This window comes from Cololabis saira, chromosome 17 (assembly GCF_033807715.1).
Source record: "Cololabis saira isolate AMF1-May2022 chromosome 17, fColSai1.1, whole genome shotgun sequence".
NCBI lineage: Eukaryota > Metazoa > Chordata > Actinopteri > Beloniformes > Belonidae > Cololabis > Cololabis saira.
Window position 1 is genome coordinate 9,788,278 of NC_084603.1, and position 227,754 is coordinate 10,016,031.

The following is a 227,754-nucleotide window of genomic DNA, read 5'->3' on the forward strand; positions in this document are numbered from 1 at the left end:
ATTATTTAGAGTTGTAAGCAAATTCTTGGAATAAAGCCACTTTCGACAGTATGACAATGTTGGGACTTAATTTCTTTGCAATCCTTTTGAAAAGAATTTTGTACTTTGTACTTTTTACTTTCGTACTTAAGTACATTTTACACCATGTACTTTTGATACTTTATTATATTTAATTTGAGGTACTTTTATACTTTTACTTAAGTAATGTTCTTAATGGGTACTTTTTACTTTTACTTAAGTAATTTTCAAGCAGAAAATCTGTACTTTTACTTAAGTACAATATTTTTGTACTTTTTTCACCTCTGGTCGATTGTAGAGCTGATGCAGAGGATTTTGTGTTTTTGTCCTTTTACAATATTCATGCACGTAGCTTTCCTGCGTGCTGATGTCACTGCTCCCAGGAGGAACCCTCATGCATAATCCTGCAATTATTCCACCTGCAGCTACCGCATAACAGTTGAGCTGCATCCTTAGACCTTCAAATGTCTACATTTAAAATTAAAAAAGGGAGAATGACCTTTACACAACGCATATACACACCTGGTTCAGTCATAATAAAGAATGCTTTTGAGTTGTAGTCAGAGATGTAGGGTCTAATGCTTCTGGAGGAAATTAATGTCTGGATATCTAAGCCTTTGCTGCATCAATTTTCTTTTCATCCCATCTCCTCCAGCCAAGTGCAGAGCCAAATAACTAACTCTTAAATACAGAGGAGGGCTGTGTTCACTCAGCTGATATTATGACATTTCTTCAATTTACGGTGTCGCCCCCAGTTACATCAAATGACTGACCGGTTTCCACGAGCGCCGTCAGCCTCCCGCGCGGACAGGCCGACAGTCGGCAGCCGTCCAGAAATGACTGAGCTAATTATGTCTCGCCTGCGCTATCGCAGTAAAATCAACCGTGTTGCCGCGGCAGAGGTCGAGTGGATTTATGAAAGCCGTGATTCACTCAGTACGTCCATCGCTTTATCAAAGCGTGTAATTATGTGTAGCGCGAAAAAGCTGAACCTTCCGCCAAACGTGTCAGCCAACCAATCCACGGCGTCAATCACTGTGCAGCTGCGTTCTGCAAATGTTTGCAGAGAGAGGATAGTTGTAGCCCCTGCCACACTGGCAGCGCTACGGAAAAATAAGAGGCAGAGCTGCGGGTGCGATGGACAACTGGGATATGAGAACGTCACCCCATTAGGGCACGGTGGCGCGGATTGTTGTAATATCATCACAGCGAATCCTGTGAGTCAGAAATGCTGGTTTTGGGTGCTGGGTGTCATGAATAAACAATTTCCTCCTCGATTTAGTGCACAGAGGACGGAGACGGGAGCGCTAGAGAAGAAGGGGCTTGATTGACAGCAGCGTGTAACGCTCTGAGAGGGGAATCTGGAGTTGTTTCAATGAGTATGCAGATGCACGGCGCTCAGCAGGCTCTAAGCCGCTCTCCCTAATATCTGGAAAGGTTGTGCCTGAGCTGAATCAAGATGTCATCACTCCAACACCACAGGTATGATTTATTTCATCCACTCCCCCGTTTCAGATGACACAGGTACCACTTTGATAGTGTTGAACTCTCCGTGAAGTGCATCTCCGCTTGGGTGGAAGGAAAACCTCATCCTTCATAACATCCCCAATAAAGACCCTGTGGCAGCCCAACAAATAAGATAAAACAGACCCATCCCCACTTTAAATTCACTTTAAAACAAATATATGCTTCAAATATGTCCATTTTAATGAAAAATGTGAAAATAAGTTGACTTTGATCTGGATTCAGGTCAACATCAAGGTCATTGTACCAAATCAGACCAGCCTAAAACCTGTCACAGGCAGGTAAAGGTAATGAATAAATATCTGAACTTGGTGTCTCAAATAGATTCCAGGAGAAAAAGGAAGGAGCGAGAAAGAAAGAAAGAAAAGGAGTTCAAGAAGTAGTAAGTTAAATTTAGTGTCTGCAATGACAACAGGACTCACATCTGCAACATGGCCACATTCTCGTGTTCAATCTGCAGCACGAGAAGATGAGTTCTGGGAGGAGGTGAGACTGGAGATGAAAAGGATTTTAAAAACACAATTAACTCCCGGCATTTTGCAGGAGCAGGGCTCGTCGCGTGCGAAACAGATGATTGCACTCCCACTGCAAAATATTAATGGAGTGAAAATGAGAAAGCGGTTAGAGGAGCTGTACTCGTCATCTCTTAAAAGATTACACGCGCCCTTGAGAACGCTGACAACTCCGGCTCGTCTAATATCATCCAACATGCAGATGAATCAGATTCTGGGTCAGTCCGATGAGATCTCTTCATTAAGCCACGTTTTACCGTTGCGCTACTGCTTCTCTAGTCTTTAAGCGTGCGGCTTCTGAAGCGGCTTTATATTCGCCAGAAACAGAGCAATTGATCTCTGGAGATCAAAGGAATTTTTGAGCAGTGTTCGCCCTCTGACTGAAGTTTTTTTCTCTCCCACTCTTAACTTTTACTTATTACAACACCAGAGCCCATTTTCCCCCATTTAAATACGATGCAGTTTCATGTCATAAAAAGACAGCGACTCATGCGTTTAAAAGTGGGCGTAATGGCAGCTTTAAAAATTATTATGGGAGAAAAGAGAGGGAGCAGAGATGTCCAGGTGACCACATGCTGCCGTTTGTTATTTCGGAGGCGATTTCACGTCTGGACTGGTGCGTATGCAAGAGCAGGGTGCGAATAAAAGGATTCGGAGAGTTTGAGGCGCGTCAGTGGGCATCAATCTCTCAGCAACGTTTAAAGATTAGGCAAACACCGTAACTTCTTCACAGAGGGTGATCAGAGCCGGTCATTTTTCTCTCTCCGATGTCATTTCCAAGCTTCTCTCTCTTCACAATGAAGAGCTGCGAGCCAAATCGGTGAGAGAGGCTGATGGGCTGAGAAATGGCACGCTTATCTGTGTGGGAGAGTGGAGCAGATCCGGATATGACTTTGTTATCGTGTAGCTGGCTGAAAGAGAGGAGATGAAAGGATGAGATGGAGGGAGAGGAGAGTCCGCTTCAATGTCAGATTAATGTAAAACGCTCATGTCTTGGCAGTTCGGATGAGCCCGAACAAAAACGTCAATTATCCTCAATTAGTAAAATACTCAGCATCGTCTCCCTTTTATTTACTGCCAGGAATTTGTAAATGAATACATTTAAAAAAAAAAAATCAAAGCATCAATTAGAAGCACGACACCCAGGTAAAGTTGGAGTTCATGAAAAACACCAATGTGATGACAGTTTAGGGCTGGGCGATATATTTTGATTTTAATATATATCGATATATTTTCAAAACTCGATATGGTACGAGACAATATCGTTTATATCGATTAAAATTATTATTTTTTTTTTTATGATTTTGATATAGCTTATTTTGTGACAAATTGACTTGAATGTTTTATTTGAGATTTGCACAAATGTTTTGTTATTTGCACAACTGTCAACCTCAGTGGAAAAGTCTGCCTGTTACTGTCTACATTGTATTAATTGCACAGTGTATTTTAATTTAATTTTTATGCAGGAAAGGGATATTTGTTTTATTTTATTCAAGAAGCATTTTATTCTATATATGCAGGCAGTTTATTTTTATTTCATTAGTTTTCTACATTTTGATATTGTGCAGAACTCTGTTAATAAATGTACCTGTGTGACATTTGGCACGAGGCTTTGTATTAAAACTGACTGTTTTTTTAAGGGTTTGCCTCAGAAAAAAAATGAAGCTAACAGAGATGCTATGCTATAATGCTTTGGGGGAAACCCCAATTATGGCACAGAAAAAATATCGATATATATCGAGTATCGCCATTCAGCTATAAAATATCCAGATATGACTTTTGGTCCATAGATAGATAGATAGATAGATAGATAGATGTACTTTATTAATCCCGAAGGAAATTTAAGAGTGGTCAACTGCTCACAGAATCAGTCACACACACAACTAGTATAATAAAACAAGTTAATAAATATTTAAAATAATAAAACTAATGACAGGAGGGGGAACCGACTTGGGGACAAAGGCAAGGACAGGAAAACCAACACACCGCAACGAAACAGCAACAATGAGGACAGAAGTGTTCCAGCACTTCTGCCTTGGAGAGATTCCCCCCACACCCACTTGACTCCTGCTACTCCTACTCCCCCTCCCGCCTCTACCTCCCACACAGGGTGTTGTGCAGCCTGATGGCTCGGGGGACAAACGACTTTGTATGTCTCGTTGTTGAGGAGTTCAGTGATCGTAATCTGTTGCTGATGGTGCTCCTCTGCTGGTTGAACACATAGCTCAGTGGATGGTTGGCGTTGTTCATGATTGCCTTGAGTCTGGTGAGTGACCTCTGCTCCGTTACCTGCTCAACAGAGTCCAGCTTCAGACCCACCACTGAGCCTGCCTTCTTAATGAGCTTGTTCAGCCTCTGGATATTTCTTTTGCTGCCGCTGCCACCCCAGCAAGACACAGCATAAGACAGCACACTAGCCACTACAGAGATATAAAACATCTGTAGGAGCTTGGTGCAGATGTTAAATGATGCCAACCTCCGCAAGAAGTAAAGCCTGCTCTGGCCCTTCTTGTAGAGGTGATCAATGTTCTGAGTCCAGTCCAGTTTATTGTCCAGTATGAGTCCGAGGTATTTGTGGCAGGGCACTATCTCGACCTCCTCACCCTTGATACAGACAGGGAGTGGGGCGGGGGGCTGGCGCCTGAAGTCCATCACAAGCTCCTTAGTTTTGGAGGTGTTCAGGACCAGCTGGTTCTCCTGGCACCACCCCACAAAGTCGCTCACTAGCTCCCTGTATTCCCCCTCCTCGTTCTCCCTGATACATGCTACAACTGCTGTGTCGTCCGAGAACTTCTGAATGTGGCAGAGTTCTGAGTTGTGTTGGAAATCAGCAGTGTACAGGGAGAAGAGGATGGGGGACAGCACGGTCCCCTGCGGAGCTCCGGTGCTGCTGGTGATGGTGCTGGAAATACTGCTACCGATCCTAACAAATTGTGGTCTGTCGGTCAGGTAGTCAGAGATCCAGGAGATGAGGAGGGGGTCCACCTGCATGGTAGACAGTTTTTCCTGCAGTCGTGGGGGCTGAATAGTGTTGAATGCGCTTGAAAAGTCGAAAAAAAGAATCCTCACAGCGCAGCCTCCCGCATCGAGGTAGGAGTGTGTACGATGAAGAAGGTAGAGGACAGCATCCTCCACTCCTATCCTCTCCCTGTAGGCGAACTGGAGTGGATCCTGGGTCTGCTGCACCTGTGACCTCAGGCGGTGTAATACAAGTCTCTCCAAGGACTTCATGACCTGTGAAGTGAGGGCGATGGGACGGAAGTCATTGGGGTCCTTGGAGTGTCTTTTCTTGGGGACGGGGACGATACATGATGTCTTCCACATATCGCCCAGCCTTATGATAGTTTCCCTTTTAAGTGAAGCTGGTTCCCTGAAAGCGGCACCAACGGCTCAAGCAAAGCAGCCGACTCAGCAGAAGCAGTAGGTTTACTGTCCGCCGCATCCCCGAAATAAACAAGCAAGTCCTTTATCACTCTTAAGCTTCCTTTATTACCTTTGAAGGGGGTTTTCATTAAAACCGTGTTAGACGTCTGTCTCATCTGCTGATAATTATACATACAGAATGACGCCAAACAAATACAGTAAGGCCACATCACAATTTGCACAACAGTTACGGTACAAAGTGTGTTTGTGAGAAAGATCGTCGTTAATCTACAAACGCTGAAGAAGGTGAGAAGCTTAAGACGATGACTTACAAAACATAGCAGTGATGAAGGCTCCTTTTTAAAAATGCCATTTAATATCTGCTTTAAACCTTGTCAAGAGTACAAATACCCAGAATATGCGAGTAGGTGATGCATGTTCATCCCTGACAGCAGCATCGGTAAAACACGTGAATCCACCGTCTTTCCCCGCATTGTCTTTTCCACCGGAGACAAATGTCCCTTTAATGGCCGACGGGGATCACTGACGGGATGCTACATCTACATTTAAAACTAGTTCTGAAGCTGCAGGTGATTCATGTTGCTGTTTTCTTGTTATTACAAAGCTGCAAACGTCTCTAATTCAGTTTTAAGAGAGTGTATCATAGCGTAACAACCAACGATGGCTCAGTTTGGTGTCCTTAAGAAATGTTCACAGAAACTGAACTGAAAGACGGTGCAGAGTGCATTGTACCCACAGTGCCATGTGGTGAGCCACGTTCAGGGCTCCCAGGGACAACCACAGGGGTCTCCACAGACCCTCCTCCTGTCCCAGAGGAGGCGCAGCTCCTCGGCCGTGTGCTGGGGGGACGACAGCATGTCCAGGTAGCACTCCTGCTCACACAGCCAGCCGGGGTCCTGCAGACAGAGCAGCACAGGGTCGGGTTGTTCAGAGTACTGGAGTTGTGGGGGGATGAGGGGGGATGGCATCCCCCCTGAAATAAAAACGGTCCAAATCATCCCCCCTGTAAAACTGCCATCCCCCCCTCTCCATCCCTTATGTCATTTCATCAATGAATGTGGTTTTACGGCTATTTCAACATTTAGAGTCATCACCAGAAAAATAACTTATTTCACAATTTTCACCTGTTTCAAGTAAATTTTCACTTGAAATACCGTAAGTAGATCTGCCAGTGGGACGGAAGATTTATCTTCTTATTACAAGCAAAAAAATCAGATTTTTTCTACTTATTTCAATTGAAAATCTACTTGAAACAGGTGAAAATTGTTGTTTTTTCCAGTGATGAGTCTTGTTTTAAGTGTAATGAGATTTTTTTTACTAAAATGAGACATTTTAACTAGAAATAAGACAAATGTTCTTGTTAAGATTTTGAGTTTTTGCAGTGATCCATTTTACTTATCCTGTGAAGGACAGAGTCATATTGATAAGTTCAGAAAACAGTTTTTTATTTTTGTGTTTTGATGTATTTGATGTAAGCCCGGTGGATATTTAAAGCTTACAGAAGGCTCCATTTAACTGCTGCTATGTCATTCCTGCAGTATTTCTGCAGGTGTTTTGGTCAGGGCTATTATTTGTAATATATTATATTATTTGTAATCAGCACAAATTATTTGTCCCCATATGATAAAATCCACCATCCCCCTGATTTTTTTATACAACTCGAGTACTGGATGTTCGGGTTCAAGTGTTCGTACTGATCACAGAAGTGCTTTAAATCCTGACCACTGATGGGTTACCCTCTGTAGTTTAGGTAGATGAAGGTCTCAGTTAGGAATGGGCGATATTTTACCGTTCACGATATACCGTCAAAAAAATTCCCCACGGTAAGAATTTGTCATCTCGCGGTAAAAACGATAAATTCCCATTGATGACGTTTCTGTGTAACAAACATGGCGGAAGGCGGATCTGAGAGCGAGGAGCTCGTTGTTAAACGAGGCTCCAGCTCTGGAACTGGTTTGGATTTAAAAAGAGACAAGGAGCAAACATCATCTATTATGTGCAGAGTCTGCAAAAACAGAAGGAAATGGTTGTTACAATTTGTAACGTTTGACTATTACGAAAAAAAATTGCAATAGTATCTCATTTTTGGCATGTTCCAACCACATGTTAATTTGCACATTTTATTTATATTAGAAGAGGTCATCACTGATAGGATTTTATTTTCAGTGAACTTTTATTTATTTGTCCCGTTTCTTTATTTATCAGGTTGTATTTTCTTCTACTTTGTGATTTTATAAGCTAAAAAACTTGAAGGACAATGGTACTTTTGCTGTTTGCACTGTTATCCCACTGTTTAAGCCATGCAGTTTGAATAAATGTTGAATCTGTTCTCACATTTCAAACTTGTTTCATTTGAATCATTACAGTTTTGCAGTATAGGTGTACTAATTTAATTGGTTTTTATTAATTAAATTTAATTGGTGTAGTTTAGTAGTATTCAGTATTCTTTTAGAGCAGTGTTTTGGGGGCTCCAAAGACTGAATGTGGTGATAGATTTATAGTTACAAAGGTGGAGTTGAATTGTTTTTTTTTTTGTTTTTTTAAAATCGTAATTTTTATCGTTATCGGGATAAATGCCAGAAATTATCGTGATACATTTTTTAGTCCATATCGCCCATCCCTAGTCTCAGTCACATATGAGTAAAAAAAATAATTTCTATAAATGTCAGAGGATCTTTTTAAAAATATATATTTTATTATCACGGACCCACAGACCCCTTGCAATGACACCACTAGGGGTCCTCGGACCCCCGGTTGAGTGACTGCTCTAGAACATGGCACATATCATTACTCCATCCATCCATCCATATTCTCAGAGGTTGGGTTCCCAGGCCAGCCAAGAGACACGGTCCCTCTAACATGTCCCCCACCCGCAGAAACTCATTACAGCCACAGGTCATTCCCCACATTAGAGGGGAGGGTAGGAACGTAGATCGACTGGTGAACAGAGAGGTTTGCCGACAGACCGATGCAGTCCCAACACTGGTGATGAGGACTAACGTGTTATTTAGTAACGCGTTACAGTAACGCCGTTAGTTTTGCGGTAACTGATACTGTAACGCATTACTTTTTAAATTCAGTAATTGCTGTTACCAAACGGTGCGTTACTCCGTTATTTCTGGCTACAGTGAAGCTTTTTTTCCCCCACAGCGGAGACCAGAGGAAACGTAGTGTGTGTGCATTCAAAAACATGACGGTCATGGCGAGCAAAGAGAAGCGAGTTTCGCAACGTGGAGATATTGTCATTACAGAAATCCCTGGTTTTTCGCAGGGGTTACGTTCCAAAAAGAACCTGTGATAAGTGAAATTCTTTTTAAAATTATTATACAAGGCTTCAAATTGCAGAGATCAGCACCGCCTCGCACGTATTTCCCTGCTCTTCTGAGCCGCTGCATCCTGACTCTATAGCGTCTTTTTCTCCTAACGCCACGGTGCAAGTGTGTTTTTTTGAGAGAATAAAATAGTTATGGGTCGTTGTTGTCGCTCTTTTTTCTTCTGGGCAAAAAGATTCTTATAAACCGACATGCTACCATTGGTTATATTTGATACTAATGAACAATTCATCAAAGAGTCCCGTTCCTGAGCTGCTCGCTGAAGCTCATTGGTCGTTCTCAGCATTGTTGCTAAGCGACCAACGTTATTGACACAGGAAGTGAAGAAGCGGGGAGACTGTCTTTAGCCAATCAGAATGCAGAACACAATGTACAATGTAAATCCATACAGTACCTGCTGAAATGAAGGCTAGAGGGGCATTAATAGGAGCATTTAAAATGTAACCAAAACTAAAACGTTACTTTTCATAGATACGCATTACTTTTTGGTCTAACTGAGTTACTTTTTAATGAAGTAACGGTAACTCGTTACTATTTTTCAGTAACTAGCACAACACTGCTCATCCCACCCATCTGTAAATGTAGCTCGCTGCACGGATCCACCCATCAACCCCTTCATTCTGCCCTCACTCGTGAACGAGACCCCGAGATAGTTGAACTCCTCCAATTGGGGCCGGCTCTGATCCCCGGCCCGGAGAGGCCTCCACCCTTTTCCAATCCACTATGACGGCCTCCACTACAGTGACATTGGGGTCCATTGCATTATGGGATACAGCATGTGAGGATGACAGGTCCACTGCAAACTGGGGTTTGTTTGTTTTCTCCCTTTGCGAGGTAACACACCATCCAGTTATTGTTCTGCAGACTGTGGTAAATTTAGAAAAATCTGTACATACTAGTAGTCTAGTGTACCGCAAAAAAACGGCCAAAGGGTATAAGCAAATCAAGCCAGACATCTCATCTTCAACATCTATTTTACCAAAATCACAGCTAAAGTCACAGCTTTAAGATGAATAAAGTACTATTGAGTTGATATTTACCTTCTTTACAAATGCACACCTACAGCCTTCTTCTGTGTGATGATTTAAAATATTGTAATGTGTTATACATAATGTTTTACAAACATTCCTATAAAATATATATTTTATTTATTCTCTTAAAAAGGAGAGAAACATATATCAGCTACTCTGTGCTTGGGAGCATGAATGTGTGAGTCTGCCGGAGCTGCCAGCTCAGAAACTCTGACATTACACAACCTTGTCAGGTTATTTGGGCCCCTCAGTCTGAAAATAAGTGATTCAGCGAGCTGTTTGGATTCGCTGGGCACAGACCCACATCGGAGTTGAATTATCCAGACTCTACATCTCTTTCTCCACCTAACTTTCTGTCACGCTGCATTTCCTGTAACTTGGAGGTGGGGAGCGCAGAGCGGAAACATCAATTTCAAAAGAGGCCCGGAGCATGAGAGGAGGGACGAGTGCCTCGCCTCACTCCGCCTCCTGAGACCAGCTGCTATTAACAGAGCTGTCAAGATGTGGTTGAAAGCGGCGCCTTGGAACTGCATCTCTGACCGAAACCACGTCACGGCTGGTTTCTCTGTTTTTTCAAGACATTCTGTCAACTTTTAAATGCTGACAGCTTCCTTAAGGTCTCAGTTAGGGCTGCAGCTATCGAATATTTTAATAATCGAGTATTCTACTGAAAATTCCATCGATTAATCGAGTAATCGGATAAAACATATTTTTGTTTAGTTAAAGAGCAATTATAAATATACATAAGATGTTAGATGTTAATTGACATTACCAGGACTAAATTATATAATACAGTAGGTTCATGGCATGAACTTACACCAGTTGACCAAATTCATCGCCTTCACTCTAAAAACTAAGGATCTTACCAAGAAATGTTTTTATTTCTAACCTAAAAATGCCATTACACCTGATAACACACATAACTTAAAAGGTTAGGTGTTTTTCCCACGTGTTTCAATTGAACTTTCATTTGTGTCAAGCACATTTTAAGTTCTAGTTAAGTTTTAAGTTAAAGCATAAGATTTTGAGTTTTGGCAGTGTTCAAAATAAAATGATGAGCCCTGCTGTATTGGAGCACATTAGGCACCAGTGCTGCTTGTTTTATCCATGAATGACTACAGAGCTAAAATTGAAAACTACCCTGTTATCTTTATTACGTTTTTATTCTTCTGGCTTTTTCTGCCTTTTCTTTTAGTTAAAACTGTAGCGGGAACAGATGTTTAAAGGAACCTATGTAGGTACCGGGCGAAATACCTGCTTTGAGTTGCAAAATTAAACGATTCCTCGAGGCAGAGAAAATTCCTCGATCATTTTTTGTAATCGAATTACTCAAATTATTCGAGGAATCGTTTCAGCCCTAGTCTCAGTTCATGAAAACAGGTCTGCTGTACTGACCAGTCAAGGGACAGGTCTGACTTCATTGTTCCATCTCTGATGATCTATCCCATAATAAATAATTCATGATGATCTTACCTGATATTTCTGTGGTCCGACAGCGGCCATCCATATCCCCATGCTCACGTCCTCTCCCTGCAAACATCCAGAGCATAGCTGTCAAGTTTTGGATTTAAAAATACAGGAAATTTTCACGCCGCTGTCCCACCAGCCCAACAGAGGTCCAGTATCTTATATTTTAAGATAGATTTACGAGAAATCCAAAATATCTGCCTGTCAACCACTTACAAACTACAATTAGGTGCTCAGAATCTGACAGGCCGACCTTTGTCAACACTGAAATGCTGTGTACTTCCTATTAGGGCTGCAACGATTCGTCGACGTTGTCGACAAAAATCGATAATCAAAATTGTCGACAATGAATTCCATTGTCGACAATTGTCGCCAGACGCGTTTTTCCAACGGAGTGAGGCGTCTCACTTCAATACAATCTGCCGAGAGTCGCGCATGCACGATAGCCTCTCTGCGAGCGGTAGTGGGTAAAACAAAAATGACGGGGTCCTGTACAGCAGCTGCACGTAATAAAACTTCAAAAGTTTGGGAGCCTTTTAGCCTCGAAACGGCGAATAAAAGATGACTTGCAGGGTTTGCAAAGCCGACCTTGCTTATCACGGGAGCACGTCGGTAATGCACGAGCATTTAAAGAGAAAGCACGTCGGAGTGTTGAACGAAAAGGACTCGCCTTGGTAAGATATTAAGCCTATTTTCACTTGTTAAATTAATTCGTTCCATTCGTTAACTTTGTTTAGTTCATGTTATTTATTAGTATTATTTGAGCCACTCACAGCCTACTCTCATTGCTATAACCTCAATCACATAATTGATGCTGTGCGAAAGGCGAAAAAGCTTGTGTGATGACGACAATGATGGATTTGCATCTAACTTTCGGTCAGGTGCCTATGAACTGTCAATTATCCATCAGGCTCCACACTGATCATGTTAACATTCAATCAGGTAGATTTGTCTGGACATTTCACACTGCTGGACGGGAGAAGACACTAAATCAATGCATCTCTATTATTGTGCGCAGTGCGTGCGAGTTTTGCAGGTGCGGGCGGGAGCAGGAAAAAAACAGTCCCGCTATAGCAGGGCTGTAGTACCATCTTTCTGGTGTTTATTATCATTTGCCACATAATTAAAGCAACCTCATACTAAATTAAAAAAAAAAATTACCAATTATCCGATTAGTCGACTAATCGTTTCAATAGTCGGTGACTATTAAAATAGTCGTTAGTTGCAGCCCTACTTCCTATGTATCCAATTCCTATAATAGAACCTAAATGAAAACACAAAAGTGAATTAAAGCACATTTATTTATATTAAATAGTTTCAGTTTATATACACATTGATTGTCTTCAAGTGAAATTTTCTTTAATCTCAAAAGGAAAAAATGCAGGCACTCTGGTGGCTTGAAAAAATTAAAAAAAATTTAAATTTAAATTTAATTTTTTCAAGCCACCAGAGTGCCTGCATTTTTTCCTTTTGAGATTACTGTTGCACCCATTGCAAGAGCACCGGTAGTTGTGGGGACACCAGCAGCGCTCCTGTTATTCTGTTTTTTATGAAATTTTCTTTAATTTGTCATTTTAACTCATCCTGCTCATCTTTAGGAAAGTACATTTTATATCCCATTTTTAGAGATATTTACACAAAGTCTTCGCTTTTCTGGCATAAATGTTTTCTCTCTGGTTACATCCATCCATCCATCTGATTTGTTGTTCCGACTTTTCTCCCATGTTGCCACTAACCTCGCGAGAACTGCCACCCAGCTGCAGCAGATGGCAGTTCTTGCGAGGCTAGTGAAAATTCAGTTTGCAGTTTAAAAATGATTACATTATAAAACGGGAAATTTAGGGGAAAATACTAACATGGGAGGTAAAATACGGTATTTTCCCGGCCAAAACGTGAGACTTGACAGGTATGGTCCAGAGCACAGCGCTGACCGCGGTGCTACGTCCTGCTACTGTACCTGGTAGGCCTTCAGGTTGTCTGCGTTGCTGGCCAGCCACTGGACCAGGTCACGGGAGACCACGTATCCCGAGCCGCAGGCGAACGCCGGGTAGGCCGGGCTGGCGTACTCCAGCTCCTGCCACTTCCCAATCCGATCCACCGCCCAGCTCTGCCTGAAACTGGGTCAGGACGACACGTTACGGTCCAATCTCGCCTTCGTCTCACTTCATCACTTTCACAGTGCGGAGCGTCGTCTCCTTCTTCCTCAAGCCGACACTGAAATTCATTCAAATTCAAGCGGAGCCTTGAAGCACGAGAGCAAAACGCCAGAACTGGACTTACTTCCCCCACCAGAAGTTCCTGCGCTTGAGACCCTTATGGTCAATCTTCATTAATATGGCATCGACGTCGATGTAACAGTCATCGTCCGTCTTCAGCAGCAGATTAAATCCGGTGTTTCCCACAGACCTGCCAGGGAGGGAATTTGCAACCTTAATTAAAGCGTACCTGATTGCCCAGACTGGGGTTGCTTTCAAAATACTGGGGGGAGGGGGAAATAAGGTCTGCAAATAAGTGAAACAAACTCAAAGCCTAGAACCGTTCTGTCCCTTTTTTCCCCCCATCTGGTGATTTACAATTGCATTTTTTCCCTGACTGATGGTAATTCGAACACTTTGGGACGACGACACACTTTCATTTCAGGTTTCTGATTTCCTCAGAGGGCTCCGACAATCTGGAGACTTCGGAAAGAGTGGAGTCATTATTACTTGGCCCACCATTTATAGAACTGAAGCAGCTTGGAAGGCACGTTCCTGTAGGTGTCCACCACGTCCACGAACACCATGTCGCCGTTCCTGGAGCTCTCCTCCTGCAAGGTGGCGTCTTCCTGCCTCAGCCTGGAGGCGTGGCGCTCCATCCTGGCCGGGCGGCCCTGCAGGAAGCCCGACAGGCCGTCTCCATCTGGCAGCGGGCCGTCAGAACCACGGCGGGGGGAAAGAAAGTTTAAAAATTCGGAGGGATTCAGAATTAATGACAGGATCTTTGAGAGATAAGTCATTACTTGCAGGCAAAAGAGGAATAAAATTTACAAAATGGATCATTAATTCTCTTTTCAGAGATATTGAGCTATAAATTTAATTTTGTTTTCCACAAAGTGGCGCATGCAGGTATAATCAATAGTCGAGTAGCGTGGGAGGAAATGTTATTATTTGGCCTACGTGCAAAACCCCCCCGGGGCGAAAAAGGGCTAATAACGCATCCTGCCAGACTGAACAATGTCTTTCTGACTTCTTACATAGGCTTGCTTTTTATAACCAGTCAGCTCACAGGGAGAATTTGATTAAACTGTTTTTCTAAAAGCTTTAGAATCGATATTGCTGCCGGACCAACCGTAGATGGTGAATGTAAAACCGCCCGCCAAACCGGGGAACCCGGGAGCGCTTCTGTGGGGCAGGACGCCCTCCGCAATCTGCAAAGTCCAAGAAAACAGCCACGAGACTGTAAGACCAGAACTTCAGGTGCTTCTGAACCTGCGTGTGACGGCACAGGTGAGCACGTACGGAGGAGATCTTCAGGACGCCCCCTCCATCGTTGAGCTTCACCGAGGACGAGTCCACGGTGGTCAGGGCTGCAGCGTCCGGACTCTCCCAGACCAGGGTCCCCTCAAAACCCTGGAGAAAAACAATCACACCTTTTCAGCTTCATTATTATAATCTTACACTATTATCTCAAACTGAAACCAGCAAAGTCACATTTTCACATCTTCTATTGAAAGTAAATTACAACTAAACATTAAAAAGCAGCAATTTAATTGAGCCGATTCAGCTATTTCTCCCCCAGAAATTGTATTAAAAACAGATTTAGCATCCTTTGAATTACACAGACTTGTCATTCGGTGATAACGTGCGTATTTAGAGTTGAAATTCAAACGCTGCACCGTGAAGAGAAGCAAAACTCTGCTTCCTGTCCGAGTGTGAAATCATACTCTAACTTTGAAATTGCTTTATGCATTTTATTTATCGAGACAGCTAAACCACAGAAATCCAATGCTTATTATATATTAATAATAATGATATTGTTGTCAGAGTTTTGCTGAGCTGAGTAAATGTGGGAAAACCAACCTTAGGCAGGATGAACTGCTCCACCGGCTTGTACCAGACCCAGTTCTGCATGGTCCCCATGCTGATGGCGCTGAAGCGAGCAGTAACCACAGCCTCCTGCACATTTTTACAACCAATAAAGAGTCATCAAAAGCAGATACCGACTCAATAGGTGGTCCAAAACGAGTTCAGGGGCTCTGCTACCTCCTGGTCCAGCTGGAGAAGCTTCACCGTCACGTTGCCCTGAACTTCCAGCCGGGTCCCACTGGGAAACATCCCCAGCCGGGTTATGACCACCGGGTGCAGGACCTTGAAGTCCATGGCGATGGCGGACACGTCGGAGGGGACGAGCACCGAGGGGTCCGACAGCGTTACAACCTCCATCTCAGCATCCCGCCCCGTCCCTGGGTGGCAGAGAGGGCAGAACAAGCTTCTCTGAGACTCATTTAGATTCCAGCGGGCTGGAGGGATGACGTGATAGCGGGTCGGAGGGAGGGAGACCTCGCAGAGGAGAGAAAACACACTCCGCCAAGCTACACCGTCAGCACTTTGAGAAGCTGCTTCTCGGGATCGTTGCCTTCAAAGTGAGCTTCTGCTCGTGAGCGTGGTTTCTTAATTACAAAAGAGCAGTTTATTACCCGGGAGATCGATGAAAAGATCAAGGTTGTTAAAGAGGAGCAGGCGTCTCACTTCACTTCTACACAAGTTCTGCTGCGAGACCCAATATAAATGCAATAAGTGAAGTGCGGGAAAAAAGGTATTTCTCACTTTGCCAGATTGAACTGCAGGATTTTACAATTAAATTAAGACGTCTAACATTCCTTTAAAATGTGTCAAAACGAATAAGACGTCATCTCAAGATCTTTATGTGCAACGCTTCAGGTAATTATTGAACCATGAAACAGCGAGGTGTCTTCTTCTTATTGCTCTTATTCGTCACAAACCGCCCAGCATGCAACTGTAACTCGTCGGTCGAGTTTTCTTAACATAATCAAAGCTTATCAAAACCGTGTAGCAAATTATTTCAGCTGTCGGTGTGAATCAATAAAGTGATTAATCAAAGCTGCAACTCTGGTGGGCATCAACTCTCAGGGACTTTAAATGACTGATGCATGATATTGGATTTTTGCCAGTATTTTCTAACCATCTCTATTGTTGGTTTAGGGCGTGCCGTTATCTCCGTCCTGTGGTGGCTTTAACCAGGTAATTCTGCAGCGCTGCAGCCGCGCCCACTTCAAGGTGGCTCCACACAACTGGAAAGAAAAGCTTCTTAATGCGTCTTGTTTTTGATAATGAGCTATTTGGAGAGCTTTACGCTGACTGAACACAGCAAATTAACATAACAAGAAGTGCGAACTCGTAAAAATGGACTGGAATTACTTTCCTCACACACATTAGGCGACTTGCGACTGCACCTCGGTACACAGTAACTGTGTTCGGCCATTGTCGAGCGTCGCGCTTCATTGCGTCCTCTCAGCCGGCAGAGCGGAGGCGGCGAACGCAACGACTGCCAAGCGGTGAACTAATTCACTCAGCGTTTTAATCTGTCCGTCTGCGAAAGTAAGGGCCGCACACACTTCCCCCGATGAAGTTGTGCAGCATGCATATGGATGGGGCGTGCAAAAACTTCTGCACAAGGTTGCAGGGACAACTACTGCAAGGCCCTGCTGGGTGGTTCTGCAGTTTGAGTTGCAAAACCTCTACAGACAATTTTAAAGCCACCTAAAACAGCTCACGTCTCTCCACGGCTGAGTAACCTGCACCGTAGGGCTGGGCGATATATCGAGATTTTAATATATATCGATATATTTTCAAACGCGATATGGTACGAGACAATATCGTTTATATCGATTTAAAATAAAAATAAATAAATAAATATATATATATATATTTTGATATAGCTTATTTTGTGACAAATTGACTTGAATGTTTTATTTGAGATTTGCACAAATGTTTTGTTATTTGCACAGCTGTCAACCTCAGTGGAAAAGTCTGCCTGTTACTGTCTACATTGTATTAATTGTGCAGTGTATTTTAATTTAATTGTTATGCAGGAAAGGGATATTTGTTTTATTTTATTCAAGAAGCATTTTTATTCTATATATGCAGGCAGTTTATTTTTATTTCATTTGTTTTATACATTTTGATATTGTGCAGACCTCTGTTAATAAATGTACCTGTGTGACATTTGGCACGAGGCTTTGTATTAAAACTGACTGTTTTTTTAAGGGTTTGCCTCAGAAAAAAAATTAAGCTAACAAGAGATGCTATGCTATAATGCTTGGGGGGAAACCCCAATTATGGCACAGAAAAAATATCGAGATATATATCGAGTATCGCCATTCAGCTAGAAAATATCGAGATATGACTTTTGGTCCATATCGCCCAGCCCTACTGCACCGGTGATCCAGTAACAAGTAACAGAGCCAGAATCACATCCAAATGGCTTCTCTCGCTCATACAGCTTCCCCTTCCAGGTGGCCCACTGTGCTGCTCACAGGAACGCCGGCTGGAGTCCACGGTTCATGATGTTGGTCTGGAAAGTCTCCCGGACGACATGAGGACGGCGTCGGGTTTCCCAGCTTTGAACATCAGTGTGTATCCTGCCATTTTTCTTTGGCATCAAACACAAACACCTCGTGTTGGGAGTGAGACCCCCAACAACAAAGTCTAAAAAGCTCATTAGTGTTTACCTTATTGTTCTCCGAGAAAAAGAAACAACAAAAAAACTCCCAGTGATGAACAAAGCACAAGAAAAAACACATTTCACCAGCAATTAATGCTACACTTAAGACGGGCTTTTACTGGAGTCGTGCACCCAACTGTGTTCAAAAGAACCAAATGCCTTTTTGTCTTCTTGTTACACCGAGCGTCCAGTAGCAGAGCCTCCTGCCTGCATGAGATTCTGAGGCACATCACGTCAACACTCGCGCCCATTAACGCGGTGAAGGGAGAAAAATAAAACGCTGACTTGACCTTAAGGGCTGTCCTTTTAAAAAAAAAAGAAAAAAAAAAAAAAGTCTAGTCTGATGAGCAGTAATTACGTTTTCATGACAGCAGCAAACACAATCGACGGGGAAAAGTGGCGCGGCGGCTGAGCGGGACTGATTTCATGAAGGTGAGAGACGTAATAATTACTGCGGTCCTTCAGACTGACGGCATCACGTTCATTTACTTCACATGCGGCGCGTACCGCTCCACTTTTCATGTGCTCGTAGGCAGTTTCTAGTTACACCTTCATCTGCCACACCGTCAGTGATTTCTGCCTGAGCCGCGGACACAAAGAGGAGAAGAAACTTGTCCTTGAGGTGTGGGTGAACACGAATAAAAGGCTTTTTTTTTCTCCTCTCTCTTCTTTTGAACATCCATCCTTTTCATTCCTTCAACTCCTCTGCAGTTGTTCTGCCTCCGCTCAGCTTCGGGTAATTGCACATGTGAGCAACGCATTTCTAAACATCACTGCCGATGATGCTGATTCATTACAGTGTTTAGTTTTTTGTTTTTCCTGTTACCTCGCTCGGTGAAATTCAGAAGAGAGCAGGAGTAGGGATCCTCTCTGTCCTCCTCGGGAACGGGACAACCACGCTCCCCCACGATAAACTTCACCCCCACTCTGAAAATAAGCACAATCACAGATGCATTCATCTTGTTCCTCTTTTTTTTGTGTGTGTGTATGCACGCAAGCGTAATATTTGTCATTTGTAAAGCTTGGCCTTCCATCTACACTGCGTTGCCATGGTTACTGAAGGTTGCTTAAAAAGGCCATCCTACCTTATCTGCGCTCAGATCCCTGAATGGGGAGGAAAACTGACAATATAAAATAATTTAAAAAAAAGAGGATGCCTGAAAGAAAGAACAATATCACCCACTGGCCAGGTAAAGATAAAAGAGTGGATGCCAGAGTTAGTTATTTACTGCCAGCTGCAGGCTTTATTTCCACTAAATAAATCAGGCGGGTGAAAAAAGATGAAAAAAAAGGAGGAAGAAGAAGAAGGATGATGAGAAAAGCAAGTGCTGAAGTTGGCCAAACCTGTGCTGGAAGTGGGGGTGCTCCCTGATGTACCCCAGCCATGTCTCCCTTATCGCTTGCCGCAGTTCATAATGGTGTCTTGCGGACAGCACTCCCACCAGAATTTCATAGGAAGGCAACGGTTCATCTAAATTAAAAAACACAGAGGAGAAAAAAAAGAAAATCACCATCACAGGTCACCACATCTGATCAAATCAACACACATCCCTCAGTGATTAATGTCAGGATAGAGTTAAGACCTGAAGTTAGAGGCAACGCAAAGCCACTAGGCAGAGATAAGAAAATAAATAAAAAAGCCTTGCCTGATTGATGCTTCTCATCCCTGATCCTGACAGCAGTTTCCTCTTAGTTGCATCCTACAATTCCCCTCATTAATATTTATGCACTCACGCATCAAAAGCTGGTTAAAGTGTATTCATCTGATGAAAACAGCCATGAAAATGTGTGATAGTCCGTAACTAGGGTTGCCAACCGTCCCTTGAAAAACGGAATCCTCCCGTATTGATCTGAAAAGGGAAGCACTTTGTCCCATATTACTGTGAGAGTCAAAAAATAGTCATAAAATGCCAATGGAAAATGGCATTGAGCTGCTGATTTCACAAGTAATTTTTTTCTTCTGTTTTACAACAACTGTAGCCTACAGTCATGGCCTTTGAGGCACAAATATGTTTAAAAGTTTTCTACAGACTCTCTGTTTGCACATTTGTTATTGCATTAAAAATGTGCACTTATTACAGAATGGATGTTCTGCTCTTTCTATTGTTTTATATTAATGTATAGAATTTTAAGTCAAGCAGGACAGGTTTCTTTTTAAGAAAGATACTTATTTTATTCAGTTCATTTTGTATTAAAATTAATTGCTGGATAATAATTGGTTTTCCATGTGTTCATGGCATTAAAAAACATGCATCTAATTCAATTCAGGTTCGAGTCAAATAGTTAAAAAAAAAATCGTTTCACTCACAAAAAAGGGACTAGGAAGGGTGAAGGCAATCGGGTTCCCTTAATTAATAAATAAAAAAATTAAAAAATAAATACAATTTAAAGTGCTCTCCAGTCAGCGCATCATATATTAAAAAAATCCAATAAAATGTAATTTAAAATATAAGCAAATAAAATAAATATATATATATCTCTAGACAAATCCACCCTTAAGTCCCTTATTTATTTTTCAGGGAGTTGTCAACCCCATCCGTAACAGACTGCATGGTGTTATTAAGGCTGATTTATGGTTCCGCGTTACACCAACGCATACCCTACGGCGTAAGGTGCGCGTCGCCGCGTACCCCTACGCCGTAGGCTCTGCGTCGACTTAACGCAGAACCATATCAGCCCGGTAAACGCGCAGCTCCCTGCAGCCAAAACTACCTGTTCACGTCCAAACCTCCAAACTAACAGCCACACCGGGGCAGTAAAGGCAAAGTTAGCTTTATTTACCCTTAAAGAAGAGAAGAAAAAAAAAAAAAGTTGCTCAGCTTCGAGGAGGGGAAGTGATTAAAAAGTACCCGGGTGAGCGGAGTGGTCCGGCGGGGCGGCGGAGGGTCGTCTTGCCGACCACAAGTGCACCAGCACGGCGACGGCACAGGGCAGCAGGAGCAGCGCAAGCCTCCGCTTCATCCAGCCGGAGCAGGCTGCGGCTTCAGCGGGCTCTTCCGCGGACTACAGCCTCCTCCCGTCCCGAGCCACACGCCCGGAGTGAGCGGTGTGAGCGTCAGTGTGAGCGGCGCCGTGTCCGCGCTGCGCCTCGGCTCTGCGGCTCTCTCCGCCGGGCTTCACCGCCGCCGCATGGCCGCCTCCGCTCGCTGGAGAGGCGGACCAATGGGGACGCGGGGAGCCGCGCCGCAATGCACTCTGGGAGTTGGAGTTCCGCGCTGCAGTCAATCACGTTTGAAGTTTGACAGACAGATAGATAGATAGATAGATAGATAGATAGATAGATAGATAGATAGATAGATAGATAGATAGATAGATAGATAGATAGATAGATAGATAGATAGATAGATAGATAGATAGAATCCGGTCTATTTAAAAAAATAATAATTAAAAAAAGATATACAAGCTGCACCTGCAGACATACGACGGAGTATTAGGGCCAAACTAAGACAAAGAAAATAGGAAATTACGAGAATAAAGTCATATAATAATATGAGAATAAAGTCGTAAAATTACGAGAATAAAGTCATAATATTACGAGAATAAAGTCGTAATAGAATAAAGTCGTAATATTACGAGAATAAAGTCGTAATATTACGAGAATAAAGTCGTAACATTACGAGAATAAAGTCGTAATTTATGAGAACAAAGTCGTAATATTACAAGAATAAAGTGCTAATTTATGAGAACTCTAACAGGAAGAGCATCTTCTCCCTGTGTTAAAATGTTGAATATTGAGCACATTGAGCATTGAGCAAGTTATATTTATATATTTGTAATATATTTAATATTACGACTTTATTCTCGTAATATTACAACTTTATTCTCAAAATATTACGACTTTATTCTCGCAACATTATGACTTTATTCTCGTAATTTTACGACTTTATTCTCACATTATTATGACTTTATTTTCGTAATTTAAATTATTTTTTCTTAGTTTGGCCCTAATAGGCTACTCCGTCGTACATACAAGCCGCATCCGCTCTATTTAAAACAAAAAGATATGCAAGCCGCAGATATTTATGTTGTTAAATTAGATATTTACTACATGTACAGAACGATTTTGAACTGTAAATGATGTACATGTTTGTACCTAAATAGATGCAATAACAGTCCTAACAGTTTCTTTTAGCACGACAGCTACTTTGCTGATTAAAATGGGACAGAACAAAGAGAAAATAACCGTTATTTAGATCTATTTATCTGTTTGAAATCTGCTTCTACCTACTTCTATCTGCTAAAGAAGAAGTAGCGTATTTTTCTTTGCATTTTGTCTTAGTTTTGATTCTAATTCCGGTTAGAGCGCCCCGAGCGGTGGAAGAAAAATCCACAGAATAGCTGCACCTTTGTATAAGCCGCATGGTTCAAAACCTATGAAAAAAGTAGCGGATTATAGTCCAGAAAATACGGTAGATAGATAGATAGATAGGCAAGGCAAGTTTATTTGTATAGCATAATTCAACACAAGGTAATTCAAAGTGCTTTACATCAACATTAAAAGCGGCAACAGTAAATAACAAATAAAATTACGCACATTTTGATGTATAACACACCTGGGTGCACGTTACGGTTCGGGCGAAGAAGCGGTCGAAGAAATGGCATAAATTGCGCCAAAATTACAAGATTAATTGAAAATGGCCGACTTCCTGTTCGGTTTCGGCCATGGCGCCAAGAGACTTTTCTTTAAGTTGCGACATGATACAGGTGTGTACCGATTTTCGTGCATGTAGGCTACGTCAAACCGTATTGTGGGGCTTGAGGCACAAAGTTTTCTAGGGGGCACTGTTGAGCCATTAGGCCACGCCCATTAATGCAAACCATGAAATATTGAATTTTTCGCCAGGCCTGGCTTGCGTGCAAAATTTGGTGACTCTTGGGGCACGTTTAGGGGGGCAAAAAGGCCCTCATTTCGTCGGAAGAAAAACGAGGATAAAAACAAAAACTCCTAAAGATACAATAGGGCCTTCGCACTGTAAGTGCTCGGGCCCTAATTATAAGAAATTAGGTAAAATAATAAAAAGCACAAGTTGTACAGCGATAGATAGATAGATAGATAGATAGATAGATAGATATGTGACCAAATGAGTGCTGCTCATACCCTTTTAAACAATCATCTGGTAATCAAAATCCCCATGCAGGTAATGGTAACTTTAGGGAGAGACAGAGGCTTCTGTGTGTACAATTATATCACATTTATTGATAATCACAATTAAAAGAAACAAGCCATCCAACAGATAAAATGGGTACTTTTAGGTACGGGACCGAGGGACACAATAACACCTCCTACTACATCACTGCAAACGTAAATAAAGATAAATAAAAGCACTGCTCAAAGGCACAAATGAGCACACCAATACTATTAAAAATACTATAAAAACGTCACACTGTAGAAGTGGGGAAGGGGGGGGGGGGGGGCCCGGTCACCCTGTACGAAGTACACCAAAATAAAATAACACTTCCTACAAAAATAGTTGAGGCACGAGAGTAGCAATGCTTCAAATAAAAACTGTATAAAAATAAAACTGTATAAAAATAAAATGGAGGAAAGGAGCAATGGCTGCCTGCTGACCGCTGTGTCACCAGTCCAGCCTGCAATATACACAGACCAATTAGACACTGAATACTTATACTGTCCATCATATACTGGCCAGTTTAACACTCTACCTCTTGGGCCTACAGCATTTACTTGCCCAGCAAGTAAGGGTAAGGCTCAGGATCCTCACAGGAATTCAGGTCCAGTCTAACACAGTAAGAAAACAAAATAATATTAATTCTTAAATTAACAATATAATGAAGAATCAGACTGAAAGTGGTTGCATGCCAATGCATGAGTCATACCTCATTTCTGTTGCTAAAATGTGTGTGTGTGGAATCTGTCCCCAACAGCACCATTCACAGTCTTGGTACTTTAGACACACAGGTGCTGCACTCACACCCACACACGCACGCACTGATCCCAACGGAGCAAACGAGAACAAACGATACTTCCGCTCTTCTCACGAGAGTTTATACAGGCTCAGATTACCGCTCTGCATAAATCTAGGTAGGTGGCTCCCAGGTCCTAGTGTCCCACCCGTCACATACACCCCCACTTTAAAAGGTTGCCGTCCCGGTAACATAACTTGCCTTAGCTATAGGGGATCCCAGGGCCTGAATGTCACTTGCTGGGAGTGCACTGAGGGGGCTGGGGTCGGTTGGGCCACGGGCAGGGGTAGGTTGAATGGGTTTGAGTGTTGGCCGGCCGTGGTTCTCTGTGAGCGCCTCACAACTGGCTCTGGCTCCAGTGACTGCTGTAAAGTTTCTGGCCTTTCAGCCGGTTGCAGGCTATACTCTGAGAGTCCAGAGAGTTCTTGAACGGACTCTGCATCAGTGTCTGATGGTGGGGGGTCTGTGTTTGGCTCCCCTCCTGTCATCGGGATCATCTCCATCTGCTGCTTTTGGAGAGGGGGGTTTGGGGGAGTCACCCAACCTGGGAAGGAACTGTCGTCGTCCTCCTCCTCTACATCACTTTCTAGGAGGGAGATGTTGCCGCTTGGGCTGGGTGGGGGAGGCACTGCCAATGGTTCCGACACCACAGCTCCTCGTTCTTTGATGGGCCTTATTTGCGAGCGGTGAACATTATTCTGCTGCACTGGATTGTTGCGGGACTGGATCTTGTATACTGTGCCCACCTTGTCCAGGCATTCCACTACTTGGTAGACCGTTGATTCCCACACGTCTTGGATCTTCCTTCGCCCTGGTCCGTGGTTCTTCCTATAGACTAGGGTTCCAACTGGGAGAATGGATGTGGTTGTCGGTGGTTGACGCCGCTCCCTGGCTTCAGCCGCTTCGCCCAGCTGTTTTCTAGCAGCCACATACACAGAGGCCAGGTGATCTTGGTGTTCTTTCACCCAATCCTCTGGTGTGGTGGAAGCTAGCTCCTCATCGGCTCGTCCCAACAATAAGTCAACGGGCAGCTGGGGTTTCTGCCCAAACATCAGTTCGTATGGTGAGTGGCCAGTAGACTGGTGAACTGTAGTGTTGTAGGCAAACAGCAGTTGGGGGAGCATTTGAGGCCACTTCCGCTTCTTGTCCTCTGGGAGGGAGCGTAACAGGTCATGGAGTGTTCGGTTAAACCTCTCGCACTGCCCATTTCCTTCTGGATGGTACGGGGTCGTCCTAGTTTTTGCGATGCCATACAGCTGGCAGAGGCGTTTCAGTAGTTCCCCTTCAAAGCTGCGGCCCTGGTCAGAATGGACCCTTTTAGGAACCCCGTAGGTATAGAACCATCTCTCTGTCAAAATTTTGACTACTGTGTGGGCCTTTTGATTAGACGTTGGGTATGCTTGAGTGAACTTAGAAAAGACATCTGTTACGACCAGTATATGTTCCCTCCCATCACTGGCTCTCTCCAAAGTAGTAAAGTCGATGGCTAACACTTCTAATGGTTTGGAGGCCATTAAGTGTCCCATAAAAGTTCTGACTGATGGTCGTACTGCTTTGGAAACGACACAACGTTCACACTCTTTGCACCACTGGTCAATGTCTGAACGCATGTTAGGCCAGTAGCATCTCTCCCGGACAAGGGCTGTTGTCCTCTCTGCTCCCTGGTGGCCATGATTGTCATGTAGGCTGGTCAGTACCTCCGTTTGTAGTGCTTTTGGTAATAGCAGCTGGTGCACTACCTGCCGTCCTGGGGGCATCTGCACTTCCCGATACAGCACACCGTCTTTCTCCCTGATTCTCTTCCACTGCCTGGCGAGCTCCAAGACCTGGTCTGATTCCCTTGACCGCTCTCCTTTGTTCGGGGGGCGCCGTCTCCTCCAGTAGTTAAGGAATGGTTTGATGACTAGGTCGGTGGCTTGCAGGGCCTGCAGGTCCGCCTTCTCCCGCACTGGAGCTGCATCCATGGCCATGGCATGGACAGCGAGCCGTGGTTGTCCCACTGGGCACTGAATGAAGCTATTGGATACTTGTGGGGGGACAGCAAAGCCAGGTGCAATGGCTGGGAGGGATTGAGGCCTTGGGGTGTTTGGTTGTCGGGACAGAGCGTCTGCGTTGCGGTTGGCTGTGCCGGGGCGGTACTTAATGTCGAAGTTGAAACTGGCCAACTGGGATGCCCACCGCTGTTCTACAGCTGCCAATTTAGCCGTCTGGAGATAGCTCAAGGGGTTATTATCTGTGTATACAGTAAAGGTCGACCCCAGGAGGTATTCTCGGAACTTCTCCGTCACTGCCCACTTCAAAGCTAAAAATTCCAATTTCATGGAGCTGTAGTTGGACATGTTTCTCTCTGTTGGCTTTAGTCCCCGACTGGCAAAGGCAATTGGCCTTCGTACGCCATCTTGTTCTTGTGACAATACCGCGCCAAGGCCCTGGTAACTGGCATCAGTCTCCAAGATGAAGGGCTTCTTAAAATCAGCGTATCCGAGGACAGGGGCAGTGACCAGCTTGTTCTTTAGTGTCTGGAATGCCTGTTCGCAGTGTTCATTCCAATGTCCTTCCAACTTGGCACTGACCTTTGACCGTGGCTTCTTTGGGCCTCCCTCCAACTCCCCAACCACTCTGTGCAGTGGGGAAGCATGCCTGGCGAATCCCTCCACGTACCGCCTATAGTACGAGCAAAACCCCAGGAACGAGCGGAGTTCAGTCACTGTTGATGGGCGTTTCCACTCTACTACTGCCTTGGTCTTCTCCGGGTCGGTGGCCACACCGTCAGCGGAAATGACGTGGCCCAGGTATTTCACCTCCCTCTGAAAGAAGTGGCATTTGGACATCTTCAGTTTCAGGTTGTGCTGCTGAAGTCGATTCAAGACCATCTCCAACCGCTGCAGGTGTTGGCTGAAGGTTGTGGAGAAAATGACGACATCATCCAAGTACAGTAGGAGTGACTGGAAGCTCTGGTCACCAAAGATGCGCTCCATCAGGCGTTGGAAGGTGCCTGGTGCGTTGCAAAGTCCAAATGGCATTCTGTTGAATTCGAAAAGGCCAAACGGGGTACAGAAGGCCGTCTTTTCTTTGTCTTTCTCTGCCATCGGTACTTGGTTGTAGCCGCTTGCCAGGTCAAGGGTCGAGAACCATTTGGCACCTGTAAGGGCATCCAGTGACTCCTCGATGCGTGGTAGGGGGTAAGCGTCCTTTCTGGTCTTGGCGTTGAGTAGTCTGTAATCGACACACAGCCGTATATCCCCACACTTCTTCTGGACCACCACGATGGGGGAGGAGTAGGGGCTGCAGCTCGCTCTCACGATACCCCGCTGCAGAAGGTCTTGTATATGGGCCTTGACCAGAGAGAACTGGGAAGGGGGAAGGCGACGGTACCGTTGGCGTACGGGAGCCTCGTCTATCAGCGGGATGTCATGGTGGATCAGGTTGGTACAGCCAAGCTCCCCCTCCTCCACGCTGAATGCACCTCGATACTTCATCAACAGGGTCTTTGCTGCTTCTACATCCTCCGGAGGCAGGTCAGGCCATTTCAAATCGTTCAGACCAGGGAGGAGAGGCAAAGGTGGGGAGGACTGTGCCACTGTGGACTGAATGAACACGACTTGCCGGTCAGGATCTCCAAACTGCTCCTCCACCTGCACCGAGTGTGAGTGCAGCTCGGCCAGGTGTAATATCCCCAGCAAAGTTTTTGGCTTCAGCCATTGGTCCTCCTCTCCCACATTCACAACCGGGATGTCGACAGTCCCCCGGGAGACAGCAAGGAGGGCACTGGAAATCAGTAGGTTCGCAGGGAGGTGGCCTTTCCCATAGGGCAGGGGCTCCAGCATGACACTATCCAAGGCTGGACCCGGGCCTTGGTTACATGTAGCCTGGATGAACCGTAGGGAACCTGCTGGTATGCGGATTGCTGGTCCTGGCAGTGCCACCGCTTCCCCCACACAGCCCGTCTGTAGGAGGCGCTCCATCTGTTGGCACTCTGATAACGCTCGTGCCCAGTCCTTTCCAGCTTGTTGCACTGAGGGAGAAGAGAAGAGGTTGTTACCATGTTCCCTAAATAGTACAGAATGGCAGCCACTGATTATGTTCATTCCAAGCAGGCCAGGTACAGCAGTTTTCCGCTGCATGGAACCTGGGTCACGGGGATCTTTTACAACCAGGATGCCCATCCGTGGGAGGACCATGCCCAGGACTTCAACGTCAAGTTCCACATATCCCAAGTATGGGATGTCCAATCCATTGGCTGCTGTCAAGTGAAGCCAGTTACACGATTTCAGCTGTTCGTTGGTTTGGGGCTTCAGGTGTTCTTCAAAGAAGGTCTGTGTTACAGTAGTGACCATTGACCCTGTGTCTAGCAAGGACGGCACCATAACCCCCCCTATGTTGACCTTAACCACCGGGCAATGTCCAATTAACCTAGATGCTAAACTGGTTTGTTTGGAACCCAAGAATCCCCCTCCTGTTGCCGGGTTTCCATCAACAGAGGGCGCTAGTTTTCCTGATGCTCTACTGCATTCACCTGTACCCCCAACCTTGGACCCTGGCCCCTTGGCCCCACCCCACCTGGGAGTCCACCAATGTTAACCCGACAAAACCTCGCAATATGGCCTGCTCTATTGCATCGCCTGCATATTGGTTTACCGTCTGGTTGGAATTGGTATGGCTTTGGCCTGTTGCCACTGGAGATGTCCTGGGGGTTCACATAGTTGTGCGCAGAGGGGGGGCGAGAGGAAGAGGGGCCTAGGTGTTCAAGAATGGCATCGAGTTGCACCTGCTGTCGGCGTAAACACTCTTTTAACTCCCCCAACTCATCACTGGGCTTAACAGAAATGGCATTAGTATCAACATCACAATTATCCACTCCCGAGGCCTGAGCGTCACAAGAATAAGCCCGAGCTCTTTGAGCACCGCTAGGGGGCCCTCGTTTTTCCCATTTGATGGCTACATTACGTACTTGACTAAATGACTGGTTAGGGTGCTGCTGAACCAGGTAAGCCAATTCACGCTGTAACTTAGCATCACGTACATTCTCAATGAAAGTGTCACGAATCACCAATTCCGGGTGTGAAACCCCACGTGGATCTTTGCCTTTAAGCAGCTCCATCAAATGTAGCAAAGCATGAGAAAATTCACGGATAGATTCATTATCCTGTTGTCTGCGTTGAAAGAACTGCCTTTGTAGTGTCACATAGGTCTGATCACAACCAAAGTTATCCAATAAAATATTAAAAATAGACTCAGGATTTGCTCTGTCTGCAGGAGAACCAAATTTAATTTCCCTCTTAGCTTCCCCATCTAAGAGATCACAGAGAAAGGCTGCCTGTTCAGCTGGAGATGTATGTCTCACTGACAGGGACTTTCGCGCCTCCTCCACCCAATCCTCCACAGTTAAACCATCCTGAGTCATAACGCCTGAGAAGCGTGGACATTTCCTCTCTCTCGGTGCATAAATATACACCCGCTCTGGGGCTGAGTTCTCGCCAACACCGTCAGCCGCTACCTGGCTAGATGGCCCAGGGGTCTCTGTATTAAAAGCAACATTACCCCTGTCTCGCAGCCTGTTATTTTCTGCCTGTAGCTGCTCCACAAGCTCGGTCAGTGCCCTGATTTGTTCATCAGGTTCAGACATTTTTTCCAGCTTTCAACACAGCACCAAACTATGAAGAACCTAGGGCAGCGGTGAACACCACCAACAGAAATGTCCAGGATGTGTGCTTCCAGGTGATACTGCCACTAGGAGGCGATGAGGTCCTCTTGATCTCCTGGACAACCACTGCTCCTTTCCTCCAACCCTAACACGTTGCTGTACAAAACTCTGTGCCTCCAATTCATAAACACAAAAAGCCTCTGTGTCCTGCCAACAACGCCAAATGTGACCAAATGAGTGCTGCTCATACCCTTTTAAACAATCATCTGGTAATCAAAATCCCCATGCAGGTAATGGTAACTTTAGGGAGAGACAGAGGCTTCTGTGTGTACAATTATATCACATTTATTGATAATCACAATTAAAAGAAACAAGCCATCCAACAGATAAAATGGGTACTTTTAGGTACGGGACCGAGGGACACAATAACACCTCCTACTACATCACTGCAAACGTAAATAAAGATAAATAAAAGCACTGCTCAAAGGCACAAATGAGCACACCAATACTATTAAAAATACTATAAAAACGTCACACTGTAGAAGTGGGGAAGGGGGGGGGGGGGGGGCCCGGTCACCCTGTACGAAGTACACCAAAATAAAATAACACTTCCTACAAAAATAGTTGAGGCACGAGAGTAGCAATGCTTCAAATAAAAACTGTATAAAAATAAAACTGTATAAAAATAAAATGGAGGAAAGGAGCAATGGCTGCCTGCTGACCGCTGTGTCACCAGTCCAGCCTGCAATATACACAGACCAATTAGACACTGAATACTTATACTGTCCATCATATACTGGCCAGTTTAACACTCTACCTCTTGGGCCTACAGCATTTACTTGCCCAGCAAGTAAGGGTAACGCTCAGGATCCTCACAGGAATTCAGGTCCAGTCTAACACAGTAAGAAAACAAAATAATATTAATTCTTAAATTAACAATATAATGAAGAATCAGACTGAAAGTGGTTGCATGCCAATGCATGAGTCATACCTCATTTCTGTTGCTAAAATGTGTGTGTGTGGAATCTGTCCCCAACAGCACCATTCACAGTCTTGGTACTTTAGACACACAGGTGCTGCACTCACACCCACACACGCACGCACTGATCCCAACGGAGCAAACGAGAACAAACGATACTTCCGCTCTTCTCACGAGAGTTTATACAGGCTCAGATTACCGCTCTGCATAAATCTAGGTAGGTGGCTCCCAGGTCCTAGTGTCCCACCCGTCACAGATAGATAGATAGATAGATAGATAGATAGATAGATAGATAGATAGATAGATAGATAGATAGATAGATAGATAGATAGATAGATAGATAGATAGATAGATAGATAGATAGATAGATAGATAGATAGGCAAGGCAAGTTTATTTGTATAGCATAATTCAACACAAGGTAATTCAAAGTGCTTTACATCAACATTAAAAGCGGCAACAGTAATTAACAAATAAAATTACGCACATTTTGATGTATAACACACCTTGGTGCACGTTATGGTTCGGGCGAAGAAGCGGCAGTTCATTAATTGCATTAATAGCATATATAAACAATATAGCAAAATTCCTTGCATCAGTCACAGTAAAATGCATTAAAAAAGTCTAACAAGACAAGTGAGCAGGATGACTGCTATCCTTGATGAAGTAGTAGTAGTAGTAGTAGTAGTAGTAGTAGTCGTAGTATTAATGTCATCAAAAATGCAGTAGTCACATGCAGCCTCACTTTCCACATCAGTAATGTTGTAAAAGATTGATATTGTAAAGTAAATAGTTCCTCACATGTCATTAGAAGACAACTAAACCCCTCTAACACAATGATGAATCCAAACGGCCATGTTTCAAGTTTGTTTCCCATTAGTCTACCCTGTGCATTTCAAATGAAGTGATGAAAACATTATGTGCGGAAAACAAAATTAACACGTGAATCATGTTATCCTCTTGAAAACCAAGACCAGCCTTAGCTTTAATTCGGACAGAACTTTATCAAACCCTGAAGTCAGTGTAGCACATGCATAATTTAAATATGATTTATTGAGCAGGGAGATTGATGCTCGAGGAGGATTTCTTGTGACTCTGAAGGCATTAGTGTTCTTCATCCAGATGAGAGCTGCGTGCCACCACAAAGAGCGCCTGCTGCCACGCTTGTAAACATTTCATTCATATTAATTTTAATAGAATTCCAATGTTGCATAAAATGTCATTTTAGAAACCTTGCTGCCTTTTATGGTGAACAATGATAATATAATGGGTATAGGGGAGAGAAAAAAAAAGAAAGAAAAACAGCTGCAAAACATCCTGGTGTGCCTGTGATAAATATTCTTATCAGAAATTATTGCTATTGTTGTGAATTTTGTGTACAATTTGAGGGCTCAGTGCTCAATTTGGAAAATTGCTAGAGCATGGATTCTCAGTATTAGATAACCTACAGCCCAAGGGATAATTACTTTTGCTGTGTGTGCATTTTATGATTTTTTTTTTTGGAAGGGGGTCATATTCCGAAATTCTCATTATAGTATTTTACTTCTCTCCCTGCAGCATTATTCATTTGAAAGTAAAAGTCTAGTTATGGCATATTTAGGGTTTCATGACACACACCCTATGATTGCCCTCTACAGTGGCCTGCAACCCCCTGAGTTTGTTGTTTATGTCTCCATTTTCATCTTTTATTCATGTGTTCAAAGCTATTCGTGCTCAACTGTGATTTTACTATTCCAACCTGCATGCATGTGTGTATTTTTATTCACTTTCCCCGTTTCTCTGCAGTATCCACAACTCTCAGCACATTGCGCTTATCTTCAGATCTATATAGATTTATTTTCATCCAGTCACGTCCCAGCCGACAACCACACTCTTGCAAGATTATATTGAGCCCCACTTCTTAAATTCATAACTTAGTTTTTTTCGACATACAGTATATATATACTGTGTGTGTGCATAAATCCTGTCCACATTACACAAAAATAGATTTGATTTCAGCAAATTAAACATCTAGTAATGACAGGTCTTGTGGCAGCTGGAGCTTTGAAGGTTGACTAATTTCCCCTCAGGCAAGATGCTGAACCCCCTCAGTACCCCAGCTTGTGACTGCGTTGGGATGAAAGCCTCGACTCACTAAAATATAAGATATAACACTCTTTATTTGATCAGATTTCATTGACTGTGAACAGAATGTAAGATATTCAAACGTCATCCACATTCAGAAGCTGACCAAGAACAACTATTTCTCATTTCAAATAAACATAGAGGACAAGCACACCTTGTCCCAATGCTTGTTTTTTAATAAGATTCTCATCCTTTCGGATTAGTTGTGATAAATAAATAAGAGATACCTGAATTTGTTTAAAGACCGTCTCTCAGCAAAGCTTTCCAGGTCATCTTGTGTATTTATATTTATCATCTGGCAGCAGCAACTAGACTTGATATCCTTATTTGTCTGCGATATGTTTGGCGTAACAAAATATATTTTTAAGTAAAGTGAGTTGTGGTTAAATATAGACAACGATTATGATTCAAATGTGGTGGAAAGCTCATGAGCACGGGGATGGATGCATGGATGGAGACATGAAAGAGCAGCGGCACACAATCCTAATGCAGATGTCAGCAGCTGATATCTTTTTTTGGGGGGGTAACCAGCAGCAAAGATGTAAGCGTTGCTTGTTTTATAGACACTGTGAGTAGTCAAAGCTAAAATGAATGATAATCCTCAGGAGCGGCGCACACGGATGACCTGTGGCTGAGCTCGGCCACAGGAGGTCTCCACTGACAACCACACTGACATGTTCCTCTGTGAGCGCCACAAAGATTTCCAGTAGCCTTTCATGCTTTCGAAACCTTGCTGAGAAGGCGGGAGGCAAAAAAAAAAGGAAAAAAGACTGGAGACACGGCACACGTGGTTATCATTTTCCTTTAATTCAATTGATCTTTCAAAGGGTTTACAAAGCCTGCTAATTAAATGCTTTTATTTTCCTTTTCAAAACGTTAATACCATTCAAGAATACAGCTGCATTTTCCTGACATATCCAGACCCCAGCGAGATTATTATCTGCAGAGTAGCACCCAGAAAGTCAATGAAGAGGCAATATTTCATATAATAGTAGTTCTCTCTGTTATAGATAGAAATAAATCCATGCAATATCCATCTCTAGCTGTCTTATGTCTTGTTAAACATTTGGCACCATCTTTATGAGGAGGTCAGTGAGAGCACACTGAGGTCCGTCTCAAGGTTCTCTGCAAGGAAACAAAGAGATTTTTTTTCATCCTTATAATTTGACTGTGCAGTCGTTTGTTTTTTTGACAGTCCGGTATCAAGCATCTGATTCTGAAAGCGATGGCTGTTCAAGTATCAGGAAGGGAGAACTTTTCTCTTAGTTTTACAGAGACTATGATGCAAAAAGCCTGAACCACCAAAGGGATGTAAAGGACCCTTACCGTTGTTTTTAAAAAATACTTAGATAGTAACAAGAATTGCATGATTTATAAATGTTTTTTTTCTAAGTATAATACAAGCTTAGAAGCACTACACGTCATGTAGCTGTCAGTGCTGTGCAACCAATATTCAATATTACTACTGATAATAACAATATTCATAATGATCATAACAATTCATCGTAAAAATGAGCAAATGCTAAGTCAACTATCAGGTAAAGGAAATGTTTCAACAGTGTGCTTTATCTTCCAAAACAGACTGAACGGAAAAAAAGGCGGCGGGACCGCAGTGCGAGGATCACACTGGTCGGACAGAAATTGGCACTGGAACATATTGAACACCCTAAAAGACTGAGAGTCCCTCAGAAACGGAGGAGCAGCTATCGAAAAGGAGCAGAGAAACATGCAGGCCTTTGCTTTGGCATTAATGTCAAAGGCCTTGCCATTCACTCTAGGACAGGAAAAAAGAACCAGGCTCAGGAAACACGCCCAGAAAAACTAATGGGAAAGTTTAGGAAACTTGCAGGGAAACATGTTTTTTCGACTCCACCCAGACGGGAGCTGCAGGATCAGCTGAAACCGAGTGGGGAGGAGGCGGCAGAAACGTGAATAATCTTTGACTCTAGGGTTGGTTGCTGTGATGAACCTACTGCTGGAGACACACATGATGTGCAGCCCCGTCCTTCCTTTTCTAAATGCAACTGTCATTTTTTACCATGTGAGAGAAAGATCCTGTTTCTGTGCTTTAATCTCGTCCTCACTGCACTGCAGCACTAAAACAAGGAGGTTCAATTTTAGTGACTCGGCAGGAAAATTAAAAGAGAAACCACTTCAGAGGAAAGTGTCAAATTTTAGTGAGACTTTCTGTAAGTGATGCTACAAATAGACGAACCTTTGCACTGGAATGGGGGAAAAAAGAAAGAAATGTTTGATATACTCTACAACAAAAATGAATGGTTTTTATAAAGGTAAGTGGAATACATTGTTTTAGACACTGGGCAAATTGCTGTTTCCTGAGGCAAGTTAAGATCTAGCACAATAAAATAAGAAATTAAAACAAAAAAACCCAAACATCTCTCATCTCATGAAGCACTGAGCAAGGCTGTTCTCTAATAACAAAGCAATAACAAACCTATTTAACAAGACATGATACGCTCACTGGGTTGCCAGTTTGGGAGCCGACTCCCTCAAAGCCTTCAGCCACCGGGACAGAGCTGACCAACAACTGAGTGTCCACCTGGAAAAACTCAACTCAACGCCTATGGCCAGTAGCTTCAGGTGTGGTGAAGACAGAGAAGCCAGGCAACGCCATGCCTGCACCCACACGACTCCAGCCGCGGGTCATCAGAGGATGGTGCAGAAGAACTTCTTCTCCCGGAACGGGTTCTCGGAGGCGGGAACCGGGATGATGAGCGGGTCCTCGCGTATGTGGGCGTCACAGTATGCCATCAGGTCCGCAGCCGCTTTGGACACCTGGAATGTGGAGACGGAGGACAAGGAATCCCAAAGGTGAGCAGACGTTCATCTTGAAAGATAAAAATTAAAAATGTATGTCAGACATTGAGACCACAGAGATGAATTCTTATTTCAAACCTGAACCTCTCTTTCTAAATATTCATATAATATCACATATTAATGAAATATGGGGGACAGCAAGGCAGCGAATGAGATGGAAACATGTTTCCAGCTGTGTATCATGGAGCTAATTTGTATAATTTAAAAATCACTCTTTGTTTTCTCTGTTTTTTTATGTTTCACCAACTTGGTTTTCAACCATTAGTTGATCATTCTTATTTTTACATTTCGTTTTATAACATGATTGTCATCAGCACAAGCACACCTTGTCCCAATGCTTGTTTTTAATAAGATTCTCATCCTTTCGGATTAGTTGTGATAAATAAATAAGAGATACCTGAATTTGTTTAAACACTGTCTCTCAGCAAAGCTTTCCGGGTCATCTTGTGTATTTATCATCTGGCAGCAGCAACTAGACTTGATATCCTTATTTATTCATATAATATCACATATTAATGAAATATGGCGGACAGCAAGGCAGCGAATGAGATGGAAACATGTTTCCAGCTGTGTATCATGGAGCAATTTGTATAATTTAAAAATCACTCTTTGTTTTCTCTGTTTTTTATGTTTCACCAACTTGGTAACTGCGTGTTATTTTGGTTGGTTTTCAACCATTAGTTGATCATTCTTATTTTTACATTTCATTTTATAACATGATTGTCATCGTTTTGGGGGATCTTCTAGTTCTGCATCTCTTAGGGATGATAGCATGAATATATTAGAATAGTTATTGAAATTTTGTCTTTTCGTGGCCTCTTTACTTCTGTGCTTCATTAAAACTGTTTTGTGGCTCTTTCAGGGACATTTCTGGGACAAGATCAGAGTCCTCCTTGACTTCTTGGCCCCCTGGGTATGAGCATGGTTGGCTCGTTTATAATCTACTCACGAATCCCATTATGTGCCATATAAATGTGGGGAATGACTCCCTAAGGTTGAGTATGACCTTAACTAATTTCTAGGTAGGTTCATGCATAAGTATTAAGAGATAGAGCAGTTTTTAATCAGGGCTACGGTGAGCACAAACTGAGAGACTACAACCTTGCACGCAGACCAACAGTGAACTACTTCCACTAAAAGTAGGAAGTTGCACATTGTTTTTATTTTTAAATAGTCCTCCCCCCAAAAAAGTACTGTAGAGTCAGACTGTATGTGCACGCAGGCGGCTGCTCGGGAGCTGAGAGGTAGATTACAGGAGGGGAGGCGTGAAATGGAGAGCAGCTGCAACGGCAGGACGGCGAGGGCTCTGGGATCTACTTTTACAACCAAACCATCTGATCTTAGCTGCCACTTCACCTCACTCACCGCTGCTCGCACCCAGAAATACAGCACACAAATCCATCGGATGGCCTCACAGCTTTCATGTTAGATATGGATTATTAAACAATTTCTTCTACAATGGGGCAGTGAACAAAGAAGGCATGTGTAAATGATTTTGGATACATATTATTGGCCTAGTTTTCTTTATGTTGTCTTGATGTCAGTTTAACTATCAGATAAAAAGGTCAGGGATTCATGTAAACAGTGTAATTAAAAAAAAAACTTACTCAAAGTGTTTGCGACTATTTCCTGAAGCAGTTTAATGTCTGATAATGCGATGAGCTACATGCAACTTCAGCTAAATAACTCATTTTGGGCTTTCTGTGGGATTTATTGACATAATTACATTTTTTAAATTGTAATTAATCGAAAGATTTTCATAGTTAACTTGTGATAAACACAAGTAATTTTTTAATGTTCTATGTACCTTAAAAGGATATTTTTCAAATAATTGTTCTCGTTTTAAACAAACTGTCGTTGCTGTATTATCATACATCAGACATATCCTTAAAGTCTTGAAAGGTCAAACTTTGGTCCAACAGCAACGTTGATCTGAGTAGTTTTAAAGCAGAATAGTAACGATTTAAACATCCCACGTTTTTAATAAACATTTATAATCTAGTTCACAAAACTGCTTTGGTTTGTATGAAGTATTTTCACTCCATGAAAACTCAGAGTGAATTTATATAAATGAAACACCTTCAATCATAATATGAGGCGTGACCTTATGATTGACAGTGGCCTCAGCCAATGGCTATCCATCATCACTTCGTAACAGTTTGTACTAATCAAGCCTCGGCTAAACAGAGCGATAGTTGGTCATTTGGCCACTGACACATGTGAAGCGGGATATTCTGCTGTATTTGTCCGACTGCAGCTCTGAAGTTCCTCCGACGTGGGTCGACTTAAAGATGTGGTAGATAAAGCTAACTTTGATTGCTATACGGTGGGCGTGTGCTAAAGCAACATGGCGGCGAGCCATATGAAGAAATAGTTTATATTCTTTATTTCTTTGTATTTTACAGTCTATGAGGGTAAAACAACGTTAAAACCGCTCTTCAGTAAACCAAAGTATCCTAACCGATGCTTCTTGGACTGTATTTTACGGTCTTTTCCAAACTACGGGTTGGGCACGAGGGTCCTATTTTTTGAAACGGGTGCGTAAATCTTGCATACATTTTTGTGTTTGTGTTACTGCATTAACTTTGACAGTCCCAGTTATATATTTGGCACCATGATGACATTAAGCAGATGTGATTTTTAACATGTTCACTGCTTTACTTTTGCATAAATGTTACTCTGCATCAGAAACCAGGTTAGCATCTCATCGATTGCCACTAAACATAATTAAAATGGAAACTTATGATATACAGTATAGCAGTGTATGTTCAAAACAAAAGAACAAAAATGTATTCAATGAAAAATGTTAGGTGAAGGTCAGACTATTATCAAAATCAAAATGATTTATTCCTGGAAGAAAATGTTTTTCCATCTTATTCAGTCAAGATGAAACATGGACCGAGACAAACTCATGACATCGATCAGACTTCTCACAACCTATGTGTTGTCAATTCACTCGGCTTCATTTTATCATTCATTGGTTTTGAATTACTCTGAAATGATATAGTTTTTGGCTATTTGAAAAAGATGTAACCTACAAAACTGACATCAAAGTGTGCTTGAAAAGGAATGAGTTTCCCAAAAAGTTTGAATACAGTATAAATAGAGAATCCCTGAAAGTCTTTCAGTTTGGATGCCAGATTTGTGTGGGAAAATAGTTCAATTTTAAGATAATTTTCACAGAAATGTTGGGAATTTTGCAGCACAATTTGCAGCACATTACATAATGAAAAGAGGAAATCCAGAAAAGTTTCTGCACAACGCTGAAAACCTTTAATGATTTGCCTTCATCTTTTGGCCATGGTAGCAGCAGATTAAAAAACAGACGCGAGTCTGTTTTTTAATCAAATTTTTCTGCATCAACCCAGTAACACTTATGGAAAAACCATTGTCCATTAACAGAACTCATCTATTTCATCTGCAAATGCAATTTCGACCCAGAGATTGTGTAAATGATGGAAGAAGCTGTTTGTTGTCAGATGTGAGGAAGCATTGCTATTAGACTCGGAAATGTCTCTGCCTACAAAAACAGCTTCTCTCTTGACATAATAAACACCTCTGACTGGTATACTGGTGGATAGAAAGACTTTCACGACTCCATACGAACGTGTTCTCGTAGAAACACATTTTTACACCAGTTTTTACGGTGGCCGACAAGGGCCAAATGCACTGCAACGGCCTAATGCGTCTCAGTTAAGGAAAACGGCTTCAAGTACAGAAACGATTCAAATTCACAAACTCAAAACGAGGTACAAAAAGAGGAACGTGGTGCAAATGAAAAAACGTGCTGCAAAAAACAAAGACAAATGCAGCATCATCAAACGCGCTGCAAATAGAGAAACGATGCAAAGCACAAAACGATATAAAACAAGAAACAATTTTCAAAAGAAAAACGCTTCATAACCTGTCACTACAACCGGAAGTGCTCCAAACCTGCAGGGGGCGCTCTCGGCATAACAGAGACCGAACAGCTGACTGAACCACAGTGTTTACATCCATTACGAAACGTTTCTTTATTATATTTTACACCAGACGATACAATGTACAGCGTTGTACAGTGATATAAACATCGTATATAAATATAGTCAGATAAAAATCACATTACCGTTCCCGCTGTATGTTTAAACCATGGATGTAAACACTGTGGTTCAGTCAGCTGTTCAGTCTCGGCCGAGAGCGCCCCCTGCAGGTTTGGAGCACTTCCTGTTGTAGTGACCGTATATGAAGCGTTTTTCTTTTGAAGATGGTTTCTTGTTTTATATCGTTTTGTGCTTTGCATCGTTTCTCTATTTGCAGCGCGTTTGATGATGCTGCATTTGTCTTTGTTTTTTGCAGCATGTTTTTTCATTTGCACCACGTTCCTCTTTTTGTACCTTGTTTTGAGTTTGTGAATTTGAATCGTTTCTGTATTTTAAGCTGTTTTTCTTAACTGAGACGCATTAGGCTGTTGCAGTGCGTTTGGCCCTTGTCGGCCACCGTAGGTTTTGGCTTCAGGGGAGGAATCAGGAGGACCTGAGACTTCATAATGACATTGTACCACCCGGCCGGTGCCATGACTGAGGGTTCATCCATCCGTTATCCCACCATCTTTGATGAAATCTCAAAACTCAAAGAAAGACAAAGAAAAACTAGACACAATTCTGTGTCTAGCTGAACAGCACCACTTCCTCTGAGCACAAACTACAGAAAACAAAAAAACTTTTTCCCCCCTATTCTTTAATTCATGGACACGTTCTTTGAGCTGAAAAAAAAAGGCGAGGAAACATATGACATGGGACATATTAGTACACACGTCATGTATAACGTGCACCTGTGTGACTGCAGGATAATAAATTAAGATTTTAGAGCCACCCAAATGAAGTCTTATTCAGGCAACGTTTTGCTCATTTAAACAAGACAAAGCCACACTACACCACTGTATATTCTGCATGATTTAAAACAACATGGCAACCTTTGTAACCAGTATCTAAAGAGAGAGAGAGAGAGAAAAGTGTATTAACAAATTATAAACATCACTCATCTCTAGTTCTCCTTTGTTGACTCTGTTGGGTTTCAGCTGGTATTTTTTATATCGTTGTATTTACGTTACACCAGCTTCGTGGATTAGTTTTGTGATTCCCGTGCCGCTGATGTAAGACACCCATGACTCAACACTCCCAGAAGTCTGTTTTTGCAGTTCCTGGGACACAGAGAGGAAAACTTCCACTATCAACACACAGTTACCAACTCTGATTAAAGTGATAGAAACCAGTTTTATACGAGCTGTAAAAGATCATTCTCACTAAATCAGATGAAATATAGTAAACATAACTCCTCTCTGACCTAACCGAGGCACAGAGCACAATAACCCAACCTGCATCAAGGGAAACATGGAACAAAAACCTCTCTTGCAGTATGAGTAAACGGTCTGATTACTTTTATAGTTAAAGTAATAATTATAATAACTGCAGGAAGGGTTTCTTCAGGAAACAGGAACCCCACAGGGCAAAAAGTGGTACTGCACGCTGTGTGTCGCTGGGCCCAGACTGATCGTAATTACACTGCAGCCCCGTGACGGAGGGAGAGCCCTTCTAATTATCACAGATCACATTCCTTTGGCTGGATAAGCAATTAATGAGAAAGTGGTGATCCCTCAATCAGCGGCACAGAGACTGCTCTTGTCGCTGATACGTTCTTTCCCTCGTCAGATCCTTTAATTAAATTTAAGGGATCACCAGATGTCTGTTTCCTCTGCTTTTATTTCCAACCCCATTCTTTGTTGGTAACCCCTCTTTTCTTTTGGGTAATAATAAACAATTAAGTGGATCTCAGTAGCCAATGACCTGCACGTGCTGATAAACAATACACACTAGTTTTATATTTCATGCATAAAATCTTACATAACGTAACATTTAGACTGCCCATGGCGTCAGACACTCTGCTGCCTAAGACGATTGCTCCTTTCTGAATGGGTTTTATTATGTTTTTCTCTCATTACTGCTAATGAGGAAGATTGGGAGGACTACGACTACCATCCAGGCTTGTAATTGACACCATGAGAACATGAGCTTGTTGCCCCTCAGCACCTCACGCAACGGAGCCGCTGATCCAACCAGCGACGTTCCAGTTGGAAGGCAACTGAGTAAAAATACCAGTTAGTTCATCTAGAAATTAGCAAACTATGAAGTGACAAAACAACTGGAGCCTTCCAAAACCGTGAGCACAAGTTAGATACTATCCCCTCTCTCTGTTAAAAGGAAGCAGCTCATACAGGTGTTCTCTTGTTATGCTGAACAGGGACGATGCTGTCCGGCCCTGGAGACGTCCTCGGGGCTGCGGGGCCACGAGTCCCCGAGCAAACCAGGAGCCAATCAAAAAGAGATGATGTTACATAGGGATGGGCGGTATGGACTAAAACATTTATCACGACAATTTCTGGCATTTATCCTGATAACGATAAAAAAAATACCAATACAAAAACGTCATCAACGGGAATCTTTCTTTCTTTCTTTGTTTCTTTGTTTCTTTGTTTCTTTCTTTGTTTCTTTCTTTGTTTCTTTGTTTCTTTGTTTCTTTGTTTCTTTGTTTCTTTCTTTCTTTGTTTCTTTCTTTGTTTCTTTGTTTCTTTGTTTCTTTGTTTCTTTCTTTCTTTCTTTCTTTCAGGCTCATTTCTTTCTTTCTTTCTTTCTTTCTTTCTTTCTTTCTTTCTTTCTTTCTTTCTTTCTTTCTTTCTTTCTTTCTTTCTGGCTCATATCTTTCTTTCTTTCTTTCTTTCTTTCTTTCTTTCTTTCTTTCTTTCTTTCTTTCTTTCTTTCTTTCTTTCAGGCTCATATCTTTCTTTCTTTCTTTCTTTCTTTCTTTCTTTCTTTCTTTCTTTCTTTCTTTCTTTCTTTCTTTCTTTCTTTCTTTCAGGCTCATATCTTTCTTTCTTTCTTTCTTTCTTTCTTTCATTCTTTCTTTCTTTCTTTCAGGCTCATATCTTTCTTTCTTTCATTCTTTCTTTCTTTCTTTCTTTCAGGCTCATATCTTTCTTTCTTTCATTCTTTCTTTCTTTCTTTCAGGCTCATATCTTTCTTTCTTTCTTTCTTTCTTTCTTTCTTTCTTTCTTTCTTTCTTTCTGGCTCATTTCTTTCTTTCTTTCTTTCAGGCTCATATCTTTCTTTCTTTCTTTCTTTCTTTCTTTCTTTCTTTCTTTCTTTCTTTCTTTCTTTCTTTCTTTCTTTCTTTCTTTCTTTCTTTCTTTCTTTCTTTCTTTCAGGCTCATTTCCTTCCTTCCTTCCTTCCTTCCTTCCTTCCTTCCTTCCTTCCTTCCTTCCTTCCTTCCTTCCTTCCTTCCTTCCTTCCTTCCTTCCCTCACACGTACGTTGTGCGTGGATTTAACACAGAACCATAAATCAGCTTTACACAAAAACATCATCAACAGGAATTTATCGTTTTTACTGCGAGATGAGAAATTCTTGCCGTGGGGAATTTTTTGGACGGTATATCGTGAACGGTAAAATATCGCCCATTCCTAATGTTACAAGTGTTAAAGTTGGACAAGAAGTTGTGCGTGAAAAATGTCAGGTAGCAGCCTCTTTAAACAACCAAAACCTTCAGAATGGACAGAGATTAACCCTTTATTGGGCTGAACTCTGATGACTAGCTCAACTAAAGAAATGGTGATATGCTGTAATAGTTTTGTGATGTTTTAAAGCAGTGAGACCACATCAACCATGAATAGGAAACCGGGATCTAAAATCTATTTTTCATACTTGTTTGATGAGAAAACAGAATTTTATATTGAGCTGTAATTTTTGCTCCATCCCTAACATGCTTGTGGGGGGGCTGCTGGAGGCGGCGGGAGTCAGGACGATATGAGCTGCAGAGCGTTATCTAAACTTCTCTGGTCCCTTTGCTGCATCGGTTAATTTTAAGATGAAATGACGTCATGCTCCATCTTACGAGGTCAGAAAAAAACATATTTCCTTATTAAATCCTTGATTGGCAATATTAATTAACTGTAAGATGCATTAAGCAACACACATAAGCCCATCCAACTGCACCAGCTCAAATGTACATTTTGAAATGATTTATAATTTTGAAATACCTCTCAACAGACCCATATGTAAAAGGAGTAGTTGAGGTTTCTCCAACTTTTCAAGGAGGAACCTCAACTACCTTCAGCAGGTTTTCCAGATGAAATTCCCGACCTAAAACTCGGAAATTCCAACTTTGAGGACAAAAAAACGATTTAACTTGCTATCAACTAGGGATGGGTGGTATGGACTAAAAAGTTTATCACGATAATTTCTGGCATTTATCCCGATAACGATAAATGACGATAAAAACCTTTGTAACTATAAATCATTCACCACATTCAGTCTTTGGAGCCCCCAAATCACTGCTCTAAAAGATACTAAATGCTACTAAACTACACCAATGAAATCGAATTGATAAAAAACAATTAAATGCGTTACACCTGTACTGCAGAACTGTAATGACTCAAGCTCCTCACTCTCAGAACCGCCATGTTTGTTACACAAACATCAACGGGAATCTTTCTTTCTTTCTTTCTTTCTTTCTTTCTTTCTTTCTTTCTTTCTTTCTTTCTTTCTTTCTTTCTTTCTTTCTTTCTTTCTTTCTTTCTTTCTTTCTTTCTTTCTTTCTTTCTTTCTTTCTTTCTTTCTTTCTTTCTTTCTTCCTTCACGTACTTGTGCGTGGATTTAACGCTGAACCATAAATCAGCTTTACACAAAAACATCATCAACGGGAATTTATCGTTTTTACCACGAGATGACAAATTCTTACTGTGGGGAATTTTTTTGACGGTATATCGTGAACGGTAAAATATCGCCCATTCCTACTATGAACATGTTGCACCACGCTGTCATGCGGAAGTCAAAAACAAGAAAAGGCTTCATGTGGTGAGAGGAAGCTCTCAAATAAATCAGCGTCAGCTTTGAGACTGAATTATGCAAGTTGGACGATGAGATATAAAATATAGCGACATTTATGGTCCACCAATAATGTGCAGGAGTCCCTGTTCTGCTGCTGCGGAGAGGGAAGCTGGAGAGAGACACCTGGCTGGTAAACCTCAACGTGCCCATCGATGTGAGTCATCCCAGAAATACAACTGTGCTTCAGTTACGTTGGAAAACATCATCATTGCTTCTCTCCACCAAAGCTGGGCTGAGGGGGAGACCAAACGCTAAGCCTTCCATTCAATAACTGAAACTGGATCAATTATTCAATAACATCTTATCTTATTCTTGGTTTGTTCAGCGAGTAAGAAACCCGGACGGGAATCCTCAATACAATTTGCAGATGTCGCATGACAAGCAGAACCAAGCACCTTTGAGACTGAAATTATACTGCTCTAATATTGTGATTGCCAGTTATGACATTTCTTTAATCGTCGGATCAATTCAAATTGACGATTTATAGCCCAAAGGATGACGACGTAGGACACAGTTTGATAAAATAACATTATTTTCCTTCATCAGAGGCTGAGATGACAAAGACTGCACGTGTTTGGTCCCACGGCAGTGAACAGTTTACCAAAAAGACTCGTGTAGAAGGTTTCTGCTCGGTTAACTTGACCGTTATCTGCATCTTAATCCAGAGAACCGGGGATGATGGGATGATGCTGCAGGAAAGGATGGATGTCATGTACGCGGATGACTGTCAACAAACATTACGTCTCTTTTATTGCACTGCAAACTCAGTGTATGAGGTTTCAGATCAACCATTTCAGCATGACGATCTTGGTTTCACAAGCGGGTGAATTTTAGAGCCAAACGCGTCTCCACCCAGACACGTGGAACCCAGGGGGAAAAGAAAAGCCCCCGTACCTTTATCCTGTCCATGCAGGCCTCCATCTTCAGCTGCTCCACAGCTTTCCTGGCATGGGAGATGCTTGCCGTGCTGTTGTTGGCGATGCCGTCCTTCATGGTGCTCCTGCGATGCCAAACGGAAGCAGAAGGAAGTCAGTGAACGTCACATTAGGGCTGGGGATCGATTCAAATGTCAAGAATCGATTCGATTCCGATTCTTAAGATTCAGAATCGATTATCAAGATTTGATTCGATCCGATCCGATTCGATTCCGATATTGATTTGGGTTAGTGTTATTAAAACTGTTTTTTTAGCTGTTGCATGAATTATATGACTGTCGTTATGCAAAATATTACTACTAGTATTATATTGAGATTCAACAGCAAGTATTGGCAGCTAATGATGCTGTAAGGACCAATCAGCTCCCAGAATGCTGATAGAACTGCTTTCAGAAACATCATGTGGGTCAGAATTATCAAACAGATCCAGGGAGGAAACAGAGACGGATGAAATCGGTTTTATTTTTTCCCACATTCCGTTTTTATTTGTTCCATTTTCGGTCTATTTTGGTTTTTAATTTTTGAGCATTTGGTTTTTAGCATTTTTTGCAAATGTAACCCCAAGACAGTATATAAAGTAATGAAATATAGACAATTTATGCAATTATAACCTTTAACACTTTAATGTTTTCATACGGCAAAAACATGGCACCAGTTATTCTCGTGTCCAACAAAACATTCCTTTTTTGGGGATAAACAAAAAAATAACCAAAAGTTGTAATGTAATGATGAAAAAAAAAATACATAAATAAATAAAAGAAAAAAAAATTAAAAATAAACCCAAAAAAAAATAAAAGAAAAAAAAAATCGATCTTTAGACATATGAATCGATTTTTAGGAATTAATATGAGAATCGATTTAGAATTGGGAAATCGATTTTTTCAACACAGGCCTATACGTCACATGCAACCCAGAGAGGGGCACCTAACCCCCTGGAGACATCCCTGCCCCTCCTAGGGAGCAGCTATTCTCCACCACAAGCTTCTCGTCATTGATGTGTCTGGGCAAGCCTGTTTTACGGCACCCATGCTTCATTTTGTCTGGAGAAGCAGCTAAAGAGCTTTGAAGGGAGCAGCTGTACAGCAGTTTGACATCCTTGAGTCACTGCTCATGCAGGACCGTCTTCCTCCCTCGCCTCCGTCTAATTGTGAGCAAGCAGTTGGCTGGATTACTCGGACAAAACACACTCAAACTGCAACTCAGGTGCTTTTCTCAAGTGCAACCTCTGAAGCAAACGACACTGGGGGTCCAGGGACCCTTCCAGACAACCAACCAAGTACATGCTTTTAAAGGTACTTAAGTATCCAAAAGTAAATGCTTTTAAATGTACTTTAAGTAAAAGTAAGAGTAAGAGTAAGAGTAGATTTCTTATTTTCCACATCAGTAAATTACTATATTTTTTCTAAATTAATTATTGCGGGCGGCTATGTCTTGACTTTTTGCAGCTCTGTCTTGACAAACGCAGGCTACTTTGGCGGTATCGTTTTGAGGAGGCTTGACGTATTTACGCTTTACGTACATCCCAGTGGAGAGCGTGCACTGTGATAGGTCTCCTCCTTTGACAAAAACAGCTTGTGCCCAATAGGATTTTAGGGAAGAAGAAAAAAGAAGAAAAAAGAGCAGACCTGAAAGTAACGAGTACTTTTCAGCCTTCCTAGAAATTTACTCGAGTAAAAGTAAAAATATTTGTGTTGGAAATGTAAATTTACTCAGTTACTGTACACCACTGCCTGTAGATCAGTGTAGGTTATGACTACATCTTGATCTCATTTTAGCCCCACCACCCCAAACACACACACACACACACACACACACACACACACACACACACACACACACACACACACACACACACACACACACACACACACACACACACACACACACACACACACACACACACACACACACACACACACACACACAGTTTGGCAGCCTCAGCAGACAGAGGGGACACCTGACCACAGATATAACAATGTGCATGGAGACATTTCTCTGAGGTGGGGTGCTGCTCAATCCATTTATCTAATTTCAATCCCCTTATTTCATTTCCAACACCTCAAATATAATTAAAAAATAAATAAAACAATCTTAAACGGATATTATGAAGCAGATGTTTGGTAAAGGGGGTGCAGGTGGTGCTTTCATTGTGCTATGCAACCCTTCCTGGCCCTGAAACACATTCATAGCTCTTAATCCCCCCCTTGCAGGAAGCTACCAGGCCTTTTCCATTCAGGTTTCCCCTCGATCCGTCCATCCAGAGGCTCTGCCCCCCCATGTGTCGTTTTACCCCAATGAAACAGCTAATTATTGAAGCAGATCTGTCAAACACGGGCGGCTCTTATTTCTAAGGAGAATGAATTGTGGGCACACGGCGAGCTGCGGCCCACATTAGAGCAGAAAACAGCAAAAGCACACACACCATCGGGTAGAAATTAATTGATTTCAGGTGGATTTCAAGCATCTCGACAGTCTCTAGCAGCATTGCGTGGCTGTGTGTGCGGATATAATGGACTACAGCCGACCTACCTGTGAAATGTACCAGCGCTTTCTTTTCCAATTTGGAGAATTCCGGGTTGACTCCACCCAACACACACACACAGATGGAAATAAATAAAGAAAGAAAGGAAAGAGAGGATCCGTCAAATGTGGAATGATGAGAGGAAATCCCAGGCTCGCTGCTGGTTCGTGGAGCTGGAGATGGAGATGTAGCAGCAGCAGGAGGGGGAAACCTCGCAGTGACGGAGAGATGCGGGCTGGATCTGGATCTGGAGCCGCAGCAAACACGCGTCTCCCGGCGAATGAGATAAGGCTCCCGGAGCCTTATTTCATTAGATTTTATTATTTTTAAATTTTATTATAATTTTCTGCTGCAGAGGGAAACAGATATCTGCAGGCTTCCCCCTTTTTTTATTTTTACATCAGCTTTGACATCACTGGGTTCCCCCCACCCAAACCCGCCATCAAGGCAAGGCAAGGCAAATTTTATAAAGCACTTTTTTTTTTTATGGATTTGATTTGATTTATTTTAGTACATGTAAAAAACAACACTTCAAGAGAAGTTTAAGAAAAAACAACAAAAACAAAGAATTTCATCCTTTAACACTTGATATCTTCATTTAGGCTACATGTGCAAAAAAGGAGTATGAAGAAGTGTAAATTTATTTAATCCTACCCCCATTCACTAATCATTTAACCTGTATTTATAAATACTCACACACTGCTAAGAATTATTATTATTATGTACTGTAATTATACTCACACATACCTATATATACACTAGTTGAATATTTCTATATAATTGTACACACATGCCCATATAAATATTTATATAAATATACTTATTTACACTATACTGTCTCTATTCACACACACACACACACACACACACACACACACACACACACACACACACACACACACACACACACACACACACATATATATATATATATATATATATATATATATATATGTATGTATGATGAAATCAAACAAAGCACTAACTCTATACAGTTAAAAAAAAACATACAAGAAAGCAATTCTTGACAAGTATAAAAATGGGGACCTCTAAAGAAAGTAATTTTCCTTACATATGTATTTCTTTGATTATTATTTTGTTCTTTGTGGGATGGATCATATATGAAACAAATATAACTGCCTGCATTCAAGGCTGTTCGTGGATCATTGTAGAGGTGACTGGGAGATTGGACTTTTGAATTTAGGATATTGTAGGAGACCGGTTCAATGATGACTGATATTGTTTATTGGTTGTTCGTGTTGTATTTATTTTTTGTTATTTTGTGTTTTCCTTCTTTTCTTTTAATTTTTTTTTATTTGTATAAGTTATATATGATATATGATATTGTGAGGAAGGGACAGGACTAAATAAGCGTTCTGCTTCCTCCTGTTCCCTCTCGAACACATTGTTTTGCTGTGTGTTTTATTTTTGAATGAGACTGTTAAATTGTTTTGCTTTTTTTATATTTTGATGCTTTTAATTTGATTGGGTTTTGTTGTGTTCGAGACAAAGCCAACAATACACAATATACATTTCACATGATGAGCATGGACTCAATGTGCTCAAATACATAAACAAACAAACAAAATTACAAGTTTACAATAACAGAAAGACAAAAGTATGACAAGAGAAAAACAACAATAACAACCATAATTCCATTTTAACAAAAGTACGATCACCCAGCCAACCATGTAGAGTTTACTCTACATTATTTTCCTGTGCAAAAAGGTAAGTTTTTAGTCTGCTTTTGGAAGAGGGCTGTTGGAGCAGACCTTAGTTCCTGCAGAGAGTGTAGTAGTGACTGAAAGCCCCATGAGCAGATCTAGTGTCAATTCTAGGTCTGATGAGAAGACTCTTATTTGATGATCTCAGGGATCTGTCCGGTATGTATTCAGTGAGCTGTCAACCATGTAGGAGGGAGCTAAGCCATTCATAGATTTAAAGACAATAAGAAGTACTTTAAAATCTACTCTTTGTTTAACAGGGAGCCAGTGAAGAGAGGATAAAACAGGAGTGATGTGTTCATACCTCTTGGTTTTGGTTAGTCACAGCCGATGGGCCCAGTCCTCAGCAGAGAAAAGCAACATTGATCAAGACACTTTAATTTGGGATAAAAATCATTAATTTCCCATTCAAGTCCCTGATCTAATGCAGTCATTTACGCTTCAACAACTACGTTTCTTCTTATTTCAAATGTCCCCGAACGCACCTTGCTTCCCCACACACACACAAAAAGGACCCAACAACAGGATGTAGCAACACTTCTTCAAATATTTATAATTTTATTTATATTATATATATATAATATACTTATTGTTTGGTTTGTCCATACATACTCACACTCACATATATACAACAAAAAGGAACCAAACTGAGAACCCCGTCCATGATGATGATCAATAAAATCTAGCCTGGAAAAGGTCCAAAAACACATTTAGGCAAAGTAAGACCACGATATTAACTTATGCATAGCTTAAAGGTACAAACAGGGAAATAATATTCAATTCTGTCACAAAGCTAGTTTCCTCCGCTCTTTTTTCCCATTAAAAAAAAAACAACAAAAATAACAAAATTCACACAAACTTTGATTTGGGATGTTTAAGACGACAGTGAGGTTGTTGCACACTTTAAGAAATGTCATGGAGGACATGTTTGCATTTACATAACGGAAGTAACATTACATCCTGCTCAAGAGCTCGGACGGGTGGAAGAAGAAACAACACAAAGAGATCATGCCAATGACACAAAAAGGAATGATGATGCTTTAAGAAAAGTTCCCTTTCTCATGGACAAAAGTGTTGACTAAGACATGGTTTTCGCTGCTCCCTCTGTTTACACGGGGCAGGGAGGGCTGCTGCTGGTTTCCTCCTACATGCAACATGAAAAACCTTCACATCTGATATTGCTCTCTGGAAACCACTTCACCGGTACAATTACTTCAAAGCTCAGTTTACGTTAAGACCACAAATCATTAGCTCTTCTCATTTAAAGTGATAAAAAAAAAGAAAGAAAAGTGCTTCTGACTGCCATTCAACAGGCAAACTGCAAGTGCAGTGAGTTAGAGGTGGGAATGTAGAGTAAAGCTGCGTCGATCCTCAGATATGAAGCGTCTGGCTGAGCGTAGTGAGCGTAGTGTCTACTAGGAAACTAAGGAAGAACGGTTGGCTCGACTAGATGCTCATTAAATCCTCTCATCTGCCAAGACCTTTCAGTAATGCTGCACAGGTCTTCAAGTGTGTGACATTAAATACCTTTCAGCTTCTTCTCCAGGTAATGCTTTTTGTTAACTGCCTTCTTATAAGTTCAGAGCGTTATGAGAAGCAGTGAAAGTGGTTCTAGCACATTTAAGAGGCGGACAGGTCAGTAAAGCAGAGGAGACAGGAGGAGGAGGAAAAGATGAGCTTCCTTGCCGATTTTTAAATAAATAATTGAGTATCAACGCTTTCTAAATGCAAAAAGACAAGGTTGAGCTGAGGCAGGTTTGAAACGAGGAGCTGGTGACGGTAAATGTCACATGCACATCCACCCAGTCGAGGTCGGGATCATCCTGGCATGCAGAAGTAGGACAGAACAACAGGCAGCACAAGGTAGGATTCATCCCGGCCCGTCTCCCCCCCGCGGTCCCTCTGCTGCGCGCAGACAGAGTGAAGCTGGGGCCGTGACACCGGTGTTCAGACTAGAGCGGAGCAGACAGCCCAGCGGAGGGACGTCTCACTCCCACAGAGCGGCACGTCTCCCGGTGAGACGCTCCGTCGCTCCCGGCTGCTGCAGCATCAGCACGACGCGCTCGCTGGGTCTCCGGCGGGAACCTGTCAGCCGCCTGCGCGGCGGGACGCCCCAGCCGCGGCGGGGTGAGAGACGGGGGTCTTTGGGACGATAGCAGCTTACCAGGAAACCGTCAGATCAACTTCAGGTAAGAGTAAGTTTGCACAACAAAACAAAACGAGAAGGAATCAAAAGACTAAAATAAAAACGCGTTCTGAAAATAGCATTTCGTATAAAGTGTCTGTTGCGGTTTCAGCCAAATATTCATCCAGTTCTCCGACATTCCACTTCAGTATGTTTATAAATATAGATTTATGTACATATAATACTATTTTCACAATAACTTCTTGATGCTGGGAGTGGGAGCGCTTGCTCGGCTGGGGATGGTATCATTAAGAGTCAGGGCAGGTTCAGAGAGGCCATGCTGACGCGTCCTCCTCCCCGTCAGTGCACATGGGAGGAGAGGGGGTGCGGGGAGGAGGGGAGGCCCGGTGGCGACGACTGGACAGCGGCACGTCAGGCGCGCCGTCAGCCCGCAGCGTAGCTGCTCAGGAAGGAGTAGAACATGGGCAGCTTCATGCGCTGCTGGTCCCGGCGACACCAGGCCATCACCGTGCCCTCGCTGTTGGCCGTGTAGAGGTGGTGGCCGTCGCACGAGTACGTCAGGCTGCGGCACAAGGACAGAGAGTTAGCCTCACACCGACAACCACATGAAGAAGTGTCAGCAAGCTGAAGTAAAATGATACCTAAAGCGATTTGTAACACTGGCAACTTTTTTAACTCTACGGAACCCTCTACTCTTTTGTTCAGAAAACAAAAAATTCTTCCAGTATATGACATAAATATTCATCAGATATGTGTGTTTTTATACAAACATATGTTTTTGCCTTTTTCTTTACCACTATCGTTTAGTAATTTTTTCACATATAATTCTCAAATACATTCATATAATACTAGACAGATTAATCATCTTCATCTTCCTTTTTATAAAACTAAACACGGCCAGTTTTCCCTCAGATATCGCGGTGTTACAGATATGGAACTCCAAATCTCACATTATCAAAAGCTCTGCTTCTCTGAGAAATTTATCATCTCATTTAATTCACATTTAAAAAATGTCACAAGTTTTCTTTGTTGATTTTTTTTGTTTGTTTGTTTTTGATTATTTTTTGTGTGTTGATGATCTGTAACTATGCAGTCTAACCTTCTTTGTTTTTTGTTTATAGTTGTGTTTTTGTTTTTGATTTTTTGTAATTACTGCTCTACTTCCTAAATTGAGGGGAGGTCCGTTGCATAAGCCTGTTGGCTTTTTGACCTCTCCTGTCACATTTGTTTTACTATTTTGATTGCAAGTGTTACTTTTATTGTGTGCAAACTAATAAAATAAAATAAAAATAAAATACCTGATGATGGGTTTACTAGATTTTGGAAAGGTGATCTCTCGGACCGGTTTCAAGTCCCAGGTGCTCCACAGTCTGAAAACACAGAATACGGGTGAGAATTTAAAAACAAACATGAGGAGTAAATCCTTGTTGACGTGAGAGTCTCTACGTACCTGACGACGCCGTTCTCCAGACCGCCGGCGATGACGTTGACAGACACGCCCTCCGGCTGGTTGGAGAACGCCACCGAGCAGATGGTTTCTCTGCAGTGGACGTGGCCGATCAGGTCGCCGTTCACCGTCCACAGACGCAGGTCGCTTCCTCCTCCCTCTGGAGGCAGAAGAGAAGCACAAGTTGTAACTGGAGGGGCAGCGACTGACTGACTGACGTTCGTCCGATCAACTCTGAACAAAACCTTTTTTCTTTAATCATCTTTTTTCTCTCTTTTTTTAAAATATGTTTCATACATATATCACAACTTTATTATCTGTGATTCAAATGTTTTATTTATTTCTCAGCCCCGTACAGTCAGAAGTATTGGCTTTCACATCTCTTTTAGCAAGACGTCGTATCCTACTTTCATGGAAATCCCCCAAGTCTCCGTCTATTTCTATTTGGCTTAGTGATGTTATGTTTTTTCTCAAATTGGAAAAGGTGAGATACTCAGTAAAAGGCAACTCAGCTAAATTTGTTCATAAATGGCAATCCTTCATAGATTACTTTAACTCGTTGAAGATTCTACCCACCGACTGATCACCCTCCCCCTTACCTTAATTTTCTTTTCATTTCTTTTATTTATTTGTTTTTATTATTGTTATTTATGTTGCATTTTATGTTTTATTTATTTCCAGTTAATGGGATATCAGTTATGGGCATCTGCATTTACCACTGCATTTGTTTTTTGTATGCCACATTTGCTCATCCATTACTTTCCTCCATTGATCATTTGTTGCTCATCTGTTTATTTATTATTTAACTCTACAGAGACTCTGTTCCTTAGTTAGGTTTTGTGTGTTTCAAAAAAAAAAGGGGACAATGTATATATTTGATTATATGTATCCATGCTATCATTATATGTTGTTTTTTCTAAAAAGATCAACAAAAAAAAAAAAAAGTTTTATATATTTCCACCAGCAACTACACCACGTTAATGCAGTCACCGCAAAGTTTCTATCGTTCTTGATTAAGTTTACGAATGCTGATAATTATAGGTCTAATAAATAAAAATGAAAAGTGAATTGGTTGGTTAAACTGTCATGAAAATCTAAAGTTATTTTCTGGTGATACTTGGTTATAAGGACTGGAGGAGACGTCTAAATAACTGCTGGAGCTGCTGCTCACCAGAGTCACAAACTGTTGCGATGTCCCCCGTGGTCTCGCTGGCAGAGACGGCCGTCACCGGGCTTTTGTGGCCTGTCAGGCTTTGAACGTAGCAGAGTCTGGGAGGAAACAATGAAACCAAACACAGAACAGTTCAAAACCCTCGCTAAGTTCAAAACCCTTCTATTAGCACGTGCTTTGGAAGCCGCTGACCTGTTGAGGTCCCAGAGGATGCAGGTGCCGTCGGTGCTCACGCTGATGAGGATGCTGTAGGGTTTACACACCAGCAGGCTGGTGACCTGCCCCGTGTGCCCGTACAGGTCCACCTGAGACTCCACCTCCATCTCCGACGGCTACCCAGAGACATTTTCAAAATTTGGACAAGTTAAAATAATAATAATAAAGACGACGTGTAGATCTAGAGGTGTCATGTTAGGCCCTGTCCCAATCCCCCCACTACCCCTTACTTTTCAGTCCTACCCCTAAATTTTGCGCGTTCCCGTGAGGGTAGTGGTGTCCCAATTCCTCTTTCCACCTAGAGGTAGTGAAGAAAACGAGTGTAGTGGCTATGAATCTGGCCCTACGGATCGAGTGTTTTCTGATGCACCCTAGGTGAACTAGGGCCAGAAAAATTTTCCCAGAATGCTTTTCGTCGTCATTTGTGGACTGAATAAAAAAAAAAACAAAACATGGCGGACATTTCTTATTTTTTAGTGAATAAAATCAATATTTTGAGTTAGTTTCCACATAAAAATGCGTTTTGATTACATTTCTAGTGAGAAATATATATTTTACTTTCTTAATATTCACTCAATGAATATACATTATCACTCGTTTGCCCGTTGTTGCGAAGTCTTTTTCAAACCTCGCCAGAATAAAGGCTGATTTATGGTTCCGCGTTACACCAACGCAGAGCCTACGGCGTAGATTACGCGGCGACGCGCGCCGTACGCTGTACCCTACGCCGTAGGCTCTGCGTCGATTTAATGCAGAACCATAATTCAGCTCCGGAGCCGGCAGGCAGGCAGAAATCCCAAAATTTTCGGAGCAAATTTCTTAACAGGCGTAGTTACAACTGTTAGATTTCATCTATTCAACCAACATCTATCTTCCTAAATGATTTATTTCAGCCAGTGGTAATTCTCCACAGAGCTGCAGGTTTCTCCCCCGGGACGACGGCGCAGGTTGACCCGGCGATCACGTCTGTACTCAGGCTGCTGCTGCTCCGAGCCAGTGGCTCTTATCATCTCCGAAAACATCGGGTCAAATTTCTTAACAGGCGTTATTTGGATAAACTGAGCCCAGGTTGGGGATCTTAACGGTTACTTTTACGCCTGAAAAAATATTAAAACTTAATAAAGTGGCATATTAACAGCACTACAGCTTTTGGCTCTCAGCTTCCTGATTTTAGTGGTGGTGCTGAAAGTAGGGGTAGTGAGAGTATTGGGACAGGGCCCTGGGAAGATTTCAAGTGCCCTAAAATCTGTGGCTTCTTTTTTAGGGGTAGTGGTAGTGAGGGAGGGCTACTGAAGAAAAGTAGGGGGTGTATTGGGATTGGCCCTTAGACTGCTTTCCCTAAAAAAAATAACAAAAACAACTTTACATCAAAGTCCTGAATGATGCATTAGTGGAAAACCCTTTAGACGCAGCGAGGCGGGAGATCTGTGTTGTGTTGGGAACTGATGCAAGAAGTCTGAAGTCCTCCCTGATGACTGAACTCTCAGACCCCCCCCACCTCAGTGTGTTTGCGTTTCAAGGGCAGCTGCGATGTGACTAATGAAGTCGAGCGTTTGAGCACAGCGAGGCTGTCTGCGGAGCGGGAGGAAGGGGAATGGGTGCGCGGATCGGGTGTTCGTGCGGAGGCGGAAGGTTAGAGGGGACGTCGCCATGGAAACCCACCGTGGTGCTGGTGAATCGGTTGCTGTAGGCGGTGATGACTCCGCACTTGCTGCCCGTAAATAGCTGGCAGCCGTCGGGCACCCAGGCACAGCTGGTCACCTGTGAGAGGGGGGGAGACGGACGGACTTGAGAAATGAGAATCCTTAGCGTTTTGAGTTTTGTTTCACCACCAGCAGCCCCGGATCGTCCCGCTTTACCTGGTGAAGCTGCGAACACTGGATGAAGTTGATGGGTGGTTCGCTCTGCTTGCTCTTCAGCCTCAGGATGTTGTCCCCGTAGCCCCAGCTCAAGATGGCCGACCACTGGATGTCCGTGCTGTGCATGCTCCGCACACCTGCAGCGTACAGAGGACGACAGCAGTGCCGTCAGTTAACCGTCACCCTACGAGTCCAGGTTGCCTCAGCGCGGAGAGCCGGCCAGCCTACCCTGCTCCTTGCTGTAGATCATCATGAGGCAGAACTTGCGAGACAGGCCGCAGATGGCTCTGGTCGGCAGGGCGAGGAGGGATCCGAAGCGCTCCCCGTGTGGCTGGCTGAAGCAAACCACGGGGTCTGGAGCACAGGGGGAGCCCACGTACTCCCCCCACTTCAGACCCTTGATCCACGGCAGCGGGCTCTGTGGAGGAGGAAGGCGAAGCCGCCGGGTGAGTAAAGCCGGGCATACACTGTGCGATATTTTAAATCGTTTGATACTTCCCCGTCTGACACTGCACGACTAAATCGCGGAGTTCAAAAGTTCACAGCCCCCGATTTATGATCTCACACTGTACGACTCGATGCTCGGATGCGACCCGTCTGCTCACACTATACGATCATAATCTTCACGTCGGACCTCTGTGTACTGGAACTCAAGGCCGGTTTTGGGGCAGGGGTGGGCTGTGCCCACCTAAACGTGCGTCCTGCCCACCCGATCAAAGGTTATGGGGATTCTTTTATTTTTTTATAATTTTATTTTTTTATATATATAATATATATTAAATTAACAGGCTATTCTTACTGAAATGAAATTGCCATTTCATGGATATTTTTGTTTGTGTGCTTATTGTGTTTTTCTTTGTTTCTTTTACCTTTTCTTTTTTCCTTTCTATTCTTTTTCTATTGATTGATTTGTTTTGGTGATTTTGTATTGAGGGGGAGGATTTTTTATAAGCCCTTCGGGCTTCTTTTCCTCTCCTGCACAATTTATTTGTCCTTGTATGTTAAAATTACTGTTATCATTGTGCAAATAAATAAATAAAAAAAAAAAAAATATATAAAAAAAAATCCCAAAATATCTGTACCGTTTCTGATTGGGTCGGCACTGCGCATCATTTTTAGACACAACAATGAACGCATACTGCAAAAGTTGTGTCTCGGCGGAGGAACACGACGTCCGAGCAAAATGAACACTTCTTTGTGTTCAGAGCAGCACAGAGCGCACACTAAAGGCTGATTTATGGTTCCACGTTACACCAACGCAGAGCCTACCGCGGCGACCCGCACCGTACGTGGGAAATGCGGTCTTTTTTTCTGCTATTAAAACATGATTTGTAATGTGATATTGCAACACTTAAACTACAAATACAAGTTTTTGACGTGACATCAGAGATTGCGCATGCTCTCTGTGAAAGGATGAGGCAAATCGGGTCGCAGCTGCTTCAACTGTGCGATTCCTTCACGAGGAGCGACCAGGATTTCAAACACGCTTGATTTTCTTGCGACCTCACGATTTGTGATCGGGAACTTGTCGTGAGGTGTTAATCTCTCGTCGTTACCCCACGTACACTGCACGAGGAACGAGCAACGATTGGGTCAAACTCCGTCCCGATCCAAAAAATAGTCGCACGACTGGAAAATCGTCTCAAAACGAGCCGATAATCGCACAGTGTATGCCCGGCTTAAGCAGGTCATATCACAGACGGAGCAGCATGCCAATTCTTCCTCCGGGCAGAGATGAGATTACCGGGCACACGATCTCCTTGGCCGGTTCTCTGGGTTCCCTGAAGGCCAGCTGAACCAGGAGCCCCATGGCTGCAGGCAGCTCCCCGTCCATCATGAGTTTGGGGCCCGCCTTGCCGATGTGAGTGGCGTTGAAGAGCTGCCTGGGTGTCTGTCCGTATGTTTTGATCATAGTCTCCAGGGCCCGTCGCTGGACCGGGTCTTCTACCGCTGACACGTCCATGCCGAAATAGGTCTAAGAAACATAACAGTTAGTGACTATAAGCAGCAACGGGAAAGCCTTTTGCTAATGACATCAAGAGAAGAGGACTGCTGGCAGCTACTCACAGCTGGGTGGAAGACGTTGATGGCATGGACGGCGGCCTTGCCTTTCTGCTTGAGCCCGAACACCAGGTCGATCCACTGACACAGCGTCTGGGAGACCTGATCCGACTCCAGCGCTTGTCGGTGGATCAGGATGAAGAGCCGTGGGTCGTTGCGAGCCCACGGTGGCAAGTTCACATGATTCACCCTTTCACCGTTCTGCCGAACCCCAAAATCAAAACCTGTGCGCGGAAGAAGACGTGCTCATCTACAGGTTCAGATGCAGGTTTGACTAGGAAGTAGGGCTGGGCGATATGGACCAAAAGTCATATATCTCCGTATTTTCTAGCTAAATGGCGATACTCGATATATATCGATATTTTTTCTGTGCCATAATTGGGGTTTCCCCCAAAGCATTATAGCATAGCATCTCTGTTAGCTTCATTATTTCTGAGGCAAACCCTTAAAAAAAACAGTCAGTTTTAATACAAAGCCTCGTGCCAAATGTCACACAGGTTCCTTTATTAACAGAGGTCTGCACAATATCAAAATGTATAAAACAAATGAAATAAAAATAAACTGCCTGCATATATAGAAAAAAAATGCTTCTTGAATAAAATAAAACAAATATCCCTTTCCTGCATAACAATTAAATTAAAATACACTGTACAATTAATACAATGTAGACAGTAACAGGCAGTTACTGAGGTTGACAGTTGTGCAAATAACAAAACATTTGTGCAAATTTCAAATAAAACATTCAAGTCAATTTGTCACAAAATAAGCTATATCAAAATCATTAAAAAAAAAAAATTTTTTTTTTTTTTAATCGATATAAACGATATTGTCTCGTACCATATCGCGTTTGAAAATATATCGATATACATTAAAATCTTGATATATCGCCCAGCCCTAGTAGGAAGTGGAAGTGAAAGTAAAATAATCACCTTCTCTATTGACCAGGAATTCTGGGAGGTAGAAAAACTCGGGGATGAGCTCTTTCACATCCGTCATGGACTCGTAGGAGGACAGACGCCAGGTAGTGTTCATGGAGTGAAACGTCCGATCCGGGATATCAAAGCTCTGGTCTAATTGAGGCCAAAGAAAATCTAATTACAGATTTGACCCACCGCTTGGAAACGTCTCCTTTCATGATCCTAAACACAGACTTGATGAATACATTTGCAATCGCACAAAAAGATGCCTCAGAAGATCAGATGGGGAAGACGGATAAATGAAAAACAAACTAATATGTTGCAGAAGAAGGAAGAATGAACAAGGGACGATCAGAGAAAATCATGAAGATGAAATAAGCTTTTATGGAGAAAACGTGTGAATGCAACACGGTTAGGATGAAATATGGCTCAGTTAGATCTGACGTCAAGATGATTCAGCTTCACGACAAATTCACAAGGTTACGGTTGCTGTTTCAGCGTATCTGATCCATACTTCATATCAGGATCAATGCAAGTCATGGGACCAGAATCAGGTCCTTGAACTTCAGTACGGCTTCACGTTCAACTCACCCTGGTAGGCAAGGAACATCTTGGTGAACGGTGGCATCCGCACCAGGAAGTGCAGCACGGTGCCGCTGTTGGAGTAGTGGGAGCCGTAGTGGTAGGGTTGGACGGGGGGCATGGGGTCGTCCTCCCGGATGCCCTTCTTGTACTCCTCTTCCAGGTACTGCATGTCAAACAAAAACTTTACTTTAAAGGAGACCTATTATGGCATCTAATACTTATTTTAAACAGGCCTTGAATGTCTTAAAAACAAGCTTTTGATTGTTTTTGCTAAATAAATGATAAATTCTGCCTCTGAGCCATGTCTTTACCTTCCCATTCTCTAACCTCATTATCTATGCAGGATTCTGAGTGGGCGGGGCTATGATAATGAGGCTCTGTGCTGATTGGCTGCCTGAATGACGCGATACACCGCTACGAAAAAATGGTGGAAGCTCCGACCGGCGGAGTTAGTTGTGGGCGTGGTTTTACGCATCAGAGGCCAACCGATGCAAATTGCATTTTGGTTACGCAACAAAAGGGAGCAGAATGTGAACGGCTCGTAGAAGCCACATGACACTGGATGGCTCATCCGGACGGCTGTACAGACACTGCAGAATTTGGTTGCTTTCCTCCTTCTCTGAGTTGGCAGGCTGAGGGGAGACCACTGTATATATGTTAAAGCAAGAGAAAACGTGTTTTTCATAATAGGTCCCCTTTAAGTTAACTTTATTTATTTATATAGCACCTTCCATGCAGGTAAAATTGTAACACAAAGTGCTTTACATTAAAAAGTGAAAAGAAACAATCCCCCTTGACCCCCACACTCCCCGTACCCTCATTCATGCAACGCACGCACGCACGACGAACGCACGCACGCACGCACGCACGCACGCACGCACGCACGCACGCACGCACGCACGCACGCACGCACGCACGCACGCACGCACGCACGCACGACTTGAGCCACTCACAACCAACTCTCGTTGCTGTAACCACAATCACATAGTTGATGCGTGCGCAAAAGGTGAGTTTTGCGGGAGCGGGTGGGAGCGGATATAAAGACTGCGGGAGCGGGCGGGAGTGGAACACACACGTTGCGGGTGCGGGCGGTAATGGTCAGAAATGCAGCGGGAGCGGGCGGGAGCGGGCGGAAGCCGGATGAAGAAAACAGTCCCGCGCAGGGCTCTACTTCAGTGCTAAAATCATGCACGTGGCCTTACCCTGTAATTGTCCACGTAGCGATCCTCCTTCTCTTTTGACTGGACTGCGATGGGTTTGCTCAAATTCCTGCACAAAACATGATAAATGAGCCACTTTGATGACCAGTGAGACCTCGACTCCCACTTTTAGTTTAAAGGACCATAAAAATAAAATAGACATTTAAAGTCTACCATATTATGTTGACTTTCTACTTAAATGCCCTCTTCAATCCTAACTTTGAACGTTTTTCCCATCCCGGTAACGGAGCCGTGGTCCAGCACAGACCTGTAGATGTTGTTATCCTGCAGGTCGAGCGCCTCGCTGGTGTAATCCCGCAGGATGAAGGGGAACACCGGGTACTGCATGAGGTCGTTGAAGGAACGCCCCGCGTGCTTGTTGAGGTGCGTGAGGTACTCGAAGTTGGTGATCTGGCCGGAGCCCCACAGTTGCGTGAGCGCCGTGATGTTCCCGTGCTCCAGCAGGTTGGGAAGGTCAGAGGTCAAGATGTTGTGGTAGACGTCATCTCGGAACTGGAACCAGAACACAAAGACCACGAGGTCAGCTAATGTCAGGACTGAAAACATGCAAATGTAAAAGAAGCATCTCAGTTTTATCTCCATCTGCATTAATCACTGAAAACATGGCCTGCTTGTAAAAGACTGATGTTAATCCAGGTAAAGTTACTAAAGTTCAGGAGGAATACTGATTATCATAAACAAACACACAGTGTGAATAAGTTTACTACCATGTATATGTGCATAGTGTAATAAACTTTAATAGATAAAGCGCAGGGATCGCCTTTTAAAAACAAGCAGAAAACCCGGTGAACTATGTGGCTGAGCATCTTGAAATCGCTGCAGTGCCACAATGACGGTCTCAAAATCAATGATTCACACCATCAGTTCCTCACGCAACAAACCCGAGGAGCTGATGTGCTGAGTTAGACTAATAAATAAGAGCTGGCAGAAGAGGACAGTTTATCCCGGACGACATCCAAACAACGCTGGAGCAACACGCAAGGCTCAGACCTCCTGCTATCTTTCAGTGTAAAATATCAGTTAAAGGTAAGTGATTTTTAATTTTTTAATTTTTTTTCCAACATGTGTAACCCAGAACACGTTTGAACAAATTCAGGACATATCTGCTCACTATCTGCCCATCGTGTGGGTTCATTGTTAAAAAACAAGTTCATGATGGGGTCTGTTTTCTCAGGAAACACGGTGGAAGGGTGGAGAGGGGATAGGTTTCATTTTTAATGAGTTCAGATTATTAGTCAAATAAATAAATATATGTTTTGGCATGTATTTGACAGTCTCAAATTACTGTGATGAAACGTAACACAGTTTCTTTGTTTAGGGTCACCTATGTCTGAATAGGCCTGTGTTGAAAAGATAAATTCTCCGATTTTAAATCGATTCTCATATTAATTCGAATAATAATCGATTCATATGTCTAAAGATCGATTTAAAATTTTTTTTTTTTTTTTTTTTTTTCATCATTACATTACAACTTTTGGTACTTTTTTGTTTATGCCCAAAAAAGGAATATTTTGTTGGACACGAGAATAACTGGTGCCATGTTTTTGCCTTTAAATATGTTTAAAGGTATGAAAACATTTAAGTGTTAGGTTATAATTGCATAAAAAATACTGTCTTGGGGTTACATTTGCATAAATGTTAAAAACCAAATTCTCATAAATGGGGAAAAAATAAAAGCGATTTCTTTCGTCCTCTTTTTGCTGCCCTGGATCTGTTTGGTAATTCTGACCCACATGATGTTTCTGAAAGCAGTTCTATCAGCATTCTGGGAGCTGATTGGTCCTTACAGCATCATTAGCTGCCAATACTTGCTGTTGAATCTCAATATAATACTAGTAGTAATATGTTGCATAACTAGACAGTCATATAATTCATGCAACAGCTGAAAAAACAGTTTTATTAACAGTAACCCAAATCAATATCAGATCGAATCGGATCGGATCGAATCAAAGCGTGATAATCGATTCTGAATCTTAAGAATTGGAATCGAATCGATTCTTGATATTTGAATCGATCCCCAGCCCTATGTCTGAAGACGCTTCTCACATGTCAGAAAAGAAATCATACATTCCTCCTACGCTGCGATGTGCCAAACTACAAATCCTGCCGCTTCTGAGGATTAGGACACCAGAAGCGGGAAGTGTAAACCTGTAGTCAGTTTTAACAGACACACGCCCTGCAGAAGATGTAAACTGGGGGCTGGTAGTCTAGTGGCCTGAGCAAGGCACTATCCCTAATGGCTCCATGTTGTGTGCGTCTCAGACGTAAGTCACTTTGGATAAAAGCGTCTTCTAAATGACAGTAGTAGTAGTAGTAAAACTGAGCTGAAAAAGAGCTGCTGTTGTGTATCTGTGTACTATTTATGCCAAAGTATGCCATAAACATGCAGACGGACAAACTGCTGACAAAAGAGTACGAGTCATTTAGTGTAAAATGTAGAATCTTTTCAACCATCCGAAGAATCTTTACCAAAGTGCATTTAAAAATGAATGTCTGTGTTGTATCTTTATTTATTTAAGCAGGCTCAGGCCGGGATGGTTTTCAGGCTGCAGACAAGCTGAGGACAACAGTCTGATTTGATGCGCGTTATGTTTTCCCCTGGCATCAACTGTCATAAGTACTGACATTTTATCCTGCAGTGTGAGAGAACTTTATCATATTATGGTCGCTCAACGTGATGATTGACAGGTAATATATATCAGGTACAGAGTATTACAGAGGCCATTCAGAAATTGAAAATCTTTTTACAATATACAGGACTGTCTCCAAAAATTTGAATATTGTGATGAAGTTCTTTATTTTCTGTAACGCAATTAAAAAAAACAAAAATGTCATACATTCTGGATTCATTACTAATCAACTGAAATATTGCAAGCCTTTTATTATTAAGGCCCCCAGTTTAAGATTAAGATTCCCAGAATATTCAAATTTTTTTGAGATAGGATATTTGAGTTTTCTTAAGCTGTAAGCCATGATCAGCAATATTAAAATAATAAAAGGCTTGCAATATTTCAGTGGATTTGTAATGAATCCAGAATGTATGACATTTTTGTTTTTGTAATTGCATTACAGAAAATCACAATATTCTAATTTTCTGAGACAGTCCTGTAAGCTGTATTTTTTATTCTGGTCAGACTGAATGATTGTCTTTACTGTTTACCGTCTTTCAAGCTAAATCTTAGTTATGGAGGACGATTCCCCGCCCAATTTTCTTGCCTCACCTTTGTGTTGTCAAAGGCTAGCAGCAGGGTCCTGCCGTTGGTGAGGAATATCTCCACAGCATTATCTCTCAGCTGCCACCATCTCTTATGCACCTCTTTGATCTCCTCGTACGTCCAGGAGAAAGAGGGCGCCTCCGTCTCCCCGTGGACGCTCTGACCAAACAAAAGCACATCTTGTGTTAAGTAGCCAGCACATAAAACGCTCTTCACTGGTTTTAATGTCCTCTGGTTTTACCTGGGTGTCGTGAGCATCTGCGGCATTGTCCTCCACAAAGTACATCCCAGACTTTCCTGTGGGACGACACAGGCTGAGTGAACTTTGGTGGAGTAAGAGCAAGACAAACACGAGCTCTAATGTGAAAGTAAATAGCGAAAACTTTGGCCCAATCCCAATACACCCCCTACTTTCTTTCACTAGCCCTCCCTCACTACCACTACCCCTAAAAAAGAAGGGACAGATTTTAGGGCACTACTTTCAGCACCACCCCTAAAATCAGGAAGCTGAGATCCAAAAGCTGTTTTAATTTCAGCTGTAGCGCTGTTAATATGCCACTTTATTAAGTTTTAATATTTTTTCCAGGCGTAAAAGTAACCGTTAAGATCCCCAACCTGGGCTCAGTTTATCCAAATTAAGAAATTTGTTAAGAAACTTGACCCGATGTTTTGGGAGATGATAAGAGCCGCCGGCTCGGAGCAGCAGCAGCAGCTCACGTACAGACGTGATCGCCCTGCGCCGTCGTCCCGGGGGAGAAACCTGCAGCTCTGTTGAGAATTACCGCTGGCTGAAATAAATCATTTAGCTAGATAAATGTTGGTTTAATAGATGAAATCTAACAGTTGTAGCTACGCCTGTTAAGAAATTTGTTCCAAAAATGTCGAGATTTCTGCCTGCCGGCTCCGGAGCTGATTTATGGGTCCGCGTTAAATCGACGCAGAGCCTACGGCGTAGGGTACGTAACCTACGTTGGTGTAACGCGGAACCATAAATCAGCCTTTATTCTGGCGTGATCGCAACAACGGGCAAACGAGTGATTATGTACATTCACTGAGTGAATATTATGAAAGTAAAATATATATTTCTCGCTAGAAATAGAATCAAAACGCATTTTTATGCAGAAACTAACTCAAAATATTGATTTTATTCACTAAAAAATAAGAAATGTCCGCCATGTTTTTTTATTTTGATTCAGTCCGCAAATGACGACGAAAAGCATTCTGGGAAATTTTTCTGTCCATAGATCAGCTAGTGTACATCGGAAATCCCTACATCCGTAGGGAAAGATTCATAGCCACTACACTAGTTTTCTCCCCTACCCCTAGGTGAAAAGAGGAATTGGGACACCACTACCCTCACGGGAACGTGCAAAATTTAGGGGTAGGGCTGAAAACTAGGGGTAGTGGGAGTATTGGGGCAGGGCCTTTGTCTGAGGGCAGAGCAATGCTCTCTCGTTCCTCAGAGAGAGCAGACTTTTTTTTTGTATCTTGTGACCAGCCGACTATATAAAGCTTGAAACAGCTGTGAGCAATAGTTACTCTCTTACCCAGAAGTAGCTCCCCTGCCGTCTCCCTGGAGGGGGCCACGCTGATGCACCGTCTGGTGAACCTGAGGACAGAATGACATTTCTCATACGCTGACTGAATAAAGCAAAGGCACCTTTCAGTAGCACAAGTCACCTGGACATTTATGTGTCTTCCATCAAGCATCATAACTGTTTGAGACAGATCTGATGCGTACGGACAGGCAGAGGGGAACAAAGCTGTACCTGATAGACTCGCTGGTGGCTTTGTCCTTGACAGTGGAAGAGAAGGAGGAGTGAGTCTTATCCTCAAACAGGAAGGAAAGTGGTGGCTTCACTGAGTCTAAAGGTGACATGGAGATAGATTAGGGGAAGAAAAAAAACAGAGTGATAGACGGACTTATGTTTGAGACTGACTTATCCACCTTCTGCATTGCGTCTGTCTTTGAGCAGGTACTTGTTTGGGATGGTGAGGTAACATCGCTGCAGCCGCCGTCGCTCTCGGTTTGGCCCCTCAGTGGGGTCCAGCTGCCAGGACGTTGGGTAGGATGTCTGGTCGTACCAAACCGCACTGAAACAGAACAGAAGAGAAGATTTTAGTTGTCTGCAGGTATGTGCTAAAGCAGTAGATCCCAACCTTTTTTCCTTGGAGCCCCCCCTACTTGTGTCTAAGACCAGCCGGGCCCCCCGACCCGTACGTACTAGCACCAAAAGAGTAAAGTGATTTCTTACAAATCTTTAATTGAAAAAATGAACATTAATCATGTTTTTTTGATACATTTCTCTTTGGTTTACCCTGTATACAGATGACTTTGTTTTTCTCACCTTCATTTTGTGTCACCAATGTATAAAATACGCACAAAAAACAATTGCAAGGACATAAAATAATTTCTGAAAAATGTCTTTTAACATTTTTCCTTTTACAACCTGTCCGAGTAGTAGTATGATTAAATGTTGAATAATGATATAATAATACGTTTTTAAGTTTTTATCCAGCTAAATAATTTAGAAATATATTTTGGTTATTTTAAAATACAGGTTCAGGTTCAGGTTCAGGTTACTTTATTGATACCCAAGGGTAAACTGGTTTTGCAGTCGAGAGTTAAAACAAGCAGCAGAAAACAGACAATCAGTTCAGGAACAAGACATTTAAGAAGAACACATACACATAAAACAAGAGACAGCTTCGGCTCGACAAAAAGTGCTGCAGTTCATGAAATAAATATAAGAAATAAAAGACATGAGGCTAAAAAAGAATTAAAACACCAAGAGCAAAATTTCCTCCAAGTTAGGAATGGATAAGAGCAATATAAAAACATTGTAAAATACATCGTGCTCCGAAAAGTGACTTGTGCAACTTTTGTGCAAACTACAGCTTGTTCACCAGTGTTACTGCAGCTGGAACAAAGCTGTTTTTATAACGTTTAGTTTTACAAAATGGGACTGACAACCTCCGTCCAGAGGGGAGAAACTGAAATTCACTGTGCAAAGGGTGTAAACTATCATTTAAAATGGTCGTGGCTATCCGCTGTAACTGCCTGGTGTACAGGGAAGAAGGGTTCAGCTGTGGCTCACCTATCAGCTTACTTGACCATTTCACAATTTGATTCAATGCCTTCTTGTTTTTAATAGAAAGGCTTCCAAACCATGACACCAAAGAAAAAGATAAAATGGACTCAATAAAGGCACGATAAAAAAGAATCATCATGGTTCTGTCAACATTCCAGTAAGACAGTTTTCCCAGACAGTGCAGACGCTGTTGTCCTTTACTGTATAAACCCAGTTACTACGGTAACTGGGTTTATACAGACTTGGATTACAGTATTCCATTAGGTGTGTTATTATGATTTTTTCTTTTATGCGCAAATATAATTTGTACAACTGCATATCCTCAAAGCAGACAAAGTTTCGCACACCCCCAGAGATCTCTGGCGCCCCCCCCAGGGGGGGCGCGGATCCCGGGTTGGGAGACACTGTGCTAAAGCAGAGTTCACTGTAAACATCCTATTCCACAACCAAGTGCCACCTTGAATTCAATTCAATTTTATTTATGTAGCATCTACTTCAACAGAAGTTGTCTCTCTGTGCTTTCCAGAGACCCAGAACATGACCCCAGACCAATTATGACATAAACAATGGCAGGTAAAAACTCCCCTTTAGGAGGGAAGAAACCTTGAGCAGGACCTGGATCATAAGGGGGCGAAGGCCAGCTGAGCAGAGCAGGAAAAGAGAAAACAGACAGAGTCCTCCAATCTACATTTGGATATTCTAGGAACAACAAGTAAACCTGCACTCCGAGAACAAAGAGCTCTTTTAGGAACATGAGGCACTATCAGGTCTTGCCAATATTGCAGAGCTAGGCTCTTTTGAATTTTATAGAAAAGTAATACAATTTGGAATTGTATTCTAAGGTTTACGGTTCAATGGAGGGAGGCTAACACTGGAGAGATGTGGTCTCTCTTGTTGATTCCTGTCGGCACTCGCACTGCTGTGTTTTGGATCAGCTGGAGGATATTCAGAGAATTACTTGGACATCCCGCTAATGATACATTACATTAATCTAGTCTAGAAGATACAAACGCGTGAATTAGTTTTTCAGGGAGAGGATGCTCCTAATCTTTGTGATATTATGGAGAAGGAACAACACTGTTTTATAGGGGTGTAACAATATATCGTGCCACGAAATTTCGCAACACAAAAACGTCACGAAACGTGTCGTGGAGGTGACAAAGTGTATGGCGATATTGGCTTATTAATATTAATCTATTGTGTTGACTAGTAACGCACATCCGACCGCGCCTCGACCTGCGGACCAAAATCTTACTCCGCTCAGAAGAAACTATTACCGTTTTGAGCTCTAAACCTTTAATTATGCAAGTCTGGTGTAGAGTTAAGCCTTACCTTATTAAATTAAACCTTTTTGGGGTCGTGAGTAGGATAAACACGGGGACAACTTCTGCTGAGTTCCAGTGTACTTTAATGTCCCTCAACAGTGTAGGATTTTAGATCATCAACACAGCACCTAGTGCCGTACTGTGGCGTATCACTCCGCCCAATCTAAAACATATTAACAACTACAGATAAACTGACTAGTGTCATTATAGTCCCTGATTTACAGAATATAAAGAATATATTTATAAAATAATGAACCCTTAATTAACAAACTAACCTTCTTAACAAAAATAAATCTCCTCTTACACTTATAAGGTGAGCATGAATCAATCTTTTTTATGATGAAAATTGTATGTATTTATTTACTTTTATTTATTTATTTAATTTTAGTTGTTAAATTTCTGGAAAAGAAAAAAGTCAAATCATACATGAGAGAAACTATTCAGTTTGTGGCAAAATATTTGTACTTGTATGAAACTGAAGATGCATAATGCAAACCTGACATTTACTTTTAGTTCAGTTTGTGGAAAATGGTTGGCCTGGCTTTCTCTTTAAAACTTAAACAGTTATAAAGCATTACAGACTGTAACAATAGGGCAAACGCACAGCATTGTTTTGTATTTTGTGTCTTTCAAATAAAAGACAATTTTTTCCAGTCATATGTTCCTCATTCGAGGTTGTTAAAAAAATACTGATAATATCGTACCGTATCGTTATCGTGACGTCAATATCGTGTATCGTACCGTATCGTGAGATTAGTGTATCGTTACACCCCTACTGTTTTACAAACCTGATTATTATACGGTTTAAATGACAAATCTTGATCAAAAATAACACCACGGTTTCGTACAGTAGCACTGGAGGCCATTGCTACACCATCTAATCCCTTCCCAAAATGCCAGGGACCAAAAATAATAACCTCTGTTTTATCAAAATTTAGGAAGAAAAGTTAGTGGACATCCAATCTTTGATGTCCATAAGACATGCCTGAAGTTTAGCTAACGGTTCTGTTTCATCTGGCTTCTTAGACAAATAGAGCTGCGTATCATCAGCATAGCAATGAAAATTCATGCCTTGATTCTGGATTATATTTCCTAAACGCTGCATGTATAAACTGAACAAGACTGGCCCTAGCACTGAAACCCGCAGGACACCAGACCCTCGTCTGTACTGAAAAAACCTCATGACCATGAACAAACCGGAATCTGTCAAAACCTAGAGCTGTCCTTTTAATTCCAACAACATGCTCTAACCGGTGCAGTAAAATGCTGATGTACAGTGTCAAAAGCAGCACTGAGGTTCAGCAGAACCAATATGGACAGTAATCCCTTATCTGAGGCCATAAGAAGGTCATTAGTGACTCATACCAGAAAGATATTACCAGAGTCGTAATAATAAGAGAGTATTAAAGTATAATGATTAATAAATCATTATACTTTAAAACAATTCCATTTTTTCTCCCAATACTTGAAAAGCAGATAAAGCAGGGGGACAGCGTGCACACCCACCGATCATGTGTGAGCTGCTGCACCAGCTCTTGCCAGTGGCGGCTGGCGCTCAGGTCGGTCTTGTACAGGCCCCTGATGTGCTGGATGACTTTCTTTCTCTCCATGCCTTGACGCAGAGACACATTCTGAGTGATATCTGCTGCAATTTTGGAAATGTCCTTGGACTTTCCATCCAGCCTCTGCATGAGACTGCACAGGAAAAACAGAGACGGGAGTGAATTGAAAAAGAGAATTAGGACAAAATTGAATGAAGATATGATTATTACCCGTATAAACTTCTACTGAGTATCAATCTCTGAATGAAAACAAATACAAAAACTACTCACTTCCTCTGAGTGTTGGCCATTTTCTTTTCCCATGCCACTTTACTTGTCTTCTCTTCTGCTTCGTATTTGAATTTTTCCTGTGTGAGTAAAGTGAAATGTGTTTAACTTTCTAGTAAGAGACTTCTATTCCTCTGAAGTGAAGACGCACAGTGAATATGATTAAAAGCTTTAAAGTGAAGTCCTTTTCTTCCACAAAGAGCACGTCTTTGCCGGACTCACCTCCTTAATGGCCTTGAGCAGGTCTTGTTTATGTGGAGCGCTGGGGGGGATGCAGCGATGACCACAGAGCTTGAGCGAGGTCATGAACACAGCCACGGCGTTCTGCTCGTCTTTGGTGAGGCTGTCCTTGTGATCGTGCATCATCTCGTACAGGTACAGTGACAGCTTTGGTCCATGCTGCGTGACAGACCGAAGGGGAGAGTGAAATTACACACACTTGTAGTGCCATACAAGCCTTGTACCTTTAAATCACTTTGAGAAAAAGCCTCAGTAGTGGACAGAGTGACAGCAGCGTCCCCTCAGTCCCCCGAGTGCTTTTATAGTTTGGGTATAGCTTATCGGCAGGACTTAAAATGACAAAACGAATATATTGCACATTATTACGTTCCCCCCAAGAAACTCACACGCTGTAGGAAAAGATTTATGCACTAAATAGGTTAAATTACCAGGACAATGTTTTAGTAAGTCAAACTACAGTAAAAGTGATAAATGGAGTTCACATTCACCTCTAGACCTGGACTGAGACTCTCTTTGAGGATATCCAGATGTCTGGGATCAAACACAAACTCCAGCGCCTCCTTCCTGTCAGACAGGGGAAGTGCGGGACTGAGCGTGTGGACCAGCAGACGTCCTATTTGTACCCTAAAAGTGTCCCGACAGGACCAGAGGATCCTCTGCCACGGGTGATGTGGGGCTCCACCTCGACCCGTGCTTCCCTGCAGACCCAACAATAGCAACACCGTTAGCCACAACACATGACAGCGCTGAACAAGCTTCTCTCAGTGAATGATGTCGCACCAGGCTGATTTTGATGCCGTCCATCATGAGTTTGAGGATGTCTTTCTGAAAGGTCTTTTTGTTGGCCGGCGGCAGAGTAAAGGGAGTGGGAGAGTGCGGGACAGAAGTGGAGCCGCTCTCATCGTGAGGGTCGCCGGGATCTGGTGTCAAGAGCTGGTGGTCGGGAGAGTCCGGGATGTTCAGCAAGTCAAACAAGTCCTGACTCACGTCTGAAATGAGACGACGCATTCAAGCAGGAACGGGATTAGATTGAAAAACTGGGAAGATTATAGGGCTGGGCGATATATCGAGATTTTAATATATATCGATATATTTTCAAACACGATATGGTACGAGACAATATCGTTTATATCGATTTAAAAAAAATATATATATATTTTTTTTTTTTACTTTTTTTTTTTAATGATTTTGATATAGCTTATTTTGTGACAAATTGACTTGAATGTTTTATTTGAGATTTGCACAAATGTTTTGTTATTTGCACAACTGTCAACCTCAGTGGAAAAGTCTGCCTGTTATTGTCTACATTGTATTAATTGCACAGTGTATTTTAATTTAATTGTTATGCAGGAGAGGGATATTTGTTTTATTTTATTCAAGAAGCATTTTTATTCTATATATGCAGGCAGTTTATTTTTATTTCATTTGTTTTATACATTTTGATATTGTGCAGACCTCTGTTAATAAATGTACCTGTGTGACATTTGGCACGAGGCTTTATATTAAAACTGACTGTTTTTTTAAGGGTTTGCCTCAGACAAAAATGAAGCTAACAGAGATGCTATGCTATAATGCTTTGGGGGAAACCCCAATTATGTCACAGAATAAATATCGATATATATCGAGTATCGCCATTCAGCTAGAAAATATCGAGATATGACTTTTGGTCCATATCGCCCAGCCCTAGAAGATTAGGAGAGATGATTCAGAGAAGAACTAATTATTTACCGTAGTAAATGAGTCTATTAACAGCGAGAACCACAAGCCTCTGCAGCCGCTGGACAAACTCAGTTTCGCTGGCACGGATGGGGTTTTCCTGGCTCATCCTCCTCTGCATCATCTGGTTGAGCTCATCGCTGGCGACAGAACGCATTCGCATCAGGAGAGAGTCTGTCTGGGCCAAAGAGAACTTCCGCCGACCTGCAAGCACAACATGGCTACGTGCTTAGTTGGGAAACTCATGGTAATATTTGACATTGTAAGTAAAAGCGCATATTTCTGTTCGGATTTCAGAAGATGATTAGAATTCACTGATCAGGATGCCATCTGTCCTGAAATGCTTAACATTGTTAAGCATTTTGAGCACGCACACACAAAAAGGCACCAGTAACACGTGAGAGTACCGGGCGGATTAACCCCCCGAGGAGGGAGTTGGAGCAGAAAGAGGTCACGGCAAAACTGCGAGACATGCCCCCACGGGGTGGGAGCATGGTCTCCGCTGTGGACCGCAGTCCCAGCTACCTGCATCACCGTGGAACGTGTATGACGGCGAACTGGAGGGGGAGGGGAGGGAGGAGTCCTGGGACAGGAAGCTGAAGGGAGGGAACATGGGGATCTGGCCGTAGGAGCAGTAGTGCTGTCTGGGGATGCGTGGGATAATGGAGTCTTTCATGGCAATGGAACCTTCAGACCAGGATGAGGAGAGGATCAATAACCCGACACAGTTAGACTTCGACACTGAGGAGGAAAATGAACAGTTAAGAGTTCTCCTGTTGGATCAATCTGCAGAACTCACCTGCGATGCTCTTGCGCTTCTGATAGATGGCGTGATGGGGAGAGCTGGGTGTGTTAACAGAACTGCTCAGCTTCTGAGGCTCCTGGTTGGCCGTCGTCTTTATGAACTCCACCGCTGACTGGAGGACCCTGTACTGCAAAGCCACGGCCATTTCTGAGAGAGAAAAAAGTCTTTTTAGAGGTTGTGCTCCTAATGAACACACTTTGACGAAGAACCAGCCCAACAGGCACATCCATTCATTCATCAAACTTGCTAATTTTCTCAGTTTTATAACATTTTTGTGGGCGACTCCATCAGAAGTCCACAAAAATTTATTTAAATAAAGAAATTAAATTGACAAAGGCCATGCTCTTCTCAGTGCTTTGCAGTGGGCGGGGCTCTGACAATTATACTTGTGTGGATCAGTTGGGATGTAGCAGCTTTATAAACTATATCTGAAAAATACTGTTACTTTTAGTCAAATTTCATGAAACCAGAAAACAACATTATTCCTTTCTAAAATGGGAAACACTAAACACGTTACGTATTTGTCTGCTGCTTATTGGCAACAGAACCTGAGGCTGCAGTCTGTGAAATGTCTGTTTGCTCAAGTAGACAGGAAACAAAACAAAGCAGCAGGCTTCATTATTTGAAGGTGTTGATCGACCTATTGACGAGACCTCCTGAGCAGACGCACCTCGTCTAACTGACGTGATCAACCTACAGAAAACTCAAATGTTTTTTTTTTTCATAGATTCAGGGGAAGCAATTACAAAGTCCTCATGCAGCTGCAGAGCTGAAAAACATACAATTTTAAGTCAAACTGTCATTCTAACTACATCAGACCATAGAAATAGCAGGCGAACATGCACTAACGGGTAAGAGACAGCAGATGCATTTTTCAGAGAGCATATTTAGGAGGAAGCATTTAGCAGAAAGATGAAAATATGAGATATGAATGACATTTTTTCCACTTTGCAATTGTAGATAAAGAGGAGATGGTCCAGTTTCTTATTGCGGCAGAGTGCAACAGCTTCACATCTTCCACCACAGAAGATGACAAGACAAATGATCACTTGTAGTGAATGCAGTCCTCACCCTGCGTGCGTCGCATCTTGCTCGTCTGCATGAAACCTAGCAAGGTAATGAGGTCTTCAATGATTCGGAAGTACTGGGACCCCGAAGAGCTGCAGGAGTGGATAGTCACGGCTACTAGCATTTGTTGGATGTCACAGACCAGCAGCTTGTAGTCATTGAGGGGAATACTGCAGAGGAAGGGCGAAAAAAAAAACAAGAGTACAGGAAGTTAGACTCCTGCTCATGTGAGAGGATTGATGATTTAATTCTTAGCTCAATGGTTGAACACAAAACCCTTGAAGCCAAAGAGGTGTCTGAATGAATCATCCTTTGTTTTGGCAGCCGTACCCGTTCTCCATGCCGTTGAGGGTGGAGAGGGTGTTAAAGAGCACGTAGAGCAGCCCGTGGTCGAGCAGGATGTCTGCCAGCTTGGGGCAGGCATTGACGAGTTGCAGCAGCATACAAAGGATGTTGTGCACCAATGAGTTCTCATAAAGGGAGTTCTCAATAAGACCCAGGACTGGGATGATGCAGCGCTTTCTGAAGGGTGAGATATTTTCCATCTCCTCTAGGTCCAAACTGCAGATAGAGAAAAAAACAATGTCTTCCTCACACATTACTCATTGCAGACAAATGTATGCATGAAATGTTTGGAAAAAATGAGCTTCTGGTGCTTTAGATGTTGTGGCTGGACAAGCGTATCCGTCCTGGACTCACTCTTCCTCCAGACCCACGGGCCGTCCAAACAGCATCTCCAGGAAACACTCGAGGAGCCCCTGACTGCCCTGGTGGATGTAGAGCTGATTGGCAAGCAGTGAGAAGCCGTGGTTCTTCAGAAACTTCTCCTTCTGCTCCTTGACAGCTCTGCTGAAATAGGCGTCTAGCAGCTGCAAGAGATGAACAAAACATATGAAGTCTGTGAGAGCACTAGAGTACAAGTCTGAGAGCTAATTTCAAATTCACATTTGCACATAAATGTGGCTGGAAATATGAGAATGCACATGTACAGATGGCTGAATTCAACAGTGTCGTGTTTAGATAGACATCATATAATCCGCTTTGTTCTCTCTTGGCTTCGAACATCAGACAAATACGTGGTGACGTTTGGAATCGTGTTCAACAGCTGTTCAACACAGCTCTTGTTGGCATCTGCAAACTTAAAGGAGACCTATTATGAAAAACATGTTTTTTTCTTGCTTTAACATATATAAAGTGTCTCCCCTCAGCCTGCCAACTCAGAGAAGGAGGAAAGCAACCAAATTCTGCAGTGTCTGTACAGCCGCCCGGATGAGCAATCCGGTGTGATGTGGATCTACGATCCGTTCAGATTCTGCTCCTGACGTTACGTAACGACGGGAGCGATGCGTGAAAAAACGCCCACAACTAACTCTGGCCGGAACAACAACAACAACTCCGCTGGCTGGAGTTTCCGCCGTTTTTCTACGCATCATTCAGGCAGCCAATCAGCACAGTGCCTCATTATCACAGCCTCACCGCCCACTCAGAATCCCACATAGATAAGAGGTTAGAGAATGGGAGGATAAAGACATGGCTCAGAGGCTGAATTTCTAATTTATTTAGCAAAAAAAAAAATCAAAAGCTTGTTTTTAAGACATTCAAGGCCTGTTTAAAATAGGTATTAGATGCCACAATAGGTCCCCTTTAAGTTGGTCCACTAGACCAACTGTTTGCATCTCCAAAGTATGTAAACATACAAATTGATCACAATTTAGAAAAGCTAAATTGCATCAAGGTTTAAAATGGACCTGCGCAATATCAGACAGAAGTGACTTGGTGGTCATTTAGATTCAGGCAACATGCTGTAAATATATATTAGAAAATGAAAAAAAAAGATAATCTTGCCATTGCGGCAGGATTGCGTAGAGGTCTGGAGTTGCATTGGGGAAAAAAGATAATTACTTTTTGTGCAAACCACCCTTATTTGACATTGTATGCAGTATAACTGAGTCCAACACCAAAGACATTTTGTTTGATTTTGCAATTTAAATAATCAAATAAAAATCAGCCATGCTGCCACACATTGTGGAGATGATCATTAGCATATGCTTTGGGTCAATAGCATATTTTCTGAAGCAGAAATATTTCCATATATAGTTGCTATTGTACCTAGATCAGCACATTTAAATCCAAGACCACAGTTCTCATTTAGAAAAAGAGTCTAATCCCATCTCTGGGTCACAGCGAGGTGCTGACTCAAGTAGAGTTCAAGTAAAGTTCAAGTATCTGGGGCTCTTGTTCACCAGTGAGTGATGGTGATGTTGATGGGAAGATGCTGATGCAAACTCTTGTATTGATGCAACATCTGCAGTAGTGTGAATTCTGCATCTCTACGTAGCAGCGGAAAGAGAGCTGAGAAGGCGAGACTCTCTGCATAGCAGTCGATCCGTGTTCCTACCCTCACCTATGACCACTATGATCACAAACACAGCAGCTCGAATAGGTTTTCTTTTTATCCAGGAAAGTTGCTGAACTCTCCTACAGAGACATTCAGTGTTGGGTGAGACGTTCAGTGATGCTGATCCTCTGCGTTAAGAGAAGTAAAGTTTGGGGTTTTGAGCACCAAAAGTTGACCCCCCCCTCGGGATGTGTTTCGAAGAAGCAAATGAAATATTGAAAACAAGAATCCTTAACCTGGAACCCTTAAACCTTAAACCATGATACATCAGACACACTTCTCTTACAGACTGCACTCATGGAAAATGTAATCTGTCTCAGTTGTCCTATCGTATAAAGTTGTGTTGACTTGGGTTTTTTTCCTGCATAAGAGATTTTTCTGCTTTTATATGCAGGTTAATTTTGTTGTATATGCAATGAAAAAGTTTCACAATGCATAATCCGGTGCTGTAAAATGTATAAATCCAGTTCTGCTCTCTCAGCCTGTACTGAGTCAAGAATTTTTAAAAATCAAATTGGAGCTGTTGGTGCAAATTGGGCATGGTCTAAAGCAGGGGTCGGCAACCCAAAATGTTGAAAGAGCCATATTGGACCAAAAACACAAAAAACTAATATGTCTGGAGCCGCAAAAAATGAAAAGTCTTGTATCAGCCTTTGATGAAGACAACACATGCTGCATGGATCTATATTAGTTATAACTGGGGGAAGATTTTTTTTTTCATTATACATTTCGCGAAAAAAGTCGAAATGTTGAGAAAAAAGTAGAAATTTCGAGAAAAAAGTCAAAATGTCAAGGTTAATGTTGAAGTACAATCTTGAGAAAAAAGTCGAAATGTTGAGAAAAAAGTCGAAATGTTGAGAGAAAAAAGTTGAAATGTTGAGAAAAAAAGTCAAAATGTCAAGATTAATGTTGAAGTACAATCTCGAGAAATAAGTCGTCAAAAAAGTCAAAATGTCGACAAAAAAGTCAAAATTTCGAGAAAAAAAAGTTGAAATGTCGAGTTTAAAGAGGAAAAAGGAAGAAAAAAAGGAAGAAAAAAAGAAAAAGAAGAAAAAAAGGAAAAAAAGAAGAAAAAAAAAAGAGAAAAAAAGGAAAAAAAAGGAAGAAAAAAAGGAACAAAAAGGTCAAACATTGTTGAAAAAGCTCCAGGGAGCCGCTAGGGCGGCGCTAAAGAGCCGCGTGCGGCTATAGAGCCACGGGTTGCCGACCCCTGGTCTAAAGAATAAAAATGGAAAATGGAAAATAAATACAATTTGTAAAAATGTTAGTGAGCTGACACCGCCTTCACCAGGTTACTGTATTAAATAGTAAAAACTAAGTGAGATCCACCGGCTTTACGGTGTGTGCGAGTTTTCAAAGAAGAGGCCAACCTTCATGACTCCTTGCTGGATGAGCGGAGAGGAGTGATTGACCAGGACAACGAGCGCCTCTGGCGTGATGAGTTTGTCCATCACCTCCTCCAGCATGAGGTCAGGCAGCAGCAGCAGTACGCCCCTCAAGAGATCATAGAGCCCACAGCAGATCAGCACCAAGCAATCCTCCGTACTGGACCTGGGATGTTACAATTCAAACTTTAGTCATGAATTATTAGGTGCAAACGTAGCACTTCAAGTACATTCTGATGTGAGATATAGAGGTCATAGAAAATGTTAAACAATCCATCAAGCTGCCAAAGGAAAGTATAACTGCACACCTGTCATTAGATTCAGTCTTGCTGTGTGTCCTCTCATAGCCAGGGGAGTAGGTGTAGCTTTCCCAGTCCTCGGGCGCGGAGCCCCGATCAGCTGCACTGGGCCAGCGGCCAACGGTTAATGAGCCGTTTGGAACTGGGAAAGCCAGACCCAGACTGGCCAGGTTGCTGTGGCTCCTCTGGAAGGACTGGATGCCTTTCAGGCTGTCAGGGCGGCGCGGCGCCTCATCACTGGCCCAGTCAAACCTGTCCTCAGATTCTGCCAACCCCACACTGCCCTCTGCTAGACTGTCCACTTCCGCCGCCTCGTCCCGCTCCTCCTCCACACTGATGGACGGGGTGCGCAGGGCAGTTCCCTCCCCCGCATCTTTGGAGTCGCAGATCGTCTTGGCTGATTCACAGCTGCTCAGGAGCTGCTCGTCACCTCCAGCCTTCTTGAGGGTCTCTGTGCTACCGAGAGTTTGCTGAGAGTTTAGGGAGACACTGTCTCCCTCGCCCGGTTCGCTTGAGCTGCCGTGTCCGAGTCGAGGTGTATGCAGGGGCGAGGAGTACGGAGATGGAGCCAGACTAGGAGGCCGTAGTGACTGATCATCACCTCCAGGCTCAGGGGAAGGAGCGTGCAAATTACCTTGAAAAAGCAACAGAACACCTCAGATTTAACACAGTTTTAAACTCACAAATGAAGGCGACATGAAAGGTTATTACATTACTAGGCTTGTTTAAAAGTGGATATATACATACATACATACATACATACACACACAATGTATATATATATATATATATATATATATATATATATATATATATATATATATATATATATATATATATATATATATACTTATAATATAATATATTAAACATATTGTTAAAGTGTTGAGATATCTCCAAGTTCCTGCTTAGCTCAGTAAGAAACCATAAACAGAAGGGTTACATAAACATACACACATTTTACATTTACATTTCAAATAGCAGTTTTGTATTTAAAAAGCTGTATATTAAGATTATATACAGGACTGTCTCAGAAAATTAGAATATTGTGATAAAGTCCTTTATTTTCTGTAATGCAAAAATGTCATACTTTCTGGATTCATTACAAATCAACTGAAATATTGCAAGCCTTTTATTATTTTAATATTGCTGATCATGGCTTACAGCTTAAGAAAACTCAAATATCCTATCTCAAAAAATTTGAATATTCTGGGAATCTTAATCTTAAACTGTAAGCCATAATCAGCAATATTAAAATAATAAAAAGGCTTGCAATATTTCAGTTGATTTGTAATGAATCCAGAATGTATGACATTTTTTTTTCTTTTTTTTTTTAAATTGCATTACAGAAAATAAAGAACTTTATCATAATATTCTAATTTTCTGAGACAGTCCTGTAGTCGTGCATAAACAACCTGCTCCATGGTCAGAGACTTGAGCTAGGTTTGACATGATTTCAAACTAAAACAAAGATGTTTACATAAAAAGAATGCAAACATCTGATGTGTAATTAAATTGCTGGATAGACATATAAACACTGGCAACTATGAGAGGCTCTATTAGAGCTACAGATGGCTACAGCTGTACAAATTCCTTTTTTTTTTTTTTAAGTTAAACAGGAAGATGGAGACAATTCAACAAACACTTGCACCCTAATACCCAACCATCAGCTTTTTCACAGACATGCTGATGTTTTCATTAGGTACTTAGAATAAACCTGTGTGACGGCAATTCTGTTGAGACAGAAGATCGAGCCAATGAATAAGTAAACTCATTTGTAAGATGCATCGTAAAAAAGACCTTTTCAATTTATAATGTCAATCTTAGCAATAAGCCTAAGATTTGTGTTTAATTATCTCCGGCGTCGTCTGTTGGGAGTACATTAGGGTCAGTGCTACACAGCTGAAGTAGATGTACCTTCGTGGGAAGCATCAGCGAAAACAGTCGGGGACAGTGACATCACAGAGCTGCTGGCAGACTTGCCTCCACTGTTGGAGTGTCTCAAGTACATAATGGACTGCACCTTCTCCTGGTACAGCTTCCCATCTGACAAAGAGGCAAGAGAAGAGCTCAGTGCATTAAGCTAATGGTACTTTGATACAGAGCTGCTTTGTTCAGATGCACCGCTTCCTCACCTATGTGCAGCGAGAAGTAAAAGCTGGATGGAGTGTGGCAGACGTAGGTGTTGGTTGGTGGGTGGACAGCCAGCAGGAAGTTACAGATTAGTCTGAGCAGATCCATGTCTGGAGGAGACCCAAGTACTTCCTGGATTATTTTAATGAAGGACAGACAGACTTCCTGAGGGATGGCAGTCAGATGCTCGTCCCGGTGCTCCTTAAGAAAAAACACTGTTCTTAGTAACAATCTATGACACGGGGATGGTTATCTGAACACCTTGCTGAATGGTGAGCTACCTGTAACACCTGGCATGTCAGCAGGAAGCGATGCACCACTTCAGCATTGAGGAACTGACGGATGTTGAAGACCTGATGGGGGTGGTGCACCCTGATGAGGATCTCTAAGGCAGCGAGCAGCGTCTCCCACACACCACACTAACAGGTACAACACAAACAAATAATTTATACAGATGTGGACATCTTAAATCATTTATGTTTCTCCTCAAACCTTGAAATTGTTTCATTAAGTCAAATCAGAGTAAATATTCATCTAAACCAGGGGTGTCAAACTCATTTTGCTTGGCGGGCCGGATTTGACCAATTTTTTTCTCGCGGGCCGCACGCTCAAAATAACCAAAACGGCGCGAAAATGTTTTTTCTAATTCTTTTTGTTTTACTGTTGTTATCTAATCCAATATCAGTTTAGTTAATTTTAAAGAAAATATGCACTTTGTTTACACTCTAATTATGTAAAATGTATTTCTTCAGGATCTTTTCTTGAAATTTCTCGTTTTTTTTTCAAATTATGTAAGATACTTTTAATATCATTTTACAAAGATAAACAGAAACAAGTATGTTTTTTTTATATTTCGCTTTTTTATAGGGAAATTTAATTAAAAGCTAAATCTTTCTTATTACATTCGAGTGTTTCTTTGTGATTTTTCCAGTACAATTAAGTGTATTTATTTTTAAAAATTTGCGTGGATATTTACGCCAGTGTGCCGAAAAAGTCAGCAACTTCTTTTTTAACTGTTTTACTTTGTCACTATCCTCGTATTCAAAACTGAAATTCTCAGAATAAATATCTTCTATCATCTTTTTTTAGCAGTGATATTTTTCCTGCGAAAATATATAATAGTAGTCAGTTCATAAAAATAAACAACCGTCTACAAAGAAATAAAATCGGCAAATGCATTCTAGAAAACTAAAAAAATGTCAAACTGCTCTCTTTGTGGAATAACGATGGATTTGTAAAAGAAATATATTATCGGATATGCTGCGATTCATGGCAATTATTTATGCCTTCCTTTTTAGGTTTTGTGCGTTGGAAACTTCTCACGGGCCGCATGAAAATCTCTCTCGGGCCCCACGCGGGCCGCGGGCCGCACATTTTTGACACCCCTGATCTAAACCTTTAAAAACATGGGAAAGATAACAGGGTTTTGGGCTTTTTCTTTGTTTATTAGGAATAATTATTAATAAATTAACACATTTTTCAAGCAACCAGACACAATGAAAGCCACTGAAGTAACTCCACAGCTACCACTTTCTGTTCTGCTTTTATTCTTTCCAACTATATATGTGGTTATATACTGGAGTTAATATGCAGCCAGTTGCATGGGGAATATTTACTTGCAAAGGGAAGAATAGGTTCAGTAAAACAGAGCAAATACCAAACTTCAAAATCTATAGGAGACGACCTCAGAAGGTGCAAGCTGAAGTGTTTGTCTGCCCCCACACAGCACGCTGAACTAAACATCACTGAAGATTTGTGGCCCATCTTCACAACAGCAGTGCATGCAGGACAGGTCGGGAATCACACTGATTGAAAGCCAATACACTGTAAGTGTTTACCTCAGCCTTGGCCCAGATCTTCCAGTCCAGCAGAATGTCCGAGAGAAGCCTTATATCCTGAACCACAGCCACCGACTCGGTGTCCAGTCGGAACTGACCGTCGTCCCCCAGGAAGAGGATGGATCCACTGCAGCAACCGTCCAGTAACGTCTAGAATGACAAAATGTGGCAGAAAAGGTCACTTTTCTAGTGTTTCCATAATAATACACAGAGCGCTGTTCATCCAAAACAGGCATATACCGAAACATAAAGAGGATCCCTACTGATGAACCAAAAACAGGGAGAAAAATCAATGAATTCTCAATCAAACTCCTGCAGAGCTCATCAATCAATCAAAATGGATGGCATTTCTCTCAGAGCAGACTTGTCTGTATTGATCACAGTCCATCATTTGAGGCCAGTGTCACTGCAGTAGTCATGAATCTTAGGTCCTTTATGGCTCAGGTTGTGAGAGGTGAACTAGAAGCGTGCAGTATTACACACAGCTAACTGGATGTCACGATCTACTTAAAGGGGAACACTGAAGTCCTCTGGAGAGAAGCAGGAGAACGATGTCATACTGTACATAGCATGAATTGAAAAGCTTTACATGGGGAGGAAAGAAGAGTAGACACTAGGGCTGTTCGATTAATCGATTTTAAATCGTAATCGCGATTATGTAATTAGAACGATGTTAAAATGTGAAAATCGTAAAATCGATTTTTCACTTTTTTTTTTTTTTGTTTACCTTTTACCTTTTACCAAATTAATGATTGATGGAAATACCTCTCAATACCTGCGACAAGTGCCCCATCGGAGAGGCTCTTTAGTGTAGGAGGGGGTGTTGTAACACGCCACCGGGCATCCCTCAAGCCAGATGCGGTAGACCGGCTCGTGTTCCTTGCAAAAAACTTGCAAATGTGAATAGCAAATGTAATGACTGACATTACACACCTCTACCTCCTTCATGGGTTGCATTATTATTTAGCATGCAAAGACCCAGTTTAGTTTAATTAGAAAATGTCTTGTTTTATTTAATTGGAAATATAACTTACTGTATGTTTGCAAGTGCTGATTTGCTGATTTTTTTTTCAGAGATAAAACTTTATATTTTATTATATTTTTTAAAACTTTTTTTCAACTTATTTTACAGAGTTTTGCACTTTATTCATTCATTTTTGGTTTAATAAGAGCAAAGTTTACACTTAAAGCCCAATGGGGCAAATGTTCAATAAAAAAACAGCATATTTGAAATCATTTCTTTGCCTTTTGTCAATTCACAAAATAATCGTAATCGTAAATCGGATTTTGAGAGAAAAAAATAGAGATTTTATTTTTGGGCAAAATCGAACAGCCCTAGTAGACACAGCATGTTGCTTTTTCATACAGTAGTACAGGATATGGGAGTCTAAAGTGAAAGGGGCAATGAGAGGTGCTGCGTGAGTGTGCAGGCACTCAGTGCTTCATCAAATCAGACAGAATCCATTTCAGCACACAGCCATCACACAACTCTATTACAGTCATAGTCAGAGTGTCAAGTAACAGCAGGGTCATCGACACTGGCTCAGAGAGGCACCGCTGCCTCAGGATGGATCACATCCATGACAGGAAAATGGAAAAAGAACAAAAAAAAAGAAAAAGAAAAGAGCAATGTTGAATATTTCTTTACTTCATAGGTCAGCTCTTGTAGCAGAAGCTGCAGGAGGTGAAGAGAGCAAAGAGTTCGAGACGTGACTCACTTTCAGTATATGATATCCTACGATGCATTTGGACTTGATGAGGACCTGATGGATCATAGAGTAACCATGGTAACAGTCCATTTCGTGGATGCGGTGTTGGTTAAATTTGCAGAGAGAGAGCAGGACTTGTAGAGCGAGAGCCTGGGTCTTCTCACAGTCACTCAGCTCCACCGTCTGGACGCCCCAGAGCCCCCCAGAGATCAGAAAAAAATCAATTTCTACAATAACTGAGGTTACACTCATTTATACTAATACTTTTCATACATTACAAAAGTAACACAATAAAATTAGACTTTCAGAATTAGATTAATAACTTTGTAAATACAGAATCAAAAGGGAGGTAATTAATTAAAAAATATACACCTTTGTCATTTCGCTTAAATTTTGGTTCCGAAATGTTTATATTCTTTATTCAAAGTAACTATCCTCCAGTGGAGTAACTGTAATGCATCGCCATTATAAAATGTGAGGAACACAATATAGAAATTTCGTATATTTCCTAATATTTAATTTTTTAACCCTTGTGTTGTCTTCGGGTCAAGGAAGGAGGAGAAGAAGGGAGGAAAGAAGGAAGAATGAAAAGAAGGAAAGAAAGAAGGAAGGAAGGGAGAAAATAAGGACGGGAGGAAGGAAGGAAGGACGGAAGGAAGGAAGGAAGGAAGGAAGGAAGGAAGGAAGGAAGGAAGGAAGGAAGGAAGGAAGGAAGGAAGGAAGGAAGGAAGGAGAGAGCAGGAGGAAAGAAGGAAGGAAGGAAGAATGAAAAGGAAGGGGGAAAGAAGGAAGGGAAGAAAGATGGAAGGGAGAAAAGAAGGAAGGAAGGAAGGAAGGAAGGAAGGAAGGAAGGAAGGAAGGAAGGAAGGAAGGAAGGAAGGAAGGAAGGAAGGAAGGAAGGGAAAAAAACAAGGAAGGAAGGGAGAAAAGAGGAAGGGAAGAAGGAAGGAAAGAGCAGGAGGAAGGAAGGAAGGAAGGAAGGAAGGAAGGAAGGAAGGAAGGAAGGAAGGAAGGAAGGAAGGAAGGAAGGAAGGAAGGAAGGAAGGAAGGAAGGAAGGGAAAAAAAACAAGGAAAGAAGGAAGGAAGGGAGAAAAGAGGAAGGGAAGAAGGAAGGAAAGAGCAGGAGGAAGGAAGGAAGGAAGGAAGGAAGGAAGGAAGGAAGGAAGGAAGGAAGGAAGGAAGGAAGGAAGGAAGGAAGGAAGGAAGGAAGGAAGGAAGGAAGGAAGGAAGAAAGAAAAGAGGAATGAAGAAGGAAGGAGAGAGCAGTAGGAAAGAAGGATAGGAGAATTAGGTCATTTTGACCCAAAGACAGCACAAGGGTTAAGACATATGGTCACTGAGGCTTCTGCCTGCAGAGCTTCACCAAAACTATAAATCATCCTACCTGCGCAAACAGGAAGACAAACGTTCCCGTTCCTCCGATGTTATGCAGGACGCTCTGCAGGCTTTGGATTTCAGTGGGGCGGAGAGCTCTGAGAGCGTTGGGTTCCAGGGAAACACTCTGCACCTCTTTGGAGCTGAAGGGCCGCTGGGTGATGACGGTCTTGGCCGTACCTCGCAGTCTGATTACAGGCTCGTAGATCGTGTAAACTCTTGGACTGCTGGGGGCATACACTACTGCCAAGCTCTCCTGTGTAGAAACACAAAGCATCTTTTAGCATTTTCAGACATTTAAGTAGTCTGTTATAATATGTTTCATAATTGCAATTGTCATAAGTGCAATTCTGAACCCTTATGTTTTAATCGAAATCTCCACCTAGCCACTGCAAAAGAGTGGTGGCTTGACGTGGTGAGAAATGAGAAGTTGGAGAGAATGGCTAAAATTATCTATTCTTTTCATTTTTTAATCAGCACAACCATCATCAATCAAGCCATTAGTATTTAATGAAGAAAAAAACTCATCTCAGCCCCATTGAAATAGCTTCAGCTTAACTTTAATAGCTCTTTTGCATTTATGGAATACTACTTCCTGTTATGTAATATAGTTTATCAAGGCTAACAGAAATAGCACATCGCTCAGATACAATGAAATTAAGCAATAAATGAAACAGAGGAGGGTTTTGATATGCAGAACAGAAGACTTGCATCAGAAGTTCAAGTATCAGATAACATCTGACATTCAGAAACTGTGTAACAGATGAAGAAAAGACAGTACAACTTTCATTTTTCCAACGCTAACTAATTACACTGTGAGTGGTGATGGTAAAAAGGACTTACAACCAAAGACGTTGTGTCTAGATCTTTGTTTGTCATCAGAATCTCTCTGACATGTTCACACTTCAGACCTTCCTGAGTGACAAATTTGGAGAAAGAGCCAGCAGGCTTGCCGTACTTGCAGGGCATGATGGAAGTGAGGTCAGGCCCGCTGGAGTACAGGAAGAAAGCCTCCTCAGATCCTATTCTCGCCCCTAATACGAGCAGGCAAACAAACATTAGAAAGGAAAACATTACAGGAGTCAAACAGTTTTAACTTACACATCTTCTCTCAAATGGCCAATATATTCTGCCAGAGGTAAACGCACTGTTTATTGGTCGTTTGTAAATGAAAGAAGTTTAAATTTGACTTTGAATCAAGAGCATGACTCAATTATTATAACTATTACATTTATTTTCCAGCTAGTAAGAGGTAATTAGTTCACAAATAGTGAGACATTTGATGTGCCATGTTACAGTACATCTTGTTTCATGTATTTTTAAAATCTTGGAATTCCAGTCTCACTTTAATGAGAAGAAACTCCCGGTCACACCGAAGCCTGTCTAAATACATCAGCTGGGTTCACAGGTTGAGGTTGCTGAGATGCAAGCCATTCACAGCTAATTTAGGCCAACAAGGGCAGCCTTCAGTGACACTTCCAGCAGAATGCTGGGAATCCAGAGCCTGTCACACATCACACCAGGCACAGCCTTGTACAGCTTACCAAATGCACATGTAGCACAAACCGTTTATGCACAGTTCTGCAAATGATGTGTGTAAGAAAGAAGCCGTGGTACTGCCGGCCAGAAGAACCAAGGATACATGAAGTTCTGAAAGATTAAAGCCGGCTGTACTTGCATGCAGAGTAGGATGATAAGGGCTGGGATCTAAAGTCTGAAATAGGAATGGGCGATATTTCACCGTTCACGATATACTGTCAAAAAAATTCCTCACAATAAGAATTTGTCATCTCGCGGTAAAAACAATAAATTCCCGTTGATGTTTTTGTGTAAAGCTGATTTATAGTTCTGCGTTAAATCCACGCACAATGTATGTGAAGGAAGGAAGGAAGGAAGGAAGGAAGGAAGGAAGGAAGGAAGGAAGGAAGGAAGGAAGGAAGGAAGGAAGGAAGGAAGGAAGGAGAGAGCAGGAGGAAAGAAGGAAGGAAGGGAAAAAAGAAGCAAGGAAGGAAGGAAGGAAGGAAGGATGGAAGGAAGGAAGGAAGGAAGAAAACATGGAAATAAGGAAGGAAGGAAGAAAACATGGAAATAAGGAAGGAAGGGAGAAAAGAAGGAAGGAAGGAAATGAGCCTGAAAGAAAGGAAGGAAGGAAGGAAATGAGCCTGAAAGAAAGAAAGAAAGAAAGAAAGAAAGAAAGAAAGAAAGAAAGAAAGAAAGAAAGAAAGAAAGAAAGAAAGAAAGAAAGAAAGAAAGAAAGAAAGAAAGAAAGAAAAATTCCCATTGATGACGTTTAGTAGCATTTAGTATACTTTTAGAGCAGTGATTTGGGGGCTCCAAAGGTGGAGATGAATTGGTATTTTTTTTTAATCGTCATTTTTATCGTTATGGGGATAAATGCCAGAAATTGTCGTGATACGTTTTTTAGTCCATACCGCCCATCCCTAGTCTGAAAGCTTGCGGATACATGATTTTAGTCAGAATAATATGACAGGACTTCTACCGTTGAAGAGGAGCACAGTGCCCATGCTCCAGCGTCCACCCTGCTTCGTCAGCTCCTCAGAGGACAGCGCACAGTGGCCCAGCATGCAGAAGGTTTTGTTGCTGTCAGATGATAGACTGGGTTTCCTGGGTAGGGTGTAGTCCAAAGAAACCTCACATTTCCTAAAGAAAACATTTTTTTTTTTTTTAAAGTTAATTTCATTTTCGTCAATTCACCAGAGCAACCTAATCAAATCGAACACAAATTGTGCCAGGCTCTCTCACCAGATGCCACACACCCACACACACACGGCCGTGGATGCTCTTCTTGCCCTCTGGCTGCTGGCTGTAAGTGAGACTGAGATGCTGCCATTGCCCTCGTTGGAGCAGTCCCTCACCAGAATCTGCCTGCGCCAACAGCCCTGCTTTTATCTCATCATTCGGGTCTATACAAATCCTGTGAGGAGACCACAGTTCAACAGAAGGCCCGTAAGCTACCGACAGCAATAGCAGTTCTTCATATATACTGTGGCGTACGCTGGAGCTCACCTGAATACAAGCGAGCCGGTAGAGAAGTCTGACCACACTTGGAGCATTAGAGCCTTGGAGCCCATGGAAAGAACATGAGTGAGGTCTTCCTCTCCTGATCTTGTTGCAGACTTATGTGAGCCATTGGGCAACTCAGTTGAAGGAGCGTTACTTTCTTCTGGAAAACAACCAGGGTCTTAAAACACCTTAATGTTTATCAACATTATGCAAAAATACTAAATCAGCATCTCACCCTTGTTTCTGTCCCCGTCCTTCTCCTCCTGTTCTGGCAGTCTGAGCCACATTGAAGCACTAAAGCCGCTGGCCATATGGGGCCAGCAGTTCTGCCCCACTAGTGGCAGGTGGAGAGGGGCCATGTGCCAGGGAGAGGAACGGATGTGGCTCGGCCGGTACTCGGCATCGCCCTCCTTGCGACCAGGAGACAGTTTGCCCTTCCACAGCATCCCGACACTTTTCCCTCCGGCGGCACAGTTCTGTCTGGAGCCGGGGGACAACCCCCCTGGCGCCGACGCCTCGAGGATTATTGGAAAGGTCAGAAAGTGAAGAGGCTCCACACTCATGTTGGCTTTGATGATTTGTAATACACCCTTCAATAAAATGTCCTGGAACAAAGTAAATAAGAAAGAAAGAAAGTTAGGATAACTCTCCAAATTAGTTACAAATGAAAACGAACAATGAAGCAAGACACATCGCTTCTTGTTGCACCATCGTTCTCACACGGTTAAAAATAAGTCTTCCTTTCAGAAAAGTAGCACTTGGAGACAATGTGATAATGATTTCTGCCGTCAGATGCAGGTTAAACACAGACGCGTGCTAATGAGTTAAAGCATCACGTCTGTTCTGCACACTCGAGTATTAATGTTAACTGCATGCAGTATAAATGCAGGTAAAGGGAGCCTTATGTGCCGACGCGTTTTAAATAAACACAAAGTGAGAAAAAGTGTGCGACAGGAAGAACTTTGAAATAAAATAAACATCTACAACATGAATGTAAGTAAAGAGGGCAACATTTACAGCAGGAGGGTTCTTTTCCAGGAAGAGGCGGATCAACAGAGCCAGCTCCTCCGCTGTTACTCGCTGGCTCACCATGGCAACAAGCAGCTCCACAAGCACAGTCTGGCAATCTGAATATAGACCAATAAAGAGCAGATGACACAAGCAATTTTTATCCACTGTGGTGAGCGCCCAAATACCAAAGACAATAAAAAACAACCACTACTTGCAAACAAGTAACTCGGGTAAAGAATTTAATCTAATACATAAAAAAAAAAAAAAAATCCCATCTCATCTCGGGAAACTACTTGAAAATAATTGGGTACAGAAGTTTCGAAGGATTACTAAGAGTAGCTAAACTAAACATGATGTTTTAGGCCCAAAGGCCAAGTTTAGATGTCATGAGAAGGAAAACTAAACAAGCTCAAGAACACTGTGCCTATTTTTCCCCACAAAGATGATACTCCTAAAAAACATCTGGTAATGTCGGTTAAAAAAAATAAGCCTGATAAACCGACCTGTAAGGGAGGGGTCTGTTTGACTGAGGATGTTGTAAAAGCCACGTAGGATAGTTTTAACTCCTCCCTGTAAAAAGCAGAACAAGGTGTAATTTAAATATTTTTAGCACAGCTCAACAGTGAAACACGAGAGGAAATAAGACTAACACGAAGAGAAAGAAGCCTGACCTGTTCATAGAGCAAGGCAGCATTGTGGTGGTTGGCATGCACTGCACCCAGCAGGCTGTAAAACACGTGGCTCACAACCTCCAGGTCAGGGGAGCCGGAGGCGAGAAGCTGGAGCTCCATTGTGCAGATCTCAGGGAACACCAGCACGCCACACCCAGGCCTGTCCGCCATCGCTGAAAACTCCTGCAACCCAGCTGACTCCACCTTCCCTCCTAAGAGAGCAACCACAGGCAGCGGGGAAAGATCAGAGACACACCAAAACACCAGCGCACAGGCATGGACATAATCAACGGGCACAGCGCGCTCACCAACACATACATACACACAGTCTGCCAGCCTGTGCTGCTTCGACTGCTTTATATATAATCCAGGCATTCCCTTCTTCTGCTCCATCCTCCCATGGTTGGAGCCGGCTCAACGTATAATAAATTAGCCTGAGGGCTGTGATCAGCCTCAGAGCAGCATGGGAGTTCCCTCATGATTTACAGGAGTGCAGCCCAGCGGGCACTTGCATCCCACATGGCTGAGACCTCCTTTTATTAATGAAGCCTGCTCCTTTCCCTCTTCATGGCTACACGATTTACTATCATCTGACACTCACACATGCAGATATATACGGCTTTCAATAAATATAACAGTCGACTCAAGCAATTTTTCCCTTCAAGGGCAGTTAAGGTTTTACTAAACTATGAAGTGTAAACGAAGCACTATTAATCCTGCTGCTTTGGTGACGCTTGTGTTTGGTCTGCGGCTAAATTAAAGCAAGCAACCACATATATTCCTCACTTCTCAAAAAAATAAAGCCATCTCACTTAATTTGATGCCACTGAACGGAAGAAGCTGGTAACAGAGTAAAAACGCAACACACCAAGGAAATGTGATTAAAACATTAGCAAAAATGAAGATCTTACACTAGATGCCAGATTGAAAAGTTAGTGACGATAACTTAGGACATTCACTGGGTAGTTTCTTTCAAATGTGGTTAATTAAAGTCCTATTTCTAAAATATTACAAGTGATTTTAATGTCTACAAATGAAGCAGCAGGGATATGTTACCGATGACTTATCTTGAAAATGATTCTGAAAAACAAACACAAAAAAAAGAATAAAAACCGTATCTGCGTTGGTTGGAGCTTAATGATTCAATTATTCACTATGAATTAAAAAATGAAGCATTCCTTATTTTCCATGACATTAGTTTTCCAGGAAGTTAGGATCTCCATCCGTGTGGGACTTTAAGTCACAAGATCCAGCTTATGAGGCAACGCAGTCTCGCTGCTTGGAGTTGTAAAAAGTAAAACAATGACTCTATTCTGAGGGGATTAAAGTGAAAACAAGTGTAATCAGGCCACATTCTCAACCTGCAAGACCAGAGAGGAGAGGCAGAACTGACACAAGAGACTCAAGGCCATTTTCTGCTGTGTCATACATATGCAATAAAAACTAGTCACTTCGTATTGCAAAATATCCTCAAGAGTCCACAAAAAATGAGGATGTTGCTTTTTGATAGCGCCCAACCAGCCTGTATGCGAATGCAATACAGCATAATATAAAAGAAAAACGCTTCATGGCGCTCAATATAAGATATTTAAGTAAATTCAAGTAAATGCAAAGCAATAATTAAACAGACCTAAATATCAGTTTAAGAGTGCGAGGGGAAAGATTTCCCAAGGCCTAAAAGTAGGCAGGTTTAGAGATCGAGACCAGCCCATGACCTCTCAATCCATCAAGATTAGTCTGCTCACATTCATCACTAACAAAAACAAGTGGTAAAGAAGACAGTGTGTGTGAAGTAAAACTGATTTACAGCATCCTTAAAATAATCTCAGGGCTGAAAAATGAATCTGTGGTGGAAAGTCACATCATTGATGGATGACAGAAAACGTGACAGTGGCCAGCAAGCAGGACAGAGAAAGTATGTGTGTGTGTGTGTGCGCGTGTGCGTGTGTGTGTGTGTGTGTGTGTGTGTGCGTGTGGTGTGGCAGTGAGCGTGGACCTACCCTCTTCCTGCTTGGCCATGTTCTCAGGGTTGCTTTCGCTGTCAGCGTCGTAGCCCTCCTCCTCCCCTGGGAGTTTGACGCTGCAGCTCTGAACTTCATCCACCTCCTCCGACAGATCGCCTGCTAGGGCTGCCCCCTCGGCCAACAGCTGGAGTTTCTGGCAACAAACGACGGGACGCAAGACTAAGTTAGAAATTCTAGTCGCATACAGCTCAAATTCTGACAAACAAAGAAACTCTGCCTCCAAACAGATGCCAAGATAAGAATAACGTATCAAGATCTTACCCAATAGTGTTAATAAAAAAAAAAATTACAAAAAAATCTCTTAAACTATCAATATTTTTTTCCTCAAATATATTCAGCATGACGACCAGTAGCCGTTGTGTAGCTAATGTAGTGAATAAAGAAAGGGGGGGAAAAAGTACAAGATTTTGGTCATAAGACAAATGTCAGCTGACTTGCACAGCACTCACACAGCCCAGTTCCTTGTGGTCTACAGTCAGTCATCATATGTGCATGTACGCAAACACCACCCCCCATCTTCAATTGTAGACAGTTTTATTGTGAAAACTTTATCATCATAATACACACCTCTGTTCATTTTAACACATCAGATGTTATCTTGGATTTTAAGTTGGTCAGTTGTGGGCAACCATTTGGAAGAATGTTCTAATTCAATGGCCAAACATTGGAGCTTCACAGCACATATTTGTGATGATTAAAGGAACATCACACTCTGCTGGACTCAAAGAGAAAGAACTTTAGAAAGAAAAAACTCTTAGGAAATAGCTAAATCTATGATATTAAAGCTAAATCCTCCTGGAATGTGCTGGTAATAATCAGACACACTTTTTAAGACCTGAGAAAAACAGATCTAATGCTGTCAGACAAGGGTTACACATGACTAGGTGCAAGTAGAAACATTAGGAAAACTACTTCAAAGGACTTTAATGCAACAGTTTCGCATTTCATGTTATTTTCATGAAATTTTAATACAATTATTCTAAACTGCTTGCTGATAAATACGGGTAAATGTCGCCTAAAAAAATACAGTAAGACAGATTTTAGGAAATACCAAATTAAAAAAGTTAACAGTTGTATAAAACTTGGCAACCGTAAATGAATCCCCTCTGTTGACGGTTGAGTTTTGCTGCCAGCGAGCTACACACACTTAAGATTGAGTTGGAGCCATTATGTGTAACCTTTTTTTAAATTGTTTAGATGTGATAAGCATTTAATTGTTTAGATATGACAAGCATATTGTGAATAGGATAAATACATTTTTATGGTCATTTGACCAGATTTCTGCAGACTGTTTAGTTTGTTCTTGGCTTAAAAATGCTGCTGCTAGATATTGGAGCCCATTTGCCAAACTACCTTTTTTGACAAATGTTGACACAAGGAAGTGGTAGATAATATAGAGGCATTTGTCTTTTTGAATCATCTTTACCATGTACACAGTGCGATTGTTAATGCTAGAACAAGAAGGTCTTTGCTTTTTCAGAGATCTCATGTTAAGTCCTTATCATCATAAAGATTGTACTGTACTTTGTGAGAAGGACCTAAATGATCTTTTCTTTGAGAAAGGGACTATCACTGTCATTCAACATCCATTCACATGTTGACAGTGATAGCCTTAATTTAGGTTTAAATTCTCGATGGGCATATTGCAAAAAGTAAACAACTGCTTTAATTATACCCTCAACCTCGTCCTCGTCTACGGTAAAGAACCCGATAATCTGTTAGTGTCGCCTGTAAACTCCTTCCTACCCGACCACTATTTAATATGTTTGAATTGAACATTGTCAACGTTAAAGCGTGTAATAAAAAGGTATTATTTTAGCAAATGTTTATCCGAAAAAGCTATTGCTAATTTTAAGGAGCTTCTCATCTTCTTACAGTAGAACAAAGTGAAACAGTTGAGCCCTGTGACCTACGTTCTACCTCTGCAGATATTGATATCCTTGTCAGTAACACGTTGCTGCACTCAGCTTTAAATCCACTTGCTCCTTTGAGAAAGAGGGTCTCTAACCATAGGAGCTTAACTCCCTCGTATAATTCAAATATCCTCATGCTGAAATGAAAAAATGTATAAAATGGAGAGAAAGTGGCACTCTTGTAAGTCTGTAGATTGTTTATGTGCATGGAAAAATAGTCTGATAGTAAAAAAGCCCTTTGCAAAGCTAAAACAGCTTATTATTCGTTGTTGATGGAGATAATAAAAATAATCCATGTTTTCTGTTCAGCACTGTAGCCAGGCTGACAAAGAGTTGTGCATTCCTGCCGCTCTCAGTAGGGAAGACTATGACTTTCTTTAACAGTAAAATCGTCAAAATTAGAGAAAAAAAAAATCAATAAGGCCCACCCGGTAGCAGCTGTGGATTTAGGATATGTGTCATAGGTTTTTAAAGTTGCAGTGATTAAACCTTTACTCAACAAACCCTCTCTTGACCCAGACATCTTAATATATATTAAGACCAATTTCCAACTTTCTATTTATATCTAAAATTCTGGAAAAGGTAGTTGCAAGCCAGTTATGTGACCATTTATAGAGAAAGTTTTTCTGTCAGGATTCAGGATGCATCGTAGCACAAAACAAGCGCTGGTTCGAGTTACTAATGACCTTCTTATAGCCTCAGATAATGGATTAGTGTCCATATTAGTTCTGCTAGACCTCAGTGCTGCTTTAGACACGACAGTTAGCAGCATTTTAGTGAACAGGTTAGAGCATGTTGTTGGGATTAGATGGACAGCTCTAGGTTGGTTTAGATCATATCTATCTGACAGATTTCAGTTTGTTCATGTTCATGGGGTTCCTTCTGTACAGACGAGGGTCTGTTACGGTGTCCTGCAGGGTTCAGTGCTGGGGCCAATCTTGTTGAGTGTATCCATGCAACCCTTGGGAAGTATCCAGAACCATGGCATCAATTTTCTTTGCTATGCTGATGATACGCAGGTTTAAGAAGCCAAACTTCAGACATGTCTTAAGGACATTAAGGGCGGGATGTCAACTAACTTTTAGTCCTACTGTAAATTCGGATAAAACAGAGGTTATTATTTTAGGTCCCAAGCATTTTAGGAAGGGATTAGATAGTGTTGCGACGGCCTCCAGTACAACTGTACCAAATTTTGGTGTAATTTTCGATCAGGGTTTGTTTTTTAAACAGCATATTAAACAGGTTTGTAAAACAGCGTTTTTTAATCTCCGTAATATCGCAAAGATTAGGAACATCCTCTCGCAGAGTGATGCGGAAAAACTAATTCACTCGTTTGTATCTTCAAGAATAGATTACTGTCATTTATTATTATCATCAGGATGTCCAAGTAATTCTCTTGCTAATCCAAAATGCAGCAGCACGAGTGCAGACAGGACTCAACAAGAGAGACCACATCTCTCCAGTGTTAGCCTTACCCTAATTTTCTGGAACAAATACAACCAGTATCATAGTGATATTTGCTTGTGTGAGCAGAGTTGGATTTACCTGGTGAGAAAATCTGTACTGCACCACAGCTGATTAAATCAAACAATTTGTTTCCGCTAAAAGAAAATCAGTGACTTGTTTGAGCTTTAAAAATAAGGCCATGCTTATTCAAGGTCAAGAGTTATTATTTACATCTGCTGTTATAATTTTGAACAGGCAGATAACACCTGCCAGTTGCTAGGTGACCAAAGTACTTTCCAGGAAATGGTTCGCCAACGTTATCAATTTAAACTCGGTTCAATGGTACTAATCCCTGAACGGAAATTATAGTTTGCTAAATATGACATCAAACCTTTTTAGTTAAATTGCATATTATATATGAACTAAATAAAAAGTTACCTATTCGATCCCCATCGAATTTGAATGGGATACTATATTTAAGATGAATAATGCCTATATTATTGACAATTCTACAAATCCTCACTTCAGGACATTAAAAAGGAAAGATCCTCTGGTCCTCATCAGGTCTTATAATTAGGCAACAACATATACAGTAATGTTATACACTGTCATTAGTTACCCAAGAAAGAAAAATAAGTTTTGGTGGGTTGCTGATCTGGAAAAGTCAATACTAACACAATACCAAATATGAAAGACATCAGCACTCATCTGTGAGATTTGGGATGGATTATAAACCTTATAATCCACCCCAAATTGGGCAGCAGCAGTTTCGTTCATACAGTTAAGAGCCCATTATTCACAGGATGAAAGGTTCTTTACACATGGGAAAAAAAAAGAAACTTGCCATTTTTTCATGATTATGATCATGGGAAGAAAAAAAAAAGAAAGAGCTCAAACTCCACCAGTCTCATTCCATGTGTTAAATGAGTTCAGTACAAGTAAAAAACAAAAAAAAGGACTGAACAGGTTTGGATTGTTTGAAAATGCTGCCAGGAGAATCCTGTTCTCTCCAAAAAGAACATGGCAGCACAGTTGTAGTTGCCAAAAAACTAACTAAACAAACTTTGTCAGGAGGTGTGGTCCAGAATTCTTCTACAACAATGTGAGAGACTCGTTCAGAAAATGAGTTAAACCGTTATTTCTGCTAAAGTTTGTTCTGAAAAATGCAGAATCATGAACTTAATTCTTCAAACAGTTTCTACATTTCGGCTTAGTGTTGCTAAATAAATGACACTGTGAAATCTCTGTGAATCTAAATATTTTTGAGTGAGAGCAGAACATATGTTTGCAAGAAAATGGCAATAAAGGTTAGCACTCCACTAAATTGAGCTACATCCAAATAAATTGCTATGTGATTCTTTAATAAAACTAAAACATTGGATTTGACATCAGGGATGGTGTGGATAGGGTCCTTACAGACAAAGCAATGTCTTTTTTACTTCATAAGTGTACAGAAGGTGTGTAGAAAGAACTGTTTGCAGAATGCCAGGTCACCAACACCTTTGTACAAATCTGTAAAACCGACTACCAATGTAACACAAACAACTTTCTTCTTTTTGTTTTTAAATACTTTTAATCCCTGATTTTTTCCCATTTTTACCACCCCATGCTCCTACCTAAGTGACAGTCCTGGGCATTGCCATCCTCTACCAACCCAGGGAGGCCCCGCACTGAGCTCAGGTCTCCTCCTTAACCTGAGGAGTGAACCGGCCGCTTCTTTTCACCAGACAGGGTGGGGTTTCTCTGGCCAGACGTTGGCGCGATATGGCAGCCACGCTTCCGTCAGTCTGCCCCAGGGCAACCGTGGCTACAAACGTAGCTACCACCACCGGTGAGAATGTGTATGAATGAATAATGATCTCTGTAAAGCGCTCTGGGTGCCTTGAAGGGCGCTATATATAAAACCAAGTCATTATTCTGGCCAGATCCTCCCCACCCCATCTGCCAGAGGGGCATGTAAAATGTTGCCTGTTTTTGTGAGGGTAGGTCACATTGCTACCCAAGGGAACACGGGGAGAACATGCAAACTCCACACAGAAAGGCCCTTTCGCCAACCTCACCCGGCGTGTGGGCGCTGAAGTCATGGGGGAACTAACACGCACTTCAGCGTCCCCGGCGTGAATTGAACCCAGGACCTTCTTGCTGTGACGGCTGCGCAAACAACTTTCAACAGACAGCAAAGGCAGGAAAGTTACTTTGTTACTTTGGTTTGTCTGTCGGGACCTTATCCACATTACCACCACATTGCTATTACATTTGAGTCCTTTTAGTTGTTTTGAGCGAATTCATTTTCCGTTCAAACTCAAACCTGCTTTGATTCACACTCTTTTCCATCTAATAAAATACTCTATATATAATAAAAGTCTTGTTGTAACTCCAGAATGATCATTTCAAAACGGTAGCAAATTAAATGATTTGACCTTATGAAGTACTGTATGCTCTTATTTCTATTCATCTGACAACAGAATGACTTGGCTTCATGCCGAATGAACACTCTCGTTACCATTTTATAAGTGTCTGGGAGGCAGTCTAACTCAGGCAGCTCAGCAACAAGCAAACCAGCTACATTTCAGTGGTTTGTGAGTTCGTTGGTGAGTGGTTTCACAGCATCTACATTTCTTCCTGTAAGAACGATGAAACCTTCTCAATTAAAGTGTCTTCTCTTAACACCACTGGTTAAACGACTGTGTCACTTTATGACAGATACTGTCACGGCATCACGACTCTGGCCTCATTCATTGTATCTCATTAAACGCACAGCGCTATTCTAGCTTGAATGGCAAATGTTGCACAAGTCTCCTCTTTCTCTGTATTCTGGTAGTATGTATGTGTTAATGAACCTGTGGGGAACATTATCATGAAAGTCACATATTTTTCAATGACATAAAGCAATCACCTGAATGGACTGTTTAATTAGTTCACGTTATATATGCCATGACAGAAAAACCTTACAGTTAGAGGTATAGTCTCTTTTGTATCTGGAACCCCTTTTCCACCAAACTGGTTCCAGAGCTGGTACTGGGCCAGTGCTGGTTCACAACTCATTCAACTTGCGAACCAGCTGAGAACCGGTTTGATTTTCCATAGCTCGTGTGCTAAGGGGAGCCACGTCATTTCCTCACTGTAAACGTCAGTAACGTCGCTGCATTTGCATTGGCGCGAAAATTGAAGCAACCACAACGTATTTGCTCTAATACGCAGGGCCGCCGCAAGGGGTGTGCGAACCGTGCGACTGCACGGGGCCTCGCGCCCCAGGGGGCCTCGCGCTATGGGCAGTTTTTTTTTTTTTTTTTTTTTCAATTTTTTTTTTTTCGTTTTTTCCCTTATAAATATCAACAGTCACGTTCCATAACAGACCTAAATGTGTACTAGTCTGTGCATATCAATAAATATATGTGCAATGATGCGCGTGTCTGTTGTTCAATACAACTGCGTCAGACCAAGCGCAGACACAAGCTGCTCTGATCCAGACGGTGGAGTTGGAACAAACTGTCACACAATGTTGAGAGAACGAGACAGATTCAGGAAATTTCCATCAGGGGATGAAAAAAGAAAAAAACTAAAGAAAATGGAAGAGTTTATTGCCTCTCTGAAAGGCTCGTTTGATAAATTTGTTACAAAAATCACAGATCCGACCGGGTCTCAAGCAGCCGCGGGGCCCCGCGTCGAGGCAAGCCCAGATGACGATGAGGCAGGGGAAGGTATCCAGTATTTTACTAATTGGAGAGTTGAAATTGCGCATATAGACACCCGATCCGACCCGAAAAACCCAAAAATTTCGCCCCCCCAGCCATTTCGCACAGGGCCTCGCAAATCTCCCAGCTCCCTCTCTCTGCTAATACGGACTGGGTCCACGTAGCACCGTCCGTGGACCATAGTGCTAAAAGACAGGTTGTCTCTTCCTCAGACCTCTGCTGCTTTGCTGTATCCAATAATCCATTAATTCGTCACTTATTTGAAAATGTCACCGTCTCGCAGTCTTGCTATTGCCGTTTACGAAAGCGGTTCTTTCCTCTAGCCTAGGAGAGTTGGTGCTACTCTGGAACTGTTTTTTCTGGCGCGGAGACAGTTCTTTGTCGGTGGAAACAGAAAGCCTGGTTCCAAACTCAGCACTGGCCCAGAACCAGCCTGGAACCAGTTTAGTGGAAAAGGGGTATGGTTGCAAAATTATGAGAAACCTGACAACATTCTTGCAGTTGTGTAAAAACCACTGATGGTTGTAATAGATAATTTTTTTAATGCACCTCCATTGTACTACAATCAACACATGAAGACGCTTAAAAAACTGAAATCAGAATCACAGGACTCACCCTCTCTGACTTCTCCTCGGGAGGATCAGGACTGGCGGACACTTCAGCTAAGGCCACTCTCAATAAAGAGTCAAACAGGGGTACAGCGAGATCAGAGCTCACCACGCCTGAGCAAGACAGCTGGTCTCTCACCTCAAGCAGAGTATCCTCAACAGACTGGAGCTATAAAAAGATAGAGATTTAACAGTTTAAATGAAGTTAATATATTTCTTTTTGTGGTTCAGATTAATTGGAGAGTACAATGCTGATATTGTTTGACATACGTGATAAGAGAGCTCAGGCTCTATTCTCTGCAGGGCTGAGTTTGCACTGTGTAGACAAATAGCCAGCAGGGCCTCAAGGAGACGAATACTTTGTAGTTGCCACTCCTCCTCCAGCTTCTTCGTTGGATCTTTGGACTTTCCTTCAGCTGGACTGGAGTCTTGGGTATCAGTTGAATCCTCCAGGTCTGTGGTAGTTACTGGGGCTGTGGACTCAGGACTGCCTTTGCCTTTACCATCCCTTTTCCTCTTTGCTTTCCCATCCTTGGTCTTACAAGAGAGCTTCTGAATAACCATGGCCATGAGGCGCAAGCAGACATCCAGTCCTCCGAGCCTGTAGAACTGCCTCTGGAACAGAGGGCTGCCCATGTAGATCCACCGACACACTGACCAAACATCTGCGGCACGTCGCAGCTGCTCTTTGGAGGGCAAGGCTACGCAGTCGGGGGAAAGATAAGGTAACCGCACGCCCAGGGGTTCGCTTGCAGTACTGTCATAACCTGAAGTGTCTTCAGAGTCGTTGGCGGAGTCCCGGTCAGAATCGGCCTCTTTGCTGACGCGCAGAAAGGCCACACACAGGAAGAGGTTGATGACATGGAGGTGGGTCTCGGTGCGCCTGTGTGGGGGGCCGCGGCTCTGCCCACCATGGCTCTTGTGACGTGGACACGCCTCCTTCAGGCCTTCATAGAACTTGCTGAGGCTCTGTGGGGCCTCTCCGACCCCTCGCGACCCCAGCTCCTCAGCCAGGTCCAGGACAACCTCCCTCTCTTCAGCATCAGCACTTTCTAGCTCCTGGAGAGCCCCATCAGCCTGCTGATGTCCAACGCCCAGTATCAGAGTTTCAAACACCTTCAAAGCCAAGGAACGAGTCTGGTCCAGGTACACAAGCTCTGTCACCTGGTTAAGCCCATTGCAGCTGATAAACAGGTCTCTTATTACCCTGCAACACAAAATAATAGAAACTGACTTTAATACACTTAAACTGCTTATTCAGATTAATGTCAAAAATAGAGCACAATGGACTTTAATAAACAATGTGAATCAGTTAAATTATTTCATCATTATGCATTTGCTAACAAAGGGTCCCCAGGAAGAATACAGCTCTTTATTGCTCATCACACAATAAATTAATATGGTGATAAACAGGGGCAGTACACCTCCCAGGGTTATACAGTACAAGTCTAATATGGCAAGCTGGAGAACCAGGAAATCAAAAGTAAATCTATTTAATCTTAATAGACAGCTTTAAATAGTCAAACACTATGAACACACCTGCTATCTGTTTGTTTGTTTTGTTTTAAATGAGCAGTGTGATAGATTAAAAGACAATGTGACTCCATTATGCCAAAGCAAAGTTAGCACAGTTAGTTAGTTTACAGAAGTCACATTTTACTGTTTTAAATGGGTTTACTAACGATTTGCAGTCTACACGGGACAAAGGCAGAGATTAATCATTAATAATTCTGTTATAATGAAAGAAGAGTTCCTTAAAATAAAAAAGCATCACCTCTAAGTTCAGGCTAAATTGAAAACAACACTTCTTATATTAGTTCACATGACAGATGGAATGAAATAGATGATAAATGGAAAGAAAAACAACAAAAAACAACACACACGATCCCATCCTCTGGTCTGAACTCGAAGAGCTGTTCAATTTGAACTTTGAGCATGAAACATTTAATTGATTATTAACTTGATGATTTCCTCTATGATTCAAAACATTTCTCCAGCCTTAATCAAAATCAAAATAACTTATTTTTATTAGGCTTCTTTTTTATTGGCATAAAAATCCATTAACCCTTACATATGAAATTACACCGTCCAAAAATCTTTTGTGTTAATTAATTAAAATAAAAAAGCGTTACATATTGAAATGAAAAACACTTCCAATTTTGTATTTAACAATTTCAAAAATAATGATTTTTGCAATCATTATCAAAACATTAGGTAAGTTTATGATTTTTTTATTTAGTTGTTTATATTTTATCGTTAGTACAAAACTTTTTTTTCTCCCTTTTTTGATTATGGGTGTGGTACTTCCAATTTTGTATTTAACAATTTCAAAAATAATGATTTTTGCAATCATTATCAAAACAGTAGGTAAGTTTATGATTTTTTTATTTAGTTGTTTATATTTTTTTATATATTTTTTTGGTTAGTACAAAACTTTTTTTTCCTCCCTTTTTTGATTATGGGTGTGGTACAGAGGTCCCAGAAATTCAAGAATTAAATATGATACATCCGGCATTATAGGATAAGGATGACCTAACAATAATCCGTTTAGGCAGAGCTTAGTTACGTAAGCAGCCATAGAAGTAACGTGATGTACAGGCGGACAGGATGTCAGATGATGCTCAGATGAATTCTTATGATAGAACAACAACAACACTCTTTCCTGTTGGCCTGCTCATATACGACTTTTTGGCACTGTGAAAAAAGTGATGTGACACTCAGTTTCACGAGTGGAACATAATTCATTAAGGAGGAAGGATGGTTGCTCAGAAATTATCATTTGTTTTTTTAAATATTAAACTAAAACCAGTTGATACTTTGTTAGTGTGGAAAGATAACTAAACTCTTAGAAAGTATGGATGCAAGCCTTTCATGAATGGACGGAATATACACTCGCTGGCCACTTTATTAGGTACATTTAATAAGGTGGTGAATCTATATGAATATATACATAGACTCCTAATTTTATCAGGTATACTGTACCAGGTGGACCTAATAAAGTGGTCAGTAAGTGTAAAACAAAGTACACCATGGCCGACCTGGCTGTTCCAGCAGATGGTGCTGTCTAGCGTAACCTGTAGAGACTGCCCCTATAAAGGGATGGATGGTCTTGCCATACATAAATATATGTTAAGAACATTAAGGTCCAAACACCAGTCCGGTCATACTTTACACAATGTAGGTGCCAATGTGGTGTACCAGTACAGACCAGATTGAAAAGTATGAGGCTTCAGATTCATTCACGAAATCAGCGTGGTTACTATAAATGGAGTAAGCCAACTATGCACCATTAATCTAAAATGTTAATAAAGTTGTGCACTTCAGAACAATAGTTACACAGTCTTAGATCTAACAGGATCAAGTCATAAATATTGAATAAATGAAGTCGAATCAAATTAATGAGATTTTAAGTAGGTTTTCATATTTGCTATTTTTCCACTTTCCCCAGATTTGTTAAATAATGCCGACCATTCACTGGATAACGTTACAAATACTTTAAAAATATCCTTAAAAGACTAACGTATGACACACTCTCACCCCTTAAGATTATGAGACATAGTTCTAAATCATAGACTCAAAATTTTACAAAAATGTGGTATTATAAACATCAAAGGCACTTCTATTTGTAGTTGACACCAATTACATCATGGAACGATACAACTTAAGACAAGACTAGACACTTCAGGTAATATCAGAAATAACTCATTTTAACAGGATGCCAAGACATGGAAAAGATTTGCTCCGACTGCAACCTTACACCTAATAACTGATATAATGGGAGTGTGTGTAAATGTGTCTGCAACCTTGAAATAGCTTGTAAAATCATTAGGTGTGAGGTAACATCTTTAATATTAGCTGAAGTTGAGCTGTAGCTGTGATGATGTGTTGCATCATGGGCTGCATTTCACTGAATATCTTTAATTTTTGGTTTGAACATAGACAACCTACAATGAGCCACAGAGACGTCAAACGTCTGACAGGATAAATGACTCCACGTGTCTTTTAGACCCCATCCCAACTTGACTACTCAAAAATGTTTTCTCTCTTATTGACCATATTGGACCAGATCAACTTATCCCTAAATTTAAGATATGTGCCACAGATTTTTAAAGTCAACAAACCCTCTCTTGACCCAGACATCTAAGCGAATTGTAGACCAATTTCCAACCATTTATTTGTATTTAAAATTCTGAAAAAGGTAGTTGCAAGCCAGTTATTTGACCATTTGTATAGAAAATATCTATTTGAAGTTTTTCAGTCAGGGTTCAGGATGCATCATAGCACAGAAACAACGCTGCTTAGAGTCACCTATGAACATCTTATAGCCTCACATAAGGGATTAGTGTTCATATTAGTTCTGCTAGACCTCAGTGCTGCTTTTGACACTGTAGATAACAGCATTTTACTGCACAGGTTAGAGCATGTTGTTGGGATTAAAGGGACAGCTCTAGGTTGGTTTAGATCATATCTCTCTGACAGATTCCAGTTTGTTCATGATGTTTCTTCAGAACAGATGATGGTCTGTTATGGTGTCCTGCAGGGTTCAGTGATAGGGCCAGTGTCGTTGAGTTTATACATGATACAGCCATTGGGAAGTTTTATCCAGAACCACAGCATCAATTTTCCTTGCTATGCTGATGAAACGCAGCTGTATTTGTCTATGAAGCTTATGTTCCCAAAAGAGCTCTTTGTTCTCGGAGTGCAGGTTTACTTGTAGTTCCTAGAGTATCCAAATGTAGATACGGATGATGGCCCTCTGCTATCAGGCACCGTTACTATGGAACCAACTTCCAATTTGGCCTACGCTGCAGGGGGACACCAACATGATCCACTGAGCAATGGCCATCACCCCTCCTTCTCTTTCCTTTCCTCAGATCCACCCTGAGTTATTAATTAGAAGTATCTCATCACCATCATTGTTGTCCAATGTTGTTGTAGTTTGTTGTGCTGGTCTGCCCCTCCTTATCTCTTCTGTACATGTTTGCAGGCCAGAGCTTCAGGAGCTGCATGCTGCCCTGCAGTCCCACCCTCTGATCATCCCACTGCTTGCTTCCACCCGTCTGTATAGATGTCTGTTGGATATCTGCCCACATCCTGACCTGCAGTCCCCCCCTCTGAGCACCTCAGTGTCTGCTGTCTACATCTGTTTATATAGTCGTCTCTGTAATGCACCAACTAACCATGTATCAGTAATATGTACATAGAACTCTAACTTCTCCTGGCCAAGGATAATGACTACTAATCTATGTTTGACGATATATCTGAGCTTCTCCTTTCTTGGGTCTTCACCGCCTCTTTCCATTATTCCTTTTCCTGCTCTGCCCAACTGGCTTTTGGCAGGAAGGAGCTTATGAACCAGGTCCTGCTCAAGGTTTCTTCCCTCCAAAAGGGGAGTTTTCCTTGCCACTGTTTGGCTCAAGGTTTTTCCTGTTTTTACCTGACATGGTTTATGTTTATGTAATAATTGCACTGGGGTCATGTTCCGAGTGTCTGGAAAGCACCAAAAGACAACTTGTATTGTAATAGATGCTGTATAAATAAACTGGAGTTGAAAGATGAATATGATCTGAAAGATATTTCAGCAAACTGCTGCTGTTGTTGGTCATCTAAGGTTGTTTATATTTGCATTCTTAATTTTAGCATCATAAACTCTTAAAATTGCATGAAATGTCTTTTGAAAACCAATCAAGCCAGCAGAGAGCAGGAAAGCCACAGTAGTTAATAATGAAATTGATCAACTTATTTTAGACAGAACTGTCAAAAGTATGGAGTAATCTATTTTATTTATGTATTTATCTTTTAAATCTGCTGATCATGTTCAATATTGTGAGAGGACAGACAATATATACACTGGACAAGAACTCAACAATAATCTGCAAACAACCAAGAAATAAATACAATAAAATAAGTTATATAATATATAAGCAACAGAGTATTGTGCCAGTTTGCAGTATTTTAAATTCATACGGACAAACACATTCTTGTTTTGACTACTCCATTTGTCAGAGTCACAAAGAGTCAATAATCTTCCATCGCCAACTCAGTTCACAAAGCTATGATAAATTATTGATTAGCATCAATTAGCAAGGGCCTGGAAGAACAGATCTAGTAACGAACAATGCATAAGAGGATTAGGTATCTTACTTTGGACCGGGTGACTGAAAGAAGCTGAATCCATTTTCTAAGAAAGAAATTTGCTACCTTTTTCTGCCTCACCTGACTATAACTGCGGTTTCTTACAAGAAACACTGATCTCTTTAAATAATTCTTTAAGAATCATTTTGTGATGGCGGAGCACAACCAATATTTGGGCATACCTCTGAGAAGCTGAGGAAATCAAAGAAAATGAAGCTGATAAAATAAGTAAAGAAATACATTTTAAAAATCACATCTCACCTTGATCTGAGAAGTGCTGGTAATGTTTGCAGGTAGATGAGTAGAACCTCCACAGGCAGGCACTGCGTGTGGTAGCTGCAGACCTGAGTGCAAACGGTGGAGACTCCCAGCTGCTGAGCGTGGTGGGCTAGCTCTACCCCTCTCTGCAGCACAGGGTTGAAGATGTGTGTGTAAAGCTGCCACTGCACTATCGCATTGCCCCGCAATGTCAGATGGCACACATGCCCCGCTATCTGTTGGCTCAGCTGCCAGTCCTCACCAAACACTAGCTCTTGGTAGGCCTCCAGAGCGTCCCACTTCCACAGCATGTCCTCAGCGCCCCCTCCACTCGGCAGAATCCCTTGGGAGCGGTAACGCAGACTGGTGGTAACGGCTGAAGAGTCTCCTTGTTGCAGTGTCTCCTCCAGACCTGGCAGCTGGCTGCTGTCCAGAGTGCAGATGTTACAAGAGGCGAGTTTGGCGTTCTCCGAGGGCTGGCCCCCACCAAGCTGGTCCAAGATCAGTCTACCCAGCACGCTCAGTACATGGGACTGGTAACTACGCAGACCTGGAGTCCGAAAAGCATATAGGAGAGGTCCTAAAACTGAGCGAGGGTCCATACAGCAGCAGATCCCGACGGCCTGAACCCCGGCCAACACCTGCAACACGGCCGGCCCACTAGGGGACAGGTGCTGCAAGAGCCGCAGGCATTGGTGGGCACAGGCAGCGAGGCAGCAGCAGCGCTCTGGATAACGCACGGCACCGCCCTCGAGTCCTTGCTTGCCGTCTCCCTCCTCTTCAAAGGGGTTACGTCTAGCAGCCTGCTTGAAAGCAGAGACGGGCAAACCGGACAAGTCTCTGTGGTGATGGAGGAAGTGGGAATATTCACAGCGACGGTGGCGGCGACGAGCACACACTGACTGATGCAGCTGCTCCGACTTTGCCTTCTTAACAGCACTGATGATCTTGAAGACCCCTGCAATGAGACCACGTAACCGCTCTGAAGCCTCCCCCCCTATTTCAGAATCCCTGGCCCTTCCGAGTCCCTCCAGTCTCAGCACCGTGGCTTCAAAGAGCTCAAGTCCTCGATGCTGGACAAATTCATGGATTAGCTCCAAGGCCTGGCTGAAGAAGAACGGGTTGGGTGTGGACGCCTGGAGGCAACTCAGGAGCACCTGTAATACTCCCTCTAAAAGCTCTGGAAGCAGTAGCGCTCTGTGACGGTAACGCGAGAACGAGAAGTCATCTTGGACTTCTTGCAAAGTCTTCTTTGGTCGTGGAGCAAAAGGATTACTTTGCCTGTCCAAGCAACTCCGGATTTTGAGGGTGGCTCGCAGCAAATCTGTCAGACTACGTCTCAGGCTGTCAGGTAGTCTGTCCTGCTGACCCACATCCACAGACATCAGGTGCAAGATGGTACGCAGGAGCATCCTCTGAACCAACGCGATGGGCTCCTCTGTCCAGCCCCCAGCCAGTTCGTCTGCCCCTGTCCCACCTCCACCTCCTCCTCCTGGACCACAGCAGTCTCCAAACTCAGTCAGGATCTCTGTGAGAGCTGGTACGACACTAACTGCCAGTCCCGGGTTGTGGTTGATGGTCATGTCAAATTTGCACACCTTCTCCAGCAGGGAAAGCAAAACATGGCAAAGATCGAATGGTGAGTTTTCCATGCGGTTGAAAATGGATATTGCAGCCGGGTCCGTCAAAGTTTCATTGTCGAGCATCTGAGACCCGGGGGCTCTGGGATGAGGGTATGGGGCACTCATGTCTTTGGTGGTTTTGCAGGAAGTGGGTGTTGACGGCGGGGCCTCTGAGCGATGGTGCTGACAGCTTACCTGGATGGTGGATCCATGTAACCTTCTGCTCCTTGCACCACTTGCACCTGGGACAGCCTTGTCTTCAGAGTTGGCTTCTGAATCTGAGGTAGAAACCTGAGACTTGCGAGCATCTTTAACAGAGTATCTCTGAGCGGTTCTGCGGGACCTCCGTGACTTCCACGTGCCACTGCCAACGCGGGACCTCTTTCCAGAGGTCTGTTCATCTGCTGCAGCCTTCTGTCCTGTCCTGGCAGGGGCGGCTTTCACCTCCCGGCTAAGGAAGATCTCCAGTAGGGACGGCAGGGTGAAATCTGTCAACACAAAGAAAAACCTGTAAGACTTCACTGTACATATACAGTACAGCCAACTTTTACATTATAAAATTCTAATTATGCATCTAACTGATATTGCATGTGTGCTTGTTCATGTCCATTTTTGATATTTAGGACTTGGGCAACAGCCTGAAAAACACTTTATCTTACATTTCAAAAAGGAGGAACGCAATACTCAGTGCACAGGTTCTTCGTCTCTCAACAAAAAATTAATTAAAAGGAAAAATGTCTAGGGTCCATGTCAATGAGGATCAGCAGCGCTGTACTAAATACCGGTGTGATTCTGAGGTCATAGGCCTCTGCAGCTACTAGCCTCTGGCTCGGGTCCATCTTCAAAAGTCTTTAATATTGATTATTCCATTGCATTAAAAGTGAAGTCCAATGTGCGACATTGGTGAAGTGCCATATATAAATATGTAATTTGATAAGGATATCACAAACACAATTTATGGTCAAAATCAATGTATACACATTTCAATCCACTCATATGAACCCATCAAACGTAGTGCTAAAACATTGCTTGATGTGAAGAATTATTGTCACAGATTGGAAATGACTGATAAAAAAAATAAAATAAAAGGCTAATTCTACATTTACAAAGTTGATTGAAATGTTATTTATTTACATATTAATAATCAAGTATTCACAAAGGCAGAGGAGGAGGAACACAAGCTTACAAGGCTTAAAAAAAAAAAAAAAAAACATCAGAATAATCAAATAATAGAGGAATAACGTTGATCACTGACCTGGAGCTTTATCTTCCTGCACAGGAATCTTCCAGACCAAAGGGAGTAAAGACAGCAGCAAAGTGAGCAGCTCTTCTCGACAAGTCAGCTCCTGTTAGCGGGAACAGAGCACACTGGGTTACTAAAAATGCCCCCCCTCCTCACTTCTCACTTTGTTCAGACTCTGATGTCACACCAAGACACTCCCACCAAGTGACATACTCGTCTTTCGATGCAAAATTAAAATATTTGTCTGGGTTTCCATTGTTTCACTCAAACAAGATGTTCACAGTGTCTAAATGTGATAATTTTACTAATACTTTTCCCTCCAAATTATTTATTTTTATGCAACATCACTCAGTTCAGTGTGTACAGTATATGAGGGGAGGGCAACTTAGCAGCTACATGGCAGACTCACTTCCAAGACCTTTGAGATCTCATGTATCTAGGGCATTCCTTCCTCTGGTGTTAATTAAAAAAATATATCAACCTTGACCCATTGTACAGCCAAAGAAAGTGAAGCAGCTGGTTTCAAAACAACTGTAATTTCCTGAACTCACTACATTTGCAGGATCTCACGAAGGTTTGCTTTAAAAAATGTGTTTCTCTACCCTGGATGTCCTGAAGGGAAATTCTGATTTCCCTCTTGGATGGAGCCCTTCACAAGTGGAAAGTGTTCAGTTTCAGTGGACGCAGCGGTAAGTTCCCCCCAAGGTCAGATCGAGCAAGAGAAATTACAAAAACCCCAACAGCTGTATCAAAGACTTGGCAGAGCTCATTTAGGATATTCAGTCTCAGTTTCAACAACAGTTTAATTAGACCAGCATTACACAAAAGTAGTTTGTTTGGTTATCAGGGTAGGGCCTATTACAGTATATCTAAAAAGAACGGTGGAAAATAGCTTAGTTTTGCAAAGATGCATCTCAGTTAATGGCAAAACATGTTGAAAACTTCCTTTGGACAGATAAGGTAACATTTAATTCATTTTACGACCGCATGAGGAACATCAGATGCACTTACTTTTTCATAAGACTGTAAGTCATGAATAGAGTAGTCTAACGAGTTGTGACTGAAGCATTTTTCACAATACTGCACAATTTTATCACTTCTGATCAAAAAATGACATGGACTTTTATCAAAATGAAGCTAAGCATTTGTCATTTTTTTCTTGAGATCATGATGGAAGACTAGATAACTCTACGCTGACATTTAGCACTTTTCAAATCAACATTCAAAGTCAACACATTCGATACACACGCATAAATCTTACAATAAAGAGCCCCGGGAAATAGGAGGAAGGATCTTTAAACCCACTGGAACAAATACAATTCGAAATAAATTTTCCACTAAACTGAAACACTGGCCTTCTGATATAAAACTGGGATTTTATTTATAAAATATATGGCAATCGTTAAAGGCTTGATAACACCCGAGACAAAGATGATGCACACAGGCGGAGCTGTTATAACCATTTGCACATGGATGCATTGACATTCTGTGTTAAACGCTCCTATTAAAAGAGAAAGAATGATGACTGAATAACACTGTGAGACCATGAGGATGTGAATGCATGGTGTTATGACTATATTTTATACAAACAGGTTGGCATTTTTCCTTTTACCTGAAGAAAATTATAGCATTTGGATTTATTGTCACCAAGCTATTCTTGTGTTCACTCAATAGTCTTGATGGACCGTAGCAGACTGGCTGTTAGCTCTTATCTAACCTTGTTACTGCCTCATGGACTTTTCATGATGCAAATTTCACATGATCAGCATTGCATGCTTTATTCAAAAGCCATTTCATCATTAAACATTTTAACTCTCAGAGGTGATGTTTTTCAAACTATATCCTGGACTCACTCCGGATAAAATAATTTATTAAATCCTAACCTAAACCCCAAATCTTTACAAATAAATTTAATTCAAAAACATATTAGGTGCTATGCTGATGTTGAACAGCTGCATAAAAAAACAATGAATACAACATGAAACTGAATCTGAAACTAAAACAGCCACCTAAAAGGTAATAGGAATGTTACTGAAATTATCTCTATTGGCATAATCCTGAATTTCCCTTCTGGGGATCAATAAAGGACCATCTTATCTTATAATATAGCTAAAAGAAAACAATGTTATTATCTTTGCGCTGAGATGTTTTTTTCCCCTCCTCATACTCTGATATTATTACTGTGTTATTACGATTTCTATTGATGCCTCTTGTTTTGCACTATCCCCTTTGCTGCTGTAAACTGCAAATTTCCCCTCTGTGGGACTATTAAAGGATTATCTTATCTTATTTTATCTTATCTTTCCCAGCATTCCCTTTCTCAGCTGATTGGCGCCAGGCACCTGTCTACCCAGGTATGTTGTCGTTTGTTTGTTTTTATTGTTCTCTTGGGTGGGTTGTACTGGAGTGAAATCTCGCTGTGTCAGGACGCTGGCTCAGTGACAAATAAAGCAAACTTTAATCTTTATTATCGTTATCAAATTTGAAATTTATACGAGACTGCAGGATTTGGGTGGTTGGTGAGCACAGCCTCTCGGGTTTTCACCCGTTTTGTGCGTCTGTCAAGCAGCTGGGATTCTTTGAGACCAAATATCAGTTGAAATCATAAAGAAATGTAAACAGTTTAAGATTGAATCATTTCTGACAACCTTTGTAGAACTTCTGATAACAAAAGTAGTAGTTTTTTGTTCTTACCTGGTCAATGATTGCATCCAGGGTGCTGAGCAACAGGAAGCCCCGCCCCCTGACCAGGTACTCGCCCAGTGCCACCATGCTACTCTCTTCCTCATCTTCCTCACGGACCTCTTCTCTTTGGGCCACCGCACTGCATAGTTGATGTACATCAGTCAGGAACTCTCTCGCCAGTGTGTTACTGGCTCCACTCATATCTGAGCTATAACAAATTAAAATAAAAAATACACATTAGATGCTTATGGTATTGTTCATGTAAACACATACTGTGTGTTTAAACACTTTTATACCCTGGGTAGGATTATTAGGTCCTCTTTTATTCAAAAAACTGTGGGATTTATTTATGTCGTGCTGCAAATAAAAAATGAAAAATGTGGAATCTGTAGTTTCATGATAAGAATACTTAAGTTGTCCGTAATTGAACTGATGTGACAGAAGAGAGGTTTAATCACATTAGTTGTCCTGTTACTGCTGAGCCCATGTCGTAGTCCGACATCCACAAATGCAGAGTAATAAAAGAATAACAGCTCAAGCCAACTCCCAAGTGTACACTGATACCACAACAAGGTTGTAAACAGTAAGCTCGACCAAACAATCATCACCTCGCATCCTGAAATAAAATTGTGATCAAATTATGCAAATTATTATCATATCAAACATTCAAATCTGCTTCTTCGTTACTAGAAAATGAAATCAGAAAATTGCTATTTTTCCCGCCAAGCATGCTTCAAATACAATTCCAAGCTGGTCATGTTTGCAACAGCCATGTGCTCCTCAGAATAAGCTGTACATCTCAATGCAACAACATACACCTGTCACCTCCTCGCACCACATTACAGATCAATCCCAATTACACAGTTAATTACAGAATAAAACTAAACATGGCTTCTCAAGTAAACAATGATCAGATACCAAGTAACTAAATGTTATCGTTAACAGTTATCATTCCTGCTATTTTAATGCTTCTCATCGACACCTACTTTACGTACAATTTACCAATACAAGGAGGAGGGCTAAAACAACTCCGATAAGTCCACCATGACATACACATGTACGTAATCTTACCAAATGTTAATCGACCAAGCCGCTTCCTCTCAGACATCTTGTGTATGCTCCAAACTTGACTCTGGTTCTGCTAGCTGGATGTGCATACTTCCTCACATGACTGCTGACTGAATTCTCTGTTCCGCAGCGCAAATTCCATTAAATTGGAATTTCAAATGGAAGCTTTCCAGATTCGCAGCAGATCAGCGTATCACATGAAAGCATGTGATGTCACATGGCGAGAGGGGACTGGTCTTGGGAATACTGACAAGCTCGCAGTGCCCCGTGTAAGACCTCTGTCAGTAACGTTCATTCACAGTCGCTGCCTTTGTATTCTCCGCTACAACAACTGATAGTTTCCTTTAATGTAAAAAAAAAGAAAAGAAAAGAAAAAAAAAAAGGGCCTGTGAGGGATAACGGTAAATAGAGGCAAGTTTTAGTTTGTTTTTCTGGTAAAGTTTGAATCCGCATGCTTCCGAGAACTTTTTGGTGTTTTAATCTTTACAAATTGATCTTGTAAGGTCTTGAATTGTAAACCCATACTGATTTAATTTAATAATATTCCCCCCCATCAGTTCAAATCCCTCTTGCTGTATTATCAAGATTGCCTGACTCACAAAAACATAGTGGAGTAATTCTGTAAAGATTTGCAAAGAATAATGTGAACATTTCTTTAGTGTGTATATATGTATATATATATATATATATATATATATATATATATATATATATATATATACACACACACACACACACACACACACACACACACACACACACATATATATACACACATTACAATAATTTGAAAACAGTGCGTCATAATAAAACACTGACAAAGTAAAACTTGATCATCAGGATAAGTAGTAGGGTAGGATTAAATAAGCTTTAAATAAGCTCTGATGACAAATGTATAGGTCAAAACGTGACTTAAGACATCTATAGTGGCATTACACTGGCACTGTAACAGGATAAATAAATGTCGTAACAGAAAACAAAATGGAAAGTTTATCTTAATTTGCTTACTTATTAAGTGAAACGATTGCTAAAAGTCCTCTGCATTCCAACATGTCTGCACAGCGTGGCCCTTTCTTTGACAAAATGCTTAGTGACACCAAGGAACATTTTTAAATTTACACCCACCATGACAATTCAGCTCAAGTTTGACATGTTGGCCAACTGAATGGAGCTTATTGAGGTCAGATGTTGCACTAAAACAGGCCAGACACACTTGTAAGAGGGTTTGACATTAAATCAGCAAGTATGACCAGAGTCCAACGCAAAGTAGTACAAGATCACACAAAGGTTTTAATCTCCTTACTGTGCTGTATTTACATATTTAGCTGAGAGGTATTAATTACACAAGCATTAGTTAAAATGTAAGCTTTAATCAAAGGTGCATTCCGTGTTCTGATGTGTTTGATGTCTCTGAGGCCCGTACTGTGATATTTTTGCATTTTGAAGTTGGTATTTCCAAGTCAGAAGTCTCAACTGGAACGCCCCCTGAAGGTGGAATTCCAACACAGCTGCTACTCACATCTGTGAACACTCTTCTTTCTTATCTATGTCCATAGAGTGGACATGTTGCTGTTCTGCCTATAAAGTACTGCGTAGTAGAGCATTGCCATGAAATGTTACTCCCAACAATGGCAAAAATTAGGGTTAACAGGTAGTCCAACGATTGGAAAGCCTCATCAACCAACTTCACAACTAGATCCAAGATGAATTGTACGCACCATTACCTTGAATTAATCTGAGCAGGGCTTCAGAAACTGATTATGTAAAGATGTTATCAAATCTGATGCAATGTATTTGAAACTATCAGCTGACATGTTTCAGTTCAGAAGGAACTGCTTGGAAATGTCAAAAAGGAAGAAAAAAAAGAAAGGATAATGTAATAAAAACAACCTATACCCGTGTCCGTGTGTGTGTGTGTGTGTGTGTGTGTTTTGTTTTGCTTTTTTTTAACCTAAACAGAGTCCCTACTGGTCAACAATTAAAACCATTATTCATTCTGATTGCTTCACCAGCTTTGGCCTCTTCGTCCTTTCATCACTACCACAAGACACTGATTACAGACTTAGTAAACAGAGATAATGGATTCCACACAAAACACGCTGTTCTGCAGCAAAGGACTAATTTTTTATTTCCCCAAAAGCCAGTTACTGTGAGGCAAGCAGAGTTTTTTACAGTGACTGTGTTCAGCCCTGTTCTTGTACGCAGCAGTAGTGCGTTAGATAATAGTCAAATACAGGCCAAGAGAGCGCTGCTCCATTGATCTAACGGTAGAACCTGCAATGCCCAGCTCAGACTCCTGGTGCAGCGTCAGGAGCTGCAATGATGTCATGATGGAGATAAACAAAGTTTATCAACTGGATCGATGTATTTGGCTCTACTGAAAGAGAGTGCAAGCACAAGATGTGATGTATATTTGCTGTAACATCATTTAATGTTGATGACTTCCTTTTACCGTGTATAATTCATTTAAATGTGCTGATTTCACTGAGTTGTAGTACGCATTTCCAAATGAAAACAATATTAGGCATAAATAATCCAAGAGGAAGTTATTTTTTGTCAGTGGGCTCAGACTAGTGTCAAAACAAGCCAGATTACTTTAAGATTTAAAAAACTGATCTACTTTCTGGTTTTCCTCCCATAACGTCCACTTTCCTGTAGTTATCTTCTTTCTACATTATCATCATTCTCACTAATTAAAACAAACAACATAAAGCTTTGAATGTACAAATCTACTGCACAACCATATACAGGACTGTCTTTATTTTCTGTAATGCAAAAATGTCATACATTCTGGATTCATTACAAATCAACTGAAATATTGCAAGCCTTTTATTATTTTAATATTACTCATTATGGCTTACAGCTTAAGAAAACTCAAATATCATATCTCAAAAAATTTGAATATTATGAGAATCTTAATCTTAAACTTTAAACCATAATCAGCAATATTAAAATAATAAAAGGCTTGCAATATTTCAGTTGATTTGTAATGAATCCAGAATGTATGACAGTTTTGTTTTTTTTAAATTGCATTACAGAAAATAAAGAACTTCATCACAATATTCTAATTTTCTGAGACAGTCCTGTACTGAAGTAAAGAATCTAAATCTGTAGCTACATTTCTGAAATATAAATAAGCCATCAGGTGTTACTTTAAAAGAACAACATTCTGAGGCTTGTGAATGAAAAAGAAAACTATTTTAGGGCTTTGACTAATTTCACCTTAGAGCTTTGAAATGCTAATGCATCTACTTATTTTGATATATCGCTATTCAATGTTATGATATTTCCACTCAAAATAAAATAATGAGGTCCCGAGGTGTCCTAATGACCCACCCATGTGTCATGTTGTTTATTCTATATGTTGAACAGGGAATTTCAAACACCAGTTTATTGTCTTATTAGCCGGTAGCCGCTAATAAAACCATTAGTGACCCGTTATTGTAACACCAAATCTTCATGCTAGCGTGATGACACACAAACATTGGCAAGCGAGAGAAAACGGCATATTAAATATTAACACGATGAGGAATCCTTACCAGAACTTCAGTGCATCTTTGGTGCCGTCATTAGGGTGGTGCTGCGCATAGTGAAAGACACAGAGGAAATTCTCCAGACTTTGAAGGGTGATCTGAGAGGAGAAACACAAAACGAGAAACAAGAGTAGAAACATGATTATTACGCTATGAATCTGGAAAGGAACTGAAATGCAGAATGTCCTACACAAAACCATTTCCTTTTCTCATGACTGCTCATCGTGACATTACTGCAGATGTTTTTAGGGTTTATGCCTGTTATGAAAGGACTGTCAACAAAACAGGGATGTGTTATTATCATCAGAAATACAAGAACAGCATATGAGAACACTGCAGTTGGGGGAAAAAGCCCAAAGTGCAGATAAAACCAGCCTTGTCAGAGTGCGGCAACAAGAGCCAGACATCAGAGCAGGAATCTCTCATCACATCTGACAATCCAACTTAACAGAGAGACAAGCCACCTGACTTGCTTAACTGTGTTACTTGTTCTGCCATCAAGGGTAGTGTGTTAATACCTTCCTGATGGACGTGTGCGCTGCTAAGCCAGCGTGCTACCGTCCCTCACGCCACACAGGAGCTAGTGTTACGCTTCTGCTAATCTGACACCGCTGAAAGGAGACAGTCAAGCAACACTGATCTCACAGAAACTGACTCATGAGGCTGACCTGAGCGTCTGGGTCACACAGCCAGAGAACAGCCACCACACCACACCACACGCACAGACCACGTTACAAACACTTGGGACGATACAAAGTGGAGTATCACAATGAATTAAGGTCTGCATTTAGATGGCTCACTCATAACCAGACTAAGGCGTTATCAGAATAAAAGCGTCTCGTCTAACAGCCTCATTTAAACTGATCCCAACTGGCTCAGCATGAATTTTTAAATCAGATTACTTAAACAGATTATCTAAACCTTTAGATAATATAATCAATAAGAAAATGGGACAAGCCTACTGTACATGCCTGCTTGCTCACTGGAAAAAATATGTTCATCTTTGAACTATATAAGCCTAAGATTACATGATTTGATGGTTTTATGATTGATAAATGAATGAATGCCTCTATACACTTTTATTAATGTGAGTATTTTTATTAAATCTCTCACATTAGCGATGGACAACTGCCATTATTAACCTTAAGTGGACACAGACACTTCAGTTTAGTCATTTTATTCATATAACAAGATTGTTTGCAGCACAACTAAAACAGCCATAAAAGAAACAGCGAAGAAGAGCTGTTTTATCAAATGTCAAGGCGAGACATTCATCAATGAAGTACAGAAAGTTAAATCAGTCCTAACTTTGTGTTCTCAGTTGTAGATTCACAAACCAAAAATGAACAGCTGAAAGGAAAAAGGCTCCCTTTCCCGGGAGAAAGGGAGCATTATCTGCTACTGATCAACAAATTGCCCATACACTGGGCCATACATCCCACGGATGCACAGATGGAATAAAGCTGAATGTTTTTAAACAGCCTTTGGATACCTAAAGTGGCTTGTGAGCCAACTGTCATCTCTCCCGGAAAATCAGAGATGTCCAAACACTCACGCTCTAGGAATGTGTGTATGCATGGTCTGAAGAAAGCATGAGGTATGCCCATTCTCTGTCTCATTCTTCCTTTATAAATGCCAGTTTGTGTGAAGGAAAAGGCTCATGAATGGTGTTTATGTGAACACATCGTTTCTGCATCTGGCCCCAGATTTTCTGGGGAAGAGGCCCAGTTTAAGTTTAAGCCTGGCTCTTGGTGAGCTGTAAAAATGTGCTTTCATTCTCCCCGAGTCTACATGGAGCAGAATCACTGAAATCACACCTAAATTCTTAAATAATAATAATAATAATAATAATACATTTTATTTATATAGCGCTTTTCAGGGCACTCAAAGACGCTTTACATTACAACAAAACACAAATACAAATTACAATTACACAGGACAGTACATAAGGACACAACATGAGACAGGACATTAATCACACATTAAAGAAATAATAAACTAAAAGCTGTAAATTTCAACTCAAACAATCGGCCACAATGCATGCTGGAATATGTGATCCCAAAGGTGATTCAATGATTCAAAGCGATTATTGTCATATGTACAGTAAGGAAACAGATTTCCTTATACAATTAAATTCTTACTTCGCTGTCCACATTGAATCCCTGAGTATCAAGTACAAATAAAGTAATTTAATAAAAGAAAATCAAAAGTTGGCACAGCATGCAAAAAAGGGAATAAAAAATAAACAAAATAGACTATGAATAAGTAACGTAGAAGGAAAGCTACAGTATAAACATAAATGTGCAATGTACTGTCAGAGGAATAAACAGTAAGATGCAAGTGCAATTTTTGAATATTAAAGTGCAAATAGACAGCAAACAATGTCAATGTTGCCTCTGAAAAAAAAAAGAAGAAATGTAAACAGTCGGTGGAGCGGTGCAGCAGTGCAGTCGTTGTTACAGACTCCTGTCAGCTGTCGAGCACTGATAGCAGACGGAAAGGAGTTTCCGAGTCTGGTGGTCCCTGCGCTTTACTTCACTTCCTCAGCTTTCTCCGGAAGTACAGACGCTGCTGAGCTCAGCTGAGGTCTTTGCTGATCTGGACCCCCAGATATTTAAACCTGCTCACCCTGGCCACTTCCTGCCCCCGGATGAGCAGTGGCTGATAAGGCCTCCTCTCCTTCCTCATGTCCACTAGCATCTCCTTGGTCTTGTCCGTGTCGAGGGGGAGGCGGTTTTCCTCACACCATGTCACCAGAGTGGCCACCTCCCTCCCGTAGGCGCCTTGGTCCCCGCCAGGGATGCATCCCATCACGGCAGTGTCATCCACAAACTTCAGGCTGATGTTGTCTTTGTGGGAAGCCACACAGTCGTGAGTGAGCAGGGTGTAGAGGATTGGACTGAGGCCACACCCCTGCAGTGGGCCAATGTTTGTGAGGATGCTAGCTGAAGTCCTGCTCCATATCCTGATGGTCTGAGTCCTGCCAGCCACAAAGTCCTGGAGCCAGTCACAGAGGATGGGGTGGAGTGTAGGCCTGTGTTGAAAAAATCAATTTCCCAATTCTAAATCGATTCTCATATTAATTCCTAAAAAGGAATGAATTTGATTCATACTGTATGTCTAAAGATTGATTTTTTTTTCTTTTATCTATTTATGCATTTTTTTTTTCATCATTACATTACAACTTTTGGTTATGTTTTTGTTTATCCCCAAAAAAGGAATGTTTTGTTGGACACGAGAAAAACTGGTGCCATGTTTTTGCCGTATGAAAACATTAAAGTGTTAGGTAATAATTGCATAAATTGTCTATATTTCATTACTTTATATACTGTCTTGGGGTTACATTTGTAAAAAATGCTTAAAACCAAATGCTCAAAAATTGAAAAACCAAAATCGACCGAAAATGGAACAAATAAAATCGGAATGTGGGAAAAAATAAAACCGATTTCATCCGTCTCTGTTTGCTGCCCTGGATCTGTTTGGTAATTCTCACCCACATGATGTTTCTGAAAGCAGTTCTATCAGCATTCTGGGAGCTGATTGGTTCTTACAGCATCATTAGCTGCCAATACTTGCTGTTTAATCTCAATATAATACTAGTAGTAATATTTTGCATAACTACAGTCATATAATTCATGCAACAGCTCAAAAAACTGTTTAAATAACACTAACCCAACTCAATATCGGAATCGAATCAAATCTTGATAATCGATTCTGAATCTTAAGAATCGGAATCGAATCGATTCTTGACATTTGAATCGATCCCCAGCCCTAGTGGAGTCCCAGCTGAACACTGAGCTGTAGTCAGTAAAGAGCATCCGGATGTTGGAGTCTTTATTCTCCAGATGTGAGAGGGAGACGTGCAGGGTAGCGTCAAAGGCATCTAAGGCGGACCTGTTGGGCCAGCAGACGTACTGCAGGGGTCCAGTGTGTCTGGTATGCTGCTCTGAATGTGTGTCAGCATCAAAGCACTTCATAATGACAGGAGTGCTACTGGCCTGCAGTCATTCAGGCAGGTGTGTGTTTCAATGGTAGCCTAATGGTCATGAAGCAAGAGGGCACAGTTCTCTGGCTCAGGGAGTGCTTAAGGAGCTTGTATGAATTAAGGAAATTCAGTTACTTCTTCCAGCTTGCATTGAGAACAATTATTAAGAGTTTTATAAATGTGTAAAAAAGTACAACTGTTTGTGTATTATTGGTTTAGTTATACTGTTTAAAGTTGTCACTTGTGATTAACTTTTAACGTTGATAAATTTAACTAAATCACAATTTTCAATCAAAAAGTCTTTTTTTCTTTGTTTGTTTTTAAGATTTTGTAGCTCTAATGGCTTTTATTATCAGTAACTAGACAGGAAACTGGATCAGAGAGAGTAAGATGTGCAGCATTGGACTAGTCTCTGTGGGGCGCCTGATTACCCAGATTAGCTAATCTAGCACCTTGATTCTAGTTTTTCCTCAAGGTACTTCCAAAAGAATTTTATATACACTACTAGATAGTCTAAAAATAAATAAATAAGACGTTACAAAAATAACTATATACTTAAAAATTGGTCTGTGTCATCAAATTCTAAATGTACATCGCACATAATGAATTCTGGTGGAAAAACTGCATTTAAGCATCACATTTGCCCCAAAAAAAGTCAATAGATGTTCAATATTATCATACTTTATCGCAAGGTAATCGGAGAAGTGATATGCAAATAAAAGTTGAATTGGATGGCAGTGATATTGAAACAGTGAATGAAATCAGATTTCTTGGAGTAATAATGGATGATCAAATTAGCTGGAAATCTCATATTGAGTATGTACAAAACAAAGTTTCAAAGAGCATTGCAGTACTTAACAGAGCAAAACAGGTTTTGGATTACAGGGCCCTTCATATTCTTTACTGCTCACTAGTTCTTCCATATTTTACTTACTGTGCAGAAATTTGGGGCAATAACTATAAAACCAGGTTACACTAATTTCTCGTACTTCAAAAGAGAGCAATACGATACATTCATAAGGCTGGATATCGAGATCACACTAACTCACTATTCTTACAGTCTAAAGTAATAAAACTTATGGATTTAGTGGCATTTCAATCTGCACAAGTAATGTTTAAAGCAAAATATAATTCGCTACCGGATAACATTCAGAAATTATTCATTGGGAGGGAAGGGGGTTATAATTTAAGGAGAAACCTAAACTTCAAATCTTTATTTGTGTGTACAACAAAAATAAGTTTTTGTGTATCAGTTTGTGGAATCAAACTGTGGAATGATTTGAATGTGGAGTTAAAAGAATGTACAAACATAAAACAATTTAAAAAGAAATATAAAGACATAGTTTATTTGAGGTATAAAAATGAAGACTGTGTTTAAAGATCACCAGCTGTGTGTGTTTTGCTATTTCGTCATGTTGTCTTTGTATGTTTGTATAGATATACGTATTATATTTATATCATAGTTATATTTATATATCATAGTCATAGTATATTTATATCATAGTTATATTATATTTATGATAGAGCTTACATTTGGTATTAAACAGGTTATTTTTGTAAAAATGATAGATATTTATTTATTTATACAAATTAGTGTATAGTATAAAGCGTAAATACAGGCATATAATTTATGTTTAGTTGTGGAAAGGGGGTGGGATTAAATAAGTTTATACTTCCTCCCACTCCTTTTCGAACATGTAACTGAAATATGTTTTTTGATGTGTTTTTTTTTCTTTATGTGGCGGAATGCCCACCTGTATTTGTTTCTCCAATCTTTTTTCTTGTTTTTTTTTTTTATATACATGTTCGAAATAAATAAAAACGAACGAACGAACGAAATGCATTTTAACCACTACAGATTCTCTTTTATGTTTTATTATTTTTTATTTCACATTACTTTGATCTGCATCATCAACAAATGCCTCGTTCACATGGGAGTAGCACTACCTGGAAACATATGGCAACTTGAAATAACTGCAGACGTCTGTGATATCAAACCAAATGGGAATGTGTCATGCCCCTAATCCGTGAAATAAAAATTCCACTATATACTACCTACCACATTTCAGTAAAGTGTGAGGTTATGGATAATTGTATCCCACACAAATACATATCTCAGCAACTGCTGAGTGGGAGTCCTTCTTTTCTTTTTCTTTCAGCAGAATTGTGGCAGCTGTGGTGGATGTCAGGGCCACGGTCATCAGTATGTATTCATACATAGAGAAACATGAAAACAAGCAAGTCCAGAATCATCAAAAGAGCAACAATGAGACGAGGCCTTCCATAGCAGCATTTAGTAAAGAAAATATGTCTATTTTTCACCAGGTTTAACATGAATGCTAGTCTGACAGCTCACAGTCTGTGCTACAGCTAACTAAGAGGTGACGTTCCATGTCCCGAGCGCCAGTTTCAGAAGCCAAGGATCAGCACGCCAAGGCTGCTTCCCAAATCACATGGTCCCTCCTGCAGGTGGCGAGCCAGCAGGAGGGTGAACCTATGTGGCTAGTTCACGCTGCATGGGTAAAACACCCAGCCACCGTTTGATCGCCAATAAGCCCCTGGCTCCAGGGTGCTGCCCTGGTAACCCTCGTCTTAGCGATGGAAACAGAGTTCTTTGATTGTTTCCTTCCATATGCGTCAATTTAATTGATCATATTCCGGCCCATTTGCCTTTGAAGAGTTCATAATGGGAAATTTCCCCAGAAAGCATAGCTCCAAGGATGTTCAGGCAAACTTCTCCACTGCGATAAACCCGGCAAAACAAAAAATGACTTGTGTTAAATTTAAGAAAAACTGACTTTACAAACCGACTGCATGAAAGACAGACGCTGGTTTATAATTGTTAAACTACTACAGGCTCCTAAGTAATATCAGTCGAGTGCAAACAGGGTAAAATATTAACATGAAGGCTGAGAGTGTAAACTATTAAAATAGGGAACAGAGTTTTTAAAAGGACACTACTGGTCAAAGGTTTTAGAACAACCCAAATTTTCTAGTGGTTTACTGAAATGTATGCATTGATCATTGTACTCAGAAATAAAGCATATGTATAATTCTGACTTTAATAGGATTAAAGTCATAATTAGGATTTTAATCTCATTAAAGTCAGAACTCTGACTTTAATCTCATTAAAGTCATTACTTTTTTCTCAGAATTGTTTTTTTTTTTTTTTACGTCAGTGGCCCTTATACTCTTCCGTACATATGATCAAAACAACTGACTTTGAAAAATAAAATATTAATCTAGGAATCAATTTCCAACCTGATATGTATTCTCAACTTTTGATTCATCAAAGTGGCCACCTTTGGCAGAGACAACAGCTGAGCACAATCTTTGACAATCTTTCCACAATAGGAATTAAATATTCTTCAGAAAGTTCTTCCCAACTCTAGACAGTGACACTTGCAGGCTGCTCTTCTTTCACTCTTCTGCCCAGTTCATCCCAAACCTGCATGTTATTTATATACAACTTATGTTATTTTATTTTTTTTAACAATAAAGTTGACATTTGTGAAAATTCAGTGTTGTGATTTCTTTACAGTTAACATGATTCATTTGTCTTGTAACATAAGAAATGAAATGATGAGGAATCGGAGTAAATAACTGTGGTGTACCTGTTTAGAATTCAATTAAATCTTCCTGTGTGAATTAGTGTGAAGACGAGGTGATCCGTTCCCTCTTCAGGGAACTAAAGGCTGATTTACGGTAGGGTACACGTTGATTTAACGCAGAACCGTAATTCAGGCTTAAGATCAGTTTACACCGTGTAACTGCATGCGAGCGTCCGACTATCGCGTCGAGCTGCGTGACATCGGACGCTCTCTGTCCACACTGAAACCGTTAAACTCGCGGCCAGTTAGGACAGTCCAATAGAAAATAAAGCAATGGAATTTATTTTGTTGCTGACGCTCGCTCACATCTCTTTAATAGTGTGCGCAGCCGCTGCTCTTCAGCCCGGAGCGAGGCTTTGTGCCCTCCCCTGCTACACGTCATTCAGGCAGCCAATCAGCACAGAGCCTCATTATCATAGCCCCCCCGCCCCGCAGAATCCCTCATAGAGAAGGAGGTTAGAAGCGGTAAAAATAAAGACATGGCCCAGAGGTTGAATTTCTGATTTATGTAGAAAAAACAAGCTTTTGATTGTTTTTAAGACATTCAAGGCCTGTTTGAAATATACATTAAATGCCATAATAGTTCCCCTTTAAGCGTTTAAGAGTTTAATATTGTCCCATTTATAGTTTGCAGGTGGAGTGTTTGTTGCGTTCGCTGTCTTCATTGAATCTAAACTTTTCTCCTCTTCCGCTAATGTAGCTTTGGCTAAACGGACTAAGTCGAGCTCTTTTGGGTCGTTCCTGTGTCACAACTGTCAAAGCAAGCTTTTTCTTTTCCATAAAACAAACAAACACAAAAGGTCTACCCAACGATGGTCTTATTATCTTAGAAGGTGCAGAGTTGACCGCACTCACCAGGCTCAGGGGGGCAGAGATGGGAACACTTCAACAGCTGGGACAACAACCCACTCAAGCAGTGGCGGGACTGTTGGGTGGGAACAGGTCACAATGCATCAGGGGCGGGACTGCCATATGCAGGAAACAGGAAAGGGGGAGAAAAAGAAATGAATGGATGATGAGAGACACAGGATAGGACAGGGGAACAACATAAAAGCTGACAAGAACAAAGAAGGAGAAATAAATAAATATGGCAGCAGATGAGAGCAGAGATAAACAGGGGATAGTGACTGGCAGGAGATGAAAGCTGCAGGGTTACGAGAACCGTTATTAGTTGAATAAATAAGCCCCAAGGCAATGTTGGAGTTAAATGAATCTCCAAAATCTAAAATGACCTGATTTGTCCTTGCTTTATCTGTGTACCTATGTTGTGTTTGTACTCCTGAAATGAGAGAAGGAAACTTAATAGTTCACGATAACACCAACTTACCAGAAACTGTTTTTTATCTCTCTCTCTTTCTCTCTCTCTCTCTCTCTCTCTGGGGCTCTAATCCAATATTAAAATGCACTCGGCACCAGCCAGCCAGCGTGATCTGATGATGCAGAGGCTGCCAATACAAAAACAGTACAGCTTGGGAGGAAAACTAACAGCTCACAACAGCTCGCTGAACATATTTCTGCAAACAAAAAGACATGTGGTGACCTTCATGTTTTGGATAATTTCTGATGCAGACAAGAGCAGCGTGTTCTACTCATTTTATAACAAGTTTATATAAATTTCAGTACGCAGTTTGGTGATATTTTTCCCCTCCATTTTTCTCTGATTAACAGTTGAGGTGGAAGTTCAAGAATTATATGATAAACATATTTCAGATCAGATGCAGTCCATAGATTCATCTCAGGATCAGAAACAAGCTCCTCACTTGCCGTGAGAAGAATGCGTGTTCGCAAACTAATACCCTAACTTTCCGTTAATGCTCCACTACACAGGCCAAGCCCTGTGTCTTGATCATGCGTAGCGATCATGGGAGACCAAGTCATGGGAGCCTCAAGGCTGAGTCACCCAGACGTGCCTCTAAAGCTTTCTCTGGGTAATTAGGTGGACTACAACTTGGCAGAAGAAGTAGATTTGCTGTGATCCCATTCTGCTGAAATAGAAAAAGAAGATGCAAGTTTATTTTTCCTTCCGGTTAAAGGCCCTTGCTAATCTAATTTGATGTTTGGGTGATGAGCATCATGAGGAGTACTTCGTTTTCCACATTTCCTTACATGCTGAGTCAGAGAGCAAAATCGAAATGAATTATTCATCCGTCCAGCCAATCAAAACACACAAAATGTCAGGCAAGTGCATGGTTTATTTAGCTGGAAATAAGAACGTCTTTCCCTCTTCCTCATTGTTTTCATTATAAGATCATATGACATGTATCCCTGTGTTGGTTATTATTAGAACCAAAACACCCACATTTGAACTTTGCCTCCTCTGTTGGCCTGGCAATATGTTTTTACTAGACACCTCTCTCAGTAACACGCTGCTGGATGGGGAAAAGGCTGCAGCAGGGCAACGGCTTAGACCTGACTCACCCTGGAACAAGAGAAATGAATTATTCATCCGTCCAGCCAATCGTCTGGATCGGCCCTGTGGACGGAGCGAGTTCAGAGTTAGGCTGAAACTACTGGCGGAACAACAAATGTAGCTGTGAAAAAAGCCACGCCGTTTTCCTACGAGTTTAAGAAAAGTAACTTCCACTATGATGAACATTGTCGTGGCTCACTGGTGGTGATGCAGGTCAAAATGTGCGGGATTAAAATGATCACCAGCTATGTTGAAAGATAATGTGATGATCACAAGACATGATGATCAGGACTTGAGAGCACAATTTACACATCGACATCCATGAGACTTGAATTCCCCTTAAGATGCAAAGAGCTTAGTCACGATGGTCTCAGCAAAAAGGGAACAATTTGCAGGAAATCCATAAGCTCAAAGAATAGTTTCTTCCTCCTCTGCCCGGCCTTTGGTGCAATAGCTTTCACTTGTTTGCTTGTGAGCGTTTCTACTTTTCACCTCCACTGAGTGAGATGTCACAAAGCATTTCAGATAAATAAATCCAACATGTCTATTTTGAACCCCTCAGCTACTGGAGGCACCATCAAATAGGCAGAGGTGTCAAGTAACGAAGTACGAATACTTTGTTACCTTACTTAAGTAGAAATTTTGGTTATCTATACTTCACTGGAGTAATTATTTTTCAGACGACTTTTTACTTTTACTCCTTACATTTTCACGCAATTATCTGTACTTTTTACTCCTAGCTCCTAAAAACAGCCTCGTTACTCTATTTCATTTCAGCCTTTAAAAAAAAAAGCTATCCAGTTAAATTAAGATAGAGTGAATTTGGTTGTGGTTGTTTCAGATGTTCTTGTCCAGTTTTGTTCTTACATCCGTTCCCTCAGATTCCTGAAAACTAAACTTGGATGTACATTCCAATAAAGGTTAGGATAAATGATAACATGCCTCGGACTTTTTGACTTTTTGCACCATTACAATACTTATAGGCAACTAGTCATCATATCTTCTGCTCTCTGAAACACATGTTAATGCTCAATAGCACACATATATGGTTCTTTAATATATTTGCATTATACTAAGATGCAATCATTTTCAATGGCTTTTGTCCTTAATGGCTTTTTCCCCCTTACATTACTTTTACTTTTATACTTTAAGTAGTTTTGAAACCAGTACTTTTATACTTTTACTTGAGTAAAAAACTTGAGTTGATACTTCAACTTCTACAGGAGTATTTTTAAACTTTTTAAACCTCAGGAGTATTTATACTTCTACCTGAGTAATGAATGTGAATACTTTTGACACCTCTGCAAATAGGTGAGATCAGATGGTGCTTCTACAGCAAGACAATGACCCACAACTACTTAAACAACGTAAGTATTATGTTAAAAGCAACAAACAAGCTGGTAAACTTAAAAATATGGCCATTTCACATTTTTAAGTATAGTAACTTCCAAATAATCCAGTATATGGTTGGAAATTTGAACGTTTACAACGTTCATGCCCTTATCAACCTTTCCATTGGAATTCACCTGACAATAAGGGAACAAATTGAGGAAAACAGGATTTATATAACTTAGCGAATGTGTTGTCATGAAGTGTTTACATGGCGTGGATGTCCGGGCCAGAGAGCTCGCCTGACAACTGCACAAAGACATGCTTGTTTTGATATAGCAACCGCATAACTTAACTAGAGGAAACCATGCCAACGTATACAAATAAAGTTTAAAAAAATAAATAAATGCAAGTCAACTGAGCTTCTTAGTTTAATATAACTAACCTTAGGCTAAGCTTAGACCACAATCTTCCTCTTTTGCAATGTGCAGGCATTACTGTACATCTTATGGTAAACACCAAAAACATAAACCAGAGACGAGCAAAGTTTAATGATAGTCTGTAAAGAAAAAATAAATCCCACTCAACTAAAAACCTTCTAAACTAAAGTCCCGCAGCTCCCTCCACTGCTGCAATGCCACTTCAATATTCACGCAACTTATTTATTTTTTAATTATTGTTATGAAATAAGCTGATGAGAGTAACAGCAGCAGCAGGACATCAAACGCAGACCCTATATTTGCAAGATGAGTAACTGGGGAGAGAAGGAGATCCATGGGGACTCTTAAACCAGCGTGGGTCCAGAACCACAAAGGCTGCTCCATTGTTTGACCAACTGGACACAAAAATGACAAACCGAATTAGATTAATTTTTTTAATCGCCTGACAGCACTTGTTACTAAGTTATTGTTCATTTTATGCCTGAGATGTATTTTTATTCTGCAATAGTAAACTTATTCAGGGACAAATAAAAGAAGCGGAGCTGATTAAACTAGTTTTAAGTGAAAACTGATTATCAGATATACATGAATACATATGTACATAAATACCAGCTACCATTGTATGTAGTATTGTTTATTATCTCATAATATTATCTTTGTCTGCTTACTCTTCTGTCTTTTACTCTTAAGCTAACACACACATTTCCCCTTATGGGGTCAATAAAGGCTTATCTTATCTTGTACACCACTTTTAAAAAGAATTGGGTTTGCTGTTTGGTTTTATCCTTTTTTTACGATGAAAATGAAAAATGAAACTCGCAATGACTATATGACATTTAAGGGTAAGACCCTTTAGAGAAGTGCACACTGAGACCCACGCAGTTGTTAACAGTTGGGCATATCAAAGCTACCGTATATTGTGACAATTTGCAAATTACAACTGACCTGAATGTTGGAAAGTTTATATTCTTTCTGTAAAAATGCAAAACAACATTCACAACTAAGGCGTAATCATGCAGAAAATTTTCAAAATAAGAATTAAAGCTAGGTATTTATATCAAAACAATTTACTATGATGCACATTTTAAACTAAGATTAATCAAAAACAACACAAACTACTTGTTAAGATACTCATAAGTATTCACAACATCTTGCCGTATGCTTTGCTCGATAAGTTTAATATTCTTTAGACAAGGAATCATTACTTCACATCAAAACTGTAGCAGAGATCAGAGCATGAAAGAAATGACCTGCAATGTGTGATCAGGGTTTTTCCTAAATAAAAAATGTCATCACCACATTAACCATTCTCACGAAAATTAATCTACTGTCAGAAGTTAAGATAGACTGTTCAATAAATAATCCTTTATGTTACAACAAAAAAAGGACAAGTGATGGAATAACCACGCAATGAACTCACGAGATGATTCCACTTGCATCCGTTTTCATGCAAACCCCTCACCTCACCTCAACCCAACCACATATTGCAGTAATCTCAGCCTGTTAATGACTCTGGCTGACTAAAAGTGAGTCATCCAGGGGTTAGATCGTTTAAACGGAGCTTGTGAGTACCAAACATAAAGGCAGAAGTGACGCAACATGTCACCTTGGTCTTTTGAAACATCCTGTTTTCTCATATTGAAACTGAACAAATCAACAGACACCATAAACCTGGGCTGCTGCCTGGCTCGTGCCCGTGAAACCGTTCTGCCAAATTGGCTCTGCTTTTTAAGATACAGAGAGAATGAAACAGCTATTCACTGATACTCTGGTGCCAGCATGCCTTGGGCAAATAAACACTGAAGTGGAAGACAAATATACTGCGGATTTGTCTCCTAAAAGGATGAATTTGCAAAGAATGAAAAGAGAGGCTGTGAATAAGCCTGCTACACTAGAGGTGTGATGAAACAATGTTTATCTATGTTGCACTGAACAGTGATGTTTCCCCCTTTAACTGTTTTCCATCAATATATGAGACGAGTCTCATATTAGTGATTTGTGCTGCAATAAGAAAGCATTTAAAGCAAATGAAAGCAGAGCCAGCTCCTCATACTGCAGTGTTATAATGGTATTAAAGGCTATTTGATGCATTTAGCCTCCGATAAGCCAATCGTGCCGTTGACATAACTGTTCTGACTTGATTAACTTTGTGAGGAACAAATCTGAACAACTAACTGCACACCAGTTCAATAAATCTGATTTATGCTCGGTTCACGGAAAGGCCCAAAATAAAAAAAATGTTTCCACGCTTGTTACACACCTCTATGTGCATGCACTTCCAAGGTTACACACTGCGTATTCAACAGGACGCTCTGTGAAGTGAGTTTTACAAACTTTCACTTGCAAACACCTTGATTTAACCAACTCTTTCCTTCCCTCAACAGCCCCCTCATCGTGTTGACAGGATATTATTCCTGCAAAAGCTGCAAAATCTTATAATATTGATAACTTACTCCAAAGCTGGAAGGTGACTTAATTATTTAACATCTGCAGTGCATTTGTGATAACTCTTCTTCTCAGTTTAGTTCAGAGAGTAAGAGCAGATCTGACTCCGTTAGCTGAGCTGGTCTGGGATCTGCCAGCCTGCTCAGACACGACCTCAGCATCTCAAAGCAGAGAACACTGCTCGTTTGTTTTTTTTTTCATCATCTTGACCACCTACTTTTCTGTGATGTGAAGGAAAAACATACTGTACATTTCTGCTTAACTTGCTTAACTCAGTTGGAAGCTAAAAATTCAATAAAAGAAATGATTGAAGATGGAGAGAACTTCATATGTTATTTGTGATTTAAAAAGAAGGTCACATGGAAAGCTGAATCACTACTTTCCTTTGTAAACAAGGCAGCAACACCCAACTTAATGAGGAAATTCTTAGTCAAAAGAAAGTATATCCTCTTTCAGGAGATTTCCACTTTCCAGAGAAAAATAAAATCTGCTGACAATGATGAAACAAAAGGAAACCATGGGGGTGTTGCACCGGTCAGATTAAGAAAAAAGCCTTGAAGAGTGTGTGAAAAGACGGAAAAATTTATAATCAGATAACAAATGAGAAAAACAGATAAGGCAAGCGAGAAGAGAAGTAGGAATCGGCTACGATACTGCTATTTGAACCCAGCTTCTTCATGCTTTCTCATCAAAGGGTATCCGTTGGCGCTTCACATTTCACTGGTTAAGTGTCATCACAGTCAGACGCAGACCAAAAGGACAGAGTCTTTCTGTTGTCAAAAGCTAAGCAATTACTAAGAGTCCTGAGAATAATAGTGAGAATAATACTGCAATAACAGAGGAACGTGTCACAGCTAGTGGAGCAAATGAATATCAGACATGCTGCTGCCACCTCTGGACACATGTTGCGTTTCTGGATGGATCACCTCAGCAGCACTTTATCAGACGTTCTCACATGCAACCAGACGTAAAGAAAAAGCCAACCACAACATCTGTTCCAAAAATAACATGCACAACCCTTCTGCATTTATCTTTTTTGAAAGATAAAGTTGTTTCCTGAATAAATGGCAGACCAAAGCTATTGGAGTTTCCTTATCAAGCTGGTATGGGTATTAAACATGCAAAGGTCAACCAACATCCATAAACACCATGATAAAACCAAATGTTCATCTTAAACTTTTCCTTTGCTGATTTTCTTTAGCTTTTAATAAGATGCAGCATTGTATTTAATTGAGCAGTGTTTGTCTTGCTCTATGTAAGCTGATAAGAGACGGCTGCTTTTAAGTTTCCTAACTGACAGATCTCAGCAGGTCTCCATGATGGACACATGTCTCAAGCTATCAGTTCAAACCCTGGCTCTCCTCGGGCTGCGTTCCTTCACCTCTTCTATTTATCAAGTATGAAGAACGCTGCAGGAACAGGGCAACCTTCTTGTTATCTGATTACAACATCTCCTTGACTCTTTTAAGGCTCTGAATCGGATCATGGCTGTGTCTTAGCCGTTTTTGTTAAATGGTGCAATGATAACTTCCTTGTTTTTAAAAACACTCAACTCAAGTGTGATGCAAATACAAATCGATTGCCAAGCGAGGGCAACAAAGACTTTTGCAGAAACTCTTAAGTTTTTCCTTTATTTGATTGCCTGAGGAGGACAAACGACCATTGCTAAAGTCTACTCTAAGATTAGTGAAAGGACTTTGGAAGAACAAGTGATCCAAAAAGCAAAAGGAAATTGTAACAGATCGGACCATGTTCTGTGTGGTGACTTTGCAAGTTACAGGGTAGTGCAAATAAGCATAGGAAAAAAAGATATCTAAATCATTTTATTCCTTCCGCTACCAGGCTGCTGAACAGTAACAGCAGTCTTTAGGTTTGTGTCTTTACCATTCCTTTATGTCCTTATCGACCGGCTTTTTGCATAAGCCTCATGTTCACACAGGGAATGTTGACACACTGAACTGCCGGTTCAGTATAGGCTAAGTTTTCCAAAATAATCTGAATCCCCATGATGTTTTTGTCACGTTTTAACTAAATTCTGTCTGCCTTAAATCAAAGACACAATTTGGCTGAGATGGAACAAATAAAAAGTATGCTCTTGTTTTGTTTTTTTTTTAAAGAAGGCATCTTTGGATGTAATGCAACGGCAGCCATGTGAGTGATACCAGCTGTCAGTGTCCCCCGTCAGCTTCAGTCAAGAGGAAAGGTACTTTATTAGCGGTGCTCACTAAACCGTCTTTGAGCATCTCGTACACACAAATACACACAACACTTTGATTGCAGTGAAGTTGACAGGTGGAGGGGCAAACACAGTTGTCCCGAAGGAGCTACTGACACAAAAGTGACAGAAAGTTGCCATTAATAGAAATGAAAGGTGTTATCACTATGGCAACTGAGAAAAAAAAACAGAACTAATTATAGAGCTGATCTCATAATTCATATAGAAAGGTAAATAACAAAGGCAGTAAACTATGTTACACCATTACAGATATGACCCAGATGCAGGAAATTATACTTTCATAATATCCCTACGCGACATAAAGGGAAGGAACCCCACAGGCTCTCTCAGCACCTTTAGAAAACATAGGTCTGGCTTTAGAGGACAAAATGTAGATGATGAATCAAAAGTAATAGGCTAACATAATAGCTAAATAAGATCACCCAGGCGTGCATGTGTGTGTAAAAAAAGAAAGAAAAAAAGAGTGAGAAAGAGACAGATCAGTCTAAGGCCCCGCAGTCTGCTCCTAATCTAAATCTCGTGATCTGGCTTCTGTTGATTCTCTGACAGAAGGAGGGGGATGAAAAGAGTTGCAGTGGTCTGACAGAGATTTTTAAACCACCCCCAAGTCCTGCCACATACTGACGCAGAAATGAAAGTGAGTTATGTCACGTTAATAATGATCAATCATCATCTGCTGCCTTCTCTGCACTGACTGGTAATGCTGCACACGAGTTACATGTCTCACTCCAAAAAGGGTCATCTTGGGACCCCCTGAAGTTGGTTTAAACCAAGATTACTGTACAACTAATCATGTAATGGTTCTTAATGATTCAGTTGTTAAATACTCAGAATGACTAGTTTTACAAGTGCAAGATAATTAATTAAACAAATCATTATGAATAGATACCTATATTTAAGACCCATCTGTCGCATACCTGTCAAGTCTCCCGTTTTGGCCGTATTTTACCCCTCTTTCCCGCCGTCCTCCCGTATTAGTATTTTCCCGTAAATTTAACTTTTTATAATATAATAATTTTTAAAAAGGATTATTGTGCCTCTACAAACTGAATTGTCACTAATCTCGCGAGATCTGCCTCTTGCTGTAGCCGGGAAGGCAGTTCTCGCGAGGTTAGTGGCGACAACGGGAACAAACTCGGAACGACAAATCAGATGGATGGATGTAACGAAGGGGAAAGCATTTCTGCCAGAAAAGCGAAGACTTCATGTAAATATATATAAAAATGGGTGCCAGAGACCCACATGAGTGAAAATGACAAAGTTAAAGAAAATGTTTCACTTAAAGACAATCAATTTGTATATAAACTGAAAATATTTAAAATAAATGAATGTGCTTTAATTCCCCTTTGTGTTTTCATTTAAGCTCTATTATAGGAATTACATACATAGGAATGTCCACAGCATTTCAGTGTCAAAAAAGGTAAATAAAGAGCACGTAATTGTAGTGTGTAAGTGATTGACAGTAGGAATGGGCGATATTTTACCGTTCACGATATACCGTCAAATAAATTCCCCACGGTAAGAATTTGTTATCTCGCGGTAAAAACGATAAATTCTGGTTGATGACGTTTTTGTGTAAAGTTGATTTATGGTTCTGCGTTAAATCCACGCACAACGTACGTGAAGGAAGGAAGGAAGGAAATGAGACAGAAAGAAAGAAAGAAAGAAAGAAAGAAAGAAAGAAAGAAAGAAAGAAAGAAAGAAAGAAAGATATGAGCCTGAAAGAAAGAAAGAAAGACATGAGAAACAAAGAAAGAAAGAAAGACATGAGAAATAAATACATGAGAAAGAAAGAAAGAAAGAAAGAAAGAAAGAAAGAAAGAAAGAAAGAAAGAAAGAAAGAAAGAAAGAAAGATTCCTGTTGATACGTGTTTGTGTATACGGATCTGAGTCATTCCAGTTTTGCAGTACAGGTGTAACTCATTTAATTGGTTTTTATTAATTCAATTTAATTGGTGTAGTTTAGTAGCATTTAGTATCTTTTAGAGCAGTGATTTGGGGACTCCAAAGACTGAATGTGGTGATAGATTTATAGTTAAAAAGATGGAGTTGAATTGGTGTTTTTTTATCGTCATTTTTATCGTTATCGGGATAAATGCCAGAAATTATCGTGATACATTTTTTAGTCCATACCGCCCATCCCTAATTGACAGGTAGATATTTTAAATATCTTGTAAACCTGTCTTAAAATGTAAGATACTGGACCTCGGTTGGGCTGGTTGGACAGTGGGTGGCGGAAAATTTCCCTTATTTTTAAATCCAAAACTTGACAGGTAGGATCTGTCACAGTTGAGTATGTGAGAGCATCACCAGCACAAAGAAACAGGTTCACCCAGGCTGCATCCTGCTTGTGGAGAGTGGTACCTGCAGCAGCATCTCACCTGCAGCTCGGCTCCTTGCAGTCTACAGTCCATGTACTTTTCCCACGCATATGACAGATCAGCCTTGCGAGGACTGGCCATGTCGTCCTTCCTTCGGGTCCCCCACCAGCCTGGGCGATGGGAAAAGTCAGGAATCACTAAAACCTCTCTCTGGTTTCCTCCTCAGTCCTCCAGGTGGCTGGAAGTGGCCCGGACAGCCCGAACTGAACCCCAGATCTCCACCTGGCTCGTTCATTGCAGCTTCATGATTCACCCAAAGTGGGATTCTGCAGATAAACATGCAAGATGTGAAGGGTTTAGCAACACAAAAGACAACCAACAGAGACACTTTCGCTTTTAAAGACGCTACGGATATTTAAATGCGACGCACTTGAACCTCAAACTTCGGCCAGACGAGCTGAACACACTGTAGTGGCACCAAAACAACACGACCGGACTGTGCAGAAGCACTTGAGGCAGCTAGCTAGCCAGGTATTTGACAGAGTCAAGTCAAGTCTGATGGCGGCAGGAGGTAAGCTGTTTCCGGTTAGATGTATGCCTTTCAAAATAATAGCAAAAAAGCTGAAGTTTATTCTCACTAATCAGAATCTGGGGCCGGATTCACAAAACATTAAAAAAAAATCTTAAGTGTAATTTTTTTCTTAAATTCAGTCTTAGGCCCCGTTTACACGGAGCAAAAACGGTGGCGTTTTCATGCGTTTTGGCCGTTCGTTTACACGAAAACGGAGCTCAAAGTTACCAAAAACGATCATTTCTGAAAACTCCGACAGATCCTACCTGTCAAAAAGTGGAGATTTACAAAAACTCTGTTTTCACGTTTGCTTGTAAACGGAGGGAAACGGAGATTTAAGCTTCAGAACGTCACATTATGCAACAGAAACGTCACCAGCATCATTTGTGCGAGGTGTGTTTACAATTTGTTTGGCCACCGTCAATATTTTCTTGTATTTTATATTCTAAAGTCACACTTAAAAGTAACTTCACTTCTCTGTCACTCCAAATGAAAGACTCTCGTTCCGTCTTGGAAGTAACTGGCAGTCAAGGCTGATTTATGGTACCGCATTACACCAACGCAGAGCCTGCGGCGTAGGGTACGCGGCGACGCGCACCGTACGTAGGCTACGCCGTCGATTTAACGCGGAACCATATTCTGGCTTCACACGTGTCATTTGAAGAAAAAAGAGAAAAAGTTATATTCTCCAAAAAAGTTCTTAAGTATTTTCTCAACTTTCCTCTTAAGTTTCTTCTTAAGAAAAAACTTAAGAAAAAATGTTATTCTTGAAATAATAGTTCTCAAATTTGTTCTTGACTTTTTTCTTACCTTTAAGACAACCTTGACCTGTCTTAAAATTTCTTCTGTGAAAAGGTAAGCCTCTAATATCACCCTTTTCAACACATTTTAGATAAGTTTAGACTAGTAGGTCATAGTTTGAGGATATACTTTGTAATTAATTACACAAAGAGCCTGTTAACTGTTTGTTAGCATGTTTGTTAGCGTGGTAGTTAATTATTATAAATTTTCCCCAATAGTATTTTTTTTCGCACATTAATCTCATCCACCATAACCTCAAGCTCCTGCCTTGAAAAGTTCCTGCATCTCTTTTTCTCCTTCTCCATGTTTAGTGAGTGACTGACGGTTAAGACCCAAACTCTGCTCAGCTAGTGTCCATCAATCCACACTAATACATTTCTCCGGAATGAGTATGGATAGCGCATACTATTGAGTACGTTCTAATGTTTCGGACACACTAAAAAATCTCGCATACTCATTTTGCATGCTCATTAGGGTGGAAGTATGCAATTTCGAATGCAGCCATGGTTATTGAAAGGTACATTGTTACAGCATATGATTGTGGTTATTATTATTAGGGCCCGAGCACTGACAGTGCGAAGGCCCTATTGTAGGAGTTCTCGTTTTTATTTGTATTTTTCTTCCGACGTAATGAGGGCCTTTTTGCCCCCCTAAATGTGCCCCAAAAATCACCAAATTTTGCACGCAAGCCAGGCCTGGCTCAGCAGCGCCCCCTAGAAAACTTCGTGCCTCAAGCCCCACAATACGGTTTGACATACATGCACGAAAATCGGTACACACCTGTATCATGTCGCAACTTAAAGAGAAGTCTCTTGGCAGTGCACCATGGCCAAAACCGAACAGGAAGTCGGCCAGGGCGCCAGAGCACGTTCATCGCTGCTTGCAGCTTTAATTATTATTATTATTGCACAGTGATTAATTACTCTGAGACTCTATGAGTGATGGGAGTTCATCAGAGCAACAGCTTGGGGGAAGAAACTGTCTCTGAGTCTGGAGGTTTTGGCGTAATGTATATATATTATAATGCTCATTTTAACTTCTATCAGCAGCAGCAACAGCAACAATACTAATAATAATTATATTGCCAAATTACAAGATTACAAATAGAGGGAGAAAAACTAAAGCAAACCATACTGTAAACACATAAGACTCCTTTTTCTTTGGATAATGCATTGTCCTTGAAATTATGTTACATAACGTTATATATCATTTAAGTTGTTGAAAAGTCCTCTTATACTGCTGATACAATGACAATGGGCTTGAAGAATGTAGAAATAACCTCAAACAAAAATCAAACTTAAAGCAGGATATTTGTCAGCTGTTATTTGACTCCAGCAGCTGGACCATAACTATTGTGGTGAATACAATTGATGTACAGAAAGTTTCTTCAACTATAATTCAAATGTATTTCAATATAATAGGTCTTTAGTCAAAAAAATTGATGAACCCTAGTGTTTATCATTAACTTCACAATAACAGAACATGTCAAACCATTACTTTTTTGGATTACTACAACTTCAGGTGGGGTTATATTCTTTCAGTCTATCACAATATCCATGAATTACTGTACTCCACATATTTCTTTTACAGGACTGTCTCAGAAAATTAGAATATTGTGATAAAGTTCTTTATTTTCTGTAATGCAATTAAAAAAACTAAAATGTCATACATTCTGGATTCATTACAAATCAACTGAAATATTGCAAACCTTTTATTATTTTAATATTTTTGATTATGGCTTAAAGTGTAAGATTAAAATTCCCAGAATATTCAATTTTTTTAAGATAGGATATTTGAGTTTTCTTAAGCTGTAAGCCATGATCAGCAATATTAAAATAATAAAAGGCTTGCAATATTTCAGTGGATTTGTAATGAATCCAGAAAGTATGACATTTTTGTTTTTGTAATTGCATTACAGAAAATCACAATATTTTAATTTTCTGTGACAGTCTTTCAGAAAATGCCGCGCTTAATGTTTTATTTTGATAGTTCTGCACTTCCGCTGTGTTTCACGTTTAGGGTAACTAAACTGTAAAAGACATAAGCGATGGTCGACAACTTTACCCAAAATATTTTTATATACATAATTTTAAATCCAGAAGCAATTTATATAATTACTTCTATGAATCATTCAAAAAGTGAAATATATATTTAAAACTTTTATGTCTTTTGCAAATAGCCGTAATACAAAGCTGAACCGTACTGTTTGTCAGCTGTCAAAACTGTATCCAAGAGAAATGAACACATTAATAATTAAACTTATACATATAATTAGAAAATCTGCATGCGGCTAAATATTTCTAACATCCTTTATATATAAAAAGGAGGAATACATTTCATAAATATACCTTATTTTCTAGTAAATAAAAGCCAGTTAAACGCTAGCCTCCGTCGAGCTATCTTTTGTATTTTGAGCCCTCAGTTTTGACTGCAGGACAACATCCGACAGTAGCGCCCTCTTTTGTGACAAGGTGATGGTTCAAAACCCACTAGAACTTCAAGAAAATAACAAAAAAAACTTTTGATTAAACAAAAGCTGGTAAAGTTAATTTTGTGTTGTATTTCTTTTATTATGAAAATGCAAGCAAAATCTCGAAATATTGACTTGATCGTGTTATATGCTCAATTAATCTCAAATTAACAAATTAAAAAAATATATTGGATGTTTTTAAACGTTTTGAAATAAAAGTGTTCAATGCAAACATCTAATATGAAACTATAAGACTAACTTGCCTGTTTAATGTGTATTATCAAGGAATAAATCCTTTCAAACATATATGAGGGATAATTTATTCCAGGACTAGGACATTAAAACGACACTATTGTCTTGCTTCCCATTGGACAAGCCATTTCCCAATCCTGTCAATCAAAAGTACTGGATTTTCGATCAGTCAATGCCATGCTGCTGCTGAGTCTTTTTAATGGCACCCAATTTAATTTATTTACATATTACGACTCTTACTGGCACTTCTGAAAAAATATAATAGATATATAATAGATTATTTACAGTTGTATTTACATTTGGAGTGTACCTGCTTTTGTTCTCAGAACATCAATATTTCACCTGAGTTACTGCACAAAAGATAAATGGTTGCCCACAATCAATGTAAATGTCTTTTCTCCACGTACCACTTCTGCTGTGGTAAATATATTGCACAAGATTGTGTGAAAGCTTTCTTAAATACATGTGTAAGAGCTGACACAGTAAAGCAATGCCTCAGTCAGACGACAGAAGTGGAAGTGATTGACTAATTCACTTCCTGACTTCTCTCTCATATACACAGTACTCGAGTTGAGGGGGGATGAGGGGGGATGGCATCCCCCCTGAAATAAAAATGGTCAAAATCATCCCCCCTTTCCATCCCTTATGTCATTTCATCAATGAATGTGCTATTTCAACATTTAGAGTCATTACCAGAAAATTTACTTATTTGACAATTTTCACCTGTTTCAAGTAAATTTTCACTTGAAATAAGTAGAAAAATCTGCCAGTGGGACAAGATTTATCCTCTCATTACAAGCAATAAAATCTTGTTCCAAATGCAGATTTTTCTACTTATTTTAAGTGAAAATCTACTTGAAACAGATGAAAATTGTTGTTTTTTCCAGTGATAAGTCTTGTTTTAAGTGTAATGAGATTGTTTTACTAAAATGAGACATTTTAACTAGAAATAAGACAAATATTCTTGTTAAGATTTTGAGTTTTTGCAGTGATCCATTTTAATTATCCTGTGAAGGACAGAATCATATTGATAAGTTCAGAAAACTGTTTTTCATTCTTGTGTTTTGATGTATTTGATGTAAGCCCACTGGATATGTAAAGCTTACAGAAGGCTGCATTTAACTGCTGCTGTGTAATTCCTGCAGGTGTTTTTGTCAGTGCTATTATTTATAATATATTATAATATTTGTAATCAGCACAAATTATCTGTCCCCATATGATAAAATCCACCATCCCCCCTGATCTTTTTTTACAACTCGAGTCCTGCATATACACACATACACAAACAAATACACATTATATATATATATGATGTTAAAAATTAAGCTCATAGTCATAAGCTCATGTAATCAGCACCACCATCCAACACCAGATGGCGCTGTTGCAGTGCTAAAGTTACAAATATAGAGCCCAGTATGGTAGAAAAAGTTTATTTCTTTGTTACTAACCATTATAGTCATTATACAGATGTTTTCACTTCATTCCTCAACAATAGTTTAAGTTCATAGACTAAGTTTAAACATGTCACAGTGTAACACAACTGATATGAATTGACGTATGCTGCGGTGATGAGTTTCACATTAAATTATGCATCCCTTGAGCTTTATTCTCAGTTTATGTGCACTTGGCAAAAAAAAATAAAATAAAAAAAGTCAACATATTAGTGTTTACATTAACAGAGCTTAGGGGAGGCAGTGATTTTTTTTTTTTTTTTAAAGGGGTAAAAGTTTGTCTTTTTTTTAAGTATAGATAAGCATTACACTGAATGATGAAAGGCACAGTTAAGTTAATCTCTGGATTTCAGTGGCATTTTTGACAGTTAAATTTTAGTTTTGCTGAATGGCTCCGATTTTTCCGTGGGACCTCTGAACAGTGTCGACTCTCAGGGCTTAGTATCCACCGTCTCTGTCCACGCAGCCCACAGCCACTGTGTTGGTGGGACACTTGCAGGATCGGCCGGTTGGCGTCGCTAAACAGAGATGAGTGCAGCCTCCGTTGTTGACAGAACAGTAGTTTTGCCCTGGAAAAAGGAAAATAAACTCTTTTTTATAAACATGAAACATCCAAGGACACTTGTATAAAGAAGACAGCGCTGCACAAGGGAGGAGCGGGAAACAGCCTCTTTTACAATTGCTGAACACATCTAAAGGAAATAGCAAATTCCAGATGTTGGAGGCCCTCTCCCTTGACTCTACATTCTCTGGTTTTAAGCATGCAGCCTTATCTGGAAGGGAGGATGAAGCCTGGTGTTTAGTTTTATCATTAGTCATCCCTTCCCTTAATAAAAAGTACTAGGATCCCTCAAGAAGTGAACCTGTAACTCTCTTTAGGACGCAGAGGTCGCATACTGTATGAGCGCCTTCTTTCCCCCAGTAGCAATTTAGAAACAATTCGAGTAATTTAAGCATAAGCATTTTAGGGAGGCTGTTTCCTCCACAACAGTATAACTACCTGAAGGACACTGGGAGTAGGCCGTGGCGATTCCATACAGCTTGGTCCGTTTCTGAGGCTGGAACTCATCTGACTCCCTGCCAGAGTAGCGATCCACCGCAACCACGGCATCCCTGTTGTAAACACAATCACCGCAAGAGTTTAGCAATGTGGGGCTATATCAGCTTGAGAAATCCTCCCAACTCCTTGCATTTTGTGCAAAGTCTTGCCAAGAACGAGTTGATCGTTAGGGTCTGTTTCAGAGCCAAAGAGAGCATGGTTTGTGTTGTACGGCTAAATATTTCTAACATCCTTTATATATAAAAAGGAGGAATACATTTCATAAATATACCTTATTTTCCAGTAAATAAAAGCCATTTAGCCTCCGTCGAGCTTTCCTTTAATATTTTGAGCCCTCAGTTTTGACTGCAGGACAACATCCGACAGTAGCGCCCTCTTTTGTGACAAGGTGATGGTTCAAAACCCACCAGAACTTCAAGAAAATAACAAAAAAAACTTTTGATTAAACAAAAGCTGGTAAAATTAATTTTGTGTTGTATTTCTTTTATTATGAAAATGCAAGCAAAATCTCGAAATGTTGACTCCATCGTGTTAAATGCTCAATTAATCTCAAATGAACAAATGAAAAAAAAATATTGGATGTTTTTAAACGTTTTGAAATAAAAGTGTTCAATGCAAACATCTAATATGTAACTATAAGACGAACTTGCCTGTTAAATGTGTATTATCAAGGAATGAATCCTACATACATATATGAGGGATAATTTATTCCAGGATTATTCCAGGATTAGGACATTAAAACGACCGTGGCGAGAGTAGCCAGAGTAGCGATCCACCGCAACCACGGCATCCCTGTTGTAAACACCATCACCGCAAGAGTTTAGCAATGTGGGGCTATATCAGCTTGAGAAATCCTCCCAACTCCTTGCATTTTGTGCAAAGTCTTGCCAAGAACGAGTTGATCGTTAGGGTCTGTTTCAGAGCCAAAGAGAGCACGGTTTGTGTTGTATGTGCCCCCCCTTCCCCCCCGCCGACACCCTCACAACTGTCTCTCGCAAGGTTCAGCCGAGCTCACAGGGAGGCCTTGGGCAGGTCACTCACAGATGGCAGAGAAATTGCAAGCAGCTGTCACTTTTTAGGATCTCTGCTCGGGCCTGTGTCCGCGCACAGAAAGACACCCCCACCCGCATGTTTTTCTGAGGTAATGTAGAGGCAGCTCCAAGTTTCTGGGTGGGAGTGTCGGAGCACCGGGAGAACATGAAGGGGCCATGCCTGAAGTGTGGGGAGCTTTTTGACCCTTCACCCACCGCCTCGTTCCTCTAACTTGACAGATATGGACTCTTACGTTGCACAATGGGCCGTAGTTAACGGCTGTAATTCCTTCTTGATGCTACAATACTTTTGATTTCATTCATAGGCCAATTCCAAGTAGTAAGGTCATTCACAACAGACAGAAAAGTAAATAAAACAATGTTAAACCCCTTGATGCCTGATAAATCCCACTCTATGTTACATTAACGTAAAAATTCCAATCCTGTAACTTTTGCACAGACTCATATCCGGCACTTTACAAACCTCATTGTACATTTCTGTCTATACTTTTTACCTATCCTAAGTTCCTAAGTCACTTTTGTACAGACTCACCCGGCACTTTAAAACCTCATTTTGTACATTTCCGGTCTACATTTTATTTTACTGTATACTTTTTATTGTTTATACTTTCTATTGTTTATACATTTCATTTAATTTTATCTCGTACATATTGCTTTTATAATTGTATTGTGTTGCACCAATCACCATAACAAATTCCTCGTGTGAAAACTTGGCAATAAACCCTTTTCTGATTCTGATTCTGATAAAGTGTTAACACACCCAATTATGTTTACTAATTAATATTTCTTTTGTACCTTTATAAAAACATGAGGTCATTTTATCTATCTTTTAGAGTATTGTTTTCATAAATCTTTTCTTTTTCTTATTGTTTTGATTCTGGGGTCGTCCAGAGGTCTCAGAAAGGTATGTGTCAAATATGTGACATAAGGCTTCAAGAGGTTAACCTTTATTTACTTAACATAAGCAGAAAGGAAATTAAACTAAAATTAGGCACAGAAACAACTTTTTTTTTAAAGCTGAGAGAGAGAGGCATGTGTATCATTGGTTTTTCCACCCCCTACCTTTTTCAACTCCATGATGCCCCATGCGTTTCTAATATGAGTCAGGTCTGCACAGTCAAGCACATGCCCCCTGCGTCTGCGGAGCTACGCTGTGGTAACTTGTGAAAAATGAGGTGTGATTTTTGTCCAGCTGAAATAACTACAGGCCTCCCGGAGAAAGAAAGGTATCAAACTGAATGTTTGTCTGTCTGAAATGATTACATACACCGCTCTATCAATCTTAGCGTTGCATGTACACAGCTGATGCATTCTCATACCATCACAAATGCTGGGGTTTTCTCTTTCTGCTGATAACAGAGGTGATGGTCTCCTTTTTTTTCTTTACCTCCCCAACAGCAAACTGAAACATGGACTCGTCATCTGACCACAGAACATGTAGCCTCTTGAGATGGGTTCATGCTCTGAGAACCTGCAGGCACGTCTGGTATATGACTTGATATATGACTTTCTACATGAGCAGTAAAGTTTCAGGTTACACCGAAGGATGCAGCAGTGGTAACGATAATGACTAAGTTCTTCACAATTTTCCAGATAAATTATCTGAAACAGATCCTCTAAAGGAGTTTGAAACAAAGTTGTGACCTAATATTCATAAGGACTACTCAGCTTTTGGTGGTTATTTTCACAGGTTAACAGCCACAAAGTGCTTCACAGCGACCACGCATAAGAAAGCAAGAGACTTTTCTCATTTCATCTATAAACCTTCCTATGTTACTTGTCCCCTATTTGAATTATTGAGTGTTTTTGTTCGTATCAAATTATATAATAGTTTATATTATCTAAACACAACGAAGCTGGACACCGAAAACCCTGAAAATCTCTTCTTTTCTCTGAAACAATGGTTAGATAGCCCAGAAATCTTGGAATACAGCTAGCAGATTTAAATTTCCTTCGCAGATATATCTAGCTACCATCTGGGCACATCAGAGCTCATTAGTTACTGTATGACAAGAAGTCTTGGAAAGCCCATCAAATCAGTCTGGCCTTGTAGAGAGAGTCTCTGGGTGGATTTGACACAATGACGACAAAGCAGCGACGCTGCATCTGAGGATTAGCCGTCATTTGAACCAGATTTTGCATCAACAGTTAAGGATTCCAAAATGTTTCTTTGAAAATTGAACAGAAAACTGAAACAATTCCTTTGTGATTTCCTTTGTGTTTCCCATTTTGCAAAGGTTGCATTTAACTCCTCTACGCAACACACTCACCGTTGACTCAAGTCCATTGGTAGATACATCATCTTATTTGTTGCTTCTGATTAGTCATTGCGCTAACCAGATAAACTTTACTTGCTTTGCCTGGCCTTGCAATCTCTATGCAAAGGAAGTTTGATAAGCAGCAGTTGGTGCTGCTCCTTGGATGGTGAGACCTCGTTTTCAGACCCTACATCTTTCTAGATGGTTTGAATAAATTCACAAGTTTCTTATTATTTAAGTTTTTTGTTGCATTTTTCTTTTCACTTTGAAACTATTCTGGAAATGGGGTTTACTTCTGAAAACTCTGGATAAACCTTTAGCAGAAAGAAACATTCTACAAAAACAGAATAAACATATACATTAAGATGCCTTCCCTGAAATAAAATAAAAAAACAACAAAAAGCCACATAGAAAGTGATTTCTACATATAAAAAACAATAATAAAAAACAAAATACAAACCTTTGCCAGTCGGTATAGTAGATGTTATTCCCAAAAGACGTAATTCCAAAAGGATACTGGACCCCCTCCAAAACCTTGCTGCGGTCGCCCCGGTCAGGATGTATGCACTCCACTTTATGCGTGCCTGCAGGGCAGAGGTTCCAATCAGTGCTGGCCACAAAGCAGAGATGGGGTCATAGATCAGTCACCCGTCTACAACCTACCTGCGTCCGCCCAGCATAAGAGAGAACTCTGGGAGTTGTAAGTCAAGCCGTTGGGCAGGCCGAGGCCGTCGCTCACAAGCACGCGTCGGTTGGATCCATCCATGTGAGACGTTTCGATCTTCGGGGCTTCGCGGTTCCAGTCAGACCAGTACAGGTTTCTGTTGTAAGGACAGGTATGGCGTGAGTCTACTATTTAACCACATAAAATACTAATACATGTTTTTTTTTTACTTGGATTGCAAATGTATTTGCAATAAAATTGCTGGGGTTTTGTGTAAAGATGGAAGAAAACAAACAGACAAGACATTTAAAGGTGTTTCCCAGGATGATTTTTACTCCTAATGCTAAACTAATGGTAGTTATGCAAAAAAATAAAATAAACGGTAGATTGCATTTCCTATTTACTACATAATCTTAGTAACAGCATACAGGACTGTCTCAGAAAATTAAAATATTGTAATTTTCTGTAATGCAATTACAAAAACAAAAATGTCATACATTCTGGATTCATTACAAATCAACTGAAATATTGCCAGCCTTTTATTATTTTAATATTGCTGATCATGGCTTACAGCTTAAGAAAACTCAAATATTCTATCTCAAAAAATTTGAATATATGGGAATCTTAATCTTAAACTGTAAACCATAATCAGCAATATTAAAATAATAAAAGGCTTGCAATATTTCAGTTGATTTGTAATGAATCCAGAATGTATGACATTCCTGTAATGTTACAGAGTAAAAATATCATTATAAAACATTTTAATGGATATTTCTATTAGTTGGAAGGCAACATATTTTCGAAATTGTTTTCCCACTTCAGTCCATCATAAATTAACTTGAGACCAGGCAGTTGTGTGTGAGTTTTGTTCATAAAGGTGGATGGATAACTTATCATCTGGGTTTGTGGATGGAGGATTGAACTGTGATCGGTGATAATGGTTCATTGATCATCTTCCTCAGACGTACTTCTCACTTTTAGACTGGTATCTAACTTGTTCTAAGTTCAAGGAGCAAAGTTCACAGAGCATAAATAATGACCGTAATGCATTACACACCCATTAGGAGGGTCGGTGATGACGGCGCGGGGGTTGACGAGATCAGAGTCTATGACGACGCGGCGCTGAGTCCCGTCCAGAGACGCCACCGCGATGTGATCTTTCACCGAGTCCGTCCAGAACATTGTTCTCCCCAAGTGGTCGATGGCGATACCCTCAGGGCTCTCCAAATCTGTGAGGGGGAGACGTTACACGCTTTTACTTTACTTCAACTCTCCTGGTTGCTAAATGTGAAGAAATGAAACCTACCTGATCTAATGACAACAGTGGGCTCGCCCCCCTGGATGCTGGCCTTGCTTATTGAAGGGGATGTGATTTCTGTCCAATAAATCATTTTTTCCACACAATCATAGGCAACCCCAATGATGATATTCGCCTGTGGAGGGGGACAGCAAGCAACAGCTTCGTCAATCACGCTTTCTCCTTACAAAACTTGTAACAGATTTCTTTTTTTCCCTTATGTCTAGACATGAAAACAAACAAACTGAGCACAGCAGTTCAGTTCCGCCAGCTGCTTTAAAAATCAGCATAACACAAAGTGCAGACTCCAGAGACGTTGGGCTTATGTTAGTCATTAGTGTGAATTACGCCATGTGACTCCAATAAAGTGCAAGAAACAGATGGAAAGCTTCACAGAACAAGAGGAAGCATTCCGGCCAGGAAGGGGGACGACTGGAGTTAGAGCTCTAGCCGATGTGTGAAATAATTTATGTGCTGCAGTTGTTCTGATTGTTTTCGTCCTGCATAATCTGTAACGATTTGTTTAAAAAAAAAGAAAAAGAAGAAGGCGGAGGGAGAAACTTACAGGGAGGTGGAGGACAGCCTTGGCATCGCCCTTCTTCATGTCGTAGCCTTCCAGGGGGATGTGCTCTATCCTGCCGCTCTGAGCAAACAGCAGGTGTGTTCCTGGGGGCAGAACGTGGACGTCTGGTCGAGGGTGGGGTCCCACAGGTGTAGGCGCAACTCTGTGGTCAATACCTAATTAAAACAAAAATCAGGGATCACACAGATGTGGGGGGTGAACCAGACTCAAATCACTTGAAGAAAGGAATGCTTGGAATGCTCTCCATGTACGGTAATTTCACTGCGGTGTCTCGTCGCCGACAGGTAAAGCGTTTACTCACACATGGGCCTGCTGCCAGGTCCGGACCGACTCCCGGGAATCTCTCTTCCATACAGGTCCACGCACCAGCACTGTCCCGTGCTCCTGTCGCACTGCATCGGCTCGTAGTCGCCGTTCTCATCGCAGGACGGGATGAACTGGCCCAGTTGGGGGCCCCGTGGGCCAAACTGTGTGACGGCCAGGAGACCGTCTCTTTGGGTCTCACAATGTGTTCTGGCCTTCTCTGCTGGGAAGAATGAAAACACAAGAATGAACTATGCAATGTCACAACCCGACATGAGAATTCAAGTATATTTTATTATATTGTGTTCTTTTTTTTTAATTAAGCTACTAAAAAAAATAAATAAATAAATCCACATCCTTTGGAAGGCGTAACAAATTCCTTTTGGTATCCAGAGGAAAAATGAGAAACAGGATCCAGCTGGCAGCGATGCAGTCTGTTGAGGAATTCATCCCTAAACACTACTCTTTCCCAACTGGAGGGAATAAACAGTGTTGAGAGTGACATGATGTGTTCTCTGTTATCAGCTGTTGAGTCTGCAGCTGCATCACAATAAACAAAATAACTAACAGACTTTTCTTAATGGCTGATACTAGGGCTGTGCGATTAATCGATTTTAAATCTAAATCGGATTTATTAATCAAGATGATGTTAAAAAAAGGAAAATCGGAAAATCGATTTTTCCTTTTTTGCAGCTGGCTGCATTACAGACAGAGCTCGTCTAGTCATCTTTGTTTGGTCAAGAAAATTGTAAATGTTGTCACTTTACTAAACTCAAGGAGGATTTACAGTATCTTTCAATTGCACTTAATTCCCAATAGGGAAATTTGTTTGCTATTTTTCTTTAAAAATAAAGATAAAATATTTGAAACAATTTATTCCATTGTCTTTTGTAGTTTTACCAAAAAAATCGAAAATCGGGTTTTCAGAGAAAAAAATCTGGATTTTATTTTTGTCCAAAATCGCCCAGCCCTAGCTGATACTCAAAATAACATGGTATAGCAGGGATGCGGTTATACATGTGGTGACCAGAGTGGTGGCTTTTCAAAAGGACGCACCTGAAGAGCAATAGAAGCCGTCGCCGTCGTAGCCTGGGCTGCACCGGCAGATAAATGATCCCTGGGTGTTGATGCACTCTGCGTGCTGGTGACATCTGCCCGTCTGACACTCGTCTGCGTCTGCAAGCAGGATATGAGAGGGTGTGAAGGTGCAGACCGTAGCTAGATCAAGCGCCGAGGATGAAGCCCCTAAATGTGGCCGTGCAGTCGAATCCATACAACTGTTTCTGTTAGGTTAGCTGTTTACAGTCCTGTCAAAAATAGATACTACATCTAAACTATGTGGCAGAACTTTAAGAGACCTTTTGCTTGAATGCATGCTGTTGAACTTCAGTGACCTAAAGCAACTTTGGAAAGAAGAGTGGGCCTAGTTTGGAGATACAAGCTCAAACAGAAAACAACCACAAGTTTAGGTAAAATCACAATGCAAGATTTCAGGTTTTCTTATTTATTTCAGTTTATATTTGTCTAATTCAAAAACCTGAAAAAGACCAAGTAATTTCTTGTATGTATATATATACAGGGAGAGAGTACAGCTCAGATGCATTAATCACGGTAGCACAGGCCTTGACCACAAGAGCAATAGGGGCCAGGGTCTATCACACCAAACAAGCCTCCAGCTGCAAACTGTGCAAAGATGCCCCCAGAAACAATCCAGCACATTGTAGCAGGATGCAAAATGCTGGAGGGCAAAGCATATGTGGAACGAATGGTTTTAGAGTACAGAAACATCTGCACTGGATAGGGGTTGGAAATAGTAAGGTCAAGTTGGGAGAAACCTCCACGGGGGGTGGAGAATGAAACAGTGAAGATACTGTGGGACTTCCAGATCCGGACCGATAAATTGGAGAAGTAGCAGGAGGGGATGGAGGGAGGGATAAACAAGATTAGTGGTGGGGAAAAAATCAATATTGCAATATATTGTTGCTCTCTCTGTCGCAATAAATAATCGATAAACTGACGGTAAATATCGATATTTTATTACAACACACATAATGGATTTAGGCGGTTGTCACCGCACTATTGTTCATGCACTTCAATTTGTCCAGCTGTACAGAGTTTACATTTACAAGACTAGGAGGCAGTTAGGTTCTATACAAATGCACTTTCTTTGTACATTGTATGAAGTTTTGGCATTGAATAAATGCATAACTACGGACGTTTTCCTTTTTATGGGTACTTTTTATTTTTCAGTCACATATATCGTGATATATCTTTGATGAAATTTCTTACAATATATCGAATATGGTGGATATCGTATATCGCTATATTATCGTTATCGTAGGCCACATATTGCCACAGTATTGAATCGTGAGTTACCCGTATCGTCCCACCCCTAGACAAGATATGGGTTGTTGAAGTGAAGGTTGTTGAAGCACTGAAGTGTCTCCAGTAGATCCTACTAACAACATCAGAGATCTCCGCCCAGAAGAGCCCAGTCGTAGGAACAGCGCAGATACTGCTCAAGCTCTCAGGCCTCTACTAGAGACCGCTCAGAGATTGATTTGCAGATGCAATAACTACTTATTAAATGGGCTAATTTAAAAACCTTTCAATTCTTGACTGGAAGTATTTCAGGAATAGAAATCTCTGCCGTACCTTGGCAGGCTCTTCCGTCTCCTACATAGCCGGGCAGGCAGGAGCAGACGTAGGATGAACCTCCCGTGTAGCTGCACTGAGCACGCTCAGGGAGGTCACAGTCGTGGCTGCCGTCCTCACAGGGGTCCACCGGTCGATCCACCTCTTAGAAGAGGAAAACAGTTGAGAAGTAAAACCAGCGTCTTCAAATGATTAAACAACTGAGGTGCACCGCGTTGATAGTCTCATTGAAACAGAGTCTGGTTTTTACATCCCATCATAAGATTGATTAAAGAGCTGTTGGACAGTCTGGTCATGGAGAACTATACATATCTCAGCCACCATCACCTTCCCAATAATTTACTGCACTAAATTAAAGTTTACATCTGAATCTCTTGATTACTTGCAAGCACAAAAATCCCACTTACCAATGCAAGTCCGTCCATCGCTGCCGAACTGATACCCATCGTCACATTCGCAGCGGAAGGTCCCGGGCTGATTGTTGCAGACCGAATTACGTCCGCAGATCTGAAGATTCTCGGCACACTCGTCGATATCTGACGGAAAGAACAGGCTCTCATCACATGCTAATATTAGCTTGGAGTTCGAAGTCTGGGTTTGTTATGTCAGAGCCCTTCTTTATCAGACCTTGAGAGATCACAGGGAGACCCTTGATTAGATTTCTTAATTATCTGAAGATTAGCATCTGTCTCAAATACTTCCTGCCTTTCTTTACTGCGTTTGCTCTTCCTGTTGGCTGACCAGCGTGGGACCACACTGGATATGTCAACCTGGTCTCAGGCCGCGCTAATTGGTACCGCTGTTCGTTTCCCGAGGAAGGAAGACTTTAGAAACTTCAGTTAAAGTAATCATGGGTGTGAAACAGATAGGGGACTGTAGTATTTACTTGAAAGCAGAAAATGACGTGTGGAGAGAATCTATACCTTACAATGTCATAATTACTAAACAGTTTACAGTACATAGTGTATACATAGTTTTAAACAAAACTATGTACACAAAGGTCCATCTTTGTCTTGTATCGTATGACTTCTTCATACCGTAACATCTCCGGCCATCGCCGTTGAAACCAGAAGCGCACTGACAATTAAACTGGGTTCCCTGGCCGGGTCGGCAAACAGCATTGGTGTCACAACCGTGTCTTCCAGTGAAGCAGGGGTTCTCCTCTCGCTGCCCTCCTGAGGAAGGAAAGCATTAGACAGGTTTTTCATAACATTATAAAGCCTACGTGAGGGAAAGAGTAACAATAATACAATTACTTCTTTTTTAAATGTGAGAAAAGATGTTGCGCTGGAGGAAGGAAGTGAGCTCAGACCAAAACAGAGACCAAAATAAATCTCCTCGTCCTCACCGTTGACATCCCCGATCTTGTTGCTCATGGCGAACCGGATGAGTTTATTATTAGAATCATATAAGACAAAGACCTGTTCGACCCTGAGCAACTGGGAGGGTTTCACGTCTTTCAAAGGCTCGCTGTGCTGGCAGCTCTGGAAGGTGATGGTCTCCCGCCACTGATACGTCCTGGTCTCAGTGGATCCGTCTGGCAGCGTCACTTTGAACTCCCGCGTAGAGGACGAGGTGATCACTGAAAGGTCAGATAATCTGATAAGTAACAACCACAATAACGACTTCCTAGTCCAAATTCAGCGCAGGACTGCGAGTATCAGTTCTTAGTTGAAACCATGTCTTACAGTTGTTGCTGTACTGGTAGATCTCAGAGTAAGGATCGATCTGCACGGTGGAGCCAAGGGCCAACTCGGGGACCTGACCGCTCAAAGTGGTGCTCACCACCAGGTGGTCGAGCTCATCTGCACCTTTGAATTCTTGCCTGATTGACAGCTTTTCATTCCCAGGCAGAAAGGTCACCTCCGCCTGCCGCATGAACTCCCCCCCTTCAGAAGACAGAGAGGAGGTTAGCGTTAAGACTCTAGTCCAGCATGAACTCTTGCCGCTTGTTTTTCTGACACAAACCGAGGAAATCGGAGGGGAATTCAGTTAACAAAGCTGCAGCTGTACGGCGAGTAAGTGTGTAGTTCTTGCATCTTTACTTTGTAGGTTTTTCTGTCCAAGTAAAGCCTGTGAAAACCACATGAGGAACTAATGAGATTTGCTTTTTAACTCACCGATGATACTGAAGCCATTCTTGAAGCCAGGTTGCTCCAGAGCAAATGACCACCCAATCATACTACCAAGGGCTGACAGGGGCTGCAGGGAGGGCCCAAGATTCTCGGGAATGTCACTAATGGCGACATATGATCGGCCGTCATTCACCACAACGTATGAGTGGAGATCGTTGCTACTGAACTCCAGTGGAGAAGGAGAGTTGCCCACATACACTCTTCCGTTTAATTTACCATTCATCCTTTGTGGCTTTCCTGCGAAAAAAAAAACCAAAGTCATAAGGAGAAGCAAAAATTACGACGGAGTATTAGGGCCAAACTAAGACAAAAAAAAGGGAAATTACGAGAATAAAGTCATAATATTATGAGAATAAAGTCGTAACATTACGAGAATAAAGTCATAATGTTGCGAGAATAAGGTCGTAATAGAATAAAGTCATAATATTGTGAGAATAAAGTCGTAACATTACGAGAATAAAGTCGTAACATTACGAGAATAAAGTCATAATGTTGCGAGAATAAAGTCGTAATAGAATAAAGTCGTAACATTACGAGAATAAAGTCGTAATATTGCGAGAATAAAGTCGTAATATTACGAGAATAAAGTCGTAATATTACGAGAATAAAGTCGTAATATTGCGAGAATAAAGTCGTAATATTACGAGAATAAAGTCGTAATTTATGAGAATAAAATCGTAATATTATGAGAATAAAGTTGTAATATTATGAGAATATAATTTATGAGAACTCTAACAGGAAGAGCATCTTCTCCCTGTGTTAAAATGAGGAATATTGAGCATCTTGTGAAGTTCTATTTATATATTTATAATATATTTAATATTACGACTTTATTCTCGTAATATTACGACTTTATTCTCAAAATATTACAACTTTATTCTCAAAATATTACAACTTTATTCTCGTAATATTATGACTTTATTCTCATATTATTATGACTTTATTTTTTATTTTTTGTCTTAGTTTGGCCCTAATAGTCCGTCGTAGAAAATATCATGACCCTGAAAACTAATTTTCCACGTTTGTTTTGATTATAAGTCTATCATTTCCTGCTCTGTACTATGCAGTGTTATACACAAGGAAAGAATGTTAAAAATTGTGTTAAATGATGATTTCAATAGTCTAAAAAGAGATTCACCCGCATTACAGTGTTTCAAAGAAGAGAAGAATTAGAAGCATACCCTCCGCCACACACTGTATGCCATTTCCGTAGTATCCAGGCCGGCAGTGGCAGCAGTACCCACTAGAGTAGTCCTTGCAGTCAGCAAACTGGGAACACTTATTTCTGTTGTTGGAACACGTCCCAAGGTTGTATGAGAACACTAAAAACATGGGAAAATAGGAACATTAAGAATATCACTGGATCAGAATATTGTTTAAATGACACATAAAAATTATTTTTTTTTGCACCAGAAAAATAATAAGAACTCTGTCAGGCCATCTGAAATGGTGCAGCACAGGGTTCTGACCCTGATCAGTTACAGTTTACAACATAAAAGCATCATATTATACTCCTTAATGAAAACTTCAATGTCCGCTTCTTTGCAGATGACACCACTTTATAACTCTCATGCTTCACTCCATCCCTGAATATTAATCAGTCTATTTGTCAGTCTCCGTTCAAGATTCATATCAACCTGCTGGCTTTAAAATCAAACATCAACACTTAAAAAAAAAAAAAAAAAGAAAAGAAACAAAACGCAGCTCATTTAAGCCTTCCTCTCATGGACTTACCATCCACATTTATGACTGCGTCATCCAGCTCCACCACTTCAGGGTTCTGCGGCCGATTTGGCTGGTACTGAACTGGATGGATTTCAAGCTGTCCTGGATCATAAGAAATGTATTTAACTTGTCCATCAGCAAGCATGGTGGCCTGTGGTTCGGCCTCGGTGGGAAGGTCAGAGACCTCGCCAGGAGCCACGTTGCTAAAATACGGAGAAGTTCCAACTTCGAATACCCAAACACCCTGTTGGCCGGAGTTGGTCTCTCTGTGAAGGGTTAAAAACTCTTTTACAGTCACATTCAAACATTCTGCAAATGTTCACAGCGAGGTGTACATGATCTAAAAATAGCAACGAGGGCTCACAGCCACTTACTCTGCCAAAGCCCTCACAGACTCCTCATCCTCAGTGGTGACGCGGTAGTATTCCCCCTGACTGGAAAACAGGAACCCTTGGACCAAACCTTTACTGAAACCAGCATGCATGATCACACTGCTGTCTTGTACGGGTGTGGTGGCAAACTGTACCCCGTCCCTTGCGTAGAGGAAGATAGCATATGAAGCAGTCTCCAAGGATGCAATAACCAGCTGGAAGGTGTTTCTCTGAGCGATAAAATACGAGTGATTATATAATCAACTAGCTCCACCTGAAATGACTTGAATGACTCGACAGACCATGTGATGCTCACCTTCTTGTCAATGCCAGACTCTCTGGTTTGTCCATGGGCGGCGATGTCCACCCAGGTTATCACCACAGCATGAGTGGGATTAACCTCAGCGTCCTCTGGGAAGGCCTTGTTGATGTGCTCAGCCGCCTGGCGCAGGGTACCCGGTCTTGAATCTTGTCGGAAGAAGACTTTCCCCACACCGTCACTCGTGTCCAGGTCTCCTTGCAGAGCTGCAATCATGCCAAATTTCGGGGGCATTTTTCCAAGATATGTCGACTCGCTCGGTGGCTCTGTTGTGGCAACAAAACCATTGGTGTTGATCTGAAATCAAAAGCTCAAGTTGACCATTTGCATAGCAAGAAACGAGATGATTGCAGCAGAGCACAACTAGAAACTGCTGCACGGCAGAGGCAGGCCCAGTTCAGCCTGACCCACTTTGATCTATGTTCCTCACTCATTAGACTAATGATCCAAGTCAGCTGCTATGTCCTCCAACAGCGCTAATGAACCAACAAGCTCCCAATTAACACAACTTTTACACACTTTTTAAGCTTTGTTTTGTTCTTTTTTTAAATGTGCACCTGCAAACTTTCTAAAAACAGAAGAGAAAGTCTGGGTTCATGGTAAAAACATGCACATACTCCTTCACTTCCTGACCAAGGGAAAACAAAAATAGTGTTCCTGGCCCGGCCGTACTGTTTCCTGTCCGTGCCCCTGACGAGCAGCCCCAGAGAGCCCGAAGATTGCTCACTAATCTTCATTACAGAAACTTCCTGCGAAAACAGCAAGCTTGAGCTGGGAAAAGGATCAAATCTCAAAGATGTGGAACACAGAGAAATCCTAGGAGCTAGTGGGTAACATATGCACAGGCTTGACTGAGTGGGACTTGTGCCAATGAGAGAGCGGCAGAAGTTGGTGAAAAGTTTCTAACTCGATTTGAGACAAAAACGGATGTTCTGCAAGTTTGTCTGTTACCAAAAAAACTGGGCTCAGACAGTTCGGGGTAGACTGGCTCGTAAATGAAATACAAAACCATTTAGGGAACTCTAGAGGGAAATTAAGTTTGTGGTGGGTGATGTAGGTGGTAGTCACCCTCGTCTCTTTTAAGAAAGAATGCCTCAGGCTCTTCATGACCTCCTAAACAGATTTGCTCTTTGAATGAGACTGGTGTGCTACTTTGATAAAACAAATAAAACTCACTCATTATAAACAGATGCTGTCTGATCATGTAGTTTTCAAACATTAAGTAATTAAAGCCTGACATTTATAGCATAAGAATTATAATTGCTGTTTTTTTTTAATTATCACTTTTGATTAATGTGAACAACTTACTAATGTGATAATCTAAAGTTTCTGTTGTATTTTATGTGTTCTTTACTTGATAGCTTCTTTTCTGTTTTGTTGTTTTAGTGTTGGGATTTCAGGGGTTGAACTTTTTCCAGGTTTTGGGTTTTCTGGTTCTATTCGTTGGGCTTGTTTTGTGTTCGGTTGCTTTCCTCCCCCTGTCTGTGTCTTTCTCCTGTTGTCTTTCCTGACTGTCTTGTCTGGTCTTGTGTCTGCATATATTATCCTGGTTTTCATTCCTTCTCTGCTGTTATTATTATTATTCTGTTTGTCATGTGTGCTTGGGATTTTTCTTGGGACTTCACTGTGGTTTTTGCTCCTGTCAGTATCCTGTCAGTATATATATATACATACTATATATGGGTCTCAATCGCAGCTATTTACACTTCTACAGAACGTATCAAATTAATCGCAATGGGACATCAGTGAGATTTTTGCAGTTCAAAACAATCAGGATGGCTGCAGAATTGCTTATTACACCTCGGATCAACAGGTTTTTACTGTAAGACCAACATCAGTCATTCACCAGCGTTCTTACTCCACTACACCTTATTTCAAATATCCTTTTGTTAAAGCTCGCCTGAGTGCTACTCTGCTTACGCCATGCCTATCTAGTGGCATCCAGCTCCATTGTGAGTGGCCCCTGGAATTAAAAAGTTGAATCCGAAGAAACCAGACTAATTATTTTTATCAAAGAGAGAACAAATTAGGATGTCTGGCCAGACCAGGCTTTGATAGTGTGGATAATATAATTCTTCTTAACAGATTGGAAAGCTGGGTGGAGCCATCAGGAACCATCCTCAGTTGGATCAGATCATATCTCAAAGGCCGAGACTGTGTTGTTTTTAAGGGTGAACATGAATCCCAGCTCGTACCATGACATGTGGAGTCCCTCAGGGGATGATTCTTGGGCCACTGCTATTCAGCCTCAAAGTGCTTCCTCTAAGTCAAATGATACATGAAAACGTTGATGACCCTCAGATTTACTTGGCTCTTTCACCAATATCAGTGCTTAAAGCAAGCGAATATCTAAATGGAATAACATTTCATTCAACTAAATACAGACAAGACAGATATAATTATACTTGGCAACAAAAATTAAGGTGCTTAAATTGCTGCCCAGCTTGATTTCAGAGATACTGACACAAAACTGTAGGTTAAGTCTTGGCGTTTTACTTGAGTCAGACCTGAGCTTCAACAGCAACATCAGGACTATGACTAGATCATCTTCTTACCACTTCAAACAAATATACAGAGTCAGTGATCTCACATCCAGAGAAGACTTGAAGAAGTTCTTCCACAGCTTCACCGCCAGCCCAGTAGACTTAATACCATGGTCTTCTGTAGTCTTCTAGTCTTGCCAAAAACTCGTAACAATGATCAGGAAACATGAGCACATCACCCCTGCTTTCAAATGTTAACACTGGTCACCAGTGCCCCACTGGACAGACTGCAAATTGTCGCTGCTAGATTACAAATCCATCAATGGGGTCACAACTCAGAGATCTCTATGAGGGCGGGTGGACACAGAGCCAGACACAGTGGAAATGCATAAAAAAAAGGGAATAAAAGTTCCTATTAATACATTTTGCCCTAACTCTAACCACTTTTAGATCTAAACTGGAAAAGCTACTGTCTTCCTGTGCCTTTCATTGGTTAGATTTTCTGCAGCACCTTTTAATGCACTGTAACTACACCGTTACTACTCTGCCCTGGTGTTATTTCTTTGTTTAACGTTTTCATGCGTTTATTTTCTATTGTTAATGTAATGTTGATCTAATTTTCGTCTTTTGTTTTTGTTTTGTTTGCATCGGGTTCATGGGTGCAGATCCCGGGGGGGACAGGGGGGGACATGTCCCCCCCAATTTCTGAAAAACATGAATTGTCCCCCCAATAAAAATACCCTAAATTATTCAAAATTGAACAAATGTATTTTCAGACTTAAAGGTTGAATATGTAGAATATTTATTAAAAAATATATTTCTAAAAAAATAATACATCCACGGTGCGTTTAGATGTGTACAGATTGAAAGTATTGCTATGCCATACATTTTATTTTTTAGTCTGAATTAATATTTTTAAATTTTTTTTGACGGGCTCGAGTCGAGCTGTTTAGGACAAATAAACAAGAAATAAACAAGAAAGGTAAGCACAATATGTGCAGATGTGCAGTATTGTGCAGTATTTTTTGGCGAGCCTTTACCAATTTATGGCATGGTATGATTTGCATATTGGCAAAAAATTAAAAATTAAAATCACGTTGGTGTCCCCCCAAATCGGATCTGCACCCCTGATCGGGTTAACATTCCGTTTTTGCCCTTCAGTCCGCCTCTCTCTCTCTGTCAGCCCATTATCCACATTCAGTGTCATTACAACAGAGATGCGGCGCTTATTTGGAAAGTGGAACTACGGGGACTAAAATGCTGCTTGTCCAACGTAATGGTCCATGTCCATAAATAAACTAGAATAAATAAATAAACACGTCGGAAAACAGCCTTTCACAATCAATTTTGAAACTTATAAACACCCCAAGCACAACATACTTCAGACAGTTGTATTTAACATGGACTCGTTGCTAGATATGCTGGATTACAAAATAGGGAGGTCTTTCGTTTCAGGGTCAACTGTAGTGATAAACTCGAGGGAACTCAAAAGAATGCGAGGACGCACGCATTCCCTCAAGACTGACCAGCCTCCCAGATAAATAAATCAATATTTATAAACGAACCAGACCGACAGAGAAAAGGGTCTTATCCCACAGGAGTTACATTTTGCAACGTCCATGAAATCTAACTGCAACTTCTGACCCCATTCCGGGGTCTCTGGTCTGCGCAAATGCGCAAAAAGAAACCCCCGACGCACAGTTAAGGCTGATTTATGGTTCCGCGTTACACCAACGCAGAACTTACGCGTAATGGTACGCGGAACCATAAATTAGTCTTTAGTTGTTGTCCCGAGCGTTGGTAAGGGTGTGACAGCGGATAAAGTGAGCTGGTTAAACTTACAAAAATGCTGCTGAACGTGCCATCATAAAACAGCACCGGTTGGGTCACTTCGAGTCGGTGCGTGTGGTCACTGCCGGGCTCCAGCGGCCGGTCCCCGGCGCTCAGTCCGAAAGGGAAAAACTCGTCTCGTCTTACGCTGTGCACAGACGCCAAAAGTCCGAGAAAACTCACACACAAGAACCGTCCTTGCTTGTGCCAATCCATTGTTCGCCCTTTCAGAGGCAGCCGAGCTCCGGGTCGTGAGTTATAAGAGGGACCAGACCGTCCGGACTGTGGGCGGAGCGGTGCGCGGCGCAGGGAACTGTGCAGAGAAATAAGGACCTCCTGAAAGCATGCAGCTCCCCAGGAAGATGTGGATGCTCGCATGCAGAGATGTGTCAAAAGTATTCACATTCATTACTCAGGTAGAAGTATAGATACTAGAGTTTAAAAATACTCCTGTAGAAGTTGAAGTATCAACTCAAGTTTTTTACTCAAGTATAAAAGTACTGGTTTCAAAACTACTTAAAGTATAAAAGTAATGTAAGGGGAAAAAAAGCCATTAAGGTCAAAAGCCATTGAAAATGGTTCAGAAAACTCAAACTTCTTTCAGTATATGACATAAATATTCATCAGATAGGCCTATGTGTGTTTTTATACAAACATATGTTTTTGCCTTTTTCTTTACCACTATCGTTTAGTAATTTTTTCACTTATAATTCTCAAATACATTCATATAATACTAGACAGGTTAATCATTTTCATCTTCCTTTTTATAAAACTAAACATGGCCAGTTTTCCCTCAGATATCGCGGTGTACAGATATGGAACTCCAAATCTCACATTATCAAAAGCTCTGCTTCTCTAGAGATTTTTAAAAGAAATGTATCATCTCATTTAATTCACATTTAAAAAATGTAAAGTTTTCTTTTTTTTTCTGTTTTTCTGTTTGTTTTTTTTGGTTGTTTTTTTTTTGTGTGTTGATGATCTGTAACTATGTAGTCAAACCTTCTTTGTTTTTGTTTATAGTCTTCGTCTTGTTGTTTTTGTTTTTTTATTTTTTGTAATTATTGTTTTACTTCCTAAATTGAGGGGAGGTCCGTTGCATAAGCCTGTTGGCTTTTTGACCTCTCCTGTCACATTTGTTTTACTATTTTGATTGCAAGTGTTAATTTTATTGTGTGCAAACTAATAAAATATAAAAAATATAAATATAAAAAAATGAATGCATCTTAGTATAATGCAAATATATTAAAGAACCATATATGTATACTATTGAGCATTAACATGTGTTTCAGAGAGCAGAATGTCACGTCTTTGGGTAAGGTGTGGACCCAAACGCAGGAGAGCAGGAGGCGGGAGGCAGGAGTCGGCAAAAAACAGGATTTATTCCAACAAAGGTAAAAACAAAGCGCTGCAGAGCAGGATCAAAACAAACTAAACGGGGATCAAAAACTTGGGAAGGAAGAACGTGGCAGGAAACATGAGGAACAAAACAGTACGGTCCGACAGGGAACAAGGGAATGACAAGACCAGATATACACAGGGGACAACGAGACACGACGAGACACAGGTGCAGACAATCAGGGCAGATGGGACACAGGCGGTGCAAAACAGAAACTGAAAGCTGGGGGGAATGTCAAACCTTGACACAGAAGATATGATGACTAGTTGCCTATAAGTATTGTAATGGTGCAAAAAGTCAAACTTCAGAGGCATGTTATCATTTATCCTAACCTTTATTGGAATGTACATCCAAGTTTAGTTGCAGGAATCTGAGGGCAACGGATGTAAAAACAAAACTGGACAAGAACATCTGAAACAACCACAACCAAATTCACTCCATCCGGATGAGGCAATTTAACTGGATAGTTTTTTATTAAAGGACGAAATGAAATAGAGTAATGAGGCTGTTTTTAAAATGTAAGGAGTATAAAGTACAGATAATTGCGTGAAAATGTAAGGAGTAAAAGTAAAAAGTCGTCTGAAAAATAATGACTCCAGTGAAGTTTAGATAACAAAAATTTCTACTTAAAGGAGCTTGAGGCAGGATTTATGAAAAAAATTCATATACGTTTTAAGTTTTCTAGTAATAATGTCAGATGAAGCGTTCCAAACCAAAAAGAATGAGCCCTCTAATGTATCTCTCTGTTGCCTTGAACAGGCTGTGTGCTGCAAAATGTGCTGCAATTCTGGGCCCGAATTTCCCACGCTGTCCTGTGGATGTGACGTCACATGATGCTGCATGTGCGTTCTCCCCGTTCTCCCGTGCCGGCTTCACTGTTGGCTGCAGTACCCCCAACGGCCGTCGTGGCGAAGGGTGGCGCTAGAGAGTCTCATTTCTTAAAAGGAGCCTCATGCTCCTTTAAGTAAGGTAACAAAGTATTTGTACTTCGTTACTTGACACCTCTGCTCGCATGCCATGGGGCTACAGCTCCAGGGGATGTGACATGAATTCAAGTGGATTAATGTTGATAAATACTGAGAAGGACAGAGCCCACTGTCTTGTTATAGTCCATGGGCCAGACCAGATATCAGTACCACCAGTACTCGAGTTGTAAAAAAAAATCAGGGGGGATGGTGGATTTTATCATATGGGGACATATACATATACATTTTATTCCGGGCTCTAGACCCAATATCAAGACATACAGCATAAAAAATAAACAACAACTACATAAACACATAAAAACACACTCTTATTCATGAGAGTCTTAAAAGGCACCCATACCAATGTTTCCATAGATATGATTGATATCTGACCGCACTGCACCTGGGGCTTGTGAGCTTCATTATAATACGGTTTTGTGACTCATCAAGTTGAGACATAAACTTAAACATCAGGTTCCTCAAGAGAGCCTGTAGAGTGCTTAGCCCTGAGTCACAAAAGAGTTTACTAGCACTGCTACTCCAGGGCTTTTCCAGCAGTATCCTCAGACAGTCATTATATGCTACCTGAAGTTTGCACAGGGTCTGCTTTTTGTAGCTGACCCATAATGGGGCTGCATACATAGGGGTGCAGTAAGCACGAAACAAGCTCACTTTCACATCATCAGAACAGTAATGGCATTTCCTGACTAACATGTTTGTTTGGACATACAACACTCATCTCTGCCTGTACATGTCATCTTCCATCTTGTCAGTGATTATGTGCCCTGACAGGTAAAACATTGGAAAGTGCAGCATCTGATCCTCCTTGGTCCTACATATCAATACAACACTCTTTTTTGCATTGTACTGTATATTAAACTCAACCCCATACTCGGAGCATATATCCAACAGCTGCTGGAACCCAACAGTGCTGGGGGACATATTGGCCAAATCGTCTGCGTACATCAGATGGTTTAACAGAGTGTTCCCTATAAGACAACCTGTTTTACTTAGATGATTTGTGCTGATTACAAATAATCTAATATATAACAAATAAGCACTGACCAAAACACCTGCAGAAATACTGCAGGAATGACACAGCAACAGTTAAATGCAGCCTTCTGTAAGCTTTAAATATCCACTGGGCTTACATCAAATACATCAAAACACAACAATAAAAAACAGTTTTCTGAACTTATCAATATGACCCTGTCCTTCACAGGATAAGTAAAATGGATCACTGCAAAAACTCAAAATCTTAAGAATATTTGTCTTATTTCTAGTTAAAATTTCTCATTTTAGTAAAAAAAATCTCATTTCACTTAAAACAAGACTCATCACTGGAAAAAAACAAAACAATTTTCACCTGTTTCAAGTAGATTTTCACTTGAAATAAGTAGAAAAATCTGCCAGTGGAACAAGATTTTTTTGCTTGTAATGAGAAGATAAATCTTGTCCCACTGGCAGATTTTTCCACTTATTTAAAGTGAAAATTTACTTGAAACAGGTGAAAATTGTCGACTAAGTTATTTTTCTGGTGTTATTTTTCTGGTGATGACTCTAAATGTTGAAATAGCAGTAATACCACATTAATTGATGAAATGACATAGGGATGGAAAGGGAGGATGGCATCCCCCCACAACTCTAGTACTGAGTTCCACTCAAGGTGCTAAACGGTAACTACATTTCTAGGTGTTATGATTGATGAAAATCTCACTTGGAAAAATCATATCGCACTCATCTCAAACAAGATTGCAAAGAATATTGGAGTAATCAGAAGTTTATGGAATCTATTATCAAGAAAAATCTGTATTAATTTATTTTATACTATGATTTATACTTATATTTCATACTGCAATGTCATTTGGCCTCAACTGTATCTTTATCCTGCAAAAACGTTTTATCAAAATGATTACATTTTCCAATAGACTTACTAGATCCACCCCATTGTTCCAATCCCTTAAATATTCTCCCTATTTTTGGGGTAAATGTTTTTCAGATTTGTCTTTTTGTAGAATTTCATATATAGTCATTATTTAATTTTGATCTTTTATTATTATTTCACTTATGCTGTGGCTTTAGTTTCTATCATCAATGTCAACCTTTTGTGAATTCAGCTGTATCTGCTATGATACGTATGTATATTTATTTATTTTTTATTTTTTAACTTATTTTTATATACCTCTTTATTTGTATATTTTTGCTGCGCTGATTATACACCTGTGGATGCATTGGACTGTCATGATGAATGTCTGAAGGAAACAATAAAAAGCATAATTGAAAAAGATATGTCTTTTTGTCTATCAATCCATTCACAAGCTACTTCCAACCTGTTTTCATTCTTTATTTCAATTCAATTCCCAAATTCATCACTTCAATACTAGGTCTGCGAACAATCTCCATCCCACCCTTTTAGGTAAGATAAGATAAGATAAGATACCCTTTATTTTCTCCCTCAGTGGGGAAACTTATTTTGTTGTCAGCAGTACACTTAGCACACACTTGTAGGGGAGGGGTAAAAAGACTGAAAAGTCAGAAATAAAAAATATATAAAAAATACAAAAAGATATGTATAAAAATATGTATAACCACAGGATATGAACAGTATATACAGTTAGAAAACAGTGCAGAAAAGCAGGTGGAGTGTTGTGAGGTAGACTGGCAGATTGACAGATATTGCACATCTTATATTATTGCACATGTTATATTATTATATTATGTTATATTATTGCACATCTTATAGGTCTACTGTTTCCCAATTTTCAATTAGGTTCAGAGGTTCCTCTTTATTGGAACACCTTACCACACCATATTAGAGAATGCTCGAGTACAAATAATTTCAAAAAACAAATCACAACTTTTTTGCTAGCCCAACTTAGCAAAGCTTAACCATTCATTTTTAGTACTTCTCTGCAAACCCTCATTAGATTCCTGTTTTTGTTTTCTAGTAATTTAGCTTATTTTCCTTAATTGTCCTATGTTTTACATATTTCTGTAGATATTGTTTGTTTCATTATAGGAGGACCACTCGACAAGCCCTTATGGGTTTTTTTGGTTCCTCACGCACATTTTCTGTTATATTGTATTTCTTTTTTATTTCCTTTTTTTTCTACTTACTGTTCGTCTGTACTTTTAACGGTTGTATATTTTTACGTGCAAATAAACTAAACTAAAACTAAACTAAGGTGACAAAAGTTGCTTATAATGTGTGACAAAGTGGGTGAGAGCATACCATTTGTCACCATGTCAGTCTACTATCTTAGCCATCCAAATTCAACCGTGCTTGTTTGTTTTGGTTATAGGTCTATCATTCTTTCATGCCATGCAGGCACATAGTACCCCGGGTTTGTTTGTGTTCTCAATTATTGCACTTAAAATAATACAGAAAAGTATTGTTAAGTTTAAAGTAGTTTATTTGTTCAGTTTTTTCATTTATCATGAGGTTGATTATGTTACTTACCATACCCACCAGGTTCCAGTGTCAAAAGGAGGGAAAAGTGCAAACACTTCCTCTATTTATACCCTGGTGACATAATTAGTGATGTCACTGGGTTGAACCATGTATGGGGGGAGGTACATTTTGGGATTTGTTTTCTTATTGATTTTGATTATTTTGGCATGGTTGAAAAGGTATCGGTTACCATGGCCGAAGCTATTGTGTGTTTGGTGGTGATTGTGTTTGGAGGCGAACTGTTGATGGCTCAGTTGATTCCAGGGAGGAGAGTGGAGTCACCTTTGGAGTGGTACAGCCTGATGGAAGGGCCTACTTAACCAGCTGCTGTCTGCTGCCGGGGAGACGAGAGAGACCAGTGTGCAGCCATGGGCACATGTTGCTTGACTTTAAGTGGTTTTTTTGGGAAAAAAATAAATCATTCTTGAACTTTTAGCATTGCTTCTGAGTCTGCCTCCTTCCATCCATCTACTCTGGTCACACTTCCCCACATTTGGTGGCAGTTGGTGGGTCCCAGGCCAGTAGGAGGCAGTGAAGATGTCAATAAGAAACCAGAAGAAAAATAAAATGGAGTGTCTACCAGAATTGTCACAAGATGTCTGTGACCAGCAAGGGGCAGCAGGTGGTCAACCTCAGGAACAAAGTACGGCAGAACTGTCTAATCTTTTGCGATGCTTAATGCAACAGCAGGCTGACCGGGATGCCAGGACGGATCAGGAGCGTAAGCATGAGGAGGAGAGGTGGAGGCGAATACAACATCAGTTTGCCCAACTCCAACAGGAGGTGCAGCAGGACCGGCAGGAGCGTCTGCAGCCGAGGGACGGTTCGGCTGCCACATCCGCCCCTTCCATAGGGCCAGCACCTGATACAGTTGCCGGGCCATCACAGCCTGCTATCGGAGGTCAACATCCCAGTCTGGTGAGGTTACCTGGCTGGAAAAGCCCCGAAAATGCAGCCCTATAATGAAGGTGAGGACATTGAGCACTATTTAATCACTTTTGAAAGAATTGCTCTTGCCTGTCAGTGGCCTCAGGATGAATGGGCTCTTCACCTAGCTCCACTGCTAACTGGTAAAGCTCGCGCTGCATATGTGGCCATGGACATTGATGACACAATGGACTATGAAAAAGTAAAATGTGCTGTCTTGCAGAAGTTCGAAATCAGTACAGAGACCTATCGAGTGAGGTTCCGTTCCAGTGCACCAGAGGGGGAAGAGACCCCTAAAGAATTGCAGGTACGTCTCAAGGACTTGTATGAGAAGTGGATGGCCCCCAAAGCAAAAACAAAAGAGCAAATTGGAGACACCATCATCATGGAGCAGTTTCTCAAAGTCCTTAACCCTGAGCTCTGCACCTGGATTAAAGAACGGAACCCAAAGACCTCAAAAGAAGCAGCAGAATTGGCTGAAGCTTTCCTGGCTGCCCGCCGTCCATCACAAGAGTACCTCCCAGCCAAGCCCCGCCCACCCATACCATCTGGTAAACCGGACAGAGGCAATGACTATAGAGTTAGGAACACAAGACAGTTCCTTCCCTCAAATTCAGGTAAACTTGAGCCTAGAAATAAGGCCCTCTTAATGTGTTTTTCATGTGGTCAGAAAGGTCATTTTATGAAAGAGTGTCCTAAAGTACATGTTAGTAATAACTACATGTGTTTTGCTCCCCAGTCATCTGTCAGTGAGGTAGAGAGAGAAAGTCAATTTGAAGAACTTACAATAGGTGTGTTAATTGAAGACAGACCCTGTATAGCTCTTCTAGACTCAGGAAGTAATCGTACCCTAGTCAGACAGGATAGTCTCCCTAGGAATGTCATTTTTTGTGGGGGAACAGTGGATGTCCTCTGTATTCATGGGGACAAGGTAGGATACCCCATAGCTGAGGTATCTATCCAGGTCGAAGGTCAACTCTATCCTCTTTCAGTAGGAGTATTTGAACATCTACCCTATCAGGTTGTGTTAGGCTCTGATATCCCTATTCTTGCCGATCTGATAGCTAAACAATCTCGTGAGACTAGGGCCAGCTGCACCAGTGAAAGTTTGCTAGCTGTTACAAGGTCTAAAAGCAGGCAGGAACAAGCTAGTCTAACAGCGGGATGGGAGGAGTTACCTTTTGCAAATGAGGAAGTGCCTAGTGGTTACACCAAACAGCTTAAGGAAAGGAAAAGCAGGAGACAGAGGAGACGGGATAGAGTAAGGGGAACCAAAGTAGCCCAGTATGTGGATGATCCAGTAGAGTCTGACACTTTTTCCATCCCGGGTGATATTGCTAAGCTACAGAGAGAGGACCCCACACTTACAATCTTGTTTTCAAAATGTGTGCCGGAGTCTACCCAAATGGTAGATAAGGAAGTCTTTGTAGTTAAGAGAGACAAGCTGTATCGCCGTAGCCAGATTGGTGATCAGCTAGTCATTCCCCAGAGTTTGAGGCCAACAATCCTTAATCTGAGCCACTCTATTCCATGGGCAGGACACTTAGGACAGGCAAAAACATTTTCCAGAATGGTTCCCCGTTTCTACTGGCCCCAGCAGTATGCTGACACAGTTAAATATTGCCAATCTTGCCCACAGTGTCAGCTAACAGCTCCAGGCAGGAAAGGAGATAGGGCCCCTCTCATTAACATGCCCATCATTGATACGCCCTTCTCCCGTATTGCCATGGACATTGTAGGCCCGCTAGAAAGAAGTAGTGCAGGCCACAAGTACATACTGGTAGTCAGTGATTATACCACAAGATACCCTGAAGCCTTTCCCTTGAAGAAGATCAAGGCTCGCCAGATCGTCAACTGTCTCATTCAGCTGTTTTCCAGAGTTGGAATTCCAAAGGAGATCATCACTGACCAGGGTACCAACTTTACATCAAATCTGCTTAAAGAGGTGTACAGCATGCTGGGAATTCAAGGAGTGAGGACCAGTCCCTATCACCCACAGACAGACGGCCTCGTTGAGCGCTTTAACAAGACTCTCAAGTCCATGTTAAGGAAGTTTGTGAATGACTCCGGGTCAGATTGGGACCAATGGCTTCCATTCTTGCTGTTTGCATATAGAGAAGTCCCACAAACATCAACCGGATTCTCACCTTTTCAGCTGCTGTACGGACATCCAGTGAGGGGTCCAATGGACGTTTTGAAGGAGGCCTGGGAGGGCCCCACACCACAACAGCAGTGCAGTGAGCTCTCATATGTCCTGAAAATGAGAGACAAACTGGAGCAGTTTCAAGAGCTTGCTAATGGTAATTTGGCTCAAGCACAGCAGCGACAGAAGCACACTTATGATAAGGCCTCCAAGAGGAGAATTTTCCAGGAGGGCCAGAAAGTTCTCCTACTGCTGCCAACGTCTGATAGCGGTCTCCTTGCCAAGTGGCAGGGACCATACACGATCATAAAAAAGATGGGCCCAGTGACATATGACCTTTCCTTGCCAGACCGCCGAAAGAAACATCAAGTCTTCCATGTAAACCTCCTGAAAAGGTGGGTAGACCAACCAGAGAACTCTACAAACTTGTGGGCATGCACAGTGGATGATGAGGAAGAGATTCAGGAGCAGTACTTTCCATCCTCATCTGAGACTCCAGTGTTTCCAGATCTGAGTCATCTCACACCAGATCAACGCCAGGAGCTGCAAGTCCACATGTCAAAGGAGCTCTTCAGCCTGAAACCAGGTTGTACACACCTCACTGAACATCGGATCCGTCTGCATTCACCTGAACAGCAGCCCATTAGGGACACCACTTGCCGCATTCCAGCCAGACTTGTCCCTGAACTGAAGCAAGAAGTGGAAGAGATGCTGGCTACAGGAATCATCGAGCCTTCTCACAGTGAGTGGTGTAGCCCTGTGGTATTGGTGCCGAAAAAGGAGGACGCTAAAATCAGATTCTGTGTTAATTTTTCAAAACTGAATGCTGTGTCGGCCTTCGACCCCTACCCAATGCCAAGGGTGGATGAACTGATTGAGCGCTTGGGACATGCCAACTTCCTGACGACCCTTGACCTCTGCAAAGGGTACTGGCAAGTGCCCTTAACAGATTCTTCAAAGGACTTAACAACTTTCAGAGTCCCAAGTGGCCTGTTCAGATTCAGGATGATGCCGTTTGGTTTGCATGGAGCACCAGCAACATTTCAGAGGTTGGTGGATGAAGTTTTGAGAGGAGCAGACGACTATGCAGCAGCCTATATCGATGACATTGTGATTTTCAGTCGAACCTGGGAGGAGCACATTCAACACCTTGCTGATGTTTTTCAACGCATTCAGAGAGCTGGTTTGGTCATTAATGCCAAGAAGTGTCACATTGCCAAATCTGAGGTCCAGTACCTTGGCTATGTGATTGGAGGGGGAGGTATCCGTCCTCAGGTGGGAAAGGTAGAGGCGATTGGAGCTTCCCCACTACCCAACACCAAGAGGAGGCTACGGTCATTCTTGGGGTTAGTAGGCTGGTATCGCAGACTTATCCCCAACTTTTCATCCAGATCTGCAATACTGACTGATATGACTCGCAAATCTAGCCCAGTGAAGGTTAAGTGGACGCAAGAAACTGAGAATGCTTTTCACGATTTGAGAAACTGTCTGTGTCAAGAGCCTGTTCTGCAATGTCCAGATTTTACTCTCCCCTTCACTGTTCAGACAGATGCCTCTGGAGTTGGTCTAGGAGCTGTATTACTACAAGGAGAGGATGGAAACCAGTTACCCGTGCAGAACATCAGCCGAAAACTTTTTGCAAGGGAAACGAGGTATTCAACGGTAGAAAAGGAAGCGCTAGCCATTAAATGGTCTTTAGATACGTTGAAATATTACCTCATTGGCAAAGAGTTTGTTCTTGAGACTGACCATCGTGCATTGCAGTGGATTCATAACATGAAAGACACTAATGCTAGAATCACCAGATGGTACCTGTCTCTCCAGCCTTATCGTTTTCAGGTCCGGTATCGGCCAGGACATAAGAACATCATCGCTGACTACCTGTCCCGTGACTCCGATGAGTAACGGTCTTAAGGGGAGGGGTGTGTGACAAAGTGGGTGAGAGCATACCATTTGTCACCATGTCAGTCTACTATCTTAGCCATCCAAATTCAACCGTGCTTGTTTGTTTTGGTTATAGGTCTATCATTCTTTCATGCCATGCAGGCACATAGTACCCCGGGTTTGTTTGTGTTCTCAATTATTGCACTTAAAATAATACAGAAAAGTATTGTTAAGTTTAAAGTAGTTTATTTGTTCAGTTTTTTCATTTATCATGAGGTTGATTATGTTACTTACCATACCCACCAGGTTCCAGTGTCAAAAGGAGGGAAAAGTGCAAACACTTCCTCTATTTATACCCTGGTGACATCATTAGTGATGTCACTGGGTTGAACCATGTATGGGGGGAGGTACATTTTGGGATTTGTTTTCTTATTGATTTTGATTATTTTGGCATGGTTGAAAAGGTATCGGTTACCATGGCCGAAGCTATTGTGTGTTTGGTGGTGATTGTGTTTGGAGGCGAACTGTTGATGGCTCAGTTGATTCCAGGGAGGAGAGTGGAGTCACCTTTGGAGTGGTACAGCCTGATGGAAGGGCCTACTTAACCAGCTGCTGTCTGCTGCCGGGGAGACGAGAGAGACCAGTGTGCAGCCATGGGCACATGTTGCTTGACTTTAAGTGTTTTTTTTGGGGAAAAAATAAATCATTCTTGAACTTTTAGCATTGCTTCTGAGTCTGCCTCCTTCCATCCATCTACTCTGGTCACACTTCCCCACATAATGTTTGAAAAGATCCATGTCTATTTTGGTATGATAACCCTTCCTGAGTGGCAGCTGTATCATAGTTATCAGCTCATGAAGTTACCCACCCCTTCAGAAAATTATGTTTTAGATGCTTGTTTATGCTAAGCTGGTTCCTTATCTCATTGTGGTGTCCGTTATGTCCGTTATTTGCATGATAAAGACCAGTTTGTGACATTAGCCTAGTGGCTGTTATAGTTTCATAGGAGCCTAATGATGCTCTTTTAGTTTGAGGCTCACATTGACCTATAACAATGATATAGTATGGGGTATATTATACATTTCCTGAATCCTTATTGTCCTGTGAGTATTCCAGTTTTTGTATTTTGTGTCTCTGTTGTTCCTAGATGACACAGGGCTAAAATATAGTATAACATTTATGTCACAGTTTCACAGTGTAGGATAGGTTTTTTTTACTGTTTAACTCACTCCCCTGTTTTTCCAGATCCTGCCACCCTAATCAGCCAGAGATCCACTCATTCCCTTCACCTGTGCTTCCCCACCCAGCTCCACACCTGGTTTCCCTCATCAGCAGTTCCCCTCATATACCGGCCCATTTTCCCCTTCTAGTTTGCCAGATTGTCGTGTGTTTTTGCCTCGCTTTCCAGCCTGCATATCCTGTTTTGTTTCTGCCTGCCTGCCTGTCTTTGAGCCTGCCTGATTCTTGGGGTATGGATTTTTGCCTGTCCGTTTTTGGTTTTGTTTGCCTGATCTGCCTGACTACCCGGTTTGACCCTTGCCTGCCTTTTGACAAAGATTAAAGCCTCTTGGACTCTGATCCTGCCTGGTGTTGTGCATTTGGGTTCTCTGTCCTGTCTGAGCCGTGACAGTTGTCCGGGGCCACCTCGGGAACAGCAACAGGCTGGAACTGGGGGCATGTCTCTGTCCCCTTCACCGTACGGTGGTAGAACGCCACTTGGTCCCCATAAAAAAAATCCCACAAATCCTCTTCCTTACGTGGTAGGTGCATGTTGGCTGGGTTCAGTCTTGGCCAGATTGTACTGTCACGGCTCAGACAGGACAGAGAACCCAAATGCACAACACCAGGCAGGATCAGAGTCCAAGAGGCTTTAATCTTTGTCAAAAGGCAGGCAAGGGTCAAACCGGGTAGTCAGGCAGATCAGGCAAACAAAACCAAAAACGGACAGGCAAAAATCCATACCCCAAGAATCAGGCAGGCTCAAAGACAGGCAGGCAGGCAGAAACAAAACAGGATATGCAGGCTGGAAAGCGAGGCAAAAACACACGACAATCTGGCAAACTAGAAGGGGAAAATGGGCCGGTATATGAGGGGAACTGCTGATGAGGGAAACCAGGTGTGGAGCTGGGTGGGGAAGCACAGGTGAAGGGAATGAGTGGATCTCTGGCTGATTAGGGTGGCAGGATCTGGAAAAACAGGGGAGTGAGTTAAACAGTAAAAAAAACCTATCCTACACTGTGAAACTGTGACAATTTAGGTGAAAATTAAGTAAAAATGTGTGTTGTTTATAGTTTAAAGGGCTGCAGTGAACTCTATGTTGGTCAGAAAGATTCACATCTTAGCTTGAATGAATGCTTAAAAGGTCCCCTTTAAAATGATACCAAAGACAATTACTACTTCATGAGCTGATAACTATGATACAGCTGCCACTCAGGAAGGGTTATCATACCAAAATATAATCTGTAGACATGGATCTTTCCAAAAATCATAAGTAAGTTTTGTCACCTCTAGTGGTACTGACCAGTGAAATATTGTACTCTGGCCCATGGACTATTAGTGAAGTCCTGCCAACACAGCAGAAAGCAACCTGTGTGTCATACCTGTCAAGTTTTGGATTTAAAAATAAGGGACATTTTCCACCACCTGCTGTCCCACCAGCCCAACCGAGGTCCAGCCTCTTACATTTTAAGACAGGTTTACAAGAAATCTAAAATATCTACCTGTCAACCACTCACAAACTACAATGATGTGCTCAGAATCTGATCGGCCGACCTTTGTTGACATTGAAATGCTGTGGACATTCCTATAATAGAGCCTAAATGAAAACACAAAAGTGGATTAAAGCACATTTATTTATTTTAAATATTTTCAGTTTATATACACATTGATTTTCTTCAAGTGAAACATTTACATTTTCTTTTAATTTGTCATTTTCACTCATGTGGTTCTCTGGCATTCACTGACTGATGACACAGACGCACGTTTCTGTGCCTCCTCTTTAGGAAAGTAAATTTGGTTTCCCCTTTTTAGAGATATTTACACCAAGTCTTCTTCTTTTTTGTAAGAAATATCTTCTCTCTGGTTACATCCATCCATCTCTGTTTGTTCCAGTTGTTGCCACTAACCTCGCGAGAACTCTCACCCAGGCTACAGCAAGTGGCAGTTCTCACGAGGCCAGTGACCATTCGGTTTAAAAATTATTATATTATAAAACTGGAAATTTACGGGAAAATACTAATACAGGAGGACGGCGGGAAAGAGGGGTAAAATACGATAGTTTCCTGGCCAAAACAGGAGACTTGACAGGTATGCTGTGTGTGTGTATGCTAAAGACCACTATAGTAGGACATGGGGCCACTATCAGCTTGGAGATAAGCCAAACAGTCATGCACCAGAGCCCCAGTTTGGTTGAAACATTATATAAAGGATCATCACAGAGCACTGTAATGCAGTAATCACTAGATGCAGCCTCTGTGGCCATCAGACTCCACTCATGCTGAGTTAATGAGGGACACGTTGGTTATATGGTTCTTTGAACCTTCTCTGCAAAGATGTTCATTATCCCTCCAGGAAAACTGTGCAACCGCGCGAGTAGCTGTTGGTCTCCAAGTGATGACATTTGGTCTCAATGGTCCCAATTATGCTTAAGGAATTTTACAGACCTTTCTCTGTGATTAATGTGGAACCACCACCGTTTCAAAACATTTGGTCCATATTAGTGTATTTTGAAAGCCAAGATCTCCAAAGTGTTTGACCTGGACGGACAGGATGTTCGAGTAATGTTTCATGATGCTGTTGGTGACCTCATACCGTTTCTCAAGTCACGTCAGGTCAAGACTTCATTGCAGAAGACATTAAAGTGAAGACAACAGATTAGACTAAGTTCACGAGACTTTGGTACATTTTTAGTAAATTTGCCTTCACGAGAAGTTACATTTTGTTAAAATAATTCAGTTAAAAGATTACATGAAATGCGCCCAGGTCATGTCTACATGGACGAAAGGTCCCAAATAAACATTGATTTATCACAAGACAAGACAACCTGGGGGCGGCTACTCTCAGGCCAAAACTGAACATGATATAATGCTCACATTGCTGTGAAATAAGGTTTTTTTTTGTTTGGTTTTGTGGACATTTTTCTAGTATCAACCAAAAGATAAATTTTAAACTTTATGGTCCATCAACTAAATGGGAAGTTTAAGTTCAATTCCAGCCAAAATTTTCTGCGGTTCATTTTTTTTTAATACTAAAATGCCTCTGCTTTAAACATATTGCCCTTTATATAGTTTAACGCCAAAACTTAAAGAAAATATACAACAAACAAGCTCTTAGGTCACAGATAAAAGGAGGAACTTGTAATGAGTTGTTGCACTAAGAATATTTGTGCTAAGGCTACATGAACTTTATAGTTCATATCTGTGGTTTCAAAGTCAACCAATCTCCACTTTACATGACTTACTTATTTATCCTTATCTAATAGACTCATTGAGATTTAAGGCCTCTTTTGGGTGAATGTCCAGGCCAAGAAACCCCGCCGTTCAATCAGCGGTAGTTACATCACACGTGTTTACAATAAAAACACACTGCTACACACAAAACCTTACAAAAAAAGCACACAGATAGTATATCATCATGCAGACTGAATTCTGTGAATACTAGATATAATTCAGGATAAGAAAAGTAAATTTTCATAGAACAATCAAACAAACCAAAAACTGTCACACAAAACAGAATATAATTTGAATAGAAACATTCCTACAAATGCTGGTAATTAATTATCCGTAACGAAAAATGAAATAAATTGAGTTTAGTGCTCCAAGATGTCACATTTTACGTTTTATTTCACAGATAATGATTAGTGAGAGAACAAGTCAGACAGTGTATAAATGAAACTAAACATGATTCACTGCACTTATGGTCATACACATGGGACTCTGCTGGACTGTGTATGTGTGTGTGTGTGTGTGTGTGTGTGTGTGTGTGTGTGTGTGTGTGTGTGTGTGTGTGTGTGTGTGTGTGTGTGTGTGTGTGTGTGTGTGTGTGTGTGTGTGTATGTGTGTGTGTGTGTGGGGTGGAGGGGGGTGTTGTTGATCCTTTCGTGTTTCCTTTAACAGTGTTGCCTGGAAGACATCATCCTGTTGCCCATTTCCATAAAAGGATGATGTGGCCTGACTTTAACACTGAGGGGGTCTGAATATAACACTGAAGTGTGATTTCATCACCGCTGCCCTTTATTTCTAATCTACAGGGAAGAAAAGACAAAGCTGGGGGTGATTTAAAGGGCCAGACAGTGGAAAAAAGAGAGGAAGCAGCACAACAATACCGTATGTGCTTAACAAGTATTGTAATGGGTATATTTGCATTTATTTAAATACCTCAGAGGCCAAAAGTCCACCCAAGAGTGGTGCACTACTGCTGATAGTGTCTTGTTTGATTTTACTTCCAAGAGGCATTTCTCCTGTTTGTTTGAAAGATTAATGTATCACAACAGTCAAAGGTGAGATGGAGAGGCCCCCATCCTCCGCCTCCCTCATGTTCACATGCTCCAGCCCTGTAACTCACAAAATGAACTTTTCTCAGGCGCATGCACGCATATATAAACGTTATTTTGGGGTCATACTCAAAAGTCCACAACTACGAGCCGGGGAATCCCAGCGGCTACTCATACACAATCAATTTGAGGGTCACTTGAAGTTCTTTTTGGTGAACACAAACAAATGTATGGTACCCTATGTGGCTCTGGAAGAGCTGTCTCAAGTCTGAGAAAATAATCCAAATATAATTAAAGCAATAAATCTTTCAAGTTTTGTTGAAAAGCCAGAATGACAATATACAGCTGTGATGTTATGGAAGTGTAAGCAGAGAAGAGATAACACAAAAGCAGTATGGGATCCAGTATTTCTAGAAAATGACACCCATGTGCTAGCTGACTCACTTTAATGCTTTGTTGATCATTTAAAATCATTTAAATCAGTCTTTTGCTGAACCATGGGGGTTTCAGCAGGTCCACAGCAGGTAGCTCATTAGGATTAGCAACAACTGCTGGTCATACAAGTCAACAGTCGGGCATCATTGTATACAATTACACTTATATAACGGAATTGCAGTTTGTATAAGTATATGATAAAGACTCCTTTAATTGTTTATTTTCAGATATTGTGGTAAATACTAAATGTTTGTGTCGCTGTGCTTCATTTGATTAATATGCAGTTATTTGATTAAAAACACGCTGAGGAATGCTCTCAAATTTGACACAATTTATTGGGATCTTAATGAAATACCTGTGATATGTTTTGTGCAAAATACCGCAGAGATACAGAGATAAAAGCTCCTGTTTCAACCATGGCTTAACACATCTGTTCATAGCATGTGGTTTTATAGGATGGAGTGGACCATTTTTCCCCATTGGGAACCCTCCACAAAAGGGGGAAAAACTTTTAAAATCCACGTTACATCTTCACATTACCCACTTACGAAGTACAGCATGATGTGAGTTTGGCGGGAGGAAAAGACGAAGGTGCTGGATGACACTTATCTGATCAGAGTCGGTGATGTTACAGTACCCTGTAAATCCAAACAGCTCAGTGAAAGACATTTTTTCAGACTTTTTCAGACCCCAAACAAACTGAGAAGGTGTACGATTTTTTCACGTCCCCTTAAATGTACACTGAATGCAGGTACTTGCTTTTACAGATGGAACAATAGTGAAAAACTATCTCCTAAATGTTATTATTCCATTAACATAACAAGAGATAGAAGTATTATCTCCAACACCTTGTCTCCTCTTGCCCTCTGCCCTCTGTCAGTCCGTATGAAATACAAATCATGCCCCCTGGTGGCGAATATGAGGAAGTACAGTGCTTTATGGATGGATTGTTCTGGCTGTGTCCTGGTGCCAGGTGCACTTATGGACATATTCATGTTCAGGAATGGTGTTTGTTATGGACAAAACGTGACTCAGAAGTTAATTTACAGAACACCACTCAGATTCAGATCACGGCAGTTGTTCCTCCAGATTACATCCTTGCAGGTAACACTCTCTTTACCCAGGTGAGTGTTGGAGCCCCCCAAGAAGTACAACAGAGTCTCCTTCAAGAGAACTTTCCCGCATCCCCGCCAGGGTCTCCAAGAAGATTGGGTATGCCAAACATCTGTCTGGTGCAAACCAGCATGGAAAAATCCCAACAAACAGCCATAGAGTCCCGGAGGTATAAGTAATCCCACTCCAGCCCGACGCCTGAGACACACAGATGCCTCCACTTCGAAAAAGTCGCGATTCAGAGAGGCGGACTCGGCGGGTGATGCAAAAAAGATTAGGACTCTGATTCATATTGTTATTATCATCGAGTCTGTTCTTTGTGGTCATAAAAACAAGAATGAGAGCTTAAAGCGTGTTAATGAAAATGTTCTACTTTTTAGTAAAATGTTCTATTGGAAGATTTTTTTGATATCATTTGGACAAAAATTCAACCGAAAACTGATATGAGGTCTTATATATTCTATATTTTTTGTTTGTTTTATGTTCTAATTCCTCTTAAACTATGGTGTGGGGTGTTCTCAGCCCCAGGGGAGACGACGACGACGGCGGCGCCAGCCCCAGACGGATCTGGTGGGGGTTCCGCACCTCGCCATGTTCCTATTTCGGCAGTGGTGCCGGACGCATCAGTTCCTGTTTCGGCGGTGGTCCCGCACGCCTCAGCCCCTGTTCCGGTTCCGGTGATGGTCCGAGGACCCGGTGTCCCCCATAGCCAGCGCCTAGGAACTGGTGTCCCCCGAAGCCGGCCCTCGGGTTCTGTCTGCCCCGAAGCCGCCCCCCTCGGGTTCTCAAGTTCCACGCCCAGGCCAAGTTCCACGCCACAGCCCAAACCTAGGCCCGAAGGCGGCCTCCCCAACTGTTTCGCCGGTCTGCCCAGTTCCAAGGGCGATCCTCTGAACTTTGACTGTGTAGTCTGCACCTATGTCTTGTTAACCCTTGTGTTAAGTCCCTTTGACACAGTCAAAGAGACTTATTAGAACATCAGGAGCTGGATACTTTCACAGACACGGTACTGGACTACATCAAGTTCTGCATTGGAAATGTGACTGTAGACAAAACCATCCGGGTCTGACAGCACCTCAGTGCTAAAATACGTCAAGAATGAGACCTCCAGATTTCGAACATTTGTCGCCAACCGGGTTTCGGAAATCCTCAAGGCATCTTGTGCAGAACAATGGAGATATGTGAGCACATTGTCCAATCCAGCAGATCTACAGTAGCTTCCAGGGGACTTCGAGTGAAGTCATTCCTGAAAGATGAACTATGGCTATGCGGTCCACAATATCTGTTATTGTCAGAGGAGCAATGGCCTACAATTCCAGACAGCCCAGGAGAACTATCAGAGCAAGGTGATCCTGAGGTCAAGATTAGCATTCTGGCTAATGCTGTTACAGCGAAAGAAGAAGTTGACTCAGTGTCTCAGTTGTCACAAAGATTTGTCTGATTCAAGAAGCCGAGGACACCTGATGGACTATAGCATGAACTTCATGTAGGCTTTCTGAGTCAAGACCCTCAGCCTTAAGACACTTACTGGGAGAACCTGCTTATTCAAGGACATTGAAAATGAACTCTTGACATATTTGTAAAAAAAAAAATAAAAAATCAGAAAAGACATAAACTGCTCATTTTCATTTGGAAGAATTTTTTTATTGACCACTATTGTGCAGGGATTGTTATTCTGTAATTATTATGGTATAATAATTAGGGGCCGGAATGTAGGAGCAGGGATGTATTGTCTCACCTTGTCACCATGTAGTGGGTGTGTCTGTGGAGGTGTGTCTGTGTGTGGGTGTGTCACTGGGGCAGAGTGGTTGACTGATTAATATCACCTGCACCTGCAGGGGATCTGTTTTCTTTGTTAGAGTGAGGGTGAGGCCAGGGGCGAAAATCCCGGGGGGGACAGGGGGGACAAGTCCCCCCCATTAGTAAAGCTGCCCCCCCTAGAATAATTTGAGATAGAATTAATAATTTTGGAACAATGCAGTAGTATTTAGTAGTGATGCACCAAAATGAAAATTTGTGGCCGAAACCGAAATCGAAAATTATAATAAACAGTAAAATCTCATTACACTTAAAACAAGAGTCATCACCAGAAAAATAACTTGTTATTTGACCATTTTCACCTGTTTCAAGTAAATTTTCACTTGAAATAAGTAGAAAAATCTGCCAGTGCGACAAGATTTATCTTATAAGCAAAAAAATCTTTTTTTTCTACTTATTTTAAGTGAAAATCTACTTGAAACAGGTGAAAATTGTTGTTTTTTTCCAGTGATGAGTCTTGTTTTAAGTGTAATGAGATTTTTTTTAACTAAAAATGAGACATTTTAACTAGAAATAAGACAAATATTCTTGTTAAGATTTTGGGTTTTTGCAGTGTATTATGTCAGATGTGCTGTATTATTGCCACCTTCCACCTAATACCATTGTTTTGTATTGCTCTAAGAAAGGTCTTCTGCCTGTTTGCGAGATAGAGATGGAAATGTCAAAATGCCGTATTAAAGGAAGGCTAAAACTTTTATTCCTTGTCCCCCCCCTGGATTTATTCTCTAAAATTTTACTGTTTATTGTCCCCCCCAACTATGAAATGGGATTTTCGCCCCTGGGTGAGGCAGGGTGCCTATATTTTCTGTTGACCGCAAAGACAATCTGAATGTAAGGCTGACAGTCTGATTTCACCGAACGGAACAAAAAACACCCCATTGAACTGGCAGCACTGGCTTGCATTCTGTTTTGATCGAAGTGTGTCGGACAGATCCCTGCATTCACTCTCTCAGTGACTAATTAAAGGTTGATAGTCACCAGCAACACTCGCTTTGAGACACCACAGCAGCACTCAGCTACTCCTTCTTGACAATATGGGTAAGCTAACAGCAGCAGAAGAACTTTTTGATGCCGGAACACCATCTCTGCATTCTTCCCTTCTTCTTTCGTGCTTTTGTCTCCTGTTCAAGAAAATGGATGACAGCGTCGTCAAAGATGAGATCATCTGGTATCATCGCTGCTCGCAGCACATTTTCTGGCGTGCCGAAAACCCTCAGAAGGTATTTTATCAATCCTTTAGTGATGTCGTTGATGTTGTCTTTGATAGTCATAAAAACTCTGTCTTCAGCCTCCACTTTAGCCAGGACCAAATGCGACAGACGTTGCCGCACTTTCCAGGCCTGTTTTAGATAAAAGCTGTTTCTGCCGTTCTTTGTTATCTTTGGCAAAAGTCGCATAAGTAGAGCGGTGGCCAATTTGTTGGTCAAATGTATATATTCACTTGATTGGCTGTCGACTACCATTGATTCGGCTCTGTTGTCTCCACAACGCCTGCAAACCATGGTGCTATTTGTGGAAGTGGTTTTGGCGGATCCAGCAGAGAATGTCACGCGTTTCGCCGCTTGGCTTTTATTTTTTAAAAGGTTGATTGTTTGTTCCAGCTGCTGGTACGCGTCATAAAAATCTAGATTGCACGGATTCTTGCGATTCAGAAGAATAATCTGCTGTTGCAGCTTTGTTGAAACATCCAGCATGATAGCGCATTGCTCCTGAATGGGAACCCCCCCCTGAGTCCCAGCCACCACCATTGGACCAGCGCAAGCGCCCTGACACATCCTGACCTCTGGATCCATGGACACTTTAGGCGTGGGGTCGGTCTTGCAACACCAAATTAATTGGTCTAATTGGTCATAGTTGAAATCTGGAGAAACTTGAGTCCAGCAGTGGCAATTGGGGTCATAGCAACACTCATTGTGTGTCCCTGTCATAAATTCTGTCTGATTCATTTCCATTTCTGTGTTTTTTTCGGTCATTTTAAGGAGATGTTCAACCTTCCGGCTGTAACTTCTGTTTTTAAGAATTGTTCATTTCGGACACTTATATAAGCTCTGAAGTTATGGCGTCATAATGGACATGATCACGCGGACGTATCATATGACGTCATTGCCCGGCGTTCTGAAAGGGGCGGGGCATTCCAATTGCGTCACTCATCACCGGCACAGACGGGAACGCGCATAAATACTCGGTAGGGAAGAGAGGCTGCGATGGGGCAGTAAAAATACATTTTTGCCAACTCTCAGACACCCTAGACTGTTAAAAAAAATAAAAATTAAAATAAAAAATAGGCAACCTCGGCCTTCCACCTATTTAGGTCAAATAAATTATTGATGTATTGCTATTAGGAATGTAACAATATATCGTGCCACGAAATTTCGCATACAAAAACGTGGAGTTGACAAACTGTAGCGCTATATTGGGTTATTAATATTAATATATTGTGTTTACTAGTAACGCGCATCCTATTGGTGCAGCGGGATCACGTGACGACCGCGCCTCGACCCGCGGACCAAAATCTGACTACGCTCAGAAGAAACTAGTACCGTTTTGCGGTCCCTATCACGGGACTCATGGGGGGTTTTGAGCTCCGAAGTTTTACTTATAAGGTGAGCATGAATCAATCTTTTTTATGATGTAAAGATTGTGTAGCGGGATGAAACGATAACGGGGTTCACCTTCCGGCCTCAGGCTGGGGGCATGTGGCTGAAGCTCTTAGCTCCATCATAAGATAAATAACAGTCATGTTGCATTTTGAGTTTGGGACTTTTCATAGTTTACTTTAATTTTAGTTGTTAAATTTCTGGAAAAGAAAAAAGTCATGTCATACATGAGAGAAACTATTCAGTTTGTCCCAAAATATTTTTACTTGTATGAAACTGAAGATGCATAATGCAAACCTGACATTTACTTTTAGTTCAATTTGTGGAAAATGGTTGGTCTGGCTTTCTCTTTAAAACTTAAACAGTTATAAAGCATTACAAACACACAGCATTGTTTTGTATTTTGTGTCTTTCAAATAAAAGACCATTTTTTCCAGTCATACGTTCTTCATTCAAGGTTGTTAAAAAAATACTGCTATAATATCGTATCGTTATTGTGACCTCAATATCGTGTATTGTACCATATCTTGAGATTAGTGTATTGTTACACCCCTAATTGCTATAGTAATAAAAATTTATTTTTGTGGTAAATAAACAGTTTAAGCATGTAAAAAAGTTTTTTTTTGTTAAATATATGGTTTACACAGGTATTTTTCAATGGCTAATACTCTGATTTTAAAGTGTAATACTGTTATAACCCCCAGTTATTACTGTAAATAAACAGTACTTCTGTAATTTGAAGACAACTTTTACCTATAGATGAGGCTGTAGACACATAGGGGGTCATCTACAGTAGTTTTTTAAGAGGAGGGGGTGCTTGGATGGTCCGTCTAAGATAGTCACTCAGCCCAGGTTTATCTGTGAAGACCCTGTATATCAGGATTTAGGCTATGTATCTGAATGAATTTAGAAAATGCACACATTCAGCAGTCCACCTCAAAATCCACTAGAATGTAGGAAATCCCATCTAATGAATCCAAACTTTTCTGGGGGAGGACCCCACCACCATAAAGAGATGTTTTTACTGTAGAGGTTGTAGGTCTTCTCCATACCCAGCAGGACATCCCAGAAAAACACACCAACATACTGGGGGGAACACATAAGAAATCATATGATTGATGCTCCCACACAGCCTCTTGTTTGGCCTCTGCACGGCACCCAACCATATCTCACTCACAAGTTCTTGGAAAAGTTGTCAGCGGTGCTATGTAGCAACGAGGATGGTGAGGACACAGCCTGCATCTAACTTCTTCATTCTATAGCATTATTTCTGTTTTTTTATTTTTGCAGGATGAGGGTTACTTGTTTTCAAGCACAAGTAAAAGCTGGTATCTTATGGAGGTAGATTGTGTGTCTTAATTATTCAATCAAAAAAAAGATTGCTTCAATCAAAAAATATATTTTCAATGAAAAAAAATTCACTTCAATCAAAAAAAAATTCAATCAAAGAAAAAAAGTGTTTGAATGCAACAAATATTTGAGATTCAAAAAAATGCATTTGGACACTGTTTTTCTTTTATTGGAAATGTTTTCTTTGATAGAAGTGAAGTTTTTTTGTTTGAAGCAATTTTTTTGATTGAAAGTAGTGTTTTTTTGTGTTTGGGCCATATTATGGGTAGGACATTTGTGTCTTTATCATTTAATCAAAAAAGAAGTTGCTTCAAAAAGAAAAAAATATTTTCAATAAAAGAAAATCACTTCAATAAAAAAAACAACAGCATTTTTTTGAGTCTCAAATATTTTTTTTGCATTCAAAGACTTTTTTTCTTTGATATCATTTTTTTTTTTGATTGAAGTGACTACAGTGTGACTAAATTCCTTGGGGTTGTCATTGAAGTTAACATGGAAACAACACATTGAATACATTAAAGGGAAACTTTCAAAATCACTCGCAATCCTGTATAAATCCAGAAATGTATTGAATTCCAAGGCCTTGCATTTGATCTACCACTCATTGATAGTTCCCTATTTATCTTACTGTGTGGAATTGCTGGGGACGGAGAAGACCTACAACCTCTACAGTAAAAACATCTCTTTATGGTGGTGGGGGTCCTCCCCCAGAAAAGTTTGGATTCATTAGATGGGATTTCCTACATTCTAGTGGATTTTGAGGTGGACTGCTGAATATGTGCAATTTCTAAATTCATTCATACATAGCCTTAATCCTGATATACAGGGTCTTCACAGATAAACCTGGGCTGAGTGACTATCTTAGACGGACCATCCAAGCACCCCCTCCTCTACAAAACTACTGTAGATGACCCCCTATGTGTCTGTAGCCTCATCTATAGGTAAAGGATGTCTTCAAATTACAGAAGTACTGTTTATTTACAGTAATAACTGGGGGTTATAACAGTATTACACTTTAAAAGAGTATAAGCCCATATGTGAAAAACTCCAATGCGGAGCTATGTTGGCGAAAATGTGGAAAGATTGGAGACACCACACATATTTTCTGGGACTGTCCAGTAATACAGGATTCTGGGATAATATTAAAAAGGAAATCGATACTATTCTGGAGATAGATATTACACTAGAACCAATGTTGTTCTTGTTGGGAGTCATACCCAAAGACATGAATAATGTAGACAAACAATATATATTGAGGATTCTTTTATTGGTGGCGAAGAAAATGATTTCAGTGAACTGGAGAGAAGTAAAACCCCCAACTATAGGTCAATGGACCCAGAGATTGAAAGATGTATACACGATGGAGCGAATGACAGCTAGTCTACAGCTCACAATGGACACTTTCCTGTGGAGATGGACTTGCATTTCAAGATACCTGGGGGTTTAATGGATGGGATTATGTGAGGGAGTACTTTTGGGAGTTCCTTTTTATAAATTCCTGCTCAGCCACTACCCATGGATATTTGCTCTTCTACCTATCGTTGTTACCGTTATTCTTTTTAATATTACAATTATGTGGTTCTTTAATTTACCTTGCTTTTGGCAGATTCATTTCTGGTCTGATCTGTAGTCAATTACTCTGTTTGATGTGAAGTCATATGTCAGGATATGTTCTGTAAAATGTTTGAATAAAAAGTTAAAAAAAAAAAAGAAAAGTATTAGCCATTGAAAAATACCTGTGTAAACCATATATTTAACAAAAAAAAACTTTTTTACATGCTTAAACTGTTTATGTACCACAAAAATACATTTTTGTTGTTTTTGTGTTGTCATGAGTGAATAAACTTCATTCATTCAAGTGAATTTTTTTTTATTTAAATAGCCTATATATTTTTTGATTGAATCAATCTTTTTTTTGATTGAATAATTAAGACCTCCATCGTATGTGCCCCCAGGGATCAGGGCGGTGGTGGGAAGCCTCATCTCAGGGTTAAAGGGGCAGCAGCGTGCGTCAGCTGACGCGGGGCGTCACATGACGAGCGTGTGAAGGCGGATTTATGCTTCTGCGTACACCAACGCAGAGCCTACGGCGTAGGGGTTGCGCGTCGCCTGCGTACCTTACGGCGTAGGCTCTGCGTCAATTTAACGCAGCACCATAATTGAGGCGGAGGAGGAGGCGGAGGATGAGGAGGAGGAAGGGTGCTGGTCCTCAGAGCCGCTGCAGGTCTGAGCAGCTTCCTGGCCGCTGCATCCCCCGACGGTCCGGAGCCCTCCTTTCCGGGAAGAGATGGATGCGTCCCCGCCGCTGCCCACCCTGAGCCCGGCCGTGCCCCCCTACGTGACGCGGGGGCTGACGGCCGTCTACACCGCCTTCTACTCGCTGCTGTTCGCCTTCGTGTACGCGCAGCTGTGGCTGCTGCTGCGGTACCGGCACAAGCGGCTGAGCTACCAGAGCGTGTTCCTGTTCCTGTGCCTGCTGTGGTCGGCGCTGCGCACCGTGCTCTTCTCTTTCTACTTCGGCAGCTTCGTGACGGCCAACACGCTGGCGCCCTTCCCCTTCTGGCTGCTCTACTGCTTCCCCGTGTGCCTGCAGTTCTTCACCCTCAGCCTCATGAACCTCTACTTCGCACAGGTGAGGAGAGGAAGATGCTCCCGGACCGGTGATGCTGGTGCAGGGTCAGAGCTGTCAAAAGTATTCACATTCATTACTCAGGTATAGACAGTACTTGAGTTGTAAAAAAAAAATCAGGGGGGAAGGTGGATTTTATCATATGGGGACATAATTTGTGCTGATTACAAAATATTGGGAGATTTATACTTATTTCAAGGGAAAATCTACTTGAAACAGGTGGAAATTGTTGTTTTTTCCAGGGATGAGTCTTGTTTTAAGTGTAATGAGATTTTTTTACTAAAATTAGACATTTTAACTAGAACTAAGACAAATATTCTTGTTAAGATTTTGAGTTTTTGCAGTGATCCATTTTACTTATCCTGTGAAGGACAGAGGCATATTGATAAGTTCAGAAAACTGTTTTTTAATTGTTGTGTTTTGATGTATTTGATGTAAGCCCAGTGGATATTTAAAGCTTACAGAAGGCTGCATTTAACTGCTGCTATGTCATTCCTGCAGTATTTCTGCAGGTGTTTTGGTCAGTGCTACTAACAATAAAAAACAGTTTTCTGAACTTATCAATATGATTCTGTCCTTCACAGGATAAGTAAAATGGATCACTGCAAAAACTCAAAATCTTAACAAGAATATTTGTCTTATTTCTAGTTAAAATGTCTCATTTTAGTAAAAAAAATCTCATTACACTTAAAACAAGACTCATCCCTGGAAAAAACAACAATTTTCACCTGTTTCAAGTAGATCCATTATGTCATTTCATCAATGAATGTAGTTATACTGCTATTTCAACATTTATTCATTACCAGAAAAATAACTTGTTTGACAATTTTCACCTGTTTCAAGTAGATTTTCACTTGAAATAAGTATAAATCTGCCTGGAACAAGATTTTTTTGCTTGTAATAAGAAGATAAATCTTGTCCCACTGGCAGATTTTTCTACTTATTTCAAGTGAAAATTTACTTGAAACAGGTGAAAATTGTAAAATAAGTTATTTTTCTGGTCTTATTTTACTGGTGATGACTCTAAATGTTGAAATAGCAGTAATACCACATTCATTGATGAAATGACATAAGGGATGGAAATGGGGAATGGCAGTTTTACAGGGGGGATTATTTTGACCGTTTTTATTTCAGGAGGGATGCCATCCCTCCTCATCCCCCCACAACTCGAGTACTGGGTATAGATACTAGAGTTTATAAATACTCCTGTAGAAGTTGAAGTATCAACTCAAGTTTTTTACTCAAGTAAAAGTATAAAAGTACTGGTTTCAAAACTACTTAAAGTGTAAAAGTAATGTAAGGGGGAAAAAAGCCATTAAGGACAAAAGCCATTGAAAATGAATGCATAAGATATAATGAATGCAGAAGATATGATGACTAGTTGCCTATAAGTATTGTAATGGTGTAAAAAGTCAAACTTCAGAGGCATGTTATCATTTATCCTAACCTTTATTGGAATGTACATCCAAGTTTAGTTGCAGGAATCTGAGGGAACGGATGTAAGAACAAAACTGGACAAGAACATCTGAAACAACCACAACCAAATTCACTATCTGGATGGAGCAATTTAACTGGATAGTTTTGTTTTAAAGGGCGAAATGAAATAGAGTAACAAGGCTGTTTTTAAAATGTAAGGAGTAAAAAGTACAGATAATTGCGTGAAAATGTAAGGAGTAAAAGTAAAAAAGTCGTCTGAAAAATAATTACTCCAGTGAAGTATAGATAACCAAAATTTCTACTTAAGTAAGGTAACGAAGTATTTGTACTTCGTTACTTGACACCTCTGGGGCTCACACTCAGTACTCGAGTTGAGGGGGATGAGGGGGGATGGCATCCCCCCTGAAATAAAAACGGTCAAAATCCTCCCCCCTGTAAAACTGCCACCCCCCTTTCCATCCCTTATGTCATTTGATCAATAAATGTGGTTTTACTGCTATTTCAACATTTAGAGTCATCACCAGAAAAATAACTTATTTGACAATTTTCACTTGTTTCAAGTAAATTTTCACTTGAAATAAGTAGAAAAATCTGCCAGTGGGACAAGATTTATCTTCTCATTACAAGCAAAAAAATCTTGTTCCACTGGCAGATTTTTCTACTTATTTCAAGTGAAAATCTACTTGAAACAGGTGAAAATTGTTGTTTTTTCCAGTGATGAGTCTTGTTTTAAGTGTAATAAGATTGTTTTACTAAAATTAGACATTTTAACTAGAAATAGGACAAATATTCCTATTTTGAGTTTTTGCAGTGATCCATTTTACTTATCCTGTGAAGGACAGAGGCATATTGATAAGTTCAGAAAACTGTGTTGTGTTTTTGATGTATTTGATGTAAGCCCAGTGGATATTTAAAGCTTACAGAAGGCTGCATTTAACTGCTGCTATGTCATTCCTGCAGTATTTCTGCAGGTGTTTTGGTCAGTGCTATTATCTGTAATATATTATATTATTTGTAATCAGCACAAATTACAGTATCTGTCCCCATATGATAAAATCCACCATCCCCCCTGATTTATTTTTACAACTCGAGTACTGGTCACACTCACAATCAGAATCAGGTCAAACAAACAGGTCATTTGCTGGAGTTTCAACGTTTACAGTAAATAGTATCTGTGCTCAATTACATTAATCTTTATGTATCTTAAAAACCTACACAAAAACATAGAAACAGTTTCAGTTTCAGCTCTGTCTTTATTGGATTATTTTCAGGTTATTACCACTGGACATTTTTACCAGATTACAAAGATCATCTGTATATTCACCGTGTAACAAACAAACAAACAAACAAAAATAAAAAGTAGAGAAACATGAACATAAACTTGTGGGTAAGCACATTAATAATCTATCAAAAAAAAGAAAAGAGAAAGAGGAAAAAAAAGGTCAGCATCCTTATGCTCTCTAGATAAAATGTCCACTTTTGCCATCTCTTCTCAAACAGCCCTTCCCTCAAACCCAGGATATGGGTCAGTCTTTCCATCGTCCATATTTATTTCATAATATTCAGCCACTGTTTTAGATTAGGCGATTCAGGTTTATACCAGCTTTTACCAGTTTTTTTAACCTCATATCTGAAAGTACATTGATCTGTGAGTCTTTACATACAGAACCGTCTGATTACTTACTTAACTTCAACTAAAACACAGCATAGTGAGGCACATGAACAAAAAGCAGAAATGGGATGTGAGCACATTTGCTTAAAAATAAGAAAGTCATTAATTACATGAAATCAGAAGAATCAGAATCAGGTTTATTGGCCAAGTAGGGTCAAACAAGACAGGGAATTTGATTCTGGTTATTTCGCTGACTATACAGTAAATAGACAAATGACAGCTCTTATTAACACATATACAATTTAAAAACAAGTGACAGGTGCAGCAGTATGAGGTAGACATGGTTATTGAAAGGTGCATTGTTACAGCATATGATTGTGGTTATTATGATTGTTGCTCAGTGATTGATTACTCTGAGACTGTCATTTTGTCCTTAGTTTCTATATTAAATCTTGACTGAAGCCATTATGAACCGGGGGGTTATTTTGTGAAGTCACCAGCTAATATGCTTGTACTGGTGAGGGGGGGCTCATGTCCACGTAAATATGGTTTCTGTATTCTTAGAGTAGTTTTAATAGAATAAGAATAGAATAGAATAAGCTTTATTGGCCAAGCATGAGAATGCCAGACAGGGAATTTCCTTTTGTTTTTTTCACTCACTGAACCCAGATTTAAATAGTTACAAACAGTAATAGACAAATGGTTCTAATTAACATATATACGATCAAAAAAAAAGTGAAAGGTGCAGCAGTATGAGGTAGACATGGTTATTGAAAGGTGCATTGTTACATATGATTGTTTTTATTATCATTATTATTATTATTATTATTGCAGAGTTATTGATTACTCTGAGACTCTGAGTGATGAGAGTTCATCAGAGCAACAGCTTGGGGGAAGAAACTGTCTCTGATCTGGAGGTTTTGGCGTACAGAGCTCTGTAGCGCCGTCCAGAGGGGAGGAGTTCAAACAGACTGTGTCCTGGGTGTGAGGGGTCTGCAGAGATGCTACCTGCCCGTTTCCTGGTCCTGGACCGGTTCAGGTCCTGGATAGATGGGAGGTTAGTCCCAATTAGGGCTGGGCGATATGGACCAAAAGTCATATCTCGATATTTTCTAGCTAAATGGCGATACTCGATATATATCGATATTTCTTCCGTGCCATAATTGGGGTTTCCCCCAAAGCATTATAGCATAGCATCTCTGTTAGCTTCATTTTTTTCTGAGGCAAACCCTTAAAAAAACAGTCAGTTTTAATACAAAGCCTCGTGCCAAATGTCACACACGTTCCTTTATTAACAGAGGTCTGCACAATATCAAAATGTATAAAACAAATGAAATAAAAATAAACTGCCTGCATATATAGAATAAAAATGCTTCTTGAATGAAATAAAACAAATATTCCTGCATAACAATTAAATTCAAATACACTGTGCAATTAATACAATGTAGACAGTAACAGGCAGACTTTTCCACTGAGGTTGACAGTTGTGCAAATAACAAAACATTTGTGCAAATCTCAAATAAAACATTCAAGTCAATTTGTCACAAAATAAGCTATATCAAAATCATAAAAAAAAAAAAAAAATTTAAATCGATATAAACGATATTTTCCATATCGCGATTGAAATATATCAATATATATTAAAATCTCGATATATCGCCCAGCCCTAGTCCCAATGATCCTCTCCGCAGACCTAGTTGTCCGTTGCAGTCTGTTCTGTCTAGTTTGGTGGCCGATCCGAACCAGACAGTGATGCTAGTGTAGAAGCTGATCAGCAGCTGCTGTGGCAGGTTAAACTTCCTGAGCTGACGGAGGAAGTGCAACCTCTGCTGAGCTTTTTCTGGACAGAGTTAATGTGGGGCGTCCACTTCAGGTCCCGAGAGATTGTGGATCACGTCGGATCCCACCTCTGCAGCCGCTGCAGGTCATGTGATGGCAGCAAGTTTGTGTGAGCAGCACTGGCCGCTTGCACAGTGACAGTGGACTTAATAGTGTATAAAACAAAAGAGCAGGGGGTTTAAAGCATTTGGTAGCATAATTACATACAAGGACATCCAATTCAAGTCATTTCATGTCATGCCTGAAGGGAATGTACAGGATCTGAAATGTTTTGGCATTGAGCAATTGTTGCAACACCTTTGTCACGTCAATCTGTTATTCAACTTTGAATCATTATGGGTTGGATCCATAACTGATCATTTTGTCTATAATAAAACTTGTGGTTCAGAAAAGCTGTGAAAGTGCCCCCCCCCCCTCGTCTGAATCAACTCAGAGTGGGATATTTTTCCACCACAGATGCATGCTAATAGTTGGAAAATGCTGCTTTTACAGTGAAAACATTTATAAAAGAGAATACGATTTGGCCTCTGATGTTCTTCGTAGTCGACTTAAATCAGGATTTCAACATTTTTAGAGCAATAACACTAACAACGGCCCTCCAGTGGCTATTACCTGTTGCTATCAGTGTAACTGACACCTCGAGATCAGCCCCAAGTGGGATGCAGTGAATCAGTTCATCGCCTGCTTATATAATCCACATATCAGCTAATAGCTCCCCATGGCCTCCGCCTGAGGCTTATTTATAGCATAATCCTGGTGCGTAGATGTGAACCTTGTTGAGACTTTGGAGCGAGGCTTAGAAATCTGTGGCCCGGCGCTGTGGGCCAGTTTTGCATCTTAGCCACGAAACTCCGACATTATCCAGCCATGAGGTTCCTGTTTCATGAGAGTTTCTCGTTTTAGAAGAAGCGAGAACAGAGAAGTGAAAATGCTGTGACATATTTGCATGATCGGGTGGCCTGTTTTCTCTTCGCAGGTTGTTTTTAAGGCCAAGTCCAAGTATTCACCAGAGCTTCTGCGGTACAGGTGAGAGCAACCGCTGGATTGCAGTTTTACTGGCGCAGCATTTTGTTGGGGAATGATAAATGCTCTCTTCTCCCCGCCTGCCAGGCTGCCGCTGTACCTCCTCTTCCTGTTCGTCAGCCTGGTGTTTTTGGTGGTGAATTTAGTTTGTGCCCTGCTGGTGCGGATGTCCTTCGCAGAGGCGCACACCATCGTGCTCGTGAGGGTCACAATCAACGACACGCTTTTTGTCCTGTGCGCCATCTCGCTCGCGTTATGTCTTTACAAGATTGCCAAGATGTCGCTGGCCAACATTTACCTGGAGTCCAAGGTGAGCCCGGTGTGGGTCTGAGGGGCATCCATGCTCGTACGTTCTTGTCTTGAAATGTAAAACTATTGGTAGTCTGGTATCCACAGCAACGAGGACTTATCTGGACTCAGCTTGATGTGTGGTTGATCCTGTGCAGGGGACATCGGCGTGCCAGGTGACGGTCGTCGGGGCCATCGTCATCCTCCTGTACGCGTCCAGGGCCTGCTACAACCTGGTGGTTTTGGGACTCTCAAACAGAAGGATCAATAACTTCGACTTTGACTGGTACAACGTATCAGACCAGGTGAATCGCTGCACGTCACCGTGCTTCAGGGAACTCTGCAGCTTTCAGAGAGGGATGCAGGGATGGATTGAATTAAAGTAGAAACAAAGATGGAAAAACTCCCAACACCAACACCCGTATAATAAAAGAATCGCGTATACAGTATATCCCTCGTTTTTCGTGGGGTTTACGTTCCAAAAAGAACCCGTGATAGGCAGTACTCGAGTTGAGGGGGGATGAGGGGGGATGGCATCCCCCCTGAAATAAAAACAGTCAAAATCATCCCCCCCTGTAAAACTGCCATCCCCCTTTCCATCCCTTATGTCATTTCATCAATGAATGTGGTTTTACTGCTATTTCAACATTTAGAGTCATCACCAGAAAAATAACTTATTTGACAATTTTCACCTCTTTCAAGTAAATTTTCACTTGAAATAAGTAGGAAAATCTGCCACTGGGACAAGATTTATCTTCTCATTACAAGCAAAAAAATCTTGTTCCACTGGCAGATTTTTCTACTTATTTTAAGTGAAAATCTACTTGAAACAGGTGAAAATTGTTGTTTTTTCCAGTGATGAGTCCTGTTTTAAGTAAAATGAGATTTTTTTTTACTAAAATGAGACATTTTAACTAGAAATAAGACAAATATTCTTGTTAGGATTTTAAGTTTTTGCAGTGATCCATGTTACTTATCCTGTGAAGGACAGAGTCATATTGATAAGTTCAGAAAACTGTTTTTTATTGTTGTGTTTTCATGTATTTGATGTAAGCCCAGTGGATATTTAAAGCTTACAGAATGCTGCATTTAACTGCTGCTATGTCATTCCTGCAGTATTTCTGCAGGGGTTTTGGTCAGTGCTATTATTTGTAATATATTATATTATTTGTAATCAGCACAAATTATCTGTCCCCATATGATAAAATCCATCATCCCCCCTGATTTTTTTTTTTTACAACTCGAGTACTGGTGATAGGTGAAATCTGTGAAGTAGTAACCTTTATATTTTTTACAATTATTAAACAAGGCTTCAAATAGCGAGTGGATTTGAACGGGAGAATCGGTGCAAAACATTTTGTCGACATTATGGGGTTTGGAGAAAATTTGCAAACTTAAATTTGGCAAGTTGTTTTACGTACATGTACAGTACATATTAAACTGTAACGTTATTGACACACAGGACGTGAAGAAGCGGGGAGACTGTTTAGTCAGAATGCAGAACACGATGCACAATGCAAATCCGTGAAGCAGCGAGACTGTGGAAGGTGAACCGCGTTATAGCGAGGGACTACTGTAATAATAATAGTGGAGACTTTACAGGTCTCTGAGCCTTCCGATGAACAGACATTTAGTCCCAACAAAAACTGAAACTAAACTAAGTATACTTTACAACGTCATAACGTATGAATGTGCATTTGTGTATCGCTCGTAGTGAGCGGGATGCAGCCCAGTCTCCTCACAATGTTTGACTCAATGCTTTTAATGTGAAGCCTCAGCGATTACTGCAAAGATACCGTTGCAGAAGTGTATTTGTTCCTGAGGAATATTCACAGACACCCACTTTTAAAATCACACATTTAAAAATACTGTTTCATCAGGAAGTCATTGGTTTAGTCACCACACCTCCTTTGGGGAGAGGAAGTGAAACATGCACTGTATTGAAATTAAAATGTTCCTGATTGGAACTTTAAGTATTTTGCTGATTTATTTTATTACATTTTTTTTTTATTTATAAAAGATCTAGAGGTGATTGACCAGGTGAAAGATGATATGATCACCCATATTTAGTTTCCCAATTTGGAGAAGACTCTAAATTGAGTTTAGGAATCCTTTTTTTTTCCTTCTCTTTAATATATGTGTATTTATGGATCAGCAAACCTTACAACGGCACACACACAATATTTGTGAGTGTTTGCCATGTTGGATGCGTCAGGCTTTCATCTCATCGATGGTAGTTTGTGCAATAACGTGTTTCTTTCTTCCTCCTCCACTTTCTTTTCCCAGGCAGATTTACAGTCGACTCTGGGCGACACCGGCTATGTGGTCTTTGGAGTGATTCTGTTCGTGTGGGAGCTGCTCCCCACCTCTCTTGTGGTGTTCTTCTTCCGGGTTCGGAAGCCCAACCTGGACAGGGTGAGCCAGTACCGTCGATCAGGACCAGTTTAGACCCGGGACAGGAAACAGGAACTATGAGAGCCATTTCTGCCTATTTTGCTTGAATATTGTTATTTTTAATAATTCTGTTGGGACAGTGAAATAATTATTTTGCTCTACGTTTATATTTTAGTTTAATCGTAAATGTTTATATGATGAGGTCCTCCTCCCAGGAAATGACATATAGAGGGGTGTAGCACCCTATAATGTAATAATTTCCTGAAAATATAATAAAATTTGCATTGAACTCAATCGAAAATGTAATAAAATCCAATAAGGTAATAACTTCAAAAATAATGTAATAAAATATCCTGACTGATTGTAATAACATTTTTACCGATAATGTAATACCTTATTACATTATTGGGAATTTATTACATTTTCAGGTGGGTCTTTTTTTTTTTTTTTTCCAAAACTGATAATGTAATACTTGACAAATAATGTAATATATATGTTCATTTTCAGTCAAGAGTTCTAAATTTTGTGTTTTAAGTATCTAAGAATGTTATATACACTGGATGTGAAAGACCAGAATGACTATTGGGTGAAATTGCAGACTTTGAGTACCATGTAATAAATTCCCAATAACGTAATAAGGTATTACATTATTGGTAAAAATGTGATTACAATATGCATCAGGATATTTTATTACATTATTGGGGAAGTTATTACATTATTGGGTTTTATTACATTTTCGATTGAGTTAAGTGCAAATTTTATTGAATTTTCAGGCGTTATTACATTTTCAGGAAATTATTACATTATAGGGTGCTACAGGGGGCGAGGGACAGGTGCAGCTGTTGTGACAGGGGAGAGCCGTATTGTTTTTGGACCGCTCTCTTTATTTTCGTTTACAAGCTACAGTATAGGCCTAAGTTTACCTAAGCTTTGTTGTGGATACTGCACGATCGAGAGTTTAATAAATCTCTGTTCGATACAAGCCAGACAGTGATTGTTTTATTGGAGGTCGTCAAGACCGCTGGTCTCCTCTGAATTAGGAAGGCAGCTGGAAGACAACAGAAAGGCCGCCACAGGAATACTCTGTGGTTTTTAAAAGCGTAGTTGAAATAAATTGTCGTTCAGATACGCACAAGTGTCCGTTATTGGTCACAATTACCTCAATATCAGGCACGTCCCAGTGTTTTCTTTCATTAGCTGTCGTTTGTTCTTGGTTCGTGCAGAGCAGCTCGGGCCTTCCTGGTCACGTCTTCTCCTCCAGGGCGTACTTCTTCGACAACCCACGGCGCTACGACAGTGACGATGATCTGGCGTGGAGCGTCATGCCTCAGAACATCCAAGCCAGGTAATAAAACAAACACCGTAGTTCTAGCTGTGGAAACCTCCCGTGTTTGTGGAAGGTGGGGAGACGTAACTGCTCTTTGCAACCATTCAGCCTCGCCGCCGACAGTTACGAGTGGGGAAGCCAAAGCAGCGGCATCGGCGCCTACGTCGAAGGTGACGACAGCTACAGCTGCCCTCCTCCGTCGGAGGAGCTCAGCCATTACTGACGGAGCTCTGGGAGTCGTCGTGAGCCGCATCTGTATATTTTTGCACAATCTACTACTGACAGAGGCCCACGTGGTTGAGACTGGCCCTCGACTTTATTTCATTTCCTTTCTCGTCTGGAGAGAAACTAACGGACCTTTGTCTCTATGCCAGTGTATAAACACCCTGTAAGGGGAAATTAATTTTGCACACTCCTTGTACAAAATATGATCTTAAAACTTAAAGCTTCTAGTTTATATTGAATACAGTTAATATATTTCTTGACCTTTGTAATGTGTACTGTATTACTATTTTATGTACTGTTTTTGAACATGTTTTTTTCATACAGATGTGTTTATATAGAAGATATATACATTTACTTCATATAAAAAAGCATAAATACTGTAAAAATGTTAATTTTTAATATCAAACCTATACTAGTGTAATAAACTAACATTGGTTGATGTTTTACAGATTTATACATGGTCTTAAATGGTTTAAATGAAATATTTTAACATTTCCAGGATTTAAATTCTGCAGCAAATACTTGAGAGCATATTCTTCTACATTAAGGCATTAAAAACATATCTTAAAGCTTTTTTCAAAGCCTTTCAGTAAATGCACTCTAGCGACCTCTATCGTTGGTTTGGTGGAACAAGACAACTCACCATCACAGTCATAGCCATCCATGCAGCATCTACCTGCTGGTTCATATTTAGGCTCACAGGGATCTGCTGGAGTCAGCTCTCCTCGGGTGAAGGTCGGGGTTACACCCGGCCGGCACGGGTCTCCACTCCATCACAATGGCATGCTGTGTTGTTTTAAATAAAAAAACTGAGGAAATGAATTGAAGTAAAAAAAAAAAATCAGATTAAAATTTCACCACCAGGTTTCTTGTGAGTTGTTGATGTCCTTGTGCCAGCCGACGAGGCAAAGACGGGACAAACTGGAGCTCTACAAGTAGGATGATGTGATACGAGCCAACGAATTAAGGATTAGATGTGACCAAAAGCAGCCCACCAACTACAGTGCCTTGCGAAAGTATTTGGCCCCCTTGAATTTGTGACCTTTTGCCACATTTCAGGCTTCAAACATAAAGATATAAAACTGTAATTTTTTGTGAATAATCAACAAGTAGGACACAATCATGAAGTGGAACGAAATTTATTGGATATTTCAAACTTTTTAACAAATAAAAAACTGAAAAAGTGGGCGTGCAAAATTATTCAGCCCCCGTGATTACACACAGGTGGATTCCATTTATCATCATTAGTCATTTAGGTCAACAGTGGATCATTCAGAGATCCTCACTGAACTTCTGGACAGAGTTTGCTGCACTGAAAGTAAAGGGGCTGAATAATTTTGCACGCCCACTTTTTCAGTTTTTTATTTGTTAAAAAAGTTTGAAATATCCAATACATTTCGTTCCACTTCATGATTGTGTCCCACTTGTTGTTGATTCTTCACAAAAAACTGCAGTTTTATATCTTTATATTTGAAGCCTGAAATGTGGCAAAAGGTCACAAAGTTCAAGGGGGCCAAATACTTTCGCAAGGCACTGTATGAAGCATGGCGATGGATGTGTTGTGGTCTGGGGTTGAGTTGCTGCCTCAGGGAGCTCGTAGTCACGGATTGGTCTACGAGTTTAGACCGTTCAAAGTCCTATGGACCCCGGTGAATCTAACAAAGGAGCCCAGATTAGCATTCGATTGAAATATTGTGATGGGATTTAGAAAATTTCAGCAGGCTGAAATTTGGCCTAGATCACTTGATAATTGGACATCATGCTTCTGGGCAGCTCTGCCAGTTACAGATGTTTTAGCTTGTGAACAAGGACTCGTTTAATGCTACATTACTTTACCTTTTTGCTCAGTGAAAGAAAAATAAAGCAAGTTTGTGTTGTGTTTAAATGCAACCAGTGTTTCAGTTGCATTGCTTAACTGACTGATGGACCAATGAAACAAAAGTTGAAACTGTTTGGGTAGAAAAGTTAGCGGTGTGTAAGGTACAGATATCAAAACATCAAGCCAACGGTGACGTATGTTGGAGGGGGCATCGTGATTTGTGTCCAAAGGCTGGAGTACTTGCTTTCAAAGAGAAAACCAGTTCCTCAATTTGATCCTCCTGGATAATCTCCGGGGGGGCTGTCGGCCAGCTGAAGCTCAGAGGTGATGCAGCTTTTACCCCTAAGCATCAGACTAAATCCATGCTCATGGTTTTTTGATAAAAGGAACACTTTAGCCGTTTAAGTGCAGAAAACAGACTTTTGAACTTCTCTCCATTTTAGTGTTGAAGCTCTTTTCAAAGATGATTACAATCTAAAAGCACAAAGTACATGATGCACTTTGAAGCTAAAACTTGAGCAGGTAACTGCTTGTGTTCAGGACAGGAACATTCCCAAAATGGATATGAGACACAAATTTATAGAATGACTTGAAATTATCTGTGCTTCTTTCAAAATGGTATCGGAGAACATTGGTTTGTCTAATACCGGTTCTCATCTCGTCTAAAGGGGAACCTCAAGTACATCGACCAGAATATTAAATCAACTCGTATTTCATGTAATCAACATTTGCAGTTGATCAAATCATTCACTTCATGCCATTTTTTTTTGATTAAACCTTTTGATTCATTTCAAATGTTGACTGGTGTGGTTTGTTGGTTGATCACATCACAGCTGGAATGATATATTTAAATGTTTGAATCATTAAAACAAAGCAAGACATTTGAAAACATTCCCAGTTCTCTGTGGGATGATCAGAAAGGAGCGACGGTAACGGTGCAGTGTTTCCTGCAGAGGGCGCTCCGGCCTTTGTACCCAGCCATGAAAGAAAACAGCCACAGCACCGAGTGACTGACGCTGTTCTAGAAACTTGGTATTTAATCAAATACTACAAGGAGGAGACAATAAACTAAAAACTAAAATGAATTCAAACTAAGACCACAGCAATTCTGTCAGAAATAGGGTGTTTTAATTCAAATGATTGCTCAAATTATTGCAAACTCAAGCACATACAGTAGCTTATTTTAGCCCATTCGAACGTGAAAGGCATTATACATGATGCATATGCAGGACACTGTACCTTTACGGAATAAACTGGAAAAAACCAATACATAAGAGTATGATGAAGATTTTCTCTGAGCTTAATTCCTTTTTGAAGCCTTTTCTGTAAGTGTAAGCTGTAATGTTAATGCATCCTCCATCAAAAACATGGTGTGAGAGAAAAGAACATACAATCCCTTTAAGTACAATGTTATGACATTCAAGGTCTGCTGGGCTGCCCAAGGTAACTGAAAATGAACAAAAATTGTATAATTGTCTTGTCTCCAGAAGTATGGATCCACCCACTCGAGCAAAAGTCCGCTGTCTTACGGCGTAAGACGCAAACCCACGCTCTCTCGAGGCCACTTTCTTAGGACAGAGCACTTAATGGTTGGTTTTTGAGGGACGCAGTCCTTCTACTAGCTGGGATCCGATGATTTCGCTAGTTCAACTTTTACTCCTTTTTCTCCTGCACGCAAAGGAAACAAGAAATAACGTCAAAGAAAAGAAAATGCCTGAAGGAAAGTGTGAAATAATCCCGTTAAATCCTACCTGTTAAGTACTTTTCTTTAGCTCTGGCTCGCTCATCTGCATCAAAATACCACACTGTGATGGCATACCTTCAGAGACACAATTAAGAACTGTGAGTCACAACCCAACGCGTCGCATCATCTGAGCATGTGCAGGGGACAGACTTGCATGCTGACCTCGTAGCGAAAGCGGGTTGAACCTCGTGAGGGTTCCGTCTGTCTGACCAGAAAAGTAGCAGACGGTCAAATTTTGGCTCTATGTCGGCAAACTGGGCCTTTCCCTCTGGGAAGATTCGAAGAAGGCCACCATGTTCCTGGAAGAGCAGAGCAGAAAAAACAACCACCCCATCATCATCATCATCATTTCAAAGCAATAAAAGGACGGTAAAGTGAGAGACAGCAGTGAAAACAGTGAGTGAAGCCTGCGAGGTGATCACAGACTTGGGTTTAACCTTCATCCACATCAAGAGGTAACCGCACAAGCAGATGAGAGCCTGCTGTAAAAATATATACTACTCATTATTCAATAAACATGCGTCCGTTTTTAAATGATCAAAGTGGAGCGACAATGTTTAAGACAGAGGGTTGTCCGAACCCAAGGGCTAGAGGAAAGCTCAGGATAGGAAGCAGCAGCGGGGGACGGCTTTCCTGTGGAGGGATAGGAAGAATAACCCACAGGAAAACTGCTGCGGTTGGATAAAGGACCTGGAGAGTGAAAAAGCAGATTGCTGCAAGCATGCCGCTTAAACTCTCACACAGCTGATATGATAGGCCCTCTCTTCACACGCAAACTCTGCAGTACAAAAAGGTTCACACCCTTTTGCTCGGAGAAATAATGCGATTCCCATTTAAACCATGATGGATGAGAGGGGAATACCGGTGGTGCGATAAAAATAAAGAGGGCACAATAGGGTCAAAGAAGACCGAGCCATCTCCCTCACTACGTGTAATCAGCTCAAGGGCCGCAGACCTTAACAACTGCTGGAGAGCTCATCGGGTTCAGCGTGCAGGCTTGCATATAGATGTATGGCTTAGAGGGTATGCAGGATTAGCACTACCAACACACCACGACCTCGTGACCTACATCATACTGAACTGGACTGAAGCTGATGAAACCCAAAGATACGATAGTTATAAAAGGCTTGTATGGATTTTAACTGTAGCATGGATTAATTGAAAAAAAAAAAAAGGTTGGTGCGTATACAGGACTGTCTCAGAAAATTAGAATATTTTGATAAAGTCCTTTATTTTCTGTAATGCAAAAATGTCATACATTCTGGATTAATTACAAATCAACTGAAATATTGCAAGCCTTTTATTATTTTAATATTGCTGATCATGGCTTACAGCTTAAGAAAACTCAAATATCCTATCTCAAAAAATTAGAATATTCTGGGAATCTTAATCTTAAACTGTAAGCCATAATCAGCAATATTAAAATAATAAAAGGCTTGCAATATTTCAGTTGATTTGTAATGAATCCAGAATGTATGACATTATTTTTTTAATGGCATTACAGAAAATAAAGAACTTTATCACAATATTCTAATTTTCTGAGACAGTCCTGTATGTAGGAGAACTTGCACAATCAGTGACTGACTAAATACTTTTCTGCCCCACTGTATCATAAATAATAGCATACAGTAGTAACGGTAAACAGTATCAGAGGCTGATGATATTTCAGATTCTTTAAGTGAATAATTCTTCAGAGATTGTGAGGATTTTAAAATCCAGAATGTATGACATTTTAGTTTTTTTTTTTTTTAAATTGCATTACAGAAAATAAAGGACTTTATCACAATATTCTAATTTTCTGAGACAGTCCTGTATATATTACAAGCTCTCATGAGTGAAGTTGCAAGTTTGGGGTTTTATTAAAAGCTTTATGCCGTCATAACTTCCTCACCATGGTAACAGTAAATGCAAAGCTGCAAGATGTTTGGTTTCAACATCAACCACAAACACTTTCTTGGCAGGTCCTTGCATTTGTTGCCACAACACAGGCCAATGTGACTGATTAATTTGATCATTTAAAATCCCCAACAGTGTTACGTAGAACGTACGCAAAGCCAAATGGGAATGTAGATTGTTATCAAAACACGTTTGATCATCCACTTCAGCCTGGTATAACATTCTTATACTGTATACACGCAGTCAAGTATGTTTAACAACTCAATTCTTCCATCGTGCTGCAGGCTGTTATTGCTGAAAAACCCTAAACCCAGTAAATTGTCAGTTCTTTCCAAAACTATGCGGCCCACATAAATACCTATGCCAACACTAATAGAGAGACAGCGGGTGGTAAAAAATATGAAAAAGAGCATTTGTTTTTCCATGCAGTCCAGAGGTAAACAAAATGTGGTCAAGCCTGACACCCTCATGACAGCTGACGGCATCTCTCACAAAAGGAAGTCACATGCTGTGACAAATCAGGAGGACTGTTTATCACTCACAAGGTTTACTGTAAATGAGGGCTCATTCTTCATTGTTCAAACTTTATTTAGTGCTTAACCCAATCAAACCCGACATGATTTTACTCCTCCGCCTTTTAAGCAACAGGAAAACATGAAGTGAAAACATTCTGAGGTTAGATCCCTTGTTTTTTTCATTGTAAATAACTGACTTTACCTTGATGTTTATTCATATTTTTCAAAGCAGGAAAGTGTTGTGAAACACTGTGAAAGTTCCTCATCCCACTAATGATTCACATACAGTGGGGCAAAGAAGTATTTAGTTAGTCCCTGACTGTGCAAGTTCTCCTACTTAGAAAGATGAGGTCTGTAATCTTCATCATAGGTACACTTCAACTATGAGACACAATGAGAAGAAAATCCAGGAAATCACATGGTGGGTTTTTTAATTTGTTACCTGTATTAATGGCACCTGTTTGAAATAGTTATTTATATAAAAGACACCTGTCCACAGCCTCAAACGGTCCATGTCCAACCATGGCCAAGACCAAAGAGCTATCGAAGGACACCGAGAAGAGAATTGTAGAGCCGCATCATGCTTTGGGGCTGTTTTTCTATAAAAGGGACAGGACGACTGATCCGTGTTAAGGGAGAGATGAAGTGGCCTAGCCAGTCTCCCCATAGAAAGTTTGTGGAGGGAGTTGGAAGTCCTTGTTGCCCAGCAACAGCCCCAAAGCATCACTGCTCTAGAGGAAATCTGCATGGAGCAATGGGCCAAAATACCAGCAACAGTGAGTGCAAACCTGGTGAAGACTTACAGGAAACGTTTGACCTCTGTCATTGCCAACAAAGTTATGTTACAAAGTACTGAGTTGAACTTTTGTTATTGACCAAATACTTATTTTCCACCACAATTCATTCTTTTAAAATCCAATATGAATTCTTGGATTTTTATTTCTCATTTTGTCTCTCATAGTTGAAGTGTACCTATGATGATAATGATCTTTCTACAGGACTGTCTCAGAAAATTAGAATATTGTGATTTTCTGTAATGCAATTAAAAAAACAAAAATGTCATACATTCTGGATTCATTACAAATCAACTGAAATATTGCAAGCCTTTTATTATTTTAATATTGCTGATCATGGCTTACAGCTTAAGAAAACTCAAATATCCTATCTCAAAAAATTTGAATATTCTGGGAATCTTAATCTTAAACTGTAAGCCATAATCAGTAATATTAAAATAATAAAAGGCTTGCAATATTTCAGTTGATTTGTAATGAATCCAGAATGTATGACATTTTTTTTTTTTTAATTGCATTACAGAAAATAAAGAACTTTATCACAATATTCTAATTTTCTGAGACAGTCCTGTATGTAGGAGAACTTGCAGAATCAGTGACTGACTAAATACTTTTCTGCCCCACTGTATCATAAATAATAGCATACAGTAGTAACGGTAAACAGTATCAGAGGCTGATGATATTTCAGATTCTTTAAGTGAATAATTCTTCAGAGATTGTGAGGATTTTAAAATACTGTATCCTTGGAAAAAATAAGATGTGTACAGCTAACAACCATGTGTGTGTTGCAGCATCCTGGTGGTTTTGTACAGAAGTGGGGCGGCTGCAGGGACGAGACGGCGGGGGGTAACTAACTGGAACAGCTGAACCTGGACATTCCAACGCTATGTCATGGAGCCCTGTATCCAGGCAACCACATTCTACAACAGATAGCCAAATAAGCAGCCAATCAGAGACCAGATGACAATTATCCACATGTCCAACAGGGCTTGAAAATGTGGATTGTATAAACGACTGAGACTGAAGCATGAACATAACAGATATTCAGCAGCTTATCTGACTGGCATGACCCATGGAACTGATGCATATCACCATCTGATGACTCTTTCATTATTGTTTTTAACAAAATACTCAAAACAGGTCCAATCAGATGTGTGTAGATGCACATACAGGCCAAAAGAGAAACCTACGCTGTCTACAAATTATATATCAAGGGAAATAATCACATATACACTGGTTAAATTTAGCCCGCTAAGAAATGACTTAAGTGCAGAACTCGGGTGCAGCAGTTAATAAATGCAAGTTAAACATAGATGTTGAATAAAGTGTTTACTTTGTCTTTTAAATGCAGTAGAAGAAATGCCTCCGATGCCAGCTTTCTTTTTTGCTTCACTGATCAAGCCACAAATGTTTATTTTCTGTTTAGAAGAAGTCACAGTCAAGCGACAACTACATGAACCGTGTTATACCAAGAACTGGCATCCAAAGGCAAAACAGTCTTTCGTGTGCCAGTGTGAAGGTCAAGTTTGGCAACCTAGTAGACGAGCCTTTGTGTACTCTTGTGAAGTCATCTTTCCCGCTACTCAGACAGGCATCAAACATCTATTTACAGAAACTGCTTTTTGTTAGGAAAGCTGTTTTTGCTTCCTGATATCTAGCATCCTGTTATTTGTCTCATATCATTTCTGGTTTATTTACTGCTTGTCATGTAACAAAACTATCAGCTTATTACACTAAAGCCTAAATCTTTCATTATTCAGAATCGCTAAGCCTGAAATGTGCAATGGCTAGTTGCGATAACTCCTTAAAATATATTAAAATACTCTGTAACTGTTGAGAAAAAGTCATGCATTTTATTTTGCAGTTATATTTATATATGACACATGAATATTCCTGAAGCAAAAGTTCAAATGTTATGAATGCACTTCCCTACAGGAAGAGCAACAAGTGTGACAGGATGCGTGGTGGGGGTGCTGTACTCCCTGACTGGGTGAGTCTGGGTGCATTTTTACGAGATTATAGATTGAAAGCGTGGCCATATGGCACATACTAACATGTAAGCACTAACACCTTCTCTTCATGGGTGAGGAGTGTGAATTAAAGCAGGATAGAGTTCAAAGTTGACCTGCCTCATGCTTCTGACAGGAATTCTGAATGAAATATGTGACCCAGCTGACATACTAACATTTGATTCATTATTTTTATTTCCATGGAAACTATTGAATTCATATTGATGTAAAAAAAAAAAAAAGGTTTTTCCACACAACGCTCCCATACCTTAGCAGTCCAATCTTTATTAAGGTAATATATGCATGTGACACACCGTCCATCGCCATTGGGGTTATCCACATGGCGCACATAGCCTGTTCCGTTTCCAGGGTAACATGCCACCATTGCCTAAAGAGAGAAAGATGAAAAAGTGTGATTAGTGAAAACAGATACGCAGTGACACAAGTACAAACATAAGCACACGCAGCCAAGATATCATGTGAAAGGGACCGAATGGACAGCGAGAAAGATGCTCCATGAGGATCGAGTCAGTCAGAACTAGAGAAGTGGGACCCGCCCGTGAGGTGGAAACACCAGGGACCGCTTGACTAGATTGCTGCCTCACCTGCATCAAAACGAACACAAGCACAGTTCAGCCGCCTCGTTATAAACTTCTGAATATTGAGAAAATAAACCGGAGATATCGTGCTACATGTCAACTTCCCTTCGCCTTTTCCTGCTCTATTAAGACTTGCATGATCTGCTTGGGTGTTGGCAGTGAACCCCTATGAGCTCTTGTAAACTTCTTCATATAAACAGCGAGCACAGGCACTCATACAATGCAAAATGCCCCTTTAGGAACAAGAGGCACACATGCAGTGACTTGCATAGTGCTGAAACACTTGTTTGCCAAAAATATAATGTTCAACTATGACATGATAACAAACGGTGGGACAAAAAATACCAAAACAAAGCAAAACAAAAAAAGGAAAAACATCCATATCCTGAAACACTGAGTTCTAACACTGTGGGCTACAACAAAAACTTGGAAGCTGTGCAACTGTCTGTCTGACTTGAAAGTGGATCGGAGATGAGTGTTAACCGTGCACAAACAGAGGGCAGATTCCGCCCTCATACACAGCAGCATCTATGCAGTGATATGACGGGCTTAAGGCGAGTTCATCCACATTCTTTCATGGACTTGCATCAACAGAAACCATAGCAACATTATTATAAAACACTAACAGCAGACACATCTCCCTATTACGTTTTATGTAAAAGCATTATTGACGTCGGAATCATCAAAGGCTGCAGCTACTACGTATGCAGAATGAATTGAAAGGACATTGTGTGTTTAAAAATGCTGAAGTGTCAACATCCAATGAGAGCTATCAAAGCCATTGACATCACACGCACGCCTAAATCGTATTTTTATGGGCAACTGAAGGTACTTGCTTGCGTCAGTCCACACTGTGCGCGCATCTTTTGAGTGATGCAGGTTACAACTGGAATGCACAATATCAGGGTCTTCAAAGCTGGAAAACAACAAAACTCCAACGTCAATATGGGGAGGGTGGTCATGCTTGGCTACATGAACATTATTTAAAAAAAAAAAAAAGAATAAGAAGAAGTTAGGGGGGGGTCCCTCAGAACAAATGGCTGCAGAGTGAAGAGAAAGCACACTGACAAAGGGCTTCCTGTAAGTAAGCAATACAGTACATTATTCTGTGTGTGTCCCAGTGTGTGTGTGTGTGTGTGTGTGTATAAAAGAAAGGGACAGAAAAAGAGAGAGGGAGAAAGAGAGGGGCACAGACAGAGAAAACAGGGGTGGGGCCAGAGCAGAAGAGAGGAGTGAACTGCTATAAACTTTGACTCCTGGCCTTCCTCCAGAGGGAGCAGTATTTTAATGGTTGTGCTACGTGCAGAGCGTGAGGAAGGTTGGCTGATCCTCAGCTCGTTCACCCCTCCCACCCTTAACTGCTAGGCTCATGCTGCAACGCCAGGGAGATGGGTAAGTGTGGATTCAGATGTGTGTGAGGGTATGTGTGGGCTGAGCTAAGGTAGGAGAGCTGCAGCACTCTGAGAAACCCTAGACGCTGCAATATTGCCTTTCACTTCCCTGAACTGGTAAGCTATAGAAACTCTATAAGGGTCCATATCTACAGCAGAAAAACCAGCTACGGTAGCACTAACATAAAAAAATATGCTGGCTTCTGTAACCCATATGCTTTTTCATCTATTTGCACATCTGAAAATGTTACAACAAAAAAAAAATCTTAAAAGAAAATCAAATGAACTCATCACTTTGTGCACAAAAATGATCCACAGAAAATACATGACACTGGAATTCAGAACAGCTGTTATCTAGAAATGCCAACCTTGTATGGAGTGCTGTTCAATTCCAGTTGCCTTTCATGTGATCTGGTCATGAGAACCCAACAAGCTGAAGCACACAGAAGAGACACAGCTTGAGATAAAATCCTCGTTCAGAGCCTTGATCAAAGTACAACATACAAGCTTTGAGAGCAGCAATTTCAAACAAAGTTCTCCACATATCACCAAACTACAGGTTTACAAAGCAGGAGTGGCATTCTCAAATGGTCATGATGGAAATAAACATGCCTACTACAAACGTACGTCCAGTTCAGATCATTTCCGCGTCTCAGAACGCCTCCTTACCGCTCAGCAATATTCTGTTCCCCTGCCATTTTCACCTCTGACCTTTATAACCATTTGTGCTTCCATTCTTTTAGCCACTTACGCTTCCGCGTTCCTCGGTGGCCCTCATTAAGAGCTGACCTTGCTCCTCATGTTGTTTGTTTACATTCCACAAGCACAGCTTCAGAGGCCAACTGGCATTTACACGCAGAGAGTGGGAGGAACAGAGGTCACCAACGCAAAAGCCCTGAGCCCTGAGCCGCCTGCAGTGAGGCCAACGAGAGTCTTCCACTGACGCATGCAACTTTCAACAGGAATTGATTACTCATAACTCATAACTAACTCAACAATCATTCAGATAAGAAAGCCCGCCATGGAAACCATGAATGCAGCTTGCCCTCACACGTGCGGTGCAACAACTGTGAAAGTCAGAGAAGTCATCCTCCTCCTCCAGTTTCTGGTGTGCACCAGCAGCATTTCCTACTCTTCATCGCACGTGTTCATTTTCAGAGGGAGAGCTTGATACTGCTTGATACTGTTCCCAGTATATTAACAATATTTTAACATAGTGCAATTATGTTTGACCAACAGATGGGGATTCTTTTGTGAAATAATTAACAAGGAGTAGCTTTTGACACATTCTTCTTAAATATTATAATTTTTTGCTCAGACCACTGCAAACTAAACCTGACAAAACTCTTAAAGCAGCACTATGTAACTTTTCCACCTTAATATCATATTTCCAGAGTCATTGTGATGGTACATCAACTTCCAACAGGTTTAATGACACCTCTGTCATGGTCTGAGGGGTCTGTATCGCCTTCACTGGCACTATGTAACTTTGAGGTGGATGGTAGGAACCCTGCCACACTAAAAAACTACACATTTACGGCTTTGACTGCTTTACGGCATACATCACTTCCCCCTCCTTCCCGATTCGTAGTCGAGACAAAAATGGGCGGGGCGTGGAGAACAGAGCTCAGCAGAAGCTGGTGTTGAGCTAAACGAGGAGCTGGTATCATGGCCGAAGCAGCGAAAAAAACGAAGAAAGTAAAAGTTTTATCGGAGGAGGCGGAAAAAATAAAGAGGGAGAGTAACAAGCTAAATGCCCGGACAAGAATAAACATTGGCCCAGTGTTGTGTCAAAAAGTGATCGCGTGTCTTGGGTTTTGGTAATTCTAAAATTACTGACAATATCAACAACAGACACAGAATAATAATAGTGATCATAAAATTGTGTAATTGGCAATGAGGAAGCTTTATAAAATAATAATACAATTAAATAGAATTACAGCACTAGAGGAAAGAATGCAATGCAAAGAAAATGTATAGAACATTTCTACTATTTTTCCTGAGAACTGTAAAATTGTGCAGGGCTGATCTGCAAAACATTCAGTTATTCACAGGTTATAAAGTATTTTTTTTAATTTTGTCAGTAAGTATGTTGGACTACTAATTTATGACGAAGTCCCTCTAAAAAATGTGACAGGAAAAAGGTGCCGTAGAACAAAACCAGAGCCCATTATCAAATGCACGCGACGGGGACAGGAGTTTTCCAGCAGTACGCGCTGGTGCTCATGGGAAACGTAGTGTTCTTTCTGGTAAAGCACTACCGCTTTTGTCCAAAGGAGCTGCTAAACTCAACAAAAGCTGAAAGCTACATTGTGCTGCTTTAAGTGAATGAGTTCTAACAAGTACCATCAAAACAGGATGAATCTGAGCTTAGCCTGGCTGATTCACTGTAAACTGACTTGTCCAACGTTTTCTTTTATTTATTCATCTTTTTTCACAAATCCAAGTCTGTCTTCTGGTCATTTAATCAGAAATAGAACCGTTTATGTATAAAATATTAAGAAAACCTTTATATGTGCATATGTTTACATGTTTTAATAGACCTATTGCAGAAGACACACAACGTTCTGAAAGACTCATTTCAGCCTGCTAATCCAGTGTTTGAACTGTTGCCCTCAGGGAAACGTTACAGGTCCATCGGAACACGCACCACAAGATTCATAAACAGTTTCTATTCCAGAGCTATCACCAAACTCAACTCTGACCTGAAAACAAACCCGAAAACAAACCCACTGCAATCTGTCAGCATTAATCAATGACATCAATACCTCATGCAATGCTCGGAACTTTATTTATTTTGCACTACCTTGCATACAATGGCACTAAGTTGATGGTTGTGCATTACGACATGAATGTATTGAATTAATAAGAATGTGCTATTTTATTGACCATTTTTTAATGTGTCCATTACGCGAGTGCACTGAATTTTATTGTATTACTGTATTATTGTATTACTATTATTATTCTGTAGTATTTACTGGCCGGGTTAATGAAGATAAGCCAAAAACAACAAATAACAATAATAATAATAATAATGGAAGACTGAATTAGATGAATTGTTGACATGTCAGCTAATAAATTAAGGTTAAAAAAACAGGAATGAAAATGTAAACTTAAAGTTGATAAGGGAAGAAAATAGTAAACAACAATGAAAAGATGTTAGCAACAACAGTGGCTGCCGGTGAGAGGTAGAGACTTTGCAACCCACTGAATAAATGATCCTCCAGAGCCAAACACTTGTTAGGTGCACAAAAAAAAAACCCAGTTAACTGTTAAATACTTTTTCTACATCCAGAGTGCCTGTTGTTCTGACGAACAATCCATTATATTGAACAGTCTGCAAGCATTGGCAAATAAGTGTCTCCCTTTGATAAAGCCAGTTAGGTCAGGATGTATTACAGGCGGGGATCATATTTCTAATCTATGTGCAAGATAATCATTAAAGTTGGCGATTATCTTGATATCCACATTAATCAAAGTGATAGAGTCGTAACTTAATGGTGGTGGTGGATCTTTCTTTGGTTTACGCAGACGTGGGATTGTAACCGTAATCTTCCAGTATTACTATTAAGACTCTATGAAACAGAGTTGCTGAAATGGACCGGGGGTGTTTGCAGGATTCAGCAGGGAGCCGTCACGTCGTGGTGTTTTAAAACCGGCATTAGTGTGAGAGCAGCGGGGAATTCAGTGTCAGTTATTGGCTTTTACAGCGTGCTGATTTGGTATCAGTTTCAGTAAGTTAATACTGCTGAGAAATGTGTTGATATCTTCTTCTTTTGGGTTTATTTCTGATGAATATAATCAAGCTTAAACCTTCTTGAAAACGTTTATCAACCCCCTTGGTTGGCCTGGAATCTACTAGATTTATTACTGTGGTGAATTTTTGCTAATGATAATCACAATTTTTATTTTATTTTTCTAAGTAATTAACTTGTCTTTTTTTTTTTAATTGGAATTGTAATGTGATGAAATATGTACTGTCAAGTTCATTTAGTTTTTTCTTTGGTAGTCCAATGTTTTAAATATTTTGTTTCTAGACATTTTCAGTATAATTTACTGTTTCCACATCGTTGTTGATAAAAAACTAAGTAACTAAATCATGAACAATATAAACCAAAGTGACCTAATGTGTTGATAAAAGTTGATATTCAAACATGGGGAAATAACTGTGTAGCAATTGAGATTAAAAGAAACCCCCCACCTGATCTCTAAATTGGCGTAATATACAAACAAGACCTGAACTGACTCACCAGTCCATCGGTCATTTTTTTCATCAAATGGTCTTAGCGATGGAAATTAAAAGACCCCCAACCCCATTGGACTTCTAGCATTGGTGTAATATTCCTCCAACTTCATCAAATGTACTCGTAACAAAATGTCTCTGGTCTAAATGGTTCAAATGAGTTGTGGTCACATGAGTTATGTTCACAAATTAGTGCTGAACGTAATTTAGAAATCCCAATTAGAGACCAGGAGGTTCTTTTGGCCAACCCAGTTCCTCTCCTGCTACAGGGATGTTTTTCACCCCGTAAAAGTTCCTGGAGGCCAATTTTGCAGGTCTGCTCCTGATAATGGAGACCTGCGCCAACGATCCAGCCCCGAAAAAACTACCCACAACTCCCGCTAGTGGAAACACGTCAATGACTGTGCTTATTCCGTCTATTTTTCTTTTGTTTTTGTTTTGGAGTGAAACCTTATAGACTTGTACCCTCACCACTGTCTTCCTATATAGAAAATTTGTCCTGATTTCTGGAAAAACCAAAGGTTTTTAGAGGAAACACTGGACACATAAGATGACAGTGAGAAGTTGTACACGTTTACTGAGGTGTATTTAATAATCACAGTCCCTCGCTTCCACTTAATGCATTTGTGCTGCAAGAGCCCGCTATTTCTGGATTGACCCGATCATTAAACAACAGCACGCTGGTCACTGTGATGCTATCAGTTCATCACACCGATGTGAGCCATGAACTGGGATGGAGCAAACCGGAAAAGCTGCAAAGAGTTTGCTCACTTCATAGGAAAGATACTTATCCAAACACAACTACAAATGGTTGGTATTGAGACGTTATAGTAGAGAGAAGTGTGGGAACCAAAACAGTTTGGCCCCCGGACTGACACTGATTTATCTGTCAGACGGTGGTGCTGCCTCAGAGGAAATCCTGCTTTAAAGAAACAACCTAGTTTACTCTCTTATTCTTTACGATAGGATGTAAACAATAGAAGTACATATACAACCGCCACGTTACCCTTTTTACCCCGGATATTCTACAAACGCTCTAGAAAGGGTTAGTGTGAAGTCCGGTATACCTCAACACACGCTCCAAAAATCAAATGACAGATAAATGCTAACAAAAATAAACCCGGATACAAACAACACATTCATACTCGCCCCAAATGAGAGGCACGAAGAAAGGGCAGGAAAGGAAATATATTTTAAGTACTTTTCAGGCCACATCAGATGTGAAATTATGATCGCAAAGCATTCAGCTTACTGGTAATCGAGTATCCGTCAGTTAAAGTACGATCCACCTGCCACAATAAAGCTGTGCACCAACCTACCCTTGCCCAAGACTAGCGCTTACCATCAGATACTAAACGTCAAAATAACATTTGTACAAAGAATTAAAGATGCCAGCCCTCTTCCTTTTCTTTCAGCAACGTCTTAGTATGACTGAGTGGTTTCATCCAGAGTAAAGTGGATTTATTCTGCAACTGGGTCAGTCAAATACTTCCCGCTGCTAGTAGAGCTGCTCAATCAATGGCAATAAATGAATAAATAAATGAACGATGGGCTTAACACTGAAATAAACATGTTACAGACAAAAAGAAGGAAGAAATCAGTCACCTACGGACAAGTGTAGCCTATACCTGTAGTGTGCTTGACAATCAAAATACAAGACCAAATATGTAGCAAAATTACCGTCTTTTTCTTTCTCATTTTCATCATTTTTGTGGTCGTTGAAAGCCAAAACTGAAATATTGATTAAAATGTAATTTATTGAACAGCCCCATCTGTTAGTGGTATACTGAACACTCTTCAGTATTTAAGTATATATGTAATATTTACATTTATATTTAGGTATGCAAAACCAAAAGACTGCTACAAAAGGGGTGTTGCTAAACCAAATATAAAACAAGCAATAAAACCTTTTTAATTAATCTGTTTAACTAAGACTGGATTACTTTCATATGCAGATGAGGGCATGCCAATGGGCCAGTTGTAATTACAGGAGAGATTGAATTAGGGCAAATGTAAATAACCACTTTGATATTATTTAAAAATAATTTTATCTTAAGTTATTGCAATAAAAATATCCTAACCACTTTGTTTTTGTATGCACAATAATTCTCACTGTCATGCCACCCAGCATAAATCCTCCCAGTCCTCGACTCCACAGCTGCAAACAGTCAAAAACAAAGACTTCTTTCTCAAGGCTTCAACGGCCAGGTGCCACTTAGACAGTCAACACTTAGTCAACAGAAAAATAAGCACCAACGCAAAAAATATAAAACTCAGTTAGAAATGTTATGTCAAATGCTTGAGGACAACTGCATGAATTAAAAGAACTTGACTTCACTGGGTCAATATTAAGCATTAAAACAAATACAATGCACGTAGCAGATATATTTGTAAATGAGCCCCACTTTCAGTAAATTTAAACACTTAAGGGAATAAAGAATGACTTCCAGGTGTATCAGAATCAAGTTTCATATTTTTGGTATGAACCAGTTCATGTTGCGTGTAATTTACATAACCATTAAACATCCACAGATGAGTCTCAAGAGGTTTCAGGTAAGATAAGCGCCCATAAATGATAGGAGAGTCTGAGCTCTGACTAACTAGAGAACAATAAGCAGGAAAACAGTGGCATGCAAGGTGCCGTCTCAGTCATGCTGGTACTGTAGGCGGGAGGAACAAACCGGGCCTCTAGTGCGGTGTGCCACGAGCTCCGGCGCTCAGAGGACCGTCGTCACATGACTTCCTCTTGTATACATACTACGCACAGCTATAAGAATTAGGTCAATGGTCAACTTCCTCACAAAAGCGCACATTCACACTAACTATTATATATTGCAGACGACAACAACACAACAGTTAACAAAGAGCACTCGCTCATTATCAGTCACGATTGTGGATGCATGTGTTATGAGTGCACGTGTGAAAAGGGAGGAAGAGGGTGGGGTTGAGGGGGACGTCCAGATTGATCCTGTTTAGGTTTAAGTTTGACATCTCACTGAAGACAGGAGGCTGTGACAGCAGGAACCTAAATACAATATAGCAGACATATATAAGAAATACGTATTTAGATTTTTCATTTTTTCATCTGTACGCTAGGTCAGATTGAATGTATAACTAGTAATTCACCAACACAGTCCTACATTGATATCTCATTTCAGCGTTATTTTCATTACATTTATCTATATTCAGAGTACCGTATTTTCTGGACTATAAGCCGCTACTTTTTTCATAGGTTTTGAACCATGCGGCTTATACAAAGGTGCGGCTATTCTGTGGATTTTTCTTCCACCGCTCGGGGCGCTCTAACCGGAATTAGAATCAAAACTAAGACAAAATAAATGCAAAGAAGAATACGCTACTTCTTCTTTAGCAGATAGAAGTAGGTAGAAGCAGATTTCAAACAGATTCAGATAAATAAATACCGGTTATTTTCTCTTGGTTCTGTCCCGTTTTAATCAGCAAAGTTGCTGCCGTGTTAAAAGACACTGTTAGGAAAGGATCTATTTAGGTACAAACATGTACATCATTTACAGTTCAAAATCCTTACATGTAGTAAATATCTAATCTAACAACATAAATATCTGCGGCTTGCATATCTTTTTTTTAAGTAGAGTGGATGTGGCTTTTATATCTTTTTTTTATTATTAAAAAAAAAAATAGAGCGGATGCGGCTTATATGCAGGTGCAGCTTATAGTCCAGAAAATACGGTACCTCTCTTATTTTAAAGGATGCAGTACTAGAAGAAATAGTGGTAAAAAAATACTTTTTTAATTTTAAAGATTTTAAAGGCTCTCGTGGTCTTTATTTGAAAGTGGCTATACAGGAAACTTGGGTAGAGAGAGTGTGAACATTTGCAATCAATAGCTATAGGTTGGGCTTCAAACCTGCATATATACTTCGCCCTCTCAACCAACTGAGCTACCCGCCCCCCCCCCGACAGCTTCCATGTAACTGTGAGCAGTTAAGTCTTAAATTACTGAATTGTGCTTTCCTTGCTACAAAGCCGGTAACTTCAACTCAGAGGTCATGACTCACAATTCTCAACTTTTGAACTTGATCAGACACTAGAATTTCAAAGTTGCATCTCTGCGACATTCTCTCTAAATCTTGGTCCACTCATCGTTTTTGGTTTGCAATGTGGTCTTCTGCTGACAAAAGCAGTTGGACAACACTCTTTGAATCTGCCAAACTCCTTTTCAAACATGCATTCATTTCATTATTGAGACCACAAATTAATACATCTATGAAATATACAGATTAGGTAGTCCTTTATTCATCCCTCAGTGGAGAAATTCGCAAAAAAATAGATAAAACTCACTTCTCTTGTATATATGTGAATGACGGCGGCCTGACTTTGTTGTACCACGTAACATTAGGTGCGGGAGTTCCAGGTAGATTTTATGGGGGCGGGGCCATTTGGGTATGTCTCGTAGCCAGGAATGGCTCTGTACAAGTGACCTTCAGTAACCTTCACGGGGAGAAAAATATCCCCGTAGCAGGAGAGGTTCTCAGGTTGGCCGACAGGGTTATCTGCTTTTTCGGCATTTTTAAATTACGATCAGCACTCTCATATGGACATAAATCATGTGACCACAACTCCTTTGAACCATTTGGTGCACGAGACATTTTGTGACAAGTACATTTGATGAAGTTGGAAGAATATTTCACTAATGTAGAAGTCTATTGGGGGTCTTATGATTTCAAATCGTTAAGACCGAACTGTATATAAACAAAAAAAAACGCAGTTTGCAAATAGCATCCATTGTTTACGTGTTTCTTTTGTCTCCTTGTATGCTGCTGCCAGTTAGCTAACAACAAAAAAAAGTTTAACGCACATTACTGCCACCTTGTGGTCAGCTATGGTATTGTTTCAGTCAAAAGTTCTTGTGTGGCGCTACAGCGTACTGGAGACCCGACACCGGCTGATGGGGCTGAGGAGACAGTCGGTCACAGCCGGCCTCGTTAGAGGTTTCTGTTTCGGTGAGTTTACCTGGAACTCTTGCTGGTGGAAATGCGCCTAGTATTTTTATCATTTCCAACATGGTACAAGTTTAAACAGCTGCAGTCAACAGACGCACACAGTCAGTCAGTTACAGTAACTTAACACAGAATCAGCTTTCCAAGAGATTAAGCTATTGAATGAATATCAGTGGTCTCCAAACCGTCGTGTTACCCTCTGCAGCATTTAGGGCCAATCCCAATGTTCACCCTACTTTCTACCACTAGCCCTCACCCACTACCACTTCACCCTAAAAATGAAGCCACTTGGGTAGGGCCCTTGTAATCTTCCCTAGGGGTTGGGACACCACTTGCTGGTATGTAAGCGACTGCGTAGTTACGTTTGCACATACGTCACACCCAATCAGGAAGCCGAGAGCTAGAAGCTGTTTTAATTTCAGCTGTAGCGCTGTTAATATGCCACTTATTAAGTTTTAATATTTTTTCAGGCGTAAAAGTAACCGTTAAGATCCCCAACCTGGGCTCAGTTTATCCAAATAACGCCTGTTAAGAAATTTGCTCCGATGTTTTCGGGGATGAGAAGGGCCGCCGGCGATTTATGGTTCCGCGTTAAATCGGCACAGAGCCTACGGCGTAGGGTACGCGGCGACGCGCACCGTACGCGGCGACGCGCACAATACGCAGCGCGCCGCCGCATACCCTAATCCGTAGGCTCTGCGTTGGTGTAACGCGGAACCATAAATCAGCCTTTATTCTGGCGAGGTCTGAAAAAAAAACGCAACAACGAGCAAGCGAGCAATTATGTACATTCACTGAGTGAATATTATGAAAGTAAAATATATATTTCTCGCTAGAAGTGTAATCAAAACGCATTTTTATGCAGAAACTAACTCAAAATATTGATTTTATTCACTAAAAATTAGAAATGTCCGCCATGTTCTTTTTGTTTGATTCAGACTGCAAATGATGACGTAAAGCATTCTGGGAAATTTTTCTGGCCCTCGGTCGCGAAGTCAGCATCTGAAATCCCTCGCTCTGAAGGGCTAGATTCATACAAACTAGCCCTACATGCAAAGAGTCATTGGGACACCACTACCCTCACGGGAACGCGCAAAAGTTAGGGATAGGACTGAAAAGTAGGGCTAGGAGGTGTATTGGGATTGGCCCTTTCACACTTTCCATGACAACTAGAAAACGTCTGATTAATCAAGCCAATAAACAGCCATTTTCATTGGCTTACACCTGAGAACATCTAGCTGATAAACAGGTAGGTGCATCTGCCGGCAGCACTGTGGTGTTGTGAGGACATTAACCCTTCCTTCATTCAATGTTGAAATTCATTTCATACATGTCTACTAAAGCAAATATGTGCCCTGATTTCCACAAATCAACAGTAACCACAGAAAACCCCATAATAACTGACCTCTGAACCTCGTCCGAACCAAGATAGAAACTAAACTCACGATAAAAGCATTTTTGCACATCAGCTACACACATAAACACGTTCATTTGGTTTCACGTATTTCTGTATACGACATAAATCTTTACGGAAGAACACGTGGCGGAGAGAACTGCAACCCTGCATGAAACAGCAGTTTGCCGCGTTGCGCCTGCTTTCTCTTTCACAGCAGGGACAGTACAGACGTGTCCTCGAGTCAGATAACACTTTAGATAACATTTTTCCCTCAACTTAAAAGACTTCACTCATTACTGGAGTGCAATTACCTCCTACGTGTACTAAACTGACTGTTCAATAAACTTAAACACGTAGAAAAGATATGTTTAGCCAAACGCACACACAGCTGCTGTATGACACAACCACTGAGTACTTTGAGAGCTTATATAAGATATTGTGGCAATATATGTGAAAAAAAATCGTCACTCTAAAATCACACACTGTGGTTTTCTGTCACTTCCACAGAGATGTCTGAATGAAGCTGTAAGGAAGATTAATGTTGACGTGGCAAGTGGCTGAACGATTGAATGTCTTCACAGATTGATGAAGCCAATAATGTTCATGTAGTGTATCATGTCTTTAAAGGGCTTGATTGAACTCCGGCTTGAGTAAGTCTTGTATTTAAATTCAATACTAAGTTACAGGAGGAGATACTACATTGGTTCATCACATTTTATGCAAACCAGATAACTGGACTGATGCTTCCTTCGTCAGCTAGGAATAAAAACATGCACAACGCCCTTGTAAGATACTGCTCTAACGTACAGATGCCGAGTGTGCTGAGTCAGTGACAGGATAATCATTTTTACTGCAACACTGTTCTTTATGGTTCCTGATAACGATATAAGAGAGCATTCAGTAAACTGAATTTGCAGAGGAAAAAAAAAAAAAAAAAAAAAACGTCCCACTGTCTGCAACTTCCTACAATGTTATCAAATGAAAAGGGGAAATTGCAACAATGGCATTTAATAACTATTTGGGCAAAATCCTTTTCCTCCGCCGTTCCCGATGCAAAATGTGCTCACATTGTGTTGTATCCCTTTGAGGCATTGATACTTGCGGTTCTCCATTTGTGCTAAGTCATGCTGATTCTTGCTGGTCACAGTCCAGCTATTTGTTTTCCGAGGAAATCAAGTTCCCAGCAGTGTTTAACTCAGCGGACAGCTGTGCGGATCAGCGGCACGACCTGAAAAAGGTGTCTGTCTGAAACACGTTTCATGTTTACTGGGAACCAGCTGGAGGGAAAAACAACATATCTGGACAGGAGGAACGGCCTAAAAATAACAGTGTGTGGCAATCAAAGCCCCCTGTCAGCTCAGAAAGGCAAATACCTGAAAGGAGCAAAGGTTTCAAGCCTTCAGTCCAGTGTGGGCTCTCTCACCACCGGATCTCTTGAATGTCAAGCGCTGTTAGAGCATGATAGGAAACTGGAACAGACATTTCACAGCTACTCTACCAATGAACTGAACAACGGCCACATCTGAAACTAATAAAAACACAACCATCCTCAAAAACTGTCCAGTGGCTACATGTTTCATGTCTTTACTACGACGGAGTATTAGGGCCAAACTAAGACAAAAAAAAAGGAAATTACGAGAATAAAGGCATAATAATATGAGAATAAAGTCGTAAAATTACGTGAATAAAGTCGTAATATTTTGAGAATAAAGTCGTAATATTACAAAAATAAAGTCGTAATATTAAATATATTATAAATATAACTTCACAAGATGCTCAATATTCCTCATTTTAACACAGGGAGAAGATGCTCTTCCTGTTAAGAGTTCTCATAAATTACGACTTTATTCTCATAAATTATATTCACAAAATATTACGACTTTATTCTCATAAATTACGACTTTATTCTCGTAATATTACGACTTTATTCTATTACGACTTTATTCTCGTAATGTTACGACTTTATTCTCGTAATATTATGACTTTATTCTCGTAATGTTACGACTTTATTCTATTACGACTTTATTCTCGTAATTTCCAAAAAAATGTTTTCTTAGTTTGGCCCTAATACTCCGTCGTACTTTACAGTCAAAACAACAAAGAAATTGTTTTAAAATAAAAAGAAAGAAAAATATGACAATTGCCTATATGCTCAAAATAAATGCACATATATAAAATAATTAAAAGTACCTCATCAAATAAAAAAAGAGAATGGGTAAGTTTAACATTTGACACCTGACTGCTGTTTGGTTAAAATATTACAAACCGCTTTATAAACTATGTTCTAAGAACTTCCCATAACACTAATTAAAACAGGACTTTACTGAATTATAAGTCAAGTTTACTCAGTACATTTGTGTCATTTTCAAAAATTGGACAAGAGAAGAGATTTAGCCTAACTTTTGTTCAATGAAACAGTCACTATCCTTTTTAGCTTTCCCCGGGGAAAAGAGGAGGAGGAGGAAGGCTGGGAGAGCCTTGACTCCTCCAGAGTCAGTCCTACACTGCAAGGTCATGGCGAGACTGGACGGGCTGCGGGTCACACGCAAGCCAACAGACGAGATGGAGCGGCGCTGACATTACAGTCGGCTGATGTAATTGGCTTTTCCTGAAACCATAACCTTCAAGTATTAGTAACAGAAATAACAATCAGGGAGCTTTTAAGTGCACGGTTTTCATTGTAACCAAGATGACACAGACGACCTTTATCATTTACAGCTTTTGGTATAATAGAACAAGACTTTTTTCCCCCCTGTGCACTGCCAGCTTTGAAACTTCCAGATCCTGCTGTTAACATCTCCAGCCAGTGATGTATGTGTTGTACTAAAGTGAGAAGTGCAGCCACCCACTTTCCTACTGCCAGGTCAGATGGGGTCAGTCAGCGTGTGCAGTAAATGTTTCACAGCTCTATCCAGCTTTCAAGCTGCAGTTTTCCACACGATTCCGGCATCAGCACCCACACATTCAACTTACCACTTACTTCAGGATTCAGAAAAGTGTTCTTAATTGAAATTTGAACCTGAATGGAATAATCCCAATTAATGTAATTGCAAGCATCTGCACAGCATCTGTCGGCTGGATTTAAGTCTGTGTTTGGTTCAGAGGGAGGACACAAAATATTAACTTTTTCTTGTCAAGTCATTTTGTCCAAACATTGTGTAATTATTAACATTACATAATGTTTCTATATTTTCTACGTGTATCTTAATAAAGATGTATGGTAATAAAAAGGGAATTGACACGATCTGCACAGAGAGACGGACTCGCATCTATTCTGAACACGATCAACGGTTTTAAGACACCTGTCAATAAATATGAAAAAACTAGGGGTGGCCTTTTATGATTGTGATTATGTCTAATCATATAGACTTGTAAACATATACATTAACTGAGAAGATTTCAACAGAGCAAATTAGTTTTTCTCAATTTTGTTTTTGTAATCAGGGACCCAATTATTTGTAAAAAGACCATAATACATTTTATCTAAACATTGCTTTGTTTCTTGTTATTACGAAGGTAATACAGATTCATTTCAGACCTGTTTTATCAAACTAAATTAGTTTTAGCTGTGCTAGTTTTGCAGAGACTGAAATCTGAATGAATGTGAACAGATATTAAAACAGCTTTTTTTAAGAAGGTGTGCAACAGGAGAGAAATAGTTTTCATTTGCTAAAAAAACAGCACAGGTTATACATTTGAATCAATGACCTTGTCATATACTTACAGTCTCTAATCTGCAAACACCTCATAGGTGCTTCATGCCTTCCTGTCACCAAACTTCAGCTTGAAACCTCTACAGATGCACACAATCTTAATCACATTTCTCATGATAAAGTTTGCAACAATTGTTGGGGGATTCGATTTTGTTATAACCCACGCAATCAATGCTGTTCTTGATCAACAGCTACTTGTGCCAAGTCACTTATTTAAAATTTGAGTATCACCTCCTTGAGCAAAACAGTTTTTGTCAGAGAGTAAAAGAAAAGAGAAAGAGTCAGATCATTAACCATGCCTTCATCTAACTGGATAACTGATAGAGCTCCATCTAAATCAGGCTGGCACAAGGTTGTACTGGAATATGTTTCATTGGACTATCTGACATGTATGTTACATCACAAGGACAATAACTTTCTCAGAGTATTGGAGCCTTTCATGTTCATCGGTTTGGACATATCTGCAATTCTTACAAGAGGCTTTACATAATGGATACCTGTGGAGCACTTGTTGCCCAGACATTTGTTATTCTTGTTATTACTTTATTTTCATGTCATTCCTGAGTCTGCTGCCTGATTTTTCTGTGTGTTTGCGTGCCGAGTTGTTCTGTTCTGTTTCAATTGTGTTTTTATTTATACAGGACTGTCTCAGAAAATTAAAATATTGTGATAAAGTCCTTTATTTTCTGTAAAGCAAAAATGTCATACATTCTGGATTCATTACAAATCAACTGAAATATTGCACGCCTTTTATTATTTTAATATTGCTGATCATGGCTTACAGCTTAAGAAAACTCAAATATCCTATCTCAAAAAATATGAATATTCTGGGAATCTTAATCTTAAACTGTAAGCCATAATCAGCAATATTAAAATAATAAAAGGCTTGCAATATTTCAGTTGATTTGTAATGAATCCAGAATGTATGACATTTTTTTTTTTTTTTTTTAAATTGCATTACAGAAAATAAAGAACTTTATCACAATATTCACATTTTCTGAGACAGTCCTGTATTTTATTTCTGTCTTTTGGCAATGGATATTTTGTATTGTTTTTTTTTCTGCTGGTTTGCATTGCCTGGACAATATTGTGTGTCTTAGTTGTGTTTACGTTTAAAACATGTTAAAATAAAGAAACCCATGCCTTACCTCCTTCCTACACATGGAGAGGATCCAAATTTTGCAAATAGGTGATGCATGAGACACACATGATGGCAAAGTAGACTCATGTGTTTGACTATCCCTGGTCTAATCACACTAGCTTTTCCAGAGATCCATTCAGGGAATACCTGCTGCAAAATACTTACTTTTGTCCTTCCATTTATAAGCTTACAGCTTAAGAAAACTCAAATATCCTATCTAAAAAAATTTGAATATTCTGGGAATCTTAATCTTAAACTGTAAGCCATAATCAGCAATATTAAAATAATAAAAGGCTTGCAATATTTCAGTTGATTTGTAATGAATCCAGAATGTATGACATTTTTGCTTTTTTAATTGCATTACAGAAAATAAAGAACTTTATCACAATATTCTAATTTTCTGAGACAGTCCTGTATTTTATTTATACTAGAAAAGTTTTTTGAAACTTCATCCTACACCCTTTCAAACAGGAAATATTTATTTACATATATATGTGTCTCTTTAATTTGCTTTGTTTTGCTTATGGTTTTCTTTGTTGTTCTTTGTTGTTTTTTTCGGTATATACATTTTATGCATTCTGATTATTTTGTTTTTGTTTTAACCTGTTTGAATAAATAAATAAATGAAATGAAAAAATGTATTTCTGTCTTTTGGCAATTGATATTTTGTATTGTCTTTTTTCTCTGCTGGTTTGCATTGCCTGGACAATATTGTGTGTCTTAGTTGTGTTTATGTTTAAAACATATGTTAAAATAAAGAAAACCATGCCTTACCTCCTTCCTACACATGCAGAGGATCCAAATTTTGCAAATAGGTGATGCATGAGACACACATGATGGCAAAGTAGACTCATGTGTTTGAGTAATCACACTAGTTTTACAGAGATCCATTCAGGGAATACCTGCTGCAAAAAATACTTACTTTTGTCCTTCCATTTATAGTGTAGTTTCCCAGTTTGCCATTACAATGTCTGACCAGATCGTCCATGCGATTCATGAGGAAGAGGATCTTCTCGCAGCCGGGCTCCCTGCCCTCTATCCATGTGATTTTGTCTCCTCGGATGTCTTTAGTGGAGTCACTTTTCTGACTGACCAACTGGCCGTCAGTGAACCTGCCAGTCTTGTACAGGGCCTTGACGTTGGCCAAAATAGCCACCCCGACATCTGTTCCTAAAAAGTTGTCCACCACGCAGATGCCGTGCTTGTTCATGCACGGGACGATGCACTCCATGGCGAGTTTCTGCGGGGATGCCATGCTGCTCTGCCCGTTGGGAGTGGCGGGGTTGGCGGGGCTGGTGGAGCCGTCCTCCGGCTCCTTCTCCTCGGCTTCTGTGCTCGAGGGATCCGCCCGCTCGGGGCTCTCGTTTTCCCGGTTTGTCTCCTCTTTCGCTGGCTTGCTGTTGTCGTCGTCCCCCCCGGGTTTCTGCTTCAGCTGAGCCTTGTTGTCCGTCTCCTTGCAGCTCAGCTTGTGTTTCTTCCAGTGCTGCTTCTGGTGCTCCTTGCTGCAGTAGAAGGAGCTCCGGCAACGGCCACATTTCAGCAGGTTCTCCATTTTCCCACATAGTTCACAGTACTGCCGGTCCCGCTCCAGGTCGCTCAGCTCCTTCTCTTTCTCCTTCTCCTTGTCCTTCTCCTTGTTCTCCATGGCAGCAGCAGCGGCAGCAGCAACGGGTCGTACTGCTCCTTTAACGCCGATCCTTCACACGCGTCCTCGTCCTGCTAGTGCGACAACTTCGGGGAAACCTCTGCTGCCTCGCTGCGCCGAGCGAAACAGGACAGTGAAACTCAAAACCTCGCCATTTTAACGCGTTCATTCCGTTATCAGTGGAGGAACAGGACAGTGTGCGCCCAAGGCTGAGCGTTCGGCGGCTGCGAGGGGTCTTCGGGAGGCATTTCTGCGGGTTGAAGCGGTTGGAGCTCCGCGGTGTCCGTGCAGTGGATGGCTGCCGTTCCGTGTACGCTGCTCCGGCTCTGGCCCCGCCCACTCTGACGTCAGCACACAAGCACCGCCCCATCGCGCTGCCTTCACGGGGAATCGGACCAAAACGGAGAAATGCTCCAGGACACGTGGAACTTTTTTTTTTTTTTTTTTTTTTTTTTTTTATTCGTGTCAAAGGTTCATTATAAAACTAACATGGCAAATATACATTCCATACAACCAGTACTCGAGTTGAGGGGGGATGGGGGGGGGGGGGGATTCATCAATGAATGTGGTATTACTGCTATTTCAACATTTAGAGTCATCACATTTAGAGAAAAACTTGCCCAAATGACATTGCAGTATGAAATATAAGGATAAATCATAGTATAATATAAATTAAGATTTTTCCAAGTGAGATTTTCATCAATCATAACACCTAGAAATTTAGTTACCGTTTAGCACCTTGAGTGGAACTCAGTACTCGAGTTGTGGGGGGATGCCATCCTCCCTTTCCATCCCTTATGTCATTTAATCAATTAATGTGGTATTACTGCTATTTCAACATTTAGAGTCATCATCAGAAAAATAACACCAGAAAAATTACTTATTTGACAATTTTCACCTGTTTCAAGTAAATTTTCACTTGAAATAAGTAGAAAAATCTGCCAGTGGGACAAGATTTATCTTCTTATTTCAAGCAAAATAATCTTCTTCCACTGGCAGATACTATTTCTGCTACTTATTTCAAGTGAAAATCTACTTGAAACAGGTGAAAATTGTTTGTTACGGTGCCCTGTGCAGCGCTGCGTCGCTCGCGGCCAGTTAGGACAGTCCAATAGAAAATAAAGCAAAGCGAAGTATTTGTACTTTGTTACTCGAGTTGAGGGGGGATGAGGGGGGATGGCATCCCCCCCTGAAATAAAAACGGTCAAAATCATCCCCCCAGTAAAACTGCCATCCCCCCTTTCCATCCCTTATGTCATTTCATCAATGAATGTGGTATTACTGCTATTTCAACATTTAGAGTTTATCACCAGAAAAATAACTTATTTGACAATTTTTTCACCTGTTTCAAGTAAATTTTCACTTGAAATAAGTAGAAAAATCTGCCAGTGGGACAAGATTTATCTTCTCCTTACAAGCAAAAACATCTTGTTCCACTGGCAGATTTTTCTACTTATTTCAAGTGAAAATCTACTTGAAACAGGTGAAAATTGTTGTTTTTTCCAGTGATGATTCTTGTTTTAAGTGTAATAAGGTTTTTTTTACTAAAATGAGACATTTTAACTAGAAACTAAATTTGACTTATCCTGTGAAGGACAGCGGCATATTGATGAGTTCAGAAAACTGCTGCTATGTCATTCCTGCAGTATTTCTGCAGGTGTTTTGGTCAGTGCTATTATTTGTAATATATTATATTATTTGTAATCAGCACAAATTATCTGTCCCCATATGATAAAATCCACCATCCCCCCTGATTTTTTTTACAACTCGAGTACTGCATACAAATACATTTGTAATCGAAACGAGGTTGATAAAGAGAACAGTAGATTGGACATTTTATTAGATTTATTTTTTTATTTTTGTACATGTAAAAAAAACAACACTTCAAGAGAAGTTAAGAAAACAAAACAACAAAACAAAGAATTTCATCCTTTAACACTTGATATCTTAGTTTACATGTGCAAAAAAGGAGTAGGAAGAAGTGTAAACTTATTTAATCCTACCCCCATTCACTATCATTTAACCCGTATTTATAAATACTCACACTGCTATATAACAGTATTATTATTATTGTTATTATTATATACTGTAATTATACTCACACACATACCTATACATACATACACATAGTTTAATATTTCTATATATTTGTACACACATGCCCATATAAATATTTATATATAAATATACTTATTTACACTATACTGTCTCTATTAACTGCATCTGCTCTATATCTATGTATATCTACTTACACACATAATCACACACACACATACACACACACACATATATATATATATATATATATATATATATATATATTGCATACATACACATATAATTAGCTGCCCATTTCTGAACATAAATATAAACAAATCTACCCATTCACCCAATAGTGTTATCTGCAGGCCCCTAAAAGCCGCTAATCCCCTTCCTCTTTGTACCTTGTGAAAATCATGTTTTTATATTTGTTTTCCAAACTGGTTAATGTTTGGACATTGTTTTAATTCTGAATCCATTCTGTTCCATAGTTTAACTCCACTGACTGATATCTTTGAAAATCATGAAAATATTTTCATTGTTGTTCGTGTTCTGCAAGTCTTAAAATTTAGAGTACCCCTTAAATTATACCTCCCCTCTCTTTCATAAAACATTTCCTGTAAGTGAGATGGTAATAAGTTGTTCCTGGCTTTATTCATGAATTGTGCGGTTTGGAATTCCACTATGTCAAAAAATGTGATTATTTTAGAATTGAAGAATAATTGTATGTAAACATGAGAATAAAGTGTATAGAGATTGAATGTCCCATGACAATTATACAGTAATATAATTTGAAAATAAGTTACAAACAATAATAAATAAATGAAATACATGACATTTAAGTAAAATAATACAACAAAGTCCATAATACAAGGGGTAAGTAAGGATATCAGTCTTCTAAATCAGTGGGAAAATGTTAACACTTTATAAATTTTTTGTGCTTTTGTTTCAGTTATTATTTTTAAAGATTTTAAATATAATCCAAATTCATCTAAAAAAACAACACATTTCTTGGAAACACAAAGGGGCAGAACGGTGGCTTAGTGGTTAGTGCTGTTGCCTCACAGCAAAAAGTTTGCTTGTTCTCACCGTGCTTGCATGGGTTCCCTCCCACAGTCCAAAAACACCCATAGTAGGTTAACTGACGATTCTTGCCATAGGTGTACAGTAGGTGTAACTGTGTCTGCTTATCAGAATTGGCATCAGAAAGAAGTTTATTGCCAAGTAGTTTAACACACACAAGGAATTTGCAAGTGCAATAACTTTGTGCAATATTACACAACAATTTTCTCTATCCATATGTCTTTTTTTATGGCACTGCACTTTTTATTTTTATTTTTATCTTTATTTTTGATTTTTTATCTTTTTATCTTTATATGGGTGTTTGGTTTTTGGGGTGTTTGATTTGTATATGACAGTGCTGTGTGAGATGGAGATGTCAATTTCCTCAAATGAATTAATTAACAAAAGATTTAAATTAGTTGTAGATAATTTTTATATTTACAAAATAAATGTAGAAATGATAGAGCACCTGTTTTTGGATATGAGATCATTCAAGATATATGGAAGTCTCTCCATGATTTAATATTATCCAGCTCCATCAACATACATTTCTGGTCTTTTCAAAACATTCAAGTTGGTGCAATTCTTAAGAAAAAATGAATTTTTAGTGAATAATTTGATAATTCTTACAAAATACTACATTCACAACTGTCGCTATGCTAAATCCCCCTTTCTTGGACTGCTCTTAAAAATGAAATCTCCTTATTTCAACAGTGTCTAAAACACATAAATATTCCCCATGCAGTTGAATTGTATACTCTGATTACAAATGTCAATTTATCCTGAACC

General features: G+C 40.7%; 6 protein-coding genes across 7 annotated transcripts; 1 reads left to right on the top strand and 5 right to left on the bottom strand.

Annotated features, from left to right (window-relative positions):
* Positions 1-5,527: 5,527 nt before the first annotated feature.
* On the bottom strand, positions 5,528-21,128 carry b3galnt2 (beta-1,3-N-acetylgalactosaminyltransferase 2). The gene is made up of 12 exons (XM_061746206.1): positions 20,841-21,128; positions 19,336-19,462; positions 18,818-18,918; positions 15,510-15,709; positions 15,327-15,422; positions 14,766-14,876; positions 14,596-14,674; positions 13,983-14,166; positions 13,549-13,674; positions 13,226-13,385; positions 11,275-11,331; positions 5,528-6,334 (listed from the first exon to the last, which is right to left on the bottom strand). The coding sequence occupies exons 1-12, from the start codon at positions 20,950-20,952 to the stop codon at positions 6,197-6,199; spliced, it is 1,491 nt and encodes a 496-aa protein (XP_061602190.1). The 5' UTR covers positions 20,953-21,128; the 3' UTR covers positions 5,528-6,196.
* Positions 21,129-33,469: 12,341 nt separating this feature from the next.
* On the bottom strand, positions 33,470-48,114 carry LOC133463316 (guanine nucleotide-binding protein G(I)/G(S)/G(O) subunit gamma-4). The gene is made up of 3 exons (XM_061744798.1): positions 47,882-48,114; positions 45,312-45,417; positions 33,470-35,457 (listed from the first exon to the last, which is right to left on the bottom strand). The coding sequence occupies exons 2-3, from the start codon at positions 45,408-45,410 to the stop codon at positions 35,329-35,331; spliced, it is 228 nt and encodes a 75-aa protein (XP_061600782.1). The 5' UTR covers positions 45,411-45,417; positions 47,882-48,114; the 3' UTR covers positions 33,470-35,328.
* A 2,003-nt stretch (positions 48,115-50,117) lies between these two features.
* lyst (lysosomal trafficking regulator) lies at positions 50,118-135,913 on the bottom strand. Its single transcript, XM_061745876.1, is given in 56 exon segments — positions 50,118-52,305; positions 53,042-53,113; positions 53,194-53,350; positions 54,362-54,459; positions 54,554-54,693; positions 56,240-56,338; positions 56,437-56,573; positions 56,665-56,854; positions 58,181-58,411; positions 58,504-58,721; positions 59,427-59,567; positions 60,006-60,162; positions 61,202-61,268; positions 61,467-61,711; positions 64,441-64,593; positions 64,676-64,731; positions 65,982-66,043; positions 66,204-66,300; positions 66,383-66,528; positions 70,358-70,546; positions 70,684-70,760; positions 70,903-71,079; positions 71,409-71,618; positions 71,701-71,909; positions 72,649-72,840; positions 73,162-73,323; positions 73,436-73,588; positions 74,513-74,679; positions 74,840-75,070; positions 75,209-75,378; positions 78,278-78,458; positions 78,601-79,225; positions 80,509-80,637; positions 80,727-80,925; positions 81,006-81,143; positions 82,563-82,712; positions 84,281-84,454; positions 85,657-85,902; positions 86,490-86,680; positions 88,147-88,307; positions 88,410-88,430; positions 88,432-88,581; positions 88,674-88,830; positions 88,906-89,275; positions 89,688-89,797; positions 90,185-90,251; positions 90,353-90,564; positions 92,353-92,509; positions 100,046-100,207; positions 100,309-101,245; positions 106,435-108,541; positions 109,309-109,399; positions 111,991-112,189; positions 116,589-116,680; positions 135,420-135,685; positions 135,790-135,913. Coding segments are annotated over 55 exon segments (11,649 nt in total). The 5' UTR covers positions 135,501-135,685; positions 135,790-135,913; the 3' UTR covers positions 50,118-52,166.
* A 4,954-nt stretch (positions 135,914-140,867) lies between these two features.
* Positions 140,868-159,936, bottom strand: nid1a (nidogen 1a). Of its 2 annotated transcripts, XM_061744796.1 has the most exons (20): positions 159,652-159,933; positions 155,324-155,623; positions 155,011-155,237; positions 154,646-154,902; positions 154,093-154,233; positions 152,897-153,148; positions 152,465-152,665; positions 152,125-152,358; positions 151,814-151,951; positions 151,184-151,312; positions 150,777-150,920; positions 149,178-149,297; positions 148,120-148,341; positions 147,801-147,973; positions 147,245-147,371; positions 146,996-147,167; positions 145,938-146,095; positions 145,735-145,858; positions 141,905-142,017; positions 140,868-141,473 (listed from the first exon to the last, which is right to left on the bottom strand). In XM_061744796.1, the coding sequence occupies exons 1-20, from the start codon at positions 159,853-159,855 to the stop codon at positions 141,343-141,345; spliced, it is 3,567 nt and encodes a 1,188-aa protein (XP_061600780.1). In that variant the 5' UTR covers positions 159,856-159,933; the 3' UTR covers positions 140,868-141,342. The 2 variants fall into 2 exon arrangements, with proteins under 2 accessions (XP_061600780.1, XP_061600781.1); XM_061744797.1 differs by lacking the exons at positions 140,868-141,473; positions 141,905-142,017 and adding an exon at positions 142,666-142,756 and having other exon boundaries at positions 159,652-159,936.
* A 25,449-nt stretch (positions 159,937-185,385) lies between these two features.
* On the top strand, positions 185,386-197,067 carry gpr137ba (G protein-coupled receptor 137Ba). Its single transcript, XM_061745499.1, has 7 exons — positions 185,386-185,841; positions 191,703-191,752; positions 191,837-192,059; positions 192,196-192,342; positions 194,324-194,452; positions 195,655-195,776; positions 195,867-197,067. Exons 1-7 carry the CDS (start codon positions 185,497-185,499, stop codon positions 195,979-195,981), a joined length of 1,131 nt encoding a protein of 376 aa, XP_061601483.1. The 5' UTR covers positions 185,386-185,496; the 3' UTR covers positions 195,982-197,067.
* Positions 197,068-198,908: 1,841 nt separating this feature from the next.
* On the bottom strand, positions 198,909-224,188 carry egln1a (egl-9 family hypoxia-inducible factor 1a). Its single transcript, XM_061744894.1, has 5 exons — positions 223,141-224,188; positions 205,026-205,145; positions 199,709-199,845; positions 199,554-199,621; positions 198,909-199,470 (listed from the first exon to the last, which is right to left on the bottom strand). The coding sequence occupies exons 1-5, from the start codon at positions 223,861-223,863 to the stop codon at positions 199,421-199,423; spliced, it is 1,098 nt and encodes a 365-aa protein (XP_061600878.1). The 5' UTR covers positions 223,864-224,188; the 3' UTR covers positions 198,909-199,420.
* Positions 224,189-227,754: the final 3,566 nt, after the last annotated feature.

Bases quoted from the DNA above. Each gene is read 5' to 3' on its own strand.
- egln1a (XM_061744894.1), bottom strand. From the start codon at position 223,863: ATGGAGAACAAGGAGAAGGACAAGGAGAAGGAGAAAGAGAAGGAGCTG. The intron at 205,146-223,140 runs GTAAGTATTTTT...TTCTCTCTTTAG, and splicing joins CTATAAATGGAAGGACAAAA to GCAATGGTGGCATGTTACCC. The intron at 199,622-199,708 runs GTCAGCATGCAA...GTGTCTCTGAAG, and splicing joins CAACCCGCTTTCGCTACGAG to GTATGCCATCACAGTGTGGT.
- gpr137ba (XM_061745499.1), top strand. From the start codon at position 185,497: ATGGATGCGTCCCCGCCGCTGCCCACCCTGAGCCCGGCCGTGCCCCCC. The intron at 191,753-191,836 runs GTGAGAGCAACC...CCCGCCTGCCAG, and splicing joins CCAGAGCTTCTGCGGTACAG to GCTGCCGCTGTACCTCCTCT. The intron at 192,343-194,323 runs GTGAATCGCTGC...TTCTTTTCCCAG, and splicing joins GGTACAACGTATCAGACCAG to GCAGATTTACAGTCGACTCT.
- b3galnt2 (XM_061746206.1), bottom strand. From the start codon at position 20,952: ATGAAGCGGAGGCTTGCGCTGCTCCTGCTGCCCTGTGCCGTCGCCGTG. The intron at 14,675-14,765 runs GTACGTGCTCAC...TGGACTTTGCAG, and splicing joins GCGTCCTGAAGATCTCCTCC to ATTGCGGAGGGCGTCCTGCC. The intron at 11,332-13,225 runs GTACAGTAGCAG...GGATGTTTGCAG, and splicing joins ACAACCTGAAGGCCTACCAG to GGAGAGGACGTGAGCATGGG.
- LOC133463316 (XM_061744798.1), bottom strand. From the start codon at position 45,410: ATGAAGGACGGCATCGCCAACAACAGCACGGCAAGCATCTCCCATGCC. The intron at 35,458-45,311 runs GTACGGGGGCTT...TCCACATTCCAG, and splicing joins CCTGCATGGACAGGATAAAG to GTGTCCAAAGCGGCTGCGGA.
- nid1a (XM_061744796.1), bottom strand. From the start codon at position 159,855: ATGGATTGGCACAAGCAAGGACGGTTCTTGTGTGTGAGTTTTCTCGGA. The intron at 149,298-150,776 runs GTACGGCAGAGA...TCCTGCTTGCAG, and splicing joins AGACGGAAGAGCCTGCCAAG to ACGCAGACGAGTGTCAGACG. The intron at 147,372-147,800 runs GTAAGTTTCTCC...CCCCCTCCACAG, and splicing joins AGGCTGTCCTCCACCTCCCT to GCGAATATCATCATTGGGGT.